General features: G+C 39.3%; 6 protein-coding genes across 16 annotated transcripts; all 6 read right to left on the reverse strand.

Annotated features, from left to right (window-relative positions):
- Nucleotides 1–18537: 18537 nt before the first annotated feature.
- uacab (uveal autoantigen with coiled-coil domains and ankyrin repeats b) lies at nt 18538–56889 on the reverse strand. Of its 3 annotated transcripts, none has more exons than XM_081605056.1 (19): nt 56669–56889; nt 36702–36832; nt 33676–33764; nt 32118–32182; nt 30785–30842; nt 30060–30172; nt 29736–29842; nt 29097–29278; nt 28842–28879; nt 28488–28544; nt 28211–28318; nt 28049–28081; nt 27319–27411; nt 27057–27087; nt 26893–26942; nt 23300–25924; nt 22335–22487; nt 21363–21428; nt 18538–21219 (listed from the first exon to the last, which is right to left on the reverse strand). In XM_081605056.1, exons 1-19 carry the CDS (start codon nt 56714–56716, stop codon nt 21148–21150), a joined length of 4119 nt encoding a protein of 1372 aa, XP_081461182.1. In that variant the 5' UTR covers nt 56717–56889; the 3' UTR covers nt 18538–21147. The 3 variants fall into 3 exon arrangements, with proteins under 3 accessions (XP_081461182.1, XP_008402864.2, XP_081461183.1); XM_008404642.2 differs by having other exon boundaries at nt 30060–30130; nt 56669–56888; XM_081605057.1 differs by lacking the exon at nt 56669–56889 and adding an exon at nt 37440–38372.
- A 3361-nt stretch (nt 56890–60250) lies between these two features.
- LOC103462110 (mortality factor 4-like protein 1) lies at nt 60251–68238 on the reverse strand. The gene is made up of 12 exons (XM_008404641.3): nt 68066–68238; nt 67590–67636; nt 67391–67458; nt 67182–67268; nt 66554–66634; nt 65682–65707; nt 65196–65284; nt 64084–64185; nt 62634–62722; nt 61922–62094; nt 61021–61105; nt 60251–60590 (listed from the first exon to the last, which is right to left on the reverse strand). The coding sequence occupies exons 1-12, from the start codon at nt 68103–68105 to the stop codon at nt 60506–60508; spliced, it is 972 nt and encodes a 323-aa protein (XP_008402863.1). The 5' UTR covers nt 68106–68238; the 3' UTR covers nt 60251–60505.
- Nucleotides 68239–80203: 11965 nt separating this feature from the next.
- rxfp3.3a1 (relaxin family peptide receptor 3.3a1) lies at nt 80204–83535 on the reverse strand. The gene has a single exon (XM_008404640.3). It carries the CDS (start codon nt 83357–83359, stop codon nt 82376–82378), a length of 984 nt encoding a protein of 327 aa, XP_008402862.1. The 5' UTR covers nt 83360–83535; the 3' UTR covers nt 80204–82375.
- An 806-nt stretch (nt 83536–84341) lies between these two features.
- Nucleotides 84342–149979, reverse strand: LOC103462108 (E3 SUMO-protein ligase PIAS1-like). The gene is made up of 13 exons (XM_008404639.3): nt 149735–149979; nt 115400–115895; nt 99158–99242; nt 98928–99066; nt 98706–98840; nt 97284–97389; nt 95056–95129; nt 94702–94862; nt 92900–93036; nt 92325–92580; nt 91866–92005; nt 91009–91049; nt 84342–89673 (listed from the first exon to the last, which is right to left on the reverse strand). The coding sequence occupies exons 1-13, from the start codon at nt 149756–149758 to the stop codon at nt 89317–89319; spliced, it is 2151 nt and encodes a 716-aa protein (XP_008402861.1). The 5' UTR covers nt 149759–149979; the 3' UTR covers nt 84342–89316.
- Nucleotides 149980–152016: 2037 nt separating this feature from the next.
- LOC103462106 (SKI family transcriptional corepressor 1 homolog-B) lies at nt 152017–183442 on the reverse strand. Of its 6 annotated transcripts, none has more exons than XM_081605060.1 (9): nt 180682–183442; nt 163499–165245; nt 162942–163026; nt 162774–162845; nt 162562–162624; nt 161720–161794; nt 161528–161602; nt 160892–160957; nt 156992–158118 (listed from the first exon to the last, which is right to left on the reverse strand). In XM_081605060.1, exons 2-9 carry the CDS (start codon nt 165233–165235, stop codon nt 158024–158026), a joined length of 2268 nt encoding a protein of 755 aa, XP_081461186.1. In that variant the 5' UTR covers nt 165236–165245; nt 180682–183442; the 3' UTR covers nt 156992–158023. The 6 variants fall into 6 exon arrangements, with proteins under 6 accessions (XP_081461189.1, XP_081461186.1, XP_081461185.1 ...); XM_081605059.1 differs by lacking the exon at nt 180682–183442 and adding an exon at nt 166163–167355; XM_081605063.1 differs by lacking the exons at nt 156992–158118; nt 160892–160957; nt 180682–183442 and adding exons at nt 152017–155359; nt 166163–167355.
- Nucleotides 183443–187973: 4531 nt separating this feature from the next.
- On the reverse strand, nt 187974–243251 carry map2k5 (mitogen-activated protein kinase kinase 5). Of its 4 annotated transcripts, none has more exons than XM_081605065.1 (22): nt 242834–243250; nt 242575–242623; nt 241606–241634; nt 236525–236594; nt 233894–233934; nt 232582–232649; nt 232171–232219; nt 230099–230163; nt 225502–225541; nt 225316–225384; nt 223170–223251; nt 222406–222467; nt 220017–220065; nt 219817–219890; nt 218768–218818; nt 218573–218644; nt 216538–216567; nt 210346–210372; nt 209978–210010; nt 203703–203764; nt 202639–202684; nt 187974–190281 (listed from the first exon to the last, which is right to left on the reverse strand). In XM_081605065.1, the coding sequence occupies exons 1-22, from the start codon at nt 242957–242959 to the stop codon at nt 190180–190182; spliced, it is 1296 nt and encodes a 431-aa protein (XP_081461191.1). In that variant the 5' UTR covers nt 242960–243250; the 3' UTR covers nt 187974–190179. The 4 variants fall into 4 exon arrangements, with proteins under 4 accessions (XP_081461191.1, XP_008402850.1, XP_008402852.1 ...); XM_008404628.3 differs by having other exon boundaries at nt 241567–241634; nt 242834–243249; XM_008404630.3 differs by lacking the exons at nt 187974–190281; nt 202639–202684; nt 203703–203764; nt 209978–210010; nt 210346–210372 and adding an exon at nt 210379–213639 and having other exon boundaries at nt 241567–241634; nt 242834–243251.
- Between the last annotated feature and the right edge of the window lie 1469 nt (nt 243252–244720).

A 244720-nucleotide genomic window follows, 5' to 3' on the forward strand; every position in this document is an offset into this window, starting at 1 on the left:
TATACAGGTGGTAAAGACTATTATTTATATGTAATTCTTTCACTCGGTGAAAAGTAAGATACATCCCAAATCTTCCGTTTTTGTTTTGAAGGTATACACATATATACACATACAAACATGTATCCAATATATATTATTCAGTATTAATCATTTGTCATTATTAATTATCATTTATTTGTGTTTGTATAGTTATATAAATATGTATTGATATTACTAAATAATTTATTAAATAAATTATGAACGGCTGTGTGCTTAGTAATATGCTCATCATACATCGATATCAGAATATTCCATTCCTATACTACTTTTATAGCCACTAAGCATATTTAAATATGCTGAACTTTGTATTAAAAACATACTTAAAAAATACAATTGTTTATAAATGTAACTTTGATAGATGTTTGAATATGGTTTCCAGTAACAAAAAAGTGTGTTATGATCGATTAAATGCGCTGATACGTCATTTTGCCTGCTAAACACATAATGCTTGAGTGGAGTGGAGTACCGCTCCAAGATGGCCGCCCTAAATCTCGTCAGTGACAATAGGCGAGAGCGGTGCATGAGGCGTCTACTCTTATATTATGTCTATGATTATAACGTCAAAGTCTGACAATGGCATTTGATTATTCCGTATTCTGCATTCACATGTTTAGTCTAAGAGGTATAAACAACACGGTCCTCTGTGGTGAAAAGAATTAAAACAGCAAGAGTTTACACAAGTGTGCAACTACTCTTTTGCATTAACCAGGCTCGCCATGGAGCTCCGAGTTCGCTCAGACCGTTTAAAAACTTCCTGATTTTGATCAGTCTGCTAATTAGCAGACGGATCTGCTAATAAATACATTGCTTACAACATCAGAGCTCCTACATACTTAGTGGTTTGGGTAAAAGGTAGAAAATCTGTCACTGAAATGTATCCATATTTTCAAAACAATGTTATTTGATGGTTTGTGATTTGTTTTGTGGAAGGATGGAGGAATAGTTCACTTTGCCCTATTCATCCATCAAACCCCAAAATAATAAACATGGCTCCTCTCTAAATGAGCCTTGGATTTTTGAACCATCATATATGTTAAAATCTTGCCATGATAAAAATAATATACATTTATGCACATATTGCTCCTTTGTTCTTATTTTATTTCCCCTGAAGATTATATATTTATATTTCTGCCCGTGAACGATTGAAAACCGAAGTCAGATCCCTTGTTTGTGCACATAATCTTGGTTTATAAAGCTTTTTATATGACAGTCAGTGTAGCTTTACGAATAAACTATCACATCGTATGTCTTCATTTCAAGAATTCCTACTTTCAACACAAATGGAGGGGGAGGACAATGTTTGCAGAAAGCTCAAAATTAATAATTTTCACAGCAGGAAACTGAAGCCATGCTTCACCTCATGAAGCTCTGTGTTAATATAAGAGAGCAGAACAGAAGGGGCACAGCACACTGTCAAAAACCTCAGTTTGGTGAAAAAGCTAAAAAAATTAAAAAAAAGTTTTACGAGTCCCTTAGCTCCCTTTCACAGCAATAATGTTTCACTCGTAGATTTTCTAATAACTCTCACTCCATCTAAAAACCATAATTTGCCCCCCTTTAAGTCAAGTAATGCATATTTAGGAGGAACACTATTCACGGAGGTCTGCCGGTCCCCATTAGAAGAAGAAAAAAAAATGTGCAGGTAATTTCCCTCCGGAGCAGGAGGATTAATAAGCCAGTCTGACGCTGCTGAAAATTAATGTTTGTTAGAGTCTAAGAGGATGCTGGTGGAAGCAGATGGAGAGAGTACATACGTGCAAAGTGTTAATTTGTTGACATGATTATAATACCAATCAATCATACGCTGAAATACTTAACATTCCCACCCAATATAATGCTGTTTTTCCTCTCTTATGCAACCGTGTTGAGTGACGGCTCTAGACCTGGACTTTCCCCCCTCTTTTACATTTTCCAGCTCGGTTTTCAAACTCTGTGGTAAGGAGCAGAGAGTTCACCAACAGGCTGTGTGTCAGTGGGCAATTATGAGGACCTGCTTCACTAAGAGTGTGGTTTCCACTGACAAATCCATTCACAGCCTGCAGAGAGCTGCTATTTTTGAATCCTGGCCCGCCTTGGCGTTAAGCTTGTAACACTAACATCAAAGTTCACCGAGCGTGAAAGGTCTGATTGTCCATTACAAGCGCCTGCGGTGGTATCCATCAGGTTCGGAGTGACAGAGTTGACAACCACAGAAGGAAATCATTTTAACAGGGAGTGGTACAATGTTTTTCCAAGGCTTAGAAAAACATCTTAATTAAATGTTGACAGAAAATTCCAACCAAGAATCTCCAGTGGAGGAACAAAAAAAAAAGGAGGTTACGTGAATGCAGAATATGAACGGCAGATGTTCGCCGTCTAACCTCTTCACCTATAGTAAGATAACATGAGGCTCGGCACAGCAGAGAACAGCCAGAGGCAGTAATAACTTCTCTGAATCTTCCGAACATACTTTCCACTAAGGTTTGACTTTACAGCAGTCTGGATGATTGAACACAACTATTGTGTTCTTTAACAACATCTTATATCTCAGTCAGTACCTTGTTGTGCCACTCATGTTTCCGGACCTGCCACCTGTCTTTCTAAAGTAGCTTAGAAGTAGCAGGTACTATCTGTTAAAACACACAACCTATCCATCTCCAACTCAAGCGGACAAAGAGAAGTTAAGTTAGATATTCGGCCACAGAAACTGGAAGTAATTAACCTTGTTTTGTGTTAATAAAAAAAAAAAATCACATTATACACAATATCAGTTGTTTTTCACTTCACTATTGATTTAAATAGTTTCATAGGGTCAAAATCAACAAGTCAATTGATTATATGAAAGAAAAATAAAACGGCCCAGCACCATAACACATACATAAACTGGTATTAAATACAAATCTAATCACAATTTAATCAATAACTACAGGCAAATTTACAGAAAGTAGGGGGTAAAAACTGATCTGTCTTATTGGAGAGTTGAGTCAAAAGGCAAAGCGTTTGTACCTTCATCAGTGGTCAGGAGTTCTGGGTTGTGACTGACCACGTTTGGTCATTCTGGGTGTTTGGGCTCTCTCTCAGATATGTTAAGACGTTAGGTCATCCAGGAGGGACTCAGACCAAAATGTTTGACCGTAATGACATTACATTGGGGGGGAAGAGCAGCTTCCAAGCCTGAGTACATTATTCCAACTGTAAGGTACAGGTTTGGCAGCATCTTGTTAGCGTTTTGCTGCAGGAGGGAGAGTACTTCGAATAATAGTTGGCATCATGAGTAAAGAGTATTATGTGAAAATATTGGATCATTTTAAGACAGAAGTCAGTACGTTCAAGTTTGGGTACAAAACGGTCTTCCGAATGGACAATACCCTTATTAAAAACTGCCAAATTAATTAGAGAGTAGTTTACACAAAGTCAAGTGTTTTTGAGTAGCATCCCAAAGCCCTGATCTTAGAGCTAAAGACTGATCTCTCGCCCATTATGCTAGCAAATAGAAATTATGTAATCATAATAACGCTAGACTCTAGACAACCATAACTTCAGACATGGAGATAAAATGTTTTGTGCGTTTTTTATACAAAGTACGCATGACTTCAGCTGCATTTATGTAGCTCTGACAGAAAAATTGCTTTTCATTTAGGAGGAAATCTCCTCTGTTGCCGCTTGTTGCCACTTACGTTCACAGTTGAGGAGCAGACCAACTTTTTCCACTTATTTATGTTAAACCTATCAGTTCACCAACTTAGAAACTGAGATGTCAGATAAGTCATGACTACAAAAGTTCGTATTTACATACGAAATACAGTTAAACTGTTTATAAAAATGATGAATTAGAGGGAAACAGAGAGAAATAATATAAAAAACGGTTAGTTTGTTTTTTCAGAAAATACATTGCACCTGTATCTGGAGATGGCCGGTCTTTAAGGTGGATAGATGTCTTGATGTTTCCCTCTGGATTTCTTGTTTTTCACACATGGTGAAGCTATTTTTCTTCGTCGTATGTTCGTCGTATGAAAATTGGAGTCCAATTATCGCATCTGACGTACACCTGGCCGTGATTTACAGAGGCTGAACAAATGTGAACTGAAACCAAACGAGCAGAACAAACTTAATTGCAAATAAGCTGTTAGCAGCTTTACGCTCTTTTTTCCAACAGCATTAACTACGGTTTTAAACATAAAAACAAATGCAAATATTTCTTTAAGTAAAACAAAACAACTCACTCGGATATGACGTTGGTAGACCTCAACAAGAGGGTTTCAGTATTTGTCAGTGCAATACCAGATGTCACCACACAGAAGGTATAGGAATTGTTGAACCCCAGTGGAGGCGCTGTTCGTCATCCAGATATGTAATTAAAATGACTTATAAAAGCTGAAAAAAATTCCCATAAAGTGCACATTCAAATGCCAATGAGAATATACTACATTTAACGGCGCTTTCAACTTTATCTCAACTTTTGCTTGCAAATTAATCTTAATTGGAATAGTATTTAAAGTGCAAATTTTATTTGTTTATTCAGCTCAGTTTAGCCATAAACCAGTTAATATCTTCTCATGACTCTTCACAAGACAAATAGGTCCAACTACAGTGAAACAAGGAAGTAGACAGTTTTGTAAAGTTATTTCTAAAAATTAATTATTTTAATCATTTCACTTTTTGGTGAGGCTGCCAAGTGCCTCCCTTAATTTTACCAAAATACACCTTAGAGATCATCAGCAGAAGAAAGAAACCAAAAGTAAAACCAAAGCATTGGTTTTCTCTCTTTTGGCTCCATCCCCACTTATTGCAGTGGACATTGTTCTGCTGCAAAAATACGGGGACTTGTCAGTTTTAGCTCCACATTTGACAACAATCAAATATGGAGGGCAACAATTCATCTGGTCATCGAACACGACATTCAGACAAAACCGTGTTAAAAACCAAGCTTTTTTTTATTTTTTATTCCACTTAGTATATTCACTACTTTGTGTTGGTCTTTCAATTAAAATCCCAGTAAAATTTATTGTAGTATGTTGTTGTCATGGGACAAAATGTGAAAAAGGTTCAAGTTTGGCATGACAGTAATTCACAAAGATCTAGTTCAGTCATAATAAAGTACTGGTTAGCACAATGACATCAGAGGGGAGATTTACAAATGCACACAAGTTGCCAAACAGTATAAAAGTGTCATGAAGCTTCACTCAGTCACTGCAATGATCGAAACAGTTTTTATTGACTTGACCCACAAATAAACCAACCACCCACAGCAAATGGAGGAGTTCGTTTGAAATACAACCCAGCCACAATCAGCTATTTTCAGAGCAAAGTGCAGAAGAGATCAAACATCTCAGGAGTTCATTAGTATCCAGAGCATCTTGGATAACAGCCATCAGATACATAATTTATAGCTTTCACCAAACAGCTGTCCTGTTTTGAACATGAATACAAAAAAGGAGAAAAATACTCGAATGTCTAAAAGGCTCTGAAATAGCGATGTTAACAAGGCAAATACTCATTTTATAGAGTCCAGAGAAAGTTTTGACCTCCATTGTTCCATTGTGATAAACAGATGTTGGCATCATAACCCAAGCTAAATCCTCACAAAGCCTCATGTACGGTATGCATTTTAGGACATCCTCAGGTCTCAGGAAAACATCCTCACACATAAGACCTAAGACAAAAAGCCATCAGACCTCCGACTCAACGGCTTCAGCAAAAACACCTTCAGACAAGAAGATCTCAAAAAAGAAAAGCATCAGAACAACGGCGTCCAACGGGTTTAATTTAACTTTGTCATTTCATTCATAAGGTCTTTAAACCTTTCAAATTTAAGTTGGAAAGAGATACTCATATTAACCTAAATTTTCAAATTACAATAAAAAAAACAACTAACCACCACCTAAAAACTTTATTATTTACAGCCTTCTGAGGCCAAAACTGATCTTAAAGCTTTATCCTGCTCAATCCAGGTCCTAATCTGGACAAATCAACAATCAGAAAAAAAAAGATAAAAGATAAAACAAAAACTTTTTCTTTTTCGGTAATACTTTATTTGAAGGGGTGTGCATAAGACTTTTGTAAATTAGATTTTGTAAATTATAATTTAATGTAAAGTTGGCATTTTTAATGGACTTTCAATGCAACTTTTAGAGCAACTTTGCATTAAAAGTGTCATTATTTACCAAATGACACTTCATGACAACTGTCATAGACATTCATAAAGACTTCTTTATGTTCATGACTGATGTTATGTCATGTTTATGATAGTGTCATGTCAGTCTTATGCACACCCCTTCAAATAAAGTGTTAACACCTTTTCTATATTGTATTGCATGACAGTGTTCTGTAGATGTCGCCATTTCCATTTCATTTCAAGATAAAATTAAAAGCAGCTCAGACGCAATCAGTACCTTCAGAGGTCAAAGTTTAGTTCCTGCTGTTGGTTTGTTCGGAAAAAATGACAAAGAAGTGAAACCAAACCCAGAAAAGTGAAGCTGTGGAAACAAAACCAATGCAGGAGAAAAAAATATGCGACTGATCCACAGTTTTGATGGGAAGTCAAACTCCGGAGACAGCTCTCTGTGGGTTTGTATTTAAAAGAGAGTTCCCAAATCAACCCGATCATGGGATTTTTTTTTTTTTTTCCTCTTTTAAATGAACATATAAACGATGACTGCTGCTGACAAGACAGAAAGCAAACTCACAGGCAGTCTGGGTAGTGAAAAGGAAAACTTTAAAAGTCTGAGGACGTTTCAAAATAGAACCGCTAACTATATTAGAAAATGCTTTGCTGCAATTATCTGCTTAGCTGAATTTCAACACCGGGTTCCGACTGCAGCAGCAAAGATTAAAATATAAATGAGGGATTAAAGAGGCTGAGGAACAATGGAGGTGAGAAGAGGAGCTAATCTAATTAAGATTTCAATCACTCAATTAGATCTGAGTAGGAGAAACAAATGGCAAGTAAATTCTTTCATCATAACAACCGGTTTAATTACTCCAAGACAGAGCGCTGACATCTGGCGTGTCCCCTCCAGACTGCTGACAGAGTGTGTACGAACACACACACACATATAGAGTAAGAGGGAGAGTTTTGCTGCGACAATATGGAGGGATTTTGAGAGTGTGAGTTCAACAAGGACTGGGCTTTAACTGAGCCCCGACTGTGTTTATGAGCGGGGAGGCTGGCAGCACGGTGCACCCACGCGGTCAGAGCAAAGAGTCGCATTAATGGCATTCGGGCCGATTTTTCCCATGAGAGCACGGCTCTCCAGCTGAGAATGAGGTCACGGGCCCTTTTCGGGGAGGAGAGGTGCGGTTTAATTCGACACACGAACACGAGGGCCTGACGGTGGACAGACAGCCTCGGGGAGGGGTTTCGGGAGGCCTGGGAGCCGCGGCGGTGGCCCGAGGTGCCGTGCCAGCAGCACACTCAGAGGGAACAGCCAGGGCTTCTCAGTACTCAGCTGCACCACTTCTTGTTGTGAGTCTGTCTAACCACTTCCTCATGCTGCAGGCAGCGAGGTCAGGGTTCAGTCAGGTCCTCTGACAGCCAGAACAGGCTGCAATAACAAGAGTGCTGGAAACAAGAACTCTCTTTCATTTTCTCTCCACAGCTACTGCCCTCCCCCCCCCCAACCCAGCGCTACTCCCACCCTCCCTGCTTTCCTTCCTGCAGCAAGACACATTTTTGCAGTCAATTTGTTTCTGTGGGGCCGCGGTATTTACAAGCCTGCAGCATGGAAGTTTTATCATTATACAATGAGCTGTTCCCTGAGCATAAAGCTCAAAAACAGGCTTGTCTGGAAATATTTTTCAGTTGTACGGTCAGTGTTGGATTTTGCAAAATAAGCGATCCCAGAAAAGAAGTTTATGGAGGACAATAAAGATGAAAGAGAAACCCTGAGGGAAATCTTTAAAGGCTTTTTATGCAACATAGATATTTTGGCTTTCACGTCACAGTTTAGGTTTTACGGAGGAGAAACAAACCCTTCAGTATTTTCTGTTGCTTTTCAAACAGTTTTTTAGACATATCTGGAAAAATCAGATGGTCACATGCTGCCCTCGTCTGGTTAAGAATGATATTGCAGCTACACTGTGATACTACAATCTGATTTGAGTCAATGACTTGATCTACAAAGGTAACCATAGTTAACTCAGGACAGTGCAGCTCCTCTTTGTGCACAATAAAACAATAGTTATGCTAAGTAACAAATAACTAATTACACACTACGTCTTGACTGGGAAAGCGAAGCCATTTTTCTGATAAAAACCTTAAAAGTTATCAAGTTTTGTTTTGAGAGCTAATTTCTTGGACTTTCAACCGGAAATAAAAATGTAACTTTTAGACAATGAGGGGATTTAAAAGGAAGGTGAAATTAGCCAATCACAAGAGTTCTTCCTCCCTGTGACATCAGACAGCTTTCTGAATTGGTACTTTTTGGAAACTATTCAAAAAACTAACTTAAAACTACAAGCTGTTTGTGCATTAAATTAATGTAAACACGTACAGGGATAAGCAGCTTTGACATCCAAAACTTTTTCATGGATATCTAAAATTGAATTTAATAATGGCTAATGAGCTTTTTCAAATTATTATTAAAATGAAATAACATGAGTAACCTTCGTTGCCTCATGTAAAAACTGCAGCTGGTTTCCATATCAGCAGAATGGCACAGCAGCCACCAAAACAGCTTCTGCTCTACGAAATATGCTTCGTCTTGACCAAACTGAGCGTTTACGATCCCTAAACTATAAAATTCAGCAGATAAGCTGAAATCGGCATGAGACTCGAGAGGTAAAGCTTCAAAACCCAAGAGTCAGTTCACGCTGTAGGACCGTCTGTTCAGTCTCAAAACAACAGATTCAGGGGTAGAATAAAACCGCAGCCAGCACGATGAAGTTGTTGCTGTGACGCTCGTTATCAATTTTACAAGAACGAGTCGACCAGATTCGACAACAGCAGCACGAAAAGCAGAGAGCGGACACTGGAGGGTCTGGATGCTGGGGGTCGCTACACGTGTTTGCGAGTTGATCATACGGCACAAGCGGCAGTTTCACACTCCAGAGGGAGCATGTTGGTATTAATAGGTCAGAACGGTGTGTGTGTGTGTGTGTGTGTGTGTGTGTGTGTGTGTGTGTGTGTGTGTGTGTGTGTGTGTGTGTGTGTGTGTGTGTGTGTGTGTGTGTGTGTGTGTGTGAGCAAAAATACAAGTCAGCTAAGTGGGTCAGTGACACGGATTCAGGGACCCGGTGCGGGTCAGCGGGCAGACTCAGAGGTGTATTTGCGCATTTCTGGCAAGGGTATGGGCGGAATAGCTTTACCCCGCAGGTCAGCTTCAATATTTGTTGTACGGATGATTTATAAATATTTCCCTTTGGTCTCACCAAGGGCAGAGCATCTCGCCAGGGAGAAAGTATGAGGGGCCGTTTAGGACAAAATCTATGTTTTGTCTCGCACACACTACAAGAAACTCACGCACACTCAAAAAAACATCACGCACACTCAAAAAAACATCACGCACACTCTAAAAAACATCACGCACACTCAAAAAAACATCACGCACACTCCAAAAAACATCACGCACACTCCAAAAAAACATCACGCACACTCTAAAAAACATCACGCACACTCAAAAAAACATCACGCACACTCAAAAAAAACATCACGCATACTCTAAAAAACATCACGCACACTCTAAAAAACATCACGCACACTCAAAAAAACATCACGCATACTCTAAAAAACATCACGCACACTCAAAAAAACATCACCCATACTCTAAAAAACATCACGCACACTCTAAAAACATCACGCACACTCAAAAAATACTCAAATTGCGTATACATACTACTAAAATGTCTCACGCACACACATTTTATCTTTCTTGCACACATACACTGTACTAACAACTCGCACACGCACACAAATGCTATCTTTCTCGCTCACATACACACTACTAACATGTCGCACACACACACAAAAGCTTTATTTCTCGCTCACATACACACTACTAACATGTCGCACACACACACAAAAGCTTTATTTCTCGCTCACATACACACTACTAACATGTCGCACACACACACAAAAGCTATCTTTCTCGCACACACACACAAATGCTATCTTTCTCGCACACATACACACTACTAACATGTCGCGCACACACACAAACGCTATCTTTCTCGCACACATACGCGGTACTGACTCGCACACACACACAAACGCTTTCTTTCACGCACACATAAACGGTACTAACTCGCACACACACACAAACGCTATCTTTCTCGCACACATACGCGGTACTGACTCGCACACACACACAAACGCTATCTTTCTCGCACACATACACGGTACTAACTCGCACACACACACAAACGCTTTCTTTCACGCACACATAAACGGTACTAACTCGCACACACACACAAACGCTATCTTTCTCGCACACGTACATAAATGCTACCTTTCTCGCACACATACACTGTACTAACAACTGCACACAAATGTTTTATGTATGTGTGAGAGCGAAACTCTTTTTTTGAATGTGAGAGCGAGACTCGTATTTTGAATGTGTGAGAGCGAGACTCGTTTTTTAAATGTGAGAGCGAGAATCTTTTTTTGAATGTGTGAGAATTGTCACGGAAGAGGCGGGGCATAATTTTTTGATCAACTGCGCATGCGTTGATCTTAAACTATAAGCTTCGATTGTTGACTCACTGTATGTTCTATTACTTAGTATATTTGTGCTTTTAAATATATATAGAACTTTAAACTTTCTTGTAACTTAAATGTACTATAGAAATAAATAAATCTGACTGATTGATTAGAAATAGCAAAATTGCTGTAGTACAATCTGTCCACTGGGTGCCAGCATTACAGGAATTATTAACCGGCGCCAACTAGTGCCGAAGAAGAAAGAGTAAACCTTGGTGCGCTGCGGCCGGGAGTTGTGGAGAACCCCCGGCCGACATTAGCGTTCATAAATCGGATCAACCTTGTGCTAAACGCCCCTACTCCCCGGAGCTCGAATATCGAATATCCAACTTGAAACTAACTTCACTGCGGTCCAATACCGCCTAGTTTTGAACTAGAGTTAGCCATGTTCGGTATAGCAGACTCTTTCTTCTTCGGCACTAGTTGGCTGTAATGCTGGCACCCAGTGGACAGATTGTACTACAGCAATTTTGCTATTTCTAATCAATCAATCAGATTTATTTATTTCTATAGTACATTTAAGTTACAAGAAAGTTTAAAGTTCTATATATATTTAAAAGCACAAATATACTAAGTAATAGAACATACAGTGAGTCAACAATCGAAGCTTATAGTTTAGGATCAACGCATGCGCAGTTGATCAAAAAATTATGCCCCGCCTCTTCCGTGACAATTCTCACACATTCAAAAAGAGTCTCGCTCTCACATTCAAAAAACGAGTCTCGCTCTCACACATTCAAAAAAAGAGTCTCGCTCTCACATTCAAAAAGAGTCTCGCTCTCACATAACATAAAACGAGTGTGTGTGAGTGTGTGCGCGCAACTTTAGTCTTGTGTATGTGAGAGAAACATTTGTGTGCGAGTTGTTAGTACAGTGTATGTGTGCGAGAAAGATAGCATTTGTGTGCGTGTGCAAGTTAATAGTGTATGTGTGCGAGAAAGATAGCGTTTGTGTGTGTGTGCGAGTCAGTACCGTGTATGTGTGCGAGAAAGAGCATTTGTGTGTGTGCGCGACATGTTAGTAGTGTGTATGTGAGCGAGAAATATAGCTTTTGTGTGTGTGTGCGACATGTTAGTAGTGTGTATGTGAGCGAGAAAGATAGCATTTGTGTGCGTGTGCGAGTACAGTGTATGTGTGCGAGAAAGATAAAATGTGTGTGCGTGAGACATTTTAGTAGTATGTATACGCAATTTGAGTATTTTTTGAGTGTGCGTGATGTTTTTTAGAGTGTGCATGATGTTTTTTTGAGTGTGCGTGATGTTTATTTGGAGTGTGCGTGATGTTTTTTTGAGTGTGCGTGAGTTTCTTGTAGTGTGTGAGAGACAAAACATAGATTTTGTCCTAAACGGCCCCTCATAAGAAAGCGCTCTCTGAAGTGAAGCCATAAAAGTAAATTCTGTAAGATGCCTACGTGCCTCAACACGCACGCGCACACACACACACACACACACACACACACACACACACAACCTGCAGCACCATACCCTCTCATCTCTGCCAGAGACACACACATACACACAGACCTAAGCAGCAGAATAACTATGATCAGGTGAACACTTCTGAGTAGATTATAAGGCACTCAGGCCGGAAACCTGCAGTCACTCCGACTTTGACTCACAGCAGTCACCATCAGGTCGGGTTGGCAGAGGAGAGAGATCAAGAGGCTCCCACGGAAATAAAAGCGCTAAACACAGTTTAATGGCGGTAATAACTTGTTGTCAGTGAGGAAAAAAATGAGCGCAATTAAACCGGTATCTTCACAGCGGGGATGAGAACTTCAAAAAGGTTGCGATATTCACGGTTTGGAAATGTCACAACAAACAATTCGCCTCACGTCATCTTTTTTCTTTTTTACAACCCGTCTTTTCGTACTAGTTGCAAAAACGCCGCTAACTGGATGAAAATTAGCCGTGAAGATTTGAAAAATAAATAAAGAAAGAAATAAAGAAAGAAAAGCAAAGAAACAGTAACAACAGAAACAGATGTCAGATTTATAACCGGTTGCATCTTGAACTCCTGCCCTCTCCTCCTGTGTGTCCAGTTGGCTGGTGTGACAATACAACCTAATAAAACTCAGATCTTAACCTCTACCGCCATCCTGTGAAACGGCTCTGAGATCAGCCGACGATAACTCAGCCACCGAAACCGCCAGTCAAACAGGAAGGCCGTTTTTGACTGTTTGACCTTTTGGCCTAAACGCTACTGAAATCCCAGCTCGGTGGAGGAAATGAACCCTCCGAGCCACTTCATCATCATCAGTTCACTACAAAGCAAATGTAATTCATGTTGGGCAAGAGGCAGCAAATTAGGGAAAGAGCTGAATGCTCTGCATTAGTCTCAGCGTCTTGGTCGCCTTGAATGAAAACAATCACCGACTGTTACTCAGCCAGATCAAGAGCTGGGGATTTTTTTTATTTTATTTTTATTTTTTTAGCTCTCAATTGTTAGCTCTTTTGTAAGAAAAAAAAATGGACTCCCTGGAAATCACCTTTTCAAGTCTAGATGTATTTTTGCCAAGAAATTAAAGAAATATTTCTTTTGTTACCCAGAAAGTCTTTGTTTATTTAGTGTTCTACCGATGGTTATGGTCAAAAGAGGCATTCCAAGCATTCATATTAACCTTGGTTAATCAGCAGCACATTCATCCTGACTGACAGTGGTGATTGAGTTTTCTGCTCTCTCAAAAAGTAACTGGAATGAATGAAATAAGTGTTTCAATGACACTTGTTTGTCAGATTTAAACCCCCTTTTGAATTTCTGCGTCAGAGAGGTTTGATACGGCATTGAATAATAAAAGTATTTTGGTCGTCGGTTCTGTTAAAGGGATTATTTAATGAGACGCATAAAAATCTTTGTGAAAGTTTAAATACCACAAAGGGTAAAACCTGAACATCCACGCGACAGTTTCTTGTATGAAGCAACGAGTTTCACCCAAACTGCCTGAAATGTTCTTGCTAACCATCAATACCGCAACATCTATCAAAATGGATCATCTCCCACAAAATTGGTGTCATTCCTACAAACTTGCAGCATTTCTTCAAGGACTCAAACCCAGGCTTCCTCAGCTGCTCCAATAACTTCTAGCCAACACCCTCAGGCGTAATGCAACGTCTCCGCCGTGTTCCCAAGCACAGACCAAATCCGAAAGTCTTATCTGAACCAAAATGCTAAAATGTTCCGTTTCAAAGTGAGAGATTGTTGTGGAAGGAGTAACGGGAAGGTATTTTGGGAGCGGGATATGTGGCGGTTGGGACCCATCTGTTTCTCGCTAAGTCACTGGAGGGAGGAAGAAAAGCCCAACAGATACGCTAAGCATTAGCGGTTAACCAACTACTAATGAGGGGAAAAGAAAACATTGAACTCAGATGAAACTGGTTAGCATGCGGGAGTGTATGATGTCCTTACTGGGTTACAGGGAACGATGGCCAACACTCGCGTAAGCCTCATCTGTAATAACCGAGGGGATAACAATGAGAGACGATCGGCTCTGTTTCTAATCTCTGTGTGTGTTATCCCATCCCTGGAATAAGGAAAGCTGTTTTCACACATGTATCCTATACACATACTTCCACACGTTGGATTCAGCAAAAGTCCCGGGCGCTGGGTTCTGGTCTTGGCGTGTAAACACAGAGCCTTCTGCCAGCGTTTTGGGGGTTTGCTGGTTTTCATTTCTCTGATCCCCCGCTCTCTTCCCTCATCTACCTCTCCAAGCCCTGGAATAAATCTTGGGAAAAGAGCGGGCCTCCTGCCCCCACGCCGAAAGTCATTCCCAGGTGTGCAAATCCCGGGTCAGGCCAGGATCACGCTGCAACACCGCCGATGTGTTACATAGAGGGGTAACGCACGGCGGCAGATGACAAGTACAGAGGGATGTGAGGCGAACGGCAAGGGAAAGGTGAGAAGCGGGAGGTTTAGGGGGCAAAGAAACAGAAACGGGATGAAAATTAAATAAAGTGATGGAGAAAAGGCAGGAGACAGGAGAGCCCGGTTTGGGAATGCGAGCCATGCTGAAACCATTGGGCTCAAATCAGCACCATGTGTCCTTCAGAGTCTTATTATCCCATAAATGAACTTTATTGAGGCAACAAAGTGCTTTGGAGCTCTGCGAAAACATTAAAGGGGCCCCCGTCTGTCTCGGCCTGGGGCCAAGAGGAGTCCTGTTCCTCAGGGGATGCATGAAAAAAAAAAAAAAAAAAGCGGGGCCCCTGGCCTCATGTTTGCTGCCCTCAGACCGCGGGGTATGTCTGAGTAATAGCCTATTAGTGACAGAGAAATAGTTTGCAATTACACAGAGCAGACAAATATGGCGCAGGCCCCCTGAACCACCTGACCCTGTGAGGGTAACCAGGAAGGAAGGATGAGAGGCGACAGGAACGGAGAGGAGGAAGAAAGGTTGGCGCGGTGCTGCGAAAAAGTACTTGACCCCTACAGAGATTTATTCTGTTTCTGCTTTTTCAGTCAAACTAAGTTTCAGATCAGAGAAATTTTGATTCGAGACAAAAACAACCTGGCACCTTTAAAACGTGTTGCATTTACCAAGACAAACATGGGAACATTTCCAAAAACCTAAAATAATCAACGGGAAGAAGACGGACATGCAAAGCTATAATACCTCTGTGACATGCAGAATATTTGGTTTAAAGAGGAACCCAGTCGATCTTGAACATCAAAGTGTGTTTACTAATCTTAAGGGAGCAAACGATCACTTGTGAGGAGTTATTCGAGGGTTTTTGTGGGTTTAAGAAGAAAGCTGCAGAAACGCTAAACTGCTTCGACCGATGAAGACTCCAAGTTAGAAAATAAAAACCATCTGGTGATGAAGCAAAGGTTATCAGAGTCCAAACTCTGCTTTTCATTTTCAAACGAAGCCTTCAGCTCAAATCTGCCAACGCCAACTTGTACTGGGGTTTGCTTCTCATTCTGAGTAAACATTTCAGGTTTGGTCAGTAAAACTTTTCGGCTCCAGAAACGTGAAACAAAACAAAAACAAAGAGTTCCTTCAAACTGGGACCTGGAAGTATCAACTATTGAAAATCGAATCAGTTGGTCTTTCCTCGTAACACTCCCAAGGGGAACATCAGCGCTTTTATCCGAGCTGATCAGAGTGTAAGTGCTGCATTTAGCACGCGGCACAGTCACAACAAAAAGTTATCTCAATCCAGACATGCAGAAAGGCCCCCCGAGGCCCCTTGTGTGACTGGTGAACCGCAGCCGCGCCTCCGGAGAGACCGAGCGTGGGGGAGAGAAATGAGCAGCCACTGAGGTGGAAGACTGCTGCGTTAGATAACAAATGTTCATGACAGCTCAGAGGGCTGCGAGGAAATACGTGGGCGTGTGTTTGATGTGTATATAACCACCCGCCTGGCTCCCCAGCCAGCTCACCACTCAGCAGGCGCGCAGCGGACGGCCGGGGCCCAATCCAACATAAATACTGTCTGATCCTTTTTGGGGCGACAAATTTCATAAGGATGGGAATTTTTTTGTTTTTTTTCCCCTTTTCTTTCTTCTGCGGTGAGGAAAGGGGGGTTATAATGGTTAACCAAACTGCCGCAAGTGGATGCATGGGACTGATTAGGACACTGGAAATAAGATTAAAGAGATTTCTAGCAACAGATTGAAATGTATTTGCCATGATTGCTGAGAACAGCTTATTCAGGCCAGACCGCAAAAATAGAGCATCGTAAAACAGAGGAAGGAGGAGGACCAGAGAGATTTGCTGAAAGAAACTCAGGACAAACCTTGCAGAGATTAGAGGGTGTGTGTGTGGGTGTGTGTGTATGCCTGAACAGAAGGTGAAACAACAGATGGATTAGCTCTTAGCTTAACTACTTTCAATAATCAATCACTTGGGTTTATTTAGCCACATTTTGCTAAATAAATGAAAAATCTCCCACCTGAGGAGTGAGTGCATGCGCCTCGAGTTTTATCTGACATTCAGACCTGACCTCTGTCCTCAGGCTGCCCCTTAAAAAAAAAAAGAAAAAAAAAAGGCTTTGATGAAAATAAATCTATTGAAGTCAGAAAGAGAAACAGACAAATCAATATAGGGGCAGGCTCCAGGATAAAAGTGGGCGCTGTGTGCCAGAGAGATCCTCACTCTCATTCCTGGGCTGATTGGCCTTAAAGTGAATCCACATGAACGGAGCCGCCGCCGCCAGGGAACGTAGGAGAGCGAGGAACGCAAAGCAAACTGACGTCAGCGCTCACCAACCCTAAAACCGCTGCAGGTTGCATCAACGTTCATGATTTTCAAACCGCTCTACGTCATCCACATTTAGAGGTACATTTTTCTTTAAAAAACCAAAAACAAACAAAAATGAAGCTTCGCTCACCCTTTTTTGTGGTCTAATTTCTCTGCAGACCGTCTCAAGTTCAGTCAGGCTGATCATGTATCAAAACTGGAGGCCATGTTGGGTCTTTTATTGTCCCCATCTTTCCTGAAATCCCTGCAGTGTTCTGTTAAATTAACACCTTTAAATGACAAATTTGTTTGAAAAATCTGACTAATAAGAGGGGCAGGGGGAAAAGCAATGATAATACAAATGGAAAAAAAAAACAAAAAAATAATCAGTTGCCTTATGTGATGTCACAGGAGGCATGCGTGTTTACAAGTTCATTTTAGAGGCTCTTAATTTGATGGCAAAACTTTACACAATAAAAAACTGATGACATGTTCTAGGAAACAAACTTGTCTATAAAAAAATGTTCACTTACTTGGATGTTTTAGCTTTTTACTACATTTACAAATCAATCAAAATTAGGCTTTTTTGACCAAATTCTTTTTTACCCAAAGCTGATATTGATCATATAAAAAGAACAGAATAAAAATATGTAACATAAATAAGAGATTGCTTACTTAACCACCACTTACAAGTCAGTAGTTAGTAGATGTATCTTGGCTGCAATTGGAGCACAAAATCTCTGTGGGTTCTGTGATTTCATTCCTTTCTTAAATTCACGTTCAATTAACACTTTATTGATCCAAAAAGGAAATGAAATCATCACCTTTGCAAAACTGTCTTTAAACTACAATCAGTCCAGTCACTAAATTCAGGTCCACAGATCAAATCAATCATCTGGATGTCTATTGAATTACATTGGTGAATATGAAGAGGATGAACATTTATGCTCATTTTGTTATACATTTTTATGATAATTTTTGTAGAAATCAGCTTTTTTGTGTGACTGTTTTTGTAAAGTAAATGTAAAAAAAAAGCCTAGTTTTGTTTTCGTTTTTTTATGATTGATTTGTAAAAGCAATAAAAGAAGTGTTAAATGTTGTGGGGGGAGGGGAGGAGAACCCTTTAATAGACTCTTTATACATTGTAGTTGTGATTGTAAAGAAAAACTCAAGAAGCTTTAATTGTGTCTTGCAAATATTTTCTACAGATTATTCTTGGCAAAAGTAGTTTGTTCATCAGAGAACCATTCGGGTGAGCTAAATTAAATAAATTAGCCTCAGAGAGATCATGACTCTAGCTTGGCCCAAATCAATGATTACATTCCTGCAGGTTTAAATGTTTATGTCTTACAATAGTCTGTGCAGTTAATAGAAAATTACTTTAAATAATCAAAGTTGAAAGAGGTTAGAAAAAGTCCTGAAAGCGCAGCTACGAAACCTTTTGAGGCAGACGGCTTCTTTTCATACCTGAAAACCGTTGACACGTCAAGGTCAAAACTGTAAAAGTATGAAGCCAAAGAAAAGCTTTGAAATTACCTTCGTTTCTACTATTACATGTTATACTACCACCTGTGCACCAACATCGGCGATTCTGTAACTTTTGGTGAGGGAATCACAGGAACATCAGGAGCCGACAAGCATGTAGTTTTCTATGTTAGGCACTTTTATTGACGTATGAATGTTCAACAAACAAAGTGTTATTAAAGAGAAACATCCAGTTTTACCACAACGGTTGGACAGTAGAGTTCTGCAGACATCTAGTCGAAACATATCCCAAATTATTAGCGTTAGCCCTTTAAACCTGCATACCACCACACGCCTACCGTCACTTTCCAAACTGAAGACAGGAGTGTTTTCAAGTTACTGCTAATAGGAGGGTTTCTCTACATAAATAAATGCACCTTTTTGATTCTTGAATTGTCAGACGTTCCTCTGAACACGTTTGTGCCGCTCTACTTCCAGACCTGCTGAATTATCTGATTTGTCAGACTGTCGTAAAGTAATTAAAGTAGTACAAAGCTATGAAAAACATATCAGTGGAAAGGCAAAAAGAGACTTGCTCCAAAAATCACAAACAGCACAACACAACAGCATCAGGAGTCACACAAAGCTGGCTCAGGGGTACCTGTTGCTTTAAGGCAGCTTCTGAGTTCACTGCAGCAGGAGTTAGATAAAAGACAAGATTTAGTTTTTCCTCTTTTTTTTTTTTTCCAAAGAAATAGAATTAATGTGGTTATGCATTAGGTTTTACATTTTCATTTTAAATATTAAAATTGCTCCCCTTCTACTTAAATTTAAGCGTGCAGAACTGAAAAGCTTGGAAAAACAACTGAATACCCCTGAGCTACAATGGTTACGTCGTCTATGGACTTGGCCTGCCAAGTCTTACCACTAGAGGGAGCTCTGGGTTCAACAAAAAAAGTGAACATTTCACTGCAAACTTTAGGAAACAGCAGAACTGCACAGACTCCTACCCGGCATCATCGGCACACGGCCTCATGTAATCCGACTGATGGACACAAATTGACCTTCGACTCCCTGTAGGCTTTTGAGTTTGGACCTTCAAAACTGGATAAGCAGTGTCATAAAATTGAGTCCGATTCACAGGGAGTCGATTAAATGTAGCGACAGACATGAAACGGGTTAAAGGACAGATTCATATTTTTAAAATGTCACAGGCCTGCGTGCGTTGTGATTTGAAAGAAGTTGCTTTTCCTTCTGGATCCATGCAAGATCCAGAATTTCATGCTGATAAAAATTTAGTATAACTAAGAAGTGGCTTCAAATTAAGACATTTTTCACCATTACAAGGATCATATACAATTTTCTTTTCAGAACTCTAATGTTGCAGACTACAATTTCTGATATCTCCAGGTAGTTTTTTTTAGTTCAGTTTAGTTCTTTTTTTAATGTAACTTGATGCTGAAGTTGGCTTCCAGTTCTAGTCTCCAGAACCTTTAAATTTGACCTGGATTAACAAAAGTACTGTTAATGCTTTAAGCAAAGAAACAAGTTTAAAACGCTTATTTAAGGTGGTTTGGGAGCATTAAAGTGTTGGAATTGCGTCTTTTTTCATTTTGTATGGGTGTGTATTCATCGCTCAGCGTGTTGAATACCAAACTACTGATAACTAAAATGTTAAACGTAATAAAGCAAATTTAAAAAGCCTTTAATTTTTAATATGAATCTTACACACAAGGACTTTTTTTATTCACATTTATCTTGCATCAGCTTAATCAGGAGTGAAGTCTTGAAATTCAGAAATTTTGCCGCACTCATTTCCTTTCTCGTGATTTACAAATATTAAAGCAGATTCCACACTTATCCACAAATGCAAGGATTTCACCATATGAACCCAGAAGTTTCACTGAGAGTTTTCTGAAAAGAAACCATCAGGAGGTAAAAAAATTTAAATATTACATCAAACCATTTCATTCAAGGTTTTAAAAAAATAACTGCAACATTTTAAACAGTTTTCTTTTGTTGCACAAATAGCCAAAGCTGAAATTCATATTGTTGCCTGTGACTATTTTAAATCCAGAGTTTCAGACTTTGTTTATGTGAGACACAGTTTAAGGTTTCACTGTAGAACTAAGTTTGAATATCTTAATATTTTCTGAGTGACTTGGAATCAGAAGGGATAATTACAGCAACATTAGTAGATAATTAAAATATGAACCTGTCCTTAATTTTTTTTTTTTTTGTAGCAACACTTCAATAAACAATGAAAACTTTCTGCGGTGTCGACTGTCAGGTGGGAATGTGAAAGTAGTCTTGTGATCATGTCCAGTTTTCATTTCAGCTGAGCATTTAGGAGTGCGTCATGAAGAAAAATAAAAGAAGAAAACAACTAAACAAACCCACATTTCAAATAACTTCCACTTCACTGAGCTAAATGGGCCAAAGCTGCTGGTTCCATTCCAAAAGATTTTACAAAAATGAATCGTGGCGAAGAAATAAACTGAATTTAAAGCTGGAACTGAGATGTTTCTTTAGGTAATTCAAAGAAAACACGTCTTCGAGTTTGACAGCGACACATGTTTGTACCTGTAAAAGTTGTTCCTAATCTGCAGCGACAGCTTTCAGATTTAAACATCCAAGAATCAAGGTGCAGAGATACTAGACAAACAGATTTCAGAAAAAACCCAACTGGAAATCATTGCTTGTTTCTCTTCATAGCTATATTAGAAAAAGATAGATGAGTAAATTGGAGAAGGCAGAGTTTTTTTTGTCGTTTTTTGCTATGGAAACTTCAACAGACGAATTCCTCTCTCATACGAAGGATCTGTAGTAAGACGGCCTGGACGTCCTCATCCATGTGACCCTGAAAGACACATAGTCAGAAAAACTCCCTTAAAAGACAAATGGTATCAATAACCACCACACTTGTGAGTTGAATTTTACATTTCTAAAATGTGAAAAACTGGTAAAGTAAAGTCTGCAGCGTTTTGAGGGTGAGGAACTCACCTGTGCTGCCCTGAGAAGATGAATCCGATAAATGGAAACCACCTCTCTGTGCTTCCTCTCAGCATCCTTATCGGGGAGAAAAGCACAAGACATGAAAGACGCGGTGTTGCTTTGATGCCTTTAGCGGCAGCACACGTCCTCGGTACTGAACCGCAGCATCACATCGCTACAAAGGTTCCAGCGAACATCAGGATACCAGACGAACCAACATACCAACCACTGACAAAACCCAACTACTCAACACTGAGCACATCAGATTTGAACATTTCACATATTTCCACTTAATATTCCATGCTAATCCAGAATCCATCTTTTTAGATTTCTCCAGCAGTTTTTATATTTGACTAAAAGAAAAATCCCTATTAGTGGGTTTTATTGTTGATTTTTGCCTCCAAAAGTCATGAAACAAAATCTGAAGTTGGCTTCTGATTCAGCAGTCAGCCAACGAGTCATTTTAGAGTTTTGTGTTTTTTTTGTCATCTGGATCAATTAATATATATTCATCAACCAGAAGAATCCCTACTGGACCAGATAACATCAACCCTTTAAAATCACAGCTAGTGATCATACTTTTGATTTTTTTAAATAAAAAAAATTAGCAAAATGATCAATTACTTGGACAGAAGCCAGCTATGTTGTGTCCAACGTAAAATGAAGGTCATCATCTATTGAATGTGGAAAAACCCTGTAATTCCCAGAAATTATTTTTTTTATCTTTTGATTTGGAACCCCCATAACTTGATCCCTCTGTTTTCCGATCTCATCAGAACCTGGAAAGTCTTAAAATGAAACTCTGTAGTTTTCATGCCTGTGCAGAGGGCCTACATATTATATTGAATAATCCCACCAGAAACTTTGTGTGCAACAGCAAATACAAGTAAATGAAATGTCTACTTTTACACAATACTACACAGTAATTCAAAGTAAATACTGACTGCATGCAGGTTATTGTGTCATGCAGGATCCACTCACAGCCAGCTGCTGCTGTAGACTCGTGATCTGGGCCTGCATGGCGTCCACTTGCTGCGTCTGTCTCTTGTTTGGTGTGCTGCTTGTGTACGTCAGCTGAGATAAACCGTTGAGCGCCTGCTTCAGTCGCTCCACGTCGGTCAGTAACTCTGTAATCTATAAACACAATGCATGTCATAAAACTTCTCTTTAGAAGGGAAAAAAAATTTTTTTTATCTCAAATGAAGCACATGTTGGTGACTAGTTGAATTGTAAAGCATGTTTTAGGGCTGAAACAATTAATCGGATTAATTGCAATGAATCAATTATTGACATAATTGTCTATTAATTTGGTTTTCAAATAATCATCAACGATCCGATTAATGGGATACTTTTTTATTTGATTTGATTAATCGACTAAACATCAGAATAATTGATAGAATAACTGATTACTAAAATAGTAGTTGACCATTATTGAAATAATTGTCAATTTAGTAATTGATTAACCATCAACTAGAGTAAACAGACTCAAAAAGGTAATTTGCTGAAAAAAACCCAACCTACTCAGAGTAGTAATTAAGCCACAACTGCACAAAATATAAATATACATACATTTAATATAAAAACACTTTTGTCTGTAAAAATGTTTTCCCCAACAACTCCTCAAGCGGCAACGTTTTAGCTTCACCCAGTTCAAATTCACTAAAGAAACACTGTAATTTCAAGTTGGGCAATAAAATATTTATTTTGTAATTTAATTATTTGTATGTTTTAATGCATTTTTGATTTTGTGTAAAAAAAAAAGGGGTTTAATGTGTAGAATGAGCCATTCTACACATTAAACTGATACCTTTTTGAGGATAAACAATTAATCATCAGAATAATTGATTAATCAAATCAAAAAACGGTGATCAATCATCAACTGATTAATTGTCAGAATAATTCATTAGTAAAACGTCCGTTAGTTGCAGCCCTAGTGTGTTTGGTACCTTCTTGTCTTTGGCTTCAGTTTGTTGAGCCGACGCCTGAATCCTCTTCTGAAGATCGGAGATGGTAGTGAGCGACTCATTGTACCGCTCCTTCAGCTCCCTGATTTCCCTCTCGACGCCCTGGCTCGCCACCTGGGCGGCCGCCATGTCGGCCCTGGCCCTGCTCTCACCCTCTCTGGCTTGCCGGTGCTCCAGACGGGCCTTCTGACACTCCTGCGTCGAACTCAGCAGTTTGTCGCCCAGGCTGACAACGTCGTCCTCCAGCTGCTGCTTCACTTTCTTCAGCTCGTTCACCTGCTCCTCCTTATGGCGGATGTCCTCCAGTGCCTGCGTGGCTCGCAGCAGCTCCGACTGCAGGGCGCGCACGTCTTCGGCCCTCTGGGTGTTGCTCTCCTCCTCTTCGCGGAGGGACGCCTGGACTTTGGCGACCTCGGCCTCGAGTGACGTTTGTTCCCTGAGCTGCTCCTGAAGTTCCTTCTGGAGGACGGCGACCCTGTGCGCTTCCTCCTGCTGGGCCTCTCTCGCCTTCTTGCAGTCAGCCTGAGCTTGGTGCACGGCGTCGTGGAGCGCCGTCAGCTCCGTGTCATAGGTCGCTATCCGCGTCAGCTTGGACTTCAGCTGCTCCTGCAGGTTCTGGATCTGAGTGTTGCAGAGGGCGTTCTGGCCTTGCAGTTCCGTTTTCTGGAGCGTCGCCTCCTGGAGTTGCTCCTCCAAGCTGGCCGACCTATGCGCCAGCTCCTCGAGTTTAGCCTTAAACTCTTCCTCAACTTGTTTGTGTTTTTTGCTGCTGACCAAAGCAGAGTCCAGTCTCTGCTGGACGGATTCTGTTTCAACTTTAAGCTTGTCCTTTTCCTGTTTCATGCCTTCCCAGTCAGATCTCTCTCTGTGATACTTCTCCTCTGTTTCCACCAGTTTCTGCTCCAGCTCCTTCACCCGGGAGCTGTAGGTGGTTTCCTTCTCCTCGGCTGCCGTCAGTGGGATAAACTTGGACTGAATAGCCTCCTGTATGGTATCTAGTTCTGTCTTCTGGGCCTCCAGCTCCTGACTGAGCTTTGCCACTTCCTTCTGGGCCAGAGCATGCAGCGCCGACGCTTGGTTTGCTCGGTTTTCAGCCTCGACGACGGCAGCGTTCAGCTTGTCCGCGACACCTCTGTGCTCTTTCATACCTATGCATTCTCTCTTCATCTCCAATGTCACTTTTTCCAACTGCTCTTTCAACTTTTCGTTTCCTTCTTTCACATTCATCAGCTCTTCCACACTTGCTTTGAGCTCGGACTCCAACTTCAACTTGTCGGCTTTAACACTTTCCAACGTGGAGCTCAACTCCACCTTCACCTTCTCATGCTGTTGCCTGGAAACAAACTGCTCCTCCACGCTCCGTTTCAGAGCCTGCTTCTGCGCTGTCAGCTCTTCCCGTTCCTTCTCTCCGTCTTCGCATCTCTTCTGCACGAGTTGGAGTTTCTTCATCAGTTCGGCGTTGTGAGCCTTCAGCGCGTCCAGCTCCCTCTGATTCTTCTCGCTGCCGCCCTGCATGCTCTCCTGCAACGCGCCCTTCTCGGCCTGAACCTGTTGCAGCCGACCCTCTGCTCTTCCACATCGCTCGCTGGCCTCCACTAGTTTGTCCTTCAGCTCCTCCAGAGCCGCCGCCATGTCGTTCTGAATTGCCTCGTGATCCTTTATGGATATGAATTCATTCTCCATCCTGCTGTTGAGCTCGTCCAGCTGCTCTTTCAGCAGATCTCGCTCCTCTTCACTCTCCTCCACCTCTTCGATAAGGGTTTGGCTTTTCGCCGTCACGTCCATCAGCTTCCGTTTCAGAGTTGCGTTCTGTTCTTCCAGGGTGGAAACGATCCTCTGATGCTCCTCCACGGACATCGCCCGGGACGACGGGGCGTCCAGCTTCCGATGGAGCTCTGCCACTTCTTCCAGCACACGGTCGTAGTCCTCTCTCAGCTCGGCAAGCTGCCGCTCCTTCTCGTCCACCGCGTTGGTCAGCAGGTTCTTCATGTTGTCAAACTTCTCGGCCGGGACGGTGTTGTTCAGGCGGGTTTCCATCGTTAAGAGGGCTTTGCTCAGCTTGTCTCTCTCCGCTGCCTGCGCCGCCAGCTCCTGGTTGAGCCGCTCCGTCTCGGAGGCCAGCTGGCTCTCGCTGCTCTTGTATTCCTCCAAGGCTTTTTCACTCTGCTTCAGGCGGTTACGAACCCGACCAACTTCAGCCGACGCGCCTTCGTATTTGGCCTTCACGTCCTGCAGCTGTGCGCGCAGTTCTTCTGTTGCCTGGCCCCCCAGGTGTTCCTTCACGGCGACGACGTGAGCCTGCAGCTGCTTGACTTTACACTCGGAGTCCAGCATCCGCTTCTGGACGTCGCCCAGAGCGTCCTCCAGCTCCTGGACCTGCTGGTCGGCCCGCTTCTGGACGGCGTCTCGGCTCTGAGCGAGCTCTTGGCACTCACGGCTCTTCTGGTTCAGCGCCGTCTGGAGCGGACCATTCTCTTCTTCTGCGGTCTGCAGTTTTCTCCGCACCGTGTCGAGTTCGTGTCGAAGGGATTCCACCTCCGGGTGGTCCCAGCCACCTGCAGTTTGGCTCCTCTGGAGTTGTCTGGAAGCAAGACGGTTCTGTGGCATCTGAAGAAAAAAAAGAAAAAAAACCCCAAACAATTAGGACATTTGTATTGTATAAAAGTATAGCTTTTAAGTGCTTTCTTTTAAGTGTTAAATATTGTTAAACTGGGATGAGCTTTAATTGTATTGCTTCTTCTCATAAGATTATTAATTTTATCGTCATTACTGAAATAAAATTTCAGTCAATGTTAAAAGGAATTTGACTAAATTTACTATTTTCTCCTGGTTTATTCCATGAGATCATCAATAAATTGGAAAATATGATTAAATTAAGTCTCCATGTGCAATTTAGTGATATAAATCACACTTTATGTGGTGCCCTATGTTGTTTTCTGGTTCTGCTCTGCATCCCCAGATCCAGACACAAACAAGGAGAAGCAACATTCAGTTTTTATGCTCCAGTAATGTGAAACAAACTTCCAGAAAACTGCTAAACTGCCGAAACACGGATTTCCCAGGTTAAAACTCACCTGTTTAGAGTTGCCTTTGATTAGTAGCAAGTGGAACATTGACCAATATATTTGATGTACATCTGCTTGATGGCATTTGACAAAATGTAATGTTTATTGCTTGTTTCTTGATTACTGGAATAGATTTGCATGGTGTAAAGCACTTTGTTGCTGAAATGTGCAATACAAATAAACTTTACGTATGCCTAAATGATTTATATGTGAAGGCTGAACACCTCACTTTAAGTCTTTAAAAGATCAGATTCATAAATTCACATATTAGCACAGAAATACACTAATATGTGTGTTGTTAATTATACTGACCAAAATTTAAGAGCTCAAGGCTTTTGCACAAATCTGTAGAATTATTGTACGCAACCGATAGTGTAAATGAACATTATGAAGCGGATCAGAACCTGCAAAGTATATGAAGTTTGAAGTCTGTTAATAAGTCTTAGTTAAGAATGTTTGGCAAATTATTTTAAAGTTCACTTCATATCCGGGTTGCGAATTAAAACCTACCTGGTCGAAATCCAGACTTTGAGCTTGCTTGACTAAAATGCTCTCTTTTCCTGCAGGATGACAGCACGAAACTAAAACACTTAGAACTTCGCAAAATGAGTTTGGCAAATTTGATAATCTGGTAGTATATTATTTCATCTACAAGGGAAAAGAAAGAGTCTGACCTTTGATAATAGACTGGCCTGGATACTCCCCCTGTGAATACAACAAAGTGAACATTAATAAAAAACACTGCAGATGTTAAAAAAATATGTGTGTAAAAACAAAAAAACAACAAACTCGTTACATGCTTAGTAGTTTGATTTTTTTTTTTTGTAGTATTTAAAAAAATGTTTACTGGGGGCAAACAAACACCCATGATAAAGTTAATACTAAAAAAAAATTTATGCTATGGATCAAAAGTCAGAGGTGCATAAAATCACTGACCAAAGCACTCCGGAGCTGAACTCTGACAGTCTCTGGACTGCGACCTCCTTCCTCTTTGTCTTTGGCACTGAGTAACGCCTTCAACTGCTCTTTCTGATGCATTCATAAGAAAAGGCAGAGGTGGGTGACGGGGCAGTAATCAGATGATTTTAATTAACTATGAAACATAAATAATACCAAGTAAAGAACCTTTCTAAGGCTGTAATAAAAAAACAACAACACCTAAACAGATGCTGTCAAAGACCTATAAGCCTCCAGCAGAAATGTAGCCAATTTGACATTAGGGACAATCCTACAAATCACACATTGAGTCAGCAGGAGATCGGACACCTTAGAAGTCAGGGCAGTATGCATTTTCAAGATAGTAAATCATGTGGAAAAAAATGGATCCATTGATGGTTCAAGCAGAAGCAAAAGGCAACATAAAGTTGATCACTGAAGGTTTTATTGTGTATTTTACACAACAGCTAATTTGTGGTAGTTTTAAGATAAATATCTAGATTTCAGCAAAGGATGAAATATTCTGCTTTAAGTTGAGAAACTGGATGGCCTGGTGAACCACAGGGAAAACAAAGTTGAAGTTTCTCATTTAAGTTTTAGAATAGAGGTTCGTAATAAAAGAGTTTATTGCAGAGATCCTAACCTATCACTTTAGGAAAATGGAGCTCAGTGGACAAACACACTTTAAACATTTTTTTTATAGTAAAAGAAATTAAAATCAAACTCTTACCTCTTTTTGAGAATCGTCCACTGCTTTTTTCCCCTGCAGATAAAATATATATATATATATTAAAGTTCCTGGTGACTAGACTAGATCACATTGGATAAACCTTATGGCCCCCTCATGCTGATGCTAATTTTCACCAAAACCTCATGAAAAATGACCAAATACCTGCGTTAGTTGGTGTTGCAGCATGTTGACCTTATCTGTCAGAAGTTTATGCTCCAGGTGGTACTTCCTGACGCCTTCCTGAAGGGCCTCGTTCTGCCGCTCCAGATCCTACACGGGAAAATAAATCAAACACATAACAAATATTTTTTTAAAAAAATAAATTTTGCCCATTCGTCATTGGTATTTTATGAGAAACAAATAACTTGGATTATTACTGTTGGTTTAAATGTATTACGCCAAAAAGCATGAAGAAGTTACATCAAAGAAGTTAACTTACAAATATAATTTGATCCTTCCTGTTAGACTCTGTTACATCCGATTTGTCCACTGAAAGCTGAGAAGGAGAACATTATTTTTCCAAAGTTATGGTGGTTTGAAAAAAAAAAAATAGTTCATTTGTAACATTTTGACATTTTATCACTAGGGGGCAGTCATGATCAACTCCTGACTATCACTACCACAACAATGACAATCCAGAAATATAGGCATACAGACACACCAATTCAAAATCATAGAAATAAAAGCAAAGTGTTATATTTGTATATAAGTGCAATGTAGAGTAATGTTTGTTTTTCTCTACAAGCACATTGTGAGCGATGATGCGAGAGTAAAATAAATCCAACTGGGTTACCTGCCGCTTCCACTGTTCAATCTTTGCAGCTTCTTTTTCTGAAAAAAATAAATAAATAAAAAAAATAAAAAACATGTTCTCATTTCCTGTTTCCTTCCATTTGCAATCATGCTGAGACAAATGTAGGCATCATGTAGTTTTTCAAGACACTAGCTAGAGATTAAATTAAACATTTCTTAAGCCACTGTACAGCATGATGGCACTTTCTCCTGTGTTCATCACAAACAAAGCCATGCAGGTTTCTCCCAGTCTGACCTCTGTTGGCCTTATCAAGGTGACTTTTGATCATTGCAGTGAGCTCTGGCTTGTTACTGAGGCGAGCGTAGTGAAATGCATCGTGACCCATGTTGTCGACTGCTTTCACATCAGTGCCGGTCTTCAGTAACACCTCCACGGCATCCTTGCAGCCAAACTCGCAGCCCAAAATCAGAGGTGTCCTTAGGGAGGCAACAGAGACAGGTTCAGGGCAAGAACACGTCCAAACATCCCCGCAAGCCTTTCAGAGAAATATGTCCCGTTTTGAACGCTGAACAATGAGGAATTAACGTTTAGTTGTGTTGGGCCCATTTGTAGAAAATTTGAATTACGGGTAAGAAAACTAATCGTAAACATGAAAAGCCGCATTTATTTTTTAATTTTTTTTGCTTTCTAATTTACAACATCTACATCTAGTAGCATTACATTTCTGACACAAGCTAATGTGTGGCAACTCAAAAAAACCTGGAACAAGATATTGTAATGTCACGGAAACCGCTTCCGTGTGAAATCCAACTCATCAACCCTACATAATCTGTCCAAAGCAGCTTTCTGTCTGCGGCTTGGATTGAAAATAATCAAAGCTGACATGCAACAGGCTTATCGAACAGAAACAGCCCCAGGGCTGCAGGAACTTACTTGTTTTGTTTGTCTCGGACATTAAAATCGGCTCCTCGCTCCAGCAGCAGCTGACATATGTGGGGGTGACACATCTGCGTGGCCAGAATCAGAGGAGTCCTGCCATCCTGCAGAAAAGCACACACAGAAATATAGACTAATCCAGACAATTAATTAACAAAGACAGACTGCTTCAGACTTTATTTGCATTTACAAAGCAAAAGGATTTATCAGCAGAGCATAAACATTTGCATTTCCAGAAAAACAAAAAATAAAAAGCACATTCTAGATTTAAAAAACCCAACTCTATTATGCATGAAATAAAAAGTTCATTGTGTTTCTTACAAAATCAGAGATGTTCACAGAAGCCCCGTTGTCACAAAGAAGCTTCACACTGGAGGTGCAGCCCGCCATCACTGAGGAGAAAAAACCCCAAAACAAAACAAGAAGCGACACACCTACAATTATTTCACTCCATTTAACAGGAAGAGGAACACGCAGATCCACTTAGCTCCAGCTGCAGTCTGTGGATTTAAAGCCCGAAGAGGCTAGTATTTAAATGTCAGCACAGAAGTCTAAAATCAACTCATTTAATGTGGCAGATATTAAATGCAAAGTAGCTTGTGATGCAGCAATACAAAAAGAAAGTCTGGCCTTTGAGGGTATTATTATTGCTACAAAGGGGAGAGATAATTACAGTTAGATTGACAGTAAAAGCTTCAGGATTTTAAACTCAAGGTTCAGAAGTTTGAGAAAGTATCTTCCCCCTTCCTGAAATCAATCTCTTGTTAAATAATCTTAACTGTCCTAGTAAGACAGCAGCTCTAGAGAAAAGATTATGCTAGAATGTGATCAGTTCTTGTGACGTTAATGTAGGAAGCAGGTGGGATTTTTTATACGATACAGAACTACCATAGAGTCAAGCCACCACAAGAGTAGTGTGAAGTCAAGTCTGGTCTAGAAGAATAGTTGAGTCACTGCTGACTCTCCCCGAGTAGAAATAGTCATGTTAGCAGCAGCGCTACGTTAAAGCCCAGTTTAGCCACCAGCAGAGTAAAGTGGAATCTTACCAGCATCATGTAGAGCAGTGCGTCCTTGTAGGTCCACGTTTCCGACTGGACAGTTGTGCTAGAACGTAGCAGAAATTCAGTTTGACACACATTTTATTATTTTCCTTTCCCTGTTTTCCTTTCTTTCACAGAAAAACCAGGTTATACATCCAGAAAGCTAAAGTAGTAATTTCATAATTCAGCCATTGTTTTTTCGTCTGTTCTTGCTTCTTCTGGTGCAGAAATATAACGTAAAATTTACATTAAATGCGACATGACTCTTTAGAAAAAAATAAATAAATCAGACACATTTCTGATTTAGTACCACGTATAGCAGTAGCGAAAAAGTATGATATGGGTCGCACATGGTCGCATTCGCCTGAAGTGTGAACATAGCCTTAGCGTCTTATAATTTGGTCCATCTGCAAACCATAAACTCTTTGCTCTAAAAGTTACAAAGATGTATTTAAGGAATGGTTTAGTAAAACGCTCCCACCGTGAATAAGGTTTGAATTTCATCATCAACATAACTTCTCCCCAAGTGGCTGACTGGGCCGTGCAATTTGAGCAACAGCAGCAGGCGCCTTGCGTCACACCGGACGGCGCTGTGCTGAAATGCTCGTGATATCTCTCACTCAGCTGGTCAGACACCGTACTACTGTACCGGTGAGGGGCAGTGATGAAAACCTTGAGGACTCTAATAGGGGGCCTGATGTTGCCGGGTAAGCCCTGCCAGCTAACACCCAGCTCTCTCTAGCAACAAGTGGCAAAAATTATCTACATGCTCAAATGACCTAGCAGCGAGGGTAGGGATATCCTATACCTGGAGGGTTCAGGCTGACTGAGAGAGATAGGGGAGGCTGTGGCTGCTGGCATCAAGCTGCTACGGGAGGTGTGATGACGGCACTAAGAATGGATGGGGTGGGGAGGCTGGAGGGGAACGTAGGAGGGCGAGCTTGTCAACACTGCTGACAATCCCCTGCCAACAGCCACAACCTCCATTAGATCGTCGCCATGTGATAGACGGAGGCAGGGGAAAGGTCTCCAACAATGAGAGCACAATGCTGGAGTGAAATCCCTCTCATTGTAAACACGTAAGCCCCCAGAGGGGCCCTGGTGACTCAACAGGGCCCTGATATGGAGAGGGCTAAGAGGTGAGGGCTGGTCGGTAATAATTATTTAAGGGGGCCGAAGGGACAACTGCTCCGACCGACGGGGCGACTGGAACCAAAATACAATGGCGTGCAGACACGCTGTGTGTGAACATTAATAGAGAAGAAAACACATGGATAATAAATAGCACTGTGCTGTTTTTTTTGTCTCCTTTATAGGTAAATAATGACATGCACTTTACCTGCAGGAGTTTCTGCACGCACCGAGAATTTCCGTACTTTGAAGCCAGATGAAGAGCGGTTTTTCCTAATGCAGACAAATGGAACAATTTTGGGTTAATTAAAATGCAAACTCTATTCCAACACCAAGTGCTTAACTGTGGAAAAGCTTTATTGAAGTCATAGTGTTTGCTCTCTAATTAAGATCAGGGAAGTATAACCAATAATTGTATGACAGTATCTTTACCATCTTAATTAAGGCAAAATCATTTAGCAGCAGGCAATTCAGCAGCCATTTAAAAACATAAATGTTGTTTTTCTGTAAAGCAACACAGGAGATAAGATAACACTATGTGTTAATATTCTTGAAGTGACATCTGAAGCTTGAATTCAATTGTGTGGTTAATAAAAAAAACAGATTGTTTTGTGGTATAATCTCATCCATACATACATAACAACGTTTTCTTTTCTTTTTTCTCTATTTTTTACAGTGTACTGTTAATGCTAAAATTGTCAACTTTGGTACAAGGCCAACATTTGCTGATCTAGTTTTATTATTAGTAACATTACCTACTACTAATTAATCTATGCAGGCAGGTGCACTGGTCATTTTTCCAATTAATCATTTAATAATATCTATGATTGAACTTTTTTTTTTTTTTTTGCCGATTTCCATTGGTTTAGATGAGCAGCTGCGAGAAGAAGAGGGATGATTATCTGTTTCTGCAGGTATAAAACACTGCTGACAAGAAATATTTTAGTTTGGGTTAGAGGATTTATTCTAGTTTTTATAATTTAATACTGTCAGCATGTTCTGACAGTATAAGATGAGACAGATATACTGTGACAAAAAAATTGAGCTCCTCCTCCTTGTGATCCTACTGCCATCAGCAGAAATACACCACTCACTACGAAACAACCAATCAAAGCAAGGAAGGTCTTGGCGCTGTCAATCACTCTCATGCATGCACTGCTCACACTCTTCCCTTTGCTCTCTGCTACTCTACAGCTCCTTCCCTACCAATGCTCAGGCTTGTTAGCGTAGCCACCAATGGCAGCGAAAAATGTTTTTTCTGTAACGGTGAGTTGTTTCTCCATCATCAGCACATTAAGCAGCGCACACACAAGCATTACTAATAACACTAAGACCTTCCTCCTAGGCAGTAGAACCCACAAGGAGCTGGATTTTTCCACAGATTATCTCTCATACCATGACATAGTAGTAGTTGAAACAAATAAGCAAAAAACATTTTTATAAAAGTTACGTATTGTAGTTTTAATATTTTGAATTCAATGACACATTAGCCATGGTTTATAGAATATTTTTTTATTTTATTCGTGAAGAGACATCAAGTCAGAAGTTACTTTAACCAAAGTTTCCTTTGCATATATCTGTCTCTCTTTGGAAAGCATATTTGCCAAACTAAAAACAACTTAGGCTAAATTAGGCTCAATATTGAACCCAAGTTAAATACCAATTCTCTGTGGTAAGCTTAAAAACATTCTGATTTCAACTACACACACGGGCTGAATATTATGTTACACTTCAAAGGTTACATCTTGTGCTGAACCCAAACTCACCAGAGGCGTCTTTTTCAGTGACGTCGACATTGTGTCCCAGCATGAGATTGAGACATTCAAGCTGTCCTTGCGTGGCTGCCAGATGAAACCTGGGAGTTTAAATAAACGGCAAAAAGATACGACATGAAATACAAATGTGAGATGGATAGACCAGCGAGGAGACGGTAGAGATTTAGGACAGGCGCATGAAGAAGTGACCTGGTGGAGAGGAGAGGGAGGGTGAAGCTTAAGGGCAAACTGAAAATGGAGACTTGGCTCCATACTGACAGCAAGATCAGCATTCTTGAGGTACACAACAAGAACCCTCCATGACAACAAACAAGTAGGAAGATAATATGGTGTTTCTACTTTAAGTGAGCACTTTTGAATGGAACAGAAAACACACCGTTCTATATTTGGAATTAGACATTTTTATATGCATAAAATATGGATGTTGGAAGTGGGCTAAATATGTTAGAACTTCATCCGTCTTAAGCTTCAAATTGATAAATTTTTCAAAAATATTTCACCAAGAGCAAGTTTGCCTTGAAAAGAACATCCTTGGTTGATCAATTTCACGCCATGTCTTCCATAATCAATCCCAACCTGAAACATTCCGGCTGAAATTCATTGATGTAATCCGCGGTCGCTCTGCTGCCACCAGCCATGAAGTGCTGCAAAGCCGCTGTATGTAAACTAATCTCAGCCTGTCAGCCCTCAAGCCACATGAACCCGTTTATACACCAGGCTCCGAAGTATCTGCCAAGGAGACAGCTAGGCTGTCACCTCAACACGGGCGTGGATATTAAAAGCCGTGTTGATGGCGAGGAGATGCTGGTCCTCTCGGGAGCAGAGGAGGGTCGTGACCTCGGAGGGGCAAAAAAGCAGACAGGAAGCAGACCAGAGCAAATCATGTTTGGTGGACACAAGTGACAAGTTCAGGAGCCGGAGTATTTTCCATATAACAACGAAATAAATCATTCTGGACACATTTTAACGTAATGACAAAGTGAAGAGGTGCACTTTCTGTAGTTATAATAAAATTATGATAAGTCAGAGAGGAAGTGAGTGCAACTGTGAGCTACTTTTCCTATAAATGTCATTAATGAATTATCTGATGTTAAGTCAGGAACAGTTTAGATCCAGAAAAGAGTAGGAAGTCATTCAGAGGATGCCCAGAGTAAAAGACTTTTCCACCATTGCTCCATCAGATCTTAGAAGCAGGTCACCCCAAAACATTTGTCATGTTACTGGCATAGACAAATGTACATTTTCCCTACAGAAGAGCTTATTAACAAGCTTTGAAATTGGCCATTCAGAGAGTGGAGGTGTCATTTCATCTTTACCCTCTACAGGACATGCCTGCTATTTTTAAAGGAGCTGGAAGAGTGATCCATAAAATATATGCATGTAGCTAAACCATATGATGATCCCACATCCATTTGGTGAAATTAGCAGCTGCAACAGTGCAGCAATGCACGTTTTTAAGACTGTTTTCTGGTCCTTTAAAAACTATCTTAAAACCTGAACTGCACGATTTCCACCAGCAAATCTCTGCAAGTTAGAAGCTCTGTAATCTGTGATAGTAGATGTAAAAATGATTATTATGAAGGACGTCAATTGTGCATGTTTGGTGAAATCCTGTCAAAAATCATTACCTTCTACTCAAGAGGCCGCAGCAAGCACCTGCCTCAGACAGCGTACTATTATGTAGACCACTTTGCTGCTCGACCCCTCGTTGACACGGTGGCACAGAAAAAGTACGGGTTATGGGTGGGCCTGCCTCACTGATGCCAGAGTAAAGATGTGAACTGTTTACTCAGCTGGAGGCCGAGACAGAAATGCTTGGGCTGAATTCATTAGCCGGACACAGCGAGGCTAATCCAAGGCACAGTCGATCATGTACAGGGGCTAACAGTTTGTAATTAGTTCCTCCTCAGAGGTCCGTGATTACAGGGAATCACCGTTCAACATTCTCATGTCTGCTTTTGCAAAGGCTGGGATGCCACGGACATGTGCGGTCTGTGTGTGGCCCTGCTGAAACTATATACAGACCGTCAAGAGCTGTGATTATGGTTCAGGTTTTTTTTTTTTTGTTTTTTTTTTTTTGGACAGACTTTTGTAAAAGCTTGACCTCTTTTCCAAAATACTGAGGTCATTTGAGTAGATTTACAGTACAATAGTTCAGATCAGTCTAAACACCAGATATATTGAAAATAACTTTGTTTGGGTACGGCCGGTTCTAGTACAGTCGCCATGACTGCGAAACCGTCATCTACAGATAGTTGATGAAAGTGGTCAGAAATAGATTCAAACCTGATAATAACAGCAGGTATTTATTGGATGCATGAATATGTTTACGCACACAACAGATGCTGATTGGTCCATTAATCCTACATAACTCACATTTAGACTCTAAATCCACACGTTGGACCAATAATCAAGATATTCTGGATGGGAAAAAAAAGAAACTCCAGTTCCCACTAAACAGCTCTAAGCCGGTTCTTCAACATATCAGCTGATCCTGATCATTCTCTGCAGCTGGGCCTAAATGGATTAGTTATTGTTGGGAACAACGTAGTGGATCCGATTTGACTTGGAAGGGAGTCATTTCCTGCAAGGACTACATAAACAGCCTCTGGTCAGCGTGGTCAAGCTCTCCGTGTCCACAAACATTCTTTATGCCAACTCCCACATTGACCTCAAGTAAGTTGGACAGAAATATGGGGAAATTCTAAATATAAAAAATATAAAACTGGAACATATGTCCTTTGCAGGGCAGCGGATGAAACTTTTATTATTCAAACCTTGAACATAAAAAGAGATCAACCGGTTAGGTAATTATTAGGGAAATTCCACGCTATATTCCTTATCTGAGGGACAGGACGTGGAATCTCACATGGTACGGAGAGAGCGGCAATGTTTGGGCTTCTTGATGGGGAGTCTTAACTTAATTTAGGAGTTTGATTGGAACATATAAAAGGTGCCTAGCACAAATATGCTTATTACATCAGCATACCGGTGTTTGTGTGCATTTGTTTACTCACGCAGAGCGTCCCTCCACATCGAGCTTGGTGGGAATGATGCCCTTCTTGCCGAGAACAGTGGAAACCTTGTCCACCTCGCCACGTTCCACTGCCTTCATCAACCGATCATCGTACTTGTTCCAGTCTGTGTTCTGACACAAACAACAAGAAACACCATCAGACATGCAGAACCGAATGTATACTCTCCACGGAGACTTGATTCAACATGTAAGGACAACTGCTGCCATATAAGGAAGAAGCTCCTCATGGCTTCATGGGTAGAAAGTAAGAATGGGATTTTGGTTTCCATTTCTTTTAGATTAAAAAAAAGGGACATTTGTGAACTTAAAAAGAACAACATTGAGTCATTTTGAGTCTTTTTCACAGCAACTGTTTGGAACACAAGTTAGAGCAAGAATATGCAAAGAATGCGCTGTACAGCAACCCCACTAAATCAGCACTCAATCCCATCAACGCATGAGTGACAGATACAAAACATGGGAACAGAGTCCTCCAAGAAAAAACATGACCTTTATACTGAACATCCAATCTCAGTACAAACAAAACAAACTTAAGTGTAAATAGATTAAAATGTAGCCAGTTAACCAATAACCGCTAATCTATATGCATGATTAGGTATTCTTTTATTTTGTTTCCACCGTGTCTGCCTTTACGTAACCATATCTAGAAAATCACAAACCCAGATGAATCACCGGTAAAAATAAAATAACTTTAAAACAACAACAAAGGAATACATACAAAGTGCATGGAGGTGCATTTCAGCCAGCGGCTCATCTTGGGTGAGTGGAGCTGGTCCTTGCACCGTGCTACTGAAAACGTTGCCACTGTTCCGGTTTACGAAATAAAAACAAAAATGAAGAAAAAAAATATTTACACAAAAAAAAATAACTTCCTTTGTCTCCTCAGTGCACTCAACCAGTGAGTGCAACAACACAGATAAGACAAAAGGATAAGAAGTCTTTCCAACGCTGACCCACTAGTCCCCCCCCACCTTTACTACAGGCAGAAAAGTTTAATTGTTAAGATTTTCTAAGCATTCCTTTGTTGCGTAGGAGCTCAGCTCACAATTCCATCACTGCTCAGCAGTTTGGGTGATAGTTAAATGGAGGAGGAGTGAGAGGGGAGGAAGGAATGGAGGTGGAGAAGCAGTAGGGCCAGCCCTGCCAGCACCGGGACCTGCCCTGGCCGGCAACTGCAACTCCTCCTCTGGGTAAGAGTCAGCTCAGTCTGGCGTCCTCTCTCCACCGACGGCTGCTGCACCCACTAAGTCCCCCACCCTCCTCCTCGCTTCTCTCCTGAAACCTTCTGCTTAGCTCAGTCTTCTTCTGCTTAAACAATCCTGCTTTCTGGAGTCTTATCTTCAAACGCTACTTGCTTATCAAACCAGACAGTTTCTCCCTTTGCCTCGTCTCTCCGTTGTTCGTGGTTCCAGCTTCCTCACACCACCAAATGGCAAGGTCAGTCAGGCTCAGTGGGGTAAATATGCAAGCTCTCGGAGGTCTAAAATATCCCCCCCTCCCTGGTAAACAGCAGCAGTGCAGACAGCCCTGCAGACTGGTTACCTCTTTATTTTTTGACCCTCCAACCTTTCTGTAGAGACTAATAGGAAGACGGGAGCTAATAATACATTCTGGGCATGCCAGAACAATGAGTAATGGCTTTGGTGTCTTTCATCACTGCCAACATAAAACAAGGCCAGCCAAAAAAATCTTGCTTACATTGCCCCCCCACCTTGCTCCCCTACAGTCTCCAAGTGAAAATATTAATGTCAGAGGAGATCATTTGAAGTAGTCCTGGCAAAGACCCTCACAGGACACGACAGAATCATAATAACCTCTAGATAACCCGCTCATCTTGAACAGGGGTCTCTGCAGATCTCCCCAACTCAAATTTAAGACTTTTAAAGACCATAAAGATTGGAATTTAAGACTTGTAACTCCTCAGAAATGTACAAATGTTGTCCAGCCCGCTGATGATAAATTTGCACTTACACATGATGGACACAAAAATGTTAGGTAGCTAGCTAGCAAGGGTATGTTAGCCTTAACTGTCACAAGTTACATGCAATGAAGAGGTCTGAGTGACTAAATTTTTGCCTGACAGAACAGTCCCACGAGAAAAAAAAAACAAAGTATACAGAATCTACGAGATTAAATAGTTCTGTCAAGACAAAACTTGGGATTTGTGACCTCATGTTAAAGGCTATGCTACTATTTTTATATGAATTTTAAGGATGCAGGGACACATTGTTGAAGACAGAAGCACCGCGATCCATTCTGCAAAGAAGCAAAGCTCAATCAGGCATTTTACACATAATCGCACGAAACTTCAGCCCCACATCCACAGCTCAACTTCCACTAACTTACTGCGACACAAATTAAAAGCAGAACTTTCACTTTTATGAGGCAAAACCGCTCTGTGGGAAAAATGCACAGACACAGCAACCCCAAGGAAAGGAGAATGCATGGAGGGCCCGTTTAATTTACACACGGCATCAGCTCCCTGTGGGCTCTGGTTACCGCCTGCTGCCAGACTGGCGTTTACAGAGCAACAGTGATATTCACAAACATGCAAAAAGACCTCCTCCACATGACATGTCATATGAAGAAGTAGGTGTCGACTTACGAAAGCTGCTCACCCTCGCATGGAGACAAAGACGCCAAAATGGCACGTCGCCATTGCATACGGCAGTCACGTAAATATCTCACACGGGAGCACTTGTGTGTGGATTTGCTTGGGAATCCGTTTATGTACTAGTTAATAATAGGGATGATAGCAACAAGGGCTGGAACAATACTTGTTGCACGAAAGAGGAGTCTAGATACCTCAATGCTTAGGTATCATTTTTAATGTCCTGTGGAAAAAATAAACTCATCTTATGACTGAAGGGTTTTGCATTGTGATCAGGATTGTTTGTTTTTTTTGACTCTGAGAACTTGAAAGGTTCTAATAAAAGCAAAAAATGTGATATAGCTAAGCATTATGACAGGTTTCCTGAAGTTTTACTGAAACAACAAAAAGTTCAGCAGTCCATTCAACTCAGTTCAATACAAAAACTATTAATAACCAAAGAGAAAAAAGATGTAGGGACTCTTCCTTTAATTGCCTTCCAAGAATCATTTGAAATGGTTGCAGGTGTGGGCAGGAATGATCTCCTGTAGAGTCTGTGTTGCAGCAATAACAATAAGCCTCTGACTGAAGTCCAGTTTGTTTTTGAATTACCATCTTGTGAAGGATAGCAACTTGTGACAATAATCCCGCAAAATAAAGTTGTTTTTTTTGCAACCTGCTAAATTAATAGCTGTCTACATTTATTAACATTATTTATCGACTTTAATATCCAACTGTGAGCTTCTTCCTTGATGGGTGAATCTGGAATTAAATCTTAATAATCCTGGTGCTTTGTGTAGCAGATGTAGTTTGTAACCCTTCTTAAACAAACACTACCTGCTTGTTCTCATTATAGATAGATTAGAGCCATGTATTGGTTTTACCAAAGTCCACATTTAATCCCTTGTTTCCTTGTGCATGTATTCTCATTTTTTATTAGTTTTCATTTAAAAGGGTATGCACAAATTACCTATCACCTAATTCCAACAAATGGATTTTAGTTTCAACTTATTTTGACAAAAAATGTGCATAAGACTTGTTTCATTTTGAGAATTTTGTTATTTTATCTCTTGGGAGGAAAAAAAAACTGCTTAGTACTGATACCGTAACAGTATTCAATCCTATACAAATGAAACAAAGACATTACCTAAAGCTTCTATTTTAAACAGAATGACCTTTGAGACATAACATCACCTGACACTTCATAAGGTAGCTTAGGTCCCTACCTGTCTTCACTGATTATTCTGGGTGTCTGTTAATACTTCACTTAGAATTCCTTGTCAACCTCACTTCGGATTTGCCTTCACTTGACAGGCTGTACATCTTTTCCAACACCTCTTTTTCCTCCCCCTCCCAGCTACCAGACGACCTAATGGGTGTCTAATATCGTTACAGATGAAATCACCAGCAGAAAATATCCAACTGGTCATGACAACAGAACGAAGCCAAATCCAAAACATAAAAACTACACGCAAATGTGTTAGATGATAGTTGTGTTCAGCAAAATGAGATGACTGATACGGTTTTAAATTATGAGTGAGAGGATGATAGTTATCGCGGGAGACATCTGCAAAGAGATATTAAGTCATATAATCTAAACCCTTTGACATTTATAAGCAAAGTAAAGGCACTATGAGTTGTTTTTTTTTTTAGTACAAAAATATTAATACTTCACGAAAATGGCAAAAATGGAATACTCACATTCCATCAAGAATGGATCAAGTTTTTAAGAAATATTAAAGAAACAAAAATGAATAAACCAATTTACACCAGAGATCAGTAGGATTCCTAAGTGTTTACAATGATTATATAACACCAATATGTGCCACCAAAAATAAAGGTGTTGGGTTCTACATTTACACCACACCAATTAGACACAAAGACTGAATCAAAATGTGGAAACCTTGGCTGCTATGAAATTTACGAGGAGAAATCCCACTCTGCACACTTAAGACTTTCAAACATTGATAACACCAAACCTGTGAACGGATCTTTAACCATTTAGCTCTTCAGCTAGCAGTTGTTCTCAAATTATTGTTAACTCAGCTACAACTAAGGCTTTGTTTTGAAGTCTTAGATTATGAAGGTTGTCACTGGTGTAATTTTTTCCTCCAGAAATTAGTGCCCATTGTTGAGCACTGTCCAACAACAAGAAAAACATGCACAGCCAGGATCAAATGGAAATACCTTAAAATAAATACTCATTTATGATGATTTAATAGTTTTTGAACTTGTGTAATTTTACCACAAAGCTATTAAGAAGGTGCAAAATCCACTAAGGATAAAATAATACAAAACTAAAAGAAAAGTCACTGGGTTTCATAATAATTGCTAAAAATAAGACTTGCAACAACAAATCATGCTCCAAGCTGCTACAAAGTCAAAATGATCACCAAATCAGGAATTATTTAGGTTTAAATTACTAATCTGGCATCAACGGCAATGTCTATACAGTTCTTAAAGGAAATTTAATTGGAAAGATTGATCAATACATCCAAATGATGGTGCGCTGGTGAAGTACAGGCTATGTCCCTCTCTAACCAACATGAGCTAAACCCTATTTGCAAAACTAAAGATAACATCAGGTGGCTCCAGGTCAGTTTGGGTCTTTATTCATTTCCTTATTTTTAATTTTTTGTATTTATTTATTTTTTACAAGGGACTCTGACCTGTGGAAAACCCCAAATGACCGTTGAGCTTGTGGATTATGTTAGACACGGGATGAAATTTCCATGCAAAAGATGAAGCATAGAAGAACTTTGTGCTCAAAGTGCTGTTTGAGCACAGCACTTTGTTTGGACTGCTGAAGTTTGATGAATTATTATTATTGTGAAAAATATATACAATAACTCTTCAAAATAATTTTGTAGGCATCTGTTGGAAGTGCATAAGTCAAAAAACAAGCATGCTGAATAAAACGGGGAAATCGGTAATATGCACAAACAAAAGCTCTAGTTAGTTAGTGTGATCTGTTCCATTCCAGTACACTAGAGGGTGCTGTTTTATGTAGACAGGTAAAAAAAACTGACATAGCAGAAGAACTACCACATGCTTTTATTATATAACATAAACTATCTGTATCTTGGAAAATGCTTATTGTTAACATGGGACTGTATAAGACCTATATAAAATGAAAGATGCCAGAGTAGTTTTGCTTTAAAATATTTAGCTTGAGTTCATATGACTTATTTTTGAACGAGTTATGCATGTTTTAATTGTGACTAATAAGGTATCAGAAAATGGTGTTATGGTCATAAAACACCATATTTCTTGCAAAGTTAATCTCAGTTTGGTTTGAAAACTGAAATGTTACTTTTCCAACACAATGCTAGGTAAAGTTTTGACCTAGCAGTTTATTTGACCGAAGCTGTGAATTTTATTGTTGATTTAAGTAAAAAAAAAAAAATTATTATTTCACTGAAAACAATTCAAACTGTAGATGCCACACATAGTGTAAAAAAACTAAAACTAGTATTACTAGGACAGAATCTTTGTGTATTTAAAGACATGCTAAGAAATGACTCCAGTCACTGCTTTCTAATTTTATCATTTATCTCCACGGAGATACCTGCTTGTGACATTACACATAGCTGCATGCTGTGTGAATACCTCAGTGACAATTTGATTTATTGGTGCAATATACCACCATGGAAGTTAATGGCTAATACTCCAGCAGAGTTCAGAGTTACAGAGACCCTCAAATAGCATAAACTGTGCCTCAAAAATCTCCACACATTATGTGAATCGCAGCTGTTGCCAAAGGAAGGTGAGTGAACATACAAAACATGCTAACAATTAAAAATACAAAAAAAAGAAAACAATCCTTTGGAAACAGGAGGACATTTAACATCCAGGATTATGGTGATGGCACGCAGAAAACACTTTGTTGAATATGTTGCAATACATTGCGTGTGAATTGGGAAAAATGATCAGTGCGTCTTTAAATACGTAATTGAAATGACATACTTCCCCCCTTTTGTGCCACACTACAAACCTTTTTCATTCAACAGGGATTTTCTCTGACTGTCGTTTGCGGTTTTAGACCCCGCCCCTTCACGCTCATCCCTCTGATCTATGACTGAAGACCTGTGAACTGTGCGCAACTGTCTGGGCATGTTGTGTGTAACCGAAAACCCCCTGGAGTAAAGACAAAAAGGGCGGAGGAGGGAAAGACTGGGAGTATGTGTGAGATAAACAATGTGGAGAGGAGTGCAAAGAATAGGTGTGAAAGTGACTAGATCTAGCAGGCTTGCATTTGATCTGTCAGTAAGGGACAGGTAAGTCGATGCTACAGGGAGAAAGTCTCTTTTTGGATCAGGTCAGGTGCAAACTGATGTCCCAGACCAGGTGTCAGGTTTTTGGTATGCACATCAAACAGTGGCCACAAGCAGCTATCCCAGACCCATTTACCTGGACTGAAAGTAGAAGAAGAGACTGCCACACCCTCTGGTGGTGGACAGAAAAACAACAAGTTCAGTTCATCAACTCTACTCTATGAGGATTGATTGACAGATGGAAGTCTTATGATTGCCTGGTTTTACTTCATTCGCCCAAGTGGGTGATTCCTGGTGAATCCCTGAAGACATTCTAACTTGGGTTGCCCACAGACCATAAAAGGAGACTATTCATCAATCCATCTGCTAGGTCACACACTTTTGGATGACTTGTGACCCAGAGGGCAAAGCTTTTCCGAGCCATTTTCTCTTTGCTTCCGAGAGCAAAGCAGGAGATCAGCTCTCCAGTTGCCCAAACACCATGAACTTTGCCCTGCTAGTTTGCCTGTCGAGATAGTCTCAGCATAATCATAAAAACAAGAAGGCTGTTGTATGCTTACGGTAAGACTGTTCTAGAAAGACTGAGAAATTAAAAAGGCAAAATTTATGCTCTCGCAGATGCTGACACACAGACAAAGTGTATATATACTTGTATAACTTTTCTCCATTCTTCACCAGATTTGTGTCTCGAGTCTACAAACGATTCATTGACTTTATTTCAGTTTTATGCTTTGATATGAATGGTGAGACTTTGTATAGACAGGTGTGTGCCTTTTCCAAATCTGCTCCAATCACCTGCATTTGCCACATGTGGACCCCAATTAAACTGTAGAAATATCTCAAGGATGAGCAATGAAAACAGGAGGTACCTCACCTAAACTTCAAACTTTACATAAATGTTTCATATTGTCATTATAGTACGAGTTTACCTAATATTTTTAGGTTACACTTTCTTATAATTATCATTGAACAACAATGTTCCCCTCCAGAAGAAATAAACTTGCAACATAATGGGTTTTGGTTGGGTTGGCTGGTGATTTTATTGATTACTAATATAATGACTACCTTAAAGATGTAAAATACAAAACACAATTTGAATTTCTATTTTCAGGAAGGATACGTAAGGCAAGAGGACAAGAAATATGGGCATGTCATCTACCATTCATGTTTACACATGTGAAAGTGTTATTTGCTAAAATGAATATTCTGATGTTGTGAGCTCATCCCAATAAAATTATGAGACTATGGAGGGGTAAAAGAAAAACAATATTTTGCCTGTGCTTGGTTACACAAGCAAATATTTGGGCATGCTGGTACTTGACACTTCTACTTCTACATTCACAAGTCATCAGCAGACGGACATAAAGGTATGTGACCAAGAGGGGGGTCAAACTGGTACTGTTTTTGTTGAGATTAGCTCAGAGGTGGTGTTGTTCTACTATTGGATATGTTCTCTCTTTCTCTGCCTTGGTAAACTGCTTGTGCCAAGTTTGTAGCACAAAATTAATAGACTAATGTGGTCAGCTAAAAAAAGAATAGATAAAAGCTTCTTGAGAGAAAAGAACAATGACATTCTTTATTTTAAAAAATAAAATCACATTTTCAGGGTGAATATTCTTAGAAATCAGAGGTTTCTGAATATCTTGGAATTTATAAAGCAGGTCTGGACTTGCCTGTCAAATACTTGCTTTCTTTCTTCTGACCATTTTCCAATGAAAATCTCTTTCCAAATCTCAAAATGTCTTTAACAAGGATTAACTGTAAATGCAACATTGTTTCTCCTCACCATTTCTTGCCATTTACAAAACTTTCCTCTCATTTGATTTTTTTTCCTACAACAAATATCAAAGTTGTCTAATTTTGAACAAAGTAGTGATATCTCACTTTTATGTTATTTAGTGAAGGTGTTTCAAAAAGGTGGCTTAGAAATATTTATAAACACTGGTTTGTTTATGGAGTTGATGTGAACTTGAGTCATTTTGGCACGTGTCATTTTAATGGATTAAAAACCCAGCGTTGCAGCCAACACCCTAAAATGGCTCACTGAATTTTGAAACAGAACTGCCTTCATCCCAAGAGGCACAAACATGGTATAACATGTTGGACATGCATCTGTGAAATGTATGTTTACCGTTACATGTTCCTGGGACTTGCACAGTCTGCGTTTTGCTATCAGAAACTTGGGAGATAAAATACTTTGCATTAACTCTATGCTCTAAAAGCAAAGAGTAGGTCTGTTAGACATCAGGAAAACCTTCACACTACTGAACATATGACAATATTTATTACGATTTCTCCACAATTTCCTGATGCTTTTCTCTTTCTTCACAATGTCCACAATAATCTTTAGCACCTCTGCAACAACAAATATACTCAAAGGCCAGCAATATTATTAGAATGGCAAATTTGCATGCATTAAACTTAAAATCTATAATCCAACCAAATACCACATCTTCGCAGTCATTTGCAGCTGCAGGCAGTGGTATTGTGATAAATGCAATTTGATATATTGTGCAGAAAAACATTTAGAGGGAGCATTGAAGCAGCAGAACCTGGAAGACCAAATTCGCAGCCCGGTTAAATTTTACATTGGTTTGCAGGGTCAAGTTTCTTTGTGCCTAGAACATAATTGCTGTAAAAACATTCATAGATTAATGTTTGATGGAGCTAATTCACTTCATTGTTATGACAGCGGCTGCAATTTCCCCTCCTCAGCAGGCTCGTTGAGTCCTTTATGTGATTGAGGAAGTGCCCTTCAGCAGAATGCTCTCCAGATCTGTTAATGTTAAAACATTTCGACAGCGTTATGAGTCTGATTTATCTGTTGCATAGACTAACGGCTATGTACTAATCACAGTTTTACATTTTATTGTTTATTCCCACATTTTTTCCTCTTGATTTATGTTTGCTCCACTTCATCAACTTTTGCTATGTGGCATGTATTTTCAGCAAACAGGTATAATTCAGTATGAGCTATAACACCATAAACAAATAGTTATTTGTGCAGCACTGTTTAATTTTTGTTGAAGTTATTCTAAGGTTGCGCCTATTCCGACAAGCATGCCAGGTTCAGTTTTGAATTTTTCTACATCATCTGGCTTCTACATGGAAAACAGAGGTGGCAAAACAAAATGATAACTTGCATGTAAAATGTGCAGCAAATACATCGGATTGTAAAATGCTGTTTCAGTTTGACTGTAGGCTACTGACAAAAAAAAAAAAAAAGCAACACTACTTGAACTAAGCTTCTGGACAATTTAGTTTTGTTACTTGCATCACATTTTTTCATAGCTTAGAGACTCTTAAAGAATAATCTGGAGAGAGAAGAAAGCATGCAAACAGAGAGAGAATGGTTTAAAGAGGCTTTATCTGAGCCAGTTTGTTCCACATCAGCAAAAATCTTTGTGCTCCTGTTGCTCAGCATGACTGGTTCTATGTGCAAGTGTGTGTGAAGGCGAGGAACAGCTGATGTCAGCCCAAGCCCACCCAAACTCAGTCAGTAAACTCAGTCCTCTATCTGACGTCCCCCCCGCACCCCCCACACAAGTTATCTTTCTCTAAATGATGCAACAAACACAGTGCATCAATCACACAGCCTGCCTCAGTTGATGATGACGTAAAAATCAAATATGACAAACAATCGGAAACACAAGGAGTAACTTTATCACAACATGCACATTTGTGTTCCCCGGCGACTCTGACATGACTGAGCTCTGAGCTCCATGCAGCCCAGGACAGGCACAGCATGGGAACACAGACGGGCAGCTCTGCTGAGATGACCTCATGGCAGCTCCCGTGGAGCCAGACCTTAATCCTAAAAATCATACGTCGCTCGACTGCCACTTACTGCTCAGCCAAACCAACATTCAGCCGATTATATTCTTGTACCGATCCTCGCTTACAGTTTGCTCCCCATTGTCCACATCCGTCCCGATACGTTACTCAAAATAGAGCTGCCAGGAATTGCTAATGTAATAATCAATGAGGTTGGCTGTAATAATTGGTCAACATAAATATTTTCAGTCTTTTAAAATAAACATGTTTATTGAAAGCCCCCTGCTGAAATAATATTATGTTACAGACAAGTCTATGACTTTCTTTTGTTGGAGAACATAGAGTGCAGACAGCCAGCCATAGTCAACACATTACAAATAGTTTTTTGGAAGTAAAAACATTTAGGAAAAAAAAATTCAATTAAATGCAGCTTCAGCCAAGTTAACAAAAACAAATAAATAAAATAAATATTCTGGAGCAGCTTAAACAAAAGAACATAGAGAGTTTTAGAGGAACACCAGAGAAAACTGGAATACATATTTGATTAATTTGGAAATAGAATTTAAGTAAAAGTGATTACTGTATAGAATATTATCAATTCTTGATAATTTCCTCTTTATGGAATAACATTCAATGCTTATATTAGCTGCTAATCGGCTGGGTTCAGTTAAGATAGTCTGAATGTTGCATAACAGACATGTCGCTTAAAACTTTTAGCATGACAAAATGATTTCAAATGTGTGAAATTTTTAGTTTTAAACCTATAATTATCAACAAACAAGTGTAGGATGGAACAGGGAAGGCGGGATTGAGTGGAGAGCAAACCCACACCAAACTCCACTCAGTCCCCAACTTTCCCTGGAATATTCTTAAATTTTATATTGTAGGAGCAACATGACATGTACATAAAATGTTAATGGTTTTAAAGCAATAGCTTCAAAACCACTATGCCCAAGTCTGCTATAAAGCATAATTTCTTCAAGTCAGGTAACAATAAATTAAAGATATGAACGTTAATATGTTAATACTTAATATGTAGGACTTTTTGCAGCCAACCAAATAAATTTTAGTTCATCCAATTTTGATTACATTTAGCTGTATTAAAATGTATCAACTTTAAACCGGACAAAGAACATTAACTCATACAAAAGAAAAACGTGCAACTTGCATGGAAAGAGGATGTAAACAAATGATTTTGGTTTCTGTTTATGCTGAATAATCTGTGCTAGAAGAAGCTACAGCACACAGATGAAGGATCAGGAAGTCTGATCACCGAATCACCAAGAATAATCATAAGCATTGTAATTTTTAGAAACATACTGAAGGTGGTTCTCAATATATTTGTCAGATTTTGCAAAAAAAAAAAAAAAAACGACATTGCAGATGATGTGGTATGAACTAATGTTACTCATGTGAGGATATGCACTAGCATTTATTATGCATTAAGGAATAGACCTTCGTGTTTACCCAGTAGGCTCAAGCATTAAGACTATTTTCTTTTTGAATTTCGACAAAAAACAAAAGGGGGGATGAGAAATCAGTGGACCTGACAGTGAAGTGGGTGTGTTCTGCCGAGAGGCCTTCTATACCTGGCTGTTTAGGGTTCAGACCACAAACAAAAGAAACAGAGAGACAGTGCATTCTTTTCAAAGAGTTGGTGAACAATCTTTACTCTGTCATCTAGCAAGACTAAACAATGCCATCATTTTTTTTCTTCTTTTTAACACCGGTGTTTTAGTTTGTCACCCTGAACAGACCTCTAATCAGAGAACAGATTAACATAAATAAGGAGTAAATCTGTATAATCCAAGCCCCAAAGAGTAGACATATGTTTAAAAAGCAGGAGGGCAAAAAAAAAAAAAAAAAGAGGATTTCATCAAGCCTCACCCCTTCTGGCAAAGATTAAAGGCAACCAGTTGGGTGATGCAAAACTGCAGCCTTTAAGTCTTTAAGGTTTAGCAGTTTGGGAGATCCCTTATAGGTTTAAGAGACTGCAACACAACAACCCTTCACAGGAGTATGTAAAAAAAAAAACTATATTCTTTTACAATTGCAGCTTTGACAATTAAGCAATCGTTTTAAAATGGTACTTCTTGCTCGCGCAACGAAATTATCAGAAAGTAATGATAAACTAAAAAACACGTCACGACATGAATATTTATTCACTTTTGCATGACAAGTCGTTTTGGACAGCCAGACAAAACAATCACATCCACTTATGAAATGACGCGCCATGTCCTTCGGAGTACTGCTGTTCTGCTCTAAAAGGCTTTCTAAAAAACTAAAGTCAACTCATGTACATTTCTGGGGTAAAATCTGCAGCAGCAGCAGCAGGAACCCATTACTGAAGTCTCCAAAGAGTAGCCGGTTCTAAAAGCCTCGACGTGCAACAAGAAGAAGGTGACAGAACAAAGTGGCACAAAAAGCCAAAAACGCATTGACAGAGTTAGATGTTTGATGGATTTTTATGTCTTCTCAAATAACTAACGACACATCAGGTCAAAGAGCTAAAACACATTGCATGCCACTGTTCACCTTTGGAGGCATGGCTGTATTTGGACCCCTTTAACATACATAGCAAGTACATACATTTGTACTGTTGCCAAGAAATAAAACTTCTAAATATTTGTGGGATTGATTTGAAATCTGAACTTGTTTAAGGAAGATTAAGCTGAAACTTTTGGCTATGATTTGTGGCTATACCACTAGCAAAAGTGCCAAAAGAAACAATATCACTGATTAAGCAATTTGCCAAAAGTAGATTGAAGTAGTTGTGATGGCTTTGAATCAGGAAGAAATTGTAATGGCGCGAGTGAAATCTAGTTCACGTACCAAACTGCATTTTAAAATGTGTAATTTGAGTATTTTTAAAACAGTAAATGTCCACCAAGGGCCCAAGTGAAGTAAAGTTGCAAGAGTTATTGATTTCCTCTGAAGCAACAACCATCTAACCCGGGGAAATGAAATGGTTTTCTGATAAACTGCCAGCTGTGGTTCAAAATGAAATCAGTTCTCATTCAGCACAAACTCGTTACGCAAAACGTTTGGTGGCATCCGGAAAGAATGTTTTCTTCTCCAAACCCTGCCCTCCTTAAACAAAATGAAAACAGCTTTAAAGCTGGAGTTGGAGCCGCTTCAGCTATCACACAACATATCCAGCATCTTCTTTGTATTGTTGACAGAATCATGTTTAGGACAATCAGCCCAGCAACTTATTCTGCAAAACCGTGCTTCAGGGGGGCGAAGGACAGTCTTACATTTCACATCAATGAGGAAGAAGAGAGAAAGAAAATGTACAAAGAAAGAGCCAGGGGAACAGAAACATTTCAGAAATACAATCTCTCAAGACATACCAAGTGCGAATTTTGATTTTTAATAATGTTTAGAGTCACAGGGTGAGACTTTCAGATTACAGGTAGCAGAAAGATTTGGAATCCCTAAAAGGATTTCAATGACTGACTCCACTGTTAGTGAAATCGGAGGCAAGTTGCTTTATAAGTTGAAGAATACGCCTGGCTGTGCTGGTAGAACAGCACATACTGGATTGATTGCTTAATCCTTGATTTACTTCCTTCATTACACTGCGTTGCTGCGCCTTTGCCTCATAGAAAGTTTCTCATTAGCTCAGCGTTCGAGCCATCTGAGGGCTTATGGGGGCTAAACAAAAACACCATTTGTGATGACCAGATTTTAAAGTAGCAATCCTTTAAAAAAAAAAAAAAAAAAAAAAAAAAAGCCTTCCACAACTAGTCAGCTGTTTCAGAACCTCTACATTTTTTCCATTATATTGTCCCTGAGCTATGGTAGATAAAAGTACTTTTTACGACTCTTACAAAAAAAAAGGTGCAGTGTAGAATAGGATAAACTGAATTTTAGGTTAATGCAATAACCTTTTGCACCTTTTTTTCATAAAATACTGTTATTTTGTGTCATTACCTCTACTTAGTGCCTGTGGTCTTTTAAATGTACATCTTTCTGAACAAGAATAGCATATCTTTCTGCAGCTCTCCTAAGTAGGCAGCTGGATCTGAACAATAAAGGTGAATCAGATGAGCACAGCAGAGTTTTTAGAGCAGAACTGAGCTTATCTAATTGTGATTTTACAGTTGCCCTTGTGACAAAAATACTCCCTGTACATGCTGTACTCATCTGTAAGTATGTGCATGTATGTTTCTGCTATGAAAGCGTACAACCCAACCACATTCAACTGCTTGATGTATTGTGTTTAAGCTCTCGACTCATATCTGCTTCATCTTCCCCTGCAGACAGTTCTGTCTCCATGGAGTTGGAATCAGCTGATTAGAGTGGCAGAATGAGAAACTGCACTGATGGTGAAATATAACACGAAAACATGTGGGTGCGTACAGCTGGGCGGTTTGCAACCCACTCCAAATTTTATAGTGTTGGACATATTTTCAGAGCAAACATGATGTGTTATACAGCTAAGGTCACTGGGAGACAGAGAGAGAACAATGTAAATATATGTTTGATGCCAAGAAATGTCGATAAAGCATCATGAATAAAATTCTAAACCATATTCTTGGAAAACCACAGTTCTACCAGACCTAACTAAAGTTAAACTTCCCAAAAATAAGCTCTAAAGATGTTAAAACATCAACAAACTTTTCAGCTACATGTAGAAACACTTGTAAGATAAAAAAAAAGCATGAGAATGACTGACATGAAAAATGTAATCATCATCACCACCACCACACACTCAGACCAGTGCAGAGCTGAAATATGTCTAAGATTATTAACCCGAATGTCAGCAAGTCACATGGGGTGTGGTTTTTGAACATTTCTTTTCAGCCCACTCTCTTTCTGTCTTTCTCTTATCTAAACACAATATTTCAGAAGAACTGTAATTCTGTAACTTTCTATCCCCATCACATTATTTCAAGCATCACTGAGTCCAACACATTCCCAAAACATAGCGTAATGCAGCCTCCCGCAGGGTGATTGTGGAGTGTGGGGTGATGTTCTGGTCATCTATTCTGGCAGAAGTAACACACTTTGGTGTTAATACACGATTTTCTGCATGTACCACAATATGTACAATGTACAGGTTTCTGTTATTACATGGCTGTCAGGAGCAGCTAAGATCAACGCACATCACTAAAACTGTGCGAAGGATTTTGCTCACGGTTTTCCTTAGGTCTTGTAAAGCCATGTGTTGACATGATTAGAACCAGATCACCATCACAACCATTGGAAGCTGGAGTCTACAAGTCTGCAAGATAAACTTTCAATGTTAAACTCCACCTGGAAAAATAAGGAAAAAGTCCTTGATCATGGTTACAGTGCGAGAAGAAATCAAAACACCAGCAGCCACGCCTCACCCATTGACTGACATTTCATCAAAGCTGAACAACCGATGACTGATGAGCATATTATTTCCGTCACAAAGAAATTGAACAAACCGGTTTGCACAACGGAGAGGTTTAGGTCTCTCTGGCTCGACTGCACATATAAAACAGAGGATTTCCTGAAGCGACAATGCAGACGTTGACTGAAACAACAAGCGGCGTGCGAACCGGCGTAGACTTCTCTCGAAGCAAAACAGCTCATTTAAGACTAGTTAACCTTAATTACACATTCCACATTATCTAGACTCATATTTACAGCAGAGAGCACTTGTCATCGTTATGTCAAATCACATTATTTTACAATGTTCTCCTAATATTGCCCCCTGTTGACAATGAAGCTTTACCACTAGTACGATAGGGCAGTGAGGGAAGCTGAAATCAATGTAGGAAAAAAGAAGCCTGGGTAGATATTAAATCAGTCATTTGTCATTTTGGACAGTTAAAAACAGCCTCATAAACTGAAATGATTGCTAAACACACCTGGGCTGGTTTTTGAACTACATTGCTCTATGTGTGGGAATTCTTACTGCTTTTCTGGAAGGATATGATTTTTGAGGAATGTCAGCTGCACCACTGCCAGAAATTTGATTGGAATCTGCATAAAAACATCCCTGTCTTTGTATCTTCTCTGGATGCCTTTTAAATGTTGCTTTGATGCCGATAAGTACTTTGAACAAATCAATTTTCATTTCGATTCCAATTGAACTGAGCCACGTGTTAAGTGGAAAAAAGCTACAAGAGAAACAAGACACTTTTAGATGTTCTGTTGCATTATCTGAAGGTATTGAACACATGTTTACTTTATAAGTATTGAAGAACATTCAATACTTATCTAAAAACATGAAGAAAACAAACTCAAAATACGAAAACAGCATATGCAGTCATCTTCAACTTTTTCAAGCGAGAAATGCTTCTTTTACAAAAATAGAACAGATCCAAATGACAATACACATGAGAGGCTTTCTAGAATAAAAGGCCTCACACACAAAAGGAAAAACAGAAACCTGAGTGAACAGAAACCAACAAGCTCTCATTCTATCAAATCCACAGCCGGTATTAGAAGAATACCTTGGTATTTTGTATTCAGACTGCTAGATATTCAGCTTTGTTTTATATATCCCTTAAAAGGCGTATGAGGGCATAGTTGGCATTCCTTTGCTAAAACAGGGTCTTACCAAAGCTTTATTTGCACACGGTGATTCAAAAACAATAAAGAACACAATAAAACCAAAGTTAAATAAAGGATAGAGATGTGACTTGAAAGCAGAGATAGGTACACAGGTAAATTAATCACCAAATACTTTAGGATGCACTCAACACAAAGTAAAGTTGGTGAAGATGAATGTTTTCACACAACACTTTGCAATTCCTCCAAGTTTCTTTTCCATCTGCTCATACCACTCCCAGTCCAAAAATGCTGATGTTTTCATAACAATTTTCCCAGCAGGAATAGGTTATGTTCCTTTACAGTCACAATGGCCTAACTGTCATCCAACATATTTCCAATGAAACTTAATTTCTCCCAGCTTCAAGGTTGATTTATGGCTGTGATGCACACGAATAGCCAAGGTTTTCTGATAGAAATGGATCAAAAGTGATGAGTCACAACGCATTGTATGACAACTATGCTCTTTACAGTTGGCAGCACATCAATTTTCAATAAGCTACAGCAGCACCTCTTTCTTTAAAAGTGCCTTCAGTTCTGTCCGTGTGCTTGAGGGTTTGTTTTTTTTTTTTTTGTGGTATCTCGCCTTCACGGGGGAATAAAATGGCTGTTATGAAATCTCCACACAGACCTAGCAAAATGTGAGCAAAATGTCACGACTGTTTCCGCAACACAGCTTACCATGACCTTTTTTTTGCTGGAGGTCACTATAAAAGTACTGCTGGGAAATAAGTTGGTTTTCTTTTTTCGTCCTGATTTCTAAAATGGTACCCTCTGCATTTCTCAGAGATAGCGAGACAGCCTTCATTTCAGGTAAAAAATAAAAGTAAAAAACTATATATTTTGAATGGCTGCTTTTCCCTTTTAAACAGAATGAGGCCTGACAGTTTGCCAAACAAAGATCTTATGGGCTCCATGTCTTTTTCATGGTAATTGCTGGACAGAGGAAGCAGTGTGTAGTGCCAAAACACCCACTCCAAGCCGGACTGTGCAGAATTGTAATGACTCTTTGTTAAGTAAAGTTTAGAGACCAAGCTAAATAATAAAGAATTAATTCAGTTTTTAAGGATAACAAGGAAACTATACATTTGGTAGCACACCTACAGGTGTCAGCATTTTGTACAAGGCCATATTTTAGACAGGCAAGAATAACATTCCTGGAAGGACTTGCATGTATCCTAGGTGCCATGGAGCCCAAGAGTCATTTACTAGAAATGCTGCAGAAATGTCTGTATCTTGTGGCACCCTTGAAATTCACTGGTGCAGAAATGCAGTTTTAAAGTTCAGTGGAATTTGGAGTTAGTTCTGTTTTTTGGGGGGGGGGTTTGGCATAGTGTTATTTCACCAACAGATAATATTTGCCAGTAAATACTTTTGAAATGCTGCTAAAAAATTTGGCTTAATACTCCGTATTTGCTCTCTACTTGTAAATTATTAGCATTTATTGCAGATATTAACCTGTTTTTTCCTCCAATTCATAGTAAAAGGCAAATGTCTTCCTGGTAGAAGAGAGTTGTTCCTGCCTTGTATTTGTTCAGAATGAGGAAGAGCATTTTTTTTTGTTATTATCTTGTGTGTAGCTGTTGTTCCATACTATATGTTGCTGTTTACTTGGTGGTGCGAGTACAGGGAAAAAGATTTGATTAAATCCGCTGGTTTCCTCTGACGGACATTACAAAACAAAAAAACCCACCAGAATATTATTTTGCTGTTCATTAAATACATCCAAAGTATGAAACTAAGCCAGTATTCGTCTATGAATCCAAAAGTTGCCTACTTTAAGCTTGATTATAGATTATAGATGGGGACATACTTCGGTTGTCTTGCCAAATCTTGTATTTCCTTCATTTTCAGTTGGCTTGAAAACTACTAGTTCTTTCAGAGAAACTGGATAAACTTTTTTCTGTCATAGTCCTTTGAAAACATGAATCGGAATCAGGAAAACAGAGAGAAGAAAAACGCAAATCAGCGTAGGCCAAAAAAACTCAGATCTCCACACATTTAAACTGACGATGTCCTTTGGACATGTTGTTGTATTGTTAGTGATTCAAATCTAAATTAAACTGAATATTCAGCCGTCTTCTTTTCACGTTTAGTTATCAGTATGCCATCTCTAAATAATTTCAAAATGCAGCAGAGTATGATAAAGACAGACTGTAAACGACACAAATGTTATGTCTGAGAAGATAGCAAAAATGGATAGCAAGGGAAAAAAAACATAAATATAACATCAACAACTCAATAGTGTTATTTTCAGGTTCACACTAAACCGGGTCACTTCTTATAGTGGTTGCCGAGTTAAATAAAGGGCAAAATGCCAAAAGAACCAAGAGATTTGTCTGAAAAAATGGAACCGTGTGAGCTCTGAAAGCTTCTACGATAACAGGCGCATTGATTTGACCTGTAATAAACCTCGACTTTGTTTTAAAACTGCACTTTGTGATTAACAACAGCATGATCCAGTGGTGAAGAAAGAGTCAACAGGTCAAAGATACACTGACCCAAATCCGTGCTGGGTATTTCAAAATGTACCGCTCCACATCCGCATCTCGTGCGGAGCTGCAGGTGCTTAAAGTGTTTTCCCAAACAGACCACAACCACCGTGGGAACATGACCGCGGATAATGTGGTCGCTAGGAAGGGGGAGGCCAGGGTTACAGATAATAACCCCTGGTATAGAAACACAACGCCTGACAAGAGTAGCGTTGTTCAGCTCAAAACTAGCCTGAGTTCAACGATAAAAGCAGGGATATTAGCTAAACCAAAGTATCCAACTTACTGTGATGGTAACTTCGTGTTTTTTCCGTCGATTTATGAAGCTCTTCATCTTGTAATGTGCTTGTCTGTGATATTAAAAGTATTCTCCACCGCTAAAGTTCATAAATATACCGCAAAATGACCTAAAAGTTTCGAACCAGTAAAGTTTCTTTTTTCATCTGTTCCCTCGTCTTCACAACCCGAGTTTCACCTGACGCTTTTAACTGTAAACGCTGGTTGCGTTTCGCTTGACAATCTGCTCATCCAATCAAAACGGGAATGAGCACGGCAGTTGGCAGTTCATCCAACGGGAGCTCTCAGGGGGCGGGACTTCCCTGTGTGGTGCAGTTGGGAAACGTAGAAGACGTCCTGGGACAGAACAAGGAAAAATGTAACCAGGTTTACCTGAAACAGAGACACCCGGAGTAATGTCATCACCCGCACATAATAATTCTCAAAAAAAACAAAAAAAAAATCTTAAGTTTTTTGTTTCACCACCTATACATTTAACTTATTTGGGATTATATTAAACTAGGTGTTCTCAGGGTTTTTATCCAAATAAAGCATATAATCATGTTTTATGATCACTTAAGTAAGAATCTGTCAACAGTTTCCAATAAAAACAGAAATATAAATTTGATTGAATCTTAACATGTTATCATTTGCTAATGAAATCTGACTTCTTAAGACTATGCAAATGAAAGACAGACCACGCATAATATAAGTTTTATAAAGTAAAATAGTCCAAACGTCTGATTTGTCAACTAAGCCATATAATTTTGCTGCTTTTTAGACGGTGGCATACATTTACTAGTTTTTGATAACTTTGTGTTAATGCAAATGGCATAAAGTTTGACCAGATTATTCTTGGGTTTTTTTTCTTTCTTTCTTCAAGACTTTTTCTTTTGCATCAATTTCTCATTTTTATTTGAACAACTGACTTAGATTTTTTTGGATTGCTTTGTAAATTGTTTTATTTCTTCTTTTTGCAGTTACTCTGTGTTAAAACCCTTCAAAATCTCATGTTTTACTGTTTTGCAACAGATGAAGAAGAAATGATGGCTATGTTTAAAAAAAACAAACAATAAATCATTCTGCATAATTTCAAAGGTGTTCATTTGCATTTTATGCAGGATTCTTTCCAAACATTTTCATAGCAGTGTACAATTTTGACTAAGGGTATAAGGTAATTTAAAATATTGATCAATATGTGTTTATATTTTATCAGTCTGTTATTGGCAGGGATTCCATTACTAAACATAAAAAACATTTATAAATGTTATTACAGATCATCATTTACACCTTTAGATGTATCTTATTTAGCTTGAAAGTGCGATTAGTCACCTTCACTATGAGGTACAACTTATAAAGCTCTCGTAGTCTTGGAATAAGCATCACAGGAAATGTGTAGATAAAATTGTGCTAAAATATCCTTCAGCGTCATACATTGCCCATTCCATACTGTAGTACAGTGCAAGGGTCCAGAACCTGCACAAGGGATTAAAACTTTCTCCAGATTATCATTCCGATATATCAGTGTTGAGATTGTTAATGCATCAAATTCTGTTTTGTCTTTCTCACTGCCTCCCTTGAAAGTCGTGACAGAATCTGTGCAGCAAAGGACATGCAGCGTTCTCTTCTCTGCGTTCTGCCGTCCAGCTTCTGCAGGCAGAACGTGTATTTGTCTCTTAAGTTCCACTGTTGGTGCTGTACAAACCTGCATAAACAAGTTAGACGCTAAAGGACACTCGTGCAGGCTTCCTAATGGCCTTGTGCAGTGTGATAAGAGATTTGTCTGTGGTAAGGTTTTGCAGATCTCAAAGTGACCTCAGGCTTTCCTGGAAAACAACTCCAAAAAGATGGACCGTCTTGTGGTCTGTCTTTATCTTCACCACTCTTGCAGCACGAAACTTGGGTCATAAGTCTAGAAATGGAACAATGGCTGTCACAAAATAGTACGGTCACTCTGCAGGTGGACACCAGCTTCTAGTCTTCCTGTTCCACGGGCCTCGCCTTGAAGGGACAACGTTCTGGTATGCTGATGCTTGAAGCACACGCAAACTCATCAAAGTTGCGGGATCCGTGGAGACAACTGCTGTCAATCAGCTCTAAATCAGGCACCTATTATACCTGTGACTGGCACATACCTGACAGCCCTTGAAGCTCTAAATGAGAAAGAATAGCAGCAGGAGAATTTCAATAAGGGATTTTAGCACTTTGTGTATGTTGGATGGTGAGAGGAGGAGGCACACCAGCAAACCTTTTGCTGTGTCGCTCATTTCACAGATGCATCATGTTCACAAGTTATGCCTTGTAGTAAAGGTGTCTGATCAGGCTTTCCAGTAATAAAAAATGCATCGCTAATTAATATAAAATGAGGGAAATGACTGATTTAATATTTTTTTTTGTGTGTGTGTGTATTCATTGAGTTACAAAGCAACAATAAAAAAAGCAAATATTTAGAGTGAAAAACAATTTTCACACAATTTTAGTGTTTTGCAGCTCTGAAAACATATGGTAAGTTGCTGCTATTTGCTTTTAAAACACATTCCTCCAGTTTTCCTTCTTTTCAGCAACAACTATGCACATCCTTTCATGCATTGTTTGCTTTGCTTAAACTCTGGGAACATTTAATTACTTTATCAATTATATGCAAACAGAAATCTCCAAAGTAGTGTCTTAAAACCAAAAACGATTTTTGAGGGAATCAGACAGAACTAGAGAGAAATGCTGCCCCCTTGTGTTGTGTTACATATCACGCTGTAAGGGAAATATTTATTTTTTTTACCCAAATGGATCAACCTTTAACTCTTTCAAGACAAAATCAACATCATATGTTTAACTTCATTTTTTTAAATCCTGGACATGTTTTTAAACTAGTAAATCATTGCGCTTTCATTAAATCAAATGAATCCGGGGTTCAGCTGGTTGCTTATTGTAAGTCTTCTGACTCCAGCTGTGCTGGGTTGTAACAAGAACCAGACTGCTGTTGAATACTGTAATTATTATTTAATAATTCATACATCATTACTTATTTAGATTTATCACAGGGTATTTAGAGAATAAACATGAGTAAATTAAGCAGGTTTAATGATTGTAACATAAATAAAACGGCATGAAAAGATGACATTTACACTGAGAATTTAATTAGCTCTTTTTTTTTTAAAATAAACTCACATTTGCATCAGAACCCCCCACCCCCCAAAAACTTTTCAGATGAATATAAAATAAAATTTTTTACAAAACAAATCTTGGAGGTTTGACATATACCAAAGCAGAGAGGAGGTTCTGTTGTTTTCAGAAGATGACATCTAACTTATTGCATCTTTAAAGAACAATGACAACATCAAATCGTTTAAAGACGTAACCTTTGTAGACACAGTAAACAATTTGGACGTCTTTAAACAACTTTTTCTTTTTTTCTTTTCCATTTTTACAAATTGATATAAATGCACAACATAGAAACATTTTTATTGTTTGGCTGCTAACCTTGTAGTTCGTCATTGATTCGCAGCTCACGTGGCCAAAGAAACATAAATAATGATAAGCATGCAATAGTAACAGGCACCTCTGCTGGAAAAAAAAACTAAACACAAAAATAGGATAAAGTTGGCTGTTGAAATGACTGTGAAACCGTTTATTTTGTCTCTTTTTAAACAAAGTGATATCAAAAGTAGGTTATGTTTTCTTCCCCTGCAAACTGTCACGAGCGCCTAAGATCTTTTCGGAAGAAACATGTCAGCCGAAGTGAAAAAGTTAATCCGACTCTTCAATCCACACTGAGCTAATGGTTATTTTTACTTGTGGCCTGACAGGGTGGTGATGCGTCTCGTTCAGAGTGCTGCATTGCTGAGAGCTCTCACACAGCTTTGCGGTGGTACTCAGGGGGTGCGACCTCGTAGTCGCCGGCGCTGAAGAGGCTGGCCGAGTTCTTCACCAGGTACCTGGAGAAACAGTGAGACTATTTGTCACCAGTGGAGCAGCGTGGAATCTGCTGCGGCAGAAAAGCTCGTAGAGACGCACAGGCGTTTTTTTGTGTTGGATATATTGACGTTTTTATTCAGAACTCATGCAAGATACTGAATTAAACAAAAGCAAATAAGCTACAATGAATAATCTACATATTCTGTCTTAAATCTCCATGCAGCAGCTCAATGTGCAGTATGTTGCAGCCACCGTCAAAGCCATTCTGATTTAAAAAAAAACGCAAAATAGAGCTGCTTCCTGAGCAGAAAAATCGATTTCATAGCCTTCGTTTCAAAGCATTTCCGCCAAGCGTGGCTGCACTAATGTGAAAGTGGAAGGAAGAAACTAGTCATCTGAGAATCAGACAAACATGACATGGAGGCTCTTGTGCCGGGAGGCGGAGCTTACTTGAGGAAATCTTGGAGGTAGCTGAGCAGCAGGGCCAGACTCTTCTCGTCCAGTAAAGTGTACGCCAACATGGCTCCGATACGAACTGTTGATGAATAAGAGGAGGAGCAGAAAATTTGTTCTTAATTTATGCTTTTAATTCTTACTATAAACAATACTAAGAACTATAGCTGGTTAAAGCTATCAGGTTACATATGTGAAATCAGGAATAGGAAGAGATCAAATGAAAAAAATAAACCCAAATAATTCATTCATTCCTAAGGTTTGATGTAGCCTAATTTATTTGCTTGTCCGTTTATAAAATCAAAATGACTGTCATGATTATTATATTGGTTTAAAAGTGGAACATAAGCATGAAATATTTGGAAACAAGTGCATGTAAATAATTTCATACACGTAGTTGGACAAGTGATGAGTCAATATTTTTGCCTAATTAACAAAAAGTAAATTGCTTTAGCAAATTATAATACATTTTTAAAATCAGAAAGCGTTTCCCATCAGAGAAAGTGAACGTAATCAACTGATCAAATAAAGCTTGTTGGTCTGAAATAATCTGACTCCAAAAGGAGACAAATCAAATGTTTCAGATTCTACATGTGGGTTCAAGTATCCGAAAAAAGTTAAATAGCATTTACACGACATGGCTGTTTCATTACGTAACTCTACAGGGCTGCAAGATGACTCTACGAGTTTTGATTTATAGTGATGGTTTTGGTTTATCTAGGATTAAGTTTGTGCAAAGACAAACATGCTGCTACTAGAAAGTCCAGTTCAGCTTTTAGCAAAGAAAATAAATTTGTCAGGTGATCTAAAATCAAACATTAGCGCGCACTCAGTGAATTGTTCACCCCATGATAATATTAACCGTGTTTCACTTGAGGTGCTTTTCGTTCGGACGCACCAAACAGACGCAGCAGGTGTGGAGCTCCGTACACCTGAGACATCGGCACGTCCGGGTGCTCAGACAGGATGTCGGCGTACTGCGGCCTCTCGAACTTGTAAAGCAGCTGAGTGCCCAGCATGACGTTGAAGTACTCCCGGATCCCAGCAACCACCTCGTTCACGGCGTATTCCCTGCAGGAAAAGAAGACTGAATCCATTGCACCAAACAGCACCTCAAAAGCGTCCAGTCAAAGTCCTGGAGTGAAATGCAGCCTTCAAGAGAGTAAGTCATCGCTTTTGAGCTCAAACCTCCTCCACATGTTTAGCATTGTGCCATTTTAATGCACTTATAGAAACCCGTAAGAAGACGAGAAGACGTGGGGGAAAAAAAATACACCAATGCCTGTAAACAAGCTAAAGAGAAGAAAATATTTTTCTTATGGCATTTTAAATTCAATCCACGTGAAGTGCAATTACAGTTGAGGCAACTGAACACGGTGAGCAGCACAAGCAAACCTCCTCCTGGCGTAAAGCGCAACAAAGCAATAAAACTGCTCGTAAAGTGGGTTCGGAGGAGGAAAGTAAAGACGCTAATGTGGAAAACACATTATGTGACAGGCGGTGTAATGAGGTGGACACGTGAAGCAAGGCTGACAGGATGTTGATGTCTCTTGTCTTTTGACATTCAGAAAACATCAGGTGGGCGGGGGAGGAGAAGGTGAGCATCTTACTTGTTGTCTGAGTTTCCTTTTGATTTCTTGTAGTTTGCATAGTCCTCCAAGATCACATCCACGCTCTTCTTAGCAGGCAAGTGAAATAACTGGAAGCAAGAAAACAATAAATGATTTCTATTCAAAACTGAAGGCTGTGATGCATAGCTGTGTTCACGCTTCATTTTGGAGCGTAATGATAACATTTCCTGAGAGCCTCAGTCGTTCAGGTTGGACCATGATTGCTTTAGTTTTCCCATTTTCTTTATAACTTAGGACACAAAATCTCCTTGTTGTTCTGGGGCCTGAAACGGGTAATGAAGAATGAGGAAAGAAGAAAAAAAGGGTGGGATGGATGAAAAGAGAGCGACAGCCGACTGCAGACTTAACAAGTCGGACAGATGAATTAGCATATCTCCTTTGCTGTATTTTTTTTTCTCTCAAAACACTGATTTATGTCGAAAAATTGTTCCAAGTTTTTAGTTTGATGATTCAACCTTGCAAACCTGCTGTATTGTATTCAGTGTGACAAGACCTTCTCCTTTCAGACTTTTTTTTTTTTCCTCCACCGCATGATCACGAACCTTAACATTTAAAAGCCAATCGAATCCGGGACGGAGCTCTTAGGGTTTGTTAGGAAGCTTCCTGAAAACTGAACAGTCTGACCTCCAGCTGAACCCGGTGGAACATGTACTCCTGGGGAGATTGGAAACTGTTTCTAATGATCTCCGCTTGAATGAACTCTCAGAGCAGAACGACGGAGCCCAAACGGGTTGGGATGTAACCCTTCCTGGCATGACGAGCAGCATTCTCCAAGACAATCCGAGTTTTTGCTCTTGACTTAAGCAAACCAACATACAGACAAGAGATGTTTACACTTGGGTGCAATTTAAGCACTTAGTTTTTTTATTAAATCATGGAAGTCGGGTTTTGTTTTTCGTGCTTTCAGCTGGTTTTGCTTGGTCAAAAAACAAAAAGAGAGATTGTTTGGTAACGTGTTGTTTATTTTTAGCTCGAGAAAAGCAACTTTCTTCAGACCTGATGATGAGAGCTGGTAAGATATTTTTTGACATCCAACACAATCTGTCATTAAGAAAGCACACTTCTTCTTGTACTTTTCACATTAAAGCCAGATTGTTGTTTTGTACTGTCATGACATCATGTGTGAGTCGACTGGTGGGATGAGCTCAGAGCCCTGTGGACTCTCTGCAACCAAAGGCAGCATTAGAAACGGCAGAGTTGTGCAGGTCTCAGCTATAATCCACCGTCTGCTTCATTTGATAAAGGTTGGTAAATATGTCATTTAATTTCTCTCAGGAAGATTATAGCAGCAAGACAGCACACCTGTCTTATTTTTTTGGGCAGCTCTGATATTTCACTCGTTGTGTAGCCGGGTAATTCCTGAGCTGAAGTGCAAGACAGGAAGCTTGTTACAGGGTGTTTTGCGGGTGTGTGTTTTTTGTCTTCACACCTGTTTCTGTCGTGTGATGAGGTCCCAGTCGTCCACCAGCCAAGGTTTCAGCTCCTCGGGAATCTTCACCTTCACCTCCACACGGTTCGCAAACATTTCCTCCTGGGTAAACACACGCCTCATCTAATTTAATACTGTTGCAATACATTTAAAGATGTAAAATAAAAACAGCAAGCGATGGAGCAGATTCCTCCTTTTCACCAACTTTTCATCCATGAAGGATCACATAATAAAAACAAAACAAAACATATTCCACCTGATCTGAGCCAAGTAATGGCAACAAAAGGCCACACAATTCAACCCGCTAATTCCCGCAATTAGCATCAGTTACACAAAAGGACAAATTCACAAACAGTTCAGTATATTCTGTTTGCATAGAGTAAGAAATGGCAATGAATGACATTAAGTCATACCAACTGTAAAGCATGGTGTTGGAAGGGAAATGCTTTGGGTTTCATTTTGATCCACAGAACTGGGGATGCACCGATATGAACTTGTGAGTCAATATGGATATCTAGTATTAATATTGCTATTATGGCCACTAATATTTTATTTTAGTAATATTTTTTACTAGTACTATATATATATCTCCCTACTCTATCAACATCACTGCTGACATTGTTTCTTTGCTTCAATTTAAAATCCCACAATAGCCCAACTGCGTGAGGTCAACGCTTCAACTAGTGAAACTCAACCAAAAAGATAGAATGCCATAAAACAACGACCTCAAACATTGCTGAAAAGCTACAATAGAAGTTTTGCAAAAAAAAAAAAACTAAAGATGCTAAAATGGCTCCAACAAAAACCCAGGCATATGCTGGGTGAAATGCTTTGACGGTATATCGTCAGAGCTAAATAAACCTCTATAGAAGCACACAGAGTTAAAAACGACAGTCGATTCTGCTAAATTATTACTGCAAATATGTGAGTCAACAGATGGTTATTACTGTGGATTAGAAAAAAAAAGAAGAGGTGTTTGCTTTTCGCCATTATTACAAAGAACCAAAAGAAAAATGCTGAAACAAATGTTGACTGACAAAATGATGCTACAGTGTTATTACAGTAAAAAGACGTAAACCCGAGAATATTCCCCAGTAGGTGAGGTTACGTACACACTCGACTGTTGGGTCGACTCGCGCTCGTTTCTTCCGTGGTGCCTGGGGTGTTTCGCCACTGCTGGTGCCTTCGCCCGACCCGGGGACTGAGCAACACATGAAGTGTGTTTAAACGTAGGCACAATTGTTATTAAATCACTTTTGATAGTAAAACACAGCTCCTCGAGTTTACAGCGTCTCATTTAGCTATTTACTATACTAATTTTCTGTCGCTTACACACATTCACTGTCATTTTCACACATTTACAGTGTCTTCAGAAACACAAACTTCCAAAGGAATAAACCATAACATTGTTCCCTTTTGCTTAAATTAAAAATGTAAAAAAAAAAAAAGCTTTGGAAAGTTTTACCTAAAAACCACCTTGATGCCATGTGTATAAACGATGTAAAACGTTTATGCATCTCGATCACTTTATATTTACACTTTTGGCAAAAATATTCATGTATTACAATAGACTATCAAACTCAAAATATTTTACTTACTTTTCTGTTTTGCCTTTTTAATTTTCCTAAAATGGATGAAACATATGTATGAAAGACGGTCAGCATGACAAACAGGTGTATCTTTTAGGATTCAACAAATGCTGCATTACATAAATGTCAAAACTTCAAAAATGGCAATTTTTGAACATTTTAGTTTTTGATGGGTTTGATATCAACCACAACAAATGATCCATCCATCCATCCATCCATCCATCCATCCATTTCCTTTACACCCTTGTCCCTTAGTTGGGTCGGGAGGGTTGCTGGTGCCTATTTCCAGCTAACGTTCCGGGCGAGAGGCGGGGTCACCCTGGACAGGTCGCCAGTCTGTCGCAGGGCAACACAGAGACACACAGGAGAAACAACCATGCACACACATTCACACCTAGGGACAATTTAGACAGACCAATTAACCTAACAGTCATGTTTTAGGACTGTGGGAGGAAACCGGAGTACCTGGAGAGAACCCAAGCATGCAACAACTGAGAACATGCAAACCCAGAACCTTCTTGCTGCAAGGCAACAGCTCTACCAACTGCGCCACTGTGCAGCCCCCCGCTCTTGCTCTTCTTTCAAGTGACTGTTGAGTTTTCTGAACAAACCACTAACTAATCAGAGTTTTACCTTTCAATAAAAGTCCAATTTAAATTACGCAATGCACAAGATTGTGTAGTAGAACATGCAGTACATTAGTGATATTACTCTGACAGCAGAAAGAGGGTCTGCATGTATATGCATGAACAGTAAAATAGTACTTTTGTAGGACATTTACTTATGATTTCCATATCTAGTATGACAGCAATTGTCCTCAAACATACGTACAGGAAAGCATGAAACAAAAAACAAAGCAAACTTAAAGTAAGTAAACTTACAGATCGACATTTTTTTGCTGCACAGCAGCAATCTTCTTGCTTGGTGCTAAACCCCTCATCTTTCCCTCAACATAATGATCCCTGAAAAAGAAGGAAGACAGAAGTAGTTATCAGGAATATGTCGCAGTGCAGACATGTAAATATATGCAGCATCATGGTCATTACGGGTTTCCCAGCAGGATAATATCCCACGACATACAGTACAGTACAGTCGAATAAACAGGAAAACTGTTCACAGAGTTCAAACTAAACTTTCTTAAGTTGCTATTTCAGCTCCTAAACATTAATACAATAGAAAACTTGTGGGAGTTGAAGAGAACAGAGCATAAACAAGGACTCTGGATTTTGAGAGACTGTGCAAAAAGGAAAGGTCAAAGATTCCCCCTCTCTCTCTCTCTGTTTGCTGCAACCTTGTGAAATGTTCCAGGGGAAGACTAATGGCTGCCGTAGAGGTAAAAGGCACTCGTACAAAGTCAGCAGTGCACAAATAGTTGTATAACACTGTTGAAAACAGCTGAAGTAATCAAATCAAAAAATTACATTCATAAAAAAAGAAAGAGAGAGAGAGAGAGAGAGAGAGAGACGTCTGGTAAAACCCACATTTCTGTATACAAAAGCATCAACTCACTGATTGGCCTTTTGAAGTTCTCTTTGTTTTGCAAGGTTGCTGTCCACATATTTGAGAACTCTGCTTTCAGGAACCCATTCATCCCAGCTGCAAAAATATATATATAAAAAATATGAGATATGAAACACAACCGCTCTCTGATAGACAAAATAACTCCATCAACAGCATTTGTTAGAAAAAAGAAAAAAAACAACCACCAGGCTGCTCACTTTTTGTTCCAGCCGCTGTAGTGAATGAAGTATTTTATCTGCTTGTCCTTTACGTTGATTTTGACACACTGGAAAGCAAGAAATACAAACACATTCCCGTTAAGTTGGTGCCAGATATTTGCTTTTTTCTTCTTTTTTTTTTTTTTTTTACATAAAGGAAACAGATAATAACATCCAAAATCCCTTCTGGGAGACAAACCTTTGCCTCATAGAGCAGTGGCCCATGAAAGCACAGGACTCTTTCACCTGGAAAGGAGAGAAAATCATCACACACGCGCACACACACACAAACAAACGAACATGTATGCTTAAAAACTGCATTTTCTATTTAGCGTATAATGCTATGCAGCGGGTTTATGTGCCAGCTGATTGATGCATCCACTGTGTGACAATTTATAGATACAGCCCCCCCAACCCCCTCTGTCTTCCTCGGGGAATTTATGTTTAAACGCCTCCATTTTAAAACGATTCACAACAACAAAAATTCATCCTCAGGAAGATTTTAATCGGATTATTTCGACTAAAAGCTGTAACGAAGCCTTTCTGTCCCTTCCTGGGGAGCTGCTCCAGCAGAATAAAAACAACAATAACAAACCCGCCCCCTTCCTCATCCAGACATTCAGAGCCACCATCCGTATCATTTCCCCCCCTCCACACACACACACACACACCAACCTTCTTGAAATTTCGGCTTAGGGTCCTGTTTTGGCGCCATTCACAGACTCAGCTGGTCGGATCTCTGAGTGATCAAACTCGAGCATTGCCAGAGCCCATTTCCTCCAGACGCACTCCCCTCCGACATCGAGGAAGAAGCCAGAGATCAGCTTTACTGCTGCGGGTCACCTGACCACGGTGGAGCCGTCGAAGCCGTGGTGCGTTCAGGTGCTGCGCCTAAAACTCCGACAAATAAAAGACTGTGATGAGATTTGTTTCAAGGACGATCGCGTGAGATGCTGTATCGCTGATGGAGCGGATTCAGTTCTACACAGCCTGGCATTTTTATCCATTGCTTGGAAAGGCAATAACGACAGCGTCTGGGCCGACGGAAGTCAAGTATAGAGCTAAATTGGGGCCATAAAGCTCGTTAAAAAATAATAATAAAACTGACTGTTAAATCAGACTACAATCACTAGGTTAAGTGTAACTTCTATGGAAAAAAGCAGAAAGAAATGACAAGATGAATGTTAGAAAGTACTGGAAATCATGCATAACTGGAGAGAAATGGAAAAATGGTCAGCATTTACTCCAGGAGCCAAAAGCAGCATAAGTATATAAATAGTTCAGGATAGCATGCCACTCTAAGTATCCAAGCTTCTTTTTTTTTTTTGTTCAATTTTAACAAAAGTCCAATGTTATAGTCAGTCTTTACCTCATAGACAATAACTGGGGCTCAGTTATTGTCTATGCAGTCTAAGAGTAAAGTGTAAAGTTTTGGGAGCAAATTGTTCTAGGCTATATATTGGAGCTCAGTTATTATTGACTTCATGTGAGGAGGGTAATTTTAAATTTTATGTTATCATAAAAAAATATTTTCCATATTATTATAGAAAAATCACTCAGTTAATTACACCAGAAGTCTTAACGCAGCATTTTAGATAAGCTGCAGGCCTTTTATTGGATTTTTATAGGTCTCCTGTAAATAAAGAATCTCTACAATTCAGCCTTATTACACATTCATACAACATTTGTTACTTAAACATGGACAGACAGGCAGATTTAAGTGTGTGTGGAGTTGCTATAGTAGGCAGGGACATAAAATATGTTAATATGTGAAATAGCTGCTTCTACAAATGATTTGATGAATGATTTTACTTGAAATGATTTGATAACTATGGTTAAAAAAAGACTAATCTTGAAAAACTAAATGCTAATCATTGAAAAACAGCATCAGCAGCATAATAACCTCATAAATCACAAAGAGGTTCCAAAGACCCTGTGTTTTATGGACATATTTTTCCTTTTATGGCGTTCCAGTGACTGACCAAAACAAATTGCGTATACTTTCCCTTTCTTTTTTTTTTTTTTTTTAGAGCAATGACCGTCTGGCCTGGAAATCAAGTGGCGCATGTGAAAACAAGCGAATGAAATCGACACTTTGTGGTTTCGGCGCCCTACAGGAAGATGACCTACACGTTGATTTATTACATCACAGCTTCTCAGCTTTTTCTGGCTACATAAATTTCTCATGAAACGAAGCCGTTACATTATCATGCAAGACAAATCGCAGTTCACATCTGTGTTATTTCTTCCAAATAGTAGTGGCAGACCTCCAAATGGATCAAGTGGTCATTCATGTGTTTGTTGCCAGCTGTCGCAGAAATACTGACAGTCTGCTTCGAACTAGCATTTTAGAATCCATGGCCTACATAAAAAATACTCAAATTAAGGCATGTCTTCAGAATGATAAAAGCTAAATCTGCCAGAAGATGCAGGTTTTTATTTTTTTAAATAAAGATATGAACCAAAAAAAAGGCAGCTGCAGATGCTTCTAAAACCCCCCGAGGGTTGGATGTACAGCTCGAAATGAATTATCCTTTCAAAACCAGTAAACATCTTTTCAGCTCCTCAAATGGTGTTTACCCGTGGATGGAGAAGTGGAGTACGCACAGAAAGTGTTCTCTTCATGCAATTCCTCTGGGGGCTTTATTGATGAGGTCCTGCATGAGAAAAACCAGAGGATGAATGAAAATCTGTCATATAAAGTCACGGGAACTAAAAAATGCCCTAGGTTTCTGGGGAGGCGAATGAACGTGCACACTAAATTTACTTCAATTAGGTATTTTTTGGACAATGTCAGTGAAAATGCTCCAACTTTGTATTGCTGACTTTATCATAAATCCTGCCTCAGTCATTATTTTTTATTTTCAAAAAATAAGAACGTATCACAAGAGAGTTTAGCATTTTATAAACGATAATCTACGGAAGAAATCTACAAAAAGTGGAGCGATGATTCGTAAATTCCACCAAATCCTGTAAGAAGTTTTAGAAAAGTAATTTGTAAAACCAATTAAATTTATTTGTTTATTCTGCAAATGGACTAAATTAGTTCTTGTTGATCATTGAGGACTGGGAATATAACATGCACATATGAGGAAGTAACCTACACCTTTTGGGAATGTAATAAAACTTAGAAAACTTGGAACACATAGTAAAGAAATCGACAGCCTTTGGCAAGGAAGCCTATAAATTTCAGAAAAGTAACGCTACGTGTCCTGGGAATACAATCCCAAAAAGTCTATAAATGTGATTTATAAATTACAAGAACATGAAGTATGCAATACCCAAGATATTAACCTCTAAGATCCAGTTAAGCCGTCTATGAATTTCCATAAAGCAATCTTCCTCATCTCCTTTAAAAGTAATCAGTAATATTAAGGAACATGCAAATACCAAGAATGCAATCAACAGATTCTGGGAAAGTAGCTTGACACATATGAGAAAGTAATTTTCATGTTTCAGGAAAGAAATTTGCATGTTAATCTATAAATTAAGTTCAAATGTACTTTTCTTGTGGATCTTCCAGATCTCTATCTTCCCAGCGGGGGAAATCTTCACATATCTGACAAATTCCTAAGCTCTCATGGAAGAAAAAAAGGAAAATGAAACGTAAACACAGCAGAAAGCCTGCGAAAACGTGAAAGTGCCGCCCCCCCTAACTTACCTTTTAAGGTGCTCCAGAAGCAAAAGCTTCCAAGTGCCTTTTAAGAGTGACACTGCACGGTTTCTGCTGAGAAGGAAGTATGTAGATGAAAGTGGCTCCGTCACAAAGAGCAGAAAATAACCCAAAGGTATAAAAGCAGAAAAGGATTTTTTTTTCCTTTCTCTCTCCACAGAATCAAAGAAAAAGGGTTCAGTTTGAGTCAGTGTCTGTGATGAAAGATGGAAACTTTACAGGTTCATGGTCGACAGCTGCTTCCTGCCCTTTCTGTTCCAAAGTTTAGCATTTCTAAATTGGAGGACCAGCTCTCAGCAGCCCAAGACACAGCTCTCTTTCTTTTCACTCGGAAAGAAAGAGAGAGCCGCGTGTCTTAAATGCAGAGATGAAATTCCCTAACTCTGTTTGTAGACAGTTTTTACTATTTGTCATGTTCTCACTGTAGGATTTAAATCTTTTTAGGATGATTTAAAAGCTCCCAAAAAGAGCTTCAAGTCTCTTAATTCAGAGCTTTATGAGAGCAGAGAGGGATGTTCTGCTTTCTTCCTGCCCAGTGAAACCAACTCCAGTCAGAGCCGAGGTTTCCTGAGGACAGAGATAAGGCTGTGTGATTGAGATTAGACAGCAGGAAGTAGATCCAGAGGTAGCTCGGTTGGCAGTATCTGTGACTTGAATTCGATTTGGGCTGTCGTGCGGACGTTACCGAGTAATGAAGTGACACGTGTTTGTTCTGCCTGACTGTATGCTGGACTGTGCTGGTCCACTGTTTCACCGAGGGTTTTTACCGAGCCCTTCGACAAGTCTGGAGGAAGAACATCACTGGGAGCGAGGAAAGGGGAGAGGAACAGCCTGTTGTTGGACAGGGTACTGAGTCAGCTTCGTTTTCTCTGCCACACAAGGGTGCAGACGCAACGTGGTCAGGGAAAAACAACTTCTAACTATTCATGATTGGTCTCACAGCTTTTTAGAATACAAAAACAGTTTCTGTGCTTTGAAAAAGGATTCTTCGCCTTACTTATCTCTCTCTCTCTTTTTGTCCTACTTAAATGTTTAGGATGTTCAAATGTTTGTTAATACAAGACAAGGACATCCACTGAAAAATTTAAATGCATTTCTCTACTGATTAATTTATTGAGGAAAAAATCCTAACCAAGTATGCAAGTTATGAAAAATAATCACCTCTTTTGTTAAATCATAAATAACCATGTTTTTGTTTTAATTTCAACACCAAGGCCTCATACTGTATCCCCTTATCCTGTTGACTCAAAAACCTGCCTGACAACAAGAAGGAGACTAAAAATATGCCAAGAAGCAACATATTCTGCAATTTCTTGATCTAAAAAAAAATTCAAGAACCCATGAGAAGCAAAGTCCCTGACGTCTGTTGGTTTGGAAAGCCTTTTCTAAGGATTTGAGGTTCCAACAAACCTCAGAAAGAGTCGTTATCAAAACATGAAGCAGTGGAAAACCTTCCCAGGGTGACTGACGTACCAAAATGACTCAAAGAGGACATCAAAAAGTCATCCAGGAGGTCACAATAGAACCCAGTACAACATATAGAGCACTGCAGGCCTCGCCTCAGCAAAATGTACAAAACGTCAGACAAGGTGGAAGGTTCAAAGGTGAGAGAGCACTGTCGTCCAGACTGCTCCCATATTTCCCCACAAAGCATATTGATGGTCTCCAGGACTTTTGGGGAAAGATTCTGCAGACATTTCATAGAAAGAACCAAATTCCTACAGTTAAAAATGGTGTCAATATTCTGTTTCTGCAGGAAACCTCCTTGTACCTACCTGAGATGAAATTCTAGGTTCCAGAACCGCTTTCCAGATGACACTTTCCTATATTTTTACTTGTACAACCAGATCAAAATTTAAAGAGGAATGGCAAAAGCAAATGAGGTGGATTAGCAGAGCTTGTCAACAAGTGATGGTGGCATCCAGGACATGCTACTGTGGAATATCTTCTCTGCTTCCCGGATATTAAACTACCAGCCACGTTCTTCAGTGTGTGGCGACAGTGGGGAGGAATCTCTCCCACTTAACAGGAAGACACCGCTAGCACAACCAAGCTAACGCTATGTTTGTTTGGCCTCCAAGGTCAGAACTTGAATCTGTGAATGATGTTATGTTAAAATCCATTGGGAATTACCAATAGTTGTGAAGCTAAACATGGATACTTCATCTAAATGGCAGCTGTATTACACCGTATTCTGGACCAAGGGCTTCTCCAACACCTCAGACTTTCCCCCCGCTAAAGAGTATTCTTTTAGATTTTGCAATAAAAGCTTTTACAAAATGAACAAGTACACTTGTGGTGGTGGAGGAGTTTTTGTAGCTGCCGCACCAAATAGACGTTAGAGCCAGAGGGGGGGAGGAGAGCTGAGGCTGAATGCAGGAGATGGGTGAAGCGAGGCAGGATAGAAAAAGGCTTCTCAGTGGGAGCTGCTGTGCAGCCCTGTTATTTTACAGCAAATAAAATGTCCCGGTGACATGAAAACGTCCCCTGATAGCTGCTCTCAGTCAACAAATTCACAAACAACCGGCTGACGACTGAACCTCATCACTCAGAAGAAGCATAACAGAATCATCAGCAGATTTCCGGATTATCTGTCGCAGTTGCTGCTGCGGAGAACAGATAAAAGGAAGCAACCCTGAGGGGGCTCCTGTGGATGATGACATTTCCACTGACACGCACCTTTACACTCTTTGGAAGACTCCAGCTTAAACTACAACAATTATTTATAGACATATTAATTGTGCTATAAGGAGATTAAAAACCCAGGAACTGGAGTTTTCTTGCCTTCGGGAAGGCTGGAACTCGGTGCATGCAGAATGTAAATCCTTCTCATTCAAGAATGTGCAGGTTTTAGTGAAACGCAGAGGATGACCGAGCGATGTGGCCACTTTTGGAGCAGAGCCTACACGTGTCCTGTTGTTGGTGTAATACAGTGAGTGCCGTAGAGGAGGATTTCGTGAACCCTACTGAGTTGCTATATGGAAAGAAGGGGGAAAAAGAAAGGTTTTCATGCTGATGTTCTCTCCCCTCACTCCAGAGTCTGAAACCATTCCAGCCTGATAGTGAAAGTACAGAAAGATGGGTTGAAGTAATCAACCTCTCCTCAGTTCCAATGCTTTGCTACCCACACAGTGTCTGCACGCAGAAGTGAAAATGCAGTAAATCTCAGCGCCATATGGTGTTACATTCATCTCTGCCCATTATTCTTCCCCGTATAACATCCAGGCTCAGAGCACTCGGTGCTCCTTTTGTCAGCCCAGCTTCCCTCCAGCATTTTCCACATCTCTAGTCCTTTTTTGTTTTCATATATTGGAATAGACAATAAACTTGTCCTGAACTCAAAGTGAGATCACAGCCTCATTCTAGGCACAGACTCTAGCAGGTTTGGTCCTTATGTCCAACTGTACTTGAGGTTTTCATGGGCAGAATATTAAGGGCTTGTTGAGGACAGGAGAGTCTCTTGCTCAGGAACCTCAGGGTCTCTGCCTCGGTTTTAACGATGTTGTGTTGCTGCCTGTCTCTGAGTGGACCTTCATCTTGTACGGTTACAGCAGGTGCCGGCAGCATATAAAGTACCTGAAATGAGAGGATGGTGTGTGAAAGAGCCGGATCTGTGGTACTAACAGCAGAAATTAGTCTCCTCTGAGGGTTGAATCAGGTTTTAGATTTCAACAAATTTCAAATATCTCCAGTATTTATTTATTACAATAATGGCCCAAGGTGGAAGTTAATAGACACTAAATGAAAATGTGAGACCAAATAAAGAACTCGGTCATGAACTTGTGAGATTTCAGCTTTGGAGATATTTAATACAGAATAAATGAGTTGCTTATGGAAAGGTTTGTATGAGAGGCAGGTTGTCTGCTGCTCCACGTTTGGTTATGTTTCTACAGGATTGTTATGGTGATACTAGGAATTCACCGATACAAAAATGTGGGCCAATATCGAAATCCAATATTAATACTGCTGTTAAAACCAATAGCTGACATTTACCAATATTACATGTATGTAATTTTTACCTATGTTTTTGATACCGTATAAAAGCGACCACGCTGCCTCCGTTGCTTCCCTGCTTCATTTAGGCTTCCCATAATCCTGTGCTGCATCACACAATGTCTCTTCAGAAACGCAAACAGCAACATATTGGATATAGACATTGATTGTTAATATCAATCCAGTTTTATTCATCAGACTGATGCAGATACGGTAAAAAAAAAAAAAAAAAATCCTAAAATCAGCAAATATAGATGTCCATGCCGATATATTGCGCATCCCTAATTACTATGGAAACCCAGCCACTAATTAAAGATCCACTTTGTGCAACAACACATATTAACATATTTGTTAAGGTTTTCCTTTAATTCACCTTGCTCCACTGCAGCGAGCAGACACATGTTTAACGTCCTGCGGTCGGACCTCATTGGCACTTTTAATGCTTTGTCCAAATGTCAGCGCCCTCCATGGCTCAGGAGATGACCTTTATTAGACCAGAGCGCCTCGTCGTGATTAAACACCTGCAAACACTAGAGACACTTATCAAAATGTCAAGAGACGCCATTTTCGAGACCTGACTGGTCCTTCAAGAGAGAGCTGCTCCTGAGAGTCTGTCACCTGATTGTTTTCGGGGGTTTATGTGTGTTTCTGCTCAGTTAGAAGACATAAGAGTTAACTCCTTCTTCGTCTCACACATCACTTTGGGCCATGATAAGCTGCTAGATATGCAATAGAGTGCGGGAATTGGATCATCTGCTGAGTTTTGCTCACCCACATTAACCATTCTCTTATTGTTATTTTTGTTTTTTTGGTTATATAGAACATCAATCATAAACTCAGTACCAAAATATGAAATGATTTGCATGTGATTGGCTGAAATAAGTGCCAAACAAACATAATTTGGTTGAAGAAGTTGTTGCTTCTATGTACAACAGAAAAAAAGATGCATCATGCATTTGGTCAGCAGGCTTGAACACAACAGTCAGAGCTAGCTTAGCAATTAAAAGCTTGGACTCTTTACGACTTTCTGTAGAGTTGAGGTTCTAATACTGTTGTGATTTTTCTGTTATCACTCCTTTGTTGCGTTGGCAGTAAGTTTTGGGTCATAATGTCAACTGGACGACCCGTCTAAGATCCAGCATTCAGGGTTTTGGATGAGGAAAAACAAAAAAAGGCTCTTTGGATTTTTTTGTTTTTCTTCACAGTACTGTAAAATTAGCCTGAACTCAAAACAGGAAAACACCCCAGAGCAAAAACATTTCTTACGCCACACTGGATTGGATGGTGTTCTACAGGTCCGACTAAACATTTCTCTTCCTAAAGAAAATAAATAAAATCAAATAAAAATAAAAACAAGGATAAACTTGATTCCAAAGAGCTGGAGTTATGTCTTTGAAGTTTTCTCTTGCTCGTGTGGATCAGGGGTCTGCAACGCTAGTTCTGAAATCTGTCCTGCAGGTTTTAGACTAACCGAATGACCTCTTTAGCAAAGTTTAGCAAATGCTTGGTAACATACCACTCGTTTCATTCATGTGTGCTGGAGGAGGGACGCAGCATCGTCCCTGACCACCTGGAGTAGTTTCTGTTTACTTTATTCAGCCTGAAAACACTTTGGCACCGCACCGCCCTCTGTCCTGTACGTCAAAGCAATAAATATAAAAGTAAATGGTTAAAAATAGTGAGAAAAAAAACTCCAATGCAGAATAACTTTAAGACCACTGATGCTGAAGTCTGAAACTTGGCCTTGTACACCTGTGAGTCAGCTTAGCCCCCCAGCTCCAGGTTTCCCCCGCTTCACAGGACATTGCATCACAGAGTTACATGTATCCCTTGCAGACTTACACTAACCTGAATGGAGTTTGCATAACCCAACAGGAGCTTCATACAGACATTTACGTGGATAGCAGGAAGAAATTGTAAAAAAAACGTTCAGGTACACCCTGTCAGTATAAGCTGATGAAGAAGAACATTGTGTTAAACACTAAGTAGCAACAATCTCAGGAGTCACCTTCTGTGGGATTTAATCACCGTCTCATTTTAAAGCTGCAGTTTGTGACATTGATAGAAAAATATGTGTTTTTTATATATTCTCAAAGCTGTCACTATGTTGTGAAAGTATATTTTTAAGACACATAATCTGTGGGAGGGAAAAAATTAAGCTCCTCTGCTTCCTCCCTGTGGTCCTACTGCCATCTGCAGTAATACACCGCTCGGTCAGAAATGATCGATCAGAGCCAGGAGGAGGGTCTTAGTGCCGCCAATCACATTCGTGTATACATATTTTTGCACAGATTGTCTGTCTCATAATATACTACCACACCATAGCGACAGTTTTAAAAAATACATAAAAATACACACAAAAAAAAAAACTTGAGCCATAAAGAAAGGACTCCTCAGTTTTTTAAAGAAGTTGCTTGACTTCAGTAAGGTAACAAAAACTGTTTGGCATTTCCTTTTTAAAATGTTAAAGTTGGAAAAGGAGTTGACAAGTTGACAGTCATAAAAATATTTTTTTTCATGTTAATAATAATAATAATAATAATAATAACTCTTAGATTGAAGCAGATCTGAGGGTTACGTTCGTTACAACACGTTTACGTTTCCATCAGAATAAAACATGATTATGATGCTCTTTAAAGGTCATTCCTCCTAATCACAACAGAGAGGAGAGCTCATTAAGCCACCATATACTTTATATCACCTACACACAGAGCAGAGCTGCCACTGGATGAAAAATTGAAAGAAAAACACACACGCAGTGATTTTCAAGGTCAGACTTGGACGTTAAGCTGAGCCTCGTTGAGCCGATATGGTTGTGGATTCAGGTCCTGACCCGATGAAAGCCATTTCATACTGCAGTTACGTCAATGCAGGGTGCTGGGTTGACTTTTTTTTTCCCCTTTTAAATTTTGACTACATTTATTTTAGACATTTATAAATTGGCCATTAAAAATCAATGAATGTGTAAAGTTTCACACGTCCTCCTTTTTTTTAATTTCAATTTGTTTCTAGGAAAACTGGAAACAGGAGCAGCAACTAAACAATGCATGATAACAATGAGTTAAAAAATACAATGGTTTGTTGTGTATTTGTTTTAAATTAAGTCAGGCTTTGACACTCCTGGTCAGTGTTTTCGTTCTGAGATTTTACAGAAGAAAAATGTATTTAAACGATGAGAACAAGATTAATAAAGATGAAAGTATTGGCTTCTGAGTTTGTCCTTGTGGTTATTTTTATGAAACGTATCTCGTCAGAAATTTGCATGGATTCACCTTGGACACAGATGTTCAGTTTAATTGTGTGCTTTTTAATGCAATTACATATGATGAAATTAGAGCCACAACAATCACATGATTTAAAAAATACCAAATCGTGGTCTAAACAAGAGGCATTCTCAATGAGCTTCTCATGAATAAGGAAAAAGCAGAGCCTATACAGTTTCTTCGGGGACCAAAGAATGGCTCAACACAATACTTTCTTCCCGAGTTAATATAGGGGAGTTTAGGAGGCAGACAAAACACCAGATGTTTCACTGCTTTCGGCTCTTTATATGGCACTTTGAAAGAGCTCAGAGGCTCATTTGCTATCAGCAGCTACTCAAGAAACTTTAGTCTGAGAAACAAACTGCTGAAAAACAATCTCTTAACTGCAGACCTTTTTTAAAACGCCATGCGGCTGTGAATTTTTCCACTAATAAATGTTTACCGAGTGGGTAATGAACTATAGATTTCTACCTCAACTGGTTTTTCTTTTTTTCTTCTTCTTCTTTAAAGTTCACTAGAAAAAAAAAACATACTTTTTGTGCATTTAGGATGATTACATCACCGTAGTTACAGCTGGCACGAGGAGGCAAAGCGGTGGACAAGAAGCTTGTGATGTTTTTGAAGCATACAAGTTATGTTCCAGTTGCAAAAGAGTGAAATTTTACTAGTTTAGAGTTTGATCCTGATCAGCGACGTTTACTGGTAGGGCTGAGATTATGAATCTACCAGCCTAGTGGATATTTGTAGCAGGGGAAAAAAAATTTTTGAACTTGATAAATCATTGACCAGACCAGATGTTTTCGAAACAATTTTGCCCAAATAATCGCAGATGGTTGTCATAGTTTGAGCTGGTCCTGTTTACAAACCAATTCTGTGTTTTTCTTTTTTTTTCGGTCACCACTTTTTCCTGAAATTCATGCAGTGTTCTCACACACATGACTAAAAGACATGCTATTTAGGTCAGAAACTTCATGTGAAGTGACTCTGATTGTTCGAAAAGAAAAATCGTGCCGGCAACTTTAACCTTCGGAGTTCAGATCTGGAAATCCTTTCTCACGATTTACTTTAGGAACGGGCCTTAAAGCTTCCAGGAGGACGTTTATAGCCCTCCTCTAGGTTTCGGCTGTCCCTGCTCTGCATCAAGATGGTCCTGTGCTGCTGCAGTGACGTGATCTGCGAGGCTGCGGGTGAGTTGTGGACGTTTTGCTTGTTTCATATTCTGGTCTGGATAAGCTTTTACTCTGATGACAGGGTATCCGAGACCGACATGCAGGAAAAATTAAGACCTCGCAAATCAGCCAGTTTCCAGATGGCGGAGCGGATGAAAATCTGATGGCTCTTCCCTGCCTTTACACATTTTCATCAATTTTGCAGCTCGAAAAATTATGACAGAGTCCCTTTGGTGTTGCACAGTGGAGCAGCTCACAACTCACTGGTCTATCTCTCTTGTACTTCACAGTGCAAGGACAGAGAGAAAGGGACAGCTGTACCCTAATGTTTTACATCTGGACACAAATTCTGATTTTTGGTCCAGTTTTCTGTCTGATGTGATAAACTCCAGATTCTCCAGTCACTTCCTAAATGGTATATTTCAGTCTGACGTTTTCTTTTCTCTATTTCTAACAAGCTTAAAAAGGATTATCCTGCTATTTTCTCATTTACTTCATCTCACGTTTTAATAAATAAAGTTGCTGTAGGTGCTCGTCAAACTTGAAATCTGAGGCATTTCTCACAGACTGATCCAAACAAATTAGATGCATCTTTATAACAGGATGCCATCAGTCAAATGCTGAAACGACATGCATTTCGCGTTAGATGTTAGTAAAGAAATGAAAATAAGTCATTGCCTAAAGAAAAACACAACAAAGACCTTCAGAAATCAACTAAATTAATTGAACATTTATTTTCAGCTGAATGTCAGACTCTCTGGAAGCAAAGCATGAAGGAAAAGGTGTTGGTCTGGGGTTTCAGAGTATGATTGTGGTCCTTTCTCTTGCTTTGGACAGTAGCTGCTTTTACAGCCATGTTTTTTTTTTTGTTTTGTACTTGACTAGGGATTATGTCTCACAATTATTTACCCCATATTTTGTAAGTCTCTGTGTGTTCTTTCATATTTCACAGCCTTGCAACAAACAACCTCTGAAGCCTCGGAGGTTTGTTGGAGAGAATTAGAGAACAAACAGCATAATGAAGACCGAGGAGCGCAGCAGACAGTTGAAGGGAAGTTTAAAGCACTTCAGAAAGCGCTGAACGTCCTACGGAACTCTGCTCAAGCCGTCAGCTGAAAGCAGAAACTGTGGACGAACCCAAGCGTTCCTGTTCGCCTGAACTGACAGGCCATAAGCAGCAGAGAGGTACACGACTCTGGAGGAGCTGCAGAGATTCACAGGTGAAAATCCCCCTCACCCCCAAATAAAATTAAAAATGTATGCAACAGTGCAAGACTGCAGCAGATATTCACATTTCTGCAAAACTGTGACTCTAAACACACAGCCAAAGCTGTGAAAAGAATGGCTTAGATCAGAGCAATTTCTTATGTGGTAGTTATTGGAAATGTAGCGAAAAATTATTCGAGGGGGTTTAATACAAACGAACATTTTCCTTTTTTCCCCGCTTTTCCTTTTCCTTCAGTAGTGAACAAATTAAATTAAAAACTACGCATCATCATGAAGCATCCGTAAACCATATTGAAGTTTGTGGACGTGACGTGACAAACGTGCATGAACACTTTCTGCTCTTCCTCTGATGACTCTCATCCACTCCCAGTCCTCAGCCATGTTTCATTAACGTGAACTGATTTAGTGCCTGGTTAATTATTTCACTTCCAGTGTGTGTGTATGTGTGTGCGTGTGCGTATGCTCGGCAAGTCATCAGTTATTTACCAACTACTCTTTTTCATTTTCCAAAAGAATGCCTGGCCTCGAAGGGAGTGACTTTAACAGGTTAAGATTAGATGGAAAATTAATTTACAAAGACCTTTACACTTGAAAAGACTAATTTGTAAAGAAGTGGTAACAAACAACCCAAATGGAAGGACATCAGTACTTACATGCTTTTTCATGTGTGTGTAATTTTTTGCTTCAGTTCAAATGAGTCAGAAAAATCTCTCTGAGGTAAATGAGCTAAGGGTGTCAGGTAGTCAGTGAAGGTAACAAAAGTCTTTTTTAAATAAAGGGAGTCCTTTTTTAATAAAAAAAAGGAAAGAAAAAAAGCAGCACTGAATGTGGCACAAAATGAGGCTGTTGGTAATTGGTCTCTTTCTAGTCAAGTCATTTCATTATGCATTCTGTTCAGTCAATGGCTAACACAGTCCTTTAGCTACATGTACGCGTTTTGCGCGTACATGTAGCTAATTCCCTGTGATGTGTGACACTGAGGGGAAAATCGGTGCTCATTTGAAAGACTATTTCCGCTGCGTACTGCGTATGTTTCAGCTGTTTCACACAGATTTTATTAGCTGTTTCTATCAGATCAAACCTTGACTAAAGCAAAAAGATGCAATTGTCATCGCTCTTTAAGACACTTGGACAATAAATAAATAAATAAATAAATAAATAAATAAATAAATAGTCTGAACTTGCTGTGTTTTATTGGGACACATGAGGTTTTGCTACCTATTTACAACAATCATTTTAGCTCTGATGTTTTTCTTTTTGTTGTGGGGAGAAAACTGATGCGCACGGCTTCATCAGCTTTCTATAAATGCACTTATAGTTAAAACATTCACAGATGAAAATGGAAAGCGACTGACCACACATAATCAGCCCAGTAATACCAAAAGCACAAACCTACAGATGATTGTGATGCGCTTTTACGCACGACCCGTGGACGACTGTTTTTATTACGCATAAATATTCACGAAGCAAAGTAGCAAATTAATTTCTTTATACGTAAAACATTCATGTAGCTCTGAACGAGTCAGAACAATCTTATCATAAAAATGAGCGACAAGAAGCGTGCTGATGGGTTCCGATTTGCGCATCCAGTGCGCCTTGGTTACAGTTTGCCGAACACATTACGCGCGTCATTAAGTCGCTCCCTGAGCCTTTAAAACCACTATGTCCTGCGGACCAGACCCCGCAGTTTGTCCCGAAACTCCTTCCTCATGAGGCAGTAAATGATCGGGTTCAGGCAGCTGTTGGTGTGCGCCAGGCACACGGTGAGCGGGAACACGTACGTGTGGACGATGTAATACGCACTGTCCCAGTTGGCAAAGTTCAGTTTGACCAGGACGCTCCACAGGGTGATGGCGTGGTTCGGCATCCAGCAGAAGAAAAACGACAGCATGACGATGGTGATGGACTTGGTCACCTGGGATCTCCGTTTGGGGTTGCTGGTTTTCATGCTGCGCTTGCGGATGATGCGCAGCAGCATGAAGTAGCTGACCGACACGATGGACATGGGCAGAACAAAACCCACGACTATTTTCTGGATGTGGTACACCGCCAACCAGTACTGGCCGCCCGGAAACCTCAGCAGGCACAGTTTCTCTCCCGTCACGTTGGTGACCGTGGAGAAAATCGACGTCGGCGCGGTGGCCACGGTCGCCAGAGTCCAGATGACCGCGCACACCCACTTGGCGGAGCACGACCTCTGCACGGTTCGGTTCTTCAGAGCCGAGGCCAGCGACCAGTAGCGGGTCACGCTCATGGCGGTGAGGAAGAAGACGCTGGCGTACATGTTCATGACGGTGACCGACAGGATGATCTTGCACATCGCGTCTCCGAACGGCCAGCTAAAGTCCATGACGGTGTCCACGGCCCAGAAGGGCAGCGTGAGGACGAATTGCAGGTCCGTCACCGCCAAGTTAAGCACAAAGAAGTTGACCCTGGACTTCCTGCGCTCCTGTGTGACCCTGATGAAGAAGAGGACCAGCAGGTTGCCAACCAGCCCCGCGGCGCACACCACGGAGTAGACGAGGCAGATGAGGAATCTGAGGACCGGACTTCCGTCAGCCGTCACGTCGATGTCCTCCAGGTTGCTGAAGAGGTCCGGCCTCAGTGACCTGTTCAGAAAGACGCTCTCATTGACTTCACTCATACTGTCAGCATCTGGAGGGAGGTTTAATTTAAACGCCTGAACGTTTATTCCCAAACAGAGCCGGAGCTTGGAGTGCTGCCATCCCAACTTCTCATCTCCTCTTGAAGACGCACAATCGTCTAATATGACAGCCTGCAGCTCCTGGTGACAGGACAGTTCCACCCACCGCCTCTCTCTCTCTCTCTCTCTCTCTCTCTCTGTTTTAGACCATGGGTGGGGTTAGATGCTCATTGGTGAGCATCATGCAGGCTGAATCCATCAGGCTTGCGCGCAAACGAACGTAAATCATCTTCTCCATAAGCATAAAAAACAAAAACAAAAAAAAAGCATAAATGGTTTTGTTTACATCTAATGGATAAATGATGATGACATTGTTAGACATGTCGTACCTGAAGCCGCTAAGACGCACATTGGATGTGTAACTGAGTGAGTCCCCTTCAAAATAAACTGAAAGTTCATCAACAACTCACTGCTGCCACCCAGTGGCCAAACGACAGCGAAGGGTCATATACATTCATCTCTGTAAAAATGCCCAGACGTTTCCAGACTCAACTCCAAGTCCAATTTTCAGTGCTTTACATTCAAAATACAAAATTCACTATTATATTACATCTCAAAAAAAAGAGAGCCTGGAAGGAAGAAAGGAAAAGGAACAAGAAAGGACACATGAAAGGAAGGAAGTTGGAAAGAAGAAATGATCAAGTGAACAACATGAAAAAACAGAAAGGAAGTAAGGACAGAAACGATGAACAGAAGGGAGGAAAATGTAACGATGGACATAAAGGAAAGAGAGAAAGGAAGAAAAGAATGAAGGATGGACACGATGAAGGAAAACACCAGTAGAAAATCTTACCAATTGTTTGGGTAAGATTGAAATAAGACTAAATCAACTGAGCAGCGACTTTTCAGCTAGAGATAAATTAGCTTATTTTTTTAAATGAAAAAAAAAAAATCTCCTGAAATAAATGGAAACACACCAATGTAGCAGAATGCATTTTATTACATCTACTTTTCTACATAAACAAGTAACATTCAATAAGTAAACAATTTCTTCCAATGCAGGTAATAAATATTTTTTTCACTTGGTATATTTGTACAAACTGACATGGGTCTACTGTACACCGTCTTCCTCCTTCCCTCCATGAAAAGCCTTTTTTATTTATTTTCTTTTTTGTTAAAACAAGTTTTTCTTTCTCTCAGATTGGAGCTGTGAAACCTGTCAATAAGGCAGTGAGTGCAGATGTCGACTCGAGTCCGTCTAAGGAGATCATTCTGCTGTGTGAGACTCTTTATTGGCCACAGTCGTCTTTTTTTTCTTTGTTTTTTTTTGTTTTATAACTTTCGTTTTCTAAAAAATATATAAATTATTTTTATTCCTTTCGCTCTGAAGTGACGCACACACACACGCGCGCGTGACACACACACACACACACACACACACACACACACACACACACACACACACACACACACAAAAAACAAAAAAAACCCGGAAGCATACGAGCGGACATCGAACGTTCAGTTTTCAGGGTTTTCCCATACTGACAGAATATAAACACTTTTTTCCCTTTAAGTTAGGGTGAGGATGACCAAATAGAGGAGCCGCTTTCCCAGAGTTCCCTGTTAAAGTGAACTAATTTATTATTTTTAATAAAAAATAATAACTTATTTTTAATAAATTAACAAGTTATTTAAAAAGTATTAATAATAATAATAATAATAATAATAATAATAATAATAATAATAATAATAATAATGACAACATTGGAGGGAAACCAGGAGGAGATCCAACTTTGTCGTTTTTGGTAATCCAACACAGAACCTTGTGACGTTAGAGCACTTTAACAGAAACACATTCAACACAGTTTGCTCTGGCGCCCCCTGGCCGTCATGAAGTCAGCAGCATGACGAGCGTGAGGACAGAAGCTTCAATAAATTAAGCCGCAATCAAATGCTTTCAGTTACAGTGACTGTCTCGTCAAGTATCCCAACACGGGAGGGGAGGGGGGAGCAACAGGAATCTGGTAACGCTTTATAATAAAGGCACATGCTGTCTATGAGTCTGAATGATCAGCTTAACAATTAATGATTAACCGACTCCTTGATGGTCTGAAACTCTCTGCAGCTCCATCCAGAAGCCCAGCAGGACTCTGCTTTGCTTCTCAGGCCAAATGAAGCTGGTTTTAAAATGTTTTATTTAGGAACAATGTCCTGTTTTAGTTTAATAAAATTCTCAAATGGAGATTTTTTTTTTTTTTTTTTTGTATTTTGTTCTATTTTACAAAGGATGTTGGAGGAGGAGGAGGAGGATAGCCTGGCTGCCTCTCAGCGTTCAAAACAAAACTCGGATACAAACAGCTCTTTCGGCTGTAGTTCAAAGCAGACAGGAGCTTTTCAGGCTCTCTCAATGTATTTTTCAGTATTGTTGAAGAGCGAACAGAGAAACCCTGAACCGGTGCCAGATGGTAAAATGAGGTAAACGGGCAGAGCTGGTGTGAATATGTACAAGGCGGATCTAAAAATGAGACGGCTGTTTACCGACGCGTGGCCTGCAGGCATGGGGGAGTCTCACACTATGGCAACCTGGAATAAAATCCCACAGTGTTCACTATGCTATTTACTTAAAAATATATAAAAAATAATCTAATCACTTTAAAATAACGCTAAAAAGCAAAAAATAAAATAAAATAAAAATATTTCTTACAACATGCTTTAGTTGCCACTTTGATTTTGATAAGTTGCACATCACCGTTTAAAGCTCAACGTAATACATAATCGAATATTGTCTGAACTGCTAATTTGAAAGATTTAGGAAAATAATAATAAAAAAAAAATTCTCAGCTTTTTTGTATCATAAGCCACATGTTAGGATACATTTTTAAATTATCTGTATGACTTAAAAATCAAATTGCACGCTTAATAATTTACTAACAACACTTTTAAAAACTGTTTTGCGAGCACCCTGACAGTTTTTTTCAACTGATTGTGTGAAACATATTAAGCCATATGTTTGTCTTAATGAAGGGTGAAAATAAAAAGCTCAGTGCTGTGTTTATTTGTGGTGATGCTTTGTCTTTTTTTTTTTCCTGAGATGTTTTTTTATGTTTACTTTTTATTAGTGAGCAGAAAAGTGAGTATTCTCTTGTTTTGGTTTGTGGTAAATGTCCCAATTAAAGACTCGTTTGGATAAACGACCAACTATTTTTATGCTTCACTTATTGGAACCAGAGGTGGGTAATAACTAGCTACATTTATTTTAAGTATCGGTTTTCTAGGGTTTATTTTGAAACATTGATTTGGAAAATAAAACTTTGTACAGATTTCAGAAATGCGACATAAATAATGGTCCATTTGGCCAAAACATAGAATAAAACATTTGATAAATTTCATGGTACTTTGAGAGTTTATGCACAGAAAATGACTGTTTGAGTTGTCTGTTTAAGAGCAACTTGTACTTTCCAACTGCAGCTTCAAAACAGCATTAACACAGAAAGAGATAGGTGGCGCTAGTTCCCACACCTGCTCCAAACAGACAGGCACTTCCCCTCTGCACTTTCAAATTAAGAGGATATGAAACATAGTGGAAACCAGCCCCATGCCTACTAGCGTGTTTAACGTGTCTCATCTTTATCCTTTACGTTATTATCAGCCAAACAGCTGAGGCTGATGGGAGTCTCGGAAAACTACCTGATATTTGGATTTTTCTGCTGGGTTTCTGGTTGTGCAGCCTATTTTCTTTTTTTGTTTGTTTTTTTTCAGCACACCTTTCTACATCGCTGCATTAACACAATTAATTCAAAAGAAACAATTAATCATGCATGAATTAATTAAGCATTCGCTTTGTGCCCATAAAAGGATTACCAGAGTCTGCTACCGAGTAAAATGCACGGTGGCATTTATTTCCCTAGAGAATCATCACAACACCTTTCTGAGTAGTCGAGCTGCTGCTAAATAATTATTCAACGCATATTAAATAAAATCTTTTCACAACCGGCTCCCACATGACAGTGACTCACACGCGCTTCAAGCCACTGAGCAAATTGTAAAAAATAAAATAAAATAAAAATTCAATATATAGACACGAATGATACGAAATAAATAAAATACTGCACAACACAGGAAATACACTAAAAGAACTTGTTCCAGCAGATGATGGAGTCATACGGAGAGGCAGGAGTTGGTTCCCATGAGAAGAGCAGGGAATGAAGTTAGAAATGCCAAGTGGATGGAAGAGGGGAGAGGAGGAGGAGGTCACCCCGTGTCAAATCCCCGTCCGGATATCACGGAATGGGACGGGGCGGCGGGAGGAGGGAGGTGAGCCGACGGGAGCCGCTGTCAGAGCCCATTATCTCATGATCCCTGGAATAATTAGGCGCTGCCTGTCTCCGGCGCCTGGAAGCGGGACGTCAAAGAGACGCTCATAACGCCAGACGCTGGGAACATTTAAAGGATGACGGAGAAACACGGCTTCGATAACGACAAACGAAAGTGTGTGTTGTTTAAAAAAAAAAAAAAAAAAGAAAAAAAAAGAGGAGTACATTCACGAGCAAACCATGCGTGAAAAACAGCGAACGCGCTTTGCTGCAACACTCAAGGCATTCTCCTGACAGGCCATGCATTTTTAAACCGCCTAATTCGGAGCGGAGCCCGCGTTGACCTTCCGAGGCCGCCGTCTTTCACTTCTCAAGACGTCTACCGCAAGCGCTCCGTCCCGACTCAACTCGCCCCCTCCCCCCGGATGGGTGTGGAGCGGATAGACCGGTTCAAAAACGTCAGATGCAAAAAAAAGTGACGATTTTAAGACATTACTTTAAGGTTCCTCAAACACGCGCACGTAATAAACAGGCACTGCTTTAAGCTTGGTCGCATGCTGTGGACGCCTGTGTCTTCAAAAGGCCCGGCGTCGCTACGACGGCTTCGCCGGAAAATCCTTTTATAACAGTCAGCCGCAAGAGACGCGAAGCAACACGCTGAACCCGGAGAAACGGACTGAAAACACTGACACACACACATTCAACAGCACTCAGATCACTTTCATATTAGTACCTACTTTTTGGCATTGTGCAAAAAAAAAAAAAAAAAATCTTCCAGCTAAAAGTCTAAATTGGCAAGTATAAATAGCTTCGACAGTTTAAATGCTGTATGCCGGCAGATTCTTTACAAGGAGTGAAAACAACCAACACAGAATCAACCTGAAAGTCAAGGGGGAATGCATATTTCACTGTTTAAATATCATACATAAGTTAAAAAGAATATTAAATCTACTACAACATGATTCAACTGTTAATTCAGTCTCATTATAGAGGAAAAAAATACACAATGAATCTGGACATGAGGTCAAAGAGGGAGAAAAAAAAAGGAACGTGGTTGCCGTTGGAGATGCGGATGGAAAGTTAAGCAAACATGGCAGCAGGTGTTGAAGGGAAAGGAGGTCCAGTCCTCCACCTGGAAACTGCGACAGAAGCAGCTCACAACACTGAAAACGTTCCTGACATAGAAAAGTAAAAGAGGAAAATAGATTTTGTTCTCTGGTCACGGTGCTGCGCCTTGTTTTTGTAGAAAGGAAAAAACAAAACAAAACAAAAAAAACAATAAGGAACCCTCCAACCTTGTGTTTTTTTTCCACTCGGGCAGCATCTCCGCTGTTTGTGCCAAGTTTGTACCAGTAAAGATCAGGTGGTCCAAACGCCGGACTGGTTTCTCATCTGAGGTCAGTAACACCAAGTCCGCATCTCTCTCCTTTCCCCCTCCCTTAAAGTGATGTCACCCACTCAGATATTTAGTGCTTTTCTCCACATTATGGCTCCAAAAAGGCTGACAGAGTTTGATGACTTGGGGCCGGTCTAATCTCTGGAGCAAAACAAGAAAAAAAAAAAAAAGTTTCCCCTGCGGTCAGCACTGGGTCCGGCGTGGTACTGGATTCACACTGGACCCAGAGCGTCACCCCCCGCCTCGGGTCAGTCCAGCGATATGACGTCAGGTATCCCGCCGTAGATAGCTGCCACTGCCGCTTCGGCGCTGCTTCGACTGGCCACCACCCCGGGGTGTGTGTGTGAGGGGTGTGAGGACGAGTGCGAAGACGACGAGTGTGTGGAGTGAGTGTCTCGAAGGCTACTGGATGAGATCAAGCCGGCGCCGCCGCCCGCGTTGCTCACCCCGTTGGTCGGCGCCGTCAGCGAGGGGGTACCTGATTGGTCAAGGAACAGCTGGGAGGCCGACGAGGAGGTGCTGTAGGGCAGGAAGCGGTTGAGGAGAAGCTCGTGGTCCTCTGAGGCCGAGGCGGCCGCCGCCGCCGCCATGACCATGTTGTAATGCTGCAGGGCGGCAACGAGGAAGAGCTGTTAGTGGGACAGCATTTTATGTAAATATATGTGTGTGTGTGTGTGTGTGTGTGTGTGTGTGTGTGTGTGTGTGTGTGTGTGTGTGTGTGTGTGTGTGTGTGTTCTTTTTGTCATGTCGGTCAAAATCGTCAGCTCAAAAATACTCACAGGACAAAAAAAATATATAATTTTTTAAAAACTGAAATGACCAAAACTAATTTTTTTTGCACCTTCTCAGCAACCAGCTACGCATGAACTGTTTTAACTAAATAAAGTAATCCGACTCTTTTGTTGGAACTGTATCGTAGATCCAAAACTTTAGGTTAACGAAAGGCATCCCGTTCGCTTATTGCCATTTTGGGTTCGAATGAGGAAAAGTGAAATAAAAACGTTGTCCATTTTTAGCATTAAAAACAGGATGCAGGTCAGTCTTCATTTGAAAACGCTTCCTGTATTCAAGTTTTACTGCAACAATTAAAAGCAGATTTGGGTGCACCAAGGTGTACTTTAGAGTAGACGTGTTCATAGTCACCACAGAAAGCAGAAAACAAGAAAAAGACGATCACTTTGTGTTGCATTTAACTTTTTTTAAAAATAGATTTCAATATAAAAGTCGTAGTTTCGATCTAATATATTCTTGAATTGTGGCAAATGGCAGCCGCACCCCACTTTGAACACCTTTAATGTATAAAAAAAAAAACAAAGAAAGGAAACAGTTGACAATATTTTGGTGTTAAATATAATTAAGCCATTTGCTTCTGACCGTCTTCTCTTTCAAGCGTGACATGTTAGACGAAACATTTCCAGCACCATGAGTCAAATTTAAAATCCCTTCAGCTTCATTGTTTCAGGCTGGCAGCAGAAATCTCTGACACTGATACGGCGTAGCGAAAGCAGCAGGATATCGCACGACTTTCAGCTAAGTGCCCCAATGTTTCTTCTGCACCGGATGACTTTCATTTATCAAAGGTTTTGCTCTCACGGCTCCCTGTATGGATTGAGACTAAGAGCCAGTAGTAAAAGCAGTAAAAAAAAAAAAGGGAACACAGAGTACAGGAAGGATTTTATGTGAGGCTCTCCCCCCATCATCAGGTTTCAGACATGTCAAATTAAAATTTTAAGTGGCTTACTCAGAATTAGGATATGTCTTTTTAAATAATTTCTTTTTTATGACGGGGAACATCTCGTCACTGAGAACCCATTGGCAGCTGGCTTTATATGGTGAAAGTAGAGAGGGCGATTTAATAACAACAAAAACAAAAAAATCAAAGTTTTTAAGGAACGTGGGGTATTCCTGTGTTAGGTGACACAGAACACGGTTGAACATACCTGATGATTGTCTCCTTGAAGAAAAGAGAAGAAGTTCAACTCTGGAAAGTAAGCACAAAGGAAAGTTGGTGTTGATTACGTCTAGAAACGGGAAGATGGCGTAAACCTGCAGGCGAAAATGGTTCAAAAGTGAAGTGGAAATCCTCAAGTGAAAAGTTCACGAGTGTTTTGTGGACGGGTCTCACATCAGGTTCGCCCGCCCACGAAAACAAAAACCTTGTGCAGCTCATTCTTAAGTCATCGGTCCAAAGCGTTCTTCTTCTGTGGTGCCTGACAGCTATTGTTTAATTGGTCCAAAATTTCCAGATAAGGTTCATTCATGTTGTTCATATTTATACTTTTCAAGATTACAAACTTTCTAGAAAACTAAGTAAGAGTACAAGAAAGTAAGAAGAAACTGAAACAAGGGAGGAAGGGAAGAAAGAAAGGACAGAAATAAAAAGAAGGGAAGAAATAAGGGAAGACATGACGGAGGAGGGAAAGAAATTAAGATAGACGGTCAGAAAAGGTAAAAAATAATGAGGTCAGGGCCAATGGAGGTATGGAAGAAACAACAAGAAACAGTTTAAGAAGAAAAGACAGAAAGAAAGATGGAAGAAGTACAGCAGAAAAAACACAAACAAGGGAAACAAAGAGAGGAAGGACACCAGACAGGAAGGGCACAGAGAGGTGACCATATAAGGAAAAAAGAAAGAAAAAGAAAGGAAGGAGAGAAAAATGGACAGGAAGGGAACAAGAGGAAGGAAGGCCAGAGAGAAGAAAAGAGCATGACAACGGGACAGGGAATAAAGTTTAGATCAACAGATATTTTCCATATTTAAGGAAAACGTGGATTCCTGAGTGAGTGGGGCTGCTACCTGACAGGTCGTTGGGGGTGTGGTAGTAGGGCCTGTAGTCCTGGATGAGTGGGGGCACCGGAGGGATGTAGTTGGTGTCCATGGCTGGCATGCTGGGGGTGCGGCTGACGGGAGAGGCCTGGTGGTGCAGGTTCAACACCCTGCAGAGAGCATGCACACCGAAAACACAACAAGGTCAGAGGACTGCTGCACCGACCGTCACGCTTTCACTTTGTGCAGAATGCTGGGTGTAAAGCCAGCGTGCTGCACCCTGCACCGAGCTCCAAACACCAACGCAAGATTCATCAAGGCCAAATGAAGCAGCAGAGTCCTCATGAATGTTAATCTGGCAGAGCATCATCAATTAGAATTTATCATGACAAAAATAAATCTAAATTTTTACCGTGATAAGAATTGTTTTTCCCAATAAGTGATAAACGAAGCGATAAACGTCCACCCCTGCTTCTGTGGTTGACTCACCCTTTGTTTATGACAGGCGGCGAGGTCGGAGACAGAGACGGACACGCTCTTTTGACTGGAGGAGGAAGTGTTGCAGAGGAAGGCGGAGGAGGAGGAAGAGGAGGAGGAGGCGGCGGCGGGGAATCTGGTTCTTCTTCGTCCGAGGAGCTGTCGAGTGTCAGGTCGATCACTTCCACCTTTTTGCTGTGGCTGCTGTCGCTGTGGCTGGAGGACGAGGAGCTGTGCTGATCTGAGCCTTCAGACGTCCGACAGGAGCCTGAGGGGAAGCACAGACGTCTCGGTTTGTGTCGGGATTTACGGAGAAAGGAACCTGAAAAAACCCCGAAGGCTCTCTAAAGCTCAGAAAACTCATCTGAACATGAACCGTAGGGTGTTTGTTGGCATAAAAGGCAGTTTGTTCAGAAGTAATATTACCAACGATTTGGCAAATTAAAACAGACAATGCAAACCAAATAGCAGAGGATAAAAGTGAATGTGTTTTTTTTGTGTGGTTTTTTTTAGCAACTTTTTACTCTTAGCTGAAGTGGCTTCTAGTCTCCTCTCATGCCTTTCACTTCCCATCGCACAAAACTCACCATCCAGGCCGTTGTTAAGGGAAGCTGAGGAGACCTCCTGCACTTCCTTCTTAGACCTCATGGGGGCCCAGCTGCCATCCTCCTTAAACTGGATCTCATCACAATCTGAGCAGCTGTTCAAGATCTCCACAAAAAGTCTGGGAGAAGACACAGGCAGGCAAGCATTAGCTTAAAATAATTACTTTTAAATGAAAATCCGAAATGAACCAGATGATCTTAATCGTATATATATATATATTTTTTTAAAAGCATCTTCCAGACCGACGCTGCATATTCTCTTTCAAAGTTCGCTTAAAATGTACAGATAGAAAGGAAGTGACAGGCTTAAAAAAAAAACAAAAAAAAAAAACGACCGCAGATCAAAAGTGTATAAAAGTCCTGGCTTTAAAGAGGAACAGAAATGCAGCGAAGAAATATGCAGCAAATGGGAACAAGTTGTCTCTTTGTGACAGGCTGCGATGAACAAGTGCCTGAAGATCCCATTTAATATTTAGTCATTTTGTAAGAATCAGCCCGTCACTGAGAGACGGTTCGTCCCACTTTCTGGGACAAATATCAGATATAGCAGCTTGACAGACAGAACATTTCAGCAGCAGCAACTAATTTGTGGGAAAAAAAAACGTTACTTAATAATAGATCCGACTTAAAATGGGTTTTGTTGAAAAGCGTAACGATGCAATTGGCTCACATGACGAGACGTTAACATGATATCGTTTTTGTACGAACAAGACTAGATGTTTTCAATGTTTCTGCATATGTGTTTTGCATGACTTTCTCAGGTAAAGTGGTCCGAATGCCAAAGAAAATGAGAAATAATTTAAAAAATTGCTCTTTTTAGTGTTTTAAAAAACTGAATAAAAGTTTGGAATTAATACCAATTCAAAAAAAGATAAATCACTGAAGTTCACTATGCATTTGTGGCAGTGATGAGGCCTTAAATATGGAACCAAGAAAAACCAGAAGTGGAAGAAAAAAGAGAAAGAAATAGCAAAGAAAGAAAAAAGGAAAGAAAAAAGGAAGCAAAATTCTAAGAAATAAAAAGAGAAAGAAAAACAAAACAAAAACAGGAAAGAAAGAAAAACTATGGAAAAATCTATCTTTTAGACAATCTGATATAAAATCTAGCATTTCCTACACTCTAAAGTTCCTTTTCTAAATATTTGCAAACTGCAGAGCAACCATAAACATGTGAAGTCACGTAAAGATCAAACTTGGTCTTCATCAGGGTCTGCTCTGACAAATACTCCTCTTCTGCACTAAATTCAACTCTGCTGCTTCTGTGTTTCTGTCTTTCCCTTGGTTTTATGGCTTTTAAAATGTTGCTGTTTTCAAAAGGTTTTCCTTTGTAAAATGCATCTTTTTTTCTTGGTGGACTTGTGACTTTGCCGTTTGGTGGAGAGATGCTCGTTGAGCTCAGCTACAACAGACACAGACCCTGACGAGGTTTATTCAGAAGAAAAATGTAAAATAAAGGCCTTTTAGCCCTTTTCCAACATCAGTTTATCCATTGTGTACTGAAGCATTTTATTACCACCTACTTTTTCTTTCTTATTTTCTGCACTACATCCTTTTCACTAAAAGCTTCGTGCATAAAGATTTTCTGTAAGAACTGCATAAAGATAGGAGAAAAGCAGTCAAAGTCTAAGTTAAAACACTGAAACAAATTCAAAAAGCTTTTTTCCCGTATTTATTAGAAGATTTCAGGAAGCAAAGTTTGGAAAAATAAAAGAATACTTCAGAGAGTTAGTCATCACATCTCCTTCATAAAACCAGGAGGCTGCTTGTGTCTTTGTCTGACTTACCCGTCGATGATGAGATGCTCATACGGGGCCTTCTTGTCACAGACAGGACAGACCCAGGTGGGCTTCTTCTCATTCATCTGGATGTAAAGCGTGGCGTCGAAGCACTGCAGATGGGAGCAGGTCAGCGCCCGGCACGGGATCATCAGCCGCATCTTCCCCAGCTGCACCACAAGCGCGCCGTCGGGCGGCGAACCCACAGAGGAAACACGCAGCACGGATTAAGGGTGAATTACACTCCCGAGTGCCATAAACATGCCAAAACTACATGACAACGCGGGATGTATGTCTGAGCAATATGTTGGCTGGACTAGATTTAAAATTTTTTCACGTATGAGGAGCAGGAGAGGTGGTTACCGGGCAGAGCAGGGACACACGCAGGCTGGTTGTAGCTATTTCACTGTCAGGGTCCGCTGTGAGCTTCTCTTTGACTGCAGGGAAGAGGAAAAGGACAACGGTGCTGCATGAGTCAGCGAGAAACAGATGGATGGAGCTCTCCTTCCAGATGTGCTCGCTCAGTCACTGTCAAGACACCGGGCCGGTGCTGTGAACGAGTTCAGGAGCTCTTCACGCTGCACCGCAACCTCCAGGTACATTTTGAGACTCTTAAGTTACCGTCTCGCTGGAGCAAAAGCAGCAAACCTTACTTTGGACCGAGGAGGTTTTCCATTAGTTTTAACGTACACAGCGATAAGTCAGACCGGTGAATGACGCTCGAGTCACATTTTTTACGCGACCAATTATTCGTCCGAACCTGAGTCAACTCGTTTTGAATAAATACGCGTATAAAGTTGGAGACTGTTGGAAAAAACTTAAATAATTATAGCTACATAACTTAAGAGCTAAGAATTAAACACAGTGTAAAAAATATGCAATTCAAGCCGATATTCAGAATTTGTTTAGAAATTGATACATTTATCAAGGGATTACTTGTTAAAATCCCTGGGGGTTTTAGACGTAGAAAGAGTTTATGATTGATTTTAAAGTTTTTAAGGTGCAAATTCAGCAAAAAGAAACAACCAAATTAGTTTTGATGAAAATATAACAAAACATAAAAACTCCAGTAATCTGATTATATTCTGGTTGTAGAATCGCGCAACTCATGGCGGCACCATGCTGGAGAAGCTTTGATAAGTTCTGCCTCATTTCTTGTTTTTGCAAACTTTTGTTGATATCTATATATATATATATATATATATATATATATATATATATATATATATATATATTATAAATATATAAATATATATATATGTATATATATATATATATATATGAGTCATTATATTTTAGAACAATTATTTCCTCGAGTTTTTTTATGCTGTGCAACTGACAGGATATTTGTTCTTACCATAGTTGTTATGATGCGTAACCGTGGATGCGTGCTGCGAGACTGGCATTCAGCAACAAGACATGAAATGAGTTACAACGTTTAGTTTCCCTACAAGATAATCAAGTACTTTCAAAACTAAATTGAATTGAAGAAGTGTCTCCACCCATAAATTAACACTTTTTTGAGTGTTTTATTTAGTCCCAGCAGCAGGCGTTGTGTCCTTCAGTCGCTCTTCTTGTGCCTGACCTATTTGGCGCTGGGATCCTTAATGATGGAGCCCAGATTTCCTAAGACGGAGGGAAGGCCAGGTTGTACAAGAAAGGACAGCTACAGGGTTTGCATGCTTATTTATGACTGCAAATTAAAGCCTCACGATGAGATCCGATGGGCGGCAGACGCTGAACTTTTCGTAGCCTGAAGGTGAGGATGTGGTGGAAGTGAGGTCGGCTTTGGGGGAAAGAGGGAGAGCCGATAAATCTTTTGTGTTTCACAGACTCCGTTTCTTTCTTCCTGTATCAATGCTGGTAACCAATAAAGAAAAGAGCGGTGTAATGCGAGGCGACCGTTAAGCCTGGTCTTTTTATATTTTAAACAAAAACTGTAATCTTTTGAAGTTTTGTGTTTTCATCACCAGTTTATTTTTTTATACACATCCTTTTTTTGTTTTTTGAAACACAAAACCCAACTTTACTGGTTCTGCTCGGGGGTTCTGCTTTCAGGGTGACTTAAGGTTCTGCCTCCAGGTCGTCATGACTGTAACGCGTGGGAGGACTGAGGAGAAGAGGAGGGAGGGGGGAGCTGTCGGCCATGATAACCAGGAAAATGCTTTAAATCTTTTAAAATCCAAAACCTGATGTTTTGACAAGTGCCGGAACGATTTCACATCGCCTTTAGCAAAGTATTGGATCAGAAACAGATCTGTAAACTGTCAGAGGAAATGTAAGATGTATCCGAGTTCGCAGCTAATTAAAATCGTCCAATACATAAAATGATATGGCAGAAACAGTTGAACAGCAACTCATGTAAGTACATTACTGCTTAAATCTCCTTTAATACGGTAAAAAAAACTCCCAGCTCCCATTTAGTCTTTTTAGTACTTTTGATTCAACGTGGAGATTAGATCATTAGCAACTTTTTCTTTTTTTTTTCCTCCAGAGCCGAGGACAGATTTTAATCAGAACAGTTTTAGCCCTAAAGCATTCCAGCTTATCGGATCAGCTCATCTGTGAGGAGGGAGGCTGGCGGTTCTTACTGAGCGCTCTGGAGTGGTCTGGGTTTCTGATGCCTTTCGCCCGCAGCCTTTGTAGCAGCACCGTGGAGGACTGCTGCTTCACCAAGTAAACCGCCATGGAGTAACTCTGCACACACAAATTAAGACACAACATCAGTCACAGCCAGTAAAAGTCAAAAAGAGCTGATTTACAACTCATTAGTTATCGGTAACACTTTATTTGAGGGGTTGTGCATAAGACTGACATGACACTGTCATAAACATGACATAACATCTGTCATGACATAAAGAAGTATTTATGAATGTCTATGACAGTTGTCATGAAGTGTCTTTTGGTAAATAATGACACTTTTAATGCAAAGTTGCTCTAAAAGTTGCATTGAAATCCATTAAAAATGCCAACTTTGCATTAAATTATCATAACTTACAAAATCATGCAAATTTGGCATTTTTAATGGACTTTCAATGCAACTTTTAGAGCAACTTTGCATTAAAGTGTTATTATTTACTGAATGACACTTCATGACAACTGTCATAGACATTCATAAATACTTCTTTATGTCATGACAGATGTTATGTCATGTTAGTCTTATGCACACCCCTTCAAATAAAGTGTTACCATGTTGCAAAAGTGGATGTATTTTCAGGATTCGTTTTACTTAATCCTAGTTTAAGTAAAACTAGGATTTTAAAAATTAAAGTGTAATTTTTACATGTTAAGAATTACATGTTAATTTCTAACATGCAATTTTAAAAGTTAAAATTCAGCTGAATTTTAAGCTTCTAAACACAGTCAAACTTTGTCTCACTGGTTGTCTAGTTATCAAACTGTGAAATGCCTCAATGAACGAACTGAGCTCTTGTTGGTCAAATAATTTGAAACGTGACAAACGTGTGAATGCGATTTTAAACTTTACAGCCATGCTTATAGAAAGGATGAATATTTCTGAAAACTAACAAACGATGACAGCAGAGGGGAACATTCAGGTTGTTTAATACAAAAAGAAAAAAAAACAAATGTTCATGTGAACAGTTTTAGTGACATTTTTATGTTAAGAAATTAAAAAATATTTGAAACTTTCAGAAAAAAAGGGGATAAAAATGTGAAATCAGAGGATTTTTAGTTACAATAAAAGTTATCAATAAGAGTTTATACACAAGAATCAAATTTTATTCTCTTTTCTATAATTATTACATTTGCTTAGCATAAATGCTGCCTCATACCTTCTGATTGTAGTTGGCTATGCTATGCCAGCTTGAGAAGGAGCTTGATGAATTTGACTGACAGCCAACCAGAAAGACGAGCATGGCAAATTTTAGTAAATTATTTTACCTTATATTTTATAATAATGATGAAAAAACAGATTGGATTTTCTCAGACCCCTCCACTTTGAAAAACTCGGTCCTAGGCACTGAGAAAGAACCGGCGGGTTTAGCTCCTACCCTTCCGATCTCTGCAGTCCACGATACCACGATGGTGTTTGGGACCGTGGTGGACAATCTGACAAGTGAGGTAATGTTGATCGGCCGGCTCGGCCGCTTGGGCTCGACGCCGTTTTTGGTTGGAGGAAGATAACCCTGAAAGCCAGAAAGACACGTGAGACTCGCGGTGAATCTCGCTGAACGTTGACGTCTGCAGACGCCGAGTCGGCCAGGACTCCTCACCGGCAGGTTGCATGGCTTCCCGTTGACTTTGACACAGAGGTTGGGAGGGAAATGGTCTTCCTGAGGACAGCTTGTCTCCGACAGGCAGAACCGGAGCTGAACCTGAACTGAGAAGTCACATTTGGTCCCCGAGATGTCCCTGTGAGGAAAGGCGACGACTGTCATCAGCGCAACCTGACATGTTGTGGGTTATTACTCAACGGCGGTGCAATAATCAGCGCTGTACTGACATGGAGCTGCTGATCTGCTGGACCTGCTGTGGCGTTAACGCGAAGGCGAAACACGTCTCCTGAAACCGCTGGCTGTTGTCTGACGCTGCGGAGAATCAAAGACAGAAGAGAGGGGTTACTAGTAGTGGAAGTATCAAAACTCAACTTCATCTTAACTTTAAGTAAAAAGGGAATATATAACTAAAAAAAAATGCGTCAATTTGATGGGCGGGGTACGTCAAGATCAGGTATGAAAGCTTAAGCAAAGTTTAAATTTGAAATAATATTCAATAACAAAGCCACGCCACGTATTGTCTTACAGACCACACATTATTTTTTAAAACCGTGTTTTCTTTCACCGTTTCCAAACCTCTTGATTTTACATTTGCTGATAAAATTCTGCTTGATCGATGACCTCAATGTGTGACTCCTTCTGTTCATAAAACCAAAACTGAGAGTGAATAGCAACAGTAAGCCGCTGTGCTAAAAAATAAAAAGCAATAGGGGAGCGAAGACGTCTGCTCACAGCAGGGCGCTGAGATTTTCATTCTTGAAGAAAATCATTATGCGGTTGATCTCATCTGCAGTGGAAAGACCTGCTAACGAGCGGCTGGATGTCAGAGGGAGACCTCACACTGAGGTGAGGATAAAAACCTGCTCTATTTATAGGCCCACCCACAGGTGGTGGAAATAACCGGAGCTCCTAACCTCGGCCAGCAGGTTCGCAAAGTTAGAGAATAAGTTAGTGTGGGAGGTTAGCAAGAGACAAAGAGGTGCTCTGTATTTAAATATATTTGCAAAACTGAGCTACAATGGCTGTATTTTACTTCTCTGAGCATTTCTTCTCCTACCAGGGGACTGTAGGAGCTTTGTCTGGACATAAAACTTCCTCAAAGGTAAAAAGGTTTGGAATAATTGTTTCACAGAGGTTTTTCATGAGCTGCTTAGTCGTCTGGGTCCTGCTTCCTTACGCTTCCTTTCAGATGCCTGATGATTGTCTTGTGGCTAAACCGATGCATTATAAAGAAAGCATGAGCATCCTGACTTGGGCCGGGAAGTTTTGGGTCTTTATAAGTGGATGACTTAGAGAAAAGAAGCCAAAATGAGGCGCTTCGGTATAAAATACAGCTCATAAATAACTACGGAGACACTCTGGGTTCCCCTCATATGACAGATTTTTAGAAGATATGCCAAACTATTTTTAACCAGAAAAGAAACCAAAAAAAAAAAAAAAAAAAAGAAGCAGCCTCACAGCTTGGGGCATTAAGAATATGGAGCATGCAGAATGCAAGCAAGCTGGGGCTGATCTGTCCAAAGGTGCAAAAAATTACAGTTATTACTCACCAACACGTCAGCACTCGTTTTAAATGATTGCATCTTAAACGGCATTATTAAAGCTGCAGCATGTGGTACTTTTAAAACTCAGAGAGGCAAGTAAACATAATGTGAATGTTTTAATGAGGACGCCGGAGTGTCCAGAGAGATCTCAGATGTACGGAAAGATGCTGGAAAGAGAGAAAGACTCTGGCTGGGATTTGGACCAATGACCTTCTTCCTGTAATCTCAAAAATGAGTCTCAACAGAGCGCAGCTGAATTTCACAGTGTTCTGGATGAGAATTAATTGTGCCTTTGTGTGTATTTTAACAAAAAATACATAGTTTTTTGTAGTTTTTTTTTTTTTTTTTGCTACTACTATTCAACTTTTTCTATTTTTTTTGGAATAGATTTTATTAAACTCGAACCTTTTGCATAACTCTGGAAACCCAGTCCGGAGCATGTGAAACTGCACGGCCACGTACACAAACACAAACTCTCAGCAGGATTAGGTCCACGCCGGTAATTTATTTCCATGTAGGCGTTGAGGGGGCTGAGAGCTATAGTTCCTGTGGAGGATTTAACAGACCAATCCTGTTCCTCCTACCGTCAGCCGTTCAAAATGCGACTAATTTTCTCAGTAATGACCCATCTCGCCTCCCACTCCTTATCATTCGTGTGCAACGCGTTTAACTTTACATCCATGTCGCTGTGTACTTTGAGCTGCAGCCTGTGTGCTGCAGAACAAACAGTGTGAGTGTGAGTGTGCTTTCGAACAACAGTCTCTCTCCTCTCCGGGCACACAGGTTATAAATAGAAAGTGCTCTATCTCCCCTCCTCTCTCTCTCTCTCTCTCTCTCTCTCTCTCTCTCTGTCTCTCTCTCTCTCTCTCACTCTCCAATCACTCTGAAACTCACCCTCTTGTCTGTGGTAGTAGATTTTTTTTTTTGCTAGTGTTTCAGTGTGCCTGGCCAGGAGATCCAAGATGGACTCCATCTCCAGACAAAACTTAAGACAAAGGTTTATTTAAGATGTAAAACAAAATGTTTGATCAACTTAATGAGGAGGAAATACTGTAATAGATGCATTAAAAACTGTGAATTGGAACCACAAAGCTGCTCTTTCTCCCCCTGTTATTTACGCTGAAATAGGATCTGTCACATTTATCCCCTATTCTCTGAAACTCAAGGTCCCCATGACGGTGCACACTTCCTTAAAAGGAGAAATTATAAGCACTTTATTTGCCGTTAGAGGGCAGGATCATCTTTCTCAGGTAAATACGAACTAGTCTCAGCGTCCGGTTAACTTAGTTCTGCATAAACACCAGAAAAAAAGGGAGGCTTTTTGAGTCCAAAACCAACAAAATCTGCCTCCCAGCTGCAGTGAAGCTCATTAATGAAGAATGCTGTTTACAGGAGGATGACAGGGATAACCACACAGGATGATGGAAAGTAGCGAGGGGACAGCGGAGTTTAAAATCTGTCATCTTCGGACTGATAACCAGGCCGAAGAGACACTTTGATGCGGTAAGTGCATTTTTCTGTCGTCGCCGTTTCGCTTAGCAGCAGCAACAAACTGCACCTAACATTAAGCTGCACAAAAAGCAAAGAGTTTTTATTTTATGTCCACAGGGATAACCTCGGCATCTCATCGAAACCCAGGCTCCATAAAAAAAAACAACAACATTGTTTCACGTGACGCACAAATAACTTTCCTTCCTCTGTTTTGTTTTTCCGTACTTATGCATGGCCGGAAAATATTTGAATCAAATTCCTAAAAAACCTGGACCGGCAGATTCAGCTGAGCTCGGATCAGGAAGCCAGCCTCTAAATTGAACCGCGGCATCAGGTGTTCAGCAGCAGACAAACATTAACATCAGACACCAGAGACAATTTCCACCCTGGCTCATTATTAATGACCTGTTTCCTTTCCCCAGTTCAGTTCAGGTGTTGCTCCTGTAAATCAGCACCAGCTCTGGGATCTAGATTTTGTTTTTTACATTCCTTATTTGCTCCAGATTTTAAATAATGATTAGGATGAATGTAACTGAGGACAGAGGCAGAGATATCGCTTTGTACCTCCTAATCCACCGAACCTTCACTTTATTGTTACCAAATGGAAATAATTTCCTCAAAATTTTCTTCCCTTAGTGATGAAGTTAACTAAGCATAACATGTAGTTACTTGTTTTTGCTTAATGGCACTAATAATCAGCATATTAAGTAGTACACTCCTGGGCTGACACTAACACAACTTTAGATTACATCAGCATATGTAATCACTCAGGGCAGAGCATCAGACATTTATTCTGTTATTTGTCTCTAAATCATTGTGTGGAACATTTACGGATAAAGAAACCTGATTCTCTGTGTTTTTTTTTTTCTTCTTTTTTCGCCGCAAAAGCTGCTCTGCTGCCAGGCCAGGGCTGGCTATTACCAGCTTCTGCAACAACAACAACAAAAAAAACATTTTCCAGCAGAAAACCATCAGCTTTTCTTTTTGCATCTACCTGCAGACCATTTTAGAAAATGTTGTTTTTAAAATCGGTGCGTATCAATGCTCTCTCTAATCGTAGCTGATTATTTATGAGCAGCGCTGCAAATGGAGTCACACACACCGTCTCACACTGCGTTCATTAACACCACCTGGTGATATTAAAACTACCCAACAGACTAAATGAATCGAGTTGCAAACATTGCGGATTGTTCTGGAAACGGTATGGACCCACATGTAATGTGACAAACGATTGTCATAAACAGGAGGAAAAAAATAAGTAAATGAGTCGGTGGTTCTGTGTTATTCCAGTAAGAATCTGGTTGTTTCATTCTTGCTGTGCCTCAGTGTTTTTTCTTTTTTCTTTTTTTAATTGTTGTTGTCGTTGCCTGCGTTCAGGTTCGATTTGCTCTGGATCGTTCTCACGCCGCACTTTTAAGAGCATACCAATCCAGTTGAACAATGCTGCGCCGTTACCAAAGCGCCTTTCTAGACAAACAGAGAAGACTTCGATTAAAGTGGACTGTGAATGCTCCCTTAAAATGTTTTAATGACATTTCCATGTGGTCCAGAGTTCCACTGGTTTGGCTCACACCAGACTTCAGATGGCAGACTTAAAGAAGCCAACAAAACCGACTCTGGTCCATACAGCAGTAACGTTCTTATCACAGCGTCGGGCCCGTGGCGGACTGACCGCGGCACTGATGCTTTATGCTGCACAATCAGTTGCTAGCCTCTGGAAAGTGTGTTGGAAAGTGAAGCGCTCTAGCTGGATTTTCCACACATCAGTGAACAATTTATTGACCGGATCCCGAGCGATCAAACTTTTAAACGTTTATGGTCAGTCTGCGCACCAGATCTCAGCGGAGGTCTGTCCCTTACAAACGTGCCCAAACCGACCGATAGGATGTGTCGTTTGCATAACATTTTTTTACTAGAGCTTGGTCACATATTTTGTAACTTTCTCGTTTACCGTACAACTTCTCATGTGAACTATCCAATCCTCCTCTGTGAGAAGAAAAAAAAGAAAGGGAGCGAGCCGTTTGCTAGCTTGTGGCTACCGCGGCGCACGATTTTGAAACAAATGAGCTTTCTAACAACGCAAGAAGCACAAGCCCAGAAAGTCTGAGCTGCTGATTTCATTCTGCCTTTAAGAGAAATTGCATGAGCTAAACTTCAGAGAATGTGCTTCACCGTATAGTCCGTCTTCAGAACAACAAAGACCAGCTGGAGTTTATTAACTTGTTAGTGGCTTTGCTACTTTTTTTTTTTTTTCCCCTCTGCACCACAGGCACAAACACACAAAAAGCCTGCCAGGCATTGTGCACCAACACAAGATAAAACAACATTCAGCAGCAGAACAAAGCCAGAAATTCTTTCTTGTGTCAGTCAAAAGCGAAATTCTGACGTTGGACAGGATCCGCAACAAAAGGTCAGAACTGGATGTTTCGCCCACACTTCAACACAATGACAACTAAAAATTGTTCCGCAAACGTTACTTTGCTGCCCCTCTGACAGCAGTAATTACCTTCATTATCTGCATATGGATGTTGTAAAGTAAGAAAAACTGACAAGGCTCATTTAGGGCCACTAAGGCTGGCATTTAAGGTGTCTGGGCAGTCAGCTTGCTCTGCAATCTCCATTACCAAACGCATAAGGCATTTCAAATCGCCTTTAGGCCATGGCTTTATATAAAAAAATAAATAAAAATCCACATGGACATAATTTTATCCTTCATTCACTGCAAAAAAAACGAACAAAAAAAAAACCCCTCTTAAATGAGTCTCTAGAGGAGGAAAATATTTTTTGCAGGAGACGAACGAAAGGAGCGGAGCTGCAAATGTTTACGATTTTAAAAAGGGTTGAATGTGTCTGATCAAACAACTCGCAGAGCTGATGATGAACCAACTCAGACAGAATAATGCAGGTTTAATAGGCTCGGAGAGATGGAGGCCATTCACAGCAAGCTGTTTATAGTTGAGTGCAGCCAAGGCTCTTTTTGTTGATGTTCATTTGCGAGAAGGCGGAGTTGTTGACAACGAAATGAAAATTTTAGCTGGAGGAGGGTCACACAGAGGTCAGAGTACGAGACCGGTAAATATCGGCTTGTGCTTTCGCACACAGCGGAGTGGTCAAAGGGCTGTGTATAGGAGACAGAAATACCCACCATGACGGCCTAAACAAATTATATAACAAAGCTGTACACACAAGTTTCTTTGATCTAAAAACTTTTCTCCACCTTTAATGTGACTCAACTGAAACACAAACAAATCTGTTAGCTGAAGCAGCTTTGAACTAGATGATTAATGTGACTCAAATAGTTTACTGGTCCTTTTAATTCAGTTTCACCATCTATTGCGAGATAACGCAAAAAAAAAAAAAAAAAAAAATCTCCCTTGGGGGCTCCGTAGAAGATCATATCAGACGAATAAAAAACTAAACAAAACAGAAATATGGATTTAATGAAAAGTTTATGTCTAATATTTGCTAACAAGTGATTTTCAGAAGATGCTTTTAATCTGACAGACCAACCCCAGCTGAACACACATTCTCATCGATTGACTGCAGCACAGGGGGAAACCCCCCCCCCAAAAAACTGTTATCAATAATTGGAGAAAATATGGGAAAACGGACAGACTACAAACACCGAACGTTTCTCTGAAACTGATGAAAGGACTAGAAGCAAATCGGTGAGAGGCTGACAGCAACACTGAAGAACTTTATGGCAATTACTGCCAACGTTCTTCATTCTGCATGAGATTACAACAAACTCCTGAAATCTTTGTGTGGACAAGAGATGTAAGAGATATTTTGCAAGGCAGAGTGGGAAGAAAATATGACCACATTAAGATCTGGTATGCTGACAGACTATTAGCATAATGCACAAATTAAAACAAAAAGCTGATTCAGCAAAGTATGAGTTTAAGGGTGTGCACACATTTATGCAACTGCGTCATTGTAGCTTAATTACATTTTTATATTCCCACTCCAATAAACAAAGCTGTGAAATAGAAAAATAAATAAAAAAGGGTGTGGTAATGTATTATATGTGTAAAAGCTGGACTGCGTTATCTTACACTAAATACTAAATTACTTAAAGCACGTTTTTTGATCTTCTATAGCTTTTTCACCAATATTCATAAAAGAAGCATCTAAATCATCCATAGCCAAGGAGTCAAATAAAACAGTTTAGCTTTGTCTTTTGAAATTGTTTTGTACAGTAATGCATATATTGCTGTAAAATGGCTCACTAAAATTCCACTACACTTTTCAGAGATTCTGACTTTCATATACAAGGTAATGGAATAAGGATTCAAGCCTGAACCTTATGAATTCTCTAAATAAAGGTCCCTGTTGCCATAATAACCTTTAAAAATTACAACTCTAAACTTTTTAATACCACCTAGAAACCCTGGATTTCATTCTTTTGTTAGCAGCGGAAGCACAAAACGAGATGCCCCACGGTCACGTCCTGCTATTGTTACGACGAACCAGGAAAATGATCAATGTGCTGCATTTGATTAGATCTACTCTGTGAACTTTAAGAGTGAAATCTCATGTGGAAGGCCAGACCTCATATTTGAGTTTATGATTCAATAATTCAAAACCGATACAGCTGCACTGTGCTGCTTTGATGGAAGCGAGCTGATAATTACATTCTGACAAGTTATTTCACAATAAAATAGCTGATATGACTGAAGGGTGAAACTGCTTCTGATGCCAAGTTTCGAAAGCTTGGCATCAGCCAATCAGCAGGAGAAAAGAGCCGCAGAAAAACAACAAAGCGTCTTAATAAAATAAATTAAATCTTATTCCATTAGCAGTAATAACCTCTCTCTAAAGGCAGCCTGTCATACTAATAGAAAATGTGGCTTAGTTTTACTCATTTCCATTCTTTTGTATTTTTTTTAGTTTGTGTAATAAAGCAGAATATTTTAAATATTTAAGGAACTCGAGGAATGAAGCCGTGGATTTTCTCCTTTTATCAAAATGGACTCGGGCATGAAATAAATAATAGAAAAAGGGAACTAGACATTAGACAAAGCCTACCCAGCTACAGGCCACAGAGCAAACTTTATACTGCCCATTTGCACGGCTTTAAAGCTTGATGGCACTGATTTGCTGAGGACTCCAAACTGCTTGTGATTTTTGTTTTGGAAAGAAACGGAGAACATCTGTCGACAACAGCGATTAAAACCAAATCTAATGTTTATTATCTTAACTGGTGGAAAATGTTGCAACCGAGTTGTAAACTATACATTTTCTGTTGCTGAACAAATGTTGATCTATTTTTATAATTTAATGAAGCATTTTTTCCCTCCTTTTTGTTTAAAAAAAAGTTTTTAATGTTAATTACAAACCCTGCTGCTTATGGTTTTGCCCTAAACTTATTTATCTAACTAGATGCTCAGCCCACCGGTGCACTTTTGGCTTATCAAATAATTTATTGACACAGTCTAACTCCTGACTGTACAGGGATTGATTATATTTCACTCTATTAGCTATAGTGGAAGATTGGAAATAAACTATAATCACCCGACTCAGAATCATTCGTTCATGTAGGCGGGTCAGAATTTCCCTGATAAACTCTTGATTTCTTCTTAGAAACAATAAGTTACAGAAGAACTAATTTAATTTGTTTGCATTAATTAACATTACACTGTTACATTTTAATTTTATTTTAATCTGGTGGGAGTGAATGGTTTTAAGAGTGGCAGGAAAAGGCAGCAAAAAATGACGGCCGGTCCCAAAAATGTTGGTAGGATGGAGAATACAGCTGAGGGTGGGAATAAAATATTTTAATGAATCAAATAATATTATATTAATATTTTATTAGTATTAACCAGGAAAATCCCACTGAAATTAAAAATCTCTTTTACAATTTTTTTTTTTCAAATCAAACACAAAAATAGCAACTTAAACAATAAAATAAGTCTATGTCTTAACAGACATAAAAGTATGTATTAATTAAAATATGACATGAACACAGGCTTTGTCATGGAAAAAAAAGAATGAACTGCAGAGAGAGAAGAAAATGACTCCTTTACTTTAGGCCCAAACTTTGTTGAGGAAGAAATAAGAGAATATCTCACTGCCCAAAAATCTGATTACCCAGACCCAAACCAACGTGAGGAAATTGCACAGATAATCCTTACCTTCATAATAAAAGCATGCAAGTTTTATTTTGAGAGACCAATGTGTCACCAGAGAGAGCAAGTGATTTTTACTTATATTACTTAAAAAAACGTCACAAAGTGCTTCACAAGAATAAAATAAATGATAAAATAAATAATTAAAAGCCTGTATAAATGAGAGCAATTGGTGTCTGTGTGTATTTATTAAAAGAAAGACGCAACAGCAGCATTTTTACTTATTTTTATTACTACTCAGTAACCTATTTCTTCAATTGTTTCTTGGGAGTTTCATTTATTTTTGTAACATTATTACATTTTTTTTTTTTACATATGATGTATATTTTTTTACAGTGCAGTTATGTCATTTACATGCCAATTTAACAATAAAAAGAGATCTTTTTTTAAAATTTTTATTTAATGTGTTTTATTTATTCTGTTCTAGTTTACCTGCAATAAAACATTCAATGGATATACATTCATAGAGCCGTAAAGTGCAGCCTCTAGTTAAGTGGTGGGTGCAGACAGGATTGGTCACAGAAGTTGCAGGAGTGAAAGCGAGAGGTCAGGAAGGTCAGAAATCCAGCGGGAACAGAATAACCATGCAGGGCTCCATCAGAAGCTACGATTAGCCACTTAACGTATTTCTTTAATATCGACATCAGAAGTACACAGGCCCTGCATCCTGTGGAGTTTGTTTTTTCCCACCACCAAAGTGGGTCCAGTTCTAACTCAGGTCTGGAGAAAATGCTGCTTTTTAACAGCTTCTATAAAAACGCAGCTCTGGTTTTCCACTGCCGAGAGAGTCGAGATGCAGCGTCACTGAAAACGCCTCGTTCAGTAAAAACATTTTGTCTTTTTCTCCGTTTAATTCATAAATATCCCGCAGAGAACTGCAGGATCCAGAAGTTATTTCATCCACGTTCAGCATTTCTGATCATCCTTTGTGAAGCGTTTAATCTGTGAATATATGCAGATGTTCAGGTTTTTGCTGCCCTTGGTCGTAATTGTTTCCAGCTGAGGCTGAACTTCTATATTATTTATTTTTATGTATTGTGAACACACCACAGGATTTCAAGCGCAGTGGCGCTATCACTACCCCGTCAAAAACAAATCATTGTAAACTAAAAAAATAAATAAAGAAAAATCACATTTACTCAGCATTTTACCATAAAAAAAACTGTCATAACTACAGAGTGTTTTCTACTGTCAGTGAAAGAATAGTTTTTCTTTTGAATCCTGCAGAGATCTCAACCTGACAGACACACTGAGGGGATTGTTCCACATAACATGCATCATAAGACATAATGCAGACTGCTTAGCTGACTAAAGTCTAAATTAAAAAAAAGAAAATCCTAGTAAATAATAATAATAATCAAAAAAGAGGGTTGAAGGTCTAGATTTCACAAAAACAATCAATAAAAAGAGTCGACTTTGAAGAAGGGGAAACGCGCAATTTATTCAAAACCTCTGTCCTTTTCCGTAAGATATGCTGATTTAATCATCGTGCGTGTGCTTAATGATGGCCGCAATAAGGCATTTTTCTTTAAGAAGGACAGCCAACAATGGGGATGAGACAGAGTGCAACCCGTGAGGTCGTCATGGTAATCAAGGAGAGGATGGAGGAGCTAAGACCATCGAGCGGAGGATGCTGGCAGGGCTGAGCTGTGGGCTGCCTAACCTTTATTCCCCAGAGTGATAAGACTCAGCAGAGAGCACAGGACTGCACCACAGGGAGGGATAATGACACAGAGAGGGGGGAGGCAGAGGAGAGCAAGATGGTGTGAGAGTGATAATAACTACATTTATATGCACAGAAGAAACCCAGGTATTGAGACAAATCAGTGTGAGGCAGGAAACCTGAGAACACGCTCCGACAGAGTGCTGCGTTTCTCTAACTATAAACTAGATGTATATACACAGCATTAAGCATTCAAACACTCCTCTACATGCGTTAAGCTCAGCGGTCGTAGTTTAGTCTCATGAGTTGGATTGTTTGTTTGTAGCAGAGGGCGTTTTAGCATGGAAAACTCATGTCTGGCATCACATTTGATTTTTTTTTTTTCTTTCTTTTTTCGGGAGGTTGTTTTATTGCACATTTTCATTACCTCAATTGGTTGTGGGAGAGAAGCTCATATGACACAAATCCAGTTTTGTATTTAAAAAAAAAAAAAAGAGAGCCAGAAGCATTCCAGTCAAATCCACTTAGCTAGAACCTACAAAACAAAGCCTCAGTTCTTATTAAATCCAATTTAGGGACTTGGGAAATATCTTAGAAAACAGCACAAGTCATCTATAGGGGCAAAAATAAATTACTGCCTCTGACCAGTGAAGTGTTGTTAAAATTTAGGCAAAGAGTAATGTAATCATCACCCAGTTAAAGGGGCAGATTTATGAAGCAGCTGCTGTCGGGAACCGAAAGGAAAAAAAAAAAAAAAAGAATCAGAGTTTGAGCTGGACAAAAATCAGTCCAGCTCTTTCATTTGTTACCCAACTTTTGCTAGAAAAGATAAAGGTAATTTTATTTATTTACATGATTTAGAGGAAATACAAACAAAATAAAAGAAAAGTGAGAGAAAAACAAATTTATTAACTAGTCAATTAATTTCTCTGGGTAAACTAATGGAAAAGAAAAGTATTGTTGTAGAAAAGAAGCACTAATTGCTTACTTTTATGAAAATCACTCACAGACCAACACAAGACAGCATCTATACACGCTATTATGTTACATATTTTGTTTTAGTTATTATTCTTATACAAATCAGTATTCACTTTGATATGAATCTGCTGATTGAACGTTGGCAACAAAATAGCTAAAACACCCAAAACGGTGAACGATTTTTTTAGGCACTGTATCTTCGTAATTTACCTTGCGTTCCAGTTGTGACATAAACTTTTGTACAACCTACTATGACATTTATTGTTTCATCAGAAAAGAAAATCCAGAGTAAGAGAGGCAGCAAATAAGGATAAGGGGGATGGGGAAAAAGAATAAAAGCAAAAAAAAAAAAAAAAAAAAAAAAGCAACAGGGGACAAAAAAATAGGAGGAGAGCAAGAAACCAGCAAAGAAGAGAAGATATGTAGCTGTCTCAAAGCAAAAATATCTGCTTTATAAATGGGAATTAAACCTGGTTTAGAAGGTCTCAGCTATGAGGGTCGAAAGGGTTTGTCACCTCAAAGCTTCTCCTTCCGGCAAACACAAATATGTAGTTTCATCAAATGACGTACAAAATTCTCTGGTGAGTTTTTTTTTTTTTTTCCTTTGTCAATCATCTTTTTGTGCTTCTCTGAGACCAGTAAGTGCAACACATGCATTATTTATCGGAAAGTCTGTTTCAAAAATATTGTAAGTGACAATGCTCGATTCAAATTCAAATAAGGGGAGGGTGGGTTCTGCAGGCACAGGTGTACGCCTGTGTGATTTCATCACTCTACATGCAAATTTCGACCAGGGATGGCCATGGAGAGGAGAGAGAGAGAAAGAGAAAAAGAGAGAGAGAGGAGGCAGAAAAGGAGGGAACACATGCAGGAAACGGGGAGAAGGAGTGAGGGAAAGTAAAGGAGAAGGATGGTGTGATGACAAAGCTGCAGGCGCAGTGTTTGTACATGCATCTGCAGGCAAATTAATCACAAGCCAGCCTCTTACTCCATTAAAATGCTAATGTAGGAAAATCTAGACATTTTCATATATTTGCAATATATCCCAGAGCCCAAAGATTGTTATTATGCTAAGTACAGGCTGGCTGCCGGATGTAATGCAAAGACAAATCTAACCAAGATAAAAACCCAGATGAAATGTCTCTTAAGTAATGAATTAAATCGTAAAGAAGAAGCATGAAAAATCACTGAAACTATGAGTCCTTGTGCAGTCAGACAGCAGAAGATTCTCAGTGATTCCCAAAGCGCGGCACTTCTTGATCAGCTGCTAAAAAACATACAGATGAGAGGATGGATGGGGGTCGTGTATCGTGAGATTTTGGGCAACAATCTCCTTCCCTAAACTCAGAAAGGGTCAGTGTCTGACCCAGTCCCTTTGCATTGCAAATGTGTGCAAAACTGTCAATATTCTGCAACATTTTTTTTTAAATTGCAATTTCTGTAATTCTGTAAAAAACAACAAAATTTAAATCATATGCGAATAAGTTTGTTGACAATTTAAATCATTAAAAAACATGCCGTGGTGCTCCACCTACTTCCTGTCATCTTCTTCCAGTGGCAACATGATCATGTGACTCGTGTGATACAAAAAAAGTGTTTCCATTGCACTTTTGCAAAATAAACCAATTTTCATACAGCCAAAAAAAAACTACCTTTCTATTGACAAAACTTTTCAACCAAAAACAAGTTTGTTTGTTTTTTTTTTTTTTTTTTTTTTTTTTTTTTTCAAAATTGGTGCGTTTCAATTAAGCAAATTTATTTCTGAAATGTTAATTTGCACTTTTATACGGTCAACGGAAAACGCAGCTACTGGCCTAAACACACAGAGAGCAAATAAGGAGTGGCTCCCTTCGAAGAATTTCAAGGTCCTGGAGTGGCCCAGCCGGTCTCCAGACATGAAACCAATATCAAATCTTTGGAGGGAGGTGCGACTCCATGTTGCCTAGCAACAGCCCTGAAACATGAAAGATCGGGAGAAGATTTGTATGGAGGAGCAGAGCAAAATCCCTGCTGCAGACCTGGTCGAGGACTGCAGGAAGAAACGTCTGACCTCTGGTTTCTGTACCACATGTTGTTCTATTGTATCAAATACTTCTTTCACGCAACAATTATTTAAAAGTCATACAGTGAGATTTTCTGGATTTTTATCTCAGACACCGTTTCTCACAGTTGAGACGTACCCACAGCAAAATTATAGACCTTCTTTGTGAAAGGAAAAACTTAATCAGCGGTATATCAGATACTTATTTTCTCCATTGTACGTGTGTGAGGTACCGGTTCTGTACATCCCTTTTATTTATGCATCAGACTTCAGCTCCACGGAGAACAGCTTCATGTTTTTGTAGAGTCTTCAAACGGCAACTAAAATATTCTATCCTTTTCTATCTTCGTGTCTGCACAGTCACATTCATAACGGGACTGTAAATATGCAAAAATTTGTCAATAACTTTGCAATAATACGCAAAGAGTATACTGGGTTGTGATGTAAAGCGAAATTTTTTAACTTTTCCACAGCAACAAAAAAAATCTAACCACATTTCAGCTGTGACTGTACAAGTCAAACCAAATTTTCACACCTGATAGTCGTTAAAACTCGATTGGTTGAGGACCAGAACTGCAACAATTGTTTTATTTTCAGCTGGCAACCAAACCTTTTGAAAAACCCCGTTTACCGCCTCGCTTGTGGTGCTCCAACTTATGAGGCATGAAAAACCTTTTGACTTGTTTCAGATAAACTACCATACACTTTAAAGAGAAAAGGCATGTCTGTTAGGGGGGCGGCGGGAAAACTTTTTTCACATGGCAAAATAAATGAATAAATCAAAAGAATCATGGTTTAGCACATCCTGAAACCTAGCCCACGACTGCACAACGCCTGAGACAAAATATTTATGCGATCATTTACGAGGGTAAAACGGCTTCTGCTGCGCTCGTTAACTGATAAACATTAACAGCCGCAGTCACGACCGATAATTACAAGAGACGTTTTAGGTTCTTTCAGCTTCATGGATTAAAAAAGCCCCGGTTCTATTTTCACTTCCAGTTCTAGGGGACCCAGAGTGTTTTGTGTTTATTCTGAACCCTTGAGAGAAGTTTCCTTCGCCCCGTCAGCCCATTTTTACCAGGAAGTGCGACACAGACGCTGGCAGGGAACCTTTTTATATAAACAGGCGAACTACAAATGTCGGTGTTTGCGCTGCCTGCCGCTGTGATTATTATAGGAACAATACGCTCATATAAATATCCACAACCTCTCTGATAATATTTTTGGGTCAGTTTCACGCTCACAAGATATTTTGATGAAAAAGATATGGAAAGAAAACAAACAGAAGTAGGGGAAGAAAAAAAAAAGGACTCAAACTGTAAAGATATGCAGCAACATAGAGGCTGAGCAGCAGGACTTGGTTTCCGTACACCTTGAATTTTTTTTTTTCACGTTTTGTCAAGTTACAACCACAAATATCAATGAATTTTGAAAAAAGTAGTTTAGACAGTGAGGAGGAGGAACAAAAAAAAAGTTTGTAGCTGTTTTCTGAGAAGAAAAATGTTTGAATATCTGTATAAAAATTTTAATAGAAGCTGCCGATCGTTATATTGCAGTGGTGTTGACGAGTCGATGCAGGCGTTTCCTCAACGCTTTGCAGACGTGGAAGCGGATCCACGAGTCGGAGTAGATCAAGTGAAATAAGGAAACTGAAAACTGTGGCCGCATTTCTTATTCTTCCAGAGTTGAAGTTGAACTGAATCCCTTCCATTGCTGGATGATTAATGAATTTCTGTGAGATCAAAGTCAGACGTTTTATACATCTGACTCCTACAACAGCTGAAATGATTAATCGATTCATCGCAATGAATTGATTATTGAAATAATCTTCGACTAATTTAGTGATTGATTAATTGGACTCCAAAAAGGCCGTTTGCTGAAAGAACATCAGAAAAAAGCTAAAACTGCACAAAAATATAGGAACCTTTAGCGATCTAAGATTACAAAAACTTTTATTGTTCCACCCAAAGCTTCTTAAGTTTAACTCCACCTGATTCAAATTCTCTAAATAAAACTTTCTATTGTGTCAATCACTAATTGTTTAATCCAATAAATAAACAGGCCAGTCTGACACTGTGTTGAGGTTGAGTCAAGCATAAAGGGCTAGAAGTATTTTTCAGCTGCAGATGCATCCTTTGCTACAAATGACCAAGAGTTCACAAAGTGAATCCTGTGTTATTGTACTTTAGGCAAAAAATGTTTAATTTCTTATCTAAAAATTGAATTTAATTGTTTATATGCATCTTCTAATGTATTTCTAATATTGTATAAAAAAAGGTCTTCAATTAAAAACCTGCAGAATGTGTCATTTTTTATAAATCCGATTAATCGGTTAATCGTCAGAAAAATCAAGCTGCTAAATAATCTTTAGCAGCTTGCATAGTCTGGTGTATTCTTAAAGTCTGCACTGGATTTTATTTAAGGGTATCACATTAAAAGAGGCTGAATGTAAATGCCTGCCACAGATTTTAAAAGTGCATTTATTTTTTATTTAAAGCCAGTACTTAGGGTTGGTGCATCACACATATCTGCAGCAGTATGAGTACTTATGCAAGGCACTGTACGCCAAGTAAATAGATTTCGTGTCTTTACTTTGCTGACCACAATAACTCTATACCTACCTAGACTTGTCGGCTTGATGAGTTCGTCGAGCAGGTCGTAGAAAGGCAGCCTCTGGAGCTTAACATCCGGGTGGACCGGGTGCAGCGAGGCCGAAGTGGGCAAGTGGTGCGTCAGCGCAGTCAGCTCGTGCTTCCCGGGTCCGAGCAGCGAGAGCGGCAGTAAGGCAGCGGGCGACGGAGCGCCGCCGTGGCCGGCGTGGCCCTCGTACGCCAGCTGCGTCAGGCCGGCGGGCAGCGCCGCCCCGCCTCCCCCGACGACTCCGACCGACGCTGGGTGGTGCGGCCCGGTCAGCGCCAGCTCGGGGTGGGAGACCATTTTGGCAGGGAAGCGTCTTCGGTAGAGCTCTTTGATCTTCATGTGCACGGCAGGACTGCAGCCGGATTTCAGCAGGTGGAGTGCCTTGGTCAGCAGCTCGTGCTTGCGTCCATGTTTGTTGCGCCCAGCGTAGCCCAGCAGCACCTGCAGCTCTGACACCCGCAGGCTCATCACCATTTGCTAAGAGAGGGAGAAAAAATGATGAGAATAAACTCCTGACGTGTCACCTCAAGGCCAATATACCACTACGGCTGAAACGGTTAATTGTGATTAATCAAATATTGGAATAAATGACTTAGTAATTGACTGATTGTTAAGTGGAATACATAGAACAAAAAAAAGTTATTTGCACTTATAGCAGTAATTAAGCCGCAGCAGTACAAGATACAAGATCATCGATGGTCCAAACCACTGTGTAAGTGTGATAAAATCCCAACATTTGACTTTAACTTTAAGTTCATCATTTATCTACAAGACGTTTCACAGAACATCTTGCTCCAAAGTTTAATGCCCTATATATATTTTTTACCAGCCTGTACCAGCCTTATTTCAGCTGGCTGTAAAGTTTGGCTTTTTACCCCGAGGGTCCATAAGAACTAACTCACATTTGGAGCCAGACTTCAAATTTTTAGCGTTGCCACTTCCTGACTTTATTCTTTAGCTGCAGCGTGTTGTCAAGGCAACACTGTTGCGCAAACGTAAAGTTTTAATATTTTAAGCAGACTTCCAGAAAACAAGCAAAGAGAGTAGAGTTAACAAAAGAGAATGATCAGATGGAGCAACAAAAAGCCCAACAAAAAATAACGTGTGGACAGTTTCACATAAATTGATAACCAGCTAATCAATTAATTAATACTTCTTCACTTTTAATGTGGAGACGGTCTATCTGTGTGGAGAACTAAAACTCAGAATTAAATCAGTAACACTCAGAGGGATAAAGAAAATTACATATACAATTCAAAGTTCAATATGAGTTCCTCATTTACAGCCTAGCGGTTTGTGAAGCGTGAATGTTTCTCTTTGTTTGAGTCCGTTTCTCAGTCTAAGCATCTTGATTCAAAATTCTTGTTTTCTGAAGCATTTTTTTTTTTTAAGTCTTGAATTTATTTCTCACCTGTTTGCTGCCAAAAAAAAACAATCAAACTAAAACAAACATCTTAGAATGAATCAAGAAGCTAAAATCCTTCTCTGAATGACAGTACTCCTAAGTTACATATGAAACCAAACATGGAGGCAGAACAAAACCCATGTTCACTTTGAAAGACAGTAGGTTGTTATTCATCGTTAATCTGGTGTTGCAGTCCATCGCCCCCTGCTGAGCCACAGAATTTTAAAACACATCGGACAGCATTAACCCTCAGCACACCTGCATCTCCCCTCAGTGGGACAATTAAGGACATTTCTATTCTTTTTCTGTTCTAGGGGGGGAAAGGTTGAGAAAAGCCCAGTGTGAGTGAAATGCCAGCAGCAAAAGCTAACCGCATTCAATTGATTCCCAGTAAAACACGAGCACGGAGTTTTTGTTCTTGTTTACAATAGTGAAGTGGGGGAACTGGTTTGGACTCTCACTCAGTCTGGCCCCTCTCAGCCAACGTGACCTTAAAGTGAAATAAAAAGCACTAAAGAAACAAACTGTGCAAAGGGAAGCAAAAATAAATAAATAAAATCCTAAATCCAAACCTAAAGACTGTAGGCAATTTTTTTTTTTTACTTTCCCTTTTTTATACAGTTGAAAATCAGAAATGCCAGAGTTTCATGGCACTACCTGCTCCTGACCTGTTGCTGCACACTGACTGATAGCTGGCTGATAGAAGGCTAATGCATTCTTCCCCAGAAAGCAAAATTTACCCACCACCCATCACTCTAATTACAGTTTTATAAAAAAGTGTAGTTGAAAAGCTGTGAGCAGCGTGTGTTAGCAGCCGCCTGCAGGTTGGTTACTAAAGCACAAAGCTTGACTAATTAACCAGCTACTATCAGCTTGTTATGCTCCTAGTGTAACTCGACAACACGCAGAACAGCAAAACGTTGTTCACATTACAAAGTCAAGTATACTTGAAAACTCTGAAAAAAAAAATCTTTCAAGAAGGATAATTGATTGCTTAGATTAATTATTAATTGTGGTTATTGCAATACAAGTTTCACACCAACTCATGCATACAATATACTCAATTCTGCGGCTCTGTTAAGAGCTTCACGAATGCAAATAAATACGTAAAGTAACAGGCTCAGCCACGCTGCGAGTTCCTAACAGAACAGCATTTCACGCAACCACACCACATAAAAATAAAGATATCAAGTTAGAAATTTCCAACCTGTTCACAAAAGCAATCCAAGTTTTGCACAAACAAGTAAAACAAGAATAAACAATGAACAGGTCTTTTTAAGCAAGACTATTTTTTGGATTGGAATGAACCCACAAAGGCTTTTTTTTTTTTTTTTCCCTAACTTGATATGAGGCTGAGAGCCAAACTCCCACGGGACAGTAGGATAGAGCAGGTTCAGCAATAGCACAGAAAAAGGAGATAAATAACAAAAATACCCGGCTTCAGGCTTTAACAAGAGTTTGCAGAAGTATCAATTCACCAGGCCAAATTATATAATTTAAAGATGGTACCTTAAACTCTGTTCAATAAACATACATTTCATATAGTTTTTACAGTTTAACTACTAACATTTTAAAAGATAAAACTGATTTCAAACTCACGTTTAAGTGTCACCGGCCGATATTTTAATTTTAGGACATAGTGCCCTATTTTAAGTGAAACTTTTTAAGAACATTCATTCTCTAAATGTTAACGTGAATAAAAAAATGCAAACAAAAACACTACAAACAACATTATTAAAGCTATTCTAAGGTATTTAAAGCATTGCAAGGTATTCATCAGTACTTTTAATAGTTGTTGCATTTCTGCTTTTGAAGAAAATGCAACGTGAACTTTTTATATACGTTTTGTTTCCATTAACAAACCGGACAGACGAAAACAGCGGCGAAATCTCACCTGATGTACATTTTCTTGCAAAACAGTTTGAATGTAGCCTGATTAAAAAGTATTAAACACTGCCTCAGTTTCATGCAATAATGTCCACATGAGCCATGTAACTTATTCAGTTGACATTTGAAATGACATATATATTTATATATATACACACACGACATATGTGGGCTATTTTCTGTGACCTAACCACAGCAGCTGCTTTTTATACAGAAACATGTTGCAAAAGAAAAAAACAAAAACTTTCTGACTGAGGGAAGACACTGACTCTACCACCTGTCTGTTCTTAAATGAATAGCCATAGTTTACGGAAGTTATCTATAGATGAAATATTACAACGGTAAAGTTGGGTTTATTTTGTTTTGTCCTGGTTCTCTCAACTTCTGAGACAACACTGAAGACTGGAGCTTTTTGCACTTTGCTGTGACTATTATCCTTGGAAATGTCAACTTATTTTTATCTCGAGTGCCTCAGGTGTAAAGCGAACCTCTCACGCTGGTTCAACCACAGAACCGAGCTGTGTGATTAAAACCAAAGCGCAGGAATAATACCAGTAAATCTGAACGGAACAGAAACCCCAAACGATTCACAGTTTACTGTAAATCATGCTCCACTTTTGCACACTGAACTTTCACTCTCTGCAAATGTCGCAAAAACAATTTCTGTTCTGCATTTATAGGAAGTCTTCCCCGTACAACTATTTCATATAGATTTAGATTAATTACTGCTGTTCAAAAGTGTTTCAGCCTCATCCAGTTTGCTTAAAAAAGAAGAAAAAGTTTGGTCAGAACTACCCCCACTGGCTCATTTGAAATTAAATTACAAAATGTTTCACTGAAGGAAGAATGATCAGTCTGAGTGCAGCAATAAACAAACATTTGCTTTTTTAAATAAAACGGGTTTACAATTCCTACAGATTTCTGTTGTTTCCTCTGTGTGTAGCTGACTATTTCTGCCGTAGGCATCTTATTAAAAATGACTGAACATCAACTTTGATTATATGGGAACTTTAAGTACTACTCTATGCAAATAATGAGCCTCCTAACCATAGTAGTTGATTTTAAATGCAGCCTTGCAAGAAGCTAATAACCCGCCTTGATCATCTCAACCTGCTCTGCAGCGACAATGATGGACAAAAAGTCAAAACTGGAGCCAAAAGTGACATACCGCATTTGGATAATAGTTATCCAGGAACCCAGCTGTGTCTAGACTTCGTACTGCTGATTATAAGTGGCTTAAACTACCCAGAGCAGAAAAATGGCGACCAGATTATTCACAAAGCTGCAAGCAGGCCAGCATGAATTTTATGTGAAGATCTTTTAATTAGTTAACACTTCAACAGAACATTATAAATAAGGATTCTTTTGCAGACAGCTACTAAATAGGAAGTTTTCCGACTTTCTCGTGAGGAAAACTTGCTACTGCTAAATATTACAATAATGATATTGAATGGGATGAACGCTCATCTTCCCCTCTAATCGTTTCCCTCATCGCTTTTCTCCTTACGTTAAATGTAAAGTGTTGGCAGTCAGGGCTGTTAAGGTTTCTGGAGATTTTATGAGCACGAATGCATGGTATTAACAATTTAACATGGCACACATCAATATTGCAATTTATGCGATGTTGCCGTTCGATGTGTTGTGCAGTTCTGATTTAAAAAGCATTAATATCTGAGTTTAATCAAAATTAATGAATCTGAATTGAGCACCCTCTGTGTTTTTCTTGCTCATATAAACCACTCCTTGCTCAGCACCTCAGTGCTCCTTCTTCTTCTTCATCAGTGGTTCAGTGATGTCTCTTTCCAAGATGGAGACATTGGAAATCCCAAGATTTCTAAAGATTCCACATTTGTCCATAGTCAATTTTTCAGACTTCTCAGAGTTTTTATGTATTCTTATAATATATAAAATACAAACATACACTTTGAACATATGGCAGACATTTCTAACACAAGAGAGGGAAGAGTGGAAAGAATAAGGAAGGAATAATGAATGATGGACACGAGGAAGGAAGTACAGGGAAGATAAATAAAGGACAGGGGAAGGAACATTTTCTCTGTACCTTAGACAAAAGAATCAGGAATATAAATTAGAAACACAAACATTTTTTCCATATTTATGTGAATCTATTAAATACTGAAATCAGATTCCACAGTTTTCCAGACTGTCTGGGTTCCCTGCATTTCTGTTATTTTCTTTCAGCATTTTGTTTTTCTTTCCTACAGAAAATACTCCTGAAGAAGTCCTGCTGTGTTTTCCTCTCCTTAGGACTTGGACCTGAATCTGGATGAAATATGAACATGACTGGAAGGTACTTGACTGGAGGAAGTGAATTTAAACTGAACTGGAGTTAAAGATTGAAGTGAATTGGACCAATTTGTTTGGTAAAGAGTCTTGAAATTAGGATCTCATCTTTTTCTACTTAATCTTTATTTACCTGGGAGGACAGATTGGAACAATTTCTTATTTCCAATGCAGCTTCGTAAAGGGCAGCGCCTTTTGGGGCAACAGGTGGTCTCCATCTACTCCTTATATTCAGTAATGCCACAACAAAATGTTGATTCACTCAAGTTAAACTTGACATTTGAGACAAACTTACTTCCCTTTAATCAATACCTCCAAAAAAATCCTTTATGTTTTACACGTTTCCCACCTGGCACTTATTTTATTTTATTTTTTTATGAATCATATCCTACCTCTTGAACATGCACAAGTCTCACCTGATGAAGTGAGACTTCATCAGCAATAACCTCTGCTTCCTGAGACGTTGGCTGCAGAATGACACAGGTCATGGGGTCGTTTAACACCAGAGGTCTGGAATCCAAACAAGATTCACACTTGTCTGAAGCGACAGAGCTGCAGTCCGCACACCCAGCATCGCATCTTAAGCGCCGCCGCCACATAATGCGGACCATGCAATTTCTCACACAGTTAGTAAACCCGAGACCTGTTCTAACACCGCGCACCACTTGCAACCGAACTATCAGCCTAAAAATGTAACAAAAAGCCGATTCTTGTGCAAAACAGAAAGTTGAGGCTGCACAGTGTAACAGGTCCACCCAGAGTAAACCAGACCTGTTTTCTGTCAATACACACAGGCGAGCGGGAGGCAGACGCCCATATGTGAATGCAATTCTAATGCCTCTGGTCTGAGCCACACTGCAGTCATAAAAACACATCATTCAAACATAAGACAGCAGGAGGCTCAATCACAGGTGCAGCCGCCTATAGACTCTCGGTGTGTAGATATGCGCTTCGTCCACGCCGGACTAGCATTCGGATAACTCAACATGATCTGGAATGATCTGAACATGAACACGCAGTTTATCAATGCTTCTGCTGCCGACATGAATGATCAAGTTTCATGAAATATGCATGTGTGTGTGTGTGTGTGTGTGTGTGTGTGTGTGTGTGTGTGTGTGTGTGTGTGTGTGTGTGTGTGTGTGTGTGTGTGTGTGTGTGTGTGTGCGTGTGCGTGTGGGGAGCAACGTGGAGAAATGGTGACACTGGCTGCCGATCGTTTCACACACACGCCAAGCCCGCCTCACCTCCCCCTACCCCCACCCACTGCTGCCACAAAGCAAACACACACAAAAGGAAGACAAATACACAAAAGCACAAACACTGCCTCAAATAAACCTGGCGCACACACCAGCGCACACCGACACACAAACACTTCCACCACATTGCGGATGTGTTACATTCCTCTGGCTTCAAAAAATAGAGGGAGAACAAACAGGGAGGAGGGAAAAAGAAGTGGCAAGGGAAGTGTTGGAGGAGAGACAGATGAACAGTTCACTGCCTCCCCCCCCCTTCCTCCTTTTCCTTTCTTTCCGCTGTCAATCATTCTCTTCAGCATTCCCGGTCAGCGGCACGAAGCTTCGAGCTCTGTTTAATGAATGATTTATTTCAGAAATCTTTCTTTGTGCACAATATGTTTTCCACCAAATGTTAAAAATCTTTCTCATCACTTTTTTTCCCCCTGTAGACAGACGGAAAGCTTTGTTCTTGAATGAGGAGCAGAGCTAAAACCAACAGATGCAGCTTTGTTCACATTTCTTCTTCTAAAAGCTAAAGACCTGTGGGGGGAATAAATCTTTAATGATAAACGGCACCGTCACATTCTGTCTCATTTCGCAGTTCCTGGAGCTAAATTAGTGCAACCAATCAGCGATCAGTAGGTCAAATCAAATGACAAATGCCTCAACACTGAAAAAGCCCACTTTGTTTTGGTCTGTGAATGCATCACTAAATAAATTCATTGAGGCACTACTTTTCAAATGAATCATTTATATGTTAAAGGCATATGCTTTAATGGAAAAAGGTTATTATTTTCCCAACTTTTTTTTTAAAGCCCCCGTTTTTAGGTGTTAATGTATAAATACATTAAACATTCCCTCAAATACTAGGATATTATATAAGGCCAAGACAAGATTAAAGAGTGTAGTTGCTGTTCATTTTAGGGCTTTAAAGATGGTAAAACAAACAAACAAAAAAAAAAAACCCAAAACAAATCCAGATAATTCGCTGAAATTGTGAGCCAACCTTTTGTGTTGCTCAAAGCTCAATTTAAGTTCAAGTGAGAAAACATGAGGTCAAAGTACATTATTTATGAAATGAGTTAATGGATGAAACCAAAAACACTGTGAATGATTCAACAGCTGGGTTTGTAGGAATACAAATCAAAGTGTCTGTGAACCAGCTGGAGGTTAAGTATCAAGAGATAGTAAGAAACAAGTTTCCTACAACAATTATAAAGACTAAGGAATGAAAACAGGTTCGGTTTGCTTACTTTTGTGAAACAAAGATAAGCATCACACAATTATTAAGGAAACTAGACCATAATCCAGACTCCTTTAAGAAAGGGCAGTGTGTACAGACTATCAATAGGTCCCACTTCTTCGCTACCCTGGGAAAGCTCGTTATGGTGCTGGAAATGAGGCGCCGACTGATCGTTCAACTTCAGATCCAGGAGCAGCATCGTGGCTTTCGTTCTGGCTGTGGAACAGCGGACCAGACTGCAGAACCCATGAGGGAAGTTTGGTTCTCCGATCCACAAGGGTCCCCAGAGGTATTTTGCAGAGCGTGTAGAGGGAGTACAGGGTTCCCAGGATGCTTTTATGAGCCATCTAGTAAAACTTGATCAAGGGCCGCGTTCGCATTCCTGGCACACATTCGAACTTGTCTCTAGTGTGAGTTGGATTCCACCAGGGCTGCACCTGGTCTCTGATCCAGTTTGCTCATGGACAGGATCTCAAGGAGTAGTCATGAAGAGGAGTCTGGTCTGCTTCGAGTACGTCAGAATTTGCTCTGCCCTTTCAGTGGAGGATGTGGTTCTGTTGGTGTCTAGAGGGGATGACCTTCAGCGTGAACCGGAGCGGCTTGTAGCTGAGACTGAAGCAGCCGGGATGAGACGGCTCCTCTATGTGTGAGACAATAGTTCTCCACCAGAAAATGGTGGATTGCTCCTAGTAAAAGGGGCTGATCTGACACGGGTGTTCCTAAGTGTGAATGAGCGACTATGCCTTAAGATGCTTAAACTTAAGTTAAAGTTTATTGGTTTCTTCTTACGAGTCGTTTAGTGGGGGATGGACAGATGGATTTAGGGGACTCATCTGCAATGTTACCGCTGCTCTGGTCTGTTGTGAAAGAAAAAGCTATGCCAAATAGCAAAATTCTCGATGTTCCAGTCTGACGACTTTCCGACCCTCAACTCACATCATACCAGTCAATCCACAGAGATCAAAGGTCATGTGTGCTTTCAGAGCATACAGCTGGGATTATGGAGCCAAAGGGGCGTACTCTACAACTCCCAGGATTCAACAGGCTATAGCACAAAGAACAGCAGAGAAGACTAAGTTATTTGCAATGAAAGAATGCATTCAGTGTTTTACATATGAGCGAAGTTGCTGTGCACCGTCCTCCACATTAGCAATGATGGCATCAAATTGTGGACCAAGATATGCCTCTGCTCGATGTACACAACAGATTCCTGCTGCAGCTGCCATCTTTGCTTCATAAACCACATTAAATCCCATTATATTGCAGTTCATAGAGGCTATCAGTTTGCAGCTACCTCTTAAGTTTATTGGGGGAATAATATATTATATAAAGACAATAATGATATTGGTGGGTGAACTTCAACCCCCCCATTCATGTTGGGTCCTCTCGGTTTATGAGGATGGAAATAAAACATTATGATAGGTACTTAAAGGTGTCGAAGGACATTTCTTTAAATTCATAAAAGCTTAAATGTTAAGAAAGCAAACATTTAATTTTGCACCTCTTTGAGTTTCCAAAGGAAATGTATATTTTTGTTGATTTGAAAACTAAAGTAAACGTTAGTTATTTTGGGAAGAAAACTGCATAAGCAAGAGTTTGGGGAGAGGGAGAGAAAATAATGAACTAGTTTGATAAGCAAAAATAGTCTGTTAAAATATTGTGTTCTGTCGCTTTAAGACTGAAAACTTTTCATAGTTTTATGTGATGTACAGATAGCTATACTTAAACCATGTATGTATGTGACCTCTATTTAACCAGGTACGTGTCATTGAGATTAAAAATATATTTTTCAAGTAAGACCTGACCAAGACTGGGAGCAGCACAACACTGACAATTACAAATCTAAACTACAGAAAACGCAATTAAAATAAAAAAATGGATAATAAAGGGTGAAAAATAAGAAAAAGCAAACATAGCCATAACGGTAAAAATAGGAAAAATATACAACTTGACAGTACGAAAAAAGAAAAAAAATACTTATTCACTAACTGATTAAGAGTTGCCTTAAATACAGTAAAAGAGACAATTTTATTCAACTATAAGTCTTTCTGCAGTTGATTCCAACAAATTGGGAAGACTTTTTTTGCCTTTTGCCTTAATCATTGTGAACTTTAGGCACAGTAAATAAAATAAAGTAAGTCAGTCAGTCACTGTTAGTGACTGACTGACTATTGATCAAAATTCTCCTGAATTATGATTCACTAAGGGGCGGGACTAACCAGGAGGAGAGATGAAGGGGAGAGAGACAAAAGCAATGTGGAGACTCGGTGGAGTCTGCAGCAACTTTTGGAGGAGTTTGTTGCTCAATAAGTGCAGCAACTTTTCTGTGCATTGAAGGGACATACGTTGAGCTGGCAGCTGGGGTTCTGCATACGAGTGAGACTGGCTGCTGTGGATTGCTTTGCGTTTTCCACGGCCTTTACCGAGAAACGTGTGGATTGTTTTTTAAAAGACAAGGCATTAGAACCTTATCTGCACCAGAAACTGTGGATCGAAGACCAGTGGTGAGTGACTACTGGATCAGGCCTGCAACGGGCGGCTTATTCAAAATATTATCAGCTTCTATCCGTTTTATTTTTTTAAATTTGTCGTTTACAGTTATTTCATTTCACTGAGACCTAGGAACTGTTATTTGCTTTTTGGAGAGTTCAAAGTTGGCTTAAAATCCCTTAAGAGTTTTAAAAAGAGAGAGGAAAAGTCCTGATTTCCAAACAGTGTGTGTATCAGAGAATATTGTATTTTTTGGGGTTCATTTTGAGACTGAAGAATAAACGCCTGTCTTTTATTTTTTGTCATTTAGCCAGACATATGCCTGTGGGGAGTGTTGTTCTAGGGTTTAGTATGTGGTCTATTTTGATTTTGAAATTTGGTACTTTAGTTTTACAAAGTCTCATTACTGGATGATCAGACATAATTACGTCAACCAAGTGCAAATAGTGATAAAACATCAATAACTAAAAATAAAAACAACAACTGCTCCTGGGATGCAGTGCAAAATAGAAAGAACCAAGAACTTCAGAGTGCTAACTAGTGTTAAACACTGATAAAGCGGTACCATTGTTTTGCATAGGCACATGCAGATAGCCGCTTTTGGACATGAACAAAAGTTTAACGTTATAAAATTCCCAAATCTAAGCAGCAGCAGCAGCAGCAGCAACGGTACACTGAAGTGAGGAAGTTAAGCAGCAAAGCGTGCTGCTCTTCATTACTTCACTAAACAGTGAACTAATATTCTTTGACATGAGTCTTGATCTGTTAGCCACAGAGAAACTTTGAAAAACAAATGAATGGCAACGAGTTGCTGTAGTTGCAGCTCATTAAGGTTTGACTGAAAACTTGAACACGAGCAGCATCCCAGAAAGCAGCCAAAGTGTTGGTTAAACTGTGCCTCATCACTTCCCACTGCCTGCACACCATGCTGCAGCTTTACGGCCAATTAATGCTGCCTTTAAACTCATAAACAGTTCCACCCGTTTCTAGCGATGTTCAGACTCGCTACCCCTCGTGCTTTCAGTGCGCTTAGTAAGTTGAGTTGAGTTTGAGCAAATAGCAAACAGCAACGGTGGAGAAAATCTTGATCATGTCAATTCTCAGAAAACACATAAACAACGATTACCGCTGGTGATGCTTGGCACGTTGAGTTTCTGTAAGAGTCCACGAGCCGCCTGAGGGCGGACTAAAATATGCACAAGACAAATGCAGAAGAACAACAGAGGCCTCTTCAAATTAGACGTGAAAAAGAACCAAAATTCACTGGTAAGCTGATGCCGGTGAAGGAAACAGGACTCTAATATTCATGAGTAAGCGCTGTATTGTTAAAAATAGCATGGAAGACAAAGATCTGATGTTTATCTTTTTTTTAAATATTCCTTTCATAACCAAATTCCAGACCAAACTTAGCACATTTCTGAATTTGTCGTGTGGTTGGGTGAAAATAATGAGTGTCAAAATGGGTTTACTTTGTGATCTCATTTTAACATCATCACTGAAACATTTCTGTAAAATAAAAAAAATATATATAAAAAAAAAAAAACACGCTGTGAATGAAAAACCATCCGCTGCGTAAGACGAGACGTTATCTGGACTCTAAAACATCACCTTTTGAGCCTCTTTCCATCTTTTTCCAAAAAGAAATGGTTTTGTCTTTATACAACCTGTTGAACCTCATGGCCAAATGAGCAAACAGACTGTTAGACTCACAGGAGGGAAATTATGGTAAAGCTTTAGTTTCTTTTTTCTTTTTTCATAGAAAGGACAGAAACTCTCTTAAAGATGGTTTTGGACTCTTACAACATGTTGCAGTTCTGCTAGTACAATATACTGTTTTTGTTTTTTGTTCACATGTAATAATTCTGGTCTGGAACTCAACCAATGCATCAAGGGGTTTAACTATTAATTAGGTGACAAATACGTCAATCCACAAAAGTTTCTACTGTTCTCTATTTTTTGATTCATTCAACTTTGTTCTTTACCCACCAGGAAAAAGGAGGTAACAGTGTTTAGCAGCAAATTTAATGTATAAAATTATGTCCAAAAAATTCCAAAACGTGACAGCTGTAATAAATGTGTTAAAAGTAAAAACACAGTTTTTCCAAACAATAACACCTAATAAAATAAGGAAATCCTTCTGTAGTTATAACCAGAACTCAAAAGTAATAGATTAAAATTCCTTCACTTACAGGCAATTTGTAAAATGAATGTCTAACCATTTAATCAAATAAATCAGCATAAAAAGTGTCCCAACACATCATAGAGAAAGATGGATCCATCAAGCAGAAATATCGACACTCAATAATTTTGTCCCTGATGGCCAATTTGTGTAACATCTCCTGACAGCTGAGAGCCTGTCATTTTATGACAAACATTATGAGGGTAAAATTATGCACATCTTTCTGACTCTGAAACCTTCTCCAGGAACTAATTTTTTTTTTTTTTTTGTCTTTTAAGGGTTTTTAAGACCCGTAGACACCCAGCAGACTCCTGTCAGACTGAATAGCAGAGTGTAGGGTAATAATTTTCTGTCCAGAGCTGGCGAGAATGACGGATGGAGTGAGGATGGGGGATGGGGGAAGAGAGAGCCTGCAGCTGAGCCTCCAAACCGAATGAAATTCTCCACAGCTCCAGTGAAAAAACCGGAGGGAGGGGGAGGGTGGGAGAGAGGATGGGAGGTTGGCGAAGCTGATGGCGGGGGTCTAGATGGACACACACACACACAAAAAAAAAGAACATTTCTGAAATGAGCATGGCACTAATGCTGCAGCAACTAAAAAAAAAGTTTGACCAAAAATTAATTATTAACAAGTATTTAATATTTTAAAAGAGCTGATTATTTGCTTCATAGATTCATGAAAAAAAAACTGGGAAATCCTTTTAGATCTTGTGGATGACCAAGATATTAATACATATGAATATTTTATCAATTAAAAAAGGCATAATCAAGTAATTGACCACTTCCATCCACCCATTTTCTCTAAGTGGGGTCGGGAGGGTTGCTGGTGCCCATCTCCAGCTAACGTTCCGGGTGAGAGGCGGGGTTCACCCTGGACAGGTCGCCAGTCTGTCGCAGGGCAACACAGAGACAGACAGGACACACAACCATGCACACACACACACCTAGGGACAATTTGGAGAGGCCAATTAACCTGACAGTCATGTTTTTGGACTGTGGGAGGAAACCGGAGTACCCGGAGAAAACCCACACATGCACAGGGAGAACATGAAAACTCCATGCAGAAAGACCCCAGGCTGGGAATCGAACCCAGAACCTTCTTGCTGCATGGCAACAGCTCTACCAACTGACCCCACTGTGCAGCCCTAATTGACCACTTAAAACTAAAAAATAAAAAAAAGGAATTTAAAAAAGTGAATTCCTGGTGAATTATTCCCTATATGAACTGGCTAACGTTCCACTTAGGTGAACATGATGTGGATTTTGAAATGTTCCCCTTTTTAAGCCTTAAGACATTTAGTTTGGTTCTCCTAACTGCTGCAATGAGAGTGAACATCATGGCGACACTGAAAGCTCTCTCGGATTCGGACTGGTTTGTTCTGAATGTCCACAATAACGATAGAGACCATTTGGGTTCACGCTTCCACAGCAACCATTGTTGGCCTGCGTCTCATTTGTTGGAAGTTCATTTTTTTCTATCTTGAATGCATCAGTCACGCCTTCTTCCCTGCCCATTTGGAAAATTCCAGATTGTTTACTTGGTGAAATGAGGAAGCAAGAAGACTCAGAATCATAAATAGTCCAGTAAGAAGGCGACCCAAGACCAGGACTTCTGGAATCATTTTTGGGGTAAACCAAATTCGGAAATCAAGGAATAAAAATATGTTGAATAATGAAGCATGGAAGTGATATGGGAATGTTTGCAGCAGAAGGACTTCACATGATTATATCAGAGAAAAATATGAGAAATCTGTAAATAAATTAAAAGTTGATGTTAACTAGATTCCTTAAACATGTAAGAACCCAAACATGCACGTAAACTCGTAAGGGACTGAAAATCAAGAAGTGGGAAGTCCTTGCTTAATCACAGTACAGGTTTAAATGTTTTGAAATGCTGTGGGGTGACTTGAACTGAGATTAATCCAACCAACTATTAGCGTGCCCCACTTTTTATAACCTTTTTCTGTGTCAGTAAACACAATCATATTGATTTATTTTGTTTAATTTGTACGTTTCATTCTGACTGTCAAACCAAAAAGAAGATTTGACATCAACATTTCTTAATGAAGAACTGCTTCATCGTTTGATCAAATATATAAAAAACAGTGTATATGACATGCCTGTCTTTGACTTTACATAGTTCTGTCTCACTGTTTCTTCCTGATGCCGCCAAGCCAAATTTCAAGAAGTTTTGTCATTTCCTGGAAACGAATAAGCTAAAAACACTTTGAATGACTCATCCTGCTCGGCTCTTGACAGCCTGTAATAAATTTCCATCCATTGAAATGATGATGAGATTCAATCAATCACAATAGAAAGTTTATTTCAGGCAGAGTTTGGAACACTTGTTTTATAGGAAACATTTAAATGTGAGTATTAATGAGCAGTATGACATCTGGGAATTTAGAAATACGGAAGCTATAAAAAATAGCTACACCTCATTCTCAGAGTGGATCAAAGTTTTATTATTTACACTTTCTTCTTTTAAATTCTGGCAAGGCGGGTGGTGTTGTCTTTGTACCAGAACTAATGAAAAATAACTTGCTTGATTAGTCAATCATTTGATCTGAATGTCATTAAATTGGCCTCCGATAATAAAGTAAAGAACCTCGATGTTATTTTTGACCAGTATGTCATTTAAATCCCATATTAAACAGGTTTCTAGGATTTCCTTCTTTCACCTCTGTAATATTGCCAAAAAGGAGAGATGCTGGAAAACTAGTCCACTTATTTGTTTCTTCAAGGGTCGACTATTGTAAATATTTGCAATCAGGAAGTTCTCAGCTAATCATTAACGAATCCAAAAATGCTGCAGCTAGAGATCTGATCAACATTAAAATATCCATAAATGTCCATATGTTCATAAGAGAGCACTTTGCTCTCAGACTGCAGGTTTACATGCTTTCTAAAAGTAGATTGGGAGGCAGATCCTTTAGACTTCAGGCTCCTCTCATGTGGAAACAGCTCTCAGTTTTAATCTGTGAGGAAGACGGCCTGTCTACTTTTAACACTAGGCTTAAAACTTTCCAATTAAAGTTACATTTAAAATAACTTCCTCTCTTATGCTTAATTCTACGGATTAGACTATCTGCGCTATCTCTTTACTTTTGTTTACTTTTTTCTCCTACCACGCTCCAATTTGTGTCATTGTTAACTACTTTTTTCTTTTCTTTACTACGTCTCCCCAAACCCGCCATCGGGGGTTCAGCCGCTTGTACCGAACCAGTTTCTGCTGTTAAAAGGGAGTTTTTCCTCTTTGCCGTCGCTACATGCATGAGAGTTGAAATTACTTCTTTTTTTTTTTAAAGCGCCTGAAATTACATGCTTTGTCAATTGGAACTATAGAAACAAACTGAACCTAACCTAGTGTTTCTGAAGTAGGCATTCGACCGAGTAAAGCTGTTTCTGTCCTGCTAAATTATTAGCTCACCATGTTGTTTTTGAGCTTTGTGATTTTTTTTTTAAAGCGGAATGTCCTTGACTTCAGTCCAAAACCTCCACAGATCAGATAACGTATGACAAGGTCAGTCAGATATTGTTTCAGAGATTCAGCTGGGATCAGAATTGCAACAAATACTCTTGGAAAAGTGTTTTCCAAAGCTAAATTTCTTCAAAGTTGTATAACTTTGCATTTTTCTTACACAGTTCAAGATTCCTGTAAACACCTGATTATATAAAAAAAACCCACACAAATAACTAAACCGAGTTATGTGCATTTTATCTCCATTCTGACACACACCTAAACCTCACCGTCACAGAAAACACACTCTTGTCAGTGCTGCAGCTCGGAGCAGCGGCCTGTGCTGAAGCCGTAATGAAAGGAAACGGGCAACATGGACGCCTGTTTGACGAGGGCAGACGGGATAGAACTGGCCAGCGGCCGACTCGTCCTGAATGGGACGTTTTATCTGTCGGGAGACACAGTGGCCTCCAAAACGGGCGACTGGCTGGCATCGCGGTCAAGTTTCTGAGAAAATCTTCCTCGGTAAAAGTTACAATTGCCAAGCTATTGTTATGATTTATTTTTCAAAAAAGAAAAAAAGCTGTTCCAGACTGATATCGAGTGTCTCGTTTTATCAAGCTTTTTTTTTTTTTTTGCTGCCTTATGGAAACAATAATGATTTGCACATAACATGCTAACAGAACCTGAAAACAATTCTGTTACCTTTATTTTCTCATCATTGGTGCTAAAATGTAAATCAAAGGTTAACATTCCTACTAAAAGTATTGGTAGCACTTTATTTGATGGGATGTGCCTGAGACTGATATAATATTGTCATAAACATGACATAACACCTTTTTATGAACATGAAGGAGTCTTCATGAATGTTTATGACTGTTGTCATGGAGTGTGATTTGGTAAATAATGACACTTCTAATGCAATTTTGAATTAAACGTGTCATTATTTACCGAGATCAATCAACTTTAAATTGTAATAAACATCTAACACTGGGACTGGAAGAGATTCAACATAAACACAAAAACAGAAACAATAAATAAAATGAATTATGAAGTCTCTGTAAACAAAAATGTCCTTCAGCAAAAGGTCCAGCTGAGACCAAAGCACCAAACTGAAGACTCAATTCGTCATCCAGTTTTTGGTAGAAAGAGAGAAAAACAATAAATCGTGTAAATAGAGACCGAGTTTGCTTCAATCTAGCATGCGACTAATTGCCTTATTGCTTCTTGCGGCATGTCTAATACAGCTCAGGAAGAACCTGTTTGGCCAGTCAGATGGACACTAGCTGCTGCTGAAACCAAACTTGTCTCAACACTGGCTGGCTCAGATGCTTAAAGGCTGACAAATCAGAGGGAAAACATTGACGACGGGAAACGAGCAGAAGAGTGAGGAAAATGTTAAATACAGCAGATATTTTTACCATCTGTTGTATTTACCATGTATGTCTACCTAACAAGCACATTTGAGAAACTATGCATGTCATCAGCCAATACACACAGTACTGTTTCTGTACGGGTCTCATATTTTATAAATGTCACTCAGTTTAAACTATCACAAAACTTTGAGGCTTGAAGCTATTAACATTTCAGTAATGTTACTGCATGCATAACATTTTCAAGGCATGCATAAAATCTTGCAGTTTTTAAGTTATATTTAAATGACAGTCAACTTTTAGAGCAGTGGCTTCCTGAACTGAAATTAGAGAGTAAATTCAGCCAACTTCCCCTGTACAATTTAAAATTCCACTTCATTTTTTTCCCTACAAAAAAAAATCTTTTCAGATATCACTTGCAATGCAAAGTATTTCAGTTCAAGTTGAAGCTACATGCAAATTGCAGCCACGAGTTCCAGACCCGACACGCAGCGAGTCAACACCGACGTTCTACCGGACATAATTAAGCTCACGGTGATTGCATGTGCCGGCCAAATGGTTTATGCATGCACAAAACCTCAAGTGCAGCTCTCAGCCACATGACAATCATATGATACCAACACAATTATATTTTCCCCCTGTGTGCGTGTGAAAAAAAAAAAATCTGCAATGGTTCCAGGAAGCCTTAAAGTTCAAAACCCTCTTTAAAAATACCAAGGGATTTCTACCCATGATTACTTCCTGTAACCATTTAACCAGGGGAATGAATAAAATGTTGAAATGCAAACATTTCTTTTGCTTCCATCGCACACGGGGACAAAAAAAAAAAAAAAAAAGATACCACGAATAGTTTCTTCCTTTTATGATGACACAGAGAAGTAATGCAGTGAAACGCGAGCCTCCGGACCACGCCTTGTTTTTGACGCCAGGCCTTCGTCACTCCCCTGAATTTACACTCGAAAACCTTTAGGAAAACGTCTGCAGTCATCCAGGGTGGGGGCGGCGAACATCCATCACTGTGTATGAAAACATGTGGATTGCTTTTAGGGCTCCTACTGCAATCAATTATCTAAAACAAACACTCCAGCTATAACTTTATGAGACAGGCCTCTGGGGATTATGATCTAACAGTTAATCTAATTACCAGGCACACTGCTGGCAAATGCTTCAACTGTAAGAAAATATGAGCAGAATATGACCCATTTACAGCTTGGATTTGTCAAACGAGAAGCATTTTGGGACATATATATATCCTGCAAACAAACTTCCAGAAGGTGTGCTTAAAAAAAAGAAAAAAAGAAAAGAAACGTAATACAGTCAACCAAGACGTTAAAAGCTAAATATTTAGCTTTTGTAAGAAGAATTAGGCTTTCAGACAGCTGTTATGTTTTGAATGTGAAGTCTGAAAGCAGCATGAGAAACTTTGTCAGTCTTTTTCTTTTTTTTTTTTTTGAGGGGACTGGTGGCTTAAAGACAATAGAAACTGATTCCTTTAATTAATTAGAATTTCTTTAATCAGGAAAAGTATTCATTTTTAAAAAGAAAAATGATACATCTATTGATTTTTACTTCTTCAGAGTTAAACCACACATGATTTGTTTATCATTTAATTCTGAGGAGACAACCTTTTTTTTTTTTGTAAATATTATGAAGCAGTCCTAATTCTCCCAGAGCGCCTGAAAGCCTGCTGGACTTCAAGTCAACAAATCGTCATTTACACTCGTGAAACTGACCACGATGGAGCTTAATGTCCATCTACAACAAATTAACAGCATCTGAAAATTACGTCTTTAAGAGATTGGAAAAGGAAATCCATCAAAAATTTGAATCAGAACCTGAGCGAAGCATTCAGGTAATTATCCGTTTTTTTAAGCCGTGTTGACACAACGCTGGACAATCCCTTGAGTTATTTATATCTGAATGATTCACAGGTCAGGGTTAAGTGGCTTACAGAACAAAAACAACATTCCTAATAAAGTAGTCAGGTATTGGACTAGACGAGAGCAGAAGCAAAGCGCAAGTGTCACGATTTGTCTTTAAAAATCTGTAGAAACACAACAAAAAATACCAATAAAAACGAATTTTTAGCTTAGAAGAAGATCTGGCTCGTTGTACATAAAACATAAACAAATATGGGATGATTAAAAACATTGAAGTGTACAAAAAAATAGTTGTCAAAAGTTTTCACTAAGCCTTACTTAAGCTCCTGGGTACGATGGTAAAGATTTTCTAACTACAATCAAATTAAAAACATAGAAAATGAAATAAATAATACTATAAAAATCATGTTTTATAATAATCACATTAAAAAGGCTCAGACCTAACTGGATAACGAAAGGCTTTAATACGCTGACTAGGGGTGCCCTGGTTACAGTTTTCTGGTAGATCAATAATCAGCTTGACTTGTCAATTCCAATTTTGGTCAATATCAATTTTTTTTTTGTCTAAGTTGGCAACATTGGGGCGATTATTGCCACCTGTTGTCAGTAAACCTTCTCTCATGGTGGAGGAAATGGGGACTGTGGCTGATTTCCACACCTTTCCAGAGGTAGATAGGAAAAATATACTATTATTTTCACCTACAAGTATTGGCCGATCTCCCATAACGACGAAAATCAGGCTGGAGTGTCAGTGCACAGCGCTGATGTGATCGGCTTTGAAAAAGTAAGTTGAATAATGACGCACAATAGTCAAATTAAAGACAAGCCAAAGCCACTCACATATAATCACTCTGTTTTTCTCTCCTGCTTGGCTAAATTACGGTCAAATCTGAGTTTGTTTCGTTTTATCTTCAAACAAACAAACCCAGATAAACAAAATCTGGAAGTTTCCACCCTAAACACAACCTGCAGCCATAAACAAAAATCATGAAAATCAATGACTTCATTTCACCTGTTCCTGTTGTTTAGCCAGGGTTTAAAAAAAAAAAGAAAAAAGAAAAAACACCAGGTAGTGCAAATCCTAAATATCTGCCTTGTTGTTATCCAGAAAAACACAGCTGAGCTCTCTGTGTTTACTTGCACGGCTAAAATAAACCTGTGCAGTTCTTTCATTTGGTTTTGAGAAGGTGAACAGTACTGCAGTTCTTCTGAATCCCTGGAGGCTGGGAGATGGTGAGGCTCATGTTGTGCCAGGCAGTCTCTGCAGGATGTGTGTGTGTGCGTGTGTGTGTGTGTGTGGTGTATGGGGGGTGGAAGCAGAGGTTGAACACTACCTGGCCATTATATAAAGCTCCAACTCTCGGCTACAGGGCTCTGTACTGAGCGCCAGCCTCCTCCCCATCCTCCTCCCCTCTTTGTCCTCCCATCCCCCCACCTCTTAGCCTTCCAGCTTCTCTGACTCAAGCTTAACTATGAAATGCCTCCGCCTGTTGTTTTCTCCCTCTCTCCTCTTTCTAGAACCCCAATCACGGTGTGCATTGTGGCTCAAACAAAAGAACATTTGGGGGGGATAAAGACATCGATGAGTGCAGGTCTTCTTGTAGCTGGATAAGATCGGGTGACCCAGCTGGACGTAGTCCTGAAAGATGTCTCTTTTTAATCATTAATCGCCATTCATCTACACCTGAGGCTACTGAGGTCTAGTCCCAGCTTGCCACGGGAAGATAGACATCTAAAACCAGCTGTGTTCAATGCCGAGCATCACAAAATGTTGACAAGGGCGTTTTTCTGATCTGAGGCCAAGATGGCGAAGGTTCAAGTCGCACCATTTTTTAAAATGCTAACAATATCGCCTTATGACCAAGAACCAAATCTCCTGCTTTGTAAAGACAGAATGGCCGTCTTAGAAAGTGCGAAGCTGGATGTCGAAGACGGAAAAGAGGAGCTGTGCTCGCACTCTGCTGCAGCCTTTTAGTCCAGCTCGGTTGGCAGAGGTCGGCAGAACTTGAGATGAAGGGGAATGGCAGAGACGGGAGCAGGAGACTACAGGCTGGGCAGGACCACAGATGCCTTTTATCTTGAGAGGAGCCTCTTTGATGTTTGACTGCATATACGGACCACGTAACTGTGGTTACGTTGCTGAGCTCCGGTCCAGAGTTTCATTCAGAGGAAAGATGACAGCCTTGATGTGTTCTTAAGATTTCATTTCCTTTCTGCACCATATCTAACTGCAAATGTGTGACACTGATGCAGAAAGAGGTAAAAATACCAAATTTACCTGGTTTGTTGCACCTTAAGTTAACAACTAAAGCATAAAATTATATAAAACATGATCTCCTTTATATTTATGTTTTGAGACTTCCCTTTAAAATTACCTAAAAACATAATCTGACACATGGTTACATCATCTTAAGAAATGCAGTTACCTTGAAAATGACCTAGACGAGTGGATTCAGTCCCAAAAGACTCTCCATCCAACGTGCCGTCTACCTTTCTGACACTGCAAACCAAGTACTGTACTTTAAATAAAACTTAAGTTTTAATCAAAAGTGAAATCAAAGCTTTGCAACGTATCGAATGGCTGCAGTAATTGAAATGTTTGCGACGTCAATGTATTCAATGTCACAATCACAAGAACTCTACATGATCTGATGCACGTCATGCACATAATTACGGGCGTAACAATACCTAAAACTCACAGGACGAGGCACGACAATAATTTCACAAGAACAAGGTCGGATTTTAATATCGCTTTCAAGAAAACTTCAAAGATCTGAGTTTATGCTACAAGAAGGCCTTTATTTTGCATTTTCTATTGATTTCACTACAAATTAAACAAACTGACATCTTTCTTGTGAGGATTTCTTTTTCTCTCTGCAGATCTTGGCGCAATGCTTCAACTACGCATGGTCTGCAGTACAACATTCACCACTGCCCTGTTAGTACTGATAGTGTGTGCTGTGACTGCGATGTAGCCCAACGTACTCCTAGTCACTGGTTGTTACAGCAATTCTTTCTACCTCTTTCAACGTTTGAACAACTCACTGTGCTTACATATGTGTCTTGTCTTGTGTTGCCATTTATTGTTCCTACTGGGGAACAATAAATAAATTCCCAAAATTAGGGAAATCGGTGATCGGTGGATTTTTACATGTGAAGCCGATGTTAACTTCCGATTTTATCTACCTCCGCAACGGTATTTAAATCAATTGCTATCTTCTTCTGCTCTGCTGTGAGAGAAGTTTCACGAGCAGACCGGCCCACCAGATCAGCTCTATATGGTTGCAGTTAACAATCGTTATCTCACTGTTGGCAACTCATCAACTTTCTTGCTACATTTTGCAACATTTTAGACAAAAAAAATTGGTATCGGCCAAAATCAGAATCGGTAGGTCAGGCTAGATTAGCGGTTCTCAACGTGGGCGGTTCCGCCCCCCGGGGGGCTTTCAGAGGACAGCAGGGGCCACTGGCGGACATTTTTACAAAAGGGGGGCGCTGGGATTCCTTTGGGGGGCGTTTGGTCGAAGGTAAACTTTGCACCTTAAATGCACAACAATGCCTGTTTAGACTTTGAGCAACTTGCTAAAACTGTATTGTGTAACATTAAATCATGCTTGGCTGCAACTGTATCAATGGCAGCTCTTCTTCTTCTCTTCAGTGTTTGTAGCTTGTTATCTTTTGGCGCAGCTCCGCTCCTGCTACTGGTAGCTTCACCGCATCAGTTCCAGAAGTGACGTTGCTGAGATTCACTTTCTCTGGTATTTTTGTACATATGTTTCGGCAGTTCTGTGATCATGTCAAAGCAGCAACTTATATTAAAAAGTGTTTATTTCCGTCTGAAGGCTGCCCGCTTCCATAGAAGGACAACAGAAAATCACTCTTATAAACATGTAATTAATAAAATCACGATACCCTCACTGTGCATCCCTCTGAAAAATGAACCCATTTAAATAAAGAAATCCCTCCATGGGTGATACCACGATAGAGAGCGTTCATTTTATAGCGTTAACACCGGTGTTGTAAGTGGTCCGGTATGAAACGGGTGTGATAGAACAACGGTACCACAGCACTTTTAAATTTCAATAATCAAAATATCGAAATTGTTACTGTTGTTTTAAAAGGTTTATGTTAGGCTTCCTTTTCCCCATCGATAAGCTTCCCGACCTCCCTGCACCTTAGGGGGTTGAAAAAAAAAAACAACGCACACATTGCGCAAAACTCTGAAACAGGAGAAGCGGGACATAAAACGGAGCGACGAACTAGATGTGAATTATGACATAAAAACTGAGAATCCGACGCTGAACAGTGAAAAATCAACACGATGTGAAAAACATCATGACGATTAGGCGGCGCAGCAGGTGATGAGTGAAGATTACTGATGGTCAATAAATGATCAAATAAATCTAGCAACAGGAAAGAAACTAAAGTGGACATAGCAATAAACCTGGAGAGGACAGTACTAAGCAAAGGAAACTAAATGGAAATGAATGAAGAACAAAATGCAAGAATAAACTAAGAAACTAAAGTAAATACAGAGGAATAAACTGGTATGACAAGATCTTTCGATCAATAAGTAATACAGAGACTGTATTGCAAGAATAAACAGACACCATTTCCAGATAAAAGGTAAAATAATATTGTTGAAGTGCCATGGGTTTGTTGAAATCACATCTAATACTGAGAATAAATATATCAGTATAACAGTAAATAACTGTTATGGTCTCTAATATATCAAATCTAATATATCAAATTAGATTTGATATATTTATTTCTTCAATATTATTTTTCATGTCAGTGTTAATGTCATGAGGCTGATGACTCCATGACACTTTCAATTTGACTCATTAGGATTTGATTAAGAACCAGATTTGTTCTTTGTAATTTCTGTCCAGTAAACCTATTAATCTATAAATCAATAGACAGATATAATCCATGTTTCTGTCTCATATTTGTATGGCATTAAAAGGACCTGGAACTTCTATTTTTCCACTGAAAGCTCTGGTTTACACAGTATATGCCATGTGGGTGAAATCTTATGGATGATGCTCTGATGTCCCATTCTCCTGAAGGCAGCACAGAGCTGCACCACCAGAAACCGACAGACACTGAAGAGAAGAAGAGCTATGATTAATGTAGTTACTGTTCTATCCATGTTTTAATGTTGCAGAGCTCAGTAATTTTGCAAATAGTTAAAAGTTTAAACTGGCATGTTGAACATCTTTTATCTGGTCATTTTGTGTAATATTTAACAACTAGAAAATGGCAAAGAACAAGAATTTTTTTTTCCACTCTGATTGGCTGCTGTAAGGCCTACATACAGATTTTAACTTGAATGTTCATTGCATTTTTCATAGACACCTGTGAAAATAATTTCTATTCACATGGCTTTTTTGTTCTCTGGGAAATTATTTTTGATGACAAATGTAGAAACAAGCATAAAATCAAAACATCTACAATAGTGATAGTAATATTAATAATAAAATAATAGTCAGTGCAAAGTAGCCTACAAATTCTTTGGTGGGGGGCAGTGAGGGACCCGGATAAAGGCTAGGGGGGCACTGGGTCAAAAAAGGTTGAGAAACACTGTGGGCTAGATCGTTAACCGGCCAGAAAACTGCAACAGGTGCACCCGTAGTTCCTGCTAAGAACCCAAAATGTTGTCAGTCAGAGGATTTAAGAGTAGTTGCTGCATCTTTGAAGAGGCAAAATCATACTGACCGCAACTGGCTAGCGCTTGCAAGGCAGCATTCAACTGAACGAGAAGTACTGTGATTTTTGAATATTGGAAGATCTTGTATGACGAGATCTTACAATGCTGCAAATAATATATCTCAAATGTTGGATTTACGTTAACTTTTCAGTGCTGAAAACACAAATAATGGACAGCAACATCTTCGATTAACTGAAAATCTGCTATTTTCAACAAGGACATAGATTTTGTGACCAAGATGTTAAAACTTGTAGATGTAATTTAAAGGAAACAAAACAGTGGGGGAAATCTGGGGTAATTGCAGCCATATTTGCCACAATATTCAACAATATTGCATGTTTTTCTAACATGCCATGCTGCTCCAGTTGAAGATACCCAAGTGTTCCTACTAGGAATCCAAAATATCTCACAGCATCTTGTATCTCATACTGTCTTTTTTTCACGTCTTTCATAAGAAAAAAAGACAGAGGAACAGTGTGGCACATTTCCACCTCATCTAAAAATCTATTCAAAAAAATAATATAATTTACAATCTATTCAAAGATTCACTGTCAGCTCAATCAGATAAACCTTCGATGCATTTTTTTCTTTAGCAGCTGATATCCTGAACCTCGCAAAATGTGGTGGAGACTATATGATAGAGGACACTACGGGTCACTTATAGCTCATGTTTTCCTACAGGTCATATGGACCTTTGCCTTAACAATCCACACTGATATTGCTAGCTGTGATTCTAAGAATAGTTTCCTGTTTTTAACGGAACAAATCGATTTGGCCAAAGATCAGACAGTAAAACAGCAATCTCAGGAAACCTAATGATAAATATTACAGGCAATTAGAGTTGTAAAAAGGTGAAGCAGAGGCTTTATGAGATTACCTGGGGTAATAAAGGATGAAGAACTGTACACAGCTCGTTATAATTCAGAGACGCTGCGGTCAATAAATACCTTTTATTTCCCCAAACAGCTTTTCTCTGACAAACAAAAACAGAGATTACTTTAAAACTCTGCCACAGACAAATGGTCCACTAATTAAACTGATGAGGATAAACAAACAAGATGTCGCTGATTTAATCAAACTAACCTTTATCTCGCAAAAAATGAACTTGCTTTTTCAGTTAATAACTTGATGATGATTACCACATTGTGCGTTGCTGTCTTCTAATTTGGAGATTTCACAAGTGGAAGACAGAGAAATCTGAAGTTTTCTTGCATATCCAAAAGGATCGGGCCGCTCTAAGCAGACTACTTCCTAAAGAATGAGGAGCGTTTGGTGAGTCACTGGGTTCAGCAGCACTCCCCAAGGTCAAAAGGTCAGTGTAGAGGCTGCGACTGGTCAGACTGCAATAAAAACATATTTTCCAGTAAGCGCGAGTCATTACGTCATCTCATCTGATGTGTTTCATGACATAAAATATTTTCTTCCAGAGTAGATGGATGCTTCAGTTTCTAACCTCCTATTTTATATTAATCTAATGTAAGAAAAATGTAAAAGCTCTTTTACCAGAAGTAAACATTTACTTATTTCTCATCTAAAGTAAGACCTGAATTAGCCATCAGTAGCAGATTTAGATTGAAAATTATTTTCAAGACATGTGTTTCAGAGGAAAAAAAGATAGCATTAGATAGTGAAACAATGCTATGTACTGCTAGCATCGCAGCAGCGGATAGCTGCTAAAATAAAATGTTTTTTTGTTTTTTTCATTTTGCATTTCAGATGGCATGTTAAAAATTTGATATACTCTTCTAAATAATCACTGAAAAATCTTTTGTTTGTACTACAGCATCCAATCCTAATTTTTCATATAATTTTTTAATGTTTCAACTGGTATTTGGATGATTAATCTTTGAATTTGGGATCCAGATCTTTGAGGATGGACGGTATCCTTGCCATCATTCTAATATTTTATCTCCCTCTCCAGATCCTCCAACAGATTTAAGTCAGAACAACTAACGGGGGTGCACCGATAGGAGAATTTGGGCCTATAAACGTCAATATAAACATTGCTGTTATAGCTGATATTTACCAATTTTATATTTATTTCTCCAACCCTTTTGACACCATGAAATAACCGCCGCACCACTGACATTGCTTCACTGCTTCAGCCTCACAGTCCTGCACGGCATCACTACCACACGGTCCACCTTTTGCGTGCTTTCACAAAGTCCTTCCGTCTCCAAGTACTGGTGAAGATTTACTGCAGATATTAGCTGTGTCCCAGCTCCAAAATATCTTATTCAGATGACTGAATTATCTCCCCAGTCACAAAGTTTTGCGAGGGCCAACTAATCAGTCATTCACTTCAACCAGAAGTGTTCAAAAGAAATAAAGCATGAAAACTCCCAGCTTGACTGCTAAAACTGACTGGGACTACATGTCTCTACCCTCAACATTTTCCCATGTTAACAAAACAAAAATAAATATATTAAATGGTTTGTTAGGAAACCCCTGTGGCACTTTAAGCAACAGTCATGTTGCCATTTTAACACCATCAAGGTGCAACCAAAGTTAATACAGTTTCAGCTTTAAAACCACAAAAAAAGTTTGTTGTAGTCATTTTGTTAATACCAGAAAGAGTCAGTTCGCATGACATGTTATTTATTCCACCGTCACGTGTTAGACCAGAGTAACGGACCCAGTGTGTGTTGCTGCACACTGTCAGTCAAGCTGGCTGGAGGAAGGGAACGCTCATAAATTTGTCTTTGTTGAAAGAAAGACAAAGTTGACTGTTTAGTAATACTTACTATTGCAAAGAAACAAGAACAACTGTGCCTTTTATGCACTACAAAGATAAGATATGGTTAACTTAAAAGAAATGTCCTCCAAAAGCTGTGATAGTGTAAAGATGAAATAAAGAAAGAGAAAGTCAGACTAGTTCATCAAAGAAAACCGGCTTGTTTTAGTAACTTTTCTTTATGTTACACTACGCTGTCTCATTTTTCATTACCTGTGATCTTTTCAGCAAAACTAAAAGAACTATAAAAAAACAAATACATCTATAGCAACATTTTAAAATAGCAGGGCCCATGTATTATAAGCCTGGCGGGCCACCAGGCTTTACTTTATTTTAGTTTGGGGTTTTTTATGATTGCTTTAAAAAAAAAAAAAAAAAAAACTTTATAGTTGGTGTTTAGGTATTAATCTTCCAATCAAGTGATATTTTCACATTTCCTGTCAACATTAAACATGTTTTAACCCAAAAATGATGCGGACCGCTGGACGACTGCTTTGGGCTTAGCAAGTTTTCTGGGGGAAACCCTGAGAAGCATATTTCATTTTTATCATGTTTTTCTTATTTAGCAAATAAAACATTAAAGTACTGTATTTTTGGCTGATGTTCATTAAATATTGTGGTGCTATAAAATAAAATCTCATTAAATGTGGTCCATCATACTGCAGAGAGAGAGTCTGACTGCGGCTGAGATTGATTAGGAATTGGATACTAATGCTGGTGAAAATTTATTCTCTGACTCCTGTGCCACACAGCAGCAAATAATAATAACAACTTGTTATTATTATTTGCTGCTTGTTATTAACAAGTGCATGATAAGTCATAAAAGTGACAAATCTCCATTGCAGAAAGCTGCAGATGGAGGGATTTATTGATTCTGAACACACAGCGCTCCTGATGTGTGCCACAGTAGAAAGGAAGGAAGGAATATTCTTTGATGAACCCAACTTTTCAATCAATTGCTTTTTCTTGTTTCCCAGCAAAACATCTCTAATACCTGAAATTATTCAACGTCCTGGAAAATATGCTGGAAGAAAAATGCATTTTCTCTCTCTCTCTCTTGTTCCTCCTGTTGGAAACAAGCTATTGAGCTCCACACTGCTGCCTACCCCATGTCCATCTCAAATGTGACATGTTTCCACAGCAACAGCACTGTGCAACTAAATCACCACAGGAGTTAAGAAAAGCTCCATCTCTGCAAAAACCACACAAAAGTCAATGGCTGCAGACAAGCGTGTACTCTCGCGGGGCAAGAAAAGTCTGACGATAATGGAGCTCGAATGGCGCTTTGACTGGGCGGAACATGTAGAACATATATCACGTTGCCTGAAGTGACAAAACATGTTTGTTATCTTTGTCTGGCAGGCTGACTGGTGAACCTCCCTGAATACTGAGAACATGGGCAAAAAGGCAACAAACCGTCTACAACAGTTTGCTCCAGATGTTTCGACGCTAAACATCTCTGACATCTCTGGAGCAGAAGAAACATGCAACATCTGCATCAGGTTTGACATTGTGTGGTTTATCACATCTGTTTTTGCGCTGCTACACATCGTAACTCCATTCATCAAGTGTTTTATATATGTATATATTTCCCTCATTTTCTGGGTTGGGTGAAAAGCCTCGCATCTCAACCTTTACATCTCAAAAAGCTGCGTGCGGCATTCACGAGAACAGCAATCGCACAATCTGACATTTCCACCTGAACTTCTCATTCTGCTCGAACTGGAAATTAAGTACGGCGATAATGACAACGGCAATAAAAGAAATAGGCAGGTGTTGAAAGGATGTAGGGAAGCAAAGACGAGGGCCTGTATCATTAGGGATTAACCTAGCCAGAGGCTCTACAAATAGACTGTCTCCACCTATAAGCTGCCTGCACATAGACAGTCATTTGTATTGCCAGGTTGCTGCTGCAGCAGCTCCGGAGAAGAAAGAAGACAGTTCAAAGGAGCTAAAGGCGGATCGAGACTCCTCTCAAACAAAATGCGATGCAACAGGACGTGTTGGGGAGAGCGGGCGGGGAGGGGGGTTAACAACATCAGAGGCTTTCATGAGGATTTTATCGGAGATGACTGCACGGCAGCTTTATGCATTGATTCAGGATGTAAAGTATTAAACTATACAACCAGGAGCCTAATAAATGAAAAAAGCATGATCGCCTCTTCCTAATGTCCTGGGGATGGATTTTCTTTAGCATGAGGGGAGTTTTAACTGAATAAAACAAACCCTGAAAGTGTTCAAATCTGCTTCAATCTCCTTTAGGACAGACCCAACGCCAGGTGGCCACAAGATTCAAAGCAACGCTCAACAAATATATAGTCATAATGCTCGCTTAGGTGCATGCAAATTTTAAAAAACCTCAAATTTCACACAAGTAAGACATAATGAACATGATGGGTCATGAATTCAAGCTTCTGCAAACTGTTGCCATTTAAGCCAGGATGTTATTAATCCCATTAGTTATGGTTCTTGAAAGCAAGTAAGATATTTGATCTGCTTAAGGGGAAAAAAAAACACGTTTTCAAAAAACATCTTCACTGAGTTTCTTTGCATATCCCATAAAAGCCGACATCATAAAAAAAACTCAGTTTGCATTGTGCTTTTGAAATATGTGGCTGGCTCTTTTCCTCATAATTTTGTGATGTTTTATATAGCAAGTAAAACTTTATGACAACTCATTTCCACAGACGGCAAAAAATATATATATATTATATTAAGAGGATGTGATGTGATCGGGGCAAAAAGTGTTTTGTTCAAATGGCAGACGATAAAACGCAAACAGTTGTTTACACACATTATAAATGTCCGCGCTGTCACAACGGTAAATTTGTAGACTTGGCAGCTGCAGTGGTCAACATCACAGCTAGTTCTGCTCACAAGGATTCACACGGAGAGAAGAACTCTCTTATTTTGAAAGGTCAACTTTTCTCCATAAAGTATGAAACAGAATTAAAAGTATGATGGAGCTCACTTATTTATTTCCAAACAAAATGAGAGAGGAAGTAGATAAATCACTGTTATCGTAAATATGTCGGGACTTTATGAGCGCTAATGCTTCACTAGTATGAAAACGTCCAGTTTGATGTATCGGCATGAAACCTGAACCGAATGTAGATCTAAAGCAAACAGTTCGTTTAAGATGCATCGTTGATGTCACGAGGATGACAAATCCACGAGAGCCAATGGCTGTGTCAATGGCTGCCAGATTATACACTTTGAGTCTTAGAAATAATACATGCGTCTAAAACTGCACATCTGAAAATAATGATGGTCTGTGAGCAATTCCAACTCTGTTACAGAGACGTTACCATCAACACATCACTTCTAGTTTCTTTCTGGACATCCTTCAGTTGCACTCAATGCCTATTCCACACTTAACGCTCACCGACCTTTTGCATATTTTTCTCTGTTCATATAATGTTTGAGTGAATGTGTGCTTCTTGGTCAGAGATATTGTGAATTTCTTATGCGATATACAGAGTCTTGTGCATCATAGGTGTTCAGGACTTTGTGGCTCTAACACCTAGAGACATATTTAACACGTGTTTAAATTAGGAAGAGAGCAAGAGTGAATAATTTAGTAACAGGGTTTCTTAGCTACAAATATTTTCAGAAATTTTCGGTTGGGTTTTTGTAACATTGATCTTTTTATACAAAATAAATAAAACAGTTTAAAACCCCGACCGAAGAGGGTCTACAAGCCAAACATCTGTGATATGGGCCTTTTGTTGCATTAAAATGAATTTATTAGATGCTTCTCTGTTGGACAAACAAAAACCACAACTATCAATAAGACTTAAAATTGTAACCTCTAATGCGACGAACCAAAAATGGACGTAAAATAAATATCAGCCTAAAGAGTCCTTTATTTCACTGATCTTTCTCTTACATCCTGTCCGGCGGTGCGGCACTCAGAATTGAATCTGAGTGTCCAGAAGTTTATCAGTGACATCATTATATAAACTTGGATTAGAAATTGCATTGGGTTTATTTCAAACGCAATGGACAGAGTGACAGAAAAGAAAGGGAAGAAGAGAGAAAACGAAAGGGAACAAAGTATGGCAAACAGTTTAAAGAGAAAGGAAACAAATAGATGAGGAAAAAGGAGAAAGCGAATACGACACCATATAAGTCTGCTTCTACACCTGCAGAAAGAGAGGGAAAAAACAGAACCAAGAAACTACAGCCGTAAAAAAAAAAAAACATACAGTACATATAACATCACTGAAAAGCAAATGACACTAATTAATTCAAGTTATATTTAGTGGCAACCACAGCCTAATATGGAGGACATCTCTAAACAACTGAATCCAAACACCTGTAGATGTGTGTGTGTGTGAGAGAGAGAGAGAGAGAGAGAGAGAGAGAGAGAGAGAGAGAGAGAGAGAGAGAGAGAGAGAGAGAGAGAGAGAGAGAGAGAGAGAGAGAGAGCATGCTTTTCCTCCGAAACTCTACTATTTTATATTTTAGATCATAAAATGAGGCAATCCAAGAAGCCTGCAAACATTTCGCCAGGCTCATTTTTGTTTCTCCACAACTCTTTTCAGATTTGAAAACAGCCTGAAATCCAATCATTTCCCAGATTATTTTGGGATTGAGTAAAAGCTCAATATTCCATGGATTGGTTGAAATCATAGACGCAAAACAAAACAAGACACAGCATGGCAACAAAACCAAATTGACATTTAGTTATTTATTAGAAATGAAAGTCTTCAATCTTTTAAATAAACAGAAGGAAAAAGTCTGAAAACATTTTCCATACTTTAATCTGTTTCCATGCAAATCCAGAGCTTATATCTGAAGCTGAAACCATAAGTCTACTTGCTGAAGAGTGTCATAAAATAATCAAGTGTTTGAAAGGCTTTCTGCTTCTTAGTGTTTAATCATCTGATATTTTCATCACTTTTAACACTCTTTGCTTATCCACTGATTTCTAGCCTTACCTATTGATTCATTTGCTATGAACTTTCAATTTTAAAAAAAGACAAAGAAATTCAAATCAATTCATCTTTCCCAAGACTTATCTTAATATTATCTTAATAAATCCGTAAAGTTTCAGAATTTGTTACCACTTAATCACAACACCTGCAGAGAAGAATTTTATTTGAAGAAGTGGTGAAGAAAACAGAACTAAAGTTATGAGAACTGGGTCAATTTTCCCTTTACCAGCTCTGACAGGCAGTCCAATTATTACAAAACCTGGGCCCTTTATTTTACCCTCAAACAAAGAATTCCCACTGTTTTCTCTAAACTAAGAGAATTTAGCTTGGTGCAATGATTCAACTCAACAAAACAAACTAACAAAACTTTTTTGACAGTTTAGGGAAATATCCTGTGACGCATAAAAGAGGATAACCTTGTAATCAGTTCATAATAATTAATATATCCACAAAACTGCATATCTGTATTCAAACTAGCGTATGCAATCTGCTGGATTTCAATGGAAAACTTTTCCCCCCACTGATTTCAGTGACAAAATGAATGTTATTCAACGATTATGCAATTAACACTTTACTGTTGTTTAATTCCAACTAGCATAAGACGACCTTCGCTGCAAACCAGCTCTATATAAATATGGGCCAGGTCAAATCTAATCGGTGCAAACCAATAACCCATATGTGGCAAACCAATAAAGAAAACGAACCCAGTTGTTAATGGTGTTTGAACAGCAGCAGCTGACAGAGAAGGTTATTTAAGATCACAGAAACCGGTGTAAGAAAAGCTCTAAAATAAGACAATCGATTAATTAAATAATCCTGGAGCTCATGTAAAGACCGATCCTGGAATAACGGGAGAGAGCAGCCAGCGCACCGTTACACACAGAGGTGTGTTGGATCATCAACAGGTAAACTAAACCTCAAGCTTATTGGTCCAGGCCAGGTGATCTGCATCCACCTGCAGGCAGACAGGGCCTCTGCTCTTAAACGAAGCTGCATATCGATAGCAACCTCTGGGTTATAGATAAGCCCATAATAATGAGCGGGCTTAAACTAAGAATTCACAGGTGTGGAGAAGCTGCTCTCATTATAGTCAACCCGCCTCGCAATCTGGAGGCTGCCGCCGCGTCAAAACCGCCCCGGCACGCAGGAGAAACTCGCATAAAAAACACTGTTTTAACTCTTAGAGACCGAGTTGTGACCGGGATAAGTGACAGGCGCCCGGGAAGGAGCTGGTGCGCTGAGGAAGACCGTCCGTTTCAGCCAAACCAGCGCCTCTCAACATCAACATAAACATGTTCGCAGGAGCTGTTGGCGGATTGAGAAAAAAAAAAGTTTCTGCCGCGTTTCGGTGGGAAACCCTCAACCCGACAGGCTCCCAGCCCTCCCGACACTCAGTCCGCTCCAGAACTGCACGGAGCCACAATGAAATACTGCAGGACCGGCTTAAATTTGTAATAATTTCAGGCTGCGCCTTACCTTCAGGTCCGCACTCTCCGCCATCTTCTATTTCTGTGCGCAGGCGTGCTGAGGTGTTGTCACATGACTGGGACGCGCAGAGGGGATTCGTGAACGCGCACAGAGCGATAGTGATGGGTTCAAGAGCACACCTGAAAATGGGAAAAACAAAAATCTATCCATCTATCTATCTTTTAACAACGGCAACAAAAAAATACATTATTATTTTATACATATACCTATGCAAAGCTACTGGCTTGTTTAGTTTCAGTACAGTTGTTTTATTGGTAAACCTGTGAGGTAAGAGTGAAATTGTTGTCTGTTTCACCTTTAGTTATGTAAGTTACTTAAACAGAAGCTTCACCATAATTACGGAGGACAGCAATGATTACAACTAAGAGCAATAAAATAATTATTTGAGCTAATAAAACCGCAATGTTATATGGTCAAATTAATGCAAGTTGTAAACCAATCTATCAGTGTAATTGGCAGACTTGTTTGAAAGATGTGTCTATAACTCATTGTCTTCCTGTAGCTTTTAGGTTTGCATCCAGCTTTCATCACTTTGCCTCCAACTAGCTCTACCACCTTTGTCCAAGAGGAACAACAATTATGGACTGGAATACTGCAGAAAGCACAAAGATGCACAGCAGGAAACTCCTTTGGATTTTCAGGGTCTGTGGGAGAAAATTTGTCCCGAGAAGAAAAAAAATAAATAAAGTGAGATTTGATATGTGGCCCACGTGGCACTCACAACACCATGAAGCACTCTGATACAATCTCTGTGTTGAGCTGCTTCTCGTCTCATGGACTTGGTCCCAGTGCTTCACAAGATCACTGCCAAGAAAAAAAAAAAAAAAAGTGTGATCAAAAAGTCCTCTGAGTGCAACTCGCGATGAAATGTGCATCTGCTAGCATGATGGAGCACCATGCACTAAACCAAGAATAACAAAGTGAATCAAAGAGCAAAACCTTGAAATTTTGCATCCTCTCTCTGTCTACTCTCTGCACTTTGACCCCTTTTTAACAACACACCCTTTTTTATTACCTGTGGTCAGTTCACCCAACGCAGAGCTTAACAACTCCAAGAAATAACACGTCTCCTAACTTTTGATTCAACGTCCACAATACTTAGGCCTTTGCGTATCATAGATGCCTTTTGTCATTTCTTCCAAATAAATTGCCAATCATTTTGTCCATGCATCGATTGCTTCTATACAACACTCTGTTGTTTCATAATGTTTTATGCACTTATGTCTCAAAAATGTCTCCCAAACTGAACAGTTTCTCTCACATGAACATCAGTTTCTAATGTTTGCTGAAAATAAATTTGTGCTTTCTTTTGCGCAATGTTGTGAATGATTAGGAACAGCAACAAGCAGTAAAAATGCAAAGCGCATGAAAACTGACAGATACAGTAAGTTACACATAACTGTGTTTTTTGTGAGTTAAACTCACAAAAAATTTAACTCACAAAAAATACAGTTATGTGTAACTTACTGTATATGTCAGTTTTCAAATGGCTGTACAATTAATCCAAAAAATTTTTTGTTAGTGTCTACAATGAAATCATGACAAAGATATTTTAATATGTTGTTCATAAACATGTGAGGACTTTTCATTCTGATGACATGATTCTTGCTTTTAATGAATGAAGAATACACTTTGAGCATTTTGCAAGTCGTCAGTTAAGCTTTGCAGTTTGTAGTTTTTTTTTGTTTGTTTTTTAGAAATTCCCAAGCTGTTGCATAAATATTAAGTGAGCTGATAAATGCACAAAACAGCCTGAAAAAAACTGTAAGACAATAATAGTCAGATTTTGTCCTAGAAGTTGACAAAGAGAAAAATAAATAAGTTGTAAAGGAGAAGAGTCAATTTGTAAAAAAATGTTGACATGACAAATATAAAACCTTCTGACCTGTTTTCAACTGTTTTGTCTTCAAAACCCTGTAAAAACTAAAACATTTAAAAGCTACAGAACCCAACATTAGTCTTGTTATCTAGATTTTTGGTCATGACGCCTGAAAAGTGATTTATCTTTCTTTCATTAGAAAGGTGTTGGGATATAATGGTGACAACGTGCAAATATAAATTAAGTACTGAGTTGCTTTAACCATTAAAGGCATAAATAATGTCCAAAGAAACTAATCCAATCGATGCTAATTCAATCGACTGAAACTACAATGAAAATATTTCGTCAACAATCTTTTATTGCTTCAACAAACTAATGAAAAACTAGGTAAAAAGCCAAGTAGAATGAGAACAACTATAATGAAATGTTAAGGTTTTTGTCAACAAATAAAAAACAAGACCACAATATTGTATGGAGATGAATTTTAGTTGTCTGAAACGGAGGAACTAGTTGCTTGTAATAACTAAATATTTCCTCTAGGTGTTATGGTGACACATTGTAAGGAGTCATAAACATTCACTTTTCACAGATCTTTTGTTTCTAATTATTTAAGTAAACTTAGTTGACTGACGAAAATGCAAAACAAATTAAACTGCATCCTAGTCAAAAGTCTTTGACTTTATAAAAGCAACATTAAAATGGCCCGTCAAACTTAAAACTGATTCCAACATGTTGGAAGGATTTTACTGTTTTCAGAAGTTTCTACTGAAAGTTAAAACTGCAAAACTATTCACACCCTAGAGCTATCATTTTTGTTACCTTACAACCAAAACTCAAATGCAAAATTTGGCAGGATAATCTTGGACTTTCTGTTAAGTTTAAAACGACAGCCTCTATCAAGCGACCTTCGGCACATTTTGTTCTTTGACAGCCAGTTTCTGAGTATCCTTCATGCTGTGGCCCAACAAGCCGAAGGCCACACATGTTTACGTACTGCTTCAGACCTTGGCAGTTGCATGATGTTTTCTCTGCCTCTGTAAAAAGTGGAACAGTTCGATTCTTTGCAGATCAGATCTGAGAAATATTTTGGGGTCTTTTTTGATGATTTTGTCCAATTAGAATTTCAAAAAAAAATGTTATCATTGTAATGTTTCCCGTTTTGTTGACATAAACAGAGCTTCAAAGAACTTCTTTGTTAAGCACGAATATTTAAACTTTAAGCCTTCATTTGTTTCATTCACAATTTTTCAATCTGGCTCAAACTCAAACTAGGAATCTACAGATACACTTTCTGATGTTGTGGCCAACCGGATATTTATGGAGAAAAATAAAACTATTCCTTACTTTGCTTTTGGAGGCCAGTAGGGGGCGCCAAGTGATTTCAAAAGAGAATAAATCCAGCATGACGTAAATCCTCCGGAGCTTATCCTGCACAATTGCCAAACATTTCCATCCCTGCTTACTGTAATAAGATTCTTCTTCCACACCGCACCGAACTTTATAACACTAAACACATTTTGGCTTTGTGCACAGATCCATAATGAAGAAAAAAAAAGAAAGATAGAAATGCACAAAGACTTATTGACAAACCAGTTCTGCTGCTTGGTTCAGAGAGAAGAGGCCTCATTATGTCATCATGTCTTGCTGCCTTCTGTTGCATTGTTGATGCCCAGCGAGGGGACAGGTGTCCACTGACCACAAATGATTATAGAGCAAATAATCAATCTACATCCCAGGGAGCAAATACTGTGAGACCATGATCCAGAAGCAAAAATAAAGAGTTATTCTTCTTATGAAATGCTTGATATGACTGTGAATGGGATCCATTGATGCACTTAAAGTTAAACATGAAGGCCTGACTTCAAACAAATAAACTCTATCAGTGCACGGACATGTGACAAAAACGTCTATCGCACAAAAACTACGTGCCGTAAACAAGGCATTAAATGCAACGCAGTCAACTCTGAATCAACTCTTCTGATTAAATTACACAGCAATAAAGAAGAAGATAACAAAATTGGTCATAGCATAGTTTGTATGAGGCCATCCATATTTATTGGTAAATATTTGCAAAAACCTAGAAAATTTATTTATCTTTCATCGCTGAACAAAATCTCACTCTGTGAATTTTAGAAAAAGAAAAAAAAAAAACCCAAATATTTAATATCACTAAAATATTTATTCAATTCAGAAAAAAAAATTCCCACATTAAGATATAAAGTTTTGTTTTCCTCTTTAAATCACTCACTGGTACCACAGCTGGCAGCGCCGCAAACTCCTGCTTAAAATGTTAATAAAGGATTTTCACAATTGTGCATCACCTCAGGTTGATCTGTGTCTCTAATAGTTTATCAGTGATCCACAATTTCCTGTTTTTGTAGGACATGGCTGTCCACCGCCAGCCCTCAGCCAGGTTTACATGTGACACACCTGATTCAAATAATCCGGATAGCTCCTCAGTATGTCACAGTCCATCTTATCCACTTCTCAAAATAGGTAAGATGGGAGAACATGCCAGTCTACTAGCCCTATAAGAGCTGATTTATCCCTTGCAGTCCACTCTACTCTTTGTTTGACTGTAAAGACAGTGTCAACTACGGTTCATTCAGGTGCAGTTCAGTTTTTTGTGGCTGTGCTGAATTGGTAGTTTTGCCTCCAGCCAGAGGGTGGCACCAAACACCAACACTGTATCTTAACATTCTGTTTACAAAGCAGCTTACTTGAATTTGAAATCCAAACTCTATTTTGCACGATGAAACAATCTGTTATTTATCAATTCAACTCAATTTAATTCATTTTTATCATGCGTTTCTTTGTTACACCACACAAAAAGACGATCAACAGTAGTACACCTTACTTTTTACGACAAACCAACTGTCACAAGTTTTCTTTTACACAGTAAAGGTTTATTATTGTGATTATATAAATGTGAATTACTGCTGAATTAACTATTCTGAGAGGGAAAAAAGTCAACAATTGGTAACTTTTTTTGTCAACAGTTTATTTTTTTATGCTGTTTAGGACGTCAATTATGAAAATACTTCTCCCATACAACATTCTTCAACGTGAAATGTTGAAGATGTTCAACATAAGAACATCTTCAACATAAGATGTTGACCATAAGATGTTAAAAAGCTTATGTTTAACATCCTGCAAAATTATTTTGCAGGATTTATGTTAATCTTGCAGATCAAGATTTTATGTTTAAAATCCTGCCAAATTATATAAGATGTTCAACATCTTGTGAAGGACAGTATGTGTGAACGTACAACATATGACCTGTTGGACCGTGAAACATCTACTCACGGCTTCAGCAAGTAATCAACTAGGAGAACTGATTTAGGGCAGCCCTATATCCTCTATATTGAATTTGTTTTTATTATGTCTGAGATTGTTAATTGTTGTGTTTGGGAGCTTGTGTGATGTGAGGGGTAAGCTGGAGGTTCAGGTCAAATACAAGTTCAATTCATACAGCAATTCAGTTTATTTGATGTGTGTGTGTGTTGTTCGCACTGCAGCGAACAGAGACTCCAGGGATACCAGCAGCACAAAGAAGGCACAAAACCTCCTGAAACAGAAACTTAAAAAACAAAAGAGATCTGAACCAACAGAAATACAGAGATATACGGATGAGAAATTGTCACAGAAAGGAATAACAAGCATGCATTGACTTTGTATTTTTACCAGGAGAAGCAACATGCAGACACAGAAAGGGAAACCTGCTCACCAAGTTGACATCCAAAACCAGAGCCGCTTGAGGCTGTGTGGGACCCAAATTCCAGTGCACATTATTTCTGAAATAAATAGACATAATTAAACTGTGGAGACGAAATATGACTTACTCGTTTTGGTGTGACAGATGTGTGTGGAGTAGTACAGCAGACTCAGCAGTCAGAGAGGAGCTTCCATCTGTCATTTATTTATTGATCGTTTTGAAGACACGAGGAGCAGAAATGAGTCATCCAGCAACAGTAAATTACATATGTTAACATAAATATTAATGAAATTTTTCCTCAGTATATTACTTGAACCTCAAGCAAATAAAAAGCTGCAATTTTGTAAATTGAAAAAAAAAAAATTTGCTCAAGTTTTGTTTTTAATATATTTGAGGTTTTAGCTATAATTTATGTGAAATGGCCCTTTACCTGAAGCAGCTTAGCTTGCACATGCCTTGTCCTGGCTCTGTTTCAAATCCACAATGTGTACTGTACATCAACAATAAGAGCATGAGGAAACTACAAAATGATGCAAGAAGGCTTTAAAAATGCAAAAATAAGAAATGATTTAAGACTATCAAGATTTAAAAAAAAAAACTGAAATTAGAGTTTGGAAAACCAACGCATATAAAATAAATGAATAAACATTAACAATGACACAAAAACATACACAAAACTATTCTCCAAAAACCATAATGACACACACACAAAAAAAATTTGAGAAACACAAAACAATGACATTAAAATGACTACCATATTTTGTCTGCTTGTATAGCACCTTATCCCTGAAGAAGGCCCTGCTGTTCGCTGGCCAGACACTGCTGACTGGTTACATAAAGGTTACAAAATAACCAAGCAAAAAATAAAATAATAATAATTTTTAAAAAATGCTGAAAAGATCCACACACAAAAAACCCACAAACTGCATGACACAAATCAAGAACAGGGAGACGCAATATCTCAAAAAAGAAATGAATAAAAGTAAAACTAAAAAATACCCCAAAAACACAATAAACACAATTCAACCTATAAATATTAATAAAAATAACAGCAAACAGAAAGACAGACATTCTCAAAAACAATCACAGGCGAGTGACACATGCCAAAAAACTCACAGCACACCGCACAAGCACAAAGAGAAACGTAAATCCTGCCAAATAATCCCAGAAACAGTCGGTCGATTAAACGAGATCAAACTCAACAAGACAAGTAATCCGTCAGTGTTTGTGTCCACATATCAGCCCCAGTCATCCCCACCGTGTTATGATGCTGCTCATCTTCTGGAGCTCGTCAGCATTCAGAGGGAACACGCTCTGCCTCAGAGGGCAATTATGTCTGCAGAAAATTAGCATTCAACCTGCACCAGTGACATTATGCGAGTGTCTGTCTCAGCATGAGGCACCCAGGGTAATCAATATCTATTAGTCGTCCCATCTGAAGAATTAGATTTCACCAGTGGATCAACCTGCCTCCACCTCCTCCACATCGCCTCCCTGACTCCACGTCAAACATTGGAAGATGACTGGACATGTCATGCACTGATGTCGGCCGCCTAATGAAAGAGATCATGTTGAGCTCAAACCACTATGGGAGGCAACCCGATCCACCCCGGGGGAGAGGGGAGCTGGGAGCTGTTCTGGAAAGAGGCCAGCAGGTGTCAGGCTCCCACCAGGGGAACAAGAGGAAACAAAAAACAAAAAACAGTGAAAGTCAGGGACATGAAGCCCAGAGAGCTTTTCAGGTTTTATTTGAATTTGTACAGAGATGAACAGGAGAGAATGGCGCGTTTGTGTCAGAAAGCAAGAGTCGATTCTTTCAGAGCTGCTTTTGAGTCGATTCTTCTTTTGAACGAGTTCAGCGAATGAGAAAGAACAAAAAAAAAAAAGAAAAGAAGAAGCTTATAGTTTACATACTTGGAACAATGTTCGTATAAAAAGCGCTTCAGGTGAAAAAAAAAAAAAGGTTTTGGTTCAGTTTGCTGAGACAGACAAATTCAACAGAAAGTAAGAATGAGAAACACATTCTTAAACAGATGCATCAGTGTGTGTTTTTTTCTTCTTCTTCTTCTTCTTCCTTTTAGCTCGTTGCAGAACTTTTCTTTACAGTCTGAAGTGAAAACCTGAAGGGGTCGCTGTGCTAAGTGCTCGTTACTACGTGCTGCGTTTGTGACACACAAAGACGAATTGAAACTTGTTTTAGTTTTGGTGTTTGGAAATGTCGTCCGTTTAAAGTGCTTCATGACAAACACGGTGTACAAACCCAAGATAAATTACAAATACATGTAAAAACATATTCAAAGATGCAACAGAATCTAACAAATGAGTTTTTTTTAACTTAATGTCATAATAAATACAAGCATTGCACATTGTCACATGACATATATATATATGTATATATATATTTGTATGTATATAATGTAGTATTTTTCTCTTCAGAGTAGTGAAAGAGCAAACAGTTTCCATTCGTTCCTTGGTTTGAGCTTCACAGCTTCGGATCAGCAGTCCTCCGGTTCGCAGCGTGAAGCTCACGTTTCCTCTTTAACACAAGAGTCCGGTTCTTTGGAGGAGAGGCCGCGGCCCAGTCCGTCTCCTCCGGAGCCTTGATGGATTCTCTCAGAGGTGTATCCACACAGCAGCAGCAGTCCCAGGGTTCCAGGTGGGAGACGTGAACACATGAAGGCTCTCGAGGCCGGACCTGTGAGTGTGTGCGTGTGTTTCCTCGGGCTGCTGGGGTGCGCTGGCACTAAGGGGGCAGCAGGGGCGGCTTGAAGGTGCAGGCTCCGGTGCACTGACGGGGAGTGAGCATCTTGCAGGAGAAATGGTGAAGGGCGTCGTGAGCTTCTGGGGGGGAAGGAGTCCGTCGGTGAGGACATGAAGGCGAGAACAACAACAAAAGTTCGATTAGCGACCGGTTCTATTTTAATTCTGACATGTTAAACGAGGGGTGTCCAAAGCGCGGTCCCGGGGACCCGTTTGTGGCCCTCTGAATAATGACACTTCGCTCGTTGCAAACCTGACTGACCAGAGCAGAAGGTTGAGAAATTACAGCAAACGTGTTTGAAGAAAGAGCAAAACTCCACCTGTTTCAGGTGACAAATGACCGGGAAATTTCAGAAGTTAAAATAAAAGAAAAATATGTCCACTTTCTTTCTTCCATTAAAACAAACCATGTTCAGTTTATCTCTTGAGCATTTAAAAGTAAAAAAAAGAAAGAAAAATAATATGACTGATGAAATATAAAATTTGTGTTTAACTTTTTAATTAAATCTTAAATTTAAGTACTTTAAACTTGTCTCATACGACAAAATGTTACAACACCTCTAGAAAATATCAGTGTACGGAGTGGAAGTCTAATCTTTCGATATATATGTTAAGACCTAAATAAACCTAAACCGAGGTCTGGATTTGACTCCTGGCCTTAAATACTTTACAGATAGAAGCTGTCCTAAACAGAAATATTACATTTGTTTTTGTTAATATCACATATCTGAGTGATGAAATATCAGCATCTGCAACATCTGTCCTTCATCTGTTCTGCTCCTCGGCTCAGGAGAAAAGCTGAAAACTTGGTGAGTTTCCTCACACCTGCGTCATACCGCTCACTTCTCCTTGTTTTAGCTGAAAACTTTGCCACTTTAAAAGGAACAATTTAATTTATGTTTGAATTTTAACTGGACTACTCTAATGCAGGAATACATTTTGATCTCAACCGTTCCACTGGAGCTCTGGCTGGGTGTTTAGTGACCTGCTGGAGGTGAATCTCTGTCTCAGTTTAGAGTCTTCGGCAGCTGTTAGCTGATTTTTATCCAGAGAAGAATAATAACTTTTTAAAAATCAGTCAAAAAACTGATTTTTCTTATGCTTTAGCTGTTCTGCCTCTCTTGGTCAAGAATGAAGCTTCATACTTTCAGGTAAGTAATGGTAGCAGTGTGGAAAAATAAGGAAGGTGTAGTCAAGACATGCAAAGGGCCAAATCCACGGTGATTAACACTTTCCAACCAACTTGCTCTTGAAGGGGGACCTTTGATTATTTTATTGTATTGTATTTTATTTTATTTTAGTGAGGCTTGTGCTTTCCTGTCTGTGGACATAAGAGTTTTAATGTTTTAGCAGATTAAAGCGTTTTTTCACCTGTTATTCAGAAACGACGTCGACTGGCAACTTCGATTAATCGTTAGGCTCCAAATAATGTCAGTGTCATTCATTAATTTTTGTCACATACTCGGGTTTTATAAACTAATCGGACAGACTTTTTCATACATGGTTTCTTTCAATACCAATATTGTTTAGCGATTTTGCAATGCAACCACCTGAACCGTGCAAGTACAGAAAGTTTAACCATTAAACAATTATTCTTTTAAACTTGAGCTTTCAGATTCTTTTCCTTTCTTTAGTCGCCCAGTTTCTTCTTTTTCTTAGACAAAGAATAACAAATTTTATTATATTAAAAAAAATGGGAGAGTTTGTTCCTCCTGTCAACGGGAGTCTCAACAAAGATCTTGAAGCTCTGTTGTTGTCCGAAACGTCGACCAAACCCGTCATAAAGTTCATCTTTCCAGCTAAGCAGGTGTTATTGTGAGAAAACAGGGTTTGTTTTTCCCCAGTTATGAGATGATTATGATTTCACAAGAAATGACCATTTTACTCCATCCAGTTTCATCGTTCAGCATCAGTACCATCGCACATGGCAGTGTTTTAGTTGGCTGGATTTTATGAAATATTTGCTGCTTTTTGGCTTTTGGTGGAGAAACAGCACTTCTTTTTTTATAATGGTATCTAATTAACGTGTAAATAAATATAATACCCAAAGAGAAAGAAAAAATACAATTGATGTAATTAAAAGGGAAAAATTTTAGCCAAGTAGTACATACTTTAAAGCAAATGTCACCAAAGGTGTAACAGAATAGGAGCTGATTAGAATTTTTATGCATCTAATGAAGCAGTGGGAAGTAGAGCTGACTCTCCACTGGGAGCCGGAACAGCAGCTCAGAAGAAGAAGAAGGAGAAGAGATAAGGTGATGGAATCAGACAAGCACCAAAAATAAGAGGAGAAATCTGTCATAATTGGTTGTTTTGTATGTTCATCTAATGACAGCTGCCACACTTACAATGATCACATTTTGTTTAATTTGGTTTATAAATTGCACGTGGTTTTTGCAATATTTTCCCCACGCAGAAACACATTTTGATTTTGAAGGGAAATGAATGATACACCGATTAGCTAAGCTCAGGTCAGATCTCAGACATTCAATTTCCTGTAAAATAATAAATAAATAAATCACTCTAAACAACTGATGGGGTGATTTTATTAAATCAGATTATCTTTGTTTGAGCGTTTTTTTTCCCCCTTCACAATAAAAATACTTTCCAGCCGTTATAAAACAAAGGAATAAATATTGTAGTGCTTTCCACTACTACGAGTACCGACTGGAGACAGGCTTGAAAAACAAGAGGCTGCACTTTAACTCTTCCTTACAGTAAATACTGACCACTGAGATGCTGACTGAAAAATAATAATAATAATTTTAAAAAAGTAGCACTTGCATATTTATTAGAGCTTGTGGGTAAAATGTGAATATTGTTTTCTCCCTGTGGACCGGATCAAGTTTACCTTTCAGCTTCTGCTGTATTGCATAACGAGCCTTTCTCTCTTGGTCCAACTCGCTGCACAAAGTGTCTATTAAAAATAAAAAATAACAAGAATAAAAGAAAAAATAAAGAAGTAAAATAACTGGTCAAAAAGGATTACTGAGGAGAGTAAGAAAAATAAAAATAAAATCGTGAGCATTATGTGGAGGAGTGTAATGTGCGCCGTTTGCCCCTGTGGTATTTAGAGTGACCCCTCTGTGTACTTGAACCCTGTATTTAAACGACTGTAACATTAAACCAATCCTTTAACGGGTGGCATTAGTTGATGTCTACTGCATGTAACCGATACAGAGCTACATAATGGTCTGTCTATTCAATTTTCCAGAGCATGATTTAGGAGAAAATAACATTTGCAAGCAAAACAATGTGGTTTCAGTTTTCACCTTTGGATGTCCATTAATCCCCTCAACCACGGCACAAAACAATAAATAAAAGTGGAGAAAAAAAACAACTCAACTTCATGTGTTAATTTTTCAAATATGCAAGTGTCACTTTTTCCTTTTATGAGCATGAGAAGCTAGCTGGATTAACCAAAAGGAGTTGTGTTACTTTAACTTAAGGGAGGACCGATCTGAATCTGCTTGCCAAAGAGACCCACCTCGAACAATCTGCAGCTGCTGGACCATCTCCTCTCTGTAGGAAAGCTCACGCTTCATTTGATCCTGGAAATTATCTGAAGAGAACAAGGAACCTCATCGTATGGATAGACGACTCGTTCTGCGTCTTGATTTGTTTTTTCTTTCTAACAACTCTTAGCTCGCTGAATACACTCACTTTTTGCCCCTCATACCTTTCAGATGCTGAAATTCTCTCTCCAGCTTCTTCCTCAGCTCCACTTGCTCCACCAGCTGCTTCTGCAACTCCTCTGGAAAGAGACATTAGCATCAAGACGGATGATCCCATCGCATCTCCACATACTAATACAGTTAAACACACACACACACACACACACACACACACACACACGCACACACACACACACACACACACACACACACACCTGATCAAATTCACATCCTATTTTTTTCTACTCATAAGGATCTGTTGGAGCCCGCGCAGTAAAGCGACTTCAGGTGTGTCTCCATCCTTGATAACAACCATTGCTCCCCTCTCTCTCTCTCTCTCTCTCTCTCGCAGGCTGCCGCAGTAATTGCCATGCATTGCCTGGAGGTGGAGACGATAATAACGGAGTCCCAGGGTTTTTCCAAGCGTTGTAAAATAATTAGCTGCCGCGCCTCGGGGTTATGGCTCTGTTCGTTAAAATATTAATAGCCTCTAAACGATTTCCCCTTACAATAATAAGTCAAAACTCCTACATCTCGTGATTAAGTGGTTAACAACTATGGAAACACTGTAGGCCTATAAAATGCAAATTCGCATTCGGGAGACTCGGGCGCGTGCGTCTTTAGCGGCTTCATTTCAAATCAGGTGGAAATCTGTGAGTTAATTTTATTCACACGCGCGCTGGATTTGTTTAAATCGCTAAGGGGCCCCAGTTTCGCTTCGTAAATGTAAACGATCAAAAATAAAAACGAGGAAATAAGATTAGCCCCGTTCAAATTGTTGCTACGTTGTGAATTATTGCGGATAATGTGTTAACTTTAATATTGTGAGGCTTAAAGCGCTTCCTACCTTTGGCCATATTCTCCAGATCTCTCTCATGGACGCTGATGTCGATGCGTAAAGCTCCATCACCTGCAAATAAACCATTAAAAATAAATCACATAAATTTAAAATAATGCCTTTATTAAAAAAAACAACTAAAGAATTTGATGATTTCAAGCTTTTAGTTTTAAACAATTAATCGTATTTATCGGGAAATACACAAGAGGATACTTTAAAACCTTGTCTGTCCTTCTGCTCTGGGTAGGACGCTGAACCGCGCTGCGTTTGTATTTCGGTCATGTGATGGACGCCTGGACATAAGCAGGAGGACAATTGTCTTGGCTTAAAAGGCTGCTCAAAATGTGCTCGAATAAACAGCCGGTAATGAATTGGATCAATAATTTTACCGCTGGGTCTGCTGGACTGCTTGGAGCCGTAGGAAGGAGGCTGGTTCAGGAGGAGCACCGGGCCGTCCTTTTCATGTGGGTACACCTGCAAAACAGACAGCAATTACACGCTATTTGCGGCGGTTCTTCACATAATTGCAGCCATTCAGGGGGCGAAAAAAGGAAAAAAAGCGAAAAAAAAAGCTTTGTTTTTAAAAATAATAATAATAATTAAAGCTTTTTATTTAAAATTATGACTAGTAAGTGTTGGCCTGTTTGGGCTATAATTTAACCTGTGATCCAAAATTGACCAGGTTCGTTGAAATAATAATAATAATTAAAAAAAACGTCGTTGTGGTTGTTTAAAATATATGTTATATTTAAATAATAAAAATAATAATAACAGTCCTGCTTCCTTGCTCAAGAGCAGGTCATTTTATCTCTGTTTTGTAAAGTGCAAAGGCCAATTGCCTTTGATTAAGTCTATGCTGGTCACCATTTCTATCATATTTACCCCCGCTGCTTCAGTCCAACTTTCCCTCCGGGGATCATTAAAGCTTCATTTCATCCAATCTCACCTCATGAAGAGGGGAGCCGTTGCGCATCTGCCGGTCCTCATCCGACGAGCCCTGCGGTGATGCCCCAGATGCCCCGGGGCTGGAGGCGCCGTCGGGCCGCTCCTGGGCCTCCTCGGCAACAGAACAGACCCGCTCGAGAGCGGGGGAACCCCGCGGGTCCCCACCGGGGGAGATCAGGATCGACTCCTCTTCCTCTGGACCCCGGTTGGACTCTACGTCCACGTCCGGGTCGTCGTCTTCGTCGTCCACCACGCTGTCCCTGTCCGGAGAAGCCGACCTGTAGCTGGAGCTCTCGCTGATGAAATCCGGGGACAGGTAGCCCGGGCGCACGCCGAACCCGTCCCGGTTGCCGTAGAGTTTGGCGATGGTCTCCGCGTCTTTGACCACGGGCCTGAAGGCCGAGATGTAGCTGATCTTCCTCTGGGAGGCCTCGTCCCCGGACTTATCCTCGTCGTTCCTGGTGGAGGAGGATTGGGAGCTGGGGCTGCGCTCGTGGTGGGGGTGCGGGGTTGTGTCTTTGGGTGTGTTTGCGCCCCGGTCGCTTTGGTCAGACAGGTCCAACTCAGCTTGCCGGACGCCCGGACGCTCTGCCGGAGGCTTGGGCGGGGAGCCCGGATAGGGCGGCATGGGGAGCCCACCGGCTGCGGGCCAGAACATGGGGAAAGCTGGGTAAAGGGTGTCCTTTGCGCCGGGCCAAAACACCCCGGGAACACCGGGCTTGCTACCGTCAGTCACCCCGTCGCTCTTTTTCTGACACAGCCCGTAGCTGGGGAAGCCATACGGGTGGGGAGGGAACAGGGGTGGGGGGATCTTCTGGAGCATGCCAAAGCTCTTGCTGGGCACCGGGATGACCGGGTAGCTCCGCGCGCCGCCCGCCAAGCTTAAGTTATTGCTTCCCTGCTCCTCGTCGCACCGTAAAGTTTTGTGAGGGATCTCAGGGGAGCTAGTTGGAGCCAAGCTGGACGAGGCCTGCGACTTCAGCGACGAGGACATCCCCGACCCGCTCATGGGCAGAGTCCTTTTCCTACTCCCCCCGTTGAACATGGCCTTAACGTCCTCCCACGCGTGGTTTATATCCTCAGACGGCTTCTTTTCCGTCAGTTTCAGGTGTCGTCTCCACGAATTGAAGTTTGCCGCGTCCGGCTGCAGGTACTTGGACTCCGGGGTGCGGTGGGAGTGAAAGATGAACTTGTTCGGGGAGAAATACATGTTGCAAAAGCTGCATTTGATGCACTTCGCCCTGGAGCTGTTGTATCTGGCGGGGATGAAGCTGCCTCTGCAGCCCCACGCGCAATCGTGTGACACGTCAAAGGCGAAATTCTCCGGCAGCTTCGGGGGGCTGTGCGCCCCCAGGAACGACTTGCAGAGCCGCTCGGCCTCCCGTTTGGTGATCATGCCGCAGCGCCTGGACGAGATGGGCATCGCCCCGGCGCGCCGCAGGAGCTCCAGCTGGACGGGCGTGCACTGCACGCAGGTGATGCCCAGAGCCACGCGGCGGTTGTGGATCTCGTTGTAGCTGTAGTTCTTCAGCAGGGTGTTGGAAATCTGCGCCAGGCAGAGTCTCTCTTTCCCATCTATGACCAGAGACACGATGGGCACCCCGTACAGGGAGGTCTCACTCACTTGGTTCGGTTTGAGGGAGTTTGGGCTGGAAAAGCTCTGAGCGTCCTGCTTCAAACTCGGGGAAGAGCTGGCGTCTCGTCCCGCGTCTCCAAGATGTCCGGGCATCGACTCCATCCCTGGAAGCCTGACGGTCAAAGATGAAGTGCTGAAATTTAGCTTAGCGGGAAAAAGGTGTACAACTATTTTTTTTATAGGTATATAGAAAAAAACAACACTAAATGTAATTATATCAATTATTTAATCATAAGCATTTTGTTTTTGCCAATTTAAATCTAAATAAGTAATCAATATGCAAATAAAAACACTAATAATTCCATTAATACGAAATTATAATAATATTAATAATTATTAGTAATAATAATAATAATAGTTTAATAACTGCGAAAGTGAAATCAGTCTGAGCCCTTCTTCTGCGCGTCCGGCCTCCTCTACCGGATTTCTTTTTTCTTTCTTTTCTTTTTTTTTTTTTGGGTGACCTCCTGCGTGGAAGGAGGACCTCTCCTGCTCCCCTTATCTTCAAATCGGCTCAGCACTTACGGAGCAGCTACTTAAGAGTCACATAAGATCCTTACACACGGAAAAGGACAGAAGGAGAATGCAGCCTGAGCTGCGCCAATGCGCTTAGCGGAGAGGAAAAGAGCAACTGTAAGCTGCTTTTCTGGTAATTACACGGATCCAAGCGTGCGTCCCCGCATTGTTAATAAAAGACCAGCCCTATATATAATTAAAGCTTCAGTGCAGATTAGCCTCAGACAGTAGCCGGGAATTAGGTTGGAGCGGGCCTCTCTCACGTTCACCTGCGCCTTACTGACGGCGTAATGTAGGCCGCGGAGATCTCTCATGCAGGTTTTTCATTAAAGTTTAATGGCTGAGTAACAGTTTTTTTTTTTTTTTTTTTTTTAGAATCAAAATGCACGCATGCTCCAAACTCGATTCGTGCTTGAGATAGCAACAAAACACATCTAGACACTGATATGTTTTTTTTCTTTTTAGTTAATTGAATTTAAAGAGAAAAAATTTTATGAAAATAAAACGACGTACCTTTCTCTCCCGAAAAAACACCCCAGCGATGATCAGAGTGGAAAAATAATAAAACAAAACAAAAAAAATAATAATAATGAGAAGGAGATGAAATTTCAAGATTAATGTGTCCGAATAGAAACGACGATAAAAAAAAACAGAGGACAAAACACCGCAGAGTGTGAACTTTATGTCAGTTGGCTGAAATGCGTGAAGCAGCAGCAGCGGCGCACAGGACCTCCATCCTGTTGGAGCTCAGGGAGGTGAATGGCGTGTAGACAGGAAGCACATGGCACCTCTCTCCTCCTCCTCCTCCTCCTCCTCCTCTCCCTGCTGTCATGCTGATGTGTAATAGCTCTCCCTCTCTGCCTCCCCTCCTCTAACGCACACATAAACACACGCTGAGCTGCACGACACTTTGGATAATTCACAATTTTTGACTCACAAAGATGATAGAGGGATAATTCCCAATTAAGCCCCCGCTGACCCCATATTGGGAGAAATTTGGCCTTGAGATTATCGTTAATTCCTGCTAATTCGAGTCAAATAAACAAAAAAAAAAAAAAACGAATTATAAGACAGTTTATCAGAAATGTATAGCATCTACGGAGATGCAATCAAGTGGGCAACATGTCAAGCGGCTCCTTTAAACTCTACTTTAGTGAGGACCCTCTGGAGGCCCCGCTGGGGTCAAACTGATCATAGCATTTCATTTGCATTAAGGATCAGCTCGGTTGCGATTGTGCATCTTGCGTAATTTGCTCCCAGAGTCAAAGCGAGTTGCAGCACGCGTTGCGCTGCGGAGGGCAGAAAGAACACCAAAAAGGCCCAGGATTATTTATCAAGTTACTCGGCCATCTGTCAGGTTTCCACGCTCGCCACGCATAAAAACCGTCTGCAGCTTCAGGGATATAAAAAAAAAGAAAAAAAAAAAGAAAAAAAAAAAAGAAAAAAAAGAAAAACGGAGGCTGAAAGGAAGGATGGATGCTAATCTAAGACAGATGCGTGGAAATTTAAGCAGGTTGAGTTTTGACTTATTGCAAATAATAAACTGGATGAAGCCGGTTAATGTTCCCCATCGACATGAACCACAGTGAAGAAAATGTTAAAAGGTGAGGTCGTTTTAGGCGGTTTTTTATTCGTATGAAGACACTCTATTGATATGAAATGCAGGGGTGTCCCTAGAAAGTCTTTCAAAGGGGTGATCACATGGGGGTGTGGGGGGGGGGGGGGGCTCAGACCACTAATAAATAAATAAATAAATAAATAAATAAATAAATAGATTAAAAAAAGACTTGCATGCTGCAACCATAAACAGAAAATAGCAGATAAAAAATGAAAAAAAAATCATTACAGCACTTTGTAGCATTTCTTTCTGGTGAAAAATGAATTAATCTTCATTGATAAAATGACCTAAAACATACCAAATGGGTTAAATATATCAAACATATGTTTATTATTTATTGTAAGATAATGTTAAGTAATTAGACAATGTGACACATAAGTTAATCTTTTTGAGTTTCTTTGTTTTGGGGTAAAAACTATTAGTGATGAGCCAAGGTGTTTTTTTTTTTTTTTTTTTTTTTTTGTACATATTTTTTAACAGTGATGCAGAACATCTGGATGAAGTGCTCCAAATATATCTGGGTCAGTTTTCCCCTTCCCCATTTTTATTTTTAACTGGTATTGTTCCTAACGTATAATTGAAATCCATGTATTGTGCCCAGTTTTCAACCATTTCTGTTCTTTTCAAACAGACCGGTTTTGGTGGGTCAAACTACTACCCACCAAAAGATGTTATGCAAAGAAGAATTTTTTAAAAGAACCATTATACAGATATTGTTTACAGCGGCTATTCAGTTTGCCATTTATGCAATATGAAATATCGAGACATTCGGTCAGCCGAAAAAGTTCTTCTAATGGCTCCATCATGCGTTAAGTCTACAGAACAATAAATTGTCATTTGCTTTAAGTGGCTTTTTGTAACACGTTTGAATGGAAGGTGGTGGGTTCTGGGGGGGGGAGGGGGGGGGCAGAGAGCAAAGCAGACCCCTTAAAGGCTCTGAGCTCTGACCGGCCCTGCACACACAGCGAATTTGTTAACAGATGCAAAACGAGTGGGTTGTTTCGGACGGTTTGATAAAAACAACAAGAACCCCCCTCACGTTGTCACTCATTGCGCTGAAGGGAGCGTACAGAGTGTTCCTGGAGAGATGAGAGCGTATGAAGTGTCATCAGCCTGCGTGGCGTGCAGCCTTTTTTTCTCTCTCTCTCTCTTACCTCCCTGCAATATTGATGCCGAACCTGATCCTATAAGCGCATCCTCTCCTCTTTCGCCATGGAGAGGCCCCCGCAGCCCCTCTCCCCCAACCCCTCCTAATAATTACAATTTTATACTGTAATTATTCCTCTCCTTTTAATTATTTAGGCCGCCGAGCTGAATGCAGCCTTTTGTCGCCGCTTATTCCGGGAGAAACGTGAGCTGACGCGGCCGCAGATCAGCAGCGAGGAGTTTTTAATTAGAGACATTTCAGCGGTAATTTTACGCGAGCACCCTTTATTATTCCTGTTGGATACAAATTACCCCGGCCTCATTGATATGCACTCAGCAGAAAGCTTTTAACCTGGAGGAGAAACGCGCCTTCAGGTGTCTGTCCAAACCCAGCAGGTGAGCTGCAGCACGACGCTCAAATGGAAGAAATGAGGCTCCATTTCCCTGGAAAGCTGATGAATAAAACTATTTGGCGACTACCTGTGCTCTTCTGCTTTTCCTACCCCCTTCTCCTTAACCTTTATCAATTTTTTTTATTTATTCCCCCTTTTGTGTTGTACTAAGAAAGGCTCAAGCGGTTACCTCTCATTTCTGATGATATAAAAGCAAAGATGTTAGGTGGTCTTTTGCTTTTGATGCTACGCAGAAAACTGTCCAGCTACACAACAAATAAAAAAATATGCATATTTTTTTTATTATTTATTATTATTAACAACACTCCGCCTCTGAAGATAGGGCCGCATCCAGAAGATGGATGTTGAGGTTGCTGGATGACCTAAAATCATAGCCGAACTTTGAAAGTGGGTAGCAAAAAAAAAAAAAAAAAAAAGGCACACAAAAACAAAACAAAGAGGACAAAAGTTAATATTACTAAAAAAATAAATAAAATTTCATTTTTTAAAAGTTCCTCCTCTCCAGTCTGATATTCAATAAATAGAAAAATACTACAACACTGACCACCTTATGTGTAGAAGGGGCCACTGGCCTCCCTGGCTCCTCCTTGGTAGCGCCCCTGTCTGTTTACACCCCTAACTTCACCTGATTGCCACTGCGCTTTGATTTAAAACTTTTTTTGCGCATCCATGAAAACTAAATGAATGCACACGTTTTAATAACAATAATAATAATGTGCATGCTCACTTCTTCCGCATTTTGTTATCTTATTTTTTTTTTTGCCATATGATGTAAAAGGATCAATCAAGCCCAGCTCAACCAGGACAGGTTTAATAACAGCAGCAATTGCAGCCAAATGTTTTATAATTAACAGTTGTATCAGCACCCCATAAAACCATGACCCCTATAAATCCCATTTTAGAGGCCAATCAATCCTCCTCTTGGACTAAAGGGCCTATTGATCCCCCTCTGCTCGGCTCTCTTAAACGCTTTCTCCGTCTCTCTTTTTGTTTCCAGTTAAAAGAGCATTTCGATTGCACTTTTTATTGGAGGAAAGACTCCGCCGAGAGGAAAGCGATGGCTCGAAAATTAAACGGTGACATTTTAATTACAGGACATTGATAAAGGGATCCGGGTAATGGCTGTGTACAGGGCTGGCCGCTCATTGTCCCGCCTGATGCGCTAATCAAGCCGGACTGCTCTGGAAGAAAAAAAAAAAAAAAAAAAAAAAAAAAGGTCATCGGGCCGATACAAAGCGGTGACGCGGCTCGGTGGGAGTTTGGGAATATGAGGGTCCCGGACGGCTTCAAATGAAGACGCATCTCCAAACAAAGCACGGTCAATATCCCGGAGCGCCCCCATCTATGTCCCCCACCGCCACCCTACCCCTCCTCCAGCCAGACGTATTATCACCATAGGTCACAGGGAGCGCATCCATAGATCATCTGATGCTACAATTTACATGTCACACAAAGCGTTTGTGACAGGTAAGAGTGACACAACGAGGCTGGGCTGAGTGATCAGCATCGGGGCTCCCTGCAGACTGCAGCTTAGTTAAATCAACACATGGGATCACTGTGTGACGGATTTGGCTGGTGCTCACTTTAAATTAGAGCCAACTAAAATCTGTTTCTGCTCCCTCAAATTGAGACGTGTGCCTTTTCTAAAAAAAGATTTTACACAAAATTTTACAGGGGGCTTAAGGTGGATGGCAGGAAAAACAAACAAAAAACAACAAAAAACAAAGCAGAGCTCTCGGGAACAATTGGTAAGTCATCACAAGGAGGAATAGAGTTGCGGTGGATGTTTGTACAGCCAAAGCAACACATGAGATCATGTTTATTTGGATGACTATGCGGCCTGGGGAACCCTAGAGGAACCCTGGAAGAATCTTGGGAGGTAGATGGCAGTGGAGATGGCTGAGAGGCTGGTCATGGTGACAGAGAAAGTCTGGAGACAACCTGCACAGGAACTTGGAGGCTTTTGGCTGGCAGCAGAGCAGAAGGTCTAGCATGATGCGGCACAGAAAATCTGGAAGACTGTGACACAGGAGCGTGGAGTCTGGTGGCTTGTGGCAATGGAGTTCAGAGTGTGGTGACCTGCAGCGCAGGGAAGCAGGAGATATGAGCTGTTGGAGACAGTGGCACGGAAGGTTAGAAACTGCAGATCAGTGACAAAAGAGTTTGAAGACTACAAGCCAGTGAGGCAAGAGCTCTGGACAAATGAGACTCCTGCATAAGCTTGAAGTCAGGAGGCCAGAGGCAGAGCACCTTGGTTGCTGTAGGCCTGCAACATAGCTAGTTCGGATGATTTATGTTGGTGTGGTTACTATGCCACACCGAGCTGTGACATAGTAACCAGTGAGACTGATGTCAAAGAGCCAAGGTGATGGCTGGTGACGAAGGCTGAGGAACCGTCGATTTAGGAACCTTGAAGGGATCTTGGAACAGGGATCTTGAAGCCATGTACATCTCCATGAAAGTCAGATGATCAGTGATGGACCGATGAAGCTTGGAGGCTGGCAGCGCAGAGGGTTAGCAGGCCAGTGATGCAGGAGTTTGGAAGCTTGTGGCAAAGCAGATAGGTTTCAGGATACAGGTGTTGGAGGGCAAAGGAATTTGACCTGGAATCTGGAGACCCTCACAGAATGTCTGGTTGGTTGGCCGGCCAAGAGGGTTAGAGATCCCTGAATCAAGCTCTGGGGCAGGAAACTCAGCAGAATGGGACACACTTAGAGAAGCTCTGAGGAATGGCATTGGAACCAGTGATGAAGCTCAGGAATTGGAACCTCAGGAGAATCATTCTGGATCACTTTGGCAAGGAACTCAAGACCGGGAAGAATAGGTGGTGACGAGATTATGGCAGGTCACTAGAACAGCTGCTGAAGCAGACAGGAGGACCACAGCAACAGCAGAAGAAGAGAAAAAAAGGGGACTTGAGGAGGAACCATGCAGCAAAAATCTCAAGGTTGGGAATCGAACCCAGGAAAGCTGCGTTGAGGACTACAGCTTCTATGTTAGAGAGATGCTTGCTTCCCTCTACAACACGCAGTGCCACATTTGTAGCATTAACATATTTCTTATCCATGAAAAATCTGAAATGTTTTATTTTTTTTGGCAGATTAATTTTCTTGACTCCTTTTACCTCACCACGTTTGATTCGAACGTTTAAGAGTCAGTGTCTCAAGAATAGTTTTTCTGCTCTTTAGTTTGCAATTATGTGCCACAATCCCCACTATATCTACCAACAGCTTAACAGTTTAAGTGCTGCATAACAGCCACGCTTTTCATATGATCAGTTAGACACAAATATGGGTACAAATAGGGCACAGCGTGAGAATACATTTACATCTGCCGTTAATGACAAAGTGCACAACTTGGTTATGTAAGAAAACACATTTACTCAAAAACATGATTTTTCTCCCTCCCATAACACTTTAATTTATGCATTATTTATACGTTTTTAGGCTGACAGAATATATTTAAAGGTTGCCTCGTCGGTCATATTTTAATCCGTTTTCTTATCAATATGCGGGAGTTCTGAACGATGCGCGTTCCCGCGAATGCAACCCCAAGCAGGCATGCGCTTTTCGGCTCAACACCGGCAGCAGGCGCCTGCCTGGTCCAGGCGGCTGCTTAGTTGATCTAGAGGGCGTGAGGTATCCACATCCCGGCAAATTTATGCCTGTATCGAGTCTCTTTCAAAGACAAAGTCTCCTCCAGTTGATCGTCAAAGAAAAAAGGTCTTTCTCCTGTAGCTGAAGAGCTCGTCGGAAAAAATAAAAATTCATGGAAAAATAATCCTCTCTACCTCCTCCACCTGCTGCCGGTGTTATGCCCAGAAAAGCCCCCCTGCCCAAATTTGCATCCCCTGTCGCGGGAGCGCGCATCGCTCTAAGCTCTCGCATATTGACGAGGAAACGGATAAAAATATGACCGAAGAGGAAATTTTTAAGATATTTGTAACATTATCACGTTTCCTAACCATGTAATCCCTAATACGGTGGGTTTTATTTCGCAAATTATTTGAAATAAATACGGTTTTTACACTTTTATTGACACATATGAGTCGAACTTTTTTTCAGTCCGTGTCTGTTGTAAACGTTCTCCGCAAATGGTTTGAAATTCTCTGCTTTGTCTTTTGATATCATAATAGCTCAAAAGCATTACAACAGAGACCCATTATGTAGAACATTTTATATCATGCTTCACTTCTAGTCTGTTAATGTAGGAGGAAATGCAACTTAATTTATGAGCCTGAAAATATTGGCATCCGTCTTGTTGATATGAAACTTATAGCATTAGCTCAGAGAACAAGTGTAATTACGTAGAAGAGATTAAATCATTTCAACTCTTTATTTCCCCCAATTAGCACAGGGATGCATGTTTTGGCAATATAGATTTTGAGCCTGCCACAATATGCATCCCTTCTTTATTCCCCACAAATATTATCCTATCGATATAAAACATGTACCAGCAGTTCTTGGAACTACTCAGATTATGTAGAAAAAAATATTTCACTATTAACTCTTGAATTCTTTAAATTAGCACAGGGATGCATTTTTGGACAATATGGATTTCCAGCCTGCCAAAATATGCATCCCATATCTATTCCCCTCAAATATTATCCAATTGATTTAAAACTTATAACAGCAGTTCTTGGAGCTACTCTCATTATGTAGAAATAGTTATTTTACTTTTATCTCTTTATTTCTCAAAGTTGGCACAGGGATGCATTTTTGGGCAATATGGATTTCCAGCCTGCCAAAATATGCACCCCTCTCTATTCCCTTCAAATATTATCCTATTGATTTAAAACTTATACCAGCATTTCTTGGAGCTACTCTCATTATGTAGAAATAGTTATTTCATTCTTAACTCTTTAATTCTTCAAATTAGCACAGGGGTGCGTTTTTGGGCAATATCTCCAGCCTGCCAAAATATGCACCCCTCTCTATTCCCTTCAAATATTATCCTATTGATTTAAAACTTATACCAGCATTTCTTGGAGCTACTCTCATTATGTAGAAATAGTTAATTCATTCTTAACTCTTTATTTCTCAAAGTTGGCACAGGGATGCATTTTTGGGCAATATGGATTTCCAGCCTGCCAAAATATGACGTTTTTTTGTAATTTCTTTTTTTTCCCTCTGATTCGCCGCTCTGTCGCTTTTTTTTCTCTCTGCGCTCTTCGTCTGTGCTGCAGAGGGTAGCTCCAAGAAATGCTGGTATAAGTTTTAAATCAATAGGATAATATTTGAAGGGAATAGAGAGGGGTGCATATTTTGGCAGGCTGGAAATTTGCCCAAAAACGCACCCCTGTGCTAATTTGAAGAATTAAAGAGTTAAGAATGAAATAACTATTTCTACATAATGAGAGTAGCTCCAAGAAATGCTGGTATAAGTTTTAAATCAATAGGATAATATTTGAAGGGAATAGAGAGGGGTGCATATTTTGGCAGGCTGGAGATATTGCCCAAAAACGCACCCCTGTGCTAATTTGAAGAATTAAAGAGTTAAGAATGAAATAACTATTTCTACATAATGAGAGTAGCTCCAAGAAATGCTGGTATAAGTTTTAAATCAATAGGATAATATTTGAAGGGAATAGAGAGGGGTGCATATTTTGGCAGGCTGGAGATATTGCCCAAAAACGCACCCCTGTGCTAATTTGAAGAATTAAAGAGTTAAGAATGAAATAACTATTTCTACATAATGAGAGTAGCTCCAAGAAATGCTGGTATAAGTTTTAAATCAATAGGATAATATTTGAAGGGAATAGAGAGGGGTGCATATTTTGGCAGGCTGGAGATATTGCCCAAAAACGCACCCCTGTGCTAATTTGAAGAATTAAAGAGTTAAGAATGAAATAACTATTTCTACATAATGAGAGTAGCTCCAAGAAATGCTGGTATAAGTTTTAAATCAATAGGATAATATTTGAAGGGAATAGAGAGGGGTGCATATTTTGGCAGGCTGGAGATATTGCCCAAAAACGCACCCCTGTGCTAATTTGAAGAATTAAAGAGTTAAGAATGAAATAACTATTTCTACATAATGAGAGTAGCTCCAAGAAATGCTGGTATAAGTTTTAAATCAATAGGATAATATTTGAAGGGAATAGAGAGGGGTGCATATTTTGGCAGGCTGGAAATCCATATTGCCCAAAAATGCATCCCTGTGCCAACTTTGAGAAATAAAGAGATAAAAGTAAAATAACTATTTCTACATAATGAGAGTAGCTCCAAGAACTGCTGTTATAAGTTTTAAATCAATTGGATAATATTTGAGGGGAATAGATATGGGATGCATATTTTGGCAGGCTGGAAATCCATATTGTCCAAAAATGCATCCCTGTGCTAATTTAAAGAATTCAAGAGTTAATAGTGAAATATTTTTTTCTACATAATCTGAGTAGTTCCAAGAACTGCTGGTACATGTTTTATATCGATAGGATAATATTTGTGGGGAATAAAGAAGGGATGCATATTGTGGCAGGCTCAAAATCTATATTGCCAAAACATGCATCCCTGTGCTAATTGGGGGAAATAAAGAGTTGAAATGATTTAATCTCTTCTACGTAATTACACTTGTTCTCTGAGCTAATGCTATAAGTTTCATATCAACAAGACGGATGCCAATATTTTCAGGCTCATAAATTAAGTTGCATTTCCTCCTACATTAACAGACTAGAAGTGAAGCATGATATAAAATGTTCTACATAATGGGTCTCTGTTGTAATGCTTTTGAGCTATTATGATATCAAAAGACAAAGCAGAGAATTTCAAACCATTTGCGGAGAACGTTTACAACAGACACGGACTGAAAAAAAGTTCGACTCATATGTGTCAATAAAAGTGTAAAAACCGTATTTATTTCAAATAATTTGCGAAATAAAACCCACCGTATTAGGGATTACATGGTTAGGAAACGTGATAATGTTACAAATATCTTAAAAATTTCCTCTTCGGTCATATTTTTATCCGTTTCCTCGTCAATATGCGAGAGCTTAGAGCGATGCGCGCTCCCGCGACAGGGGATGCAAATTTGGGCAGGGGGGCTTTTCTGGGCATAACACCTGGTCCCCTTCTTCTGCTTGATCCTTCTGTCCCGTAAGGTGGTGAACCAAAAGTTCAGACCGGAACCTGGGGTCACCGAACACATATTTAATTAAATAAAGACGAACACTTACACTGGCAAAGTCCCGGAGGATAATCTCAGAAGGCAACGGGGGGAAAAAACATGGAAAACTGACGGATAAACCAATGGAGGAAAAAAAAAGGAAAAAAAAGATGATGGGCAGGTTTTAAATACGCCAAGGAAGAGAAGAGAGTTACGGTGGCCGACAGGTGCAAATGCGCAGCAACAGAGAAAACATGCAAACAAAAAAAGAGACGCAAACAAAAAGCAAATGAAATATAGAAAACAAAAAAAAAAGACGCAAACAAAAAGCAAATGAAATGCAGCAAACAAAAGAAAAGATGCAATCAAAAAGTGCTGAACACGGAAGTGCTCCAGACCAGTAGAGGGAGTCGAACAAAAAACAGCTGTGTCCAAATTTAGGGTCCGCATCCTTTAAAACGGGTATTCAGAAAAGCAGCAATGGCGGCAAAATTATTTTTTACTGGATTACACTTAAAATTACACAAAATGATTTTAGGCGAGATTGTAGATGTATAGATCTCAAATATCTGCTCGGTTCATCAACGACGTTTTCGGAGATGTCTGCTCCCGCTGCATTAACAGCCAGCTCCCCTCGCCAGCTGTCAGTTGACCGGGCGCTCCAGGTTCGGTACATCGAGAGAAAAAGCTTGTCTCCCGGCAAATCGTTTTAAAAACTCCCTATAGTTTTCCTCTATGACTGGAGGTGAAACAGAGATGTTAAGCCAGGTAATAGTGTAGTGGTTATAAAACTATTTTAGATAACTAAAAGGGAAAACAAGATCTAGTGATCTGCGATCGGTCTTTCAAGTTCAGCGCTACAGGTCGATACAGTAAAAAGTAGCCTAAGTTTAATTAAGTTTATAATGTATTTTCTTTAATGTTGCTTTTCCGGTTATGTTTGTTTATAATCCTTGAACAGTTCGACCTTTTCAGATTTTAAGTTTTAAGAGTTTGTTAATCGTTCGAGTCTCGATTGGTTTTGTCTGATCGGATGTAAGGGAGCGCGACGCTTCTGCTCCTCCATTACAACACTGGAGACGAGAGCAGTAACATCGTGTCCGTCTTTTCATTATTCCCCTTTACAGGTAAAGCAACTTACATATAAGGTGTGACTTTAAAGCTATTTAGAATGTTTGTTGAATGAACAGGGAGCGTTGTGGTGGCTGTAATAATTATAGGTTTTTTTGAAAGAGCTACTATACTCACCTTAGCTTCTTGGCTAGCTGCGTTCTGTGTGTGCTAGCTGTGTGTCTGCTAGGTTTGTTTTAGTGTGGCAGCATATGTGACAGTGTAATGTCTGAAACTGTTTTGAAATATCATTACAACACTGGAGATGAGAGCAGTAACATCGTGTCCGTGTGTTCATTATTCCCCTTTACAGGGGCGTAACAATAGCTGTAAAAAGATTTTTGGTTCACTAAAGTATTTAATTTAGTGAAATAGCTAAGCCTTCAAACATAAGTTTTACTTAACTGTAATGTCTTACATCCTGAGATCTGGAGAGTATTTGAAAATGAATAATTTGCTTACATTCCTTGTTTAAACATTTTAGAATCAGACAGATTTATTTTTTTCTATGGAATAGCCTTTATTACAAAAGGTGAAGAATGTTACAGAAATAAAGAGTAAAAAAACAAACTTCGAGTCCGTTTTTTTTTCTTCGGCGCTCTGTGTTTCACGTTGTCACGGTTGCTAAGCAACATAACGCCTAGATGGAAGCTAGGCAGCTAGCCGAAGGCTACAGCTCATAGACAATAAATACGTTGACGCCTTATGGAGCGTTGCGTCGTACGTAACAGCGTCCGCCATCTTCTATGTGGCAGCAGGGCAATCGGAGCTCCTTAAGTCCTGTGCTGCTAGTGATGGGCAAATGAAACCTCATGAAGCAATGAACTTTTCCAGCCCTTTCCTTTGCAAAAAGGTTCGTTACTCGATGCTTCATTCATGACTCACTAGTGACATCTGCTGGTGAAACTTAACAGCTTTGTCACTCAGTTGGATCATACTTCCAAAAATTAGTAAATGCAATATTGTCACGTTTTCATCAAACTCATATTTAGTAACAGGAGAATCAATTAAACCATATTTAATTGTCATATGTTATAATTATTAAAATGATTTGTAGCCAATCTAATCCTGGTATATGTTGAATGTCAGTGGTTGTGTTGGGTTTTCTTTTATGTCAGACTGATTTGACAATAAAGACATTTGATGTTTTAGTGTCTTGGGAGTGCAGTGCCTGTTGGGGCATTCACTTTTTCTTGAATTTATAATTGGCTCTGATCCCTTATATTTGGCTAGATGTTGAATTTTAGTTCTGCAACACCATTAAATCTGTTTCTGCTGTGCAAGACTGATATACATTTGCTAATCAAACTACAAATAATAGTGGAACTTTGCAGAAGGTGAGAAATTGGGAGGTGGAGGGTTAATTATTGTTATCTAAGAATTTTATTGTTAGCGATCATCTCAAAGTATTCCCACATGTCAGAGATTTTCCTCTTACTGGCTCCATTTCAGACAATTAATCAAGTTTACTTCTGTAGCACATTTCAGCAACAATGCAGTTCATAAAATCACAAAAATATAAAGTCATAAAAAAAACAATCTACAATTGAGAAAACCAGTAACAGACATTACATTTTGATGAGTGCCATCATCAATACACATCAAATATGTTGGTCAATGTTCATTTTATTTTGGCCACTGAAGACAAATATTCTCTGATGCGAGACCAAAAGGACAACAACCCATGTTGCAGCACGGCTCATAGCGCTTTTATTTTGAAAACCGACACGCAAAATGAAGCAGTCATGTGACCCATGCAATGCCAGGCCTCGTTTGTTGCCAGTCACGTGGTTTTCAGCAAGATGACAAGCCACGAAGCGGGGCTTCATCGGACACGCCCCCTTTTTACTCCAAGCCTGGATTCAGATAGCCCATCACTATCCTGTGCTGTCTGGACTTGTTTCAACCGTTTTACGAAACAAATTGGATTCATTGGCATTACTTTTCACAGGTAAGGATGAAAGATCAGAATTACTTGACTTTGCAGTCAGAAATTCGCTTCTAAACAACCGAAAAATATTTCCTATGTAGCTAAATTGGCCCGAAATAACCGCTGATGGCGTAACAGCAAACGTTTTCATGCTGTTTACTAATGAGAGAGCTGATGAAAAACCGCTGTTAGAAGGGAAGTTCATTAAAAACCAGGGGATTTTGTGAGGAAAGATCAGTCAGGATCAGAGCTGGAACTGCTCTTCTTCAGTCTCCGTTTCCCAGCTCAGCTTCACCATGTCGGTATTTAGCTATTAAGATGCTAGAGTCGGAGCCCAACATGCTGAAAATGTTTTTTTCTGAATGTGAAAGAAACGTATATGTATTTTCCATTTCACTTTTTTTTGGATAATTTCTCTTTTTTTCTCTTTTATTCGTGGCTTTAGCCTGTGTACCAGGACGTCTCAGAAGTCATTGGAGTTCTCCCAGTGTGACCAGCAGACTGAAGCCCTGCCTGTGACCAGTGTTCCCTGTATAATAAATAAATGTTTTATTCTTTCACTTTGTGTATTTTTAAATATATCAATCTGAAGTATTAGTGTTTTAACGTAGCTTATGTAATGAAATAAAAATAATTTACTCTGTTAGAATTATTTTCACTCTTTGCTGTCAATAGCAGAGTTGACATACTGTAATATTTTGTCTCTGTAAAAAAGTAAGAAAAATATGTAGTTTAATGATTGACTTATAAATCTAAAGGCATTTCTTAAAAATGTACACAAAATAAATACGAGAAAATGTGTCTTGAAACGTTAAATGCACATTAAATTATTGAATTATGTAAATATGTTATTTAATTAAACACTAAAAGTTTCTGTTCATCAATGTCAATATAAAAATAAGAATCATTTCTAGCAAATAAAACTTTGTGCTCATTATTCAGAAATGCCCCAAAACAAATAATCACATCAAAAGTTAGAAACTGTCTGATCATTTCTTTGATTGCCAAATATGTTAATGTGTGTGAGAAAATGTGTCAATGACAGGAATTAACTTAAAATACTTTGTAGAACGGCAATTTCTGAAGTTCGGTCCTTTTACTTGTATTAGCTTACTGGCACATATTCCACATTCAATATGGCGGACGCTGTTACGCATCGCAGCGACGGGCTGACCCGCTCCATGAGGCGTCTACGTATTTATGTCTATGCTACAGTTTCTCTCTTCTGGTCGTCCATATTCGTGGCCTTCGAAGGACCCGTCTTCCGTAGATCGGGCCGTTTCTCACATAGACATAAAAGGACAGAAGCCTAATGGACCGCTCTCGTCTCATCAATACATATTTATATAAATGTAAACATAATGATAAATACTGAATAATATTAAGCTATACATGTTTAGCACACACACACTTCTATGTATATAGAAATAGATCTGACAGAGTGAAATAAATAGTAGCCATTGCCACCTGTGTAAACTTTGCTGGTGAATGTTATAACGTAATATGATTTTTATAATATATATTGTTTCATTTCTATAATAGGCTCTTGTATCAGATATCCAAGTCAATGTTAGAAAATAACTGAAACTTTTAAAGATAATCTCGGTTAGCTTTCATAGCGCTATACCAGCTAGCATTAGCTGGTATTTCGCCAGTGGGCATAAATACAGTATATTCTAATCACAAAATATACATAATAATATGTCCATCTTACTTGTCGAGCCCTCACGTCAATAGTCCGTCGATCTGATCAACAATACCCCGCAGTACTTGGGCATCGTCTGCTGTTTTGGTCGAGCAAAGCAGGAGGGTATTTTGTTTGCGTCTTTTTTTGTTTGCTGCATTTCATTTGTTTGCGTTTCTTTTTTTGTTTGCATGTTTTCTCTGTTGCAGCGCATTTGCACCTGTCGACCACCGTAGAGAGCGGCATGGAAACCAGAGACTAATCAGAGGTAAGCAGAGGCAGCTGGAGAAGATAGCAATCAGAGAGACGGAGATGTGAAACAGCTGGAAAGGGAAGCATACTAAACCAGCACGCACAAACACTTAGAAGAATTAAAACCGGATCCCAGCAAATCAACAGGAAAATATGACCAAGCTGAAGCTCAAACACCTAAGAATTGTGGCACAAACTCTCACAATGAGAAAAGAGCAACGTCCAACATTCAGGTGTTTAATTTGTGAATTTATTCTAAACAATTTTTCTTCAAGTAGTTCTTTTTAATTTGAAAGAATTGCTTTACTAGGGACCTAATTTCTCACACAGCACATCTATAAACAAGAAAGACGAGAATAAAAAAAATCTATTTCAATTGACTGTCAAAGTTGTTATGCAGGTGAGTTGAGTTGATGGCTCTGTTTGACTCATCTTGTGCTACTTTCACAGTGTTGTTCACGTTAGAGTTCCTTCGCTTGGTTTCCTCTCCCTTAACTTCCACTTCATCCACTGACTGCTTCCTGCTCTGTCTTGATATGAACCACACTTGACCTCAGCCATGCTAGAGGTTTTCACACGAGTTCAGCCTCCCCTGGGATTACGCAACCTCTCGCTAACTACACTGGCTGCCATTATATGACGGCATGTTCGTCCTGTCTGTACGCCGGCAATAAAATGGCTAAGAAACATTTAATATATGGACTGATTTTCCATAATTTCGCTTATGTATATAATGTGCAGTGTTTTTTGTCACTAACTGTGTGTGTATCGTGTTTTGTGTGCGGAGGAGCGATAAGAAACGGCAGAGAACAGACTCGAGGTGAGGCAGGCAGTTCTCTTGCCTCACCGCTGGGGGCGCTCATGTTCCCAGATATTGTGACTGCACAACTGCAGAGTAAGACACAGTGAGCTAGCCATGGAGCTAGCCACACAGTAAATAAGTAAAGTACAGCGATATATTTGTTTTCTTCTCTCTTCCGACGTCAACATGAAAGACTGCATTTCTACACTTAAACAGTTTTCTAAAGTGGATTTTCAATTGAAGCAGGAGATGATAACTAAAGGAAGACCAACACGGAGCTTAAAGTTTTACTTCGAGACAGTTTGATGATTCTCAAACGGAGTAGAAAGACTTGGCTTTGGATGAACGGATAGTTTTGTGCAGAATTAGGGGTGCATGGATTTCATTGATACGTAAAGGTAAGAAAGCAATAAGATGTTTTTGTTTAGTTTTTTAATTTAATGTGCGTTTTGTGGGCTAGAGTTAATGTTTAAATAATTCAGTAAAGTAGAAGCGGTAGCTAATCTACCACAGCAATTATTTATTAATAAAAAATGAAGCTTAAAACGTACTACAACAACAGACTAAATGTTCTGTACTGTGTGCAAAATTATTGAATGTTTGTTGGTGTTAAATCCTAAAACATGAAGTGGCATTGTTGTCAGTTGCTATGGCAACGAGTCTGCGTAGCTTGGCGAATACAGATCACTTTGCTGTGGATCATTGCACGAAATTAATACCTACATTTTTAAGTTTCACTGAGTTAACGCGGCTATGGATGACATGTAAAAGATTAGTCTTTTTGCCCCCCAGCGTTGTGTGCATGCGCAAAATTTCCGTAGGTCCAATAACATGCATGGTGTCTAAGTCATAAGTCAGTGCCTCATCAGCAATGAACCTCACCGCACGTCGCTGTGATATACATATATAACTGCTGGCTCCTTGTCAGAGAGAGAAAAGTAAGCAGTCGTCACTAGTTTGCATCAAAATAACCTGCACATGTGAGGAAAGTGCTGCTAGGAATGATGAGTTTCCTGGATCATCCGAGCGTCAGGATGATCCACTTTTATTCCTTTTATTTCTTAAAATGTTTTTGTATTAAATGTAATTTTCTTTGTATGTCACAGTTGTATGCCACTTTGTGTTGGTCTAAATTCCAAAGTGTGTGGTTGCAATGTGACAAAATATGGGAAGGTTGGAGGACTACAAATCCTTTTTTTAAGCCACTGAAGTTGTCATTTGTGTAAACTCAAAGCCAGTTCAGCCCATGAGTTTAGGGTAACTTTTCTGTCCAAGGAATTAAGTGGTGATTACCAGGTGGAATAAATGATCAGGTGTTGGACTGAAAACAAGTGGAGGGTCAGCCACAGTCCAAAAATAACCGAAGAACTTTGAATAACTTTTATAAAGTCTGGGGAGCTATTTGATCAAGACTTGCGTAAAGAAATCCAAAAATATCGATGGCTCTTGACTTTTTCCAGAAAGTTGTATATCACTGCAGGATTTAAAAAAATAACTTGACAAACTGAGTGAGTCTTCATCAGGGGCTTTCCTCTCAAAGGAAGCTTTAGCAGCCTGCCGATCCCGCTCTGCACATCCAAGATTGCCTTTTTCTCCAAAGAGAAAAAAAAAAAATGAATAAAAGTCTACATGGAGTCTCAGTGGAGAGTACACACTCATCCTCTTCAAACCTTTCAGATCCTGATTCACAAATTAAAGCAGCAGAGGATTGAGACCATATCGCTGCTGATTGAAGTATAAAGACCATTTTTGTTAGCAAGTGACATCTGGCAAGATAGAGATGCTTATACAATTTAGGAAACAAGACCCATTTTGTATCTCTTGTAAAGATTGTAGCATATATGATTAAAAACCATCATATAAACTTCATTGAGTTTTGGTAATTAGCTAGGTAGTATTTCACCAAGAACAATGCTGCTAGCTCTCCGTTTTTGCTGCAGACTGCTTCCATACTTAGCGAAAAAAAAGTGTAAATAAAGAGCATCTGTATAGAAGTATAGATCATTGAAGTGACCCTGGCCTTGTGCTTTCTGGAGTTAATTTAGAAACGTATAAAACACACATTGTTCTGTGTGTGTCGGCGCTCTGAAAAGCCTGTCCTGATGTAGTTAATTATTCAGGCTACCTGTCAATGAAAGCATAACCAATTTCAGTCAAAAGCTTGCATAAGAAGTAAAGTGCAAGGTCTCCATCTGCAGAAAAGTGTAATTTAACGGCGAGCTAAAGTATGGAGCTGCAAAGACAAAGGAACCGGGGTTTGTTCGAATAAAAATATGGTGTCATCTCAACGTGCGATTTAAAGTTCAACTTGATGACTCAAAAGTTGATCAACTATAAGGAGTGGATGTGAATGCAAAGGTAAAAATTAAACTTTATGTTGAAATATTTGTAAGGTTTAAAATTTGAAAGGGCAAAGAGGACAGTTGACCGACTGAATGGAGCGTGAAAAAGTACCTTGATCCATACGTTGTCCCTTTACTTTTGGCTTCAAAGGGAGACTTTCTTAAAATCTTTACAACATGCTTGATCGATATTTCTGCATGACCTCAAATTTTTAGCTCTTTATTCTTTATTCAAAACTTATTCTTAAAAGGAATATGTTTTGTTTCTTTATGTAGCTATGGATCATTCAGACATAAAACAGCAGATAAACCACTGTTGAGTCTACAAATGACAGAATCAATTTTACATTTGTGACCACTACTTTAGTTTAAAATATACCGGATAACACATTGCAATTCAAACAACAAGATCATGGTCGAATTCAATTGTTGATCTCTTGTATCGTGGATGACCTTTAAGTACATTTTTATGTGCGCCTCCAACCAACTTCGTGAACTCAGCTTTCAGACGGTAACGATCATCTGGACTTTAACAAATTGGCAACAAGGAAGTCTGTTTATATGAGTCAAACCACCAGCTTTGAAAACACGTATCTTTTTATGCAACTAAAGACCAATGAAAGCAATATTAAGTAATTTACTATAATGAAATTAACAAAAAAAGTGTGAAATTAAAGTTTGAAAAAATTGCTAAAATTTTTCATATACTGGATTCAATTTATGGTGCCAGTTTATAATGTCTATCAAAACAAAAGAGGAAAAAAAGGTTAATTCAGTCCGATGATACATTCCATATGAACCTAGTTATCAAACAATGCAGTTAAAACTACAGTAATATTTATTAAAAAAAGTATATTTTTACACATTTGTTGAAATTGTCATTATGTTGTTACAGTATAAGACACTCTGAAAAGCTAGCTAGCTCCTCTAACTTTTCCCAGTGCTGCCAGTAATAACTGCAGGAATACACCACCCAGTAAGAAACAACTAGTGAGAGCCAGGAGGAGGATCTTAGCGCTGTCAATCAGCTTTATGCTAAGCTACTGCTGATTCACCACAGCACAGCCTGCCATGAATGCTAAAGCTAGTTAGCATGGCCACTGATGACAGACGGCGGATCAATGGTTTTCCTCTAACAGTAGGTTCTTTTCCACCATTAGGACTTTGTGCAGCGCATACACAAAGATGATTGACAGCACTAAGACCCTCCCCTCACTGGTTGTTTTTGGCTTCAATAGTAGCACTGGGAGGAGCTTGATTGTTTTCCACAGATCATCTATTTAATACCACACTGTCACAACATGGTGACAGTTTTAATAAATATGGATAAAACACGTTTTTGTAAAATATTTTAAGTTCAGTTTACTATTCAAATTGGTTAAAAAGTTTTCTATCAAAGGAAATCCAGCAGATTTCATTGAGTCACTGACTTGCAGCATGACTTCCTCTCTACAGTAGAGAGGAAAAGCTCCCCGTTAACAGTAAGAAACCTTCAGCAGAACCAAAACCTGGCCGAGTGCGAACAACATAAGGAAGCACTGACAGAGGAATGCTTCCTATGTTCAGAAAAAAAACAAACAAAAACTAAAGAAGTAGTAATGGCAGCAGCAGCTTGTTGAGTGGCCTCATCTATAACTAACATCTAACGCTCATATCCACGCACAGAAGCCACTCAGTTTCAGGCAACTTATTTTATATCAAAAAACATATTCAACAAATTGTGTTGCTTAATGAACCTTGGCGAACTCGCAGGTGAAAGGGATTAGACTGTATGATTAAAATTTCCCCCGCAGTCCTTTCATTACCTCTTGGTGTATTGCAGTCTGGACAAAAGAGGATGAAAATTGTGGGAAAATAAAAGTTTTGATAGAAATTAGTTGAATTTAGTTGCGGCGACGGCACATTCACATCAAATCCTTAATCGTTTTTGCAAATAAATGACATTGACATTACACCTGTCGGAGCGCCAACTTGTTTTCCGTTCCACTCTGTTTTTCCTTCCTTCTCTTTCTCGGCTTTTGTTTGAAAAAAAAAATAAAAATACAACTTTTTTCAAAAATAAGCTCGACCCTATTTGCTCTTAATTTTTCCACATAAAAAGATTTGAGTGAATACATTTGAATCTATTGTATTAATTTAATACGCGACTAATGTTAAAAAATGTTTTCCTCCTTCCTTTCTTTCTTTCTTTCTTTCTTTCTTTCTTTCTTTCTTCATTTTGCATTCTGAACACCGTTAATTCATCGGCCCAACTTCTTTTTTTCCACTGCATTCAGATGAATTGTGAGAAAAACACCGGAGTTATTTAGCGAGGTCGTTCCGATGCTAAACCGATGGGTTCGAGGTGAAAGCTCTCCTGCGCTGCGTCACCTTCACTTCTTTAATGAAACTGCACACGCCTCTCCCTTCAGAAGTTAATGAAGTTCAGCCGCGTAAGAGGAGAGTTTTTGGTCATGACACGTGTACGGAGACATAATAGATTGTTTCAATTCAAGCTTTTCAAGTCGGGAGACAAAGAAAACACAGCGCGTCCTTGTCGTTTCAGGCGAAAACGCAGCCTCGCGCGAACACAATCGTTCGGTTGGACGAGATCTGCGCACCTTGAACCGCTTCTCACAGGTTACATCGGGAATTAATTATCAAGAATATATCAGGTGTTAATTAAAGGTGGACTGAGATTAATTATGAAATGCAAATTACAACTGAACTCATGGAAAGTGCTTACAGATTTAGGTCACTCCAGTACAAGACGGCTAAATTTCAGAATATTGAAGACAATGGGGGTTTCTCCACCGCGTTTAAGGCCATGCTAAGAGTGAAGGCCGTTCTCTGAATGCTGACTGTTATTTGTTTTATTTTAATAAAGACCAGCTGAGGCTCGTCGCCGTCTGCATGAATTACAACAGAAGCTAAACAGAGAAAAAAAAAAAAAAAAAACTGTCCTGCAGAAGAGTCAGTTTGTCATTTTTTCAACACTTGCTTTAAAAGTTTTCAGCCACTCATCACAGCTTGAACGTCATTCATTTGGGGCTTAAAAATTCACTTCTTAGGGTGAAGCGATTGTACGACAACTGCAATGACCTGGAACGTGGATTAAAAGATTAGAATTGCACATTCTCGCCTCAAAATCAACACATTCGGCTTAACTAAGATTTGTGACAGATAAAAACTGAGCTTCTGAGCATAATAACAAAAGTTTTGCTTGGAAGAGTCAAGGTGAGATTTTCAGACTAAAGAACGAGGTACTAGCTGTTTTGCCGCCAGTCTTATCAAATGCTTAAAGATGAACATAATGAGAAAGATGGAGAACACTGAAACCTGGATAAATCTATGCGTCTGGCCACAGCTAGTCGCTTTGGACAATGATCCTATACTTACAGTAAAACCAACACAAGCTAGGCTAACACGTAGCTTCTGCTCTGACTTCTTTTTTTATGGGTTATGCATAAAATCCAGTTCCTTTCAAGAAAATCTAACCAATGTAAATGAACTCGACCTAATATACTAAAACAAACGTCTGTTTTTTTTGTGGCAAATGTGAATCTGTGAACAAAGCTTCAATGTGGCGTTCCTCAAGGCTTCATTCTTGGGCCCATTTTCAAATGTTCCCTCTAGCTGTGACAACACATCCCACCTTCACTTTCTGGGACAGAATTTTCTTTGCTTACTGCAAAAAAAAAGAGAGAGAAGTAACAGATTTTGGTCCTAAAAATACAAGTACAGATTCATGTCAAAAACTGCTGTTAGCTTTTAAATGAAAAAGAAAACCCAGCACTACTGCGGCTTTTAAACTAGTTTTTATTGCTCATCTTTTCCCCAAAAAGATATGTTTCTTTGTCTTGATTTTAAACTTTATTTAAGCCAAGTTTAAAATCAAGACAGACAATAAAAAATAAAATAAAATAAAGCACACAAAAAGACTCCAAGACACTTTAAATATATTTTATTTAGTATATCTGGAGTATGTGCCAACATTAACTAGACAAAAAAGGTCATCAGTAACATCACAGCATTAATAATTCTGCTGAATCTCAATGCTTTTCCAAGGCTTTGTGGTTTTTAATGTGGGAAAAAGAAAAAACATTAAAAAAGGGCAGAAAGGTGGTGCTTTTCAGTCAGCAGACTGAAAAGGTAAGAAAAACAAAGGCCCCTTTCATGGCGGATTAAAAATAATAAAGGTGTTGCTTTCATTACCATGACACAGAAAACTATCTCTAAACTGAACTGGTGTCTGTTGTTTGAGCGTAAAGTCTGCTTATGTTAAAGCTGATGTAATGTCATACAGATGGCCCACAGCTGTTAGAAAAGTAGATATATACTTTTCTAACATATATTTGCTATATATATTTTCTGACTGAAAGTTTTAATTTGCGATAATAATTTTGCCAACTGTTACCAGAAAATGACCAGGATCATACACTGATTTTCTTTCAAATGTAAAGTCTGCATATATAAAGCTGTGAAGGAATTATTTTCCCCTTATAGACTTAATTTTATTGTTACCATTTTAGGTTAAAGGGTCACAGAGGTCCAGGTTGGTCTGGGTAGTTTGGCTTCATCATAAAGTGAAACTTTGGTCCTCATTTGATTTTTTTAGGCTAATCATTGACCTTAACCTGCTGAAAGTACAATACAATATATTTTTAAAATTCTTCTCTCCAACACTGCAAAAAAATATCGTTGAGACCAAACAAAGGTATATTTTTTCTTCACAACTGAAATCAACTTTCCAAATCCAAGCCTGATTTTTGGCATTTATAATAAATTTTTAAAGAACCAAGTTTTGAGTTTTTATGGTCTGTAACCTTCCAAACTAACACCGGTAAATGTTTGAACTACATACAATTGTGTTTATTCTGTCTTTATAAAATATGAGAATCACTTTTTTAATTGTTTTTGGAATAAGGGCCTCTTGGTTACAATGTGGATAAAATGAATCAAATTGATTAATAAGTTGAAGCGATGAAGAGTCTAGGGTTTTATTCTGAGCTCATGTGAGAGGAACCTGCTTGGGAAATTACTTCCTCCCTAACAATAACTTCAGAGCTTTGATAAAAAAAAAAATATGAGGAAACCATACATTAAACTAGCTTAAACTGAAATAAAGTACAGTTGAATTTTTTTCTTTTTACCGTTATGAGCTTATTTTGCAATACATTAGTGCTGCTTCTGAAGACTAAAATCATGAGACTGATGCCTGTCTTGGTCTGTGGCTTCTGAAGGTTTCAGAGACGAAATGAGTCTCTGAAACGAGCGGCCATGACAGTCAGAGGCAGATGAACGCCATCGCCTCGGAGGCGGATTGAAAAAGGTGTCGAGTGAGAAACGTGGAGACGTCCTTCCATCCCAAAACGCAGCGCATGATCCTTCTCTTCATTCGTGGAGAGTTGGTGAGCTCGCTGATTCCCAACAGTCAAACAAATGTGTTGCGCACATACCTCTGAGAGCGACTGGTCTCTGACGGCAAAATGTCACAGAACACACAGAGGCAAAAAAAACAAACATCCATTGGCATCTTTTTCTTTTTTTTTTTTTCTCCGTTGGGTTTGAAGAGAAACATTTGTCCTGGACCAGAAGCACAAATAGGAGCTTGCTTTCTTTTTTTTTGGCAAATATCAAATGACAACTTAAAGTTGCTGAGGTAATAAATGAAAGCACAGGGAAACCAGGCACAGAAGACGAGCAGTTACTCACAGGAGGAAACTTTGACATTCACTTGAAGGCCGTGCTCAGCAAAGCGAGACCCCGCCGGCCACTCGTGGTCTTTTTGCAAAGTTGTTTACTGTCTCTGATCTTTTGAGTCAATTCTGAGGATTTCTGAATTATCCAAAAATAATAATAACAAAAAAAACATGGCAGAGCATCTGCTTCACAAGATGGAGATTGAGACAGCGAAGCTCGGACTGCACGAAGTCCGGGACACCGTCTTGGGATACGAGCTCCTCCGTGTCTCGTCGACCGAGTCTTTTTAAATGAACAAATTCTCAAATAAAGTATGTAACAATTGTTACCCAGTTGTTAATGCAGTGCATGTGGACGTACTTGACCCTGAAGGCTTTCGTAAGTGCTCATGGTTTGGTGTCAGATGTCCCCGTGAGTAAACGTCTGGACAACAGGAGGACGCCGGACGTGTCACTGAGCCTGCTGAGATCGCCTCTCCTCCAGACAGCGGCAGACCCACATGGACACCACCTCGGCATTCCCGTCGTTGTACTGGATTATAAAGGAATGGTCCTGCAGAAACAGGAACAAGCAGGAAAACAACGGCAGCTTAGAAAGGACTGACGGAAAAACGTCTTCGGGAGAGATGCAAGCATTTCATGAGTTGACATTTCCACTAGAAAACAGACCAAAATGACCTTGTGAGATTGTGTGCTTTTTTTGCAGTGTAAGGCTTTAGAAGTTACACTGGTTTAGTTTTATTTTGAAATGACAGTCCGAGTTTCACTAAATATCTGCGCATGACCTCCACAGTAACGCTTAGGGGGTAAAATAACGGGTTGGTTGTAAAATCAAAGGTAATGAGCTTCCTCACAAAAACAAAGACACGTCTAGCAGCCATTAGGTTTCTTTCACTAAACTCCACATTATTATTTTTTATTATTGAACAGACGGGAGTCGCAAACGTTATTAGGCCTTTATGCAGAAGGGTGTGAGATTTGTGCTTATCCCCAAATATGGACCACGAAATGTTGATAAAATCCAAATAAAGTAAACAAGAACAGCAATAAAACCTGTTAAATATTAATGCGCGACAGATTTGAAGCGACGGCGTCCCAGAGAACATCCTGGGTTTAACGACCTTCTTGAGCTGTATCAAGACATAAACCGAGATGTGTAATAAAAATAATAATAATAAACAAAATAAATAAAAACGCTTCAAAAATGAAATTCAGAATAATTCTGACTGCTTTTCATTAGCGGAGCAAACAAATCAAAACACATATGTTCCCCCTGGTGACTGACGGCTCGTAAAGGCTGCTGAACAGCGCCGGCTTGCAGCAGGACTGGAAAGAGAGATGTCACATGTGATATCTCAGTCGGAGCGAACCCGGTCACCCAATCCCCCTCGACAGCTTTCCAGAGAGAAGCCACGGGGGTCGCGGAGGTCGCCCGGAGGTCAGGGATGAAAGGGGAGCAGGTTGTAAATGAAACAAATCAACTGGGTCTGACCGGGAGTTTTGGTTGAGATGTCTCAATGTCCAATTACATAAGCAGCGGTTTCACCAGGAAGCTTTAATGAACTTGTCAGCACTGATTTCAACAAACATCTGACCAGAACAACAAGAGATCACGATGTCAGTGGTGCACAGTGTAGATCCTAACAAGGAGATCGATCAGAGAAAAAAAAAAAAAAAGATGGAGACTGTTGTTTGGTCTCGTCTAGATGGAGCACACGTCTTGGTGATGCTGTGCGAGAAAGCCAAGAGGTAAAGTGTTTGGCAGAATTTGAAAACAGATTTGAATCAAGTAGGATTACAATTGATATTTGTGATCAGAAGATTTTAATAGTTCAGATACCAAATATACCATATTGTGTATTAATAAGCACAGTGGAAACAGCCTCAGGACTGTCACAGAAACTAATATCTACAGTCTTCCTTATTTCTACACTCTAGCTTACAGCCAATCAGTGTTAAGGAAAATAAATGACACTCCTGGATTGGCAGCTTTACCAACCCCAGCCAATAGCGTGTCAAGTAGAATTAATGGGCATGTCAGCTTCCAAAGCCACATTTTATTTCATATATTAGACGTGCTCTACAGAAAAATCCATAAATAGTCTTTTGCAAATAATTTGGAGTTATGTTTCAAAGAAAAATATGCGAATATGCAGCAGTCCTCTGTGTCTCACTCAATATTTAGGAGACAAGAGAGGAAACCAGTTAACATGATAGTTGTTTTTTAAGCATTTATATGAGGATATGTATAAGTAATAGTCTAATGCAAACAGAACCGAGTTGTACTTAGTGGGAAGAAAATGTCCAAAGCGAGTGTCTTCTATGATCAATGACGCTAAAACAAAGGTTAATTATCAGCTATTCCTAAACACTATAACAAATCCAAAAAAGTACCAGCTTAAGACATTTTATACTTAGTGTTATCATTATAATTTGCTGAATACTAATGAACTGATTTCAGTATCATCGCAGCTCTTCACAGCAAGCCGAAAAGGAAAATGATAGCATGAAAATGACTCCATTTTAATCTTAACACAAAAATACAAATTCCTGAGCAATTTCCTTCTGATATTTGTAAAAAGAAAATTATTATCCGAAGTTCTAATTGAGTTTCAACATCATATACTTGCAATGAGACGACTTTTGGCTGTTTCCTAACTATGTTTGGACAGCGTTGTGCCAAAACTAATCATTTTCCACAACTGCTGTGTGTCATTTATACATTTTTGTCAGTATACTGGAATATTAAAAAATCTAAATACATTTTAAACACATTAAAGTAGATTCAGCCTTTTTAGGGCACATTTGGCAGTAATTTTGTACTTCAACAAGCGTAGAGTTGATATCTGTTGCAGATTCAATACCCGTATACACAACACAAACCCGCATTACACAGCAGTTCTAAGTCACAATTGGTGATTTATCAGTTTCTTGAAGGAGAGTCATGTAAATTAACCCAGACATGAATTAAATGCCATGGGACAAACGGAGGGGAAAGGGTCCAAGTAAACCCTAAATAATGAGGTTGGGTCCGATCAAAGTTGGTGAAAATGGTAAAAGGTAGGTTAGGTGTCATCAGTCCCCTTCTTATTTTTGGTTATTGAAAACATGAAAAGCAAGAATACAAGTAAAATGTCTCTCAATGTTTAGAAGATTAAGCTTCCCGACTAACGACACAATTCTATCATTCACCATGTATTCAAACTTATTGTTTAAAGCTGTTTTAGTTAAAGGATAAACCGCTTTCCATTGGCCATTTTCTATATACTGCTGCAGGTTTGCTGTCAGTTTTTCACTGTGGTCTCATTAAACACCTCTCAGCAACAAACAAACAGGTTCACACCATGTAAAATTAGCAAAGAAGTAGGACACACTGGTGGTGATGCTCCACTTCCCGCCTCCCAGGGGCCTTTTGGTCCATTTCTGGCTACACAGGGAAATATGTGGGCATGAAAATTCTCTAAAATCAAATTCAGACTGAACACTGTTGCTGCTTGCTTGCTCATCAGGGTTTACTCACAGTTAACGTTGTAACTCACCACAATGGAGGAAACGGTTGCATACTTCAGAGTGCTCTGACTGTGAACAAAGTGTACGGACTGTAAAGGACTGGCACAAGCCCCATCAATCCTTTTGCCCTTCTAATGGGCAGCTAGGGTTAACACAGTCTGAGGTTAATTACTGTCATATCAGTGCGAGCGTGTGTGTCAGCGAGAGACACACACTTCCGCACGCACAGCGGACGCTCCTGGGTGCCCCTCTAAGAGCTGTTCATCCATCTCATCAATCTTTCTTCTTTGTCTCTGCACTGAACAAGTGATACAAGAATAAAGAGGAAGTCCTAAGTGACGCTTTCCTTTTCTCTTGCTTTAAATCAATCTCTGGAACCTCCGCTCCAGAAATTAACCCCGACATGCCGGAGGAATCTGCCGGAGTCTGACCTGGATGAAGGTGGCTGTCAAAATGCACCAGTGCATATGCAGCATGCACACCATGACGAGGTGGGGAAATGCGCTGGTTTGACCAAAGGTCAAACTCTGAACCGCGGCAAATCTTAGAAACAAAACGTGTTGTATGTACAATGAGAAGCACAACATGAATGCATGTTTAAGTCCATATGTTAAAACCCTTTGACTGAAAAAAAACCTGTATAAATACAACCTGGTAAATCCAGATGCAATTAAAAAAACACTTTCAGGCTTAATGCCTTTATGAAAATTAATGATTGAAATATGAAGACTACATCCTCGTTTGTATGAAAAACAAAAATCATCCACTTTGCTACACTTTTGAAAGACTAAAACTATTTATTCCTGAACTAAATCAATTCACATTTTGTTGAAAAAATGTAATTTCCCACATAGAGTTAGTAGAAGTCTCCTCATTTAAAAGTTGCTCTATTGGAGCTTTAGACAAAACCACAGGAATGTAAGGAAATTGAGTTGATTTCAGAACAAGAACTTGACAAATCAACTAAGACTCCTAAAAGGATTTCAAGAATAAATTCAGTGAATTAATGTTGAGTTGCAAAAGAAGGGCCGTCTTAATCTTGGGATGGAGAGTCTAATTGTTTTAAATGGTCGCAGTAAATGGGTAGAAACGATAAAAATCTGAAATCTGACAATCAGTACAATACAAAAGTTGAAAACAAAATGTAATATTTTCACTGGATTTTCAAATAGATTATCTGTGACGTTTCAAATGAGTAGCAACATGCAGATGAGAGAGGCCACCGTTCAGATTATTTCTTGGCACAAATGAACTATGCAATATTCAATTACTGAAACAGTTTAGGACTTTAAGAGTTATTTAAACCTCAATCAAATGTACTTAATACTTATATTGGTATTAAGCCTATTTATTTACTATTTTATTATGTTTATTTAAATTTTTATTCATATTTTTAGTCGAATTCAGTTTGTGGCCCTCAACTGTTTTTGGTTAATGTTTAAAAAAAAGGAGGCTTAAGAATGTAAATGGTCCAAGGAGCCTTAATCTACCACTTACTGAAAAGGAAGTAGAAACTTTAACAAGAATTTTTTATCTCTTGTTTTTTTCTATTATTTTTTAGTTGTTTTTTTTTTTATCTTTTAATCCTCATTGGGTAAATAGCCTTGGACTATAAAAACAAAAGGCTCCAGATTTTTCCTCTCCCTCCTCAAAAACATGATCATGTAATAATTAAATTACCTGCACCTTAAATTACGTTTGAAACCTTTATTAGAAGAGTTATGAATGCAGAGTGAATAATTCCTCGTTGGATCAGGTCATTCAAGGTGATGGACTTTCCGCCGTATTAAATCGGGGTCAGAGGTGAGACGGGTAGAAGGACTCGTTTAAAAGTTACATTAATCACCGTCTTGCCAAATCAAACCGGGATAATCACCTGCAACTGCTCTGCTCAGAAGGAAATGACCCAAACCCAGGGGAAATTCTACCTAACACTTTAATTGTTTGAAGCCTTTGAAGGGTCTGTTTAATCCAAGATTAATTTATGCGATTTTAAATAACTCTGTGCATGATTAATACGCCGAGATGAAATTAAAAGCAGTTTGGGGCAATTATAACAAGGGACTGGTCATCACCTCATTAGAATGGTGTTGGAGACAACATGGCGAGTGTGTGTGTGTGTGTGTGTATGTGAGAGAGAGAAAAAGGTGAAGAGGTAGATAGAATAACTAGGTTTTTACGGATTTGCATGCTAATCACTACATCCCACTGGAAACTTGTCGGCGTTAGGCGTGTCCAACCTATGATGTATCCAAACTTCTCTGAGGTGTCTTACAACGCCATTTACCCTCAACGTCCGATAATCTGTGCATTTAATGTCCACACACCCCTTTTCCCGATGCACAATTCCGTCCCTGTCCAACGCTAAGACGCAGATCTACCTCTGTGCACCGGGTGCCTCGAGAGGATTTGGACGTGAAGAATTAATCTTTTACACCCTCGCTTAAGGAGCACAGGGCTCCCAGGAGCTCTGATTTTAAACAGCGAATGTCGCAGCAGAACAATTTGTCACAGAAGAACCTACAGAGGAATTGGATTCCTTGTAGACAACTCGCACAGCTACGTTTGACCTTAGAAATTCTTATTTCAGGTGCGTCTCAGAAGCGGGTGTAACATTTAGCGATACAAACAGAAAAAAACCTGCCTCCACGTTCTACCTTGGTGGTCTTCTAGCACCGCCTGCACTCCTCGTGGACCGTTACAAAAACGCTGTTATGGAAGACCAGCCTAAACAACAGATCAAGCAAAGTTTGATGGAGAAAAGTCCAATAAAAAGTACAGGAATGGTGGGTTTAACCCAAGGACCCTATAATTACTGTAGATAGGGAACTTGGGTGTTATATGGCATCTACTGGATCCCTTGGTTGTCAACCATTTGATAATAAGCACTTTATGAGTCCTTGAATCTGACTGAATGGATTTGTGGTGCATTGGACAGATTATATTTTATGCCACTTTTGAGCAATGTATGTATGTACCTTAGCAACTCCACAGTGCATCCGTCGCACCCTTTGATTAGGACACTCATAGAAAGTCTTAAGTGCTGAAGCACAAATCCCTGGTCTACTATCCTATATGCTTTTTTTTTTTTTTTGAAGAGATGTCATTTGAAAATCAGATGGTGCAGGAGAAATGTACTCAGAAGTGGCATGCACCACCAAAAGGCTGCTAATGTGGGTTTTCATGATTCAGATTTTTAAGATTATAATTTATAAGAAGCCATTTTTTGACATGGACCCCCACCAATGCTTGTTGCCCTTTTGACACTGCAGCGGCCATTACATCACATAACACTTTCAGAAATGATTGGATCATTCTGGGTTACTGCCTCAGTGCTTTAGCTTTTCTTTTTTTTTTTTATCAGTTGTATTTTAAAATACAATTGATAAATCATTTTTGCATTATCTCAACAACTTCAAACCACTACGCAAGTATACAATTGCTAGTGTATAACTAGCAATTGTTATACACTAGCAATTATTGTTAAATTGCTTTTTAGCTTTGATCTTCATTATAAGATAAGTTTTATGGTGGTTCTAAATTCAGTTTTTATACAAAAACTGACAACAGCTGCAAAAACCCAAAGTGTCAATGGGGTTTACATCAACGAAAACCCAGGGGTGAAATGTGAAAACATGCATCAGGGAAGGCGCTGACAGAAAAGTTTAGAAGGGAGATGACACCAGTGATTAGACACAGGAGGTGCGATGATATAAAAGCACGCATGTGAAAAAAAGCCTTTTCGCACATGTACTGATGTCAACATTCAGACGTGTGCTTTTTTCAGAGAGAGAAAAGCTTAAAACTTTAAAACTACTTCTTCAAAAACTATAATTCATGATAAAAATCCCTCCTAAAACAAGAAATTCTTGGAAACAAAAAAGAAAACGGAGAATCAGATTTATCATTTAGTTCTTGCTTTGAAGAAAAAAAAAATTGTTTCAGGTCACAGCATGAATATTAAAGCACTATAAAGTAAAGCTACAATGTGCATCAGATCTAAAAGATCTAAAAAAAAATGTGCATGAGATCTCAATGTGCTATGGAAAAAAATAAAGCTCAATGGCTCCTTTTTTCCCCCCCAGTAATGTGTGCGTTTGTGCAAGTCAAAATTAACCTGGAGGCGAGTACGAGAAAAGAGGGGGCTCTTTTGTGAAAAACCGAGGGGCTCATCTGGTCTCTCTGGGGCTGAGAAATTTGAGTGTATCTGCCAGCGTACACATGGACGGTGGAGAATAGACGAGCAGAATGGACGGGCTGCGTTTACAAGGGCGCTAAAAGGCGAAGGTTGTCGCGGAGGACCAAGGGACCGAGAGGAAAGAGAGAGAAACGGGGCGCTGAAACGATGCTGTGAAAATCGCAAGCTGTAGAAAGGTTCGTTATATTCATTCTTGGAAAGAAGCATCGAGAAATATCTTCCAATGGGATCACAGCAAAGTGCTTTTGGTGACTCTTAAAAAAACTCACAAAGGGAGTCATTTTAGGAATTTGTTGATCGAGACACTTTTATTCTGATCAAACCACTGACACTACCGGATTCCTGGAAAGATTGTTGACTGACTGAGATGAGTGGAGTTTGAAGTGTCAGACGTTGTGGATCTGAGTTTTAACAGCAAATTTTCAGACTCATTCACATGCAAGTACACATGTGTATCTAATATTCCTGTTGATCTTTTCAAATGAATGAACAATTTATTGTGGAATGCGTCAACTTTAGCGATTATACCACTACAGGAAACTCAGGATAGTTCGGAGATGCAACGTGGCGATACAAAAAACTAAATCAAGGCTGAAAAAATATGTATTTTTAGGACATAGTATCCGTTTTATAATAATGTTGCAGTTATTAAAGAAAACCTAAATCAGCAGGTCAGACCTCATAGTAGTGTCTTTTTATCCCCATTTATTTTTTTATAGCATGAAACCAAAATCTCACTTGTACACGAGTCACTAGCAGATGACTAGTGGCCTACAGAATTGTTAATGTTTATATTATGATGCACAAATTAAGAGCCATAGAAGAAAATAATCTATTCCAAAAGACAGAGAGAGGCAATTAGTTCACTTCTCTGAAAAGCCAAGTTTGTCGGCTGCTGAATGACACATATATGTTCTTCTGCTCAACAAAAATAAAAGTTTAACTTTGGCTTTACGTGGTCATTTTTGTTTGGTTTAATAGAGTCAGAGTTAACTTTTGATGCCGTCTGAGAGAAACTGAAATGCTTTTTACGGCACGCTGCATGACCAGCTGCAGGTCAGACATCCAGCTGACTGAGTGAGGAAAGCCCCATGTTTTGAGAGCAGTATGCAGGAGCATTATCCGGATCATTTAAAGCAAGAAATGTTGCAATGTTGATGTAAAGCTTAACTTTTTACTTTGCATTTTCTTTTTCTACACTTAATAGTCTTAAGGTAAAATACATCCGTGTCTGTTAGACATCAACAAAGTGGTGTGACTTGGAGCTTTGCTCAGACTGTTGGTGTGTGGACGGTCATCTTGAGGAGCGGGAAGAGGATGTGTGGTTTCAAAACAGAGAATAAGTTTTATGTTCGAGTGCAAACAGCCAGAGGGCTGAGAAAAATGGCTGACATGACAGTGTTCCCTTGTTATTACAAGATTTAACAAAACTCCCAAAGACAACACATTCAGTTCTCATCACCTTAGTTAAATGAAACTTTCATAGGAATATACAGTACATTAGCTAGAGACTTCAGTGTTTTGTTGCCAACAAACACACAAACATGTCCTTAAACATACCTATTTTTGTAAAAATAAGAATAGTGACCAAGTAATTGTCCTTTTATTCTCTGGTAATTACACTGTACTCAGAGTCCCTGACATCTGCTTTGGGCCAGTTCCTGCTTATAATCTGGAAAACAAATAGGTTTGTAAAAACAGAATCTATTTTTCTTAATGCTGTCTAATGTAGATGTGGCAAAAACACTGTTTTTTGTGCATTTTTCTTGAGCACAAAGTCAGTAGAGTGCGAGGACATTTCTGTCCGCTCAGCTGGACTAAAAGTGTGGATCAACATAGTTGAAATTCGATTGAATTGTTTTATTCAGCTTACTGTATTTTCTGGGCTACAAGTCATACGTTTTTATAGTTTTGCTAGTCATACAACTTATATTTGCTTTTTTCCCTCTTTGTGGCTCTTTTATTGAATGTTGAGTTAGATGCTACTGTCATGAGCCAAGTAAACAGTAAGGAGAGGATTGTTTGCAACTCTGGTTTCCAAGAGAGCAACAACAAAATATCCAACAGCCTTCCTGTCTCAGAGCGAACTCCCTGGGCAGACAGCAGCTGTGTGAGCCAGGAGAGACCAAGCTGAGAGATCGGACTGAAACTGGAGCAGAAGCCGAAGCGGGTACCCAGAAAGTAAATAATGAATGTCCGAAAATAGAGGTACTCCCTGTCTGGTTATATGATGAGGCTATTTTTCTGGTACCTGACCTCCAGGTTTTCCTTTGCTGGGGCACATCTCCATTTCGTGAATTCGTCGAAACCTTCCCTCAGGCTCCAGCCAGGTATTTCGTTTCAATATATACATTATATAAAAGCTGCAAAACGCATTTTACAAGTACAGGGCTAACTAAGCCTGATCTTTGTTGGGCTACATTTGAAAATGGTAAGTGGGATAAATGCACCTGGATGAACTAAATGAGGGATAAAACTGCCAACAAATGTTTCAGGTTTTGTGATAAAGTAATAGTCGACGGCAGCATTTTCTAGAAAGTTCTCACAGAGGTGTATTGGTCTGAACTGGGTTTGACTTGGCTGAGGTAAATGCTCTTTCAGACATTTGTCTTGTGTAGTAAATATACCTCCTTTCAATAGCTGCCTTAATTTAGGACATTGACAAAGTAAGTCAGCAGGATGAAAAGGTTTGTCTCGTCAAAGAGCATCTAATGGGATGTAGTCCCAGAAACAACAATAGCATCGAGAATATCTACGCCACTGATAAGAGAGAACACAAGCTGAAAGCTAATGATAAACAAATAGCAGCAAGGTGAGTGTATACAGTCATAAACCAACATTATTTGCTCAGTCCCTGCGCTATTGTGTGATTTTCTACATTACTTTCTATAGATAAAAAAAACAAAAAAAAAAGTGAGAGTAAATGGTTGCACTTTTTGTGTGCGACACAGGAGGGAAGAGGAGCGGTGACTTGGTGCATTAACATACAGATAGAATAGGAAAAGAGTTTTAATGTACTCAGGAGGCTGGAGGAATGGAGACGTAGAATGAGAGGTGCAGAGGAAAGGGCCAATGAAGACGAGGAGAGAGAAAGACAATCAGCACAGTGGTGACACAGAGGCAGGCATCCGTGACCTTGTATCTCAGTTCATCATGCAGGAAAAGAAATGAAAGGCCTACAGGAAGGAAAGAAATATATGAGTAAAGTAGAAGACGAGCAGGATGGAGGGGAAGAAATAGAGAAAATTCAACAAACAGCTCGGGGATCACAGATGAGCGTGTTACAACGAGAAGAAAAAAAGAGAAACTGCGACAGGAACGACGACGTCGTAAACAGCTGCATTGGAACAGCACTGACCCGACCCAAAGAATGTGAAAGCTGTAAGGACAAAATCTGTGACTATAAAAGGAATATATATACTAACTTACTGAAAGACAAAGATAGTAGCTATCAGGTCCAGTAATCTGTGACTGTACACAAGGAAGAAGGAGAGAGTGGGGACACCCTGTGCTTGGGGACAAGTGGGGCATCAGAGACACTATCCAGGGCAAAACAAAAGGGGGAAAAAAAAGCTCAAGGATGAACTATGAGGACAAGTCTGTGGGGTCAGAGTGAAGCTTTGGGCGAATCTTCAATCCTGAGTTCAATGTGAAGGGAACATTACAACCTGATATCTAATTGGTGAGTTTTATAAATTAAAAACTCGCTGCGTGCGCTTTGTTGTACACAATAAAAAAAATGGCTAAGAGGTTAAAATTCGTGAGAACGACAAGAAGCAGCACTTATTTTCCGATGGAAAGTTCCGCGTGAACGGAAATCGATATTTAAAGCAGCAAATAAATCTGAAATCCCTGTTCGACCAACATTTTACTTTACTCCCCCTTTCTGGTGCGAGACTGAGAACATGCAATCTGCTAGCGGCTCTGCATTTACACCTTGCAGCACTCTGTTCTCGCAACGCCAGCCTTCAGCACTCGTTTCTCTGTGGACCTGCAAGTCGCTGTCATTGCTCCCTCACGCAGAATCCTGACTGTGTTGCAACTCTTAAAAGCCCGTTAGAGTAAATGTCCGGCTTCGTGTGCTAATGCCAGTAGTGAGAAAACTGTCGAGGTCACACCGGGCCAGAGACGCGTCGGCTGTCAGACGAGACATAAAGAGCTAAAACTTGGCAAAGTCGCTTTTTTTTTTTTTTTTCAGATAATCTGGTGCTGTTCTGATTATTGCCAAAATCATTCCCAATTAAATGAGCCCTAAAGCTTAAATAGGCAATAAAATAACAAATTAGTTATTTAGTTTTTTGAGTAAAAAAAAAAAAACTCATCTTGCTTGCCAAAATTTGATTTAATGGGATTCTTTATATTTGTTTTTTTCTCTAATATTTCAAGGACAACATTTACTGATGTGTTTTTACTTTTACTTATTCTTTCTAAAAAAATTTACCTAAATGAAAACAGAATAAAAAACTATGAATTAAATAGTGCAAAGAAACTCAACTATTTGATGTAAACTTGTAATGAAATTATTCTCAATGTTAATGCTAATAACTGGGTAAACCTGGTATTTTTTAATGTAATTATTTATAAGTACCCAAACAAATACAGAAGTTTCTACCTAAGACTTAAACCTATCAGTCAACTTTTACTGAATAAAACCGATTTTGGTTTTAAAAAGATGATAAAGCCATGAACTACTTGTCTTTCTTTTTGTTTTGGGTGCAACGCTTGCCAGACACATTAACTGTGCTTTAATTTTTTATTTTAATTTCTTTTTATGTCAACTGATCAAATTTTACAAGGTTGTGAAACCAAGTTTTTCAACGTAGAGACGATGTGAATCTCGTGAAACCAGGCGTGGTTCACTTATGACGGCCTTTAAAGTGGAAAAATTGAAAGAAATACTCTTGAAAGAGGTCTCAAACCTGCCTCAAGGTTTTCCGCGATATGAAATCCTTCTTTGGCAGCAAAAAGTTTATTCATGTTGTTTCCACACGCTACCACCAACATGGCGGGTCCTTGACCCGAGACACCTCAATCACTGCCAGAAACACAATCGCGTTTCCAAAAGACACAGATGAAACTACTTGAAACTCTACCAGAACACATGAATGTTAACACCATCTGTACACATTTATAACAAAAACAAAAAACTATGTTTTTATATCCTCAGAAGACTGTTTAACAGACAGCCTCGGTTTAACTTACCAGGAGATTGTTAGGTGCGGGTCTCTCCTTGGGGTTCTTTCGCATGCTGAGAAAAGAGAGACACAAGCGGAGAGTTTATCCAGTCATCATTCGCTGTATTGCAAGGTGCAAAAGAGCTGTTTTTGTTCTATTAATATATGCATACTTTCATTAATAAATTGATACATGAAAGGAGTCTTTCTACGAAATCCTTCATGCCACAGACACTGAAAACAGAAAGTGTGAATAGCCATACAACACAGGTAATTTATTCCACATAATTAGAGAATTTGTGTGTGTGTGTGTGTGTGTGTGTGTGTGTGTGCGTGTGCGTGTGCGTCCTCCATATTGTGTTTACTGTGATCCGTCAGAACGACCGACACGGGGGACTGTGTGCAGTTAGTCGTGAAACTGCTTTATGTATCATAATGAAAGGGCCATGACCGTCTAAGAATAGTCAGACAGTAGAGTACAAACGCTGCACCAAAGCAGGACGGAGCACCTGTGCAGAGAGGTGTCCTGTGTGAGCAAATACAGCCGCCACGGGGGACAAACAGCAGCTGCCGTGGTCTGCCGGCGAGCACTGAGCACACACACTCATACACAGAGCATGCATGTGGTTTGGGAGTGCATGTAAATGTTTGCCTAACTGTAAAGGTTACAAGTGGCTAATGAATCAGAGGCAAAACAAGGGTAAACACTGGATTTTGTCCTCGCGCATTAGAAAAGCAGTCACTGTCAAAGGGACAGCTTTTAATCCATTGCTAGCAGGCCCAAATATTATGGCTCAAGCCAACTATGACACAATGAAATCACACACACACACACAGGAACATGCACTTTAATGCCATTAAACACTATAATACCCTTGATTCATTCAGGATCATTTGGCCAGTTCACGACAAATATGGCCTGCGGGATTTTGAACTGTTCAGTCTGACGCACTGGAGTCAGAGCCGGTCAGTTTTTGTTGGTCACAAAAACGACACAAATGTAGTATAAAATCACCCAAAACTTGGAGCACACAGAGTTGAAAGTATTTTAAGTATAAATCATTTTAAAATATTGGCACCAGTCTAACTCACCACTGAGTGATGAAGTGAACAAACTTTTCACTGAACTGTCCAACTGGAAGAACTGGAGGGTCCTGCAGGAGGAAACAAACCCATTTATATAGAAAACAACAATTCAATTATGGACAGAAAAAATATATATTTTACTCTTACTTTTTGGTAGGTCAGAAATGTACACGCACCAAGCTCAATAAGCCTTTAAAAATTTGGGAATGCTCACATGATGATGATGATGTCATGACTAAGCTACTGAGGCACAACTGTGGATGAATTTAAAGGCAACACCTCAAACACACAACTTCTATGTGTGTAACTGCTTATGGGGCCTAAGGAGTGAACTTAGTTTAGGTTAGGTTTAGAATTATGTACTGGTAATGGTTAGGTTTAGGGTAATGTAAAGGTCAGCAGGTGAGATTCATCTCAAAAATAAATGGAAGTCAATGCAAAGTCCTTGTGAAGACAGCTTCATTAGTTATTCTATTTAGGACCATTTCTGGAATATTTACTAACTTTCTGAAGGTAAAAAAAAAAACCTTCAGCAGCTCCGTTGGTTCTTCTGAAGACATATGGGCCTAATGGTGGACCCAGGTATGGTGTAAATTAGGTTAAGGTTAGTCTTAGGAACAGTCTAGTAATGGTTAGGTCTAGGAGGCATAAATGCAGTTACTACAATAAATGGAAGTCAATACAAAGTCCTAATATGGGTAGAAATACAAACTTGTGTGTGTGTGTGTGTGTGTGTGTACTATGAGTAAACTTGATGTCCAATTTAATGTTATTTTATGTTGCCATAAAGTTCCAGTCTCCAGGTGTGACAGCTTACCGTTATTATCATCATATAATATTAATGAAACACTGCTTTGAATTAAACATGGTTTCATTATGGGCACAATTGTGTATTTGTATAAAGAGCATACTTCATAAAACTGAAAAGAAATTTCTTTGACATCCACTTTCATTTAAAGATGGTAACCGTGACACTGTGGCCGTCTCTACCGATATGAAAGTCCCTGGGAGTAGGCATTGTTAGACTTGGTTACTCCTGTAATCGCAGGGTGCTGCACTTTGTTTTAAGCTTTCAATCCACAAAACGTGAACATATATCTTGTGGTTTTTCATGTGCCTTCATATATTGTATATACATAATCATGGTGGGCCGGCATGGCCAAAAAATGTCAGGGCCATTCTCTGGTCCCAGTCGTGCACTGGGCGAAGAGGAAATAAAGGAATCAGAATCTGAAAAGACTTTGATGTTTAAAATATAAGCAACCCACCATATGGCACAGAAAGATGAAACCAGATAAAGAAACCAACATGACAAAAGCTGCTGTGAACATTTTCAGGTCATTCAAATCAAGGCCACATTTCTGAAGGAAAGGTATTCATGTATGAGGTTTTTTTAAAAAAAATTTTTATATATATTGTTGCTTTTAAAACATGGCAGCGTTTTGTTCCCCAGCTGATAAATGCAGAATGGGAGCCAGCTTTGTAGGATATCTTCCTGTGTCAAATTACTGGAAAAAGATTGTGCAGAAATTAAACACACATTGGAATGTACCCACTAAGGTACATTCAAAATATAAAAATAAACTTAACTTTTCAAACATGTGCTATAGTAATAGCACATTTAAAAAGTACATATGAATCCATAAAAGCTTGGCAGACATAACATTGGGTTACTGGTTATTTAATTTACCTCTAAAATGCTCTATAATGCATGTCTGAATTAAAACCAACCAAAAACTGGGAGAAAAGGTCCACGACCTGAACCCCGTGCCCATCTTTTGACATGTACTTTGTCAACATTGGCTCTCTGAAGCATGTCATGCAAACCATCTGTGCAACTGTCGCTTTACCTCATTACTTCATTTTGTTCCATTTATTCTGCTTCTGTCTTGTTTTGTGCTCTCAGCAGAACAGTAAAATAAAACAAATAGGGCTTTTTCTCGTTTTTGCAGCTATGGTAGTCAATTCCAAAAGAGAAAAAGAAGTGAAGCAGAGTTTTGTCTCCTCCATCTTTTAAGATCTAATCAATTTTGAACCACTGCAACATAAAGCAAGGTTATGTGGGCTTCAATAGAACTTAAATCAGATTTAAGAGGAACCATCTGAAAAAGTTAGCTGGTAGGTGGTTTATTTAGTAGATCCTAATTCCAGAGATCTGCACACAACTGCCCCCCCCCACTAATTATTTATATATGTTTATATACACACACACACACGAAACCTTATGTGAATTCAAAGCCAGGCGTTTATTCAAATGCCAAAAATTAGACCTCTTTACAAGCACAACCCTGCTGTGCCAGTAAAAACACCTCTGGGCTGTGTTCGCCATTCCTTAATGCTCTGATCGGCAGCCTCCCGCAAAGCATGATGCATGAACCCATTTAAATTAACAAAGGAACGGCTCCCTCATAATCTCACTGCACTTCACAGTCGCGTCGCCGCTTGGATGAACAATGTATCATAGCGCATACACAAAACCTGCACCCACAAACAAATGCCCTTGAGCACCACACAGCACAAGCCCGACAGTAGATGGTGAAACCCCGGACAGGCGTTACAGTCTGCATGCACACTCAAAATTAAACCCGGAGTATGTTCAAAGAGTTGACCAAGCAAGTAAATGCATCCTTTGTGTAGATTAAACCGCTGTCCACACTCCTCGCATATCTGCAAGCACCTTAATGCACCTACTTTTCTTTTTTTTTTTTTTTTTTTTTTCGCAGAAACAAACACGTTATGCATTTATTCATGTTTCCAGCTGAGCGGAACACTGCTGCAGCTTTGATGTGGCAGCAGGCGATGGCACAAAAGACAAGCAGGCTGATGAAAGTGACTGGTCTGTTTAAATTATTCCTCTGCTTGTCAATTTGCTCCACTGTAAGACGGCGCCTTTGCGTGCGTGCGTGCTACGAGGGTACGAGTAAATATACATGTCATTGCCATGAAGCAATTATTAGGCAAAATTAGATCAGTAATTACAGGCTTGAGAATAAAGTGGGAGTTCTTTATTAGTGAAGCCGCTTGCTATTCAACAAACAGAGGAGAGCCGGCACATTAATGAGAGAGGACAGCGGACAGATGGAGGGAACGACTGCAGAGAACTTCCAATTTAAGACCTTGGCTCAGCGGCGCGAGCGCTTTTCTCAGGGACACACTAAAACAATCTAAGTGAAGAGTAACTAAATTAACGTCAATTAAACATACATGTGGTCTTAAACGAGCCCCATTCTCTGTGTCATAAAGGTTAATAAAGCAGCAATTATTTGCTATGTAATAACAGTATATTTGTGAGGTGTTGCCAAGAAAATGTTGGACAAAGTATAGCAAAATTACAATAAAGTCTGCTTGCAGAACCTCCCTTCCCCCATACACACAAGTCTCCTATTCAGAGTAGCGGCCTTAACGTTACACGCAGATAATTTTAGGGTGCATTCAAGCAAGCCCGGTTTGTTCGCGTTTAGTCAACACGAGTTCTATTGTCGAGAAAGTCTGATTTGTTTCAGGAGGCGTGAATGTGCAAACTCTGATTCAGATCAGAAAAATCGAACTCTGGTCCACCTAAAACCTGGGTCTCGGTTTGGTTGAATGAAATCTGGTTTGAACGCCAAGCGGACCGGACAGCACTGCAAAAGCAGGAAGCTGACTTTAGAGCAGGGGACTCTGGGTAACAGCTCAAGGTTTTTTCTATTTTTACCAAAGACAAAAAAGAAATCCTGCAACTGCTAAAAATCTGATGCTACTCCACTCCATTTTTGTTTACATTTTGCGAAGGAGGAAGTTGCATTGAATGTCTTCTTCAGATTTTTTTTTGTCATTTCCTTCACTGGTTCTTGACGCAGCGCCACTACAGGCAAGAATGGGAACAGGTTTTGTTTTTAAAGAGTTTGGTTCGTTTAACACAGTGCAGTGTGAAAAATAACCGTACCAGCTGAAAATGTAACAATTGTTGTAATTTTGGTCCCCAATCGAACAGAATCTACGGGACAACCAGGTGTGAAAACACCCCAAGATGTCATCTTCATAATATTTTAGATGTAATTGAAACAAAAAATTCTCATAAGAAACTTTTCAATAAAAAATTGACATCTCTGACTCATTCTATTGAGAGAAATAATAAAAATATGATTCCAATATCATTCAGTGGTTTCTTTAAAAATATTGAGGCATTTCTTGTAACAGAAATAAAAGTTTCTATCTTTCACTAATTCCGTCAAATGTAGAGTCGCACCCCGTTCTTTTCAGACCAGCCAATAACAGCTTCAGCTTTCCTCTGAATCACTGGTTCCAATTTTTCTTTGCCTGTAATTCAGCCATTAAAAGTAACAAACAATAAGTACAAAAGAAAAACGTGCTGCAGGCTGTTTGATGGAGGTAGTAGAATAAAGTCAGTAGAAAATTAAGACATCACAAAAATAAAAACCTATTTATATTTCAAAGCTTATGTCCCTGATCTTTGTTGAACTTTTGCTAAACACAAAAGCGAGTTTAGTTTTACGATTGATACATTATAAGGTAAAATGCATAATCAAAACAGGATTTCTTTCAACTCCCAGCAAGTCTTTTATTTCTAAGCCTACAAAGAAATTTAAAACATGAAATTAAACATATCTGAGGAGCTTGAACTTCAGCTTTTATTATAATTAATAAGTACCTCATTCAGCAAAAAGCATATCTTAACACTGATACCGTAAATTTTAGCTCTTGGGATTTCTTCACCAGAAAACTTTCATTTCATTTTCCCAACAAAAAATGAGTTGAAACAAAAAAAACAATTTTGCTTATCTGCTTGCTTTGATAACAAAACCTACATTTCTGCTGCCATGTGTCAAATGTCCAAAATTGTTAGATTTCTACTTAATATTCAACACACAAATAAACCCAGTAGGGCTCTCCCAGCATCCAAACTCTAGTTGTGCCTCAACGATTACCAATGTACTTCAGCTAAATAGTTAATTAGTCAGGATACACATTCTCTCAAAGTGACTTCCATCTTTCCACACAGAGCTTATCCTATTGTCTCCTCCTTGAAGGCACCAAATTAGCAGGGACAGTAAGGCTCTGCTGCTCCGGCAGGGACAACACAGCGCTTTCTCTCCCTTCAAGGGGAGACAGCAAAGGGCACGGGAAAAATAGTTTGAGTGATCGCTACGTCTAGCTGACTAATGAACAGTTCAGCCCAGGTCAATCCATTACAACCAAAAGCATTTAATTATTAATTACGGCCAATCCATAGGCAGTTAAGGACAAGTGACACTGTATGTTTAATGTGCAATATGGCTGGTGATGGGGGCAGTGGGTGGCTGTTGTTGTTGAGGCATTTTGGCTATTAGTGAATGTCAGCAAAAAGCGCTGGGGAAAAAAAAAATGAAGAAAATGTGATTGCTGGTTCTGATGAGGGGCAGTGCGCGCTCACATACAGTATTCATGAGGACGACAGCATGGCAATAAATCAAAGAACAAACATGCTTAGGTGGGTTTACCTTGTGTGTTAGTCTGGTTTATACTGTATCTAATAAACAGTTTTTCACAAAAAAGTGACATTTTAGATTTAATTGGTAAGAGAAGCCTATTCTGAAGAGGATGTGAAGCTGATGCAACACTTGTTAGGATTTCTACACATTTTCATATCTAAATTCAATTAAAGAGTTCATAATCAAACACAAAAGTTCACAATTCATTTACTGAATCAATATGGAAGAAAAAAAAGGAAAGAAGGAAAATTCGATGGATGGATAAACTAACGAATATAGTTGGACAAACAGGACTGAAAACATTTCCCAGCTATTTCAAAGCCTGATCTTGTGTCGTGTGACGTCTTTTTAAAAGGAAGACAAAAACTGGCTGCGCAAAACATAATGTCTTCTTTCAAAATCGCCACATATTTTATTTACGATTTTGCTTAGTCTTATATTCCCACGTACTCCTGATTTCAAACAGGTTTTCTCAGAAACAAGGATGCAACCTCCACCTATAAGACAGCCATTACCTTTTTACATAACAGAGGCAGGGGAAAAAAAAAATCCTGCTTCGACATAATTCTGGGTCTTGTAGTCCACAGAATTCAGAACTGTTTTTTGTGCGGCTGTCACTCGTGACGAGTCCAGCCTTTACTACAGTAATGTGCATACGTCTGTTGCCGGAGGCTGTTGCATAGGGTGAAGGGTTGAGTGAATGGGGAGCAAAGCCGCCTGAGTGGTTTGCTTCATTAGGAAACAAAATATAAGCTTTCCGGGCCATTAGGACTGACTTTAGATGCAGAAGCACATAAGACGGCGACTCACCTCATCAACGATGCATTGCAGTAACTGGAGAGGCTGACGAGGAGAAGCAGAAGGAGTCGGGGGGGAGAGAAACGTTAGCCTACATGGAATTTCTTGGCAATAGGGGAAATCAGTAGTGTGATAAAAAAAAAAAAAGTACTAAGATTAATCACATGCAGCAAGCTCAGGCAAAGCAGGGTTTTTATTATTCCATTATAGCACCTAATGTAATACCAGCAGTTTAGGCATAATCTAATAATTTGCTGCAAAAATCCAATCTGAGTGAGTTTTTTTTTTTTAAATGAGAGAGTCAACCAAGAGTGACAGACTATATGCAGAGAAGGAGACCTCTGGCTTCTTGCATCCTATTCCATAGCAATAAAACTTACCATTAGAGATCCTTGGTTTTTCTGAATCTGTAGGGCAAGACAGAAGAAAGAAAAAAAAAAAAAAAGAGATGAGGCAATATGTAATTAGTGTGTCATAATCAAGACGATGCACTTGGAAACATTATGATCACTAGGAGAAAATTATTGCTTTCCTGTTGGCAATTTGTGAGTACGTACTAACACCATTTACATAATGAAAACACACAAATGTTAATGGTCTGGCTCTCATTTGTGGGGAATGGGGGTAAAAGATCCACTAATGCTAATTTTCTGAGCATTTCTTTATTCCTGCCCTCCAGGTTATCTGGATGTGCTGCGATGTAGAATAACTGTGAAACAGTGTTGGAGGAGATTTACAACGGGCCACGCTGAATGTCTGCTTTACAGGTATAATGGTGCGTTTTAAGCGACTACTAAAGGGTAGGAGGTATTGCTTGTACAGGGAAGAAATGTGAAGAGCAGATCCTTAAAAGTGAGGAAAATAACATTTTGTAAAAGATTTAGGCTAGTTCTGGAAAGATGTTGGTAAAAAAAAACAAAAAAACACACGCACAGCTATGATGAAAAAAAAAAGCATAATGTTCTTAAAAATGTATGAAGTAGAAAAGAGGCTTTTGATTTGAAAAATGTAGACATGCCATTTTAACTTAAAATGCATGAAACGGCAGTGGAGCTAAGCAAAGCATTAAGTCTTCCCATTCAAAACCCCTCCAGGGATGAATTCACTACAACAACTTGTTTTCATTTCTAAAAACCTTAAATTTATACATTCATCACTCAGAATAAATGATACAAGGCTTAAAACCTGGGCTCAGCTGAACAGATTGTTCATTTCTCCACGTCTTTTGACAGTGCATTAGAGCACTTATTGATTCACTCAATTAAATACAGGTTTTCGCACTCTGTAAATACCAAGAGACTCCTAAACTGCCTCTATATCCAGTTTTGCCTGATTCAGACACATTAAAAGCAACTATGGAAAACTAATTTGTTCTGAAATAATTACTAAAACAGAACTGCGATCTGCTCCAGGGCTTGAAATTGGATAGAGGGAGGCTAACTTATTTAAAACATAATTGAGGACCTATTGTACTTCTACATAGCAGCGTGGCTACATTTCAAAAAGAAGAATTCAATATGTTTGTGTGTTTATATAAGTCATTAGGTGAATGTTCATCCTGAGGGTAAACAATGCCTGATATGATAATCAAACTGGGAAAAAAAAAGAAGAGATCTTCTGGCTGTCTTCTCTATAATGTCACATCCAAGAAGACGGCACCGTGTATGAGGATGTATTTACTTCTGTGTATGTGTGTGTTTGTGACACAACATGATGAATGCCTCTGTGGAAAACATCAGCTTTTCCATCTCTGCTGAGCTTATGAAGTTTTGCTTTTCGCTTTCTTGGAAATATCGCAGAGAGCTCAGCGTGAAACCAGAAGTCACAAAATCAATATTCAAATGCATAACTTTTTTTTTCCGCCTGCTCAATATAACTTCATGAAATATATCAGATTGCGAGTTCCTTTCCTAAATACTTATATACATATCTATATATATGTTTTAATCATATTTAAAAATGTGCATGTTTTGACAATGTAATGAGATCATAACAAGAGAGACAATAACAAGGTAGCTATTGCATAAACATTAGATGTGCAACCCTGAACTACAACTTTCATTACCATGAAACCAATACACCTCAAACTTTTCATTTTACCACATACTTTCATGTATTTAAGGAGGTTAAAATTATAGACAAAAAAGTAGTGCATAATAGAAAGAGAAAGGAAACTGCAGCGATCCACAGTTTATGTGAGAGAAACTATAGAGAAGATGATAATTAGTAATGCCCTCCTCCAATCTATCCTCGCTCAAGTAAAAAATAAGAAGAAGTACCGTTGGAACAAACCAAGAAGAAGGAAGTCTGGTCGGATGACAACAAAATTAGACCGCATTACTTGTTAGTGTAGAAAAAACACTGCATTTCACCCTGAACAGACCATGTGCAACATGTCACCATCATTTAATGCGATTAGTCCTGAGATGGTGATTCACCTTCAATCAAACTTAAAGTCAGAGGTAAGTAATAGGATATTTAGGAGACATATTCATGAGGTCGAATAGTCCACACAAAGTCAGATCTAAATCTAACTTAGAATGTCTGGCTATAGTCCCAAACTAATTTTCATAGATGCTATGTGTCCAATCTTTAATTTGGAAAGAACATATATTTTCCTTACACTTTAACAGTTATGTAATACTGTTGTTCCATCACTTACAGTACAATTAAAAAATGCAGATGTTTGTGGTTCCACCATGACAGAACGTAAAACATGTTTTAATGATAAATAATGAATACAATGAAAAAGTTTGGATTTCTTTACATAACTGTCTGCGCTTTCGCTTGTGCAAGTTAAACCCCAATATTAACTCTTTGAAAAAGGGTAATATTATTGTCAGTATCTGTAATCACGTAGGGTGCTAACAAACACACAGAACTTTGTTTACAACTACCCAGTGAGTAAAAAGAAGAATTAGAAACTATAATCTTTCTATTTATGTTGAGGGGAAAAAAGTAACGGAGGGAAAGTGTCTGTCTTTGATAGATGCAGTGATGTGTAATGAAGTATCTTAAAAAAAAAAACACACACAAAAAAACAAAAAAACTCAGAATGATATTTCATCCGGGAATCTATTCAAATATGAGAAATATGACAAAAATGAAGCGAAACAAAACAATAGAGCAAACCAAAACGACAACAAATCAATCAGAAGCAATAGTGCTGGCGGCTGTATACACATCACATCATCAGGTCTGGTGTCTTCAAAGACTTTCAGAGCGAGCCGCGCAAAACTCCATTAACTCCTGACAAAGAACGCAAATGAATCCCAACATGTGGTGAAGTGGAATTAAAGAGACCATCTCTAATCATAGCAAACATGAGGTGATGACTCCACTCTGCATGTATACATGCACACACACAAAAGGATGAATGAGTGCCAGCTGAACAAAAAGCTGCAAATAAAAGCAAAGAGAAAACAAGCAGACATCCTCAGAATTTTACAGTATGAATGACACATCCCAAACACAATATTGGCTTTCTTTGGGAGTGCAATTTACGAATGCCTCCAAGCCAAACGTAACTCTTCCAGTATCCTTGGCAACTTTAAGGCTGAAATTCGTGTCACAGATTCACTCGCGATCTTAACCAACTTCCTTGGTCTGTGCTGAAATGTTTTCTTTGAAGTATAGCGGGGAGAGGGGGTTTGAACAAACAGCTGTGCCAGCATCTGAAAAAAGAAAATGACAGCTTAGGCCCGAGGACTTTGGCTGGCTGCGCTTGACGAGCTGGATCCGAGCGTTCTCGCCACATAGCTCTGCCACAGCCTGCAGGTGAACTGTCTAGAGTGCCATATGGAGTTAGGGGAAAATTAAGACCGAAATAAGGAAACTGTTGGACACGCGAGAGCATAAACAAATGACAGATATTCCAAATATTCTGTGCAATCCCTCAAAATCATTAGGTGAGGAAGGAACTAGATAAGAATGACAAAATTACTGTAAGTTAGGGAACCTCTAACCAAAACTAGAACAGCTCGAGACTAAGTTCGCAAACATAAACTCTCCATATATTGACTTGCAGATGTGTATTGTTGCATAGAAATATGAATTTTCTTCCCTTTCACAATGACTCATTTTGAGAATGAACATTAGAAACAGCAATATCTACTGGAATCAGCCTCACTGGTTATGTAAACACGCCAACTAGGTTATAGATTAATTCTTAATTACTGTAGTTTTTGGACTTCAAGTACCACTCATGTATAAGTTACAAGTATTTACAAATTGTCAAACTTGATCTGGTGAGATGTTGTGTTTAGCTGCTTTTCATCAAACTCACAGAAACTGTCAACTTTGGCTTCGAAGTCTGCTGGAAGTATTTGATGCACTGACGTCCATGCTCTAAATCAGCGTGGTCAGTAATGGCTGATTTCTGTCAGTAAAGTGCGCAGCACAGCAGAGACACATGAGGTGTAAATCCAAGGTGATGGAGAGGCAGCTGTATTGCACAAAGAAGTAACACCAAGAACAGAGAAGGGCTGTGTGACAAGTTATCTTTTTTATTCTTCCAGTCAACTACCAGGTTCTGGAGACGCAACTGCACCGTTCACAAGCTTTTTATGACTCAAATGAAACCCTTTCTCAAGTGTCATGGTTTGGGCCTGCATGACTGCTGCAGACTGTTCACTGACGGACCCGTGAGTGCCAACATGTACTGTGACATATTTAAGCAGAGCATTATTTTCAATATTCCAGTCCACTGCAGTATTCCAATGCGATGATGACCTCAAACACACTTCTAAGATAACCACTGCCTCGTCAAAAGTGCTAGACTGGCTAAGCATGTCTCTAGATCTGACCCCTTTTGAGAATCTGTGGGGCATCCTCAAGCAGAAAATGATGTCATGGAGGAGTGAAAGAGGATTCTAGTGGCAACCCATGAAGATCTACTGAACTTCAAGATTAAGAGAGTTAAGGCAGAGTTTGAAAATAATGGTGATCGCACAAAATGACAACACTTTAAGCATGATTTGGACTTTCTGACGTAGGGGTGTACTCATTTTTGCTGCCAGCAGTTTAGACACAAATGGGTATCTGTGGGGCTTGTCCCATGAAAAGATATAATAAAATATTTACAAAAATATGTGACATGTACTCACTTTTGTGACATGCTGTATTTTAGCTTATCTAGCCAAGAGATAAAGGAGATGCACACCTCTCTATAATTGCAGATACCCTTGGTATAGATGTGACCAAAAATGAAGAAATAAATGGCTTATAGAGAATTGATGATTCCTTCATTCATTCTGCCACAGTTACATTTTACCATATAATCCAAATAAATCCAACAACGTCCTTGGTATCCTGTCAAGACTGGAAAAATAAAAAAAATAAATAACTATATATTTTTTTCAAAAATCTAATATCCTTACAATAAAGTCAAGGCCTTTTTACTTTATTGTAAAGAAAGAGTGATTTTCACACAATAAATCCTGAACATAAATCCGCTTCTTTAGATTCTTAGCAGAGGAGCAGCCAGCAGGTATCCTGAGGTGACCAGATTCAGATTGCTCAGGGACGGATTAGCAAGTTAAAGCCAACTTAAAGACTTGATGGGATTGGGAAGTCACTTCTGTAGTCAGCAATTACATTTGAGGAGGATTTTAATTTACTGTAATGAGGAGGAGGGAACGGGCCCAGACAACAGCCTCATACACTGAAAGCTGCATCTAAACAACAAATATTTATCAGTATAAACAGGAACGGAAAATTCCTAGGATTATCAGTATAATGATGCAGGTTCTGAGCAATCTGCAGGACCTCCACACAAAAAAATAATCAAAGGAATTTGCTGGGGGGTAAAACAACCTCGACTAGAAATATCATGATCTCACAGTATTTACACATACATTTCAAACTATATTAATTCATAAAATCATCCCTTTAAAGAAACACAGAAAAGCAACAACTCATAAAATATTGACCAGTGCTGTTGTTATATGTTAAACTGTAACATTCATGCTTAATTTGATTTTAACACAGAGACTCTAACAGGAAGTCTAGAAGAAAGTTTAGCAGGAAAATTGAAACAAAAAGCTGTCAAACTTCATAGTATTATTCCCATGTTTTTGAGCAGAATATCATCAATTCATGTCCATCAGCTGTTTATAAAACACCTCAAGAAATACAATTGGTTATTAATTAGGCTATCTGCCAGGGTGCCAGTGTGTCTAGTCCAGTCATGAAAAGCACCATCCATCACTCTTATTTAGTAGTTTTAAAATTGTGTTAACCAAATAAGAGTGATGGACGGTGCTTTTCATGACTGGACTGGACACATGCCTTAATTTTTCTACCTTGTGAGGAAGATAAAAGTGCACAGCAACAGGTGGGGGAGGGGTTGTGCTGTAGCACTCTATGCCTATTGAGCCAGAGAAACCTCGTTATTGTGGCGCCATCAGTGGCCGCTCATTAAGACGTTACTGTATTATAGAGAAGTTTTGAAACCATCGCTTTTAACAATCGTGCACAATGCCCAACTACATTTTAGATACTGCTATTTATCTGTCAAATAGAGTTCATACTTATAAATGCAACACAAACTTAATTAATTAAAAACGACTTACTTGAGGGTACGGGAACATGCCAAGAGCCAACTGTGAAAAGATGAACAATAATTACTAATAAAAGAGATGTAAAAACATCAAAAAACAAATTACAAAAACACTTTATACAATTTCTATTTTCATATGCGAGTGCATGTGTGAAAACTCCCAACAGTGGAAAAAATGAATATCATCAAAATTATATAGCGCTTTGTTAGGACACTTAAAGACACACATTCATAACAACTGGGCTGAATGTTGTGGCAAACACTGGCTATAATCTTTACATGGGAACGTATGCTCCGGTATGTAACTTAATTGTACACCATTAAGCTTTAGATTGTACTGTATATTTAAATTTTATGCGCTCAAACAGCATTGTATTCCCACTTCTTGTATTCAGAAATGGACGGGGTGAGAGAACGTGGGTGCTGAAGCAAATGTACTAGCGGAGACTTTCAGCCTTCAAAGTAAGCTTAGTGCCCACCTGCTGGTAATACTTCTCGGTCAAACAACGTCAGCTAATACTTAATAACCTCCATGCAATCCCCCCCCCGGAACAACATAGACAGATAAAGAACAGGAGGACAACGCAGTCAACGCCTTGCATAATAAAACGTGTACATGTGCTATTTTAAGTGAGACGTTGCTCGATACGTCGCTGCCTTTAGAACATTTTGACGAGGTGGGTGCTTTTCATCTGAAAGTGCTCCCAACATTTGCTTGTTTTATCATAAATAGACAGAGAAGTGGCTTAAAGATTAACCCAAACTGAGTGAAACTGAAGGTCATTTCCTTTATTTTGCTTAATGCATTCATCGGTAGCAAGCGACGAAGAGATGGGTCATCTTCATCACACGGATTATGTGTTAATAATCTCAACAGGAGTGCATCATACTGAGCTCATCCATTTTGGTTAGAGTGATTGAATTAAACATTATTGACAAACAAAGGTGAGACAGGGGCATGAATCATTTGTTGCATGGCAGAGAGACGACTGCAGACAGAAACGGATGGATAATCAATAGTGCAAATGGGAAGACGGGAGAACGGGGAAGTCTAGTTGTTAAGCTGAAATGTTAGACAGCAGTGCGTCCCTCAAACATGATCAACAACGTGTAGAGTGATGGAAAAAAGATGACCGTGCGCAAACACACACATAATAGTTGATATTAGCCATGTCTTTCTGCATGGAGTTTGCATGTTCTCCCTGTGCATGCGTGGGTTTTCTCCGGGTACTCCGGTTTCCTCCCACAGTCCAAAAACATGACTGTCAGGTTAATTGGCCTCTCCAAATTGCCCCTAGGTGTGTGGGTGCATGGTTGTGTGTCCTGTGTGTCTCTGTGTTGCCCTGCGACAGACTGGCGACCTGTCCAGGGTGTACCCCGCCTCTCGCCCGAAACGTTGGCTGGAGATGGGCACCAGCACCCCTCCCGACCCCATTAAGGGAAAAAGGGTGCAAGAAAATGGATGGATGGATGGATGGTTTCAGCTGTAGATGTGTAAAGCTACACGATGTTCTTTGGGAATTTCTGGACATAAAAAGGAGTAAGCCCAGATTTTACTCAAAGAAAAGGTTGGTATATCTACTGAAAATACATTACAGCAATATCTTGACTAGAGCAACCAGGTTTAATCCCAGTACAACTAAGTGCAGCTATGCTATTCCACATAGAGGTACGGAGGCCAGAAATTTCTAGAACTCCAAACTACCCGAGAAACAAGACTACTGAAGCAAAACATTTGGTCCCGTTAACTAGTGAAGTGAAATAACTTTATGTTAATATTACTATAATATTTTTTATGAATGTTTAATATGCAAATATGACATTGCAGAATCAGAATCAAATTTTCTGATTTCCATCTGATTCATATAAATTCCCATCATGTTCATAAAAGGTTGGAATATTCCCCAGCTCATCCCAAACCCGTCAAAGGTTTCTGAAAACTTCCACCTTACTTTACATTTGATATTTTTCTCCTTGCAAATTTTATGAAATATAAAAGGAAAAGCTTGACATTATTGTCAAATAAATAAATAAATAAAATAGTATACCTCCATGAAAGAGATGCCCACACTCCAGACATCAGCATGGATCCCATACTGCTCTCCTGATATCCTTTCAGGCTGTCGAGATAAAACAAGTTAGCTTATGCTACAAACAAACCAAAAACAAACAAAAAAATGTATGTATCTAAGCTCAAAATGCAAAATTTTACCTTAAGTTACAATAAAAAGTAGAAAACTTACTGCCATGTATGCGTTGGTTCCCACGTAGGTTTTTGCTATAGAATTTACCAGCTGCAGAAGGAAAGAAAAGACTCCTTCACATCAAGTAACTAAGCTTAAAATTATAAGAACAGTTAAACACAAATAACACTAAAAGGTTTTACAATTTACAATGTCAGAAATAGAACAGCAGCTATGGCTGATTTGCATTCCCTAAATCTACTGTCATGTAAGGGGGGTGCGCTCAGGCCTCAAACAAGAGACGATGGCAACAGAGTGTGTATGTTATCAGTGACACAACCCTGATAATGACTGTCTGCTCCCATATGGCTTTTTTTTTCTTAACGTCCTACTGAATGTGAGGCAAGGATGAAGGGTCTACATGCATGAAAGACAAGTAAACAACAAAAAAATTGAACAAAAAGAGGGGTGGGACACATGTGTTCACCTTTAGGAAGCCAAGGAAGTGAAGGTTATGAATGAAGGACCAATTTTCCAAAGAAGGGAAACCGTTTGCGTGCCAGGATGCTGAAAGGGAAAACCGAGTCCACGACTCTGGGTGTTTTGGGGACGGTGAAGGTCTGTCCCTGATGATTACATTAAAAAACACACTTTGGCGCGTGCACGCACACACACACACACGTGATGACAAGGCTATTGTCTGCCGCCCACGCTTTCCCCTCCAATCTACTGAATACATATCAATGCGGCTCGGCGTTTGTGTGTGTGTGTCATAATTATAGCAAGTGATTTTTTATTTTTTTTTTCAGAGGATGCAGAACAATGGAAGAGTGGGGGCGCTAATGTGAGAAGATGACCCTGGGGATGGCTCTGATGCCTTGAGTGTAGAATGAACGCTGTGATTGACAAGCTGACCACGTGAACACACACGCGCGCGCACGCACGCACGCACACACACACACACACACACACACACACACACACACACACACACACCACACACGCACTCTGAATGCACAGGGCTGCGGCTGCACAGCTCCACTCTACAGCTTCCTCGCATTTCCATCCTGCATTCTTTCATTCGCTGCAACACAAACAAATCAGAGTACCTGCGTGCTGACACCAAAGTCACACAGCTTGACTTGTCCTCGGGTGTTCACCAGCATATTGGAAGGCTTGACATCTGTGGAGACAAACTGCTTGATAAGAACTGCGACATCAGCACTCTGCCGCTTGTCTTTATCAACTCTGCTCTGATTTTTTTTGTTTTGTTTTTTTTTATTTTTAATAACGCAGCAACCTTACTCACCTCTGTGAAGTATCTTCAGGCTCCACAAATATGTCAGGCCTTTTACAACCTAGGGACACGAGCGTCGGGGAAAACGGAGAGATTACGACTTTAAACAGATAAAATTCTGAAACTCGGTTTCGTTCCATTCTTAATCGGTCAAATGAAAAAAAAAAAAAAAAAACACACGAGCAGAACTCGATTGTAACACAATGCCAGACTCGTATCAGAGTAACAAAAAGGAGAAAAAAAATGGCTGTTTATTTAGAAATCAGCTGTCAGAGTCGAAGCAGGTCAACATGCTGTTAACAGCTGCGCTCGTGGCCGATTATTTTCCACCGAATACATGAACTTGATCTCTGACTCAGTTCTGTTAGTCCTTTAATGTCTCCAGGTGGTGCTAAAATATTTTGCTCTGAAAGCTGTGATTAACTTCTGTTTTCCACAGGTGGTATTGTGATTCACTAGCCCTGCCGGTTGTTGAACAGTTTGAAGGACATTTACTGGCGTAACGTCGTGGCTCCTGCTCTCAGGTGGTGGAAAAGTAGGCCGGCTCTTTTACAGAACCAGTTAAGAGCCGGGTCTAGAACCAGCCCTGGTTATGAAACATCTTTGGTTGAAAAAAACACTCTGGTGGTCTCACAGTAAAAGATGAGCACCAGAGTTTTCAAACAGGTGGAGGTTTTTGTTAGAAAACACAACATTTAAATCCAACCACTCATGTGTGTTAAAGTGCTTACATACAAATACATTCATAACATCAACTAACCTTTGTAGAAATGTTAATTAAATAAAGCACAGAGGTCTGCTTTGATTGGAGCAACACTATATAAATGACAAGTTAGAATATTTCACACCATTTTTGTTTCAAAATAGAAAAAACTATGGTATGGGTTATCATTAACAAATATTAAATATGGAAGAAGCCGACATGTTGCACCTCATCTGCGTGTGATTTATGGGAATAAATCACTTGCTTTATCACAATGTGATATTATATCGATTTGTTTGGATGACGATACAATGTTTGCCCGTATCACAAAGCATGTCATGATAAGATTTCTATTCAGTTAAATTCACAAATCTGCAATAGATGCAATGCGATATCATGTGCTTATCTCACACAATCATTTGAATCTATTTCGGCTGATTTTCTTTCAAAGCTTTCACAGGCATCAGGCATAAACATTTAAACATGTAAAAATAAACATCTTAAACTTGAAGATATGGATCAATATTTACATTTTGCACCAATATAAATGGATCATTAATCATGTAAACTATATATATATATATATATCTTTTTTTTTATTTTTTTAATGTATTGTTACACGTATTATTAATGCGGTTGATGCTACTTTGATACACATCATACAGAGTTTAGGCTTGAAAGACGTGGAAATATCAAAAACATCTTTGGAATTAGAATCAATTTTAAATTTCTCTCAGAGTGTAAGCACTGTGAAATAATTTGAAGTTGTGGCTTGAGAAAACAGGGTTAGTTAAAATTACAAAGCTTTGCCTCCTCTCCTGTAGAGGAAGTGTTCACAACCGATGGCAACGTAAGACAGAAGACTCGGAGGAAAACCTCCCAGATCACATCGCGCAAACTTGAAGCGGTGAATTGATTAAAACAAGATTTGCACTGCTGTGGCAAAAGGGAAACTATGTTGGAAGTTAAGACTCTCAAATGCAATCATCATTTTATCTAAGCTTGGAAATTAGTCACACAATTAAACAACGAATAAAGGAACTAATGAAATATGCCTGGAAAAGATAACATGAATGTGAATCGAGTGAGAAAGAAAGGTTTTTAAAGATGTGTGGTTCGTGTAAACTGTTCCTACCACCTGACAGATCCTCTTTAGAGAGCCAAATGGGTGCTTAACTATTATTCATTTTCAAATGTTTTTCCACCACTTTGTGGTGATTTCTTCATTTACACAATATGCAAGCCACTTCCAAGGCTTTTGTCATCCACCGCTGATATGCCACACAAAGTGATGAATGAAATTAACGAAACACAAAACTGTCTTGAAAGGTTGCGGTACAAGAGCCAACAACTGGCAACCTCCCCGGGTGCTTTTCTTTCAGTGATAATTAACAACTGTGGCAGTAGAAAGGAGGGAAAGCTGTGAAACAGAATTAGCACTGATTAAATAGCTGTCACTGTTTGATTACGGACAAAGTTAAAGGGGAAGCAACACAAAAGAGGAGCTGGAGCCGGAGGGAGGGTAATGAGTGTGGAAAAGAGCCGTGCATTAATCGACTTCAAGGCCGTCTCCGTCAAAAAGCTGGCTTTAACAGGGACAAGAACGTATGAGAGAAAAGGATCCGACACGCACACCACCCTTTCTCCAACTCTACTACAAATAAATGCCTGATCTGACAATCAGGCTCAGAAACTTACTGCCACAGCGATCCTTCCCAGAACGTGCTCCGGTATTCTTTTGTAGACGTCCAAAGATCCACCTGCATGGGAAAAAATAAAGATGTTTGTAGGCCTGGGTTTAACCCTAGTAATATGGCTACATTTCCTCTTTAATATACTAAGGAAAATCATAGTAAAAAACATGTAAAATTTGAGTGGGGAGAAAAATGCCTTGGCTTAAGATTTTGTTTAAAGGTAAATATCAGTTTAGTTTGAATTTCACTTTAAAACAGTTTATTTTTCATAAAAAGTAGTTCCAGAATCGTAAGAAAAACTCCAATTTCAATATGACTGTGACGTCAAACTACATGATGATTTTTGCTATAGTCCATCTTCTGTTATGCAAATAACTGATCTTAGCATAATGTTTACTTTTACTAGTAACTCAGGTTAAGAAAAGTTCCATGAAGTAGTCAGAAGTTACAGACTTTACTGACACACTGCTGAATGTGTGAAACATGGGAATCGTTGCATTAACACGCACTTAGACATACACACGCCTAAGAACCGCACTGTCCCCGATCTCACACCAGTGCATACATCTCCAAATGCACTTCAGTCAAGATTTATCACGCCCTTGTAGCTTTTAGCACACAGCCATGCTAAGCAGCTCACAGCGATCCTTTGATCTGCAGAAGTGTAAATGGACACTCAGCGGAGAGACAGAGCTGGGCTCTTCCCTCAAGTCTCTTCTGCGTAGCTGTAGGCAGCGAGGGAGAAAGCAACGTAGCAGAAAGTCTCACCATCCATAAATTCTGTGCATATGGAAATCCTGTTCTCCACAAAGAAGGCACTGAAGAAAGTGATGATGTAGGACGAATCGCACTGCAAATAAAGAAGACGCTGAACAATTAAGATAAACTCAGAGCATTTTGATTTATTCATAAAGTCGGAAAAGTGGTTGCTATCTTACTAACTCAATACAAACTTTCTTTCTTTGCTAATGTAAACTACTGTTCTACTGTGTTTATCCTTTTAAATTTTTAGAAGGGATTTTCTTGAATTGTGTCTAATAATTGGTGACAGTGTTTGTAGTACATCCTAAGGGAGAAATAACAGATCAATATATAGATCCATAATGCAGGAGGCTTTCTCAATTTAATAAATCAGCCAGCAGTATTCTCAAACTTCCTTATTTAACCACTGAAAGATAAACCATCTGCATATACTTCTGTATCTAAGGACTCTTACCAATATTTCTGAGCAGCTAAATACGACTCCACTGATGGGACCTAATAAATCTACCATTTTACCAGGTAGAATTTCCTTCACCATTTGTCCAAAAATATTGGGTCATCCCTCCAAATTCTTGAATTCAGCTATGCTAATCATCCTCCATGTCCGGCGTTGTGTAAAATCCAGGGTCTTAGCACCAAGCCTGCTTCTGCAGACATTTTCAAAAGAACGGTTTGCTCCCAGGAGCAGAGCTGAGTAAATAACAGCGTGAAAATTCCTGTTGTGGAATATCCTCACAAGTAAATCTGGTGGTATTAAAACACAGTAGAAGGGATCAAACTGAGTGTAGAGGTCACCTCCAAACTTCACCAGGCCTTTTACCACCAAGAAAACTTTATTTTGCTAGGAATTGATTGTGAATAACAAATTATGCTCTGAGGCAAACACTTTGAGGCCTCTTTATGACAAATAAGCGGAAACCCTTTAGAGAATCTGCAGCATATCCTGATTTAGTATCAAAAGTAGCCACACACTGCCGCAGTAACACGTTTCAGCTTTTTTTTTTATTTTTATACTCTTTATTTAACATTTTTCTTTATTACAATGAAACATACAACACACAAAACTTGGGGCGCTGATTTACAGTTGAGTAAAAGAAAACATTATAAGATGTTGCACATAGTTACGCTTCCTTGCTCTTATATGCCAGCCATTTACACCAGCGTTTGTAGTACACATGACCTTTTATATGTAAAAGATATGTCAGTTTCTCCATAGAGTGGATCTCTTCCACAGCTTCCCGCCAATGGACCTGCTGGGGGGGGGAGTTTCTTTAGCCAAGACCGTGTAATAGCTTTTTTGCTTGCAATTGATAAAATTTTAAAAAGGTATTCATCTTATTTTTTAAACACTTCTCCACTTATCAGCCCCAGCATAAAGATTCTGGGGTCTTTGGGGATGGCATACCCCAAAATTATCCCAATAGTCCGGCAGATTACATCCCAATACGATGCCATCTTAGGGCAGGACCAAAATACATGTGAGTGATTGACATTCTGGTGGCCGCATTGTCTCCAACATTGCTGCACTTCTCCTCTATATCTACTAGTAATTTCAGGCGTAATAAAGTATCTAATTAAGCACTTCCATCCAAATTCCTTCCATCTCTTAGAGCTGGTAGATGTCTGAAGAGTCACACACATTGAAAGCCAATCACCGTCTGTAATCCTTACTCCCAGTTCCTTCTCCCATTTTGACTTAATATTCAAGGTGTTATTTCCATTCTGCTTCTGCAACCCCTTATATAATTTGGAAACGGTTTTGCATGGGAGGTGAGTATAGGCATTTGTGAAAGTTTGCACTATAATATTACCTTCTGGGGGGACACCTTTTTTCCACTTTGGTGTTATAGAAATGTCTTACCTGAAAGTATTTCAATAAGTCTCTGTTCTCGAGATGAAATTCCCTTTTCAGTTGTTACACGTTTCAGCTTTTACATGACTTTGTGTCATGCCATTCATAGTAAATAATGTTTTAGAAACCGAATATTGCATATTCGACGTGTGTTATTTTTGGAGTGCTGCTTAGAAACAAAATGAAGTGGAAGCAGGAGCCCTTTAACATGAAATGGATTAAATGGTCAAAAAGATTCAGGAGGAGGAAAAACGAATTGTTTTTGCTGAAGAGGAACAGATGAGAGCTGGAGACACCAACCTTGTAGAGAATTTCCAGTTCTGACATGATTTGCTTCTGTAACTCCACTGTAATATCCAGAGGAATAACCTGTACTCACACATTACAAAAAAAAGAGAAAGGAGACAGTAGAGTTTATTAAATCAAACACAAAAATGCAATGGAAAGACACGGTAAAGGAGTCAATACAATCAGAGAAATTCTCACCTTGACAGCTAAAACACGCTTGCTAAGAACATGGTACGCTCTAGAGGAGAAAAAAAAAACAACAAATGGGCAAATATATTCAAATCATAATCTTAAAAATGGCCTTCCTTGCTTGTCACTGTCATTTCTAACTGTGTGAAATTAAAAGAACAACTGTACGTACAATTATTTCTTTATCTTTAGAAAGGTCATGGTCAGTTTTTAGAACCAGCTATGATTCTGTTCACTCTTGATTTAAACACAGATAAGTTCAGTTTTTCCTTTCTATTGCACAAAAGACATGCCAAGGTCTTTGCAAACAAATCTCCACCTACTTTCAGGCTTTCATTAATGTTCTGGACAGGGAACTGTAACAATCACTACTTTATTCATCTAAGAATATCGTACTCACTGTAATTAACAAGTGAAATAATGTTTCAGAAAACCTCAAAACTGATTTCCTTATAAAATACAGTAAAAGTAGATTTTTTTTTCTGTTGTTCAAATCAGCAATGACTAAAAGATTAAAACCAGATCAAGGCAACCCTTTCTCTCCAGACTTGAGTCTAGAGTTGCAGGTAAAGCTGCAGTCGCCGACCGGCCCCCTAATGATTTAATTAGCGAACACCTTAGCAGCATGTGTCGGCTTTAGTTACCGGCCTTGAAGGTCGGTTTACAGTGGCCCCGACAATACCTCAAGAGCTCTTAACATACAGTCCTCAAGGACGAACACTGTACGACAGCTGTCGAGTGATGAAGAGGAGGTGGGTTCGGCGTACGTCACGCGGGCCGGTTGATCTGCAGGTTTAAGACATGCGATCCTTACCCAACAACATGCAGCGGGCCCTCTGTGAGTATGCTACAAAGTGTGTTTAATGTGTCCAACTTTGGGGTGTCAAATTGCTGTTTCGGCGCACGCTCCTAAACTGGCCCAGAACTTTAATTAATGGCAACTATTAGGGCTGAGTTAGGTATTAACAAACAGGGCAAACGCCTAATGAGGCTATCCTGATGGTAACTAAGATGTGACAGAAAAACACCTTTCTAATAAAACAAAACAATAATGAATGATCATTTCTCATGCAGCCTAATCAAAAAGATGGAAATGAAAAGGCTGCACAATAACAAACTCAAACATTTCCTGACTTGTGTGGGATGTTTGATTTCCTAGAAGGAATGTTGATCGTACGCCTCATCGTGGAAGAAAGCTGATGGCCCCGTTTTCATTTTGATCTCTCTGTTCTCCTGTTAGCTACAATCAATAGCACTTAAGCATGACAGCTGCTTCTTAATTAAGAAGAGGATGTTAATTGATGCAGGACTGCAGGGGTACACATGTTATGTACCGACTTAGCCGTGTGTATGAGCGATTCAGAGCAGAATTACTGCAACACCAAACGACTCGTGGTTGTGATAGAGAAGCCTCCAAATGCTAAGCAGAGGAGTGACACAGCAAAATAACACATAGGCAGCAATTTGAGTTTATCTAGAGTCGTAAAAAAAAAAAAAAAAAGAGATGGTTCAAAAACAGATACACTGAGATGGAAACTGTAGGTATAAATCCCATGTAAAATAGTTAAAAAGGTCAAAGTTAGAACAAAAAGTACATCGGGGCTGTAAAAGAGGTCGTGACGACTGCTTGGTCAAAGCTTTATTCTCAGGCTGGCCTTGACCACCCCAGGGCCCAGCATCCTCGTATGAGTTACAGTGACAGGCCTGTGACAGCGGGAGGCCAGGGGACAAGGTTACATGGGCACCCCCACCGTCACTTCCCCCCGATCTGACCCTAGTAAATGTGCCCCATTGCCTGGATCTTATTTACACTCCAGCTTGCTCTGTAATAAAAGCTCCATCATGCAGTATTCATAGGGCCTCTCACGATGCCTCTAAACTTGGGGCTGTGGGTTACGGACACGGGCCTTTTTGGATCAGGGCTAGCAGACATGCGTGTTCGGCTCGGTTACATAAATGACACTCTGTGCTTCTCGCTGGCCATCCTGTCTGAAACCGACATAAATGGGTTTCAAAGAAGCCTAAATACAAACATTCATAATTAAGTTAACTTATTAAGTTTTCTTCCCTCTCGGCAGGAACTAGAAGTGCTTAACCTGTTGTAAAGACAACGACACACAGATGATTTGTCCAACTCAGAACTTGGGATTCAGACTTTCCAGTACAAATGCAACGACTTTTCCAGAGTCAAACTCCCATTGGTGTCGGCTCTTTTCATCTCTGTTTGTACTGTTAAAGTTCAAATCTAGGACCAGGACTATAACCCATTCGTTTCGGATTAATTAAGTATATAGATTAATTAAGTATATAGATAAAAATCCAGAGCCAAAACCTTTGAATTTGCATGTTTCTTGTACACCTTAAACCTGATGTAACAGCAACATCTGCAAACATCGGCCCAATGGAGGTTCATTCTTGCTTTGAAAAACTATCTGATTGGACGCTAGAAAAGACTAGCGTGTGCAAGTTGTGCTAAGAGGAGCCCATCACTAACGCTGTTCAAGCCTTAAATACAATCTCAATAGATTTTGGGAGGAAATTGGGAATTAAGTTTGTAAATACAAACACTTTTCCGAGCTATTTTAGTTCTTATCCAACTTAAAAACACTTCTGTCAAATTCAGCACTTTTCCAGACTTTAAAAACACCCTTTTTTGACTCTTGCTGTAAGTGCAAATTTGTCTGGATACATAAGAGGCTTGTATTATTCTGAAAGTGTTTCCCTTGCTTGAGCTGATTTAGATTTTGCTAACAGAGACCAAGACGCAATCCTAGAATCTCACAACCATTAACCAAATAGGTTCAGCCCTTCAATACACACTCTAATCAATGAGGTGAGAAAACAAAATCAATGGAGAAAATGGGCTGTGATGCTAAAGTACCAGGTGTGGGTGTCTAAGTAGATGTCGCTAGAGTCACAGCCAGGCAAATGTGATGTTTTAATTGCCCTGCTGGATCCATGAGTCGTGTGTGTCCTTGTTGGAGTATTTATAAGCTGTAACGCCGGTCAGATTGGTGAACAGTGTGTAATAAAAAGAAGGGGGGGGGGGTGTGTGAAGGCAGACTTTGATGGATGAGCAGGGTCAACGCGTGGCTGTGAAGAGCTGTAGTGTTGGTAACATTCAATCAAGTCGAAATGACTCCGGGTCATAAATAGGGTAGGAGGTTAATAGGTGGGGAGCCGTTTGTAGATCTATTCACATGTGATGAACCCAATCTGAGCTGCACCAAACAGCAGAGACTGACAAGGATATAAGTCCTTATAACGTCCGCCCACACCATGAGCGCATGTATATAAATACTCCCTGAAAACACAGCGGCTCTCTAATTGAACATTACTATAAAGCAGTGTGACAGAGGATAACCTCTGGCTCATTGAACATCTTGTTCTGGATTGACTTTTGTTTGTCAACCAAATAAAAATCTATTTCATTTGTCAGATATTTTACTGCTGAAATTTAGCTCGACATCATTTCACTCACTTTGTTTCACTTACTTAATTATAAAGCACATAAAACCAAAGGGTTTGTAAAGGTAGAATATAAATACATGTAGCAAAATAAACCTGGTGAGTTTGGCCCAAAAGCACAGCTTAGGATGATTAAATGTACCCAAATTAAATAATCAGTAGGTAATAGCTATATTAAATGGAATTTGTTTTCTTCAAGTTAAACTTTATAACAAACTTCTAAATAAAGTACTCATTCGATAGCAAGAGCCGCTTTATTAACTCCGTATTTTTTGTTAATCTTCTTCTTCCAACCATGTCAGTTTCAGCACCAATGCATATAGATTTTTACTGGACTAAATTGACCAGAGAATTTGTTGGGGTTGCATTATTGGCTTTCTTCAGTGCAGTGTAACCATTTCTGGTGCCAAACTGATGAACAATCCTATTCCCTTTTAACTATTAAAGGATGAAGCCTACCGAAACAATTTTAAAAGCAGCGAAAGAAGTTCGAATGGGCAAAAGATGGAATACGAAAACAAAGGGTGGTTCTGTGCTGGCACCCTGACGGGAAAATTTACAGGTTTTGCTGAGGACGGTCTGAAGCAGATCGCTCTGTCAAGTCAAGGTTAGTCTTAGCAGTGATCAATACTTCAATCTCAATAAAACAGCTCAATTGCGGAGAATTGATGGGGAATGGAAAGAAAAGGTGGGGAGAGAAAGATAGAAGAGCAACAGAAATGCCAACCTTGTCATAACGCAGCAGGTCTGTAATACATTTGTCTACTGGATGGAGCTCTTTACGGTGGCAGGCAGAGTGCTACTCTCCAGACCGATTAAGTCAATGGCTGTCATACCTTATAGCCCCCAAATCAATATCATATATGTTTGCAACCTTCGAACCAGAATAAATAAGTGAAGATGGAGACACAAACCAGCCTGATAGATGTCACACCGACCACAGAGATGAATGAACCAAACACAGAATCAGAGGATGGAGGATTCTTCGCACAGCAACATGTTTTAGTATGGACAAGTTCACATTTTAGCACAACTAAAACCATTTTAGTTGCTTGATCAGGTACTTCAATACATCTCAATCTACAGCAGGTAACTTTGTGCTTGTGATGCTGGTCCCCCATGTGTGAGCAATACTCACTTATAAACCGTGCCTCCGTTTCCATGGCCAAGTTGCTCCTGATAGTGGAGATCCTGGGCATTTATCTACAGGGCAGCAAACACATGTACGCAGGTTAAAGTACCATGGAAGTGGGGAGGGCTGCGTTGTTCAGGAGAGACGGAGGGAGAGCATGCCCGTGTGAAGCAGAAGGGGCGACGCTGTTATTGGAAGCCATAAACAAGCCAGGCATCAGGTCAGCCCAAGTTCAGCGACACGCGGAGAGAAAACAGAGCAGCAGTAGGAGGGGATCAATACTACACTTGCTGTCCAATTTATAAAAGGATATTGGGTTTGGGTGAGAAAGGCAGTGACTTATGGTTGGTTTAAAGCTGCCTTTTTCTCTTTAGATCATTTAAGTTCATTTGAACTGAATTAAAAAGAAAAAACTACAACAGCATTATTTGTCCTTTCTTGCTTTTCTTTTAAAAAACATTTTTAACTGGATCTAAAAGAAGCTTGCTAAAACAAGAATTAAAGCTCCAATTCTGATTTCTGGAAAACTTAGCTGAATATACCAGGAATTTATTAATCAAAAATCAAAAACAAAACATAAAAAGACTGTTAAGACATAAACAAGCCACCAGCCAAAACATGATTTACTGCAAAAAATGAATTCTGGCCTTCACACCAAAGGCAATTCAAATTATTATTATATTTGCAAATTGACCAAAACCCTAACTTTTGTAAGCATAAAAAAAGGAAATATTCAGCAACTCATTTTTAAAGTTACACACTAGTTGTTTTTTGCTACTTAATGATGCCAAAACAACATTTATCCCTTTTGTAACGTAATTGGGACATAAAAATCTGAGGTGTTGGTCTTATTATCAAGGCAGGGTACTATTTACATAATGCTGATGATACAGTCTTGTGCTCAATTGTTTCATTAAAGAATAGTTGATTTTTTGCTTGAAATAAACTTTTGCATCTTGTATCTTAATTGTGGCATTTCTTTATATTACCTTCTGTTTTCCTTCATTGCATATAATGTGAATGTAAGAATGGTGTTCAACAGCAGTAATTGTCTGAGTAGAGGTGGGAGGCTTTGTTGATAATACACTGTAAGCGATCACAACGTGATGATGACCTGTCAAAGCAGATAGCTTATGGGATCGTCTTTAAAGGATATTCGATTCACTAAAGATCTACTGTATGCTCCCACTCAGAAACTATAATTTCCCTCATTTTCCTTAAGCTTCAAGCATCAACTTTTAAGCAGCTGAGATAAAATAGTTTCTGTTTTTTTGTGGATGAATTGGCAGAAAAAAACAGGCAAAAGCTGGTGACTGACTTAGGAAAATGAGTAAAGAGACTACAACTACTACTACAAACATTAATAATAACAATAAAGTTAGCTGTGATAATTGTAATAAATTTGTAAATAATAATCATGATACAAAAGTGTCATAGCTGCTTATTTTTCTAAAATACCCTTTTAATTTTTTGCAGCTAGAGTGCACTTTAATGATTTAGAATGCTTGCAGAGTTGAGAGTTTCTTCACCAGATATTATTTTATTCATGTCGATTGTGAAAAAAATTGCCATGATATTTTTACCACGTTGCCCAACTAATATCAGACAGCCAGAGAGAAATACATAGCTATAGAGATTAAGCTAAGCATGTAATTTGAATGCTGGCTGGAAGTACATTTATTTAGGCCAAACTGTATCCAATTATATTTTTTTTAATAACAAAGAAAAAAAAGGATTCAAAATATAATTTAAGCAAGACTACAAATGTTCAAGCATACAGTTCAAACAAGCTCCTTGCTAAATTTAAACTAAATTTAATTGTGAGCAGAGAGGTAAAAAGAGAGAAACTAAATGGATAAAAGACGTGAAAGAGATGGGAGGCAACAAATCTATTAGTTCATCGGTTTACAGAAGAAACCCGAGAGTCTGAGGTCTTAATTTTCTTCCTCACAAGCAGACTAATACCTGACTACGAATGTGAGAATGAAAAATAGGTGCGCAGAAAGTTTTCATTCGTCAGTCTGAAAGTTAGCTGTCAACTCTATATTGCGGAGCATATATTTTTTTTGACGACTCACCTGCCCGTTTGTCAAGATCGTCTTCAACTCTGCAGATGACTTCTTCAAACTGGACAAAGGAAACCAAATGTTTCTCAACTTTTCTATCCTCCAAGCAGCTGCAGCTTAACCCATGAACCTACCAGTGACGTGCGGTCAGGGAAGGCAGGTGAGGCAGAGCCTCACCTGTCATCATGGAAAAATAATATATAATAATAAAATAATTTATAAAGATATTTTCACCCTTTGGTTTGTACTATAAAGTACCCATTTTTTATTTAATTTAACCAAATCTGATTATTTTTTTCCTGTAAAATCGCTGAATTTTCGCATTTTCTCATTCAAATTCTCAGAAGCGAAGCCGGTGAGGCAGCAGTGAGCACCGCACATCACTAGAACTGACACATCAGCTTCATGGTGAGAAAAACTCACCTGTTGTTGGCTAAGGAGTCTGGGACAACCTGAGTGCAGTCGTTGGCTGGGCTGGGCCTCGTGTTAACCTGATGGTGAGCAAACACAAATGTGACGAAAACAAACTGATACACGAAGCGAAAGACAAGCAGATGGAAACACAGGCGAAATTTTCATGAACGATAAACGTGCAGTGTTTTCATAAGAGAGAGAAGCAAGAAAAGAGGCGAAGAAAGGGAAAAATTAATGTACAGTAATGTGGCTTTCCATTAGAGAAAATAAAACTGATTACAATAAATCGGCAAGTTCAGGAATTAAAATGTTATACCTCACTGGGGCCTTTATTCCCTGCTTTCTATGTCTATTCAACTGTATCTGTTCATTCAAGAGCACTTCATAATCAGCCCAGATATATATTAAAAAAAAGAAAAATCAAGAGATAAGACCCTGGAAAGGGAACACTAAAAATAACTCCTAAATTGAGGTCAAAAGACCAATGTGTTGGGCTCACAAAAGCTCGGGGATTCTCCCTTTAATTAGTGCCCAGGAAAACCTCATTTAAATGCCACACAAGGTTCCTCTTAGCCAATTACTTTTGTGCTATAAAAAAGGGGAAACATTACCAAACGACTAAAGGTTTCTGGAGAACGACATCTTCTCAAAACAGACCCTTGACCTTAAAAAAAAAAAAGAAAAAGGAAAAACTGACACAGTTCAGTGGGTGTTACAAAAGCTCCTCTGAGGATGGGTTAAATAAAAACACTCAGTGTTTTAGTGGGGGTTGAGTTTGTCATTGAAATGCAGATGGATGTAATATGGATCATCGGGAGAGATGGAGGAGGTGTCAAGTCATTTAACCCATGATAATTAGCAGCGACTTTCAATGGCAACATATGCCGAACATAAAAAGGGGAAGGTCTGGGGAAAGGCCATTTGGGGGCTTGTAATGACAATTTCACGGTTGAACAATGACATCTTCTTATTGCCTGATTTTGCTCTAACCAACGCCTGATATTCCTCCTATCTTACGGATCACGATACTCTGGAGGGGAATCAGGATTTCTCAGGAACGCCGTTACGCTAAACGACTTTCCCGAGAATCCAGAGCGACTCAGGAGGAGAAAGTCGAGCCCTCTGACAGAGGGAGCCGCGTATCTCCATACATAAACATGGAAAAAGGAGAATGAGTGAAAGAAAAGGAGAGCCTTGACTTCAATTGACATTTCAATAAGTGGAACACAGCATTACCAATCCATTTGACTCAACTTCCCGCCCTCCCCCGCCCCCCACGCTTCCCGTGTAAGGCAGCCGAAACAATTATTGAGATGGGTACCTTCAGGCCATGTATGTTCCGGATCCCTGGAGTCTTGCCGGCTGAAACAGTAATTGGTTAGATTGTAGAACACATCAGTGGACCATTTACAAATGTGTTGAAAAGGAATCAGTTCTTTATAAATAATAAAAAAAAAGAATAAGGTGATGAAATGACACAAGGGTTGGTCTGAGAATGAGAGTGACTGAGATATTGGGCTCCTGAGAGAGCTGGTGGTAGGTAAAGAAGAAAAAGAAGAAGAAAAACAATCAGAGTTGGAGCGGGGACATAAAGGAGAAACCGACTCCCGCAGAGTAAAAGAGACACAAAGAATGTTTTATCACTCCGCCCTTGAGGCCAGCGATCTTGTATGACTTTGAACTGGAAACTATAACGTGGTGTTGAAAAAGTAAGTACTGGAGAAGCAAGTGCGTTAAAACCACAGAGAAGAAGAAGCTACACAATGCTGGAGATAAAAGCAAATACTTGCACAGCCAGATAATGTTGATGGATGTGTTGAGAAGAAAATGTGATCATTTCTCAGTAAAAAAGTGATTATTATGTTGATATATTGGTAAAAGTAAATCAGCATCTTTCTTATCACTATGGTTTGGTTGTTTTTCAGTAATTGCTTGATCCTTCAGCTTTTGCATTGTGAATTTCTACACACAAAGAGGGACGAGGGAGTTTAACTACACATATCTCATACTCCATCTCAGAATCCCTGCAGGCAGATGGCCTCATATCAACATCTTCCTTTTCAAAGCTGTTTCCAGCAACATCCAGTGTTCAGAAAAGTTGTATGATCCCTGATCCTCTGATATCAGGGATCACCAAGCGGGTGTGACACTCAGTGTTTCAAGTAGGGTCTATTTCCTCTGTGGGGCAATATAAAAAGACTTACTGAGAACTAGTTAGTAAGTTAGCTAATAACTAAGATGGAAAAGCAGTTCATGGATTCACCACAAAACCTCAAAAGCAACTTGATCAACTCTAACTTTTTATACCAACTTAAAAGGTTGATATAAAAATAAGTGAGATTATGGTATTTAAGTGTTAATTGGACTCTGAAGAGATGTTGACACAACATGGTTTTACTGTGTTTCTTCTATCTTAAATTAGGCATATGTGTGTATGTAGCTGTAGTTTTAAACATGGACCTGACATTTTGATTGGCTGTTGATCACAATGGACCAGCCTCCAGTACCTGATTAAAGTGGTTCTTTACTCTGACCCACTGAGATAGCTCTAGTTTATTGGAGCCAGACTTGGCTGCTTGCAGCAGAGGAACCACAGACCAGCTGATCCGACATCAGCTCAGCCAACTTGGTAAAAAAACTCATTTACGATCTTTAGTATTTTGGCCACTATCCTTCATCTGGAGTGAACATCAAATGCAATCCATCCAAAAGACTCAATATAGTATTATTCAGTAAAGTGTGAATTCACAATAGCATTAGTACTAACCAAAAATATTACACTTTGCACAGTCCTTTGCAACATTAATATTTAACACTGCATACCAAAGTAAAGATGTTATGTTCAATTCGAGCTGCACAATATACTGAATCACAATCGTCAATGCGATATCAGTGACGATTGTGACCAGTTTAATGCTTTATTGGGTAAGCTGTACAATTTTACGTGCTAGACATTACAAACCATCTTTTCTGCAATATTTGGGCAATTTAGATGGACCTTTTCCCTCCTTTTTTGTCCACAACTGATAAGAATCCAACACCAGAAATTTCAGGGAGAGAGTAGGGAACATCATGAAGGTGGAAAACAGAAAGTAAAAAAGTAACGTTAATCACAACCACTTCAATATTCCTCAAATATATCACTAAGTCATGATTCCCTAGAATGGCGCAGCTCCATTTTTGATCTGTTGTAAATTTCTCCACTTCTAATTTGAGCTGCAAAATACAACTGAATCGCAGCTGTGATCTCAATATCGATGTTTGCTTTAATAAAAAGCTTGGTGGGTAACTATATAAATATATCTTCAGCTTTTACATTTTATATTACAACCATTTACAAGCATATGTCAGTAAATTGGAATATACATTGCAATAATAACAATCTTTAATGACGTATTTTAAACACACTCTTTAAGCTTTTAAATCTTTAATCTTAAAAGTCATGTTTTCATTCACCGCAAGCAGAAAATCCATCATGATTAACAAAAATAAAGGCTTGAAAAACACATTCCAAGTTTTATGAACTTGCAACCGGATAAATAAGGTGATATTGAACACCTTAGCTTGGAGCAGATGCTCGCATCGGACACTAATGACGTCGCTCAAAATGCCAATGGTCACACAGTGATGGAAAGACAGATGAGAAACAGAAGAAAGAAGAAAACTGGCAAATATTTCAATATTTATCAATATCGTGCCCATCGCAAGATTTTCTAATATTGTGCAGCCCTACTTTGTTTCCACATCTGTTAAAGATTTTAGCAAACCAGATGCAAAACTCATGGACAGTGGTAGAAACACTGATATGACAAAACAGTCAGAGGAAAATTTGGCTCAATGGCAACTTCTACCCTCACCTCGATGTTAAACAGCAAAATCCCTGTGGCGTGTTTTCCAAATATCTTGGAAGCCTTTTTCTAACCTAGTGTGATTGTAAATTAAGACTCTGTACCTCTTGGAAAAATCTGTAGAGGGTCTGGCAGCAGTCCATTCATGCGCTGTTCATTCATTGTGTTGCAGTACTAAAATCAAGAAGAAGAAAAAAAATAACATATTTAAGAAAAATACTGGCTTGACCATTAATGCACAAAAGACAACTTAAACATCCTGGAATGTTTCTAGAATAATTAGGTTAAAAATTTGAGGAAAAGAGATATTTTTCTAGCTAGGTTAGAATAAGTCCAAAACATCTTCAAAAAAAAAAAAAAAAGTGAGCATGCTGTGCTGAAATCTGTTGCCGATGAGGTCCAATGCCCTGTGGGCTTGTTCTGAGGGAGTGTAGCATTAACCCTTTTCTCCTCCAGGTCAGCAGCTCACCAAACACTCATATCCTACAGGACTAACACGAGCAGACGCACTCTGGAGCCTTTCAGCTGCTTGCCAAGGCAATGCAATAATTGATGTTTCAGTTAAACAAACCATCTGTTAAAGTGTGAGCTTCTGCGCATGGAAACATTCGTGTGTGGGTGGGTGGGTGCATTTGAGTTTTCCTTTCAAGATTTCTATCTGAATGCCTAAAAATACCAAAAACAGCGCAATGTTTGTATGTAGAGGAAACCTACATGAGTTCATTGTGTTTAATTTTCTATCCAGTGTGAATAAGGCAGTCGCCACAGCAATATGTAAATCTGCTCTCTCATTGTGAAGGAGGGAGGGAGGACGATGGGACCGGCTTGGATGGGAATGGATCAGAATGGCTACCCAAGTGGCACAGCTGTTATTAAAAGGCCTATTTATCACTGTCAGATCCCCTCCTCGCTCCTAGCCCTCTGCTTTTACCCTCCAGCACTTTCACTAGGCCACATCTGAACAATATGGCCTAATACCAAAAAAAAAGAAGAAGAAGAAGAAGGAGGAGAAAAAAAAATGCAATGTGTGTTGAGGTTGTGGGAGCAGATCGGGCTTCATGTACCTTTAATTTTCCGCTCAGCTGGCTTATTGATTAAAGCCGCAATTACCACCTAATCTTTAGTAGGTGTGTTATTAAAAGACACTCTCCATTGTTGGCCAATAACTAAACAGTGTCCGAACTCAAACGGTATCGCTAAGCCTTAAGGGACACACGAGAGAAGTGTGGGTCTCATCATCATTAGCCGAGTAAGGGGGAAACGGGAGTAAAAACGATGGAATTAGAGTCACTACCTCCAGGGGGGGCCGCATGAGGAGAGGATGGTGGGGCAGGAGGGGTCACATGTTTTATTTTAGCACCTGACGTAGACCAGTCTTTAACTTTGAACAGGGGCGTCTGTCTTTCAAGGTGTCGAACAGTGATTAGAGATGCCTGGAAGTCGAGGCGGTCTCACAGGAGCATGTAGCAGCAATCAATGTTTGCAAAGAAGTGGAAGACTTTTTAGAACAGATGCCCTCTGCACACTCCCGTTAATTAACTTGTGAATTTGAGCATTAATTTGAGCAACCAGAAGTGTCTTTTTTTTTTTTGGCAAGCAGAGATCTTGGGGAAGAAAAAAAAAGACGAAAAATTGATTTTGAAAATGTTTAAAAGTAATTGTATATATATATATATATATATATATATATATTATTTTTATTTTTTTTTTTTCCAAATCATAAGTATCCAGACAGAAACACCTGCATTCACAACGTGACAGACTAAATGAATTACCCCACCTCTGACCCAACATGCTGTTTCCTGTAATTCCTATTAATTTCACATAATGGCTGTCTGCTCACCTGGAATTAATAACACTGAAGTCAAAATCCACTGGGATATCTGCGGAGGGCCAAGTGGCAACCACAGCAAACAACCACAAACGGAAATAAAAAAATGCATTTAAAGTACATGTACTTGACTGGTTTAAATTATATTTCAGTGTGTTCGGTATTTTTCAGGTGATCAGCAGCTTTTTGTACATCGGGCAGTCCCATGAGTGGAAAGCCATTACAGAACTCTTGGATTCATTTGGCAAAAATTCATGAACAAATGAGTTTTTAAATGTGTGGCCACAGAAGTGCAGCGTGAATACTTAATATTTGTGCTCGGTAGAAAGCTTGGAGGTCAGGTTCGTACATTACGCTCAGCCACGTCACATCTGTGTAAAGCACTAAGTGTATGAAAAAATGCTCGGAATATGATTGGCAACAATAAATAAAAAGAGAAAGAAAATATATGCAGAGTTCCAACATGTTTATGTTGTAAGCCAAAGTTTTTCCGACTTAAATCTCTCAAAAGTTCTTAGTCCCTTTTTGGCTACATTTTATAAATGTAGAGCAAATATTCATGCCTTGCTAGGACTTTAAATATGCACTCTTTGACTACAATATTGGGATGGATGTATGGATGTGGATGGAGAAACATACTGCAATGACGTTTAAAATATATATATATGGAGCAAAGCATATGTAAATATGAAAAATGACTTGAGAGATTTTGACTTCCTAAATTGACACTTTGAAATTGAGTTCTGTGTCTTTAAGAAGCTCCTGCTCTTTCCAAGACTCCGCCTTCAGCACGTCATTACAACAATCCTCCTCCATTATGTTGTCTACAGCCTTTCTTAGGAGCGTTGGACTGAAAAGTAGTTTGTAAAAAGTAAATTTTTCATAATACCCAGCTCAGGTTTGGGCAAAGTATTTCTTAATGAATTCATTGAGATTCTAAAAAATCAGCTGCAAATAAAATTGTGCAAACCTTTTGCTGTCTTTTAGTTAGGAGGCCTATTCTTCGCAAATGTAAGGAACCTTTCACACTAGAGGTGTGCCAATCGATCGGCCATCGATCATAATCAGCCGATTTCCGTGAAAAAGTGCATGATCCGTGATCGCCGATCACGGTCTCTTGTTGCCGATCACTCAAACAGACCACCTGCATCTCATTTCGCAGCCTGCCTGTGCAGCTGGTCTCCTCTTTCCTTCACACTGCGCAAACACGCAGCAACAAATCCTAAGCGATGTGGAACTATAACGCACAGAGTGAATGGGGAGGTTTGCATGTTGCGGCGGAAAATTGAAGCACGTCAAAATGCATCAACACGACAAATCTAATATGGCATCAAAACAATGCCATACCTGACGGAATTTGGCTACATCGAGGCTCACTGCAGTAAAAAAGGCATATGGAGGATCAGATAACAGGTAAAGCGGCGCACAGCTACAAAAACTCACCCGGACTAGCATGATGGTCAGAAAGCTAAACAAATAACCCGCAAAATTATTTAAGTCTTCAAGCTGCGATGTAAGACGCTGGTTCTGCTCTCGCTGTTGAACCGCTGCTACTCTACAGGTAGTAATATTTCACAGACGGAGCGCCGCTTCTGCTCCATCTGGTAGTGACTCTCACACCGAACCTCTGCTTAAAACTGCAGCATGTAACCTAAAAAAATACATTTTACATACGTATTAAAACTTTCGCTGTCCTAACATGAGACAGATAATCTCTAAAAAAAGAATCGATCTCCTCCCTTTTCTGCATAATTACTCCGCTCAGTCAGAAACAGCCAATCAGAACTAGCAGTAATCAGCTAGCCGCCATGCAATCAGGAAGTTTTCATTCAGTAACTCAGGATTGTTTATTGTAATGGATCCTGTATTTGCCTTTGAATGTAAAGTTTTATACTTGAATTTTTTGGCAATGTTGAGAAGTTTTATTTTGACTCTTTGCATTATTCAGCCTCTTCAGAGCCTTCTTATGTTTTCAGTCTGTTAAAGATAGTATTACAGATAGCAGTACAATTTGCACAATGCCTGTTTTTTTCTTGGAAAAGTTATTAAAAACAATTTTTTGTCTAAATTAAGGCGAATTCATGGTTCCTTTTTCCATATAATGTAACCGGTCGTGCTTTTGATTAAAAAAATTTTAATTATGTGATCGGTATCGGTGATTGGCCGTCATGGGTGATCGGAATCAGTATCGGCAGGAAAAAAACCTGATCATTTCACACCTAATATAATGTGAATAGATCAGAAAAGATATAATTTATGTCCATTTGGAAGAAACCAGTTACACTATTAGATGACGAGTTGAGAAATTTTGGTCAATTAGGAATCAATATGTATCCTATATCAAAATGTGCAGTTTACTACCATTTCTGATTGTCCAGATTGTTTGAATACTCAGTTTTTAAATTATATTAAGTTTCTGTTTTGATTGGTGGATAAAATACATATACCAGGACACACCACACATAGGACAAAACAGCAGAAATACCGCGCTGATGGCATCAACTAAAACATGATTGTGGCTTAGGTCAATACGTTCTCCGTCTCCTTATAACATCTGCCTCTTTTCCTGTCTAATCACATTGCTACCCTATGCTACATAATGATTAAAAAGCAACCACAAGTGATAAAAATGGCCAAAAAAACAAGGAGTGTAAATTGTGCCTGTGGCAGTAGCAGCATCATTGTGAGCTGATGGGGGGTAAAAGACATCCACAGATGAAAGTAGATTTTGAACAATTCTGCAGCCCAGGGGGGCTGCTCTTTAATGAGGCAAAACTTTAACTACTGAATAATAAATAATAAAAATTGACAGTTCATTTAGCTTTCAGTGTACCTCATACAGAAACTCATTACATGCCATTACTCTTACTGTCCGTGGCATGATCAGTAACTATGGTGGAATAGAAAAATACACTGAATTAGACGACATCGTTGAGAGGGTAGCTGTGTTATTGTGGATGAGAGCATTTCTGCTGCCTACAACTTTGTTTTTAAAGACGGTTTTTACCAAACTACTTGAGCTGCAGCTGTGTTATATTTGTTTCAAGTTTCCAGCTCATAGATGTTAACTCAGAGATTATAGAAAAAGTCAAATTTATTAATGTGATCGATTATTTGTCTGTCCTTAAAATACTTTCTAACAAACATGTCACTTTGCACACTAGACATGGAGAGTTATTAAAGTAAGTTGAATCTGATCGTTTATCTTTAAGGACAAACATGAATTGGATGGTTTGACATTTCACCTACATGGTGCACAGATATAACAACAATTAATTAAATGTTGTTTTTATGTATTTCCTTTAATGTACTCACATACGACAACATAGCTTTGAGTTCTTCATCACTTCTTACAGTAATTCTGTCTCCCACCTCATCTTCGTCTAAACAAAAAAGGGAAACACAAACAGAAAAAGGTGAGTCATAGATTAAAAGACTAAGTATATTAAATTAAGCACAATAAAAATTGAGCCTCCACATACACACTTTGAGAGTTGATGATTATATGCAATGACCACCGCCTGCTCATATCGTTCCCTGAGGAACTAGGGTAACGTGAATACAAAAGATAACATACATCAGCATGAGGTTGGTCATAGTTACGTTTGTTTGATCAGTTTTGTTATGACAGTCAAAATGAAAGTTAGAACATTAATGGAAAAAGAGGATAATATCGAAAAGTAAATCTTATCTATGCATCAGACTGAATTAATTATTATGAATGTGTTTTCTTTACAGAACCATGAAGAGAAATAAATATATAAATACGCTATGGGTATGAAACAGATGTAGGTGCACTGCTGCAGTATTTATGTGATCTGCTGAATGGACTTTCTGAACTTAGACAGATCGTCTTTCCTGTTTTATCAAGTTAATAAATGTCTGAGGAAAGTTTTAGATCAACATTTGACATACTGTCAGTATACCTGTTTGCGTTCATCATGCTGACTTTGGGCAACATTACGCTTTTTAAAAAAAAATCTATTTACAGATTTAAATGTGCAAGTTAACCAAACTCTTATAAACTCATACATAATATTTACAATTTGTACTGAGTACTGAGTTCACGTTTTTATCCTTAGGATAGAATAAAAATGCATTGACTTCAATGGCATTTGGTTTTTCCTAACCTCTTCACAAACATATGAATCTCATTTAGTGACATATAGTTAAGCATCATGCATATATGCAGAAACATAGAAATCTGAGTTATCAAATAAACTCGAATAATTTTATGATAGTTATCTACACAGGCTGTTTCCAGGGAGGAATGTTTTAGTGCAGTGGTTGTTTTTAATACTACAAATAGAAAGAGGAACTTACATTCAAACGCCGTGACAGTGGCTTCAGGCATCACGTCTCTGATTGCGACCTGAAATGTTTGGCAGAGTGAATTACAAAGATTTTAACTAAAATAACAGCGACTTATTTTATGACACCTTCTGAGATTTTACAAGTCTAGAGAAAAATACATGTACAAGAGCTTGATACGCTCATATTCAACAGTTATAGGTGTTTGTGTCTGGATTCAAATGACATAAATTTAGAAAAACTGTGTTTTCTAATAGCTAGACTGACTCACCAGCAAGTCGTTGAAGTTCAACACAGATGGATAGTCCACAGACGAGTCCATGTCCCCTAAAGGAGTCTTTATACGGATTACTATCGGCTCGGTGTCCATTTCCACAGGATGATTTAAAATGAGCATAAAAACGGAAGCATGAACCTCATAATCCTCCTCGGTTGTCAGGAAGCTAGCGAGCTAATTTCCTGCAGTGCTTCTCCCCAATTAAAGTGATGTGAAAATGTAAAAGACGGAGCTGACTCACGAATGTCGCGACATATCACCTGGAAACCCTCAGACTGGAAACTAAATGTGTTTTTCTTTTGAGCTCCGAAGTAAACTTTTATGTAAGAACACAGGATATGTTTTGCTAGGCAGCTAATTTTAAGGAAACAGCACGTACAGCGTTTCCGAATCAACATCCGCTCAGGGAATTTCAAAATAAGAGACGCATTTGGAATAGCTAAACTTTCTGAAGTTCTCTAAGGTTTTTGAAATGAATAACATAGCTCAAATTTATCTTATGTTCAGTTTGAGATAATTTAAAAAATGTTTTAGATAATTAACCTTTTTATTGTTAAAAATAAATTATTGGGAATAAATATATTACTTTTAATCTCGGTTTTGGAGTTTTTAAATTAATTATTTCTGAAGTTACACATTGTACCTGAGTAAAAAACACACAGTAGCTCAGCAGTTTTAAACCGCTTTGTATGATCATCTGTGTTGAATTTTCTGACTTAATAGTGTTCCATTTGCATTTGGTTGTGACTCACCTGGCTAAAAGTTACTCTGTTCTTCTACTTCTTTCTTCTTCAGTTTTTAATGGCAGCTTGCATCCAAAATGTTGCACTACTGCTATCTCTTGGGTCAATGATTTAGTTAATTATGCAGTAGTATGTTTTATTTTAATGCTATTACCCATTAGCAGTGCTGGTGTGTCTCTAATTTCTCTCCAGGTTGTTTATCTTCTGTCAAAAAAGCACTTGTTAGATAAACTGGACCATCTAAATGGATAAAGAAGGATGAAACGTTTTCGTCATAACTGTAACGAGATAAAAAAAACTGTTATCATAAATAAAGATAATAATCTAAAGATGTTTGTGTTGCCTTAATGTCCCTGTTTGTCCAGCTGATTGATATTTTGATGCTAAAGGAGGACAAATATTTTTAATAAATTCAACAAGCAAATCAAGATTTTCTTTTTTGTAAAAATTTGATCCACACTACCACAGTAACTGCAATTGAAAACTGCACCAGTTTTTGCTCCCTTTTCACATCATTAACACAGCATTTGTATTTAAAGGTTTCCACTTGGCATCAGTCGTTAGAGCTTAATTGAAAGTAAAACAAAGGAGCACTTAAAACTGTTGTTGATTATGGCCTTATGATTGAGGAGCAGCGGCTCCGTGCAGCTTTGATTGCACTTCTAACAACAAGGCATCGATCTTTGGACAAAGGGAAGTCTCATCTTGTGTTAATTTACAGCGCACTGATCCCAGATCTGATACCCGACTCTGTTGACCTGGGTTATGTGTAATGATAAGAACTTGTTAAAGCCTGCTCTTTCTCCCTATTCCTCCGATCTGGCAGCGATGTGCCACTTGAAATCGTATCCCTGGAGCTTGTGTGCTCTGCCAGCCACCATGGTAGGTTGGGTTTCAAGCAGGTTACAAAACAACCTTTCCCACCCCTTGGTTGGCCTGGGGATGAACTTTTCAACCAAATGTTTTCATCTCAAGAAAGCCGAAAGGAAACCATCCAAATTAACTATGGCGTGCACAGTTTCTGTCTACTTACCACAGACTCAAACAGACACACAAACGTTACGGGTCTATTGACTCTTTCTGAACTAATCTCATCACTTATACCTGTACCAGCAGCTGGGCTAAAGACCCATTGATT

This window comes from Poecilia reticulata, chromosome 3, assembly GCF_904066995.2.
Source record: "Poecilia reticulata chromosome 3, P_reticulata-male-v2, whole genome shotgun sequence".
In the NCBI taxonomy this organism is placed as follows: domain Eukaryota; kingdom Metazoa; phylum Chordata; class Actinopteri; order Cyprinodontiformes; family Poeciliidae; genus Poecilia; species Poecilia reticulata.

What these genes read in the sequence shown, in the direction of transcription:
- LOC103462108 (XM_008404639.3), bottom strand. Translation starts at nt 149,758, where the DNA reads ATGGCGGAGAGTGCGGACCTGAAG. An exon ending in GAGCATCTCATCATCGACGG is followed by an intron (nt 93,037 to 94,701) that starts GTAAGTCAGACA and finishes GTCTTCTCCCAG; the next exon opens with ACTTTTTGTGGAGATCTTGA. An exon ending in CCGCCTGTCATAAACAAAGG is followed by an intron (nt 92,006 to 92,324) that starts GTGAGTCAACCA and finishes TGCTCTCTGCAG; the next exon opens with GGTGTTGAACCTGCACCACC.
- map2k5 (XM_008404628.3), bottom strand. Translation starts at nt 242,959, where the DNA reads ATGCTCATTTTAAATCATCCTGTGGAAATGGACACCGAGCCGATAGTA. An exon ending in ATGCACAGAATTTATGGATG is followed by an intron (nt 222,468 to 223,169) that starts GTGAGACTTTCT and finishes TTTCCCATGCAG; the next exon opens with GTGGATCTTTGGACGTCTAC. An exon ending in AAAACCAAGGATCTCTAATG is followed by an intron (nt 210,011 to 210,345) that starts GTAAGTTTTATT and finishes TCTCCTCGTCAG; the next exon opens with CCTCTCCAGTTACTGCAATG.
- LOC103462106 (XM_081605060.1), bottom strand. Translation starts at nt 165,235, where the DNA reads ATGGAGTCGATGCCCGGACATCTTGGAGACGCGGGACGAGACGCCAGC. An exon ending in TCTGGAGAATATGGCCAAAG is followed by an intron (nt 161,795 to 162,561) that starts GTAGGAAGCGCT and finishes GTCTCTTTCCAG; the next exon opens with AGGAGTTGCAGAAGCAGCTG. An exon ending in AATACAGCAGAAGCTGAAAG is followed by an intron (nt 158,119 to 160,891) that starts GTAAACTTGATC and finishes CCCCCCCAGAAG; the next exon opens with CTCACGACGCCCTTCACCAT.
- uacab (XM_081605056.1), bottom strand. Translation starts at nt 56,716, where the DNA reads ATGAAGAGCTTCATAAATCGACGGAAAAAACACGAAGTTACCATCACA. An exon ending in GTCCGAGACAAACAAAACAA is followed by an intron (nt 29,279 to 29,735) that starts GTAAGTTCCTGC and finishes TGCCTCCCTAAG; the next exon opens with GACACCTCTGATTTTGGGCT. An exon ending in AAAGTCTGGATTTCGACCAG is followed by an intron (nt 25,925 to 26,892) that starts GTAGGTTTTAAT and finishes TTTTTTCTTCAG; the next exon opens with ATGCCACAGAACCGTCTTGC.
- rxfp3.3a1 (XM_008404640.3), bottom strand. Translation starts at nt 83,359, where the DNA reads ATGAGTGAAGTCAATGAGAGCGTCTTTCTGAACAGGTCACTGAGGCCG.
- LOC103462110 (XM_008404641.3), bottom strand. Translation starts at nt 68,105, where the DNA reads ATGGCGCCAAAACAGGACCCTAAGCCGAAATTTCAAGAAG. An exon ending in TAAGCCGAAATTTCAAGAAG is followed by an intron (nt 67,637 to 68,065) that starts GTTGGTGTGTGT and finishes TCTCCTTTCCAG; the next exon opens with GTGAAAGAGTCCTGTGCTTT. An exon ending in TCATCACACGACAGAAACAG is followed by an intron (nt 62,723 to 64,083) that starts GTGTGAAGACAA and finishes TCTTGCTTCCAG; the next exon opens with TTATTTCACTTGCCTGCTAA.